Source organism: Mastacembelus armatus, chromosome 12, assembly GCF_900324485.2.
Source record: "Mastacembelus armatus chromosome 12, fMasArm1.2, whole genome shotgun sequence".
NCBI lineage: Eukaryota > Metazoa > Chordata > Actinopteri > Synbranchiformes > Mastacembelidae > Mastacembelus > Mastacembelus armatus.
The window spans coordinates 16,733,637-17,021,994 of NC_046644.1; the positions used below are offsets into that span (position 1 = coordinate 16,733,637).

Here is a 288,358-nt window from a genome sequence, read left to right on the forward strand (position 1 = left end):
ATGTATGGTAACCAAGGGTCATTATAGATCTCTAGGCTCCAAGTTATGAGTATTTCCATTGATGTTCTGCACCTTACTCAGCACATTACTGGTTGCACACAAGGGTGTTAGAGTTGCTACTCGGTATTAATATTCTGAAGTCCCAATGTTAATGCTGACCTACTGCCTCAAGACATACACTATATCTAACACTGGATAACACTGGGCATAACAAAACCATTCCTAGAATTTACAAACAAATCTACCTATGTTTCTCGTGGCTTTAGTTTTCCACTGCTACTCAAAGGCATTAATGAGAATATACTGTAGATCACTGGTGGTGTAAAATTGCAAGCTGGAGTAAATGGCAGCAGAAAATGTAATGTTTTATCAAAATACAGTAAACCAGAGTGTCATCTTACCACAGATGGTGTTCTGTCAACAGATCTTCCCCTCTTCAGTTTTGCACAGTTGGTGTAGGCTTTTTTTTTTTTCATACTCCAAATGTAGAGACAGTTTTATGCTTATCTCACAGTGGAATAAATCCTTCGTCTAAAGCATAAGAAAGAGGTCAGTCAATTTGCTTAAACTCATGTCCCATCTTATACAAGCTTACAGTACATTAAGAATATCTTTCAATCACTGTTTAATTTAAGAAACAGGCAGAGCCAGATGCCATTGCTGCTGCAACTACCACAATAAGTGGGTCTTCATCTATTAAAAGCACAACTTAATCACCCTTTTTAGTGTTTAATGTATTGTTCCTACGGACAGACATGTCAAAACAACAATATCAATTGAAAAATCACATAAAACACACAGGAAAAATCTTATATGGACATATATGACTTATTCATGTAAAATGGCATTTCAAATGTGATGACTTCACAAGAAGTCATATGTGGTTTGGTGACATTTCATATGAAACACACTGTTTCACTTCACTGCTTTTGAATTGTGAGCGTGAGAGTTCCCATGCCCATACTATCAGTGTGATACTGGATAACATATATACTGGGCTCTTGTTTTTGGTAGTATGATCAAACGGCAAGGTAATTATAACGATTCATTAGTTTGTGCCTCCAACAAGTTTCCCATTAATCAGAAGAACATACTGTATACAGGAAGCTGTTCTCCTCTCGTACAGATTTATCATTGTCCTCATAAGTTTAAGCTAATTGACAGAAAAGCAGGACGTTTTACAATGAAGTATGCATATTCTAATAACATACACATAACCAGCCCTTACTGACATATGAGCTTAAAATATTCCTTTAGTCCAGAAACATGAACATATACAACAAAGTATTGTTGTCATTAGCAGCAGGACTGGAAGTGGCAGAGAAGCTATGACAGACTCACCACACCTGGGCTGGAGGTCACCTTTCCTGGGGAAAATGACATTACCGCTGCAGTAAATTCAGGTGGATTGTTCTCAAGTGAGCTAGCAGGAAAAGCAATATTAAAGCAGCAGAAAAACAAAACAAAAGTAAGCCAATAGGAGACGCAGTGGGGTGCCAGGCTTTTGCTTTCTGAAATGAGTTATATCCGAACCATAAGCAGCCACTGAATACAGAGCAGCAGGCACACAGGGCCCCATGCCTGTAGTACACCACTTCCAACGATGTGAAGTGTGCTCAAAATCTCTGTTTATTTCTGTGTGTGTGTATTTCTTTGAAATGTGAATCATAAAACAATGTCTCTGTGTGAAACCTCTCTAGCAGAATTTGCCTAGTGTGAAAATCCATCCACCCAACATGAGCTAACATTTTACTCATTAATGTCTTGAGAGGTTTGCACCAGAAATACCAAACAGCCTGCAGAATCTGTCTTTGTATGACGATGACAGCATTTGCAGCTCTGTTTGTGTCTGTGTGCTTGTTTATTTGTTCATGTGTTTGGTTTTTCCAAGTGTTTCATTTTCATCCCTTTTTGTGTTTTGACATCCACATTGTACACAGTCAGATGAGGGACTGACTGTAACTTACAGTCTATTGTCAGCAAGTCGTTTGTGTCACTGCAGCTATTCATACATAGTCAGTGCTTTACCAGTGATTAAAAGGAAAGTCCATGAAAAGCATGGTACTACTAAAGAATCTAAACAGACTGAGGACACTGTGGACACACTCTAATATAAAAAGTACTATATTGACTAAACTATATGAGTTTAAAATCAACAGTAAAGGGTCAGACAATTGTTGTAAGATCAGAGAACTATAGTACAGTTATACTATGCATCTATTTATAATGTATAGTACACTCTCTATCCAGCATGTTTTACCTGAACACTAGCGGCTAAATATTTTGTTACACAGACTGTAAGCAACCTATTTCAGGTCTGCAGGGACATATCTGGCACATCCAACCAATCCACCTACTAGGCTAAATGTGAGAGACAGCACAGCCAACACATGCAGATCTTAAAGCATCAACTCTGTGGACCTCCTAAACAATAAATCTCCCACTCCCACTGGTCTCTTCTGAGTCTTAAACATGAGCCTGGAGAGAGACCTGAGGATAACACCAGACAGCTGAGAGCAAATTTCCGTTCCCCACCCATCCTTCCTGCAAAGCAGAATGTGGGAGGATAGTAAGCCAACAAAGGCAGGTGTAGTCAATGCTGTACATATGTCCTCCTCACGTTCCACTGATCTAGCCTGTTGATATCATGGGGAAGGATTTTTCCTGCCAAAATGTAAGCTTGATATGGCATAGCAAAGACAGCGGGTGAGCAGTGTGTTTAGACTGGAGGCTTAGCATGTATTTGCAAACTGTCATCCCATTTACACTGATGTTTTGAAAGTGAGAGGTGAGTGTATGTATTTCAAAAATGGTCAAACTTCAACCATCATTGTGTTTGACATTGTTTTATCTTTCTTTTCAGAAAGGTCCTGAACTAGAACTAGTACTAAAAAAAGTGATATTGTATATAAGTGTAGCATTGAATGTCCTCTTCATAGGAGGAAGAGTAGTTAAGAAACATTGCGAGCACAACCAACTTCACATGAGCAGAGCAGCAGTGTTTGGTTGAGCTGCCGCCACACGGTCTCACTCATCAGAGCTCAGCACATCACATGATACTGCTGCAAGTCATCCCACCACTGCTGGCATCTTGCCATCGCCAGCCGGCTGGTGTTGTTGTTGATGAGTGATACAAAACACTGCCAGTGTGGATCCACCTTGATGACAAAGCTTGATGACAGGAGCACCAGATTATGTTGATTGGCTCTGTGTGCAAATGGGAAATTATCAGCACATAGATATGCAAGGAAGATTGGAGAAGAAAGGTTAAGCACCTACATCCATCCAATTTTCACTGCTTACTATGATTACAATGGCAGCAAAACGACTCCAAGTACAACCCTGGTTACTTTCTATAACTGCAAATTACAGATATTCTTTAAACGCCTCATGGGCAGATTGGGCACACACAGTGAAGCTCTGGCCCCTACCCACCCAAAAGAGTCACTCTATGGGTGAGACATTAAATATTTAGAGAAAGTAAAGCGATGCATTCTAACACAATATGTAAAACAGTGATGCTGAGTAGGACCGGAGGTATGGACACACAGAGGAGCTGCTAAGCTGTAGAGATACTGCTGGAAGTTGGAAGTCTGACTTGGGTTTCCGCTCATTGAAGTGGATTATTCTGGTGAGTTAACTTCAGCTGGTTTGTGGTTACAATAAGCAGGTTTAATTTTTGGATGGCTCAGTGTGTTACACCACATAAGACACATGAAGCAGTTCCTGTGTATTTGAGTTATATTAATGATCACATGTAATGTTGGTTACAGTGGCCGACAAGGGCAAAGGCGCCGCAACAGCCAAAACACATGCAAGAGAGAAACGCTGCAATGGAAGTGTGCCAGGCCTGTAGGGGGACCCCAAACTGAGGGATGCTATGAACAAAGTTTGGCTAACTTTTACAGAGGTGACATAAAAAAGGTAAGTTTTCCATTTATTTCTTTTTAAACACTTGGCAGTCATGTTTTACAAAATCATAAAAGTACAGTATTGTAAAAGATGATGGCCAAGTGTTTAAAAAGTAATAAAAACGTACCTTCAGATGTCCTGCGCTGCAAAAACAACTTTATTTTTTTGAGTTCTCTAAGACTATGGAAAATAGAAAATGGGTAAGACTAATTGAGACTAATACCATTTTAAGGGGACATTTAAAAGAGGATTACAGGATGAAAAGCCAATGAATGCTTTAAGAACAGCACTTCTTCCCTGCTGTACCTGTACTAGCTTAGTTGTTTAAAAAACGATTAAAATGATGTTACTTTGGTAGGACTGTATAATCTTTTCCATCTCATTTCAGCTTTGATACTTACTTTGGCTTTTTTTTTTTTCAATTCAATGCAAACTCAATAAAAGAGTTTTTCTAGCAATCTTGTAGAGCCACTAGAGTAGGACAAGCCTTAGTATTTCCGCTGCAGTGGATGTCAAGTGAACTAAGATGGAGACTGTCACCACAAAGGGTATTAGCAGAATGTGATTTGGTATTTTCTGCTTTATGGGCGCCCTGAACTGTTATCTGGCAGTGGAACAGAGGACTTGGGACTGTCATTTTGCATGGCATCAGCAGAGACACTGAGCAGATAGTGTCAGCACTGGGAGATCACAGGTAGAAAGGGCTCTTCTCCTCTGGGATAGGGAGCTGGTTATACGACAGCATTAGGGAAGCAGGAAAATACAGGCAGACAACTTATCTGCACTGTCACTAGCTCACTATGTACTGTATTCTATATGATGTTAAAAAGGAGAGATGTTTTGTAACAGAACTATATTTCTATTATTAAAGCCATGATGCCAACATCCTGCATAGGTTACATTCCCAGATCCAACCTCTGTATGCAGCCATTTGTAGACATAATTTGCAGGCATTACACAATATTCTTAGATTTCATCAAACTATTCAAACTATTGCCTTTCATGGCACATACAAGCCATGTGTATGGAGTGTGGGGGCTTGTTACTAGGGCTTGGTACCCAATCTCAGGTGGGTATGGTATTGTTTCCCCCCTGACCTTGAGTCCTGGCTCCCCTTTGCCATAGCATTTGTGTTGTATCTCTTCAATCTCCAGTTGTGATAGCAGTTGACGTGGATGTTGGAGCACTGAGCTGCTAGTTGTTTTGGCCCTAGTCTAGATGGTGGGTTTCAAAGTTTCCATAGGTACCACATTCTCTTCCTGTGGGGATTCCAGATACACACCGACAAACAGGAGATGGCTAACCAACCGGACATAATAGTGGTGGGCAAACAACAGAAGAAAGCCGTAGTGATTGATGTAGCAATCCCAAGTGATAGTAACATCAGAAAGAAGGAACATGAGAAGCTTGAAGAATACCAGGGGCTGAAAGAAGAGCTAGAAAAGATGTGGAAGGTGAAGGCAACAGTGGTCCCCGTGGTAATCGGCACCCTTGGGGCTGTGAGCCCCAAACTGGGAGAGTGGCTCCAACAGATCCCAGGAACAAAATCAGAGCTCTCAGTTCAGAAGAGCGCAGTGATAGGAACAGCTAAGATACTGCGAAGAACCCTCAAACTCCCAGGCCTGTGGTAGAGGACCCGAGATTGAGGAAGACACACACACACCAGGGAAAAAGAGGGGAATTTTTTTTTTTTTATGTATATATGTATGTATGTATACTGTCCTTGGATTGCATTTATAAGCAATAAATATAATTAAAATTCACACAGGTGTACAGAAAATAGAACTGGAAAGAAAGTGAATGCAGTAAAGTAGAAAACATGCACAAGCAGTTGGAGGAAACAAATAATGAAAAGTTAAAGAGAAATCAAGAGAAGAAATACAGCAAATTAGACCTCAATTTCAATCATTTAGCAATCCTCAAACAAAATTGGCTTTTTGGAAGTAACTTAATAGACTTAATTTTCCTTAATATAAGCATTCTGCAGCTAGGTTACAATAGATCATTTGTTTTCTTAGCTTTACCTGGTCAGGTATCGCTACTCACTGCTCTGTTGCTCTTGATAAAGTAGACCTTACTAGACATTACTGCTGAAATGTCAGACAGAAAACAGTCAAATGTCACAGCTAGACTTTCAGCCAGGAATCTATCTCACTCTCTGTCTTTCTTCCTTCCTCATACACACATAACACATAATACACACTCAGAGTATCTCGTATTTACACTGAAGTCACCCCAAGACCGCTCTCTTGAGAAAGGCAAACATGTTTCTTAATCCACCTGCAGAGGCGAAATCAATAGTGTTTTGCTCACCCACACGAAAAAGATTGTGAACATGGTCTCATCTGTTCAGTTTACACAACTAAATTGTCCCATGGTATTAATCCAAATATCAGGGCTGATGGGAGATAGCAACCACAGGGATGAGTGAATGTGGAATGTGTGGTTCAGAAAAGTTTGAATTCATCTTAAGTAATTAAACAGGAAACTCTGCAGCTTTTTGTATATGAGATGCAGGCTTTAAAAGCACTACTCCACCAAGGTTACATATAAAGATCTGTTTACAAGTCATAAGTCATACCAGTCATCAGGTGAAAACAGTTATACAGTGATTTGTGAAGAAAACAACCCTCATGATGTCGTTTTCATTGGCTCAGAGACAAATTTATAGCAACAAGACAGTGATAAAAATAGTAAAGTTGTAAGCTGGACAGGTAAACAAGCTAAAACATGTTATAAATGCTCCATAAAGCCAAGAAGAGCTACAGATTCAGATGACAATCTTCTGAAGGTTAATCACTACAAGTAACTCCATTCACATTGCCACATTTTTGATGTTATAAAAATGTTGATTATAGCCTGTTAAACTAAAACTCAGGATATCACAGCCCTTTTTGTACATATTTTAGACGATATTTTATTAATCTGTCTTTTACAAATCCTTCAGCTCTGTGGAAGTTCAATACTAAATTGCTGGAGTGACCTTTTAAGCCAAATGTCATGGTTGACAGCAGACATTAAACATGGGATTTATAAAACAGTGTCTAAAAGTTTGAATTTGTGCTTTCAAAATTAATCTCTAGCATCTTTTTATTTATTAGAAAAGCTGTAATTCACGTATCACAGTTGGGAACATCTGCCAATGTTTGTGTCCTCAAGAATAAATATAAGCATGAATACAAGTGGTTCAATGTTTGTGGTTCATCAGGATGTGCTGCTGTAATTCATGTCACACTGTAGTTGCTTTCTCACTATGTTTGGTTTTCCCTCTTTTTTTCATTTATGTATTTTACATGTCTGCTGTCAGAAATGCAAATGTTCAAAGGTAACACTTTATTCATCTTTATTTTATCTGCTCATGTCTGTCTCTGTCATCCTGTGTTTGTGTGTGTATCTGTGTGCTCTGCTCATGGTAGACAGCAACGTCAATGAAGAAGTATGAGGCTTAGATGATCCCTTGATGCTGGTGATTCAAAGAACCTGGGTGTGTGTGTGTGTGTGTGTGGGTGTGTATTGAGAATGCAGATGTGTATGGATATCTTGCAGAGTACACCAGCATCATATCTAATCACTTATGTATGTCAGGCACAGGCAGTTAACATGTTAAAAACCGTATGCCTTAATTTTAAATTAATTTGTGTTTCTACTTTATTTGAGTACCTTTACAGCTGCAGTGGAAACATGAAAGTCTCTTAGTCTGAGTGGATTTGTACAAGATGGAATTGACTCAACAGGTAACATAGGGACATGTACTATTGCTATTGATTGCTTTGCAGTGCATTTAGCACCCCAGCTGAGTCACAGTGTGTATGGTCAAATGGGTCCAGGAAGTCCTCCATGGTTGTAATGTTTCATTTCTCTACTTCTTCCTAGCTCTTCTCATGCCTTTCAGCCTCTTTTTTCTTTCCTCCCTCTATTTTGGGCTGCAACCTGTGACTACCATGGCACAAAAAGAAGATGAGAATCATTTTTGCATTTTTGTCTATTATAATGTTACCCCATTAAATGAAAATCCATGTTAATGTTGTGCTAATTTTGGCACAGCTCAATTCCCTGCAGATCACAACAAAGTTAGGACTTTGGCAGTTGGTATGTGGCTGCTGGCTTTGCTCTTCACCAACAGATAAAAAACACACTGCTACATCTGAGTCAACAGCTACAGAAGGACCAGCCCAATCACCCCAGGAATAATGTTTAAAATGGGCAATTCTGCAGCCTGTCACTTTGATCCAATAACAACATCTATAGCAGAGTGGGGAATAGTGTGATGTTCTTGGTTGAAAACAGGTTAGTTCTTATTTAGATTTAATGAACAAAGGTTTCCCGTAGGAATTGGATTTTTATTCAAAGCCACTATGTGCAGGATTTAAGGATTACTTTGAGTCATCATTAGTAGTATTCAAAGCACAAAAGGGTTGAAACATTGCACTCTCAAACCAACAAGAAACGTCCTTTTATTTAGTCAGTATATCTGACGGTTCTGAATGCTAAATTTAAATCCATAATGAATAGACATACCCTTGACAACGTACTTGCTCACAATGTTGTTGCACCCTTTAATGGTTGTTTTGGATTATCATTACTCAAAAAGAAGCTAATTGCAGTTACCTGTAGGCCAGAAGGTCCTGATCGATATTGTCCTCCCTGAAATGTTTAGCAGCCACAGATAAGCATTTTGGGAACAAAAACCTGATGATAGACCAACAGAGTCCACACAGGAAGGAAGTTGGTGTGGATGGAAGACAGGTGGGTGTCATGTCACAGAATTTTTTTACTCCAAACCATGATCCTTACCTTAAACTTAGGTAAGGTGTTTTTGTGCCTAAACATGCTACATTCATTATTGTATTTACAATGATGAAGGTCCAGCATATGATAACTGAACTAGCTCATAAGTTTGCTGCAGCTGGAAAATAGGCTGATAAATTTTGTGGGCCAAGACAATGAGCTGAAGGATGCTAAAATGCTCTGTAAAGGCATCACTACAACCTTTATGTAGTCACTGATCCATTGTTAATAGAAGAAAGACCAGCTCAGAGCAGTTTTAAATAACTTTGCAGGACAGTTCAACATGGCAAAAGTAGAGTGTGAATATATGGGGGAATAGAAAACTCTTCAAATTTTCAACCTTCTTATACTCAGTGTGAGCAAGCATGAGGTTTATAGGTTTTTAACCTCAGAACATACACAAATTAATCTAAAATGAATCCTAAAATGTGAGCCATGCCACTTGTGGAATGTTTAAAGATGCTGAGTTTAAGTTCATCCAAAGCCTTCAAAAAATGTACAAGAGTCAGAGTTGAAAGAACATGATCTTAGAGGTAGACTGAGTTTAGTTGGAGGAAGAGAAACTAAGGCTTTTAAAAGCAATGGATTTATGATCAAACTCACAGATGTGTGTCTTTGTAAGAATTATTGGCTCCTCAAACATTTGCCGACCCTTACTGTATCTTGACTCTTGGGCCAAGAACAAATTTCTTTTTATGTAGACTTACAATATAAAACTCTACTGTTTCTGGAACAGCTACTGTATGTCTGTCTTACATAGCATGCTTCACTGCTCTAATTTGACATACTGGAAAGACACACATCTGTTTCACTTCACTTATGTGTGCTTTTGCTAAATGTAAATGTAGCATAATTAGTAGTTATGTGTTTCTGTTTTATTGTCCATATTTTGTAGTGTGACTTTGCTGTATGCCTGTAGCATATGGCCATGCATCTGACTGTGCCTCAGTATGTTTGTGGTGATGAAATTCCCTCAGGACTCCATATGGAAACGTGCCTTCAATAACTTAAAATTTGCTTTTTGTATCCCTTTTGTCTTCCTTGATCCATCTACAACTTGCCTCAGGGATTTACATCATCTTAACATGGGAACAACGTTAATCTGCCTGACTGTAGTTTGTGTTTCAGAAGAACATAATTAGTGAAAATGAACTTTTATCTCTGCACCTAACAAGGCTGTTGGCTCCACTTGGCAACATTTAAGTGGGAATAGGACAAAGTGTTGCATACTGCTCTGATTAAGTTGAACAAATATGCTTTAATTGCTACAGGATTTAGGAACTGCCATATGCTGATGAATGCTGTTGCTTTGTTGGTGTCTGTTGTACATGTACAAGAACATTACTACGTTACTACTATCTGGACCTGTAATCAATGCATCAGCGCTCGTCATATCCCTTAACTTACACTCACAAATTGATTTGGGCCAAAGGTAAATGTCATATAACTTGTGTTAATTTTTTTTTAAAAAGCATTGGTAGATTTATCCTAAACACCTCATTTGTTTCATTATTACTTCCATTTTCTCTTCTGTTTTGCATTCTCGTTTTAAAAGACACATAGCAATGTGAAGGTACAGTAGGTGTTAGAATGCAGGATTACCAACAACATTAGATTCATTCTCACTTTTTCTGCAATAGATGTGTAAGTGTTAAGTACATACTAGTCACTAAAATAAATGTCTTCATCTCTGAGTTATATTTCATCCTGCTTAAAATGACTGACAGTTGACCGTACTACCTGCTGTGTTGTGTTTTGTCAGTAATGACATGAATGACACATGTAGATGTGTAGAGGATTGCGGAGCATCGTGCTGTCAGTCTTGAACAGAGTAGGAGTAAACTAGGAATTAATAAGCATGTTTTTGCCTCCTGTATTTATGCGTGACGTTCTGATGAAGAATGCATTCTTATAAAGTTAGCACGCAAGCAGAGCTGTCTCATAGCACAGAGATTAGCATAACAACCTGTCTGGGATCTGAGTAACTTAAACTATGGATTTTGTGTGGTTTTTGCTGAATGCACTGCAGACCTTTGTGAAATAAAAAGTACATGTATTAATTTGCAGGGATGATACTGATTTGGAAATTCTCATTTGCTCAGTGACTATGCATTTTAAGAGAAACTAATTTGGCCTACACTCTTCCACTTAGCCAATAATAAATTCCAGGTCCAATTTAAAGAGTTTTTCCTCTGCTTTGAAATATCTAAGCTGCTGCCCCACACTCACTGGCTCTTCGTCTTTTCCTGTACTCTTGGCTTCACCATGCCCTGCCTTCTTCATACAGTTTGGCAAAGTATGTCTTCAGGCAAGATATCGTGAGCCTTCATAATCTTAAATGTCATACAGGTCAAGACTGTAAACATCTGAATTCCTTCTGTGAACTTCAGGAAACTAACTTCAAGAAACTGCAAGTTTTCCAAGGGCAGGGATAGTTCGAAAACAAGCAGGACAGTGGCCCTCGGGGGCCTGGAGCTGGAGACCCCTGTCATATGGGTGAACACTGTCTACAGGAGATATATTGGACCATGGGTCACTGTTACATGATTCAGTAATGTGGGAAGAAAATTTTGCTCCAGCTGTGATTTGCCAACTTATCTCATTCATGGAGTAGTTTAGTAGTTCTGTTACTTTTCCAGCTCTCCCACTCCCAAACCGCCGCCCCTTCAAATGTCAGAGAATGCCTGCCTGCTGCATGGCGCTGCCTCTTGGGTAGCGTTTGTGTTTTTCATCTAAAACTAATAATAACGAGACAGGCCCTTGGAGGCGCTTTGTAATTTTTCTTCCCCTTTCCCTCTTTCACAGATCACTACGTTTCTTTTTTATACCGCTCCACATAAAAACCCTATTATTGGCCAGTCAGGGAGTACTGCCATCTCTAATTTTTACTTGGATAGTGATTTTATTTCATTTTTATGTCATGATATTTGCTGCAAAGATTTTTGTGTTTAAGAACCTGTGAAACCTGCTAGTTTTGGTGACAAAGAAGTTCAAATCTTCAACATAGTTGTTAAATAAAGAATGTTTGTTTGTAGGTTTCATGTTTTTTAGCCTTTTATTTAATTGAGATCTCGCTTTAAAATATCCTTACACTTTAGTTTTTTTTGTTTTTGTTTTTGTTTGGAGACTACATAGTTTGCAAAGAAAATCATACTAGGGAAAATAAAGCAGATGGACAGAATTTTTGTTATTGCCCTTTTTTTCAGTGCTTCAGTAAACACTAAGAGAGTGGTCAAATCCCTTCACTCATAAAGAATCACTGATATGTTTGACACTGGGTCAGAATCCACCCAGAGTGCCAATAGGTTTTCGTTATTATAGACATTGATTTTCAATACGTATAAACAGGGGATGGCAGGAATTCTCAAGTCCACTTGATATTATTAACTGCATCACCCTGCAGTGGTTATTACCTGGACCACTGCAGTCAGCAAAAGGTTTTGACAAGTGATGAGAGGCAAGTGGGTGGAATGAGCCACTGATGGACAGACGTGAAAAAGCTGTGGAGGGAAAATGAAACACTGTTCATACATTTGGTTTGCAATTTGTCCTTACTAGCAAGGTTTTCCAGATTATTTTAAAGTTTGAGTGGAAATCAATGAACTTGTTGTATATCAGGAGTCCATAAAAGAGAGTGAAACTGAAAAAGCAATATTCTCACTATGTAGCAAAGCCTCCTGTGTGATGCAGTTAGCAATGACAACAAAACTAATGGTCCCCTGTAGTCAGTCCCAATGGGTTTGGAGTAGGCCAAACACATGAATCAAATGCTATACTTGGTGTCTAGCTGCTTCCTTAGTGTGTGAAGTATATCCTAATTTCATTATTCAAAGCCAGTGACTTGCGTTAATTCATTATGTAACCTAAATTACAGGTTGAATATGTGAAGCATTAATAACCCTTTGAGTTTGAAGTTGAATAGCATTGATCAAGCAAGTGAAAATTAGTTTTTCAACATAATTTCCTCTTCATATGAATGTATTAAAAGTTATATCTTCATGATTTGACTTTATATTCATCTGAAAAAGAACGGCCAATAATTGATAACAGTTATGTGTAACTGGACTGTGCACATATTCTGTTGTGCAGACATTCCAGTGTGCACAGTAATACAAGGCTGTATGTGTGTACAGACACTGACACATTTTAATGTAGTCCATGCAGGTGTTTGACAGTCAGAAGAAACCCTTAGAGAGAAAACTCAGACAAAACAGAGCACAGAGAGCACATCTCAGAGCAGCTCATCTGTCTTCATTGTGTCAGATGGGAGAAGCAGGCCACCGGGCAGCAGCACAAACATGGAACATAGGTCATGTGGACAACAGTGGAAAAATCTGAAGAATACCACTTACCTAGCCTGGAATTTGCCCACAGTGTACCTTACTGTTGTCTACCTTCTGTTGCACACACTGATACAAAAGGAAACCCTTTTAAAGGTGTTTTTCCCTCTCCACCTCCCAGCAATTACACACTAATGGACCGTACTGTATTTTTCATTTAAGAGCATATCTTAACTAATGTCCGATACAGGATTAATAAATAGTTTATGACTGTCAGTCTTCAAAAAGACTAATAGGCAGGTTTTGAGTGCTAAAATGTCATTTTTTAAATTAAAATTTAAAATCCCTATTAATGCATGTTTGGTAGTCATTTTAAAAGAACAACACGCCTAATGTTTACAATACATTTTAATGTCTACCAAGAATCTCATTTGCATACACATATATCTTGTTATACTGGAGTAAATCTCCAAGTGATGTGATATTTACAAATCCACCACCAATTAGCTAAGCAATTCTTTCTATTCCAAGATAAATGCTCTGAAAGTATATGTGGAATTTCACCAGACATGGTAGGGAGAGCTTTGTTTGCAAATTGTTAAGGAAATGTTCTGCAGTTTCAAAGTCAACAGGGCACAATACTGCACAGTTCATACTTTCTGAAGAGTCATATGTGTGAAATAACCATATTATTGATACTCTTTAATACCTCTCAGACCTGGAGATACCAGACATTCAGCAGGAAACTCTTGGAAAGGGACCAGAGATTAAATCTCTGTTGGCAAGCCCTGTGCAACTTTTACACACAATCGGCTGACTGGCGCATTGCCAAGACATTGCAGAGAATTGAGCAGAATTGGAGAGTAGTGAAATGTTTGGTGGCAGCAGGGTTGTCAGTGAATCTCTAGGTGTGTGCAGGCAATGAATGTGATCCTCATATTCCTGGAGGATGATTTTGTATTTGTGACTCCCTCTTTCCCTGGCCATCTGTTGGTCTATTCCCTCTCTCATCTATATGGATAACAAGACATGCATTAGAATAACTAATACAACAGGCCTCATATGGTGTATGTGCACTAACAAGGCGGTACAGATTGTAGGTAGATTCTTAGCGGTTGTGTCCAGCTGAGGGCAAAGGCCACACTGGGGACTGTTGAACTATAGTACAGTATAATTTTCTGGTGTCATGAAATTTTTTTTTTTTTTTATTCAATATTGTGGGAGCTCAATCAGAACATTGTCTTAGCCCTAAAATATGTACATCTTTTTGCATGCAAATAGGTCATATTGTTATGTTATTATGATATTGTTATTTTTATATGAACCTTTTTAGAAGGTTTCCTGTAAGACTGCTTCTTTTTCATTACTACAGTTATTGGCAAGGCATGCAAAGTTCAACAGAGAAAGATATAAAGATGGAGAAATAAGTTCATGGAGGAGGTTTGTTGCTCAGTGATTCCTCAGTGGAGCCTGCAGTAGATAAAATAAAATGAGGGGCCATGGCTGGGCTGAGAGAAGCAATCCCTCAGGATGAGCTCTATGCTAAAATGGAGAGGTCTGAAGTGTTCTTTTCCTGAGGGAAAGACTGTCCACTTCCAGATGTTGAATGCACAATTGATGACTGATGCCTGCAGGGAGTGCAGTGATTGTAAATGTGCACACAAATGCATACACACACATGCTTAATATGTGTGTGTATGCATTAGTCAGGGATTCTCACTAAATATTTCAAAGGGCCAAGAGAGAAAACAAAGGGGAAATGGATATCAGAATCTGGAGCAGTAGTCCCAGAAGAAACACCGAAGGAGCCCCCTTTTCCCAGTTACAACAGAAATAAAATCGTTTGATCTCTGATGCTCCTGCTTCTATTGTAAACCTCCACCCTCCCAACCACATTCACTGCAGCACTGTGAAACTGTGGAAGGCAACAAATACATGCAGATGAATAGGCAGAACAAATATTTACTCATGCAACCTGCAAAATACTTGCTGTCATCAGGGATGCACTGCTAATTTGTAGCATTTTATACACCTTACCACTTTAATTAGCACTTTTGGAGAATTACCTCCCTGTATTACCCGCCTCCAGCACACCTGACTTTGCCTGCCTTCTCAAAGCATTTGTAATTACCAATAATTGTCTTTTCATTCTTATCAAACAAGAACCTCATTTAAACAAGCAAATCTTCTATAGTTATAAATGTGCTGGAGTTCCATTCTGGTTCAATGGCAGCTAAAAATGGCCCAGTCTGAATGTTGGGTACAAGAGAGCTGGATCTGGAGGGATACCCACATTTTGTTACACTTGACAAAATGTAATCAACATTTTTTTTTAGAAGTAAAAAAAGATGCAATCAATCCATGCTGGCTGCACCTTGCTGAGACTGACTCATAGGTGTGAATGGTGTTATGAAACAAGTAATTCTCTTATTTTGGTATTGGCAACATGTTTTGTCTGGCAGGTTTAAATTTAGCACTTTGCAGGTTTTACTACACTTTCTGCTATATATTTCAAGTTTTTACAAAGCTCTGCAGGCCATTTATCAACAGGAGAAGGTAATATTTTGACAAAGCTTGTTTTGGCTACAGACTGACTAACACTTCATCTGTATTGGTTGCATCATTGAACCAGGGTAAACCAGTCACAGGGGCCTAATCAATAGAACAACCTGGATATTGACCAGGTCTTAGTTTAGAACACTTCCTAGTGGGTCAGGTCACTTGTGTTTGCTGTACCTTGCAGAGTGGGTTTTCTATCCTTGATACCAAACATTCTTATCAGTTTGTGGTCACACATACAAACATGCACAATCAGAGCAGCATCCTCTTAAGCTGGTAATTTCCTTATCACTACATTGTACAAATAGGCCCATTCATTAGCATCGATTTCCTTTTGAATGACCATAAAATTGTCCTCTGTCCAGCCCTTCTCCCTATCTCTTAATCTTGTTTCCACCCTCTTCTGTCCTAACCTCCCTATCTCTCTGTCTCTCTCTGTCTCTCTCTCTCTCTCTCTCTCTGTCTATCTCTCTCTCTCTCTCTCTCTGTCTCTTCTGTCTCTCTCTCTCTCTCTCTCTCTCTCTCTCTCTCTCTCTCTCTCTCTCTCTCTCTGTCTCTTCTGTCTCTCTCTCTCTCTCTCTCTCTCTGTCTCTCTGTCTCTCTGGCTCTCTTCTTTGGCTCTAAACGGATCCCTCCTTCTGGATATTGCAGGGATTTGACAAACACATCGGAACATTAAACAGCACATGGGATACAATAACACTCGGGATACTTTTCTCCTTTTGTGCATAAAAACAGAACATATGTTTTCATGATCCACCAAAAGTATGCAAGGATTTGTGTTGCTCTAATATTATGGGAAATATGAAAAATGACTGTACAAAAATCCCGTATGGAATTATTTGTCCAGCAAGAGAACGCATTAGAGAATGGATAATAATAGTGGAATGGTCCTTCTTGCACGCCACACAAGAAAGGCCATATGGGTTTATGATTATAATTCATCTTAATTATGATTTAATGGAAGTGGTTCTCTACAATAATTATTCTTTGAGAAGTAAGATCTTTTCAGGTTATATGACTTAGGAAAACAAACAACAAACTGGTTCTATTTAACTACACACATTTATTACCAACAGTGACATGTTCAACCCCCCAACTTACCAAAGACACAAAGGAAGAGGGGGATTACAACTACAAAGCATGTAGGCTGTGATGAGTGAATAAATAAAGAGTTCAAATCTATATTACAGAAGATATGCAAGACTTAGAACAGACATATCAATGCCTCAATAGTTTATGAATTACCAATTAAAATAATGAAAGCAACAAAGTTTAACCAGGTTGATTGGAGATTTGTGGAATATTTTCATGCACTCTGTGGAGACTTTTTATAGGTTCCAGAGCCAGGTCCAAATAAACAAAACTGCAAGGTGATAGATGAATGGACCAGTCTTAGAAAGGATTAGGTCAAAGGAAAGAGAGCTTCCTCATGAGATTGTGAGGTTTGAGAAGATCTTCTTAACTCCCAACCTGTACATTGTTGTTGTTGTTTGTTGATGTTCTTTCTCTTCTGTTTTTTAATTCCCTTAGGAAACTGAATGCAGTTTTTGGTGTAATTATTCGGAAGGTCCATAGTGAATGTTCACAAAGTGGTAAAGGCTCTTATGTGATTTCTTAACCTGTTTTATTTAGCATTTTAACTGAGGTTTAGCCGCATGCTACTAAACACACACTTTTCTGACTAAACAATTCCTGGTTTAAGAATGTAATAAAAGTGTAACCAAAGGCAGATATTCTTATATTCTCACATATATAAATATACAGCATCAAATTTCTTACCACCAAAAGTGTGTGTGTGTGTGTGTGTGTGTGTGTGTGTGTGTGTGTGTGTGTGTGTGTGTGTGTGTGTGTGTGTGTGTGTGTGTGTGTGTGTGCGCGCGTGCGTGTGTGTGCGTGTGTGTGTGTGCGTGTGTGTGTGTGGTTTGGGGTGGCCTGGTCTGTGTCACTGGGACATGACAAGTGCACCAAGTCTTGGTTTTCTTCTCAAGCTGTCTGCTATTTTTATGCTGGGTTGTCTGGCGATGTACACCTGAGTTCCTTGGGCTGTTATTTATACTGTACAGTAGGTGAACTTTTATTAATTACTCAGAGCACTTAGAGGTTATCAGCTGACTGGCAGTGACGGCCTGAATAATAAGCTGGGCTGTACAAGGCCCAAGTGGGAAACTGGAAAGAAACTGCCGCTGTGCTACCAGAGAAGATGGAGAGGGAGGAGAAGAGATTATATGAAGAGGTTGCAGTTTTAGGGGTGACTCATAACTAGGGTAAACAGGAGTGAAGGCAGCAAGCTAGCTGATTAGGTGCTGTATATAAAAGGTTGCCCTGAGCATGCCTCCGGCTGCCCTTTTCATGCTGATTCCTGCATTTCCATAATGCCACTTTCTGACGCGTGTGTGTCTGAGGTTGACACATACAATCTCTCAGACACACACACACATCCTAACTATACACCCAGCTCAAAAGTTTGATCTGCATTGGACAGCACATCAATGACTGTATTGATTTTTTTCTGTGCCATGTTTATTCCAAATGACCTTGCCTTTGCAGATAGAATTTCTGCAGAACTGAACATTTGGAAGTTTTTTTTGCTCCCCCATCCCCTATTTATATTTAATCTGAAAATTGCTTGTATGTTTTCCTATGCAAACAGTATTACATGCATGGGAGAATATTTAAAAGAAATATTTTTAAGGACATATATTGAAAGTAAAGTGAATAACTGTTGCAGTCAGAAGCACTGTTTCTATATTTTCAAGCACAAGCTTTCAAATACAAATACACAGAAGTCTTCCATCAAGTCTCCACTGTTCATCCTCCATCTTATTGCCTGCAGGCACTCTAACTTTGGAGTCTGAACCTATTATGCTTCTCCCTTCTCTGAATTTTGGTGCACTCAGCTTGTGAATGGAGAGGGAATGAGCCCATTTTACCTGCGTCAGCAGAGGGAACGGTTATTCTGCAGACGACTGGGTGAGGAAAGTGTAATAAGGAAGCACAGGGTTTTCTGTAGCAGAGGTGGGCCCTCATTCTCTAGATCAGCTTCTCCCTCTCAACCAATCAAGCATGACGTGATTTAAGCCTCCCGCCGCTGCAGGTGAACTCTACAAGAAGAGATTTATGAAAATATTTAACTTTTTCCTGTAAGACTGCTCCAGGCTCACTTTCCTCTCTCAAACCCAATCAACCAAAACGTTCCATTTCTCTCTCTTTGTTTCTCTTCCCTTCTTGTCTATCTTGCTCTCTCAGTTGTGTCCTTACAGTGCTTTTTCTATTTTGCACGTTGTCACACCTTTGTCCTCACCTGCAAGAGCTAGGGAAATAGGAATGACAAATCTTTCTTCTCAGCAGGGATTGCTGGAGGGTTTTTTTCCATTGATGGTGGCTGATTCCTTAATGTCATCAGGGAAAGCAGCACACCTATATTTGCTCCTTACAGCAAGCATTGAGCTTAAAACCCCATGGTTTAGGATGCGAACAGCATGCTTATGTTGCTTAAATATTTTTTCCTGGAGAACAGAAACGAAATAAATAAAATAATAGTTCAGTTTTGTTTTTGTTTTTTTGATAAATGGCCATGTGTGGTCTAGTAGTTGTCACATAGAGGGGGAAAAAGATCAAGAAGAGAATGAAAGGAAGATGACAAGATACAGTGTTTGTCTGATCCCTGAGAGGGGAGAGGTTTCATTACCTCAGGGACTTCAAGAGGGGATGTCTTGGCATAGGTGTGTCTTTTCTCTCATATCTTGTCAAAGTTCTGGCGCTGCTATATACCCTTATGTGTTTTTAGTCACTCAGGAGTTTTCGGGGCAATAGTAGGAGCCTGAGAGCCTGGGAATCAGCTGTGATGGATAGCTATGTCTGCTCAAGAGGATGGCAGGGTCAGCAGGGTTCACAGCAGTGATGGAGACACTTCCCTGCTTGGCCCCCATGACTTTTTAATTAACCTCTTTGGGAAGACCAGTCTCTTCCTTTAGAGGTAATCACAGCCTGGACAATCCCTTCAGTAGGACTTACCTGACCTCTGTGTCCAGTAGTCCAGTTTATTTCCCTACATCCTCTACCTCCCATGCAGTGCAGTAATGGCAGTGCCACACTGAGAGGGAGACAAGAGGCATGAGGGTCTAAAGAATACTGTAACCAATTGTAACCAAACACCCATTACAGTTTTCATTCTCTGTAGTCTCTTTCCATGTTCACACACCTCACTAATGTCTGTGTTTTCAGCTTTCTATTCATCTCTCTAATTCTTCCTGCTAGAATTGGTTTTATTTTACAGTGAGGGAACTTCATTGATCCCACTGAGAGACAATTGTGGTTTAGTGGCAAATTAGGCAAGCTATCTCTTGCCAGATTCCTTTGTAGCTTTGCTCTTCTCATTTCTCATTTTCTTATGGCTGCTCTTACTGTAGACCTTATGGCCTCATTATACACAAACAAATGTTAAGCATAGGCAGAAATAAAAATGATCCTATTTTTCACATTAGACTTCTAAGGGACAAACAGACCTCAGTACTCCTCACGGGAAGCGAGCCCCTCTGAGTGATGCCCCAGAACAAGCTGATCAAACGGCTCTCCTCCAGCTCTTTGCCTTTCTTCCTATCTCTCTATTTTGGTTGCTTTCTTTCATGTTGGGGAACAGTGGCTTAAGTGGCTCTATTGGAGCTCTCTGATGGCTCTCAAATGAAGCCTGTGTGAGTTTGAGAAATAAATTGGTTCGTTGTGTGGCTTGTGACTCATGTGGCGCCCCCTGCTGTTCAGTCTCTGATATATGCCATGTCTGATGAAGGAGGAGGTGGGATGCAGGCAAAATGAAGTATGCAAGGCTGGCAAGGAAGAGGTCAAGAAAAATAGAAGGAAATGGTGGTGAATCATGCAACTTGCTGTGCTTTAGCATTTCATTTCAGTTGATGAACGTTTTATACATAAATATCACTAAATGAACACTCCACATTTTATTTATTCACAATAGAAGGGCTGGGTGGAGATGACAGAAATGCATGCACCCACAGCTCCCCCATGTGGATATCCTGCACAAAATCACTTCCTGAAAATCCCAAGCTTCAGTGAACTGACCAGTGCACACCCCGCCAAACTCCTAATATTCGATCTTATGACCCATCAACAAATTTAGCTCAAACACTGATATAATTGTTTTAAAATAATCTGCTTACTCTGTCTAGTTTTACATCATACCTCTGTTTCATATACTGTATGCCAGTCTAATGCAGTTTGTATAAGTTCGGTCTGTTCTTAAATCTCCCTGAATTATTCATATTTCTTTAAGATTCCTGTTTGTCTGTATCTTCTTTATTCACATGGAGCCGTGCACTTGGCTTTGTTGTGTTGCTTATCTGAAAGAACAAGTTTTATTTACAGAATAAGTGGTGATGTGTGCCAGTATGCGCACCCACACCCATACATCTGTGCATGTGTTCGCATGCGATTGGCTTTTTGCTGATAGAGAGCAAGTAGAGAGCCTCTGTCATAGACACTAAAAAAGTAGAATACAGTGCCTTTTTTTCTTGGGCTGTTATTTTATGTGTTTCATGCCTGCACATTTTCATTTACACAGGCATGATAATAATCAGAACATTATGTGATATGTTTTGGCATTTTTCTATGGTTCAAATGACCTGTGAATAAAGTATCCTCAGTCCAGATATAAAAATGTACATAATTACATGCTGTGTAAAGGTTTACTTTAATTGCCATAAAGCTTTTACACCAAAGGGAAATATATATAAGTTATTTACAGAGAAAAGAAATCTGCAACATAATACTAATACTGTACATCTGTTGTGTTTATTTAGCCACGTTCTACAGGGTCTGACACCCCATACAAAAATAACTTTGCTTTATTTAGACTTCTGAAATATCGTCATTATTTCCAGATCATAAGCAGTTTTTGTAAATTTCTGAAAAGTATCAAAAGTATAAAGTAAAGCATGTTTGAGCTGTGAAAGAAGGCCTAGACATCCCAGGACCCAGTGACATTTGATTAATAAAAAACTCAATGTTCAATGTTTTATAGCCAAAATATATTTAAAGTACTATGCAGCAGAATGGCACATTGAGAGTGCTATATCATTTGATCATTATATGCAGAATTTTAATGTTGCACCAGTTTGATGTGGGTATATATACTGTACATAGCCGACTACCCTGTGAAACGTTATGGTGTAGCAGTAAAAAGCTAATAACTGATGTGTCCAACTCTGGACATATTTTAACTAAATTGCAAGTTTCTCTAAATGGTAGATTTCACCACTGAATACAAAAACATGGCTCAGCACAAAATGAGAGATTAATAAATAGATTTTATGTGTTCTTAAAGGCTAAATATAACTTAATGATTTCTCAACAACCTAGTGTACTTCAGTTTTCACCACTGACTAAAACACATTTATTCTCTGTTCTTTCCTTTTATTGCCACCACAAACATGCCCTGAGGCCAAAAGAAGTTGTGTTTATACGTTGGAGACACCAAAGCCCATTATGACCCTGGCCGGAGGCAGCTCAGCAGAGGTGAACCTGCAATTTTATTGGTCGCAGGCGTGTCAGAAAGAGTAAGCAACCAATTGAACGGGGCGGAGATTTATCACTGCCTTTGACTATCTGACCTACAGTACCTGTCAACACAGTGCCCTTCTTTAAAAGGTAATGAGTTTTCAGAGGGTTTTTCTCACACAAAGCAGCTGTTGAGTCAGGTAGAAAAAGTTCTAAAAATGACAACACACTAAATTATCTGGGAGAAAGTGAGTGGTTTTATAAACAAAGTTCAGCACAGTCAGTCCCTCTTATTATGAATGACAATTTTTGCTACCAACAGGGCTGAGTGAATGTTCCACTGATGCCATAAAGAGGTTGTCTTCCACTCTGTCTCTTGGTCGGTGCTGCTCATGTCATGCATGGTGGTAAGCGCTATTGTGATTTTATTTTATGTACTTCCATAATCATTTACATAGTAAATGCAAAATTGTTTAGTAATTGTGTGTGTGTGTGTGTGTGTGTGTGTGTGTGTGTGTGTGTGTGTGTGTGTGTGTGTGTTTCATGCATCTGTGTCTGCCTTTGATTTGCTGTTGTTCAGAGAAGTAGGACAGATTATAACTTGGTCAGTAAGTGCAAGCCAAGGCATTTATCTGTGACAGACAGTGCCAAATAATAAGTGGATACATACTGAATCTAATCCAAACATGGCAATCCTTTCAGAGGGTAGGAAATAATTAAATACAGTTATAACTCCCCCTTATCCAAACACAGAAAAGCATGAAATGACACAAACATGATCTTTACTGCGACTGTGGCAGGTCAACACTGAGATGTTCTTGTCTGAATCCGCTCTAGCTGTTGGCCCCGTTAGTATTCTGGGGTGTGGTCTACTGGGGTCCAGCTTAATTCAGCCTTGACAGACATCTGTGTACCAGGCCATCATTCTCATTATCAGTACCAATGAATAGGCAGTCAAGGACATTGGCAGGATCAATAGTGAGTGGTCACCACAGTTATGTCAGGTTACATTTTGTGATTCAGTTCAACCACCTTTGCAGCAACAGTTCTGCATATTAAAGGAGAGTTAGGGGTGTAGATCAGCATCACTCGTGTTTGTAGATTTAATATATACCTACAGCCTGCAGCTGGTTATTTAAGTGCAAAGACATTTATTACAGATACAAACAACTAGTCTGTGCTAAGGTAACAAAATGTATGCCTTACAGCACTGATTTAATTATTCATTATAGGAAGAGTGAATCCCAAATTATCAAACTATTCCTTTAATCTGGATGTTGTTTTAAATAAATCAGAGTCAGTCAAGCATAAGTCTGGTACAATCTTGTCAAGTCCACAACTGTTGAGCCCATGTTTCCACTCTCAATTTATTTGTCAGCATTTTAGCTGCATGGAAAAGATCTATTTACCATGTGTCAAAACAGAGACTAGCATTAGTACAGTTGCCAAATATGTAAATCAGTTCTTCCACAGGCCCCAGGAAGGAGGAAGTGGCACAGCCAAGCTGGTTATAAACTCTTACAAAAAGCAGACTCTACTATCTTTTTCAGAATTTACTGCATCAAAGTATTTTTATGTGACCCGCTTGAAGCGCACCTTAATGAAGGACTGTGTTTCATGCTGCAACTGATAAACAGCTGATGGCTTGTAAGTGTTTAATTTTTCTTTCCTCTCCTTCCATGTCTGCCTCCCCCATTTCCATTTACATTCAAAACCATTCTGTCTTCTTTTCCAGGGCAATCATGGAGAGACAGCTGGCAGCTAGTATTAACATTCTCTCCCAGACCTCCACAATGTAAATCATATTTGACCCCCATCTATATCTATATCTACATCTATAAATATGTAAGTGTAAGTGTAAATAAATATACACTCTTTTTTCTATATGGTGTGGCTTGCTTTGTAGAACTTAAATGTAAGTTTGCCTTCAAAAATATCTTTATATGCATGGCCTGTTAATATATAACCATATGAAATAAGAAACTAAAAACTTGGAGAGGACAGAGAGCAACAGAAAAAAGGTAGCATTAAACCTGTTAATCAAACAGAGCTCCAAGTCTAAAAATAGAGGATATGATAGGATTAGTTTAAGAGTGAGGCTAGTGATGGAGGTGGGTTAGCTTCAGTGCGTGTGGGTGTATAATAGATGAGCTTCAGTTATTTCAAGGATTATTTAGTCTTTTACTTCTATTCATTTTGACATTTATCATAGAACATGCTTTAATATGGATTTTCAGTTCCCAATCCACCATCTTAAAAGGAAATAGGCTGTTTTGTACTTGACAGCATAAAAGCCTGTCAGGACCACTGGGCAATATCATGATAAATCATAGTAGCAATAAATGTTTGATTGTTCTTTGGAAAGTGCAGTATCTTGAGGGATTTTACAGACTTTACTGCATCTACATGTAGTAGTACTCTTAGTCCCTAGAAATTAAAGTCCTTCATATGTTTGTGTATACATGGTACACTGATGTGTTCTGTGGTTTTTAGATATTATTGGAGAGGCCAAATCCAATCCAACCTTACTGAGAGTCTTTGATCATGATTATTTACTAGGCATAGAAAACACAACTGTAAGATGAGATGCCATTGTTGCTGCATATATGATTATTTGAGATCAATGCAATTATTGTTTCAAGTTTCCAAAGTAATTAATTCGTAGGCTGTGCATGCTAATGTAAACATGGGTTATTTTATTGCTGTTATTTTCAATTTAGGCTTTAATGTGCGTTTAAAATTTCATTATTTCACTCTACAGCTTAACAGTTTGTTCAGTTTTCCAGAGGCACTGATCTGGAACTGTGCTCAAACATTTGCAACAATTTGGATTTTATAATTAATAGATAACTGGATTTTGTTTCTAATTAAAGAAGTTAGTGATGTAGTTATAACAGTAACAGGTGTCACATCTTCTACTTCATATAAACAGCAGAAGGGGCATTTCTTTGCATTTGGCCATTTTTGATTGCTGAAAGAGCATTTCTTGTAATAGAAAACATGCAGACAGTAAGCTATGGATTATATGAACATTTAAGATGACCACTCCTTTGGGTGTTCTGGGATGTTACACTTTGAACAACCAGAAGTGAAAACTTGTTTGTTCAGTCAGTAATTAAATGCTGAAAACAGATAAAAAGCAAGTTGAAAAACACTGAGGTTCAGTAAGTTATTCAGATATGACTTTGTACTGTGACTGTGTTCTGAACAAAGTGTCTGTGACCTGTTTTTGTTTGTGTGTTTTCTGTTCAAGGTCTGTCCGTCCCTGTGCAAACCCAGAACACCTCAGCTTCTCTGTGCAGGATGCCAGTCCGGCTTACAAGAAATGGATGGATAAGGCCATTTCAGATTACTGATACGTCATTAAAATCAAAGCCAATTTCAGCACGGATAATAGCCGGACAAGGTAACTAAGCCATATGTACAGGCTGGAGTTTGAATGCTTGCTGAACAAAGGTTTGATGTATGACATTTACACTATTTTGTTGCTCTGACCTTTTCACTGTAAATTCCACAATGTACTCTGGAGATTTGATTTCACTCTTCTAAAGAGCTTTATAGACCACAGCCACAGAAAATAGTTGCTTCTCATTGTCTGTTGAAATAAACCACTTACAATTGACTGCAAGAGTGTATTGCCAGTTAATTTTCACTGGTAAAACTGAGTGAACATGGGTTAAAATGATCACAGACTAACCTTTAAAAATTGCTAAGAGTGTGAACACAGCCTCTGGTGAGTGGCTAATGCAGTCCAAACCCAAAACAAAGATCATTATTTTTGAATTTCATTACTGTTCTACATCAGATTATCTGAGGTTATGAAACCTTTACTAGCATCTAATGTAACCCCAAACAAAGCTAAACAGATCTGAAGATAAATTAACCAATAAACATGGCCGTATTTGACATTAATGTACATGTAGTTTTAAGTTTCTCTTTCACCTCAGATCCTCATTGCTAATGATTAATTATAAAACGTTTTCATCGTTTGGTCTGTGTCGAAAAGATCTGCTGAAGAGTTTGTTTGTTTTCCTTGTGTCTCCATGGGTTTTCTCTGATAGTCCAGTTTTCTCCCACAGGCCAAAGACATGCAGTTTAAGGTTAATTGGTGACTCTAAATTGCCCAAAGATGTGAATGTGTGTTTGTCTCTCTCTATGTGTCAGCCCTGTGATAGAATGGTGATCTGTCCAGGATGTGCCCTGTGTCCTGGCCGGTGTTAACTGGGATTGGCTCCAGCCCCCTGCAACCCTCAATTGGACTAAGTGGTGTGGATAATGGATGGATATTGCAAAAACTGTATCCTGCAATTTCATCAAATTCTCACTAGATGGTGGTGTTTCAATGCAATACAATTTATCTTTCTTCCCAGTTTGCTTGCCTCTCTCACTACCAACTCCTCTCCTACCAAGATGTGTCTCATGCCCTCTGGAGCAAGTTTTCTTCAAGAACTTTTGTTGTATTCGGCTGTATTTGTCTTTCCCTCAATACTGATCAGTCTTCACAGGCAGCCCATGGCACCATGTTTTACCATAGGGATGGTATTGTCTGGTGTTGACCAGGCATAACGCTCAGAGTTCTGCCTAAAGACTTACATTTTTGTCTCATCTGATCAGAGAATCTTTCCCATTTTTGTTAGAGAAGAGAGTTGTACCAGATGAAGAGGAGTTTTTGTGGAAGCTGACAAATCTGAAACCTTGGATACAAATTCATTTTGGATTTTTAATTAATTTGGCAAAATATTGCAAAAAAAAAAAAACATGTTTTCATGCAGTCAATGCCAGTTTTACCCATTTAAATTCAGGTCTAACACACCAAAATGTACAAAGAGTGAAGGGTTCTGAATATTTTCTAATTGCTTGAAGCAACTACAGCAACACAATATAAGTATTTCCACATGATTAATATGCAGGTTGTGTAAACACAGAGACATTTGGTCAGTTCTTTTTCTCCAACTGTGTCATTAAATTCTCCATGGGATGCAGAGTTAGGAGCATGATAATTAAGAATAAGCTGTGAGAAACAGACGCTGATAACATGCTCCCACTGAGCAGTTCACTAAGAATAACAACAACCCCCACACACAAGCATTTGTTTTCATCCATTATGGGTACTTTATATTGACATATATTATTCCCTGGAGACTTACCGTGACCTTAACCATAACCACCAGACTCCTGATTCAGTGAGACAAGGATGCTGAGCCATCAAAATTTTTTTAATAAACTTTACTTAGTACATAACATATATACAATTGTACAAAATTGTATGTGATTAAGTTAAGTTAATTAAAAAGGTTGTCCAAAACATCATCAGGATGAAATTATTACTTTTAGCACAGTTTTGTCATTAACTGAGAATAAAAAATGCTCATACAGGATTGTGGTTAACTAGTTTTTGCAGCCTAGTGTGAATGTTATCCTGTGGCAGAGCTGGATGAATTAATTGCAGATAGGAGGAATACATTAGTAGCAGACAGTTTTCTAGTGGGCTACTAAGAGACTCCCAACTAGGTACTCCTAAAAAAATTTAAAAATTAAAAAATTGCAAATGTCCAAATGTGGTGATGCAAAGTGATTATTCAGCACCCCAGATAAGCATCCAAGGGCAGGTGATCTTTTGAATGCACGTTTTAGATTACCATGATCTTTTCACACTTTCTTAAAGTCTAATATGTCCTTGCAGTGTTTAAAATTTTAACATTTGTAAAGTATGTTGAGAATGCGCTATTATATTTAACACAGCATTAATTCAACTGGTCACAGATGCATGTTTACCGTCTACGTTAGATCTTCTTACATACAACAGAGGAATTACAGCTTTGCACTAAATGGCTAAAGCTTTTCCTATCACTTCTTTATAATATATGTTGCTGAGCTAACATGTATAAAATAAATCATTATGCATAATGAGCAGAGCAACAGGATTGTTAGCAATTCATGTAAGAAAAACATGAGAGCAGACTTAACAGACAGCTGAAACAAGGGAGACAAGTGGAATGACCTTTTCAAAAAGAAAAGCTCTGAAAATAGACATTGGACTTTGAAGTGATACCACACGGAACAACTAACTCACCAAATTAATCAATAAATGAAGTCTAAGAAGTGTCACATTAGTTATTTATATTGCAAGTAGATACCTCCTGTCAAATCCATGGGAAAAGCCTTTGAAAAACCGACCAAGACGTGTGATTACCATGTTTTGAAAATGGTGCATTCCTGGAATATTCAATTCTAAATCAAACACACATGCCAGACTTGGTGCTACCTGACAGCTACAGTGTAAGAGAAGACTCTTATTCGTCTAACTGGCAGTCAGGACGACAAAAAGAATCTTACCTGCCTAAACTACAGATTCAGCTTCAGTTTCACTGAAAAAAACTTTGTGTCTATTTTAACACATAAATGAACACAGAGTGAATGAAAACTTAGCACAGAAAGATCTGCCTGCACACACACACATGCCTTTCGAGAGAACTTTAATATCAATTTACTGGATATAAACCTTAACCATAACCATTACCCTAACCTTAACTTATCTATAATCTTAACTAAGTTCTAATTCTGAAATAATAATAAAAAATAATCAAATGTTTTACAGGTTGAGGACCAGCATCTAGTGGAAGGCCACGTCAGTGTGGTGCACAGACACATAGCAGTTAGCCATTCAGGCTTTAATGGCTTTAACATTTTATCATTTAGGCTGCATAGTCACTAACTGAAGGTGTGGTGCATGTAAGCTTGGTTTAGTATTGCAAGGTTTCATGGAGGGGACTGGAGAAGAATGGCTCTATGTCTGAGTGAGTATGAGCGTACACTAAAAGGTGACTGCTTTCTTTCTCTTTTCAGCACCTCCTCTTCTTAAACTCTGTCAATCCCTCCCTCCTCATGCTCCTCCCATCTCCATGTGTCTGTGTACCTTATAAATCTCTATCTTCAGTACATGTGCCTGGTGTAAGACATTCACATCCCTACTCACATAAACTGGGAAGAATAATGAAATTGAGAATGAGATTGGAGACACTTGGGGAGGTAATAAAGAACCTCATTTCTTCTCCCTTACCTTCCTCCAGCCTCTGTTCCTCGCTCACTTGCTCAGTCCCTGAGCTGCTACATGGACTTCGTCATCAAAACACACATTGAGGCATGTGGGCTCGCTCACTCTGTGTAGCTTGTGGACACACATACACACAGTCGCACTCTGGAGCCAACATTCAAGATGCAGCAGCAAGAAATCATGTCTTCCGATTCCCTGTCAGGTAATTGCAAAATGAGATGTGTTTCTCTGTCATCTCTTCCTTTTTCTGCATCACTATTCATTTTGTTCCCGTTTTTATGTCACTGTTAAATGTCACATTTTCATTTCTTCTTGTTTTCCTGGCATCTTTCCCCCATTCCTCTCTTTCTGTATCCATCTGTCTATTTTTCTGTTTGTGTGTTATATATGCCCATGAGTGCATGTGTTGTGATGTTAGAGGTGATAACCATCATGACAGTATTAGTAAGAAACCAGGAGGTGCTCCACTTACTATATTGGAAGGAATACATTAAGTTGGAGTGGCTCCTTGGACTGTCTCACATCCAAAACACAGCTGGGAAAGTACATATGGACTAGAGAATTTTGCTTTCTTCTGACCTAGATACAGTGACAAGGATTGTGCTACTTTAGCTGCGATCTCCTTCTTTTTTTCACTGTGTTTAGTAAGTTATAGCTGATTATTTCACTGTGAAGTTTTATTTGGAGTGGAAATTTAAGTCATATATACAAGTGAGAGAGGAAATCAGCTGCTTGGTGTAACGGTGGAAGAGTATTTACATGTGCTATGCTTGGTCTGTGGAGATTGATTGTCATCCTGGGTAGTGAGGACAGTCTTGTTGGTTATTGAGCGGGGAACTGGACTATGCACATGCATTTGGCATTAGTTACTGAATTAATTTGATTAGACAATAAAATGTTTACCTGGAGGCAAAAAGCCTTTGTTGTTCTAGTGTCTTTTTATTTAGAGAAACTGAATGGTAGGTGATACCATACTGGTGAGAATTCATGCATTCAAATACAGGAAAGTTATTATAGGAACAAACACTTTAAAACTGGTTTTCTAACATGGTCAGGTACAAGGTTTGTCCATTGCATGGAAGGAACAGAAAAAAAGGTACACATTTATTCTTGCATGATTTTGGTCTATGATCCTCTGACAAGCATGAAAACCGTAGTCAACAGCCAGTGACTATTTGTTGAAACAAGCAGCAACAATATGAATGAAGTGTGACTGAAATTTGTGCAGCATAGTGTTGTGGCAGTCAGTGTTTATGCTTTGTCATTCCTGTTCTGACACTTCTGTCATCTCACCACCAGTTTCAGCCTCACTCCAAGGTGAACTTAATATCAGTAAATCATTTCAGGCTTATTCACATCACCGTTGCTGCACTTAATCTCTGAGCAAACCAGCAGCACAGCAACGCAGCACAGCTCTCAGGTGATCATGGAACAGATGTTTGCTTCCTGAGCTTTTTAGGCTAATGGCCATTGTTAGTAGTGTGAGCTCTGAATGAACAAGAAGGCATAATTTAGCCTATTGCGCTAGCCTACAGCAGTGACAAGAAGGATTACATAATATGTGCAAGTGTGAAAGAGAAATGTGAAGGTTCACAGGAAGTTAAGGGTGAGAATTGTGGGCTACACATTTAATGTAACAAAAATGTAAAGAACATGCAGTCTCAGCCTCATTTACTCGTTCATTTGTGCTGCATGCTGCTCTGGTTTCCTTTCTGATGACAGTACATTTTTCTGATTGCCTTGGCACAGTTTCCACCACAGTTTGAATGTGTAAATTTCTTAATCAAGAGCCAAAGTACACTGAAAAGACCTGGAAACAAACATGGCTTGGATATACAGGCATATAAGACTGACACACACACGTATGCAGTTCTGATGCAGTACCCACCCAGTACAGATATCTTTGTGAGGAAATTGATATAATGATCCCTTACCCTAATCTTAATCTATATGCCTATTCCCAAATCTTACCTCAACCAAGTCTTAACCCTCAAATAACCTTCTGAATGTGCATCAGACAGTGAGGACCAGTCAAAATGTCAACACTGCCTTATTACCAAAGTGGTGGAGACATAGAATAAATTTGAAACTGTCTATACAAATAATCCATCCATCCATCCATCCATCTTCTATACCCGCTTTTCCTGTTCAGGGTCACGGGGATCTGCTGGAGCCTATCCCAGCTCTCTCTCGGGTGGAAGGCAGGGGTACACCCTAGACAGGTCACCAGTCTGTCGCAGGGCCACATATAGACACACAAAGACAGACAACCTCACACACTCACACTCACTCCTACGGGCAATTTTAGAGTCGTCTATACAAATAATTTTTCACTTATTTCTTTCCTAGGTGCCAGGCATATTTAGTAATAAAACACTAGTTAGCATCAGAAAAATCAAACATATTCTAGTATTACCAAAATCGTATTTTTTTTTGTTTGTGCACAGACATTTTAGGATATGATTATCAATAGAAATGAGGGATCAGGCCTTTGACGTACCCACATCCACTAATGCAGATCTCATTCTTTATATTGTTAAATAATAAAGTAATGTGACAGTCTTCTTTCTGTCCACTAAAGGCCACCATCAGTCTTAAATTAATTACCTTTTTTTTAATGCTGTCTAGTTTCAGTAGACACATCGCTACATAGTTAAGAGTACTCCAATTATTTTCAGGACATTGATGGAATCAAACAGTCTAGATAAACAATATTAATTTTTCTTTTAGAAAGCACTGAGCTAGTAGCAACATCACCATCGTTATTCAGCTGACTGTCAAAGCTGTTGAGGTCAAAACTGACTAAACTTAAACTAAGCATTCTTGTTCATTCATCCCTTGAGTCTACAGCAGCAGTTGGGTCATGAACCTCCGTGTCCTGTGATATGGAATGAGAACACCTCCTTCCTGACACAGGGTCACACAAAGAGTGTTCAACCAGCTGGGTCATCCTCTCTTACAGTGAAGTGTAGCACTGCCCACTCAGCTCCCACTCACCAGCAAGGAGAGATGACTCAAAATCTACTATTATGTGTAGAATTTAAAATAAAAATGGTTGGAGTTCACAGCCACAAGGCCACAAAATGGAAATTAAAACTTTCCCTTTTCCCTAATTAACTCCTGGCTTATAGTTTTTAAAACTCTGTTCTATGGATTCTTTTGTCTGGCTTTGTCATCACAAACTCAGCACACACTGCTACTTGCAAAAGTTTTTTTTTTCACATTTAGTTTTCACAGTCCAGCTGTTCATAAAAGATTATTTGTTGGTCTACATTGTTCTTCAAAACATTGTCTCAATAATAGTCCATGAAGTAAAAGAAATTTGAAAACTGGAAAGCACTGCCACTGATTTGTCCCAAGGCACAGCCAGCTCTCACAGTTACAATGTATACGAGTGTGTGCGTGTGATAATGAGCAGGCTGTGCTAACAAGCAAGTCCACCTGACTCAAAACAGATGGCAGCTGACACAGTCGGAGGGTACAGCATTATCAAGTGTTTTCCCACTTTCTTTGGCTCCATATAAAAGATTAACATTAATTCCATGACATTCGTAGTCACAGTGTAGGACTTCATAATGAAATTGCTCCTATCTACTAGAATGAGACCTGATCTATTTCAGACATCATATGTAAGTCACAGTAACATGTTCTTCCATTATTTTTCCAATCTGCACAACCATCTTACACCAGTCCGTGTGTTTTAATGGCTGATAAAATCAGTAACACATTTTAAACAACCCCCTTGTTTGATTAAAAAACAGAAAGACTGCAAGACCTTGAACAGTGAAGAAATGCAAACAAAAAAGTGAGTTTTACTAGATTTTAGAATGACTATATTTCTATATTTTTTAGAACCTGAGCAGCGTACGTGCACTCTTGATTTGGGTGTATTGATTGTTTTGAACATTTCTGTCTACAGGTAGGTTATTATTAAACACAGATAAGTAAAGTTGCAGATGATCAAGCTGGGCACATAACTTTGTGTTATCACTAAACTAAATTTAATCTGAAATCATTTAAGTTGTCTGGGTTGTATCTGCATCAGTGTCTCCAAGAAAACCTCTGCAGCTTGTGTGTTCTGCATAATAGCAGTGATTCATGCAGTAAGAGTTGAACAAATTCATATGTAGACCACTGATCTTTGATCATTTCCTCACTTGACTGAATGCTGCAACAGTAGATTAAATTTTAAATTATGACCAGAAGGTACAAAACTGCTCAAGCTTTATATTAAAGCCGAGGGTGTCAAAAGCAGAAGCAACTACAGAGACTTTCCCCTCTTTTTCCTGCTTGCTCGATTGTGCCTTAAACTGACTGAGACCGTTACTCTGGGTTGATAGCAGTAGTATCTTCATGCTCCAGTAGCAAATTTAATATTTGAGATTGCCAATCTCTTCTTTATTTGTGCACCTCCTTTCTTTCTCTGTGTTACTCTAGTCCTCACGTTGTGATAAGTGGCAGTGGACAACTGAAGGAAAGCTGAAAAGGCTCATGTCATTTATTTGCTTGCATGGTTTTTGGATCTGAGAGGAACTTTAATCACTCTAGAGATACTCTGTGGCCTTTACAGTGTTGCTTTTCAGAAATAGGGTGAAGCTTTGCATCTCTAGCACAGCAAATTCAGGGGCTCAGGATTTCTCTGAGCTGCCTCAAATCATGCTGGTGCTTGTAGACAGGCAGGCGCTCTGACTTCTGAGTTAAATGCATCAATCTCTTCACATATGCGTTTTCAGTTATGATGGGTGAACCTTGCTCTGTCACTACTCCTGACTTTTACGATCTTTAAAAGTTTAAACATTTTGCTGCAAATTGTTTTACACAAATCAGAGGAAGATAATTACAGGGATTGATTTTTGTAAATAAAATCTATTGTTATACTGTATTCACTGACTATCAATCAGTATACCACTTTTAAAGACGGCTACTGAGTACAGGATTTATATTTCAGGAGAATTTTATAAATACTGCATCAAGAAATATGTAGAAAATCCAGGCACGTTTGGGACTGTAACATTGTTATCTTGAGCTCAGCTTCAAGTCGACCCAAGCTACTGTATATACTTTTTGTGTGGAGTAGGAAAAGCGCAGCTGTAACTAATAAAATAAATCATGGCCGCACTCCATTTCTGGTGTGTGAAGCTGTTCCAATTAGCCAGCATGTGCAAAAGCAGGGCCCTGGAACAGACACACTGAAATGCAGTGCAGCCAAAATTACTTTGGTTGGTTACATCTGTGTTTGGCAAGTCCTGCATGGGAAAAGTCTTTATTGCATCTCATGCTTTTGTAAGGTGGAAGCAGATAAAAAGAGACTAGATTATCATCAGAACTGCTGAAATCTTACATTGTTAAGACCCTGGTATTTATGTGTGTTTCTTCTGAGCAAGTATACGCCAGGATCTTGGAATCTATAATATGTGGGAGTTGTAGTTGCAGAAGCTGTTATGTGATGGCAAGTCAATATTAACTTTTATATTTTCATTGATGTTTTGTCTTACCCAGGAATACCACCTAAAATATCCAGAAAGAATAGTTGAATTTAAGACATTGGTTGCTACAGAATGGATGTGCATGATAAACAACAAAATCTACATACTCTAAACCTAACTCACTCATTTTATAGTTATTAGGGCAAAAACACAGCTATATTATTTGAAACAAAATATATGGAGCCATTTCCTCCAAAGGTATTCATCCGCCGGGGGCTTTTATGTTTGTTTTGTTAGTACCTGATGGACGCAGCAAGTAAAAGGTGAGGTTTACTGTCGTTATTGATGCAGAGGTAACAGAAATGCTAATACTGTTTATTTATTAATCTCAGCCTGCCACTAATAGGTAAAACACAAGAAGGAGCAGCACAGCATGACTGCATGACACAAACTGTCCACGCCTGTCATCTGAGTTAGATTAGAGCATGCAGCTGTTATCTGATTGGACCATCCCTTATCTTTTTCACACAAACACAGTCATGCACGGCACGGCTTTCACACAAAGATGTTGCACACACATACACAAGCCCGAAGAATACATGAGCTGTGGTCTCTTTTGCATGTAATTCATTTGAGCCTCAGTAAAATATGCCGTATTTCATCTGCCCTACAATGGAAGGTAACAATAAAAAGCGAGAGAGACAGAGAGAAAGGATTTTGATGCTAAGAGTGTAAAGATAAATAGATAGATAGATAGATAGATGGATAGATAGATAGATAGATAGATAAATAGATAGCTAGAATGAGAATTTAATCTAATTAAACATCTGTTTGAATTGAAGATGACTAGAGCTGGGAATAGATCTTTTTTTCATTAACGTTACATTTGTGGTTTCCCAGCTATACTATACTATAATTTTTTATAGCCATAATTCAGAACTGTGGAACTGTAGAGATGGTCCTACAGTATAGGCAACTGCAGAATATAAATCCCTTCTACAACATGTTTGTATTGTTTGTTTTATTTTTAAAGCAATGTTTTGGTGCTTTGTAGGCAGTAAGATGGATAGCTGAGAGATGGTTAGCACTGTTGCCTCACAGTAAAAAGGTCCCGGGTTTGAAACCCATCAGGGGCCTTTCTGTGTGGAGTTTACATGTTCTCCCTGTGCATGCATGGGTTTTCTCCAGGTACTCTGGTTTCCTCCCACAGTCCAAAAACATGTATGTCAGGTTGATTGGTGACTCTAAATTGCCCATAGTAGTGAGTGTGAGTGTGTGAGGTTGTTTGTCTCTATGTGGCCCTGTGATGGACTGGTGACCTGTCCAGGGTGGACCCCTGCCTTTCACCCAAAGAGAGCTGGGATAGGCTCCAGCAGGTCCCTGTGGCCCTGATTAAGGAATAAGGGGGTATAGATGATGGATGGATGAGTTTTTGGTGCTTTGCCTCGAACAGGCGTCGTGTCATTTCATGAAACAGTCCCACCTGTTGCCAGCAGGTGGCAGTAGCCATGGGGGCATGTTTAGCAACTTAACATGTCTCAACGAGCTAAGCTGTTACGCGGAAATGCAGAAATCCACGTGTTTTGTGTCTCTGTTTGGAGACGAGAGACTGTGTACAATCGACAAATACATATATAAAAATGTTCGTTTATTTTTAGATTTTAGCCTGAACGGGTTTATTGTATAAAGAAGTTAACGCTAGCTGACGTTACGATAGGCTCGCTTGCTATAAGCTAACGCTAGCTAGTTTCGGAGGGGCGGGACGCTTGTGTTGTTTCCACTTGTAGCAGTCTCTTAGTTTGTTTTGCTTGTTGTTTGTAAACTATCTGGGTAGAAAACAACATGGCAGGCTGGGAACCGCTTTAAAATCTCTTTTAAGTAGCCGACGGAGCATTTCTTCATCCTCATGGTTAAAGAGTCGCTGGGGGGAAACAGCGGTAAGTGTTTTCAAACGACCTTGAGGGTTTTCAAACATTAGCGTTAATTTGTAATTTTAAGTTAATGTTACATAGGATACACAAAAACACTGTAGTAATGTTAATGTAAGTTAGTATTTGAGCAAACCACACCAGTAGCTACTAATATGCCTGACTCATCTATTAAACATCGACCTGTTAGCACAAGAAAAACCTGTGGGTCCACAGCAAATGGTGAACTCACAGCACCTGACATACAAAATATTTTAGAAGACTAGGACATACTGCCCCATATGGCTCAGGTTCATTTCACCGTCTCTTTCTAATTGTAGTAGAAAGTTTCAAATGTTTTCAAAGTGAAATGCTTTCTGGAGCATCTGTAAGAATTGAAGCTGCCATCTCTCATCAGTGTTGCACATGGTGATCCATAAAGCTTGAGAAACCTTTTCTTTGTTTCAGTATGTTATGTTAAACTGTGCAATACAGATCTGACAAGAGTTTGAGCAAAAGCTTATTTTTTCCCAGAATAGTCAATAAATTTATAATTCTTATGTCATTTGTTATGCAGTGAGCAGATAATATACATACCCAAAATTGTATAAATTTGCAGTTTGTTTTCAGAATTACTAGAGGCTAACAAAATTAGAATTGTTCAGTGTGTCATGCAGCCAGATGGCTGTATTAAAATGCAATGTTCGTTATATTAAAATAATATATTAATATTAAAAATCTGCTCATGCAGTTTGTGCATATCAGCATAGCTTACTACTTAAGAGTGCAGCCCCTGCCAAATATTGATTGATAACAGAATATGTATCTGTCTGATCAATAAACTAGCAATGCTGTAATGGAAAAAAAAAAAAAAAACATGCAATTTATGCCACATCAGCAAGTTGTACTCGGGTATATCTCACAGTGAATGAGTTCTGTCAGAGACCTGCCTGAGAAATGTAATGCATTTCTAAACCTGTAATTTGTATGTCTATTTTGGTCCATATTTTCTGTTGTAAGGCCTGAAATAAAAGCTGGGTTGGTTAAGAGATTTGTACCATGAGAGTAAAAGACTGAGGTCTCATCTCTGTTGCTTTGGATTGAACGTTATATGACGTTGAGCATACTGCACCAAGCAAAACTGTCAGTTAAAAGCCTTCCTTCATAATGTTAAAGCTTGTTGAACAGTTTCTGAAGTTCATAATTTCATCATCACCAGGATTAGATACCTGTGACGACAGAATCTTAGCTAAATAGTAAACTGTGTTTGACCTGCTCGTGTCCACAGTATGAGCTTATCAGAGTGATGCAGTATGCTGAGGCTGTATCTCTGTGTCTGTGCACCTGAGACTTAGTCTGTCATGGCATGTTGATGAGGCTACCTGGCACATTGAAGGAGTCACTGAGAGGAAATGATCAAAGAGACACAAATGACACAAATAGCCCTAAACTTAACGTGTGCATTACATGTGTCTTGTACTCACGTGTCTAGTGTACAGGAGTTCTGTTTCTGTAAAAATTGGATTATTAGCAAATATGGGTTAAAAAAAAAAAAAAATCAGTGCTCTATATAAATAATATATTGTATGATTGCACTGAATATTTGCTGTGAAACTCTGAGTTTTATATTCTGTTTCCAAGTTTTACATTTCCAAGAGCAGAGATGAAAAAACTTGAGTTTCAAAGTTGCTACTAGACGCACAAAGCCATTGAAATGAAGTGTGCCATATGTTTCAGTGCTTTCTGCTTCTGTTATCAAGTGTGGCTACATACACATATATAGTGATTTGCATATTATGATGAAACACACCGCAGCACCATTTAGGGATGGTCCTCTGCATGGGCTGTTTTCCTAGCAGCAAGAGCAGCAATGTACCATCACAGCAGCACACTTTGACCCACATACTCCACTCGTTAGCCCCTCTCAATAACACAAAACACAGCTCATAAGAGATGCACCAGCAGGTGATCTGAACCTTCACAGAAATGTTGCAGTGGATGTTTCAAGTGTTTGAGCTCAGCCATCGGGGATGTAGTTTCTTACAGTATGAGGGCAGAATACGTGAGATACTAAGTTTGTTTCATAAAACAGATTTGTAATGAAACATTTGCTCTGCGGTGATTGATGTAGTCACAGCGTCTCTGTAACTGTAACCTATGTGTGAGCATTGATGGATTGCATTTCCTGTGTGAAAATGCATAAGTCTTGCTTTTCTGAGATTTATGTCATCTCATCACTGGAGATGCAGAAGAATCCAATTTATGCCTGTCTTGTTTTATATTTATACTTTCTGCACCTGACATCTACAGAATGACTGAAGTGGAAAAAAGTGGAGAGCATGCAGGAGTCATTACCTTCCACTAGTGTTTTTAATTACGATATGAGTTTTTGCATTTGCTATGCAAAACAGCTGTTTTCACAAGTTGAAAAATGGTTCTCTTTTCAGATAGGTCTTTTCTATACTTTCACAAATTATATCTGTTTTATCTTGCTTTTCCTTCTGTCTAGATGTCCTTTATTCATCAAGATACTGGATGTCACGTGGTCACTCCTGTGAAGACCAAGCTCTGTGGAACTCAAAGTCCTGTGCGGTTGCTGATTGCCAGATGCTGCTTCTGAATGAGGAGGCGGCAGTAAGAGCACCAGAACATTCTCTTGTCTGCCATGTTCGTCTGTCACTATCAACTTTCTGATCTGGTCATATTTTTTGTCATCATTTGTTCTTATTAACATAACTTTATTTGCTTCTGCTTCATAGCCATTTTACAACTACCCAGTGGTGTGTTTTATAACACATCTTAATATGTAAATATTGTAAATTTTGGTATATTTTATTTGGATCATTGTTTGCATGATGACTGAAAATACGATCAGGGGCCCAAGTAAAGTTTTAATCATGTTTAGAGTAAAGGTAACACCCACCAAGCAAGTGCACTGTGGTTCACCCTGCTGCTGAGTTAAGAGCTCTTTAATCTATGGTGCTTAACAGCAACAAAAAAGAAATAATAGCAACAAACCACCTATGGAGAAACACAAGCTCCCGAGTGAATCCTTTGTTCATTCTACATTTAAATTCATCCCACAGTGGAGACCACGAGTAGTCAGGCTATGCAGAGCAGGCTGCATCTGGCTGTTTGCCTCTGTTGTTTTGATTAGTGTCACACTGGATTATGCAAGTTTCTGTGAGATTAGAGGTCCTGTTAGGAACAACTCAGGAGTCAGCAGGGTAATCTAAATTACATTGTTCTGTCTGCAGTACCGTGCCCCTGTCCAAGAGCTTTGTGTGAGCTAATATTTAAATATTTAAAGCCCCCTATATCATATACCTACAGAGATGTTATGACATATTTTTCCCGGTTAAATATTTTCTCTAGTCTGTGATACATTATTAGGTCTGAGGAATATTTTGTGTGACATTACCAGTAATCAAAAGTGATGTATATAAATTTAGCCTGCTGTGAAAAATATGACACAACACATTTCTCAGAAGCTTTTTTTTTTTTTTTTAATGCCTGGTGTGTTTTTTTTTTTTTTTTCAAAGCTATTAAGTGTATATTCATATGATATGAGTCAAAGTTTCATTGCTAGAATGTGACTCCAAAAACTGATATGCAGGTATTTGCTGCAAAAACACAGTCAACTCTTTGTTCGGCCCTTACTGTACAGTGCTTTATATATTCCAGTCACTACAAATTGTTCCAGTGAGGCTCAAGTTACAGCTGATCTTGTTTAGTCAATATGGCTCAAACCACTCGGCATCATCTTTATGTCAGATACAGTGTTGGTGAGAGCTGTCCTTAAACTCAGGTCCCATGAAGCAAGTGAAGGGGTGACTTGCAGACAGGCTCATAGAAAGATGGAGTGATAAACAAATAGACATGGAAACAGGGACTGAGAAAACAGGACAGACAGGGTGTTGCATTGAGTTGAGAGGTGTGAGGATGTTCGATAAGCCATTATCACTCCTCTTGGCGGACATCAGGCCCTTTCCCTTGTTCTTTCACTCACCACTTTCTCACCCCAGCCATCCCTCTTCCTTTGTCTGTTTAATCTTTTGGAGCCAAACATTTGGTATGCACATTATAGGAAGATAAGCACTGACACAGACGGATGTGCAGCTAATGCTTGTTCTGTTTTATACAATGACTCCTCATTTATCAGGGCCACTACAGCTATTGTGTGGTTTTGGCCCAAAACACTATTAAACATGGTTAACAGAATAACCGCAACAGCATAGATAAGGAGCCTCTGTGACTCTTGTATGTGCATTTCATACTTTTCGTAGAGCCACAATTTCTCTTTTTGCTAGTTTTGATTCTTTTTCTGTCCACTACCTGTATTTTGTGCCTTCACCGTACATGTCTTTTGTTGAATTTATGCAGTCTTTTATCTGTCTTGAATTTCTTGCTCTCTGTCTCCTACTTTCTTTCTGTTTCTCAGCAGATCTGTTCTTTGTCTTTGCAGGAGAGGCGTCCTGCATCATGCAAGGTCCATCTTCTGCGACGCACCATCAGCGTTCCAGTGGAAACGCAGTTTCCAGAATTCCGCGGCCAGCTGTCCACAGAAAAGGGTGAGTAGCCTGGGGACATACCTTTGCAGTGGTGCAGTATGTCCATGCACACACTATAAAATTATTTGATTACTTTCTTTGTACGTTTAATTAAATTAAAATGATTAATAACCTAGAAATCAAATAATTAGCACCTGTTCAACATAGTTAGGGGCATACAAAAATCTAATTTATTATTTAGACTGGAGACAGGACTTGGTGCTTTATATGGCTTGGTTTTGTCTTTTGGTTGTCCCTTTTTTTGCCATTTTCTATGTCCTATTGCTGCTAAATATCACTATAAATGCCACTTGGTCAAACATAAAAATATGCAGATTCTGTTCTACGCAAAGGTCAAATGGGCACTGTAACTCTGGAGCAGTTTCTTCTTACATGCAAGCAAACCTTTCATTGGTCACATACCTGGGTGATCCTTATATTAATACTTTCTTCTACCTTGTATCCACTAGATGGAGAGCTTGTTGCTTCATAACTGTTTACTGCACTTATAATGCTTTATCCTAACAAATAAGATAAGAATATGACTTTGAAGTAATGTTATGTCTCTCAGGTGTCATATTATACTTCCGCTGACATTGTAAGGCTTGTAATATCATGCAGTTATTTTTTGAATACATCAGTTATGCTCCTGTGTCTATAGACAAGATGGAGCACCTCTGAGAGAAAATGCAGAATCACTCTAAATGAGACACTGGGTGGCATTGAGGTTTGACATTCAGGCATTTGTATCCCAGTTACCACTGCTGGGCTGCCAGCAGGCATGCAACCTAATATGACCCATGTTTAAATCAGTGTGTGCAACTTATTTATTTTAAATGCTTTTTGATGGAGTCATTACAAACTAATATGTTTGTTTTATTGACTTTAGTACTTTTTTTAATGAATTGTTTTAACAATGATTTTCACTTCTGTCTGTAGTTTGAGTGAGTCATTGTGTCTGTATTGATCTACAGTGACATTTGCAGCTTTACCAAGACATGACCATTAGAGGGAGCCATTTATTTCAGTGTTAAAAACATATTATTAGGGCACACAGATATACTTATTATTCTCATTTATTTATTCTCACATAGATATACATATTTTATAGTTTTTCTTTCAAACATTTTCCTCTCAAACATGTCAGACGATACAACTGAAAGTGTCTCATTCATCTTGTTTTAAATACCTGAATTTTTCTTCTTTGTTGTATTCTGTTTTGGATCGTTGTCTCTTTCTCATACTCTTTATTTCCTAGGTGAGGTCACATTTCTATTGATAGCGTGACAAGGAGAGATAATGAGATGAGCAGAGATGTTCGTATGTCTGCTGTAAGTTATGTCGTTAGGTTTTTTTGTTTTTTGTATGTTTAAGTTTTTTTTTGCTGCAGCTGTTCAGTGCTGTTCAGTGCCAGTGATCTTCTGAAACATTCCATGATTGATCATTTCTGCATTGTTAATTCATATTCATATCTAAGATGCACTGTTATATCAGGTTTTTAAACATAATTTCATACTTTCAGCTCTTCTGTCACCCTTGATGTAATTAGACATGTCACTATTTCATGAATTATTATACCTTTTTTTTATACCAGGACATGTTCATTTGGATTTAAATTCAATTGTTAGTGGCAATGAAAAATATCTACAGGAACATTTTTAGATCAGGACTGGCACAGAGTGAACACACACTGAATGGCTCCTACTCCAAAAATGCAATGGGAAATAATAGTCTTAACATGGTACTATTATAAAATGCTTGCCTAGGACTTACCAGTATATGTTTTTACATATTTTTGTAAAGCATCATTTATGATCTAAGAAAAAAAATAGTTGCTTTTTAAAGAAAGCTGCAAATTATCAGTAAAAGCAGTAATGAAGATAATGCTAAATCAATTATCTTGTGAGATATTTGTAGACGAGCTTCATTAAACACACTTAACACGTTTACTTGCAAAATAATTTTCACTTGAACAATAACAAATGCCACTGTCAATACCATAATGACAGAAGCATTGTTGTATCATGTAGAACATTGTAGAACATCCTAAGTATAACATTATAGAACATTGTGTTCTACCCCTCTCGTCCTTATTTAACCCGCTGCATAAAGTCGCATGTGCTTTTGTGTGTATGTGTGTACATGCCATTATGCTTTTCAAATCATGTTCCACATCACAACAGTACACACTCATTCTATGTTTTCCAAATTATTCATTAGTGTAGGCCCCACCTGCTCTTGTCCTTGTGTGCCACAGGCTCTAAATAAGCACCGTGATGAATAAAAACTACTCTTAGATGAATAGGAATCCACAGCAAATCAGAGAGTGCTCTCATCTTGTCTCATCCTCCGACTGAATAGTGAACGGCTGCCTCTGTTCTTTTGAGCTCGTCAAGGTTTTTGGCAAAAACATGCTAGAGATGGAGAGCACTGTTATACTCCCACCAGAAAACATAAGCTTAATTTTACTGAGGTGAAATTTTCACTGGATATAGCGTTGGAAAAGTTCTCAACTGTTGGTTCTTTAAAGATGCTGGGATATATGCTATCCTATTTTCCGGTTTTTACCTCTTTCATAAAAATTTTCACTGAAGCTGTAACATTTTAGATAGGATTACATAAAACTGGGCAGGTGACCAAAGGATGTTCAATGATTTTTACATGCCTTGGAGCCCAAATACCCCCTCCTCTGTATTTTAAGTGTCTTAAGTCCTGCTTTAGTCAGTCTTTCTGCTTAGTTTATAATTACAATTTGCTAACAGGAGCCAGAATGGTATTAGTTGACTTTATTTCAGTCACTCAGGCCTATATTGTCAGCAGTAATGAAATGTTGAAATATGTCAAATGTGGGGAGCTATAATTTAAACAAGGCAAAGTAAGGGTTGTCTGTGCCACAAGAACAGGGAAACCAGTATCGATGGAGTGCAAGTAGCATAGGATGTAGAATCTTTTGTCAGTTGGTGTAGATGTTGTGGTAAAACTTCATGTTGAAGATTTAGTAATTATAGAATTATACTACAAAGTGCATTTAAAGAACGGCAAAACTACTGTATGTAAGCATCCAATCCATCTATCATTGCTGCTAAGCATTGCTCTTTAGACAGCTTTTAGGAGTTGGCAATACATTACTTCCTACAGTTTTATTATGTCAAGCAATGAATAATGCATGCATGATTCTCTTTTGACAACTAAACCTGAAACAATTATAATACCACTACAGTAAATAGTTAATTGATAGGCAAACAACATGATTGGCTGTTAATTTGATATTTTGTCATTTCAATATTTTTTTTTCAATCAAAAATTACAGCTCTCGTCTGTTCTAGCTTCTCAAATATAATTATCAACGTCATTGTAGATTGAACAAATGATTTGAAGATGTCACTTTGAGCTCTGAGATCCTGTAGGCTGCAGTACAAGTTTCTAAATTCTTCTGACCTCTAAATGTTTTCTAAACTGATGTTATTTTTATGCTGAGAGTGTAAAACTGATCAAAGTGGAAAAATTCAGCCACTACCACACCCCCTCCAACCATCTCTGCCTCTCTACACCACAACGTGGAAACTGCTCCTCTCTCTCTCGTCCCTCCCATACTCGGCTCCAATATACTCTCTCACTCTCTCCTGCTCTCCCCACTCTCCAGTAAGGGGTACAGTCAGACAGCTGTAACTCAGCGCTATAGCCTGAGCTGAGCTGGCAGGCTGCAGGGCCCAGGCCAGAGCTGGCAGCTCTGACTGGAGGGAAGAACGGACCAGAGTGACAGTGGCAGTGGTGACAGCAGAAGTGGAGATAAAACAGTAGTTGTTGTAGCACGTTTGGTCGATGCAGTTCAGTTACAGAGCTGACTTTGCCTAAGGATATGGATCAGCTGACCTGGGCACTCATCACACTGTGAATTTAACATGGACCCTGACACCAGTGCCCCCCCAGAGGCACAGCATGGTGAGTGAGATTTGAAGCACCGGGTGGAAGGAAAAGATGAAAAACTGATGTATGGAAAAGTTGAAGAGCATGTTTATGAATAGGGAAGTTAGATCACATGGTTTTCTTGTTAGCTTGTTATTATGACTAGGCTCTGTATTTGGGTCTTAAGCTGTTGACTAGGGCCTCTGTTGACAGATGAATAGGACTTTAGTCTGTTCTGCTCAGGGTTAAGGGGTGAGAGATGTTACATGGCAATGTGATGAAATCAACAGTCTGCTAAATACATTTTGCTATAAAGACCTTTTCATCATTACTTTTAACAGTGGCTTAAAGTTCTTGACTTAGACTGTAGTTGGGAAAGTTAAATTGAATGTTGAAGGATGTGTCTCTGGGATTTGCCTTGTTTTCAATTTTTGGCTGTTTTGGTGCAAGCTTTGTGAAACAGGAAACTCTTTCTCGCTCTTTGGATGGAATAATTAACCGTGGCATATGTGAAGGCTGTGGGTGTAGCATTTCTGTTCCAAAGCAACAAGATAATTTGATGGTTATGCGAATCTGTATATTTGTATGCTGAGTAGTGGTTGCAGCATGTGGGTGTTTGTGTTAGATACTTGGAGCGGCACGAAAGAATGAAAGTGGGAGAGGGAAAGAGAAGGAGAGAGACAGAAAGAGAAAGACTTATGTACACAAATAAATCCAGGGGGATCCAGTCTGCACTGTAGGCCAGTGAGTACTCACTCTTTCTGTTCCCCCTCATTTTCCGCTGCTTTTTTTTTTTTTTTTTTTTTTTCATCCACTGCTCCAAATGTTTGAGCCTAAACTAGATAGTTAAAAGGCAGAAAAAATAGTGTATTATTAACTGGGTCAGAAAAGACGGTGTTTTGTCATCATGGCTGATGGGAAGGACTCTGCTCTGCTGCTGATGAAGAATGTGGTTAACAGAATGAGTCAACAGAGAGCATTCTTCCAAGAGACCGTAGTTTCTCCTTGCCAGTGCTAAGCCACATTGCTTTATGCACTGGGCTGTGTGCCATGGCAGAAAAGCAGAGACAAAGAAAAGAGAAAGAAAATTGCAAAAGACAAAACTTAAACATTTTTTTCTGTCTCCAGAGACATGGAACTACTGTTAGCAATCTAACCCAAATAAGTAAGTACACTGAGCTTTTTCTCACCTTCACAGTAAGGTTTCCTAAAAATAAAATGTCACTTTCATGCAGTCATATTCAGTCTCCTCTCAACTATGTCAGCCAGCCTCTGCCAATGCATACAGCCTCAGAAGATGCCTTGTAAAGGTTCAATATGAGTAGAAAGAGCAATAATCTGATCATCTGATTACATTCACATCTTAGGCCTGCACATGTTTTCTGGGGACTGGAAGCATCTCAGACGCACTTAAACACATGTGTGACATATACATTATTGCTGTTGTAGGTAATAGATTTACTGCAGGAGAAACATACCTTGCATTTAATTTCTGTGTGCATATTTATGTATTACACACATATTTTGATTATTTTGCCTATAAAGTAGATCTGTCTCCATATGGTTGCAGATAGTACTGTAATTGCATCAGTGCATTTACTGTTTGTATCTGCAGAAAACAGGTGGTTGTTGATTCTGTACATCTTTAGCCATTATGCATTACTTAGGAAAATATGCTGTGTGGTATTCATGTCAGACGAGCAAAATTAAAAGTCCCAGTTTATTTTTGAGAAGCCTGTATTTTTAGGCATGTCTATTTACAAGCTCTCATGACTCATCCATTCCTTAATATGAGATTAAGTAGTTTGTTAAGAGCATGCAGAGAGGAGAGGAACCTCAAAGGGAAGAAAAATAAAAAAAATCCTTATCCATGGTCTTCATTGACATGTAAATAGGTCTGCATGTTTTTGTCCTAGTTAAGAAAGGTCAAATGCCTGAAAATGTGCTTAAGGAGAAAACACAGGGACATTTTTTGTGATTCTGTGTCTTTGCACTGGTGTCACACAGGGTTTTCATTAGACAGGGGGATTAAACCAGTTGAGATTTCATCTCGTCTCAATATAAAGCATTTTTGTGAAATATGAGGGATTTATTTTCCATTTTGAAATTAATTGAGGTGTCTGCCTACACTTGTGTAATTTCCATTTTATCCAGATTAAACTTTGTTCTTGTGAAAAGTGAAAGTGCTGCAGGGCGTTGTTTTGAAGAATGTTCGGCTTTCAATAAAAGATTTATTCTTTCTCATGTTGACGTGATAAAATCTAGCCATCCTTTGGAGCAGTGTGGTACAGGGGGTGTAAATTCAAGAGCCCAACTGTCAAAGTTTTAGTTACCATATTTTTCAGACTATAAATCGCACTGGAGAATTAATCGCTTTAAGACCTGTTGAACAAAAAAAACAAAAAAACAACACATATAAGTTGTTGTGCATTTCTAATTATACTATAGTCTAAATTAGCCTATGAAGAACATAGGCTAGGCATAACAACAAGCAGAGGTGCATTAAGAAATTAATTCATCTGTCGTCATCAGAGTGGGGGGAGATGAAGTGTCGTGACCCCCTCCTCTCACAGGTTGCCTGAATGCTGACACTCACTCCAAACTTTGTTTTAGCTGCAGACTTTATTACTTGCACTTTGAAGTCTGCGGTATAGCTCTTTCTTTTGGGCAGAATTTTCCCTTGTTGCACTAGGTGTAGTTTAGTATGAACATAAGCCTTTTTACTTTTTTGGTGGTACAGTATTATCTTCAGTTGAGTCAAGAGTGCCATCTAATGCTAGTGACTAGATAAAATTACTATAAATATACACATATAAGTTGCTTCGCTGTATAAGTTGCACTGCAAGCCAGAGGAGTAAAAAACGTGTGGAAAATATGGTACATGTGGTTGAGAGAGGAAAGTCTTGTGCCAGGCCTCATTGTCAAGTCCAGTTCATTGTAATATACAGGAGACTTTCTTCACACTATGAGGCTGCATCCTTGGTAGATGCCTAAGAAAACTGATAAAAACATGTTTAGTCTGTCCTGTTTCTGTCAACATATCTGTGTCCATGTCTGTTTATTGTCCCTAGGTTCCAATATTTGTATAATTTAAGGAGAAAATCTTGATTTGAAACCTTTTGATGGAAAGACATTTTGGCATAATGAGAAAATTCTGGCATAGCCTACTACTTTAGAAGAGGTTTAGACTGGGCCTAAATTCTGCAGAAAAATGTCTGAATTTTAAACTTAATTGACTTCACTGGTTAGTTCCTAATTTAATCTGCCTGTCAGTTGTTTGTTGCTGCATTGGCAGGTGACGTACAATAAATCTGGTTCATGAAAGCAAAACACTTAAAAGAAGCTAAGAGTTGCAGAGTTTAGTTAATTGTTCTGACCACATGAGGGTAGTAGAAACAGATTATGACATAATTATCGCCTTTCAAGTTGATAAGTTGATAGCAAACACCTATAATAAAGTGATGAACAAGTCTGTTATTCATTCTTTATATTATTTTTTGTTCTTCATCAACTCCTGAGTGAAATATCTGTCACTTTTGTTGCTGAATTCTGACTTAGCTTGCCAGGTTGTCACTGTCTCTCACTGTGGGTTGCTGCTGACAATTGATTTAAATGTTATCACCTCATTACTTATAATGCAGTAAGGTGTCAGAGTTTTAAATAGGCATCCTCTAGCAGCTATAGTGTTAATGGAAAGCACAAAGAGGAGGTGGACTAGAGGAAAATATTCTATTTGCCAAAACTGATTTGTAATAAGCCTATATGAACAAATGAAAGTACAATGTCAGGCCCCTTGGCATAGTCCCCAGAGGTTAAGACAAGCAGCACTGCTAGTTGGGCTGGAAAACAGTGTCAGGAGTAGTTTAAGTCGCCTGGCTGTGTGTTGTGGCACAGGCTTTTCTTAACTGAACTAGCAGTGATGACTTCTGTTTGGTGGGTTAGATGATACTTTGAAATGAAAACCAAGCATTAACTTTGCATACACATTTTTACTTCAATAAACTGGTTTTCTGTCATTCATTAGTACTGAGACATAAACTTAGAAGAGAAAATTGTCTCAAGGCCTGGTGTCTTTCATAAAAACATTCAGATTGCATCTCCACAGTTGAGACTGATTGCATTTTACTTTAAAATTCTTCTCATGCATCTTGAGTAGCTGCTTGTGATTGGATTTTCATTCCGTGCTTATATTTGACTTTATCTGTGAGGAAAACTGCAGATGCTTCTGAAGACAGAGAAAAACGCACACGCATTTTTTGCTCAGCTTTGCAGCCTCATAACGGGCGAGCTGTTGGTATTTGCATAATGTGTAGCATGACATAGAAAGATTCAAAGTAAGGAGAATGAGCATGAGAGATAAGAACTTAGGGATGATGTATGTTTGGTAGCTTTGTCGAGATATACTTATTTTTTTATTCTGCAGATGCTGATTAGATGGTCTTCAGGATGCCACTACGCTGCATACAGAATTTGGATAAATGTGTCACTTCCAAATGTGATTTGATCAGCATGTGAGTGTTGTGAATTAAAAAATCCTGTTACTAGTAATTTTTTCAGAAGACTGAATGATTTTGTTGGACCATTCTGGACTGCAGTCATTTGTACTTTTCCATTTGGCTGAATGCTCCTAAGAACTTAACTCAGAAACAAAAATTTTCTTTGGCGCAGTTGTGTTTGCCTTTCCAAAGCAAATCAAAGTGATCCCAGATTACAAATGTCTACTTGGCTAGAGAGAATTTTGTGTGTGGAGAGAAAACAAGTTAAATATAGATAAGTTTGAATTCATCATATTGCTAGTAATTTATGATTGTGTGATTTGTGATGGAGACATTCAAAGGACAACACACCACAAAAATGACTGTCAGAAAGACCAATCTGCTTAGTGTGATGTTCTGTTTCATTCAGTACAGTTTGTCTCGTCAGGGTTTGCAACCACAATGAAACAATTGTCAAAAACACTAAAATTTCAGTTCTGTTTGTTTTGCTCTGTCTCCCTCCATCTCTTGATAGTTAATGGGCCACTGAAAAAGTGCTGACGACAGTATTTCAGAAGGAAAAAAAAAAAGCATTAAAACAGTAAACACAGCTTTCTCTGATCAAAATGGAAATAAAGTTCTAAATCAAAAAGGCCATTACTTAATTCATTAGTCTCACGTAATTACTGAGCAACTCTATTTTGAATTTCCAAAATATGAAAGAAAATTAGTAAAAGTAATAATACAAAATCTTTTCAGCTACTTTTCAAACTGATCTACAGTTTTATTTTACAAAAGTCTTAAGTCATGTGGAATTCAGAAAAACAATAAATTCATCATTTTCTAAAAGCCAGTAAGAAAACATAGTAGAGTACTGACGGAAAGATCCACAGCTATGAGCTCAACAGAGAGGATGACATATGAAAAGTTCATCAAACACTTAAAACAAGTCCAGTGATCATGGATATAAATAACACTGTAAGAGCAGAGCTAAGCAATAACCTCAGAGAGCTGACTTGCGGCCAGCAGCAGCAGTGGCACAGCTCCATTTGGCCCCATTCGTCAGAAAGCCTTACTGATGAGAGGCTGTCAGTCAACAGAGCACTGCTGAGGAGAGGAGGAGGGAGGGACAAGGAAGAGAGAGTACTGCAGAGTATTTCAGACTAACAATGCTAATAATAATAATGTATGTGTGTATGTAAACTCTGCTCTTACTGTACGCTATGTAGATGTTAGGGATGTTAGTGAGGTTTTGTATATGGGTGTTAGTATGTGCATTCATTCTAAGTTAGTGACTGCAATGGGCATAAAGGGAGCCAAATGCAGACATGAGCTTGTTACATGATCACAACAAGTTTAGGCTGGAAATGTGCTTTTCATGACTCTGTAATCTTATGTAAATATATAGTCCGACACTAAGAAATCTGGTAAAGTCAGAGTGAGCATGAATGCAAGCAGACTTAAGCTTTTTCCTAGGAGAGCCTAGTTGAAAGACGCTAGAATCACAAGATAAACTGATCTTAATCAGTGTTTTGTTTATCGTTCCTCATTGTTGTTGCAGTTTGCCCAGTTGCACACAGGCTGTGTGATGATTCACCAGGGTATTATTTCTGTACCAACACTGGTGGGAAAATACAGTAACTTCAGCCTGAATTGAAAGCTTTGGCAAAACAGCAACACAAAATTAGATGTTAGATGTTTGGGTTAAGGATTTATTTATTTAGTTGTTAATTTTTGCTATTTTATCTGCATTGTTTTGCCATTATAATTGATTAGTACTCAATCCATGATTATGAGGTTAATGGCTCAAACCTCATTTTCTGCATCATACATATACTATATGTTGAACTCAGGTCATTACTGTATGTCTGTGTTTTTTTTAATATTAATATATTTAATAAGTATGAGCTGTTGGCAGTTTTTTAAATAAAATCTCTACTTTTAGATCCAGGGTCCAGTAGGTTTCCATGAGACAGAGACAAGTAATTGACCATTTACAGTAAAAAGACTCTTACTTGATAAGGTCTAAGTAAAGTCGCCTATAGCTCATATAGCTCATGTGGAAAAGATTTAGGTGGTGAGAGCGTTATAGCAAAGTAACAGGCAATATTTAAATGGGGAGTCAGCAGTGATACACAGCAGGTTTAGAGGATTTTGATAGTGGACATTACAGAGTGAAGGGTGTGAGTAGTAAGTGATAAATATCCTAATGAAAGCAGGGCCTTCGCCTGTTAGACTGCTGGATACCAGGATGACCCAATTCAAATTTTTATAGGTTAAATTCCCTTTGCTGTCCTTTCACAGAAAGTACTTGCTGGCATGGTAGGGATGGCAGCAGCTTGACCCCATGTGTAAACATAAGTCCCTTTGTCTTTAAAATGGCAGATTTTGGCATTCCTAACTGTCCCATGCCCAGCTCCTCCTACAGCTGAAATACGCATTCTTTTTCTCTGACTTGTAAGTGGAAACAAGACTAATCGTAAGCCAGACCCTCTTATTTGAACTCATGTAGTTTGAGTTTTATCCTAGGAGCACAGTGTTTATGGATTTAGTCAGCGCAAACATTTTGCTTTCTTTTAACGACGAAGAACGACAGAATTAGCTTCTTAAGGCAGATCATTAGGAAACTGTAGATACACATTAACAGTTTGTTTTCAGTGTTTGTCACTAATCTTTTGTCACACTTTTGAAACTTTCAGTTCTAGCAGCTGGTATCCTGCTCCCTCTTTCCTTCATCACTCCTTTAAATCCTGTAGTTTTCTGCATCGTTGCAGTTGCAGTTTCAGCAGTAACATATCTGCTACCTGCGGAGGCAGAGCCACTGAAAAAAACTCCGGTGAGAACCTGTTGCAGATGTTCATAGACAAAAGCAATGCATACACAAACATCGAGTTACTGTTCAGTAAGCAGGTTCTTAACTTTTCACATGTTCTCAGACATAAACACACAACTGAGTAGGGAAATAAACAGAGTGACGGGGGTGAAGGGTTACGGACACAGAAACTGAGATAAACAGATGAAGATAAAAGAAGAGGTGTGTCAGAGTTGTCTATGGGAGTGGGCTTCACTGCTTTCCTTTTTGTTCCTGTGTAACTCTATAGGCCACATACCAAAGTACACACTCATATGGCACTTCAGCCTTTGGGTTTCTGTCTTTCTCTCTGCATGGTTGTGTTATTTTTAGATAATGAAAAAGATAATAATAATGAAAACAAACACTTTAAAAATGCTATGTGTGTGTTTTCCTTTCCTGGGTATTAACATCTCACACAGCAAGGCGAATATTTTTCTTGTCAGCAATTTAGAAGAAGATGGAAATAGTGTTGTGTGCTTCGGGTTTTTGTGCTCAAAGTATAGTCCTGCCTGCTCACTTTGAGCTTTATTTACATATTTCATGAGCAGCAGAAGAGCTAAGATGTGTAGACCTCTGTACACCTGTGAATATCCGTGAGCATTTGGTTTACATATTTCTTTACACTTATCTCGTGTGTGAATTGGTAGAGCAGTGGGTTTCTCAGCAAAATAATGTAAAAAAAAAAACTTGCTAATTGTCAAAATGTTTTTTTGGTTTGGAAGGAAACAGGCTCAAAAAAGGAGTAATCACATGCCAAATTGTATTAAATAACTCATCACCAAGCTATGTTCCACAACAAAGACAAACTTGCAACAGGATGCTTAACTGGAGGCTTTGATAGTTGTGCTGAATGCCTCAGAAACAAGAAACATATGAAAGTAATAGATCAACATATTTATCCCATCTTTAACAATGTCAGACTGTCTGTGCACCAAAGCAATTTGTATCATTTCACATTTACTGGATAAGTGTGGAAACAGGGTTTTTTTCCATTTTGGTTTTGGAAGCCTGTACTTGGTAAATGTGAACTGGAGCAAACAAGAAACTGTATGTCATCAGTTTATTCTGACCTGTTAGGTTTGTTAATGCTCTGTTGCAAAAATTATAATTCCCTTATTTATAGGTGTAAACATAGTTCCGTACAGAAAGCGTGGTGTGTTTACAACTATCTGTCACTTCATTTATTATAATCTGTCATATATAATCGTTAAACAATTAAGTAGTGCCATAAACCCAAAAGGACATTAACTTCAGAAAGACCCTGTTTACACCTTTATTATTCTGTTGATGTTATTGTAAATAAAAACACATTTTTACTCATCAGTCTACACTCTATAACCCATAGTGACAAGGTCAAGATTTTCTTTCTCTCTGTAACTTTAGAGAGTATTAGAGATCCTCTGTGATTCCTGTGGACAAATGTCTGGCCAAGGACAGGTTCAGAAACATGAGAGTGCTCCTCTCTGGAAGGAGGGGGGGGGGGGTTCATAGGAAGAGACAAGGGAACATCTAAACCCAGACACTTCCTGCTGTGATATACCTATTACCTGTGTACATGGTTTGGAAACTTGCTTGAATTTGCTAATGAACTAGTTTATCTCATAAACAAGGAAAGAAACAGGTCAGGCTTCTGTCCTGTTCCTTTTAAGTTTCCATTAGCTGCTTTCAGTATCTGCAGCCTGCTGAATATTTTGTGCTTTAAATGCTGTATGGGGATTTTTGATATCTTATGAATTTTATAGCCACTACACAGATTATATTTCCTTGCCATCGTATTGCACACAGAATAGGTAGTTTTTATTGAATGTTTAATATTGAAGTATTGATTACACACAGCAAAATGCCTTTGTAAACAAACGGGAGTAATTACCCAAGATAAAAAAACATTGTAATGATCAACCACAGTGCTATTGAAGAATTTCACATAAGTGCACAGCAAACTTCAGCTAATGCTTTAAAGCTGGAGTGTGGTAGTGGGGCCCAGCCTGGCCCTGTGGTTTTTGGTCAACCTCAACAAGGTCTCTGATTGGTTGGATGTGAGGTAGGAATTCAGCTCTGAGTCCTAAACCCCACCTTCTCCTCCTCCTCCTCCTCCCAGCCCTGGGTGCTGAGGCATGATAGCATTCCCTGTGCACAAGAGTGCACACATACGTGCACAGTCTGTCTGTCTCATTCACTTTCTCATATGAAAGGCTCTGTAGAGCAGGGAGTTTGAGATTTTTGAAGACACAGCTCAAGAATGTGAGACAAAGCAACAAAAGACAGAATACTCTCCTGCCCTCTTTTGTGTGTGTGTGTGTGTGTGTGTGTGTGTGTGTGTGTGTGTGAGTGAGAGAGAGTGAGTAGGGGGAGGACCTGAACTAACAGTCAATACCCCTGCAGGAGTCCACAGGACCATACACACACACACCACACGCACACTTGCTCAGTGCACTGCAACTACTGCACTCTGAATGAGTGCAAAGCCAAGGGAGAAACAGAGCAAGGAAACAGGAGTGTGAGAGAGGGGAGGAGAAATCTCTGGAGTTACTACTTGTTGCTCTTGGTTTTCTGTGTGGATTCAGGATGATATTCCTGTTGTTTTCCCTGTGGCAGGGGGACGTTGTCTGAGGTGAGTGCTAATATTGCCCTCTTTATGTTTCTCTCTTCACCAAGAGGAAAAGTGTGCCTGAGTTACAAATTTTGCAAGCACCGCTGTGGGATTGCTTTCCTGGCAGAATGGCGGAGGGGGTTGAAGGAGAGGAGGAGGTGTGGAGAGAAGCTTTTTCACGTGTCAGGGAAGCTACATAGATCACACTGATCTGTCAGTGTAAGAAGTAAGGTAGAGGTTGAAAGAAGCACACTCTTTGTGGAGGAAATAAATGAGGAAGAAGGTTGTTGAGGAATTGTCAGGCTTAGACACACAAAGAGCTGTAATGTGATTCTGAGCTCTGCTTGTACAAGTAGGACAGCAGCAGATGAGAAGAATAACTCCAGGTCTTCGTCTCTCCTGACTCTTTTGTGATTAGTTCTGCCTTCTTTGGTGTTCATACGTATATCTTGCAGTTGCCTTGATAACAGAACCACACAGCATAAATGTGACATTTATACTGGTCCAGTATGTACAGGATGTGTGCATGTGTGTGCTGAAGGAGCAGCCCCATTCCAACACACTGTGCCACAAGGTGGTGTTTAACTACTTTAGCCATGTGGAGTCTTCATTTATCAGCTCTTGCATGATTACAGTGTTCTCTCTGACTTCTCTACCCACAGATAGTAGCTCAGTTGCGCGTGCAACCTCATCATCATTCCTCCAACATGTGTTTACATGCTGCAGTCTGATTCCAACAAACAGAAGTACTGCTGTTTTGGAGCTGGGCGTCAATAATTGTAGCAGCATTAAACATTTCTGTTAATTTGACATTTTATTACCTGTTTATCTAAAGAAGTTTATCTTTGCTTCAGACCGTGGAAACGCTGTCATCATGTGGAAGCCGTTAAACAATTTTTAAAAATTATTATTAGTTATTTAGTTTTTTGTAGTTGTAGTAGTGGTGGTAGTAGTAGTAGTAGTAGTAGTAGTAGTAGTAGTAGTAGTAGTAGTAGTAGTGCAGTTCTGTGTGTCCAGGCGTGGGGTGAGCATTGTTGTCCTATTATTAGAGCAAGCCGGGCTGGCCAGCAGCTGTGGGGAAGGAAGTGGGCTCAGAACAGCCGGAGAAGAGGGATTACTGGTAACACTGAGCGGGAATTATGGACTGCTGGAATGGCATTTCCAAGGTGGCCGAGTCAGTGGAGGGGAAGATGAGTGACCTAGAGCAGCACCAGGCAAGGGTCACAGTGGATCATGAGAAGGACTTAGAGTTTGAAGGTAACCAATGATCTGCACCGATACATTCTGTTGCTATTGCAGATTCCAGCTGTTGTACAGCTTGATAACTTGGTTGTTGATCTGTTGACAAGTATTTGTTTATGGTTACAACTAATGATTCATTTAGTAGTTAATCTGTTTCATCAATGTATTAAAGTATTAATTATGAAAAGAAATTATGGATTTATTTTTTTGTCAACCAACTGATCAGCTATTAATTTAAATCCTTTGCCACCAGACAGCAATGCAGGTATGATGAAAGGCAATTTTAAATATAAACCACACTGTCATGTTCTCACTCCCTCACTGTAATGTCTTTATTTCTGGTGACCAGGCTGTGGAAGCTGACTAAGTGTTCTTACGCAGTGAAAGTGGAAGAGTTCCTTACAGATAGTGATTACTTAGCGATTGACTGCTGTGATAAACTGCTGCCGCACTGGCTAAAGAGATAATAGCATCCCAGTATTACTTGCTTTCCCTGCTCTCTCCAAACTTTCCTCCTCTTGTAAATCTCTGGTGTGTGTTGCAGTGAAATGCATTTGATGAATGACATTAGATAAATATGGCAACAAGGGGTTTGTAACCTAGAAATTTTTTCATTTTATTTTTAACAAGTTGAAAAAGATAGTGCTGCTGTGTCCTCTGTGTTTAAACCTTTCTGTCACCCCTGTAGTGTCGAAGGAGGCTGTGATCTGTTTGATAAATTTGGTGAAAACCATCAAACAGAGCTGTTGTGAAACACTCTCGTAAAAAAAAAAAGAAATACAGTTATGAAAAGAATTTATGAACACCTCTCGTCTTGATGATACTTGTTTAGAGATTTTTTTTCTTGTGAAATCAAAGATCACACCCCAGCTACATTTTTATTAATGAATAGTGAAACTTTGGTTTGATTAAAAGTTTACTAATAGCAAGTCTATTTAGCAGCACTATTTATTTCTGTAGCATATTTTTTACGTCTATGTTTACGTGGCAAAAATCTCTGTATTTATATGAAAGTCTTTCAGTGTCTCCTGCTCACAAACGTCTTTCTTACTGTGGATTATACTTTTAGTTGTACTGGACCTGCCCACATTTCCTCCACTTTCCAGCTTTCCTCTCCCCCTCCCACCTGAGCCCTCAGAAGAACAGCTATGTAATTAGATAGTCATAAATCACAGACAACAGAAAGGATTTTGTTTGACAGTATATGGGGGTGTCTCAATGTGTGTGCGGCTTTTGGATTTGGGGAGTAGAAGAACATATAGGCTGTTTGTTGGAGTACTGTTCAGTTACTGTGTCTACGTGTGGTTGGCTTTTTTTACGATCTGTGTATCTATAGACACACTCTGTGTGATCACGTGAAATAGATGTTTGGTTATTGTGTGTCTCAATTTCTTTCAGATTTCATGTTTGGGCATGTGGGTGCAGCTGTAGCCTTTGTGTCTGTACTGGCACTTACTGCTCATTAACCTTAAAATAATTTAGTCATTTCATTGTTGTCCATTGATGGCTCATGTCGACACTGGAACATTTTGCATTGTCTTCTCGTTATATCTAATGTATGAATTTAACCTAAATTCTTTTTTGTTGTTCTCCCAAAACCCTCCTTAACCAAGAAAATATTCCCACTGCTCGCAGCTGAGGAAACATATACACATGGAAATGTACTGTCAACATGGTGTTCTTATTTAAAAAGCTTAGTGGGAAGCAACTGAATTACTTCATGTGTAAATAATTTATTGCTTTTAAAAACAAATCATCGGGTCATGTAAAAAGGGCATGACTAGTGAACAATATTTACATAAATCAGAGTGGTGTTTCTTCCCAGGATCTTAAATATTGTTTGTCTGATGAAAATATCTTGATTTTTAAGAGGAGGAAATCTGTTAATTTAGGGCCGTAGTCCAAGTGCTGCATGGTACTCGTAATAAGATAATAACATAATATGTTGGGGTGTTGGCCCTTGATATTAATCCATCTGGAGGCCATATGTAGCTGTTAATAATTGAATTATGTTGCCCCTCTTAGCATGTCCTCAACTAAAGCTGCCAGTAAAACAGATGTACAGCCTCGCAGTGTGTTTGGTTGTATTCACGTTGCCTTAGAATCTCACCAGGCATATTGCAGTGTCAGCATCTGTGCCACCATGCTGCATGCAGATGTAGTTACACTACATGTTACTGTGTTCTTAGTTCATTTAAAGTGGTATTGAGGATTAGATCACATCAGTATCTAGAAACAGAGAAAATTTGTCTACTGTGAGAACTGAGCATTTTTTGAATTTCCTGTTGACATTAAAAGCTCTGGTTGTGCATCAAAAAGTCTTTGTTTCAGATACTAAATCCAAATTAGTTTTCATTCAATGCAGCACTTCAAACTGTGAATCAGTGCTATCGTATGTCAGTGCAATGACCATAGCAGCTTTCATTCACGTCCCAGGAGCTGTTCCATTATTCACTGTCTATGCAGAAGCTTTGAGCGTTTTTGTATTTAGTATTTATTAAGTCATGAGTCCTGACTGTCTCTCTGCTTGTTAGCAGCAACACTACATAAATTATCCAAATTGTGTTTTGGCGGTGGTCTGCTGCCTAGGGTTGTAACAGACAGTGGACATAGTCAACAGCTGGAGAATGAGTGTGAATTTGTAATATAAAATGTTGTCACCAATCTAATGATGACATGGTAATGTGGTAAAATTTAAATACATTTATGTGTAAATGAATTGCAAAGGCAATGACTCATAACCAAATTATGTGGGCCTCACAGTGAGATGGAGGCCCCAGCTATTATACCTTTTGCTATGCTGAGATGTAAATGTCTCCCAAAGAGCTGATGTGCTCTGAGACTGTGTTGCATGAAGTATGTAATATTAGCAGTTTTTGTGTTGGGTATATGTAACGGTGTGTATATGCTGTCTAAATCCTTGTCATGCCGTTTCACAAGGAGCTAGACCACCCATTGAGTTTTCAGTGAGCCATAATATAACAGAGACAATGGGCCTTTTGCCTGTGCGTCTTCAGGAGTGGTTTAGTGTCTAGTTTAATAGTTCAGGTTCTGTTTGATGGTTACAGTACATGTCTGTCTTTCCCCTTTTCAAGTCAGGTCTTCACTTTTAGGATACAGCTTGTGTGACCTGTGTTTGAATGACATCACTTAAAACATGGTGGAGAAAAACACTCCTTTGTACACATCAAATTATAAGAAATGATAATTCCAGTTTAGTAGATCTTGAATCCCTTTGTTTGTAGTTTTGTCCATCATATATATTGATTATGATAATTATATACCTACAAAGTGATTTTGCTGAACAGCAGCTTTGTGACAAAACCAGAGAAATGTATTTGTAAACCAGTCACCTGTTTAGCCAGATTGGAATGATGGTCAAAATTAAAACAAGAAGACCAAGTTGTAAGAAACTTGAGTTTCTTTTTTTTAATGGAAAACCTGCAATATTCAGGTAGAAAAGGCACTATTGGAGTGCAAATAAGGAATCCCTACAGTTGCATTTCTTGCTCTTTTTTTATCATTTTCTTTTCATTTTTTCCTTGACACAGAAAAACAGACTTCTAAATAGACTGGTGACCAATAGAATATGTTGAGACAAAGGGCTAAAACAAAATGCAACTAGAGTGAAGAAAAGAGCGCGCACACACACACACACACACACACACACACACACACACACACACACACACACACACCCTGGCATGTGCATCCTACTGTCGTCCTCGATAATGTGTAGTTTCTTTTTTTCATTTTTTTTTTATTGCATGACACAGTTCTGCCAAAGTGGCGCATCTTTCACTCTCTTCTAATTTTTTATGGCACCACAGATGAAAAGCTCCTTGAACTTGAGATTAAAGTCCTGTTAACTTGTCTCACTTCATGGAGCTTTTAAAGATGCCACAAAAGAACTATCAGATTTATTGCTGCTGGTGGGGTGGTAAAGTCTGAGGCCTGCAGAGTTCTCAGAGCAATGAAGGACTAAATTATTAAAGCAAACAAAAAGCGACACACTTTAATGTACATTTTACGTACAGACTACGGAGAAAGAGAAAAACCTAACGTGACATTAAAGCCTGGTTTCATCATCTCTTAACTATATTTAACCCACACACAAATGTTTCCTCATAGGGTACATATCACAAAACCTTCATTGTTTCTATGGTAACCAACAAGGGGGATCAGTAGTTGTTCCACAATCAACAAAAAGACACATAAGGCTTCCTGAGAGAGATTATATGCTGTATAAACACACGAGAGACTGGTTAATTTCCATAAGTTCATTTCCTAATGCATGGTTTTCTTTAACGTACACATGGGGGAGGGCATTCATTAAACTTTTTCAAACTCACCTTTCATGAAGGATTACCGTACTTACAAATGGGAAATGTTCAAGGTCTTTGTTTATCACATCTCTTTTCAGTTTATCTTACAGTGTTCTCTGTTTATCACATGTATACACATGCCGTGGGAGTGAGAGACACCATGCTTATGATGTAAGAAGGTGGCCAAATGTTCTGAGACAAAACAGAAAACAGGAAAGAGAGGAAAATGAACTCCACTCCCAAAGGTTCCCCTTTCCCTCGAGTGTACCTCACTTCCTGTCACATAACTCCTCACACCACACATATTTAAGTTCAAAAAATGCCCACGACTATGCAGATGTGAAATATAGTTTAAACGAGGATTAGCTGAGTTTATAACCTGAAATTAAATGTAACATTACACTACTGTTGAGTTCCTTGATAGTGTAAGGGAGGCTGCACTGTCCCAGATAGTTGTACTCCTTCTGTGCCCTGTCCTCAATCTCACTGAATAGCTACACACATACAGATACTCTGCATGAATACACATGCATGCACACACAAGTAGATGTGGTGCTTTTTGTAGCTGTGTCTGTTTGAGCTGACGGTGAAATGAATGAAGCCATTATAAACACCTAACTACAAATTTGCCTGTTTGCTCCCTGAGGCCTTACAGACAGCTATCATTTCACCTGCAGGAAGACACAGATATGCACACAAACACACCCACAATATTTCTATGAGAGAGAGAGAGAATATCGTTTGTAGCTTACAGGCCTTACTCTGTAACAAATAGAATTCACTTCGGGGCCTATTTTGATGTTTATCTTTGCTTAATGTCTGAACTGTGTCTTTGTCTGCATGACTTTGTAAACTTTATTTCCGTTGGCTGACTTACCTGTGGTGTGCTGTGCTGAGAGCAGATGAGATCAGAAAGCTTCTTGCCAACTCTTTCCCCAGGAAACTGAAAAATTCAAGCTCATCTCAAGGAGCTCTTCAAACTTTAAAATGTTCCCATATTCACATAAACACACTTGTATCTTTTAGGTTTACTTTCTGAACTGGTCTTTGAGACAGGTACTTTTTAGTACCTAAAAATAGAATGAGACCAACTTTTAATTAAGTCCTGGTAGCCAAAACTGACACCCAAGTCAACACTTCCTGCTTCTACCTCTTAGTAAAATGTTGCTGCAGTTAAGGGAATAGAGAATAGTGTGTAGTGAATAGAGCCTTGTAGAGCCATGTATCATATGGAATATGTATTATCCAGCCTTTAATTTAGCAACTACATAAGAAAAAATGGAAGTGGGCGTGCTAATCTTTATGCGTGCAGATGACCCCTCAGTTATCAGTCTGAACATTTACACAAATCAAAGGTCAGTGGTTGAGGTCTAGAGATTTTTTACAGTGCCATTAATTAGCAACCTCTGTATTACCTGCATCACTGCCAGTACTCTAGTTACACCTCCTTAGCCTCGCTCTCTGGGCCATAACAATTTCACATGCTAATTGTTGCCTATTGTTCATATGACAATGGACTCTCTGTAGCTGGATGGGAAGTAGCGACCCTTAATGTGGGCTGCCACTGAATTCCATAAATTCCAGCATAAAGAAACATGACTTATTAGTAATCAGTAAACAGGATTATTTAAATGTGATGCATCTCAGCATAGACATGGTTTATTTTGTCCTAAAGTGAGAAATGTGAGAAAACAAGAAAATGTGAGCAATTAAATGAAAAAATTTGAATTTATTATGTGCAGAACATTTCAGTATTTTGTAGGAGTTTGTAATTTAATCACAGTTACCATGTTGCTCAATTGACAGTTCAAACTATGGTGTTATCCTATGGTATTATTCAAGATGCTTTCTTTTGCACATGTATTATAGCCACATACCATTTGAGTGATTTGGCTTATTTGAAAGTTTCTGGAACCCTCCTACCACAGTACAACACCCTTTGACCTAGTGTGATGTTTTAAAGGGGAGTTGCTATGTAGATGAAATAAATACAGAGTTACTAAAAGGATATGGGCAGTGACAACCTGTAAAGAGCTTACACAGATTTATGTGTGTGTTTGTGCATGCGTGACCATATGCATGGGCTTATGTCCACCAGTGGGATCACTGGAGTCTCATTCTCCTGCCCTAAGTGGAGATCAGTATGCAAATGTGCGTTTGTGTGCACCTAGAGTGTGTCCACCAGTATATGATCCTTTCTCCTGTGTGTTGTTTTACTGGCCTCAGTGTGTTTGCAAGCCCAATGCTTATTTATTGCATCTACAGAGGATTGTTTGGAACAGATTTCCCTTTGTAAGCATTTGCTTAAATGTCAACAGCAGAATGTGGGCTATTCACACTGTAATCCTGACATTGTCTCTTTGTTCTGTGCATCATATGATCCCGCTGTGTGTTTGCACTGTGACAGCCAGTGTTAGTCCATATGGGAATAACAGCGTAAAGCATGTGATAGAATGTGCTGACATATCACATTGACAGGTTCGTGTGGGCCAGCACTCTGAATAATCATGTTATTTTTCAAGCAAAAATACCACATTTCCTAGTTACCTTTTTCTTAGATGGATGGATTTTTCTCTGAATATATTGACTATATTTAGGCTTATGTTTGTGTTTGGACATACAGTACATGAAATGCACAAAAGTAGCTGCTTGATGCGTGAATAGACGTGTGAAATTGTTGTACATCTGATATTACGTTAGAACACATTTCCAGAGTGCTTTTGTGCTCGTCTCAAGTGGTTGCTTCATTAGCGAGGCCTCTCTCATCTCTTCCTCCCTAACACTTATTTGTGCTCTTTATTCCTTTAATCATGGCGAAAAAAAGAGTTCACCCACTCTTCTCCTCCTCCTCCCTGAATATCTGTTTGTTTCTGACCAGCAGTGTCACACAGACTGCTCTGTTCTCTTTCTGTCTCTACTCTTATATAATATATAATGAGTTCTGCTTGGGATGGGACATTCTACAATTTGGTCTTTCCTGTGTGACTTAGATGGAGTGGAAGGCTTAAAAATACAGCATGAAAAAAAGACACTATGGCAGCAGTTTGTCACTAAAGCAGCGGGAATACTATCTCAAGATAGTATAAGATATCAAGATATGCTAGTCCTAAGTGTCTTAAAAAGTGACCCACACTACTACTACACATACAGACATCAATAATAACCTAACATTTGGACACACGTATCTTTCATCTACAAGTTAAAACATCAGCAATCCATCAGTCGTTTAGTCTGCTGTCTTCTCTTCAGCTGCTGGCAGGATTTGAACATGTTTTCACAGTTGCCCGTAAACATAGAAAGTTATAGTTCAGCATGGTATATTAAAGTGGACCAGTGTGACTGTAAAACCATGGGCTAACTCCAACAAGACAGCTGTGGATGAGAAGAAGATATGAGGCTTTTTAGTTTAGTTTTTTTTTTTTTTTTTTACACAGTGATGTAACATATTTCAGTATGGTTTTGTTGTGTGTCCTGACCCAATTCCCACTGTGCATCTTATGTGTTTGCATTTGGTAAAACCATCAGCAACATCAGGCCAGTTTAAAATGGCATAACTGAGTACTGTTGTCATCAGTTGTAAATTAATCCATTCTCCAGAAGGGGTCAGTATTGTGACAGTGAAAGATGTTGGCCAGTCTTAAAGTGTGTTCATGTCTTCTAAGATAATGACTCAGGTACATTATGAGTAGTTTTTTTTATCTGCAGTGAAACAGTTAATTAATTCATTACTCGAATAACAAAAAGTCTGTGACTGCTGTGGTAATCGATTAATAGTTTTCAACATTGCACCATTTGCTTTTTCTTAGCAGGTTAAATGTGAGGATATGCTGCTTTTGTGGCTTGCTTGTTAATTAATTGAACATCTGTGGATTGAAGTACGACCAGTTTTACTTTTATAGACTAAATTAGTAGTTGATATAATAAACTGCTGATACATATAATTGTTAGGTCCAACCCCGACCATCTTTCAGGGTATAATAAAGTTTCTACTTTTTCAGGAGAGACAGAGAGAAAAAGACTACACACTTTGTCCGAAGTATTTGTGTGTTACTATTTACACCAAAGCAGTAGTGACTTTATTATATATAATAAACCAGGTTATCTTCCGAGGAAGATTCAAGCAGGAGTACATTTCAGTTTTGGCTTATCCAGTACACACAATCGATACTAATATTTTTTGGCATTTCCAGACAAACAAGTTTTGCCCAGACTCTCAGTCCTTAAATTATAGTTTCTCATCACATGCTGCTGTGCTGTTTTTTCAGGACACAGTGATCTCCATGGCTTCCTATGAAGTGTCTTGCTCTAATGGATGGCTCTATTTCAGGTGTAATAGCAAGTATGCGCCACATTCTGTGTGAAAGCCAATATCCACAAAGAGACAATAGAGTGACCCCGTGTTAGGAATCGATACATTTCTCTTTGTCTTTTTGTTTGGTCTGAATGTGGAATTAGTTCAGTTTTCCTCTCAGCAGGATGCTTCACCAACATTTCTATGCATTGTTTTGTAGCTTAACAGGTTCAATGACTCTCTGGGTTTTTGGTCTATTTTCATTTACTGCAATATATCTGCTATCTCCATAAGACATTTCTTTGCTTTGTTAGTCACTGTTGTGTTTCAGTGCCTGTGTATATTTATGTACTTGGATGTTGAGATTGTGGTTCAAACTAGAGCAACACTGAGCATGTGTTAAAGGAATATGTAGGCATATATTCTAGTCAAATAGATCGTGATTTGTAGCATTCTAATGTTCATCTTTCCTTAGCTTAAACTATTTTTTTGAACCAAATTTTCAGAAACTTGAAGCAAATTTATACCTTAATGAGTATCCTGATATCTGACCTGATCACATTTTAAACTGTATACAGTACCTCTCATTCAAATAGGAAAGATAAGTCTGTTCTTGTTTTGTTCTAGTTCTATTAGTTCTGTTTTTTTGTTTGTCATTTTCTTCATTTCTCTAATGTAGCTGTTTGACATTGCCAATTAGCAGTCCTTGGGTTCAATCCCACACTCCAAAAGTTCACAGCTGGCATTCACATTAAAACAAAGGCCTGTGGTTTACTTTACCTTTTTTTTTTTTCTTGACGTTTTATTGACCCTTTCACTGCTCACTGTTGTCTTTGTCGTCAAGCGATGGGAGGTGAGCAGCAGCATGAACTCTGCATAACCCAGATTCTCTGGTCTACCTGTCTATAGACTCCTGGCCAGTCTAAAAGCAACTCATTGTAGGTGGCTATTCCCACAGTGACTATTCTATAGGCAGGGCAACTTAGTTAGTATTGTAAGTAAAACATGTGTTACCTTTTGTGTATGTGAATAACACTCACTGTTAGCCATATGAGTTCAGTTGTAAACTTAATTTGTCTAATGTAACAGATTCGGTCTTTAATCCTAGACACACAGTGTGTAGTTTCTCCATGAGTGTGAAAAAGAAAAAAAAAAGTGTTGTTTGGGTTTTTCATGTCCCCAGTAGCAGCAGTGGGGCCTGCTACACAGCATGAGGCTCTGGCTCTGGAGTATTGTATACCTACTAATGTTCTGACTAAATACTCTCTGTGGGACTGGAGAAATAGTAAAGCCTATGTTAGAGACATACAAACATATACACACACTGCTGCAGTCTGTCACTGGGAGTTTATGGGCTGAGGTAATGAAAAAAAAAAAAACTGTACTCTATACAGTATTATTGTCCCCACTGCTCTCACTAGCAACAAGCACCATCCCAGTGAACATCTATGCTCCAATAGAGGGAAGGAAATATAATACAGAGGAAGACTATGATGGTATGAGTGGAAAACTCTGATTAGGTCCAATCAACAGATAAATTCATTCATTTTAGGAGATGGAGGAGATGTTGATTTGTAAAGAGGTTAAAATTGAGCTTTATTTCCTTAGACTATGATTACGCATGTTTGTTTCTGTTTTGTATGTTTTTGTTCATATATCAGCATTTTTATTTTCTGACAACTTTGTAGACATTGTTGTATTTCTGTACTTGCCAAAGTTCAGTTTGGCAGTGTGGTTAGTTCTGTGACTTCTGCAGTGAATTTTGAGGGTCTGTTCTTTCCACGTCTTCTGTGTTTCCCAACCAAAACATTGTGGCTACTAATGGTAACTCAGTTGTTTTTCAAAGTAACTTCATTCAAGTGTCATTGACTGGACGTTTTAGAGAGCTTTGATCGATGCAGTTGTGATTTAGTCATTTTATTTTTTATTAGTTTTATATATATATATATTGTTATTGAACCCTGTCCCCATTTTTGACTGATGTACAGTTCAGTTCTGGATTTTGATGGGTCCCTTGTAGGCCTGTGTCATTGTGGCTTGAGAGTTAATTTCAGACAGGAAAGCCATAACTTGGGACATGGATTGGAGAGGAATCACTTGACTGGCATTTATTACACTAATAACACTTTCTCACTTTTTGTTCAAAATTAATTCCCCAAAATAATCTGGCATTGTGAAGCTTCCTCAGATGTTATAGATCTTCATGAAATTCAACATTTGATAATAAACTACTTACAATACAGTTTAAATAATTAAATAATTCAGGGCCATTTTTTTCAGATAATTTTTTTAAATAGTTCTTTTGTTTGTCATACATCATGTTTTTGTAGGGTCAAAACCAACATTGCTTAATCCTACTGTACACATATATGCTTTCAATGTGTGTCATTGTGGACTCTGGTCCATCTGCTTGACCTTTTCCTTCAGAGCATGTTGTGATTGGCTCATTGTCACTCTTAACACTTTATTTACATCTGCATCTGATAGGCTGTCACTCCCAGCCATGCCTTTCTTCCTTAGGAAGGCAAATTAAAGTGGTTAAGTTGTAAAACCAGGAACGTGACTGTGACTGGATCAGGAGTCTTTAACAGTGGAGGGCTAGGGACATGTGTTATAAGTCAGACTTGTTTATTGCAGTAGATAAAGTCTTGTTTGTAAGTCTGTGACAGATTGCCTTTGATGGCAGGAAGTAAAACATTGAAATTTCTGATAGCTGTCTGGTTAACTCCATTCCACTGAAGCCCTTATCTGAACATGTTTTCTTTGCAACCCAAACTTTTCTCCTGTTGTTCCCTACAACATAGTACAGGCTACTCTTTCTCTATCTGTGTTACACACACACCATCACAGGAGTTCAAGATAGTGGTTTTAGATGTGTGTTAGTGTGTTTCAAGAGATTCCTTTACTGTTTCACAAAACAGAGGGGCTATCTTTCTCACTGTGTATAAAATTCCTTTAATGCACCCTGGCATTGGGAAAAGGAACAGCTTTCCTGTCATTCAGGATACACACTCAAACAGTATTCCGGGCACTGTGCCTCTGGGATCTGGCTGTGGGAAACTTTGAGGGGGAGTGTTCAAAGGTGGAGCAGAAGTCTGTGTGTGTGAGACAGGACACAATTATTGAACAGAAGAGGATGTTTGATGGTTTAAACTTCTCTTTCTCTAATGATAAATTGTTACATGATGAAGTGGATTTGAGCCCAACAGTCTTTGAGGACGTTAATTTCACTACATGTGAGTGTCTGCAAGAGGACTTTTAAGTGACGTTTGAGATTACCACTCCATGAGAACTTTGCCGAGAGTTTATCAGCACTGATACCAGAATGAGGAGGTCCTTTTTTCAGTGCTACTGAGAGAATTTGTTGTTGGTGGGTTCCGCAGTGGAACCTAGCCCATATTCACCATGGCTGGGATCAGTAGGAAGGGATCTGGGAGACCCTCATACTACTACAGATTCCTGGGCAAGTCCGGGCTGCAGCGTCAGCGAAGCCGGTCCCGCAGTCGCACCAGACCGTCTGCCAGCAGGGGTAATAAATACTAGTGCTAAAAACAGCTAACCATGCAGCACTTTTATGCCACCATTGTATATTCCACCTTAGCTGTAGCTGATTAAAAAAAACAAAAAACAAATAGTCTATAACGGACCAAAAATAATCTGACAATGTCTGTTTCAGATTCTGATTAGCAAGTATATATTTGTAATGGGTTTTGAATTTCTCTTTTATATTTACATTTTGTGAAGCAGCATGACATACCATGATGAGTATAGTTCCCCTTTCTAAGCTAGTTTCATTACTACTGTTCCAGCTGCTTTTTTCTATGACAGCATTGCACTGGTGTATTTTTCCTCATGTGCATGTGTTTATGAGAAACAGAGTAAGATGACAATTTGTTGTTACTATTCACAAGGCGATGCTGCCACCAAGCACCATCACCGCGACTCCTCACAGCTTAGTGTGAACTTACTGAGTTCCACTGTGGTCAGGCACTTTGGATATAAATATTGAGTGTGTTTGCTTTAAGTCAGTTCCTTTTCTTTACTAAACAACTACTACTTTTTCTGTTACTAGTTGTCCTCAAGCACTCCTTTCTTTTTCACGTTTCTGCTTTTCTGTCTCTGAGTACTGGTGTACTTACTGATGGCAGTGTTTGAACTGCAAGGTTATAGTGATAAGTCTGCCCCTAAGGCTTAGCTCAAGTTACTTGAATTGAGAGAAAAGTCATCACTGAAATCTTCAGCCTATTGATTTTCTTCGAAGTGAATTCCTGCCAAGCAACATATTAAGTAGATGACTGTTGCATATCTGTTGCTCTAATTTTGTGGATATGATGCAGACACTCCAGATGCAGATTGTTTAGGCAAAGCATCAAACTCACTTTCTCTGAAATTGAATCTTGCTAGCAGTATGTATTTTTTAAGTAACTTGATTGTGGTTAGTCTTCAATCTTAGGACAGACAAAGCCCGTGTAGGTGCTTCACTAGATGTGTAGGTGACTGGTTTGTATGTCTGCACTTTGGTTTTCCAGCTGATAAAAGAGGTTCTTTGAAGTCTCCCAGCTGTATAATTCAATTCTCAAAAGAACCCCCATACACACACACACACACACACACACACACACACACACAATTGAGCATATATACAAAGAAACACACACCACACTTTGCCTTGATCTTTGCGGCTCAATGCAAGCTCCCCTCACAAAAACTTTCACATACTACACATAAATGTAGTGATGTAGATGGGAACAGAGAGCTTGTTTCTAGATAAAGCAGACCAGTAGCAACTTGTTTTTGGACTTCATAGGACATAGATAAAAGAAATTTTGGTTGTGGCCAATAAAAGTTTTTATCATGCATGTATTTGTGAGGGGTGCTTGCACTGTAAAAGCCAATTACAAACCTAGTTACTCGTATGCATTGATAGTTGATATGCATTAATAAAATCTGTTTTACAGAAAAAAAAACTGTAATGAGTATTGAAGTACATATAAATGCACAGGATGTTCCAATTCAGGCCGGATTGATTTTCTAGTTGTTTTTCAGGATTTTTGGATTTGTGAGGTATTAAATATACTGGATTAGCCAAAACAAACATTCATCTGGTGTCTAGAAAAGGTACTCTATCAATACATCAATATTGTGACATGAAATGATGTGGTCAAAAAACAGTGATTAGAAGATTTTATCTGTATTGCGCATCGTGAATGTTTTGTCTTAATTTGTTGATATGAAAACACACTCTCCAGTAAACAGTTCTATGTGCCTGGAGCTACAGTAGATGATGTATGATGTTGCTAAAATGTGTCTCATTTGAGAGGTCCAGCACCACAGCATATGGTAGTTTTGTTAACACCATGGCCATGAACAGATATGAGAGTTCATCCTGAGGAAATTACTGTAAGCCCTTTTTTTTTTTTTTTGACGTGTACTCTGTTACAGGGACAGGTCAGTTGGCCGTTGAATGAGCTCATGTATCATTGTTTTCTCAGTGTCTGTGTGTGCATGTCTATGCGTCATTATCTGTGAATGGAAAATCTTATATCAGTCCAGTTCACCTTCACGTCACTTTGGATCTGTTTCCCCTTCTTTTGTTGGGCCTGGTGACATTTACATACAAAATTATCGCTTATCTCAGTGAGAGTGGCAGAGAAAGAGACACTGGTATTGTCTGATCTGACTTGTTATGCTGCGCTGGCATGTTTTGAGACTCTTGATTAAATCAAACTTTGTTCTTAATTGTCCTGTGGCTGGAATACTGTCATCATTTGCCTATTTTTTTTTTTAATCTTCATTGGCATAGTTTTTACGTAAAGGATAACAGTTTTAATTTGTCAACATGTATATCTGTACAAAAACTGATTTTTGGCAGCCCCATGATGGGAAGACAAGTCAGGTCTGAAGTCTAAGTCTTTGCATAGCACAGTCATATCAACAATGGTTACAACAGTCTCTTAAAACAAGGAAGAACTACACAAAACAAAAAAGAAAAGGAAGGAAAAACTGGAAGAAACTTCAGCAAAGGAAGTTTAGTGGTGATAGGAACTAGAGACAGTTCCAGAACAAAAATATGGAACTACCCAGTATAATAAAATATGTTAAAATAGTTACACTTAAAATTTGAAAGTCTATTTGAAAAGAAATGTTCCAGTTTTGTAGGACTGCTCAGGCACTCTTTGAAAGTACCAGATACACAAAGCTCATCACACAGTAACAGAAGCAAAGCAGAAACTGAGGGAAACCATATAATGTCTTAATAGTAAAGCAAGAGTTTTTGCCAGCAGATTTCAGACAACACCACAGACTGATAGTGACTCAGTTCCAGATGCCCAGGTCACATTAACACCTAAACATGGAGTCTGGAACCAACATTGTATTAACAATTTGTGTATTACTTCTTAATCTACTTAAAAAATGAACAAGAAAAAGAGAAAAGGAGAGATTAAAAGTTAAGCAGTGCCAAGCTCAGACCGTAACTTTATTGCCAGTGGAATCACTTCCTGTTTTCTGTAAAACACATTAGCCCTTTGATCTGTTTTTGCAGTTTGTGCCTGAACATCCTCTCTGAGATTAAGGTCACACTTTAGTAACACAAAGACATTTTTAAGCAGTATAGGCTAACCCAATTTATACTGTACATGGCCATGAGGTTGCAGAATTGATGAGATAAAATAAATTTGTAACAATTAACATGGAGTAAGAGTGTTTTCCATCTACTTTGTCAGTGCTGTATTATGATGCAAAGTAAAAATGTAATTACTTTGTTCTTGCAATCATACAATGGGAAATAAAAGCATGACCCAGAGGACAGCAAAAGCTAATATAGAAATCAAGCAGTGAAGTTAAACCACCAGAACCTCTCACACCATCTCAATATTTAACCTCAGGAGCACTTTCTGATCTTTTTCTCATTTCTGGAGTCTGCATTCGTGTCTACACTCCTTTCCCTCAGCCTGGTGAATCATGGAGATGGGCCAGATGACGCACTGCTTCTGAACACCCTATAGAGTCCAATAACAGGGAGACAGGTGCAGACTAATTCGCCTAATCCATAGAAACTCACTCAGATTTCAGGAAGTATTATTGCAATAGCGCACTCTGAAAACAGTCTGTCAACATGCAGCAAATAGTATGTGCAAGAATACACAGAGCTGATTATAATACAGGAATGAATTGTGGAATGAAATTTATGGTTTGGTTTTCCAACATTTATTTCGTTTGTTTAGCCATTGTTGACCTTGTCTGGCTCACAAGAATAATCAAGAAAAAATACATTCGTTTCTGAACTTTGCAAAATTGGTTGAAAATAGCACAGCCCACACTATAGTTAGAGTTCTAGGGCCTTGGTATAATATAATCACACTATACAATGAAAAAAACACCTCTACAATCATGCAGAAATTATAAGCATAACTACCACTTTGTCATTCTGACTTTGCTTTGTGCATTCAGTTTTTAAGGAACATTTTTTTTCAGAGCTCTCATATATCATTAAATAACATTATCAACTGACACCAAGCCAGCATAGGGTGTTTGCTTCATATCTGTGTGTATGCAAGTGGATGTTATTGAAGTTAGTAGGATCTCAGTCAGCAGTCATAGGAATGTTGCTTCTGTGTCACCCCCTACACAAACACAAACTTCCTTCTTCTGAAACATACTCTTCTCTTCCTCCACCCCTCTCCTCTGGCTTCTCGTAACAGAGTGCAGACAAAGGCATGCATGTGCCAAATTAAACATGAAGTAGAGCCCCTCTCTCTCTGGGTATGACTCGAACAAAGTTGATTATAGAATTCTTGTGTTTGTGGAAAAGATCCAGTTTAAGTTAGCTGAGGTCTGTAATACTGCTTCTTGTTTTTTACTGGTGATTGGGTATGTTTCACAAAGCAAGAGAATCACTCCATATTCGATTTTAATGTGAATTCATAGATAGATTCATATGTATTGCCAGCACGCATCTTAAGAGAGAGATGTGAGAAGAAATTCCAGTGGCTATCGACTGTATTTGAGATTGTCATAGGTTGAAATGAATCTGTTTTAACTCTCTCGTGTTCACAGTCACTTCAAGAAGCTAGAGCAGCACCTCTTTATCACCCCATCTCTTCAATGAGCAAATACATCTCAGGGGTCAAAAGAACTGTGCCATCCTCACACTGCAGTGTCAATAGCGTCTAGCCTCTGTGTACATGCATAGAAACACTCGCTTTTTCTCTTTTTCTGGTTCTGTTATACACTAATACATGTTTTATTCTAAGGCATAAAGCTTGATAATTCAAACCCATATGTCCCTGAGTTGGGCCTCAATTGTGACCTCCATTACATGGATCCCTATCCAGCTGTGAGTCAGATATACCACTAATGAGACTATGCCTACAGACAAAATGAATAAAAAATCTTTTCTGGCATATTGCTTTTTGACTGACATTAATTCACAGTTTATATTCCAGAGACAGATGGAGCTTTTTGCATCACTATCAGTCAGTCAAGACAAGTTCTAGTTCTCTTGTATTTGAGGGGAAAAACAGAAAAGTGATGTATTTGTGAAGAAGGGAGGATAAAAGGCAGGGTGGACCGAGCGAAAATAGTCCTCCAGATAGAAAGAACACAGTAAACAAAGCCTGACAGACTGTGATTTTTGGTGCAGACTTCATCAGCCCATTGTGTGTGTGTGCATATATATATATGTACCACTGTATGTATTACTCACACAGTGGAGACCAAAATCTGTTTAAACTCTCACATTGTAGGGACTCCTTCTTCCTTATGAGGACCAAATGCTGGCCCCCGTCATGTAAATCATTGAATTTTAGGGTGACGACTTGGTTTAGGTTAGGGTATGGCTAGTTGAGCTTAGGGTTACACAGGTAGTAGGTTTGAGTCTCGGCCAGGGCATGCTACTATTGGTAGTAGTCATGCTCTCTGTTCATCATCTTAGTAATCAAAGGTTGGATTTTTTTTTTTTTTGTTTTAACTTGTTATTCAGCTGTGATCAGTATTTTCAATGGATCAAATAACTACATGTGTTTGATATGAGTCTTTAGTTAGGAACTAATAATATCTCTACAAAAAACTCCTGGTAGAGTGTTTCATCCTCTTGTTTTGCTCTGCATTTGTACACTATCACCATCATCATGTTGGCCATGAAGAGCAGCTGTTTTTTTAGTGAAAATGCTCTAAAATGATGCTGTACGCTCCAGTAGGTACCACCTGACAAAGTTACATCACAATAACAGTTACATTTACCGGGTGGTCTAGAACAGCAGTCTAGGAAGATGCTATTATTCCTTCATTTGCACTTAAAATAAGGACAGATTAAGGTATAGATTAACCTCATGTGATGTTGTAGTTAAAGGTACCACAGGGGAATGTTTTGATGTCTGTGAGTATATGCTTTTTTGCATCTTGTGTGTGAACTTGAAGAACATGGCAGATGTGATATGTGCTCCTGCAGGCAGTTTCATGCTGGTGCACTGATTGACAAACGTTTTTGCAACATCAAGAATACACGTGTGTGTTTTGATAATAAACAGTTGAAAAGATAAGATAAACTTTATTAATCCCTGAAGGGAAATTCAAGTGGTCTTGTAATGAAAGCAATTAGTAGTAAGTAGCAAGAGTAGTCAATAACAGTCCAGTTTATTTTGGTTAGTCTTAGTCATTTGTAATGTCATTACAAATGTCATTAGTCATTACATTGTAATGTAACTTTTGTTTTTACAAGAAAACCCCAGAAGTTACTTTGAACTGGAGCTAAATGATAGTCGTCTATTGTCACTGCAATAAAAAATTATGACAGATTTAGCCAATAAACCCAACCAGACAATGATGACAGGATCAAATCTGTTTGGGCCTGTCTCAATCAGCTTGTTATGTTGAAAGAATGTATCAGGCAAACTGCACAAAACAGCACAGGAACAGCTGCAACAACAGTCATGTACATGTAATAGTACATGTAGTAGTTGAAGGCATTTTCAGTGGTATAGACAAAACTCCACTCCCACTCAGAATGATTATTAATGTAACACCAGCAGGACAGTGTGGATACTAAATGTTCTTTTTAACCCACTATGATTGTAGGTACATTAAATATCCTGTGCAGCACAAACATGCTTAGAAAAGCCTTTGTGAATCTCCTCCTCCATCATGGGGCCGCTTAGCACAGCTTGTTCCTAGGGTGGTAGAAGATCATAAAAACAGCCAAAACAAAACAATGTTTTATCCAAAATGTTCATTACCACTCCTGTTTTCACTCTTAGATGATTAATTAGATGCTATCAGTTCCAAATCTGCCTTCTAACAGTTTCTGTGACACATTTCCACCTGCCTGCCCAGCATGCTCTTTCTCGGCTCACTTCATTCATGAATCAAGTATACTATATTCATCCTGTTTCTCTCATCTTAACACCATCTGACAAAATGTTCAAAAATATTGAATATCACACTTTTTAGACCGAAGAGAAGCTTTGAACCTCTTCCCCCACCCCACACATATGCAGTCATTTCCAAAGCTGGGATGTCTTGTGTTGGAAAGGTCTGGAAGGAAGGAACAGTTAGCTGGAATGGAGCATACCTAGAAACATTAAGTAAATATGCAGTGTGACCTATATTACTAAATGTTAATGGTAGGAAAGAAAATGAGAAGGAAGGAAATGTTTTTTAGCACCAGCTTTAAGGCATTGCTGATTTTTTATAAAGACAATTAGCATGGTATATCTTCTTTGTTTTATCTATATGTAAACAAAAAAATAAAAGTCAAAATGACAGTCTTTATTGAGCTTCATGTATTTTTTTCTGCTGGTTGCTTGGCAACATCATAGTACGAGAACACACACAAAGTACTTATTCTTAGGAAAAATGTAACTAATGAGCATTTTAATTAGCTTGTTTCAGAGGTGCTGGTCGGTATTTTTTACTTTTAGACCAGAGTGAGTCTAACCATTCATTTCCCAGTGCTTCCAGCCTTTGTGCAATCTACTCTGTCAGCCTGCTGTCTGTAGCTATATACTTAATATACTTACACGAGAGTGGCTTCAAATCTTCTCACATTTAGCAATATCTCACATTCACTCTTGTGCTCACATGAAATGCAAGTAGCAATCATCTTGTCTACAGTGTGCAGCTTTTGGCCACCCACCCCAGAGTACAAGAATGATGTTCCATGATAATGAAAACATACAGTACCAGTCAAAAGTTTGAACACACTTCCTCATTCAATTCAATGGTAAAGTGTGTCCAAACTTTTATGCATAAGTACTTAAGAAATAATATGTGTGTAATACATATATAATAGGAAATTATTAATACAATGGACAGTCTTAAGGTCTCTAGGCCTGACTCCCTGATTCCTTACCTTTAGAAGCAACAGCTTATAAATTGGTTGCAAGATGATTCCAAACATTTATACACTTTCAGATAACAAAATAATCTTAGTCAACAAGTATTAGGAGTGTTTACAGTTTGAGAGCCACCACCACATGCACTACAAAACAGCTCTTTGATCCTTTTCTCCGGGAGTCAGGTTAAAAGTTGTGTTTTAATTTAGGTTTTATTGAGTGTTTCTGTTAACAGTTTGCTGTCAGTTAGAGTCAGAAACACTAGTTACAGCAAGGGGAAATTTTCCATGTGTTTGTAAAGATGCATGGAGATGGTGAACATACGGGACATGTGCACAACAATTTTACTTAGCAATTAGTTCTCAACTAAATGATCTGTCCTTGTTTTGCGTGAGTTTTTCTTGGGTCCCTCATGGCAGCCGGCTGTGTACAAGTGGGGATATTTCTTCTAAGACATGGAGCAGACTAATGGGAAAATCCAGTGAAGGTACACAGCACAGAAATAATTTGTGAAAAGAGAAGCTGAAAGTCATACTGCTGACTTTATTCAGTCAGTGTTCATTATAATATTATAATATTAGCACTATTTCCTCATGAGATCAAACGCATTAAAATCACTTGTTGTCATGGCAGCAAATCCCATCATTGTTAAAATCGCCATCCTTAAAATGAGGAAGTGAGACATTTTTTAATTTTGTATTTGAAATGCTCTGTGAATATTTTACGCAATTTTAATAAATATGATGGCAGTTAGAATCATGTTGCATTTATAACATTTTATCCTGATCTGCTGCTAAGTGAGGCAAGTGAAGTCACAGATGAAGAGTCAGATGGTAGAAAAACTCCACTAAATAATCTTCAGTTTCCAAGTCCCGTGAGCTAAGCGCTGATTATCCCAGTGATTTTAATGCACAAAACATCCTCCAAGATGGTACAGAAACAATTCTGATACTCTTCTATAACTGCAAAAGCTGCTATTAATGCATATGTTTTCTAAGCCTCATCCAGAGCTAAAGGCCAGCCACAAGCACTTCTTGTTAACTCTCAGAAATGAGGAATTGAGACTTGATATAAAATTTACTGCTGTGAGATAAGTTTAAACTTCATGTAAAAAAATCTAATTTATATTTATATATATTTCTTGTAGTTCCAGATTTCTCACCTGTGACATACAGAAACAAAGAAAAGCTGGGCGTGTGTTAATTAGAGAATAAGCTGATTTCATGTCAGGTCCTCCTTACTGTACCTACAGATAGCAGCTCAGAAGATCCACATAGGCCTGGTTTTCAATTATAGAGATTTGATTTTGCAGCTGAGTACATCTGCTCCATGTCACAGCATGTTGTTTTTGCTGTTTGTTTTGTGTTTATGTTTATATTGGGCCGTGTAATGTGTGGGTTGGGATGCAAGCCAATACCTTGTACAGCTGAAAATGCTATCCTCCATCCATTCTTCAATTACAGTCTGCACTAATTCAGTCAACCAGCCTGTTAAACAGCAAACAGCTAATTTAGAACAGCTCAACTTGACAAGCTAATAGAAAGGGCAGTACTAACAAACACACTTCCAAGTGTTGCTAAGTGTTCTTGTGTATGTTGCTTGTATGCATATATAAAATACTGTGCTGTACTAGATTGTATGTTGCTTCTTTTCCTGTGTAAAGAGTGGTGCTCACAGTTTTATGTTAACATAACAAGCTGATTGAGACAGGCCCAAACAGGATCACTACAATTGCAAAATTCAAAAACAGTTGTCGATAAGTGGTTCTGCCACATCTAAAAAAATCCTGAAAGGTGTGTTTGTAAGCAATGTACCAAGTTTTTAAAAATCATTATTTGTTTTATGTTATTTTAATCAGGTTTACCCCTTTGATTTGATAGCTTGAAATATTACAAATCCTGAGATCAGCAGTCTGCAGGCGAATGCTCCTAATGCATACAATGAAGAATGTGTGTGTGTGCACATGTGTGTGTGTGAGGAGGATTTGCATCATAATGCAGTTTCATCCTTATAGAGTCACACTGCCACACACACACACACCTAACCTTTATTCCATTACTTTCCAACGTTACAGACAAGTTATAGTTCTCATTTGAATAATCTCACACAGCCTGAGTGACACCATGACCCTGTGATTTTCACAAAGGTCTGTGATTGTGCTAAGATTATATCAGTATATCTGACCTGGTTATGCATATTTTCTGTTATATACGTGTTTTTTTCCTCAGTGTATAATCCAACTAAAGTCTTTTTATCTAGGTGAGACATCCTGTTAAACAGATTTGTGAAATGTCTTAACATGTTCAGAATACACACTAAACTTTTCATTTGTCCTTTAGGGCTATTTTAGTTGACCAGCTGGCTAACATGGTGATAGTATTTTCTGTACCTGAGCTAGCAGTGATGGCTATCTGAAATCTGTGGAGACATGCACACTCAATATCACTCACATTCCTCATAGACATGTCCATATTTGCAGCATTCATGCACAGTGTTTGACACCAGAGTTCTCTCCAAGCTCAGAAAAAGAATTACAGACATACATAAGATAAAAAAAAGAGCTATACAGATAAGTTTAATAAGTAGTGACTGGATGGGAAAATCAGGAATTAAAATCAACAGCCTTGTACACCCTGACTTCCAAGTCAATTGATACAATATTTATTGAGGAGCAGTTAATAGGACACAGTCCAGTGCTAACATTTTTAGTCAAATCAAATAATATGAAATAAATCGAAGAGAGAGCCAACATTTTTTTTTCCTTCAGCATGTTCTTGTGAGACATTTGCCTTTTATCTGTAGTGTAGAAAACAGATTTGCTTTGCTTTGAATGTTTCCAGCTAAAGTTCAAACTTGTTATATTTAATAGAAAAGTTCCAGTATCCAACTCAATATCCACACTCATATTTTCAACTGCTACTGTTGTCAAAGCTCTGTCTCCCCGTGTCGTAGCTCAGGCTGAAGGTCTGTCTAGGTTGTTTCTGTTTTGAGTTTATATATTCCCTCATGCGTTTATCCGGATTTCCTTTGAGTACTTTTAATTCTTCCAACACTGTAGAGTCAGGTAGGTCAAGTGAATTGGGAATTTCATGAGTGATACTATACTGACAGCCAGTCACACAGGATGTGCATTACTCTGACACTATACACAATAACTTCGCTCTGCAATAGTATGAAATTTGGTGAAATACATTTAAAGAGTTTTATTAGATGAGAAGATTGATGCTGCTGTCATGTCTGTGTGCATAAACAGTTTTATTTACTTTCCTGTGAATGTGGCTCTCAAGTCAGTATATAATTAGCTTAGCTTGGCATTGAAACTCAAGGTGGGGTTCCAGTGTGGCATACCCCTTACCTGGCTCTGTTCAAAGTCAAAAACATGGAGTTAAAGACCAATTTGACATTAAATAGACATATTTCTGTTTGCAGAGTCTCCTCCAGAGAGGACCGGACGGCGACGCAGCATGCCTGGCAGCTCCTCAGACAAAACTGCACCTACGATGGAGGCTACATCCACAGCTGCTACACCTTTCAGAGTCACCGTGAGTACTGTGAGTGTGTTTTTATGTATTGTCTCTGTCTTTCTTTATTTTGCCCTCTGTCTGTGACCCTGACTCCACCTTAATTTGCCTTAGGAGGCTACAGAAGCCTGGTCTGGTGTCCAGATGGACCTATATTAATCTGAAACACATTTACTTCAAATGTTGGAATGGGGCCTTTGATGTTTGGTGTATACACACCTTCGATTTATATTGAGCACATTCTCCTCCTTTACGTTTTTACATCCTCTATGATTTTTCATTGCATTTCATGCTAAATGATATTCATATGGTTCAAGCTAACATGCACGTTCCAGCACCTTTACACACACAACACAGTAACACAATGTACAATAGCTCAAACATACACACTCTCTATGGTCTTGCTCTCGTGTAGGTCTAGTAATCTTTCTGTCATGTTTAATTCAAAAGGTAAACAGTCAGATAATGAAGCAAAAAATTTTGCCATGAGTCATCGGTTTAAAGCTAATTAAGAATTAGCAGTGCATGTTATAAATAATAAATAAGTGAGGAAACGACGACCCAGTAGTGAACTGTAAACAGGAGATGCTAGGCCAACCGGGCCACTACCAGTGCTCAGTCGCTCCTAACAATCTGCCAACTTCATGTAAACCTTCAGCCTTTGTCAAGGTGCTGCATTTATATGGGTGTGTTATTTTTAAAAATAGAAAATACTTTCCCATTTAGCATGTTTACTGTTGTTATTTTTATCACTCAGGTATCTTCGGCACACAAAATCTTGCTATGTCTTCCTGTACAACATAAACTGGTATGTCTCTCAGGCTTAGTAAAAGCCCACACTTAAAAAAAATAAATAAATAACAAAGCAAATGGGCTCATCCCACTGGTGTTGGGCCACCTGCAGAGTGAGAATAAAGTGTTTCTGTGAACTGAAAGAGTTTAAACTTTTTTTTAGGAGTTTCGCATATGAAATGATCATAGCTTGATGAGCTAGAAATTGCAGAAATAGTGTTTCTGGGACCTGTGATATGTTGCCTGCTGTGTGTGTGAGTCTGTGCATGTTTTCTTTTTGTCTTTCTGACAAATGTTTCCTATTCTTTTACGGAAAGAATTTTAACTGAATGACACAGACCAGAAATGAATGAGTAGCTGTAGAAATATATAGAGAAAGATTGAAACGTTTGTGGACAGCAGCACAGTCCAGATAGAAAAGCTGGATGAGAGAGAAAGCCACAAAACAAAGCTGCACCAAAAGAAGCTTCCCAGACCATGTGTGACACCCTATTGCACTTTTTCTCTTACTGCCCCCTTTCGGCCTCTGATGGAAGCTCAAAAAACATGAACCAACTTTTTAACAGTTTCTAGTTTGTGCCTTTCTACTCAGGCACAAACTAGCAAACAAAACAAAATTTGATAGAAATTTTGTTTCTCTTCACTCTGAATTAGTTGGTAGGATTGTGTTAATAGATCAAATTCTGATACACATGCAATATCAAAAGAAACAAACAGTGCAGATGAACACAGGGATAGGATGTGAGCATGCTGGCACACACAAATGTTGGAATGCAAACAGGAAGAAATGCAGTCAGGCAGCCGTATCCTCCTTCTCACATCTCTCAGTTTTAACAATGACAAACCACCCCTCACTTTTCTCCCTCCAGTGAAAAGAGTTGTGGTGACATCTGAAGTACCCCTCCTAGGCCTTGAGCTAAATCTGTCAAAATGTTTTTCTCTCATGTTCTTTGCAGAGATAGGGTTCAGTGTCTACACACACACACTCATGCATAAGCCCGTCCTCCAGTGCTTCTCAAAAACAATGTCTCACCAGTGGGAATGGATAAAAACTGAAATCTCTCCAAAGTCTAATCTTCCATAGCCAATTCAAAAATTTGAGAAGATTGCATACATTAAATATAAAAGGTACAACTTCATAGTCTCTGTTATTCAGTGCTTGTTTAAAGGCCTGACAAACAAACCTTATCTAAGTCTATGGCATCCACATTGCACTAACTGTGTCGATTGATTCTCAGTTGTGACGTTGATCTTTATCCAGTCTCTCCATGACTCTATTCTCCCTACCCCTCTCTCCTGTCAGATAATAGCAGGAGGTCTAATTGGACAGGTATGTCTCTTGTTTTCATCAGGTAGTGGGGGACAAGAGAGCTGGAAGCAGGGAAGACCCTACTGATTTTCCAGGCACTGATTCTATCAGCTCCCATTAGGGAAGCTTGGAATTGCTAAGCCAGGGGAATTGAATTAGTTTGTTGCAAGCATTTGCTTTAATGTCATGGAAAAAAGAAAACTAAAAAAAGCGCAGTGATAAGATTGAGCTGTCCTCTTAGTGCTGTTTTGATGCGGATGGACATGCTGGGATGACAATCAAATATGCAAGCCTGTTATGCACACACATGCGCAGAGGTAACACATTTGCATTGTAAACAAGGTAATTTAGTAAATATGGACAAAAACATTCTTCACTCAGCCAACAAATTCCTGTCAGAGCTACAGTAGAACAACAATCCAGGACTGGTTGATGAAAACTAGGCTTTCCTTCCCTTCAAGGATGCATGTTGAATCAAATTATTTCAGTCCCTCCTTCCCCTAATTAGCCGTCAACTGTAGAAATGCAGAATAATTAAAGCGCTCATTGAAATTTATGCGACACTGTAATGCCCCCTGTCACGTTCCACTGTTATACCCCCATCATGCTTCTATGTTCAACTACTCTGGACATTTGCAAAGGAAATGTAAAAGACCAGACATGACAAGATAAGATAAGATAAGATAAACTTTATTCATCCCTGTGGGAAATTCAGGATTAGATTTTAATTTCAGCCAAACCAGGAATATTTATGAAATGACAAAGAAATATGTTAACATGCTTTATTCAGTTATTATTTATATGCATTGAGAGAAAAACTGGGAGAGGCCAAGCCTTGTGTATCTGTGTGTGTCAGCCATGTATTTGATATGTAATGTTTGCTGTCAGATGGAAACTGTGTGAGGACAAAGATCTTGATTGAATCCAAACCAGGGAAAGAACAAGCTTCTATTTCATTTGACCATCTTACATTTACCTCTAGCTTGTGCAGCACTGAAGTGCTGTTCTGACCTCTGATCCCATAGTGACCTTGTCACTCATTTGCTGTACTTTTCTTCTCACTTTCTCCCTCATTTATTTTAATTCCATTGCTTTTTCTACCAACTCATGCTCTGCCACATCCATCTCGTGGCCCACTTTTTCCATTTATCCTGCTCCTTATAGCTTGTCCCTCCCTGGCAGACAGTGACTGTCAATGTCTCAGTTTTTTGACTGATCCCACCTCTATTTCTGTCCTCTCTTTTTTGCCATCTCTCCTTTTCTCTATATCTTTCTATCTGTATGTTTTTTTTTTTTTTTTTTACTTCTTGATTAATCTGTTGCCTTATTGTGAGCAGGTGCTGAAGTTGACTTAAATGCTAATATTTTTCGGTTCCCACAGTGAATCTTGACTCCCATGGGGTTTAATCTGGTGTTAGGCATCAGTCATTCTTACTGACTGGTTTTAAGTGAGTGAATAGGCCATTCATTTTTGCTGACCCTTACCCTAAGCAATAGCTCTGAAAGAGTTTTGACAGGCAGGCTAAGTTAGAGAGTAGGTTTTTTTTAATTTATTTTTTTTTTATGTCTGCATGCCCTTGACAGTGTGGAAAGAACAAGGCATCTAAAATAATCAGAGAAATTATAGATTTTTGTATCTTTCTTCTTATATCTTTTCCTCTTCCCTCTGTTTCACTTTTCCCCCCTAGCTCTTTAGAGGCCATCCATCAGGGGAACGAGAGGAATAAAAACAGAATAAGCAGCCACTAATCAATCTACCTTACCTACAGGGACATGTTTCTACTCACTGACGTTTTTCTGTGGATGGGAGAAAGAGAAGCATTTTAATTTGTTAGCTGTGAATATGCCATCAGCATCAAGCATGCAAAATGTCTTATGGAGAGAGGCTCATGGAGAAGAGGCCTGAGATTACTATGAATTTGTAAATTATATAATGATATATAGAAATGGTATCTGTCTGTCTTTGTGCGTATGTCTAAGTGCTATCAATTTGCCTGCTGCACTGCCATTCTTTAGTCAGTCAATCTTCAGTCATTTACTCATCCTTAAGTCCTCCTTTCATGTTGCTGGAGCTGATCTGTGACTGTTTCATAAGGAAACAATAATCCTAATACACACCCTGACTCATAGTTATCATTATTTAAAATGGGGTCCTTGCTAATTTAACCACATGCCCACACAATTCCATACACACATATAATGAATGTATGTAAATGGCTAACCTTAAGAGAAGGATTGAGAGTTTGATTCAGAAAGTTCACTGACAGCAGTGACTCAGCCCTGTTCATTCAGCTAAAAGCCCCTAAACAGAGTTCACTGATGGCAGGTAGTAATAGTGAGCCATTTGCTGCCACTTACATCGTTTTTGCCTGTAGGCTTACATATGCCGTGTCATTTTATCAGCTAAATTAGAGTCTGCAAAGTCTGATCATTATTGAGTGTGCAGATGATAGCCATTGCTGATGATGAGAGGGATAAAGTTTGTTTTGCTCTGGTTCCAGCATTAGCCATAATGCAAGCCAGTAGCATATTTACATAGAGTTTCATATTTAGGAAATGTTCACTTCATTATTATAATGTTGTAGCCTCCAAGTCCAACCCAAGTTTTCTCAGACTTTAGAAAGATGCCTCCAGCTCCGTGGATAAAATTATACAACTGTTTCCACAAGCTAAGTAGTAGTCCATAACAAGTTAACTAAACTTCTTGTGTATATATATATATATATATATATATATATATATATATATATATATAAAGTGCACCTTTAGTTATTTTATTTACTCTTATTTTCCAAGATTTTCCACAAGCTGTCTCACCACCATCTGTAATTTGTTTTAACATTTACCAGATATAATTAGCTCCTCAATTTATTTTGAGCGCTGCATTGTGGGCTAGTGGTGTACACAAACCACACACTCATATCCATTTTTCTTTGAATACTGAACTGTGACACGCTTAAAAACTCCTGCTTAACAATAACATTAGCATGCAGTATGGGGCCAGGGCACTGCTGTTCTCATACCCACATTAATGAAACACAGACACTTCCCTGGCCTTCCTTGCCTTGAGCTTACATATACTTGCATTACAGAAGCTTTGTTGCTAGCTCAGAGTGCTTTCTGATGTCAGGCATGTTCATCAGGATGCTGTGGGACCTCTATGATCAGTTGGAAGACTGTCTGGAAATTATTCTCTAATTATTCCTATTCCATTGTCATATTCTATTGCCCAGGGTGACCTATTCACACTGTAAGTGGTAATTATAAATGTGTGTTAATAGCCCGACAGTATACAGGGAGGTCTTCTTGTCTGTCACCATCTTGTGAAAATGTGTGCATGCATGAGAATGACATGAGGAGAGTGTTACTGTATGTCTGTGAGGTTAAGATGTTCAGTCTATTATTCAGCCTCTTAAACCAGCTGATGTGCTTTTTTTAGATTATAATAAAAAGCTACACCTGAGCCTGAACACTACGCGGCTCAGTTCTTGTTTAGGTCTGTTTTCTTCATGATGCCTTGCTAAGATGCTCTATCATGTCCTCCTTTTTTTATTGCCTTCTTCTCCTTGATCTTCTTCCCTGCAGTGAAATCTATAAAAGACCAGGTTTTTGTCTCTCTAAACTTGCAACATCCTGCCATTTCTGCACCACATCTCATTTGTTCATATTCTCTCGCTCTTAATGCCAGCCAACAGTTGCCATGGAGATGCCGAGGGGCTTGGGGGGAGTGTGATTGCAGATGTTAGAAGACATAAATGCACAGACTCAGACAAAGAAAAACATGAGAAAACTATTAAAGGCTGTATTCTCTGAAACACTGTACTAAAATGATTACAAAACAGTGTTTGTACATTGGAAATTTTGTCTCAAATACTGACATAATTAGCACTGAAGGAAACAAACACATTTTGCCAAAAAAATATTAGGCTACCTACCAGCTTGTTCTATCTGTCCTGTGCCAGTCTTCTTTTAGTTGGTGTCCTGTCTGTTAATGTATTAGATGTTGCTGGTAATTTTATGTGACAGGAAATATTTTTCATCTGATCTTGTCCTGACTTCTCCAACATGCAGCACTCTGATATGAAGATTTATTATTTCCAATAACTTTTTGGCATTAGGCCTCACCAAATTTAGGATGCAGAGAGTAAATGTCAGTATTAATATGTTCTGTCTGCTGCCAAGTTGAGTTTAATGATTGACATCTAGGAGTCTTCTCTGACAAACTTGCAGGGACACTGTTTGATTAACTGTCTCTGTGTATCTGTCAGGGTTTTCTAAGTCGACGGTTGAAGGGCTCCATAAAACGCACAAAGAGCCAGCCCAAACTTGACCGAAACTCCAGCTTCAGACACATCCTTCCTGGCTTCAGGAGCGTTGACAATGATAGGTGAGTGTTTGCTATATATGGTGATGCTGATGTGTGTTTATGTAAACTGGATGTGCTGATGTGTCTTTTAGATTCTGCAGCCTCTCTTTGCCTTGTTGGTTGGTTGGTCAGGTCACTGTCAACATTTTTGTATTGTTAAAATCAGTGAATCCTGACTCTCCAATCTGTCACTTTTAATATGTCTCCCTCTTTCTCACTGTACTACATGATGAGTCTCCTCCCCTCTGTTCTGTTATGGGATGGCATCTTTGATTTATGGTAGAGCTGTGAAATTCAGCTCGTCTCTGCAGCATAATTGTATTTAAGCTAAAATGATATTATTAATTTCATTATTTGCTTTTTCTCACCATTAAGGCTAGGCTAGAGAAGCAGGATAAAGAGCAATAAAAATCCCTGATAAGAAACTTATTGTAATGTGCATAATATGCTCTCGATAAGTTTTACTTTTTGATAGTGTACTAACAATTGATCAAATAATAGTTACACTTTTGTGGAGACATTGCTTTAGCTTGTTTGGCACAGCTGAATTTGAAACTGGGGTTTCAGTTCTTTGATATTTCCACAGTAAGTACATTTGTGGAAAATAACAAAAACAGAAAATCACCAAATGCAGAAAAGCAAAGAAACAAGACAGCAGTGTGTGACAATAATTTGGTTGCTTAAACTCCAATTTTGTCATGAGGTAGATTAAACAGTCTCAAGTGAGTCCAGAATACTTAAGGCACAAAACAGACCGGTGATGTTAACCAATAACCTTTGCTAACAGACGTAGGGTATGGGAAAGATTAGATTACAGGTACAGTCTCAATCGTAACAATTGCACCTATCCTCTGGAACGTTTAGGGAAATACCTGAGCAGAAAACTGTGACATGTCTGTGTTGTCCCCTCTTAATAGACATATACTGTAAATGTTTTAAATGTATAAGACATGGTACCAATAGCTAATGTACTGTGATAAGTTAAACTGACCCATGATATAAGATCATACAGGCCTACATTTGTCAAGATTTATTCTGACAAGATTGATTTTTGTGTCTGTTCCTTGAATAGTTTTTCTATTTGTAGGTTAAACAATTCACGTTTTAAACTATCTGGGGTTGTTTTAATCATAAGGAACTCTTATTTCACCAGAACTGGTTTCTATTATTATACAGTATATAGAAATATTCTGATATGAATAAATGCAGCAAAATTCCCCAGAAAGGTTTCTATCATTCCTTGTCATGTCCAGTCTAAACTGTACTCTGCACACAGTGTTTTGGTCCAGATCATAATTTCTACTTTCAAATTCAAATTTTATACCAGGTTACACTGACCTGTAATGGCACTGCCCACTCTATCTGGATTTTGATGGACTTTCCATACTGTACTTGCACTAGTCACAGCTCTTGTTCCCAGCATCTGTCTTTGCTGCACCTGGAAAAAAGCCAAGGTGTCCATCTCTGTGGTTTAATTAATCGAGGTGCGGCATTTGAAGATATGTTCTATGGCTTTCCGTTTTAAAACTTGGAGCTAAGTTGCTACGTCTTTTCGTACTTTTAATGAGGCATTAACATCACTGTCAAACGATCACAAGGGAACACCACTACTTATTCAGTGTGGAACATGCTGAACTGTTTCTCTGGTGCATTTGGACAAAATGAGCTTATACTTTCAATTCTTTGTCCTGCTGTCTTTTCTCGTTCTCTTTCCCACTTCTACTTATTTTTTATAGCAGCACCTACAGGATTTCTAACTCACTCCCTTCTATCCATTTCAAGCTCATCACTCTCCAATTTCACCCTTGTCGACCCCCCTCCTTTTCTCTGTTTTTCAGAAAGTAGTAGGGCTTTCTAACCTATCAGCATTTATGTGCTTCTCTCTGATAAAGCACTTGGCAACGAATGTCTGTCAGGAAATTGGCATGTCCAAAAAGCATCTTATCGCACCTGGTTTAACAAAGAAACACACACACTACACACACTTCTTCTCTTCCAAATGCACATAGACTCCTGTATAATGATAGGTCTCTACATATATATCTTCATGTAGTGGAAGAAGACAGAAATGTCACTCCGGCAGTTTCCTCGGATGTTATGTGGGCAGGAGTTTGATATAGCAGCACAACTGTGTACTTTCTTGTTTGTGAGGAAAAGAAATGAAAAAAGCATGGAAAAAAAACGCAGAATGAGAGTAATGTGCTCTGAGAGGAGTCAGTGACACTCACTGTCAGCCACAGGGTGGAGAACACTGCAGAAGAAGACAGGATTGGGACCTGGCAGAAGAGGGAAGAGAGATGATGAGCAAAGGAGAGGTGGAGAAGGGAGGGAATCCTGTACGCTGAAAGCTCCCTGGTGTGTAGGTTTGCAGCCTTCACTCTGAGACATGCAGGTCACATGTAGCACTGTATAGCTCAAACACTTGACCACAAATGTATTTGACTGTACATGTGTATATATATGGCTGTAGTTATTTATATAGGTTTGATTTCTTAGTAATTCTAATCAGGATATTTGCCTATTTTCAGGCGGCACACACATTTTCTGTGTGTGTTAGCTGTAATGACATTGTTAAGCCTTGTACCCTCAGGCAGTCTCAGGAGAGCAACCTGCATATGAGGAGCAGCTGGACTTTTAAAATGAAATATTCATCTGTGTTAATCAGAGGCTGGACATTCAGTGAACACTGTCTTTAGCAAAGCAGAAACTCAGCAATCCTTGCGTGTGCACACCGACACTGCACACACCAACACATCATTAGAACTGTTTGCGTGAATTAAAAACATTTAATATTTAAAATGATCTTTACTATATAGTCAGGTTAGTTTTCCAGGTTAACAGATGCTAAGCATTGTGTCAATGTGCATAGTTTCCACTAAAGATTTTACTGTGTCAAAAGTAATAAATAGGACAAAGGGGAAACCTAGTCTAGAGTGTTTTTTATAATCCAGTTATAAATCAAATAATTGTAGCACGTTTACTGATAAACGTAATATTTTACTGTTTTAAGGAAGAAGTGGGTCAGGAATTTTATTACTGGTTTTCTTCCAAAACAATATATTATCATCTATTCTGTATTGCAACCGTTACAACCACACAAGTGTGTTTTGATAAACAAAAGTGACAGTTCATAATGTTAAATCCAAATCCAGTACCGGTAATCAAATCTGTCTCCTTGCTCAGCTTATATAAAACAACATTCGTTAGTGTCCAAAAGAATGAAATCTAAATTTGCATTTATTCAGGGAGAAATGTCGTGATTGTATGGCTGAAATATACCACTCTGACTCAGACTGGGCATGTGCGCGTGTATGTGTTTTGTTCAGTGTGTTCTTTTCTGCATTTAGAGCATCCAGCCACAGCTACAAAGTCTTTATGTAATAACATACTTAGATGGCACAAACACATTTAATTTACTGTAGTACCTATATACAGTATCCCTGATATCACTGTTCTCAGCAGTAGCAACCCTCTGTCTTCCTCCGTGTCCAGGTCCTGAGTATGTAATTGGGAATGCTTGTCAGGCTGGATTTTTTTGACCACAGAAATAGTTGAATGGAACTCACTGATAGTGATTATGTGATTCTGTCTGTAATTGTATCTCTCTCTCTCTCCCTCTCTCTCCCTCTCTCTCTCTCTCTCTCTCTCTCTGTGAGAAACTGCAGTTCTCAGCTCTGTGGGCACCAGTGACTCATGCGTTTTATGGAAAGACTGCTCCTGTAACACAGCAGGAAAGCCTTTTTTGCTGTCACTCACAAACTTCAGCTCTGAATATTAGCAGAAGTATAAAATGCCTGAATGCTAAATACATCAGTATTTCACTATATATTTTGATTGTATTTGTGTTGCATTGCTCTATAGCATATAAAATGGATTAACACAATACAATGTGCAGAGGTAAAATTAAGACAAGACTACAATAACGTAGCACAGTGAAAGTGGATAATAAATAACAGCTTTGACTCATTAAGATTTGATATACATCAACATCTAAGATATGCCACAATGCACATTATTCTCTCAGGACTATCAGCAGGATTTAAAAATGTTGATGTTGGGAGTCTTTGATTTTTCATTATAGGACAGTCTAAATATTTTTTCAATATTTTCTTGTTGCAATATGCTCTTGTTTCCTGGGGTTATTAAAACGTCAATGTTACAGTACATTTTCCAGAAATAACACTGAGGGTATTACCTATGTATCTTTAATGTTGAGACATGACATTCTTAAGAGATCAAAACTGAGCTTCTTCGTATATACACTACTGAAAGATGTGTAGCATACAAATGTTTAGAACGTCATTTTGGTTCCTGCACTCATTAGTCTTTCTTTAGTGTCTGTTCCATGTATTCTGTTAGTCTTCCTTTGGATTGACAGATATAATGTTACAGTGTTGGTGGCTATCTAAGGTAATTTTAAGCAGTGGCACGTTATCAACGTGTGTAAAAAGCTTTAATTCAGAATGGCTGCCTGTAACAGGAATCAAGAGCCCTTAATACAAACCCCTTGTCACCTTTCCACAATGCTTCACCAATGGGTATCAGTGTAACTGTTGCAGGTAGGTGTGTATCTGGTAGGTCTGTGTGAGAAAATGGAAAGAGAGCAGCACAGTGAGGCAGACAGAGACATCCATCTATAAATCCAATAAAGTGATGACATTTAGAGTTATTAAATTCTGTAAACATTCCCCAGGTGGTCCAACTGTAAAATACAGCCTTTTCTGTTGCTCCCTCCCTCTTCCTCTTTTTAATCTTTCTTCACATCTCACTCACTCGCTGACATTCACTTTTTGCTCTCCTTGCATACAGCATCTATTAACCTATATAAGCCCTTCCTCTTTTCCCATTCTCCTCTTGCTCTTGTATTTATTTCGTCTGTCTCTCTGGTGCATTTCTGATTAGCTATCATTTGTCACTTTGGTACTCTTGTATGTGCTCCTTTCATGCTAATAGGGGCTGTTTGGCACTGCAGATCACTGATGCATTTCTGTTACATTAAACCCAATCTGACTCACACAGACTTGTCCCTAGCCTTTCCCCTGTGTGGCCTCTGTAGTTCATTTCGTGCCACTGCAACAAAATTCTCATCTTTGCCTCTTGTTTATATTTGTCATCATTTGCTTATTCCCAACCCCTTTTACTCTTCATCTTCCATATATCTCCAGTCATTCCATCAATCCCAGACCTCTTTTGCCGAAGATCATATTTATTGATCACATCTATTTGTGCAAATTTAACCTCCTCAAATACACCCTTGTGCACAGAGATTCAAATTAATCCATTCCTTATTTATTTACTGACTACATGTTTTGTGAAATGTTGATTCATTGATTAGTGGTGATGATTACTCGCACAGGGTACACACAGAAAGTGTGCACATGGGTCTGGACATTGTCTAAATAATGAATGCACTTTATAATGACATCAATCAAATGCCCAGTTACAGATTTTTTTGCCAGTCTGAAGAAAAACAACAGCAGTGCTTTCATTATGTTCATTGCAGCAGTATAATTAGGCAGAGGAAGAGTGGGTCTTTCTCCTTCTCTCTTTGGCATCCTTCCCCTCTCACCATCTCATTTGCAATACATCAGCATGATTTGGTGTAGATAAAATTAGAGCTCTCAGGGTAATAATGTGTTGTACAGAGCAGGTTTCACCTACCACGATGCATTATTGGACTGTATTCCTCACAAGCCAGGATGGATTCAATGAACCCATCAATAGCGACTCAAAACTTGAAGCCTCTAATTTGGTGATGATTATAGGCTTTATGGTAGAATCTCTTTCTGTTTGAGATTTTATTAATTCAAGAGTAATGTGTTGTTGTTTCAGTGCTTTGGAAGAGGTGGGTGTTTTGAAAAAGTTGTTTATTGTGCTTTCATAAACATAGTGCTCTTTATTTGCTTCAAGGACAGAAATGGCTTTTCAGTTTTGAAATTCTAGCACGTGTGTGTGTGTGTGTGTGTGTGCGCGCGCGTGCGCCTGCGTGTGTGTGTGTTTTCATCCGAGCATGTTGTGTAAACTAATATACAAGGTTATATTTTCTAGTAAAGTACTGTATTTTCTGGACTATAAGTCACACTTTTTTTACTCCCCTGGCATGTAGTGCGACTTATACAGTGAAGCGACTTACATGTGTGTATTTACAGTCATTTTCTCAAGTAGTCACTAATGTTAGATGGCTCTCTTGACTTATATGATATCGATATTGTACCATCAAAAAAGTTAAAAGGCTTATGTTCATGCTAAAACACTACAACCAGTATATAAATAAGTGAAAATGCTGCCCAAAACAAAGAGCTATACTGCAGACCTCAACATGCAGGTAATAAAGTCTGCAACCGAAAAAAAGTTTGGAGTGAGTGTTGGCATTCAGGCAACTCGAGAGAGGAGGTGGACACACCAATTCATCTCCCCCCACCCCTGATGTTACTTAACGTGGATGAATAAATTCAGTAATGCACTTCTGCTTGTTGTTATGCCTAGCCTACATTCTTCATAGGCTAATTTAGACTATAATTATTATAATTAGAAATACAACTTATACACCAAAGCAACTTTTTTTTCTGTTCAACAAGACCTAATACTCCAGTGCGTCTTGTAGTCCAGAAAATACGGTAGCTTAAGTACATTAACTAAGACAAACTCCGTCCTCTGAATGAGATTGTTGCTGGTCACCACCCAAAGTGGCATTCTTGATCACTTGCAGGGAAGATGTCTGGGAGTGTTTAAAGGGTCAAAAACAGACAACCGGTTAGAATATCTTCCCAAAAAGTCATTCTATTCATCTGTCTAAAAATATTCAATAAATTAAAATTGGACAGCTTCCTCAGCTGAGATGATACACGTGAAACTTATTAAGATGACAGTGCACCATAATAAAGTTTGTAAACTGAACAAATTAGGTGCATGAATTGTAACCTCCATAAAAATCCACTGATCTGTTCAGATTCAGCTAACAGCTGTAAACACTGTCGCTGAAACAAGTTCAAGAAAGCGTTGTACTTGGGTTTATTATGTAATTCTAATGTGCAATTAGATTTTATATAGCCTTGGTTCCACCTCTCAGTTTTATACTGTTAAAAAAACCTTTAGCTTCCTGTAAGGAAATATAGTATGCATCCCTCATATTAGTCTAATGCTTGGCATTAGTTTCACTGTGCTGTATCCTAGGGAGTTTTGTTGTATATTGCTTGAAATATCACTTTATTATTTGCATAATTCTCAGCAGAAACATGCCCAGAGCAATGCTAGTGGTGTTGATACCTACCCAGCTACTGGGGATCGGTGACTCAATTGAAGTTTAACTCTGCTGCGCTTTCTTTCAGCCCAGACAAGCATGACCAAGGGTCTTCTCTCTCATTTTTTTTCCCTGGGTAGTGAGCTGTAATGGAAAGGATCTTAGCTGTGACAAGAATACCAAAGGCCCCATCAAAGCAGTGCCCTGCGTATCCTTTTAAAGGGCTGCTCAGTACACATGCAAACACTCATTTACTCATTCATTCCTCTCTTAAATTCACTCCAGTCATAGCCTTTCAGTTATTTCTAACACACTAATATTGTAAATATGACTTCTTAAATATATACTGTTTCTGAGTTTAAAAAAATACGTGACTTAATTTTATATACTGTAGGTGCAGAGGTAAAGTGTATAGTAGTAGAGTAAATGGTCATCCATGCCAGTGTTTTCAACAGGCTGATGGATTATTTGGGTGGATAATCCCTAAAGAGGATCTGTTTATATCAGACATATCCATATAGCTACAGTTTTGCCTGAAATACCCAATATGTACATTAAAAAGTAAAGACATTTAAACTTTTTTGCCAAAGATGAATATGTTTGGGTTCAAACAATTCTATATATTGACTAGTCCCCTACACACACATCAACAAATTGAGTAACCCTGGAAGTGCAGATGGTAACCAGTGACTCTTAAAGAAGCACTAAATTACCATGGTAATATATAGAAAATGCTTGTTCTCCACTCTCACTTCTATGTTCTCTGCCACTTTACTGCTCATTCTCTCTTCCACTCACTTGTGTATGTGTGTGCGCTTGCATGAGCGTGTGTGTGTCGACTCATATTTCTACTGGGAGTCTGGTGGACTTTTTATTCTGCCATAGGCCAATAAAAGCTTATCATTTGCAAAATCCAGCCCTCTACTGTTGTGCATCTTAATGTGGTAGGAATATCACATTACTTTATCCCATCTGATTTACAGTGAGCAGAGGAGTAAAATTAGCTCGGGTTTCACGAGTTAGTTCACCACTGTTGGGATCTGTTGATGCTAAATGTGAACTATAGTGCCTTGATTCATTAGGCCAAACATCTGCAAGTTAAAGTAGTGTAAAGAAGATTATAGAGGGTTACTGATGCTTCCCTTTTTGATGAGCACAAATTGAAGTGTTAGAGAGCACATATTCTCTGAGTGGAGAAGACCACGGAGAATAATAATGATGTGGTAACATGATATGAAGGGCAAGAGTATCCTAACTGAACCCTAAATTACCAAAGTTCCAGCAGTTGAATGAAGATAAATCTTTTACATTGTGAGTTACCACCTGTCTATCCAGAGTGTTTGGAAAAGTCATCATCTTCATCAGCATCATCCCACCTTCTGTTTCTCAGAAGGCTCAAATTGCTCAATTTCATGACATTGGCAAGCTGTCGTTCCATCCGCTGGTCCTTTTGACTGATGTGCATTCTGTTTTAATATAAACAGGCCTTTTCTGAATGCTCTTAGGTTTAGATTTTTATAAATTGTTAGATTATGAAGTCTGAAAAGTAACTTTGTGTGACAGAGCACTTCAGACTTTGATTTGGCAGTGATGATACTTGATGGGCTTGTGGTGTTCTTGATTATTCACCACTTACTGTGCCTCTCCCAGACGCTGCCTCATCAAGGTCAGACTGTCATGGTGTATGGGTGTGTCTGTACTATGGCTCGGTCAGTATGACCCATATCTTTATCAAGAAAATGCATCGAGAGGATGTAAACCCAGTCAGACATACATTTTTGCTAAAACTCCTTTTACACTTATTTGCTCAGTATTTATAGCTACCTCATATTGTTGTTTCATAATTATTTGAATCTTTCAGGCTTATTACATTGTTTTAATATTAATTCGCTAATTAATACAAACATAATAGCTGTACTCAGATTCAACAAATTTGTGAAATGTCACTGTTATGTAACATTGTTTTAAGACCATTTTAGTCTCTGTTCATAAATTACTACTGATGTAATATTTCTCTTATATACCTAAAGTCAATGTAAAGAGAAGAGAGAGACCAGCAGTGCAACTACACAGGTGCAGTCTGAACAAGCTGGAAGCAAAACATTTAAGTTGAGGTGCCGAGCTGCCTTTTTGTTTCTCTGCCTGCCTCCTTTGAGGTACCACTATATTCAACGGTACATTTCAGTCCTGTCATTCTCATTTACATTTACCAGATAATCAATGCAAAATTGCATTTCTGTGACGGACTCAGAATCACTGTAATCTATTAGATTGATTGCTGTAGTCGGATCCCAGCATTCTCTACTGATTACTGTCATTGCGGCTTAGAGAATTATATATAGGCACAAACATAAAGGTGAAGGAGAGATGAGATGGTGTCAGACTGATATCAATGTCTCTTATAAAAAGGCTATGTTCTCTGAGTACTGTCATTGTAAGCTGGATTGCGTCTGGGTCAGATGTTCAGCTTTTCATTGTGCATTTAAAAACCCTCTCAAATACCTCCCTGCACTCAGACTGCACTCTTGTCCGTTCCATCTGAGATTGCAGCATATTTTCCAAATTGCACGTTCACAGATGTTTGAGCATGTCATTGTTTACAAATTTGTTGCACTTTACAGTAGTGCATGTAGCATTTTGATCAGTTGATCTCCAGAAATTCATTTTTCTTAAATTCTCTGCAGATTGTGTTTTTTGTGATTTTTGTCCGCTGGGATCAGCTGATCGGTGTAGCTCATCGAGAAGAGGGTCTTGATGGAATTTTACACAATAACCTACCGTAGCATTGTCCCTCTGATTATAGGTGGACTTGGTGTTGGCGGTAGTGGTGATGGGGAAGGTGGTGAATAAGTCTTGGCAGCAGCTGCGGGAGCTGGAGGCAATGTGTTACAGGTGTAGCTAATTGGACTGATAAAAGGGAGGGGGGTGATTAGTGATTGGCTCGTGTGGCTAAAGTGAGAGGGGTGGTGCTTTAGGCTTACTTAATTGGATTAAGTGAACCAAAAAGGTGTTGCTTCATAGATTTTAAACTGATAGGATAATAGAGGGAAACAGTAAATGAAATGAATGGACAGGAGCTTAGAGACATTGCTAAGGGAAAGTTACAAAAAAAGAAACATTTCTGATAAGACGTTCATTAAGCTCAATTAAGAGAAAAAGTAAAAAGGTTGATCTTCACAGGTAGCCATGCATACCATGCCATCATTGCATCTATGGCTGTTCATCCGTAAATAGTGAGAGCGGTGAGCAGGTTTTGCATTGTGTCTGAAAGCGTCCACAAGTCTCTGCACAAGAGAGTGTACTGCAGATGTGAAATAATTGTATGTTTTGGCTCAGTCGTTAGTGATACTGCTTGGTTTTCTTGGCAAATGCATTAACCACAAAAAGTCACAGCACTATTGTATTTTACAAGCCCTCAATTCACATTCCATCTCTTCTGCATTCGCACATTTGCATACTTAGTGTTTGTTTAGTAAGTAATCTGTTAAGTAAGGAATTATTCTACAATTCACCACATGCCATGATTGAGTTAAAATTGTTGTCTATAGCTTTTAAATCTATTCTAATTTTGTTCCACTTCTGTTTTAATGGTTTTGATTTGAATGAACTTGTAATCATTGTGTAGAGTTGTATTCATCAAAAACCTAAATTACATTTTAGTGATTAAATCTTAACTAAAATAAAGTAGAACTAGAATCAGTTGTCACTAGAAATATTCAAATTAGAGCTTTTTTCTTTGTCAGTTTCAGGAGGAAACAGATGGCTGCCTGAGTTACTTTTCATGATTTCATGATTTTAAATCTAACCATGCATCTGTGCTTTTGTTAAGGATGAGCGTGAACTCAGAGCTCAGTATTTGTGCCCTAACGTTTGGTCATTTGGTTTACCAGCTATTGTGTGTGCGTGTGTGTGTGTGGCTTTGGCTGTGGGTGGGCAGACTGGTATTATTCATGTGAAGACAAAAATCTTGTTTATACAGTCGCATTGTGGGGTCTTGAGTTCCTTTTAGGAACATAAAGCACAGCGTAAATCACTGAATTTTAGGGTGAAGACTTAAGGTTTCAGGTTAGGGTAATGGGTAGGGTTGGTCAAGTAGTGGTTATAGTCAAGGTTAGGGCAGGTCTCCAGGAAATTAATGTAAGTCAATGTATTATTCCCTGAAGTAATGGAAACAAGACTCTGTGCATGTCATGGATGTGTGTCTGTCATTTGTCTGGGAAAATAAGAGGTGAGGGTGATGTCATATGTGGTGACATCATTGCAGACGTGAATGGAGTGCAGATTAGTGGCTGTGGCTCTTTTGAACCAGCTCTCCACAGCTGCCCTGCCTTATCGGTGTGTTCTGCCCAGCCCTTTATCCCCTTGTGCCAGCTCTGCCAGTGTGTAAGCTCTAGAAATAGCTTCAAACTCAGCCCTATCTCCTCTGCCAGTCTACCAATCCAGGCTCAAATTGAGCATGGCAAAAGCCTAACAGCCACATTCTAGTCTCACTATTACCAGCCCTTTGGCTGGCCCCATCAGCAAAGTCACTTTGCCAAAGCTGAGCTCTGTCCTCATATGTCCAATTTTTTTTTCTGTCTGAGCTTCAGCATGAGCCCTAGTCTCCCAGCTGAACCGATGCCTGGTTGGCTGGTCATGATACCCCCGTCCTCCCCAGTCCCAACGACATGGGTGGCAACCACAACAGCAGTGGTGGCTGACAGGGAAAACAGCACACCTCATACCAGAGTTGACAGGACAAAGAGTGCACACACACACACACACTCCCACTGGAGCCACACAGGGGGGCAGGGACAAGCTGCGCTTCACCACACACACACACACACACACACATACATGTGATCCCCCGCACACCATATGTAGGCTCCACCCTGCACTAGGAAACAGAAATGGGAGGTGTAGTCAATCACTGAACAGGAGAGGGTTTAGCTTGAGTTAGTTAGTTGGGGAGATACAGCAAAGAAGCAAAGGGGACACATTTTCATCATTCCCAAATCAAAGTTAAGTGTCAGAGTACCATTAAATTCATTCATGTGGAGTGAAAGGAAACAAACAAGAGAGAGGAGTGTGAGTCCCATATCAGACAGCACAGGAAGTAGGGCATGCTCTGTACAGGGTAAGCAATAGAGGAGGGTGGGAGAAAAAAAGGAGAGGGAGCAGCAAGAGCTTATTCTCCACCCCTTGCCTTAAAGCAGCAGCGGGAGGAAAGAGAAGGAGTCAGAGAGAGAAAGAGGAAGAGAACCACAAGTAAGGAAGAGGAGAGGCAAGCAGCAGTCTGCTTCGGCAGCAGGAGGAAAAAAAATGGAGCTTTGAAGTCGCCTCTGCCCTCATCCATCTCTTCTTCTTCTGGCTCAGCCTCGGTTTCTCTCCCTGCCTGCCTGCGATTGTTCTGTGGAATTCTGACAATGCTTGGTGAGTGTTATCCTGCTTTTCACGTGTCACTCGCCATCCTTTGTATATTGGTTCGCTGGCGTTTTTCAGTGGGATATTACATTTTATATGAATGTGTGGCCACAAATGTAAATGTAGTCTCTCCATATAGAGGATACTTTACTGAGACTCTAAGATCTGTTTATACTCCAGCTGTGCTGTCCTGTTCTATTTTGCTTCCTTCTGTCAGTGACAATGCAAAGGAGGTTGCTCTCTTGTGTACACACACACACACACACACACATATATCCTATGCATACATTCAGGATAATCATTATTATATAATTGCTTTTAATTTCCAAAGGGCTTTCATTCAGAGTTCAGTGTGTTTATTATCACTGATATAATAAATAGTAGCAGAGATGATAATTTAGTTATGGGGTTTTGTTAAGCATATCCTAAATGTAGGAACATCATACAAAGCTTGCCTGTGTGACACAGTGCAGCTAGCTAACACAAATCAGATGACTGGACCACACTCTCAGGTCAGTCACTTTGACTGGCATTCTCAGTTGAGGTCATATGTTGGAGGCAATTAGCAGTTTAAAGAGAGGCATGTGGCCCAGGGACAGAGAGCTTGGGAGTCGGAGAGCAACAGCTCATTTCATTGTTAATAAACTGTAATGTCTGCACAAGAGAACATGAGATTAGTGAAAAGTCTTGTTAGTCATCATTTTATCCAGGCCTTGGGAAGTAACTCTTTCTAATTTATTCAACTCTTTTTTTACAATTTAAAGACGGTTTATTTATATTGATTACTTGATGGTGATTTTGATGTTTTCACAAACATCCCTGGTCCAGTTGATGCATCTTACATGCATCACATGGCTTTAACATGCTGGACATGCTACTTACAGGCATGAAATTATTCCTCAGTCATACATCAGGTTATTCCAGTAGTTGCGTTATTCTATTTTCATTTGTCTCATTAAGAAGATAGATAAGACACTGAGGCTGTCAGTAACTGTTCAGCGCTGCCAATTATCCATGCCACATCATGGAGGAAGAGTTTAGTTAAACAGTTTCCTAGAGAGAATTCAACCAAACATTTATTTTCCTCAGACATGGATTCACAGAAGAAAATCATCTTTGTTTTAGTAAACACATAAATGATAGTTGGATGGTTTTGTCTCGTAGTTTACTGTGGTATGCAGAAGTGTTCCAGTGTGAGAGCTCAGCTGGTGGTCCTCCTGATTGTAGCCTGATGTTGAGCCCGCCAGAACAAAACCAGGCTTGACGTCTGCATATTATGCTACAAGCATTAGTTTCAGTCTGTGTTTGTATGCAGTAACAGTGTGATTTCTTTTTTTCCCCAGCCAGGGGGACTGTATTCACCTGTGTTCATGACTAAATATTTCTGTACACATTAATATATGTGCACATATACAGATGTATTATCTTTTGTGCAAAATATGCAGTGTTTTAGGTCAGAGCTTGCTAAACAGGAGCATAGACGAGAGATGTTCGGGCAAGAAAAAGCTCCGTTTCACATCCTTATATATGCAGTGGAAGCAAGAGGGAGAGATGGAGGCAGAGAATATGAGGGAGAAATAAGAGAAACTGTAAGAAAAGCGAAGCAGATGACTAAAAAGGCAAACATAAGCGATTCAACAATAGTGCTCCAATATTTTTTTGAACTGGTTCATTCTAGGTGACTAAATGTCTTATGCAATGTTCATCCACCTTCAGAACTCAACTTCTACGATGTAGAAAATTAATTTCATGGAATTAAACAGTGGTGTATTTGGTTGTTAAATAATGTACTCACTTCCAAGACATATTTATGTTGCTGGGACAGACGAGAATAAATGCAGAGCTTAGTTTGGTATAGTGTCTTCGTGCTATCTCTACCCATCTCTTTGTCTTTTTCTCTGAGTGTTCTGTCTCTGTGTAATTACTCTGTCAAAGATCATCTCTGTGATGTCCATTGATTTACTGAGAGCTGATGAAGTGGAGCAGAACATTTAATCAGACACATGCACAGGGAGGGCAGAGAGGGCAATGCAATGCCACAACCAGGGGATACTCTGCCGGAGGTCAAAAGGTCTGCACTACTGGCAGTTTAGAAAGGGGGAGGGAGAAACCGCCACAGTTTAACACTTAATCAACAGCATTTAATCATGTTCACACTTCATGTATAAGCTGCTTTCTCACTGAAGCAAGAATTTTAAAATTTCCAATGTTTTCCATACAGTTTTATTGCATAAGAGTTTTTTATCCTTCCAAGATTTCAATGGTAGTAGTTCAGTTTCAATAGATAGTAGTTTTTGTTGTTTTTGTTTGGATTCACATCAAGTTTGAATCCACCAGTGAGCATTCAACTCTACAGGATCCAGCTATTTATAGGAGATTGCAGACATTTGTACAATTGTTTCGGCTTGTTTTTGTCAGAATTATCAAAGATTTAGAGGCAAAGTCTCAATCATAAAAGAAAAAGAGAATCACAGGCCTTATGCAAAATGTGTATTTTTCAAGTGTTTGTGTTCAGTTTGTTCAGTGCTTTGAAATTTGCAATGCTAGCAAATTGGAGGTTGGATTATTGACTTGTTACTGTGAATGAAAGATGGTTGAAGTACACTGCGTCAAAGACATTCAGTGACATTATTCTGCATCTCCTCACAGCTTGCCTGGGAGAGGATGAAAGAGGAGCATATGCTCATGATGGGGCAGCATTATCAATAATTGAATCACTCATTTGCTCTCTCATCCCCTGAAGGCCATAGCACATAGTCAGTATGAACAGCACGAGAAGAGAACTATCAAACATCAGTCCAACAGGTCTCTTTAGGTCCTCTCATTCTCATACTCCATCTCTGTCTTTATGTTGCTTATAGACACGCTGGCGCGCCGATGACTCAACCTGTCTTCTTTTTATCTTTAAGCCAGTGAGCTGCTTTACAAAATGAAATGCAGGGCAAGCTATAGGTGGATGCATGAAGGGATGGAAGGAGGGATTTTTAATGCCTCTGTTGCTTGTCATTTCCTAATACAAAGACAGCTGTTGATCTGCACTTTTACAGCATTTGACTGATATAAATGAAATCCCATTGATTTGGCTCTTTTCTGACTAGGATACCGACATTACAATGACTGATGCAGTTACTCATTTGTGGACTCACAGAATACATTGCATTGTCAATATTGTGTGCACTCCTGTTTCACTTGGTGGCTACTGTTGATGTCAGGGTAGGCTCGAATGGATGCAAATGAAATTTGGTATCTGTTTTTATATAATTAAATAATACGGCTGGTTATATAATATATTTCATTCAATGTCAAATCTCATAAGAAAACCAAAAGAACAGCAAATTAATGAAATCTTAGAACTCTGTAATTGTCCTTTTTTGTTCTTCCGTCATGGATCCACAGCATTGCACTGGGGAACATGTTCCTTCATCACAATGAACAAGGGCACTGTAGTCTATTTTTAGTCAATCACACAGACACCACCCCTCTTTTCTAAATACTAGTCTGTATTAATCTACATCTGAAAATAATCCCCAATAAATACACTATTTACTGCTGCTTGGGTAATATTAGTTAAACCTACTATCTGTCTGAAGAAAATGCTTTTTTTTTTTTCTGTAAACGACAGGCTGTGGGAAGTCCAAACACTTTGGTCTTTTCACTGAATTTTTTTTTTTTTTGAAAATAAGAAAATGTAGAATAATGCTGTGCTTATCCTATTGTTGTTCCTAATTACATTAACAAATTTAAGAATATTTTTGCCAGTTTGCTTGTTGCTTTGCAGTATTGCACCCAATAGCTTAATTCACCACAGATAACAAATTGATGTTATTAGCAAATGCTGTAACTGTTGGCAGACTTCTCATATCTCAGCGTATATATTGTCATTTTGCCCAGTGTATAGGAGAGAATACACTTTCACTTTTAACAGAAAAAATGTCTAATGAAACTTGAGCACTTGCAGCCTAGATTCAGTGCATTAGCATTAACATTTATTATTCTTCTTGGTCTTGCTTCCTTATTGCAGTAATAGACATATTCTCCCTAAACGAGTCACTGCAGTGTGGATGTGAATTCATTTTGCTCCTCTCTCAGTTGAGTCATATTTTTCTTCCTCTGCCCTCCTCTATCCTGACCTCCATAAACATCTACTTGTCCAACATGTCTCTCCTTCTCTCTGGACTTGTGGAAGCTTGCCTGGAATGTATTTTATTCATGGATTTTGCTTTTGCTTCTCTCCTTCTCTTCTTCTGTTTGCTTTACCTCTGTACAGGTAGGTGTTGCTCTACTTAACAGGTTAATGTTTAGCAGGGGAATAACTTCTCAGAGTCAGTGCCTCTAGGGAACTGCCTACAGACAGACATTTAGCTAAGAAAGCCTGGTCTCTCCCACCCTCTCTCATGATCCCATCCTGTTGCAGTATGCTGCTCTACAATTGGCTCATGACCTCACACATACCCACCCACCCACACACTCCTTGGCACAATTTGACATGTATTTTTCTCACAAAATCGCATGGAGTACAAATACATTTTCTGTTTGTACAGGAAGCGTCTGTGCACACACTAATGCACATACACACATGAAAACGTAAGTTGTGTAGCGTGCCATTGTTTAAAATGCTTTTTCATATGAACAGTGATGTTTTTTAGATGCTTTCAGCATTCCTCTTCTACTTCAGTGAATACAAACAAACTTCATAGCTAGAACAGGCTGACTCTATCTCACATTATATTTGGGAACAGTCACACTCCAGACAACCCTACGAGGTATGATATTATCTTGACCCAGACCAGAGGAATGAGGAAATCCCCCCTGGTGTTTAGTCTCCAGGCTTTTCCCTTGGCTTTGTAGTTAACCTTTACCCAGTCATTCTCCAAAACAGCAAGGCTTACTGGTCTATTTACTTGTGATAAGAGCAAGCAACTCTAATCCATTGTATCATTGGGAACAAATACATCTAGCTTCCTCCAGTTTCGCCACCTAAATGTTAGTTAAATAGTTTCAGAGCTGGGCTACCCATCCACCTAGACTTTGCCACTGTTTGGTTCACAATGAATTCCATTGTTGAGGTAGATGACTGCTACCGGCTCTTGTAGAGTTCCACTTAAGTCTTTTTACATAATAAACTCTGATGTAACTGTTGAATGCTCCAGTTGTAGTTTAACGAGCATTTTAATAATGCTGAAGCTGGTCCATGCCAAACTGGACCTGTTTCCATGTCATTATTTCACAGGGGGTGACTGACATTTCTGGGGCTTTAGCTTTTTTTGGAGCTAAAACATCAGTTTGATTTGAGGTGTCTCTTGACAGCATGTCTCAGCTGTGACATTGGTGTTTCCTCACTGGCTCACCAGCTATGTGAAAATAACCGTACGATATATCTGGTAGTTTGTCTCTTTCCTAAACCTGGCTGACCTCATTTCTCCTCCTCTCCCTTACTCCCTCCTTCCCCTTTTTTGTATTGCTCTCCTCTTTTTTTCCTTCCTTTTCCTGGAGTCTCTCTCTGGCCAAGGACCTCACATTTTCCCACAGAGTGTGGTGCTGAAGGCTGAGCCATTGTTTCCTGCTACAGGGGAACTCAGAGGGAGGAGGAGGAGGCAGGCTGATTTCCTGGCTGCCAACTCAGGGTCTATGTCATTGTGAGAAAATGCAGGGGAGACAGATCTGGTGATGGCAGAGCGACTGAGAATTCTAGGGACAGACTTCAGCACGAAATATAGATTTTGCTCTTTTTTTTTTCAGCGTAGCACCTAAATAACTTCTGTTCCTTTTCTCTATCACTGTGTTTGTATTTCAATCTATTTTAACCCCTCAATTAAGAGCAGAAGTACTTCATAGTACATGATGAGCTTTAATTTGGCAAAGTTTTCATTACAAAGCTATAAAATAAGCTGCATATAAAATTGTAAAGTAACAACTGTCTAGAAATGCACATTTTTGTTTATTATATGATATATTCTTCACAGATGTCAGGTAAGTAATAGCAGCATTGTTTCAAGTTGAAATATCATATCCAACCCACCAACACGTATCTGACTCTGTATTTTCTGTATTTCAGAATACTGTTTTTTACTACATCAATATAATCTTACACTGAAGTATGGGGATTTTGCCAAAGTAACAGCGCTGTCTTTTTAAATGAGATGTGGAGAGGGGTGTGTTAGTAGCAGCAGACATCCGTTGGGAGCAGTGTGGTGTAACTCCAAGGGCAGAGGCTCCAGCCACGTTCCCAGAGACTCAAAAATAGTCGCGAAAACACTGAGACCAGTTACTACTGAGGAATGCAGCCCAAAGTGAGGTTTTGCGTTTTGGGGATCCAGCTCTAGCGGGTACTGTTGGGCCATGTTTAACATATTCAGTAGATCGTAAGTGTCATTTTGTTTTTAATACTTGATTCATGGGTGTGCTTGCACAGCTGCACACTGTGGATTATGGAAACCTCTCTGCATCCACCCACGTCTCACTCAGGACTGTACATTGTGGTTTTATCTGATTGTCTGACATTTTTGCTACACAAATGCCATAAAGTACTTTCCGAATACAGATACAGTGAATACAAAGAAACATCTGGATTCATAACCAAAAGAGAAAAAGTGTAGTGCAGCTGAACAGTTTGAGAGGAAGGTGCTGAGAGAAACAGGAGGACGCGTTTAGACATGAACGTGAAAAGTATTCAATGCCAGAGGCAAATCTTTAGCTTTTGAGTGCAGACAAGATGTTGGTATTGAGAGCATGCTCTAGAATGTAGAGCTCTCACCTGTCTAAATCTGGTATTAATACAAATACGACTGTGAAAATCAGAATAATGTGGGAAAAGGTTAGGTTAAATGCTGTTTTTGACATCTCAGGGTTGCCACTTTGTGTAGGAAGAAAGCCTCTGCTGTTGTTCTCTCCTTGTGAACTTTTGACTGTTTCTTTGTCCAGTACCACAGGAGTGTTTGAATAGTCAGGTCAAAAAGTGAAAAACACACTTCCTCATCTCCTTTAGTCCTTTGCACTTTTTTTTTTTATTAGTTCCCCAAGCACTTATTAGTTAAACAAGAGTTCAAGAACAAAAGCAATCTTTCTTATAACTGATTTATATTTTCTTCATGCTAAAAAATAGAAAATTATGCATTTTAATGTGCAGCTTGAGCTGTTTTACTTTGCAAACATGCATTAATTTAATGGTAACTTGTAAACTTATATACTCAGGCACACTGGCATGCATACACAGATGCATACACCACTTCTATGACCTTGACGTGCCATAAGTATTCTCAGCCTCATGATCACAGCTGAGTCATACCCACTGATATGTGACTATCTTGCCCTTAATAGTCTCTTACTGTTGCTGTGGAGCTTTATGAATAAAGCATACTTGTGTATGTATGTATTGTTTCTCTCCATAGTTGATGTTGAGGTAAATTAAAAATGATAAACTCAAAGTAGAAAATATGTATTTGTTTTTGCATACACTATATACTATGGGAGGGAGTTTGTACAATTACGGTAAAACTAAAAATAGCATTGTATCCGTGGTGTCATATGTCACCGATTGATGCCAGGAAATCATAAGTTTTCTCTCTTCTCTAGTAGTCTTTTTCTAATGTTAAACTATAGTGAAAGATCATTTTAAAGAACCAACCACACCAAAAGGCATTACACCCTTTAATAGTAAGATTCTGTTCATTTATTTATTATTTTTTTCCATAACAGATTTTCTTCTGGGGTGGATGAAACCGGTTGCACACATCTGTAGAACAATGTTTTTTCAGCTGCTTAGACCACTATTTTTTTCTTCTTCTACTTCAAAATACTATAAACGTGTTCCATTAGTTTCAACACAGGAGCCATACTTGGCTTTTTTAAAATGTTTTGTATGATTTTTGCAGTCTGTTTTGGATCATTGTCATATTGGACATTTCTTCTCTTGCCAAACATTTTGAGACTGGGAATCATGCTTTCATTCAGTATTTGTTTATAGTGGTACGTATATGTCATCTCCTGTACACCTTCTGCACCATAGCTGTCAGGGTGGTCAGCACTATGTGACCACTAGTCCTAGCCAGGGCCACTGCAAACATACTGCACCCCTCTCTGATCCACACAAATTTATTTTGGTTTCATGTGACCAATGAAGTGTGGGCAGTATTTATCAGGGTTCGTTTTAATTGAAGGGTTAATTTTGCAGTATTGTCCTGTTGCAATGGTTGTGATGTCAAGAGCAATAGTTTTCTTCCTGGACACCTCTGATGATGTTGAATTTGTGCTGTCAGAAACTAGTTTCAGTGATTGCAATAATCCTTCTGCCAAATCAGAAGCTCTTATCCATCTGTTTTTAATGCAAGACTGCATTAATAGCAAATTGTCCATGGCGTCATTGGAGAATGTCCAGTGCCCATTCTGCTATAGCTTTTCCTATGCCTCCTAAGTGCTGCTGCAGTTGTGTTTAGACGTATGTTCAGTACCCTGTTCAGTATCCTCCTCCATCTTTATGAAGCCTCACAATCTGGTATCTTACTTGTTTGGGTAATTTGTGTTTGATACAACAGGATCAAATTAAGCTGTGGTGCTTTGGCTGATGTCATAACTTTGGTCATACAATTACACTTTACTGAACAGTGACATATTAGTCCAATTAATTATTATTGATTTGTAATCTTGTAAAGCCATAAGTGTTCATGATGTTTTTTTTCCCCTCACATCACAAATTAGCAATCATTGAAATCAATATACCAATCATACCCCATTGGTAGGCCATTAATCATTAGTATGACTCTTGCCCTTTGCCTCCTGACCTGTCAGTCATTAGTGCAACCTTTGACCTCATTATAAATTCTCCGTTAAGGAAATGTTTTGGCTGTCCTATTTGGATTTGCTCATTCCCAGTTTAATTACTGTAGCTATGCACACATTGGGACTCATTCTATTACAACAAGATGCATTATCTGTAGAAGCTCTATAAAGTCTGATATCTTAAATTGCAGTCCTTAAACCTTATCTGGTAAGAGAAATAATTTGAGTAAGAACAATGTACCTTGTGTCACATCCAGCTGAGCTTGGCACAAATCACTGCACTCATGAACTCACCACAAATGTTTAAAACCTTTTCTCACAGATCATCACAGTTAATTGGCATGTTATGTTTTGCAGCTGCTATTTTGATCTTCTGTGTCCAGTGGTTGTATTTGCAGCCAGCTGTTCTGTTCCCTTACATTCTGCACATGACCTCAGAGCTAAACCCCCCCGGCCTGCTCCAGAGCAGCTCTTCAGTGCTCTGTATTGGGCTCCTGCAGTGAGTGTCCTAGCAGATGTTACACTGAATTACCTCTCAGCATAGCAGGAAGGCTACACTCTCACTGTAATCAAGCTCTGTGTGTGTGTGTGTGTGTGTGTGTGTGTGTGTGTGTGTGTGTGGGTGTGTGTGGGTGTGCGGGTGCGGGTGTGTGTGGGTGTGCGGGTGCGGGTGTGTGTGTGTGCGTGTGCGGGTGTGTGTGTTTTTCCAAACAGCCTGGCTCAGGGACTATGTTAGCTCTTCCAACTGTTGTCCTCCAACCACCCGTTCACAGTTGCCAGTCAGCCTCTGCCACTATGAAGTGTGTGTGACATCCCGGCATCCCTGCAGACTCCTGGAGGAGCTGATCATTTAGAAGCTATTAAATGCTAAAGCTCCCTCCCTCCTTTCCTGTGTATGTGTCTCTTTAGGGGTGGGAAGGGGGTGGGTGGGTGTGTGTGTGTTTGCATGTGTCTCATTCTTGCCTTTAAAAGCTTCCTTCCTCCGTGTAAATGAAAGGCCATCTTTGTGCCGGGATGTTCCTTCTATACTAGCAAACGTGTGCTCCCATCTATAGCTTCAACTGGTTCTTTTTTTTCCTTCACAAAAGTGGTTACACCATAGCTTTATTTTTTTTATTCCTTCGTTTGGTGCAGTAACACCTAGACCCACATCTCTCTCATCGCAGTATAATTTCTTCTTTGTCTTGTTTGCATTAGGCTGCTAGCAGTGTAAGAGCCTAAAGAGCCGACGCTGTCAAACAGCACAGGTGCTGCAAAGCACTAATGCACTGGATGTGGACCAAAATAGACACGACAATGTACATTTCTGTGTTTTTCCTTTCATTGTCATTGTTATTGCTTTCATTGCACATGGCACAGTCAATCAGAACTCACTGAGGTGAGGAGCAAAAAAGGAGCTTTTGGCTGGGAGTGTCAGCCAGTTGTGCTGTATGGAGATGTTCCTCGTACTGGTGTAGATAATGGTATTGGAGCTGTTACATTAGTGGTGTATCTTTAGTTAACTTTAACCTCTGTCTTCAACTCTGGAGATCATTCTTTCTCTCCAGTGTCTGACATTGAAGGAGGTTTGCTCTGCTGCTCTGTTGACTGGATTTTCTGCCGTCCCTGATAGGTGCTTGGGCTCCAAGACCTGTAGCCACATGTCAGTGCTTCAGCTCACACATCCACTGTTCTGCACCAGCAGCATCTGACAGGATCCCCCTCATCTCTTTCCCTAGTCTTATCTTGACTCTTCTTTCGGTCTTTCACTGAGGGCCAGATGTTTGCTTTATTGTCTGTGTTCTCCTGCTACCAATAACCCAACTGTTGACTTCAGTGCAGATGACAGTCGACAGCTGGCAGACTGGGGCACAAAAACGTACATTTTCATAGGTTTATTGCAAAATACAATTGCTGTTGTATTGCTGAATAATGAGCAAAATGAAGACATCAATATGCAAAGAATTCTGACACAGACTGTGGTAAGATTTTAGATTCCTCTCTGAACTGATAGTGCCTCATTATTCATGCTGAATACTGAGAAAGACTAACTGCATCTGCCTGGATCAAATGTGTGATCAGGCCCGTGACAAAGTGCTCTGCAGTGTGACAGACAGTTATTTCATCACGGCCTGTGGTCCCTTCCACTGTGTCAGCGCCAAAGCAGTGGGGATAATGAACACTTTATTGTGTGAGGCTTGATGCATGAATAATGGCTTATTTGTCCAGTTGCCTGTATCTGCAGTGCATGTGTTTCATAATCAGCCTTGAACAATTACTGTGTGATTGTGTGTGTACAGTACATGTTTTGCCATTAACTCTGCTTTGATGTTTGGGTTATGGTGCAGGTGCTTGCAGAGTGGTTGGTGTTGTTGATTGGCTAGAGTTCTATCTACGAACTGAGTGTTGGAAGTTTGTGTATTTAGATTTGATTGTTTCTTCTTCTGTTTTATGTAGATTTATTCTGAGTTTTATTGTTCTTTATTGTACTTGTAAAGCAATTTGTACTCTTTGAAAAGAGCTCTATAAATAGTGTATTAGTAATATATGATTATTATTATTATGACTTATTCTAATTATTATTACAATCATTGTGCTGCAGGTCTTACAAACACATTTTATCTGTTTTCACATTTCCAGGTTGCTAAGATCATGTCCAACAAGGACCATTTCTGCTCATTTTCTCTCAACATTATTTGAAAGTTGAGACAAAATATGTCTCATATATACAAGGATGTAATTGTAATATATATAAGAGATACAAACTGGGGCTAGTGATTTATAATATTTTCATATTCAAAGCATTCAGTGGGAATTATCTGCATTCATTATGTTTATCTAGTAATTTTTCCTTTAATTTTACATTTCATTTGACACTTTTGTTAACTTTTGGTAAGATATATAATAATAAGTTTCTGTAACCTTAGTAGGATTAAATAGTTAGGTGTCATCAAAAACTGAGAGGACACTAATTTGCCATTCATTATGTATTTGCCTGGCTCTGCTTGTTGATATGCATGCCTACCCACACAAGTATCATGTGTTTGTTTGGTAGAGAGTATTATTAACAAGTAATTGCTGTGCCAGTCTGAAAGTGGAAAGCATATTGATTGTTTTAAAGGATGGCCTAACGGGAAAGCAAAATGCTGTGTAAACACTGCAGGGCAGTACCCACAGTAAACACCATTTGCAAGACTTAACATCAGGCTGCTCAACTCTAGCTGAAGCTAAAGGTCTCTCTTGAGAAAAGTGTTGTTTGTTTTAGATTATGTCAGAAGCTTTAGCTTTGATCATTAGGGCGTTTTCATGTTGTTTATTGTGGTGGGGTAATAACCCAAAAAAGGTATTATTTCCCATGGAAAAATTAACAACACTTTCCATGTGCTATAACGTGGTCTTGTTGTTGTAGGCCTGGGTGATAGTAGTTAAACAGTGCATGTTTTTGTAGCATCCTGTAAGATGCACTGCTAGAATTCAGACTATCTTCAGTATAAACAGTCCCTTTGGGTGCACCCAGCTAGCCATCCAGTCAGTGTGTTAGAAGTGCTCTGACGCCTGTACATGCTGAAGGTTTCAGACTATATCAGTTCTCAGACAGGCTATCAGATGAACTTTTTTTACAGGCTGCAGAGAAAAAGTATACTGGGCACAGCCCAGACCCACTCAGAATCCATTAATCTGCTCTGATCTCCCCGGTACTTATTCCTAACTGAGTTTTTATTGAACCTTAGCAAGGCACAGAGCATCTAGTTCACAGACTGTGCTGATAGGATTTAGCCTGATGCAGTGGCATAGATTCCTAAATAGTAAAAGTACATCGACATTTCCAGCCCATTTAGGTCTTTGAATTATGAAAATCTAATGCACTGAAGCAATAGCAACTTAACTGTGGAGCTATATGTGTTGTTCAGCAATGAGAGGACATTTTGGGTGGTCGTGCTCTTTTTGGACTATTTTAAAGTTGGAGAACAAGGTTTTATGTTTTGAACCACCTGTTTTTAATTGTATTTTCATTTGAAAAATTTCTGGAAATATTCAAGACCGATAAAGACAGATGCAAATAATACGTCGTCATCATACATATGATACATCTTGATTTTGTATTATCTACTTCTGCTTCTTCTACTGTAAACAGAGCACTAATGCCTTGCCATGTCATGTATCCTCTCAAAGGGAAGGCCAAAAGATAGAAATTAATATCAGCATGCAGAAGTACAACAAACCCATTTTGAGTACAGATGGAAGGCCTGTTTTATGGCACTCATCATCCTCTTAACACTAGAGCTCCTGATAAAACACTATGAATAAGAAGAGAGAAATTCATTCATAAAAACACAAATTATAATGTAATCCTGACATGTCCTTTTGAATGTATTAGCATAGATGTACCTGTTGTGTGTGTATGTGTGTCTCTTTAATTGTAGTATACAATACTTTTGCAACGTTTTGACCAGGTGCTGACAAAGACTGTTCTTTGTAAATTGACCTTTTTAATTATGTATTTTGGTACAGGGCTTTCTATAGCTTGCTGTGTAAAAGCTACTGGACGTTTCTGAGCTGTCTGAGGCCTTAGTATCACATCTGATATTTAGGTGGTCCAAATGAAGCCCTAAGATGATGATGAGATAGAATTATTGGTGACCATTTGATGAGAAGACAGTGTGAGAGATAAAGAACGGGATATGTACCAAAAAAAAAAAAAAAACGCCTAACATGAACTATTCCCCCCAAACTCTGGATACGAGAAAAATGCAGGCAGAGTATTGGAGGAATGTCAAGGACAAAGAAGGACATTTTCTGAGAATAGACAGTGTTGGGGGAGGGGGACCAGAGACCAGAGAAATGAAGGGACGAGGACAGCAAACCCTGATGGTAATGCTGGTGTTATTTGCTGATACTGACATGAACAATGTGTCACACGCTGATATAGTTATAAGCAGATTTCACATGCTAGACAGTCTTTCACTCTCATTACACAGTGGCCCACAATAGGCTGTAAATTACATGTTACAGTACAATTTAATACAGTGCCATGCAGATGACAGAAATCATTTCATACTTTCAGAGAATCAAATCATTTCCACTGACACTAATGTTCTTATAATACAATATGGAAAACAAAAAAGACTTTGAATAATAAAATATATTTTCTTTTAGAAGATGGATTTATCTCTCTGTGGTAATTTTTCTTTACAACATGTACAATATTAGTTCAGATGATCTTGCTTTTGCCAAGCTACACCAGCACCATGTTCTAGTGCATCTTTACATGCACAATATTTACATACTTTTAATCAGCTGTGGCTAAATATTAGAGCTAGAAGCATGTATGGTGCCAGATCATTAAAATATTTGATAATGTTGTCACAGGTTGTTTCTCTGTCTCGGTGTGTCGGACATAGAAATACCATTGTTCTCATTTTTAGAGTTTGGACATGAAGTCCCCATCCCTGCCTGTCTCTTAACATGCCAATAGAAACCCCTGTTTCCCTTCTCTTCTTGACTTGACTCGTTCTCTGTTCTGCCCAGTACCCAGTCAGCCAATCACAAAGGAGAGCTACATGCAAACACACTTCCAACTGCAACTGTGTTTGTGAAAAGGCTATGATCACCCAAAAACTGAATTCTCATATGCAAAGCTATCCCCGAGCAAGTATTTTCCCCTCCTTTTATTTCATAGGGTGAGTTTTGTGTGAGTGACTGTGTATGTCTGTGTATAAAGAATAAAAGGAGAGAGAGTCCAGATTATTATCCACTTCACATTGGACAGTGGATTTGACAACAAAGCTGGCTGACTGTACAAAGGGCCGCATACTAATCTGTGAGTCATTACGGCTGCTGCATTTTTCCTGGAATGCTCTTCTTCTACACACACACACACACGCACGCACGCATACACACACACACAGAGTACATGGGATTAGTGTATAAGATGTCCATGGACGGCATTATTAAAAAAATGTTCTCACTCATTACACTAGCAATTGACCCTCGGTCTTCCTCATCCTGCCAATGTCTGAGTGTCAGGGGCTAATGTTCAAGTAACTCGCCTGTCGCTGTTCAGATTCGCTTTTCCTTCTCTTATATTTCTGAAGCTGACTGGAACTTGGGTGATGTCGATGTTCGACTGGCGTTTGACTAAAGATGGCAGTTACTTTTAGTGCACTTTATGACATCTTGGACAATAGCCGGATGGTTGTCGAGTGGAAAGTCAAATTTTGAGCTAAATATTAAGCTTAATAACATGGATCCCTGATATCCAGCTGTGTGGAGACACGCTTGCTTTTTCCTGGTGACAGTCTGTCTAACCTTTCTAAAAAGACAAGAGGTAAGGCAGCATTAAGCACAGATACTAAAAAGCTTTTTCTACGTATCATTTCTGGCTGGAAACGGCCAGGAAGACGCCTGTCTTAGTGGGAATATTGAACCCTTTCCAGTATACTGAACTTCAAGCTCTTGTCTGAAATGTCGACTCGTCTCTGTTGCAATATGTGAACCGTGTAATTTAGTGGTTTATTACAGCAAGCCTCAAAGCTCAGCATGCCTGCACATTAACATGCTTAAGACAAGTTAACACATTCAAATAAGTTAATAAGTTATTATTTATAACCTCCTAACATGCAGACAGCTAGAAGCAGCTAGTTTACCCATGATATAGAGAGAAACTAGTATGGCAAGGTCACTTCTTCAGTTATTACTGTGGTTCATAAAATGGTTTGCTCTGCTCGCTGAACTTTCCTAATCCCTTTTTCCTGAGATTGTTTTTTTTTAATATTTATTTCTTTGTTTTGTTATTATCATTATCAGTAGTAGTAGTTGTAAAACACTGACGTTTCAAGTTGTCACAATCACAAAATCATTAGCAAGTGAGCTTAGATATGGGTTTAAGAACATGTGTTGTTCCACAGTAGTGTGCAAGTGTCTAATGCTGAGAACTCATTGACTTCCAGGTGAGTGGAGCATCCTGTCTTCGTCATCATCACACTCTCTTCCTTCACACTCACCATGAACATTCAGTGATACACACAGTGCATATGCTTCCTATCTCTCACTTCCTATACTCAGATTCTGCTGGGTGACTCAGTTCTTCTCCCTCTTGTTCTCCACTCTTAGATCTCATCTGATGCCAAGGCTGAAGGAGTCTCGCTCCCATGAGTCATTGCTCAGCCCCAGTAACGCTGTGGAAGCCCTGGACCTAAGTATGGAGGACGAGGTTATCATCAAGCCTGTTCACAGCAGCATTCTTGGGCAGGACTACTGTTTTGAGGTGAGGAGGCACACTCATCCACACAAAACAGCACATTCTCACTAATAGCCCTGGTTTATTAAGGCCCACACACAGCCATACATCTAGTGTTTCTATAGAGTTACCAACAAACAGGAAGTCATCTGGAGCTCCGTAAGTAAAGGTTTTCATTTTCTGTCAGTCTTTAAAAAAAGTCAAAGCATTCAAGCTACATTCAGAGTGCAAACATTCAATCACCAAGCTGCTGTAATCAATTTTTTTATTAACAGTCTATCAAATGACTGAAATGTAAAAGGAGTCACAGTGGACAATTTAGCTCCTAATGAAATAATTTGGGTGGCCAGACACGACCCCAAATGAATGTTAATGCTGCTCTGTTGTATCTGCTGGTTGTTTATAAAGGCAACTGTGCTATAACCACAGCAATATGTCAATGCTTGTTTTCCTGCTATTTCTCCATAGAAGCTAATTTTCATTTTAAATTGTCCACTGATTATTTTCTTATTTAATCTGTATACTGTAATTAATTAATTAAAATCAATTAATTTTCTGTCCATCAACAAATTAACTAGTTGTTTCACCTTTTAACAACACTGACATATTGTACTGACAAAATTCAATATGATTTCTCAGACGTAAAAGAAATAAAGCTCACCTAACTGTCAAATTATCCAGACTTACATATTACATCTCTTCATATCTCTATTGCAGCTCAAGTTCTCGACTGGATGCTGGTGGTCAATTACAGCCAAAAGTTTAGATACAGCTTTTCTTTATTAAACAAGTGACAGTGGTTAGCTCCTGCTGACATTTCTCTGGTTGCAGAAAATAAATGGTAGCACACAGCGTAGTTTGATGAGTTGCTGGGTGTTTGAATACTGATGTATTCTCAAGATCATCATTGGAAGGAATTTCCAGCAAATTATGGAAGACATTGGCATTACTGTAAGAATTCACATATGCATATGTATGTACAAACCTGTGGAAGCTATTTTGGGCCTTAGGGAAAGAGTAATTAGGAACTAAGTTTAGTAAAACTATTTCTGTTCCACTTCTTTTCTGTCATTGGTATGCATAAGTTTTGTTCATTATAGCCTTCATTTTGCTTCTCCCTGTGTCGCGGCGGTAGGTCACCACCTCCACAGGAAGCAAATGTTTTTCCTGCCGTTCATCAGCCGAGAGAGACAAATGGATGGAGAATCTGAGGAGAGCGGTACAACCCAACAAGGTAATTATGTAAATACACAGTAGGTACGACCAGACTGTGTGAAGTAATTCATATACAAGTGTCCCAATTCCAAACCACACTTGCATCACTGGTAGAGATGGTGTTGACATTGTTTGGTAACTCACGCAACAACACAATCTAATGTTGCCTGAGATATAAAGTATATCTCAAGAGCAAAGGACGCAGAGGTTGCAGGCGAAATACCAAGATTCCTAGAGTGTTTTCCTCTTTTGTGCAGCAATGCCATCTGTAATCTTGACAAACACAGCTGTGGCAGAAGGAGAGTGGGAAACATTTCAAGACAAGAAAATAGTCACAGCGTCTTTGCTCCTTCATCTATGATTATTTAGCAAATTGCTCCGTAATTAGAATTTTGGGAAAAAAAAGTTTGCTAATAATGTTAGTCCTCCTCCTCAGCTCATTTGGCAAGGATGTGTTATTTCTGTTTCTCTCTTTTTGCTGTGGTTTTTAATTATTCTGTGATCTTGAGAGATTAGATACAGTGCAGTTTTTTGGCAAAAATAAAAACTGGAAAGCGGTACAGAGATTATTTGGAATAGCATGAGGAAATTTTAATAAATAGAAAAACAGACTTTCACCGATATTACTACTGCAACTACTAGCAAGTTCAATGGGAATAAATTTAGGTATGTTAAAAAATGTTTTAGTTTTTGCTTTTAGTTTTCATCTATGGTGATCTGCAATGACAGATTTGACAGGGGATAATGCTTGATACACACAGGTGTCAACCTGTTTAACTTTGTGGTTTAGATGTCAACATTTGTTACCATGACCTCGCCCTAACATCTTTTTGTTGCTAGTGTTTGGTAAAAGGAAGGTGCTTGTATGGTAAAATATGTTCCAAGTGTCCATATGAGATATTCTCAGTGAAAATGGAACAAGAACATCTGAATGCTGAATCTGCACAATACAGTTCCTGTATAATTATGGGTAATTATCGTAATAGGCAATTTAGGTATCACTTTTGTGGGGTGGTGACAGCAAATACATTTCCATGTGAATGAAAAGCCATATAGCAAACTGTAATTTCTAACTGACGATATGGTGCATCTTCATTTACTGTAGAGAGTAATGTTTTATGTCAGTATACAGTACAAATTTGGAGAACTACTAACAGTCCTGATAGGGAGCTCTCCTGAACACACACGCATGTGACACCAACACTAAAAAAATCTCTTTTAATCTTTAGGAATTAATTTGAGCAGAGGAACATTTCTACAGGGACTGAAGACAGCAGGGAGGGAATGTAAAGATGTTGATGGTGTCTACAGTATGGGAGTCAGAGGGATGTCAAGAGACAGAGAACGCTGTGTTTATGAAACATTGTTGATTTCCTATTTAGTTGAGTCAAATGGTTGAGCAGTCCTCTCCAATTAAGATGCACTGGCTGACTCAGCACATGAATCATACGAGTCATGGTATTTGGCATGTTTTGGAGAGTTAAATAAAGAGGGGAAGTGACTGCTTGTCACTGTCGGCGTATGTAGGAGGGATTGTTTTCTGGATTTGTGGAGGATGGACCTGGATACAAACAAGAGAGATCCTGTCTTGAGGTTTGGTGCAAGAATACGACATATGGATTAGTGGAGGAACGTCACATCTCAGGCTAAAATGGGTGAAGAATGTGGGAATTCAGACAGAGGGGAAATTGAGTAGTCTTCTCTATCTTAAAAAAGGTCAGGTTTGATGGTTTTTGGAGGGCAGTATAGGGGTATAATTTTTTTTTAGTTGCAGATGGAACTCTGCCCTATTTTTTTAAAGGCTATGAATGTGAGGTCAGTAAAATAGCCCTGACATTTGCCAAAGATTTGACTGAGTTCTTCTCAGAGGTAAAAAGTGGAACCCTCCAACTTTTTATTAGCGTGTGATGATGACAAATGACCTTCTTGACCAATACATCTCCAAATGTTTGACAAATTATCTTGAATACTTTTTAATGCATCAACTTTTAGCTCCCACTCAAAGATGATACACCTTGAATTAACCAGAGACATTAAAGAGTTTAGAAACACCAGATATTAACAGAAACATTAGTGATAAATAGCCTTTTGTGCACCAAGCATCCAGATACTATTGTGCATTCTTAAGCAGAGCTGCTAGTACTTCATGGATAGGCCTCTTCGTGATAATGAAAGGCACTGGTATTTCTTTCTATTAGCTCCTCTTCATTTTCTAAGGTAGTTTTTAAGGCAATCTGAATAATGGGCCAAAAATATGTCCCACTCTTGGCAAAATCAATTGATACAAGAATGGGTTAGCTCTCTATGAAATAATGTAGGAGTGGAGTTCTTTACTTCTTAAAGACTGGAAACAGAGGAGAGAAAGGCTTTGAAATTGCTGCTATGGCATCTGAAATATGAATGTACTGTCTGAGCTTCCTAGCAAAAATTATTTTAATCAGGATTTGAGGTCGGTTGTCATTTGGCTCTTATTTATTAGTTTCTGTCTTTTATTTGATTTTAGTTCATTGGTTTACTAGATTATCTTTTATGGGTTACTGCCATTATCATTATTTTATTTATTTATTTGGTAAAACCATTAAGTTCTTACTAAACCATTACCTATCTTCACTCTGTTTCTAGGACAACAGCCGTCGGGTGGAGAACATGCTGAGGCTCTGGATCATTGAGGCCAAGGATCTGCCAGCCAAAAAGAAATACTTCTGTGAGCTTTGTCTTGATGACTCACTCTACGCCCGCACAACCTGTAAGCTCAAGACTGACAATGTGTTTTGGGGTGAACACTTTGAGTTCAATAACCTGCCTGCTGTCAAGAGCATCACAGCCCACCTCTACAAAGACACGGACAAGAAGAAAAAGAAAGATAAAAACAATTACATTGGACTTGTCAATATCCCCGTCGCAGCTGTTACTGGGCGACAGTTTGTGGAGAAGTGGTATCCAGTCAGCACACCCAACCCCCCTAAAGGCAAGACATCTGGGCCTATGATTAGAATCAAGGCACGCTATCAAAGTATGAACATCCTTCCCATGGAGATGTACAAGGAGTTTGCTGAGTACACCACCAATAACTACATGCTGCTATGCTCGGTGCTTGAGCCCGGAATTAGTGTCAAGAACAAGGAAGAGATGGCGTGTGCACTGGTCCACATTCTACAGAGCACTGGCAAGGCCAAGGTTAGTACCACTAATATGAATTATTTCCAGTTTTTCTCATATTGGTTCTGTCCATGGATAAATAATAGATAACAAAGCCAGAATATCAGACCATTACCTGGCCATGAGGTACTTATGTGGTATTATAAAAGCACACAGAAGCTAACTTTTCCTCTGCTGCCTGCTTTACCCTACTGTATGAACTCCTGACCCCCGCAGCTGTAATACAAACTAGACAAAGACAAGATAGACAGATGGCCTCCACTTGCTTCACCAGAGTGCATTACATTTTTAACTCAAGCTAATCCCTTACATATATCCCCTGCAGTGCTTTGTGGAATACTGATGTAGGACAGAAGAACAAAATATACACCACTGTCTTTAGCATCGCGAGCACAAAGAGATGGATCTACCACAGTAGAAGCTCCATCTTCGTTGACAGGAGGCCATTGGACTCAGATAATCTTCCCAAAATAGTTGCATTTTACATTACTTTGACAGGACAGCATTTGTCTTTTGAGTATGGTTGACATTTGCGTTGGCATTTTGATGCAACAAAACCATCAGAACATGCGATTGGAGAATGAAAGTCATTTTATTGGCTTCTGATGAAAATAATGGGATGCACATACGTTTAGAGCTAATCTGACTGATCATTTTGATCAAGACAATTATATATGCAGCTTTTCTCTTTTCTATCATTGTGAGCTGAATAGTTTTGGCTTTGTTCTGTTGAGTAGACTGCACATTTTATATTATTTAACAGTTTTATTTAAAAGGAGAATTGAGTTTAATCAGTAATGAAAATAATCATCATTTGCAGCCTTAGAGATCTTTAATAACACCAATGGCTTGAGCTCATTTCCAAAGCACTTCTAATGGACAATATTTTTGTTAGGGAATAGGCATCTTGTTGTCCTACTAATGTCTAGGAGAAATAGATGTAGAAATAAGCCTGCAGCTTTTAGTGGAATCAGGCTTTAGGCTGCTGTTTTCATCATCAGTGCAGCATCAACTTGTCAACCTCTCAGCTTTCAGCTTTAGCTTCTGCCTCGGTTTACATTTTTGACAGTATCTCATCAGCAGAGCTTTGAAATTTTCTTTGACTATTACAGCTAAACAGAATGATGAATGATTAGTACTTAAGAAAGTGCTGCCTATCCACATTATACTGCCAGTCTGCCGGTTTAGGCAAAGCACTGATACTTGCTGATTGGTGGGGGGCGATGGTCTCTGTGTGTCCCTCGAGAAGCTGTCACAGCCTTAATTACTTTCAATTAATCCCCACCTTATGAGCAAAGCACTAAAACTTTTACCTCTTTCTCACCTCTTGGTCTTTCTTCCTGGGTGGAGTTCTGCTGGCTATTAATATGCTACTTATAAAAGTGTACTGGCACTGCAGATGGTGCCTCAAGGTTGCTAATCATGAGAGAGACCCTCAGATAAAATCCTTGCTACATATGTGTTCAAGAAAAAAAGATGAAACATTCCTTTTAGTACATTTTTGTTGGGCTGTAAATAAAAAGAAAATTGGCTTTTCAGAAGAGTGGGCAAACAGCAGCCTTTGGACTGAAGAATTAATGAAAGCCACTGTCAAAATGTGGCATGTCAGTGCTGTTATTGCAGCTCCCTTTTCTGAAAAGACTTTTATCAGTCAAGACACTGTGAAGTTGTCTGACATATTTAGGCAAGAGACACACACACTTGCAAACTAGCGAAAATATTTTTCCTTTAGCCTTGATAGATAAAGCAGCTATGTCGTGCCAAACACATCACACAGCCCCATCAACAAACCACTTATATTAAAATATTCTGAGGCCTAATTAGGATATCTTATGCTGCTGCATAGATTATTTATATACACACATCCTCTGCATGGTTTGTTCATTTACAATCCAATGATGAAGTTCTTTTTGCATCTTCTGCCAATGTATGTGAATCTTTCCTAACACTGGTGAGTTATATTGAGGAATAAAACAATTTACTACTTTGACGATAAACCCCCATATGTCAGGTTTTATTGTTGTCCTGCAAATGTTTATTAGAGCCTTTGGTTATTTACCCCTGTCCTTGGTATTGTTGTGTAGTCTTACGTCTCTCCAGCTATCTGTCTCAAGTCACATTCACAAATCAGACTCTAATTCTGCCTGCATTCTTTTTGGATTTTTATAGTTCAGGCAGGAAGACGTAGACTTGCATTGCAGTTAGATTTTCAAAAGATTCGTTTTGGCGATTAGGTTTTCATTGCTCTGAGGTACTGCTGATGTTCATTGTGTACTTCTACACTTGTGCTTCTTCCTGTGTCATTTTATCACCCATCACTGAATAATTATACCTCAAATAGTCTGCTTCATTGCACACCCGCGCCTTCTCTCCTATTCTCACTCAACTTTCCATCTTTGTCTTTTTTCATTTCTCTTTCATGCTTCATTTTATCTTGAGGCCAAAGCTCTCTGGAGAGATGTATTACTGATTGTATTGATGCACCGCTCAGCACTACATGCTGTGATACATGCCGTTTATCACTGCACAGATGCTAATTTTGAAAACTCAGGTGATTGTAGGTCATTTGTTCAATTTTATGCATGAGCTGGTAGACCTGCAGTTGTGTTGAGATATGTGCTGTCTTCAATAGCACAGGTCAGTGTGCACACTCTGGCTGTGGGTCGAAATAAAACCTCAGAAAGCTTTAAATAAGAAGATTTTCTGCTGAATTCTGTGTTGTCAGGTTGACACCAAGCCACCTCCTACTGTCTGCAACATGCTACCATGTCCCTCCACCCAAACAGCACTATTAGAAAATCTTTAGTACCATTAACAGGACCTCTCCTGTGTTAAGATTGCCTGGAGAAGTTTACCTGAAAATATTTTTACCTGAAAATATTCACACCTGGCATGAGTCCTCTGCATTATCGATCTAGTCTTCTCGACGCCCCAGCCTGGGAAGATTATGTTCTAATTTTGTTGCTGCTCCTCTCAGACTGTTGGAAGTGACAATAGGGAGGATTTATCCTTATGAAAACTGGCCAGTGGAGGATGGTGTATTTGATTATTATGCCATTGCATTTTTTTATTTATTGATCCTCAGGGCAAACTAAGAGCCCTGGTTAAGAGGACAAAATATGTGAATCTCTTCTCTCTGCATCCTGTGTGGTAAATTGTTGTTGACCTGCAGCACAGCTTCAGTTGTTTTAAGCATAAGTGTCTCATTAATGCACTTTCCACTGTCATCAGTGTGCTCTGATGCTCATCACCACAGCTGTGGCACACAGGAACAGTTTGTCGTGCTTATGTAACGTGTGTAGTATAGTGCATCAAATGACTTACTAACATGACCTAAAGGCTCTGATTGCTCTGTATTCATCTGGGCTTTTTTAACGGGACTTTGACTGAATCAGTTGTCTCCTGAAGGCCCCTGAGCTTTCACAACATGCCTGTCACATCTCAGCGTCCTCCCCATTGACGGGGGCGTGTCGGTTTGATTTTGACAATAACCTGTAAGTGTTTTTATGTAGTGGCTTCTTTTTTCTTCCATATGTGGCACTGCTATATCTGGATCACTAGACTCCTTAATAACTGTAATCTTGTTTGCCACATAAATGGTGAACCCTCTTATGATGGTGCTAAGATTCTTAGATGGATGTTGGACATTGAGAGGAAGAGAGAGCGGGGGGTGGGGGGTGGGTGGGGGGCACACTAAGTACAATAAATGTTACCCTGTCATGAAGCCTTAGATCTACTGTATGGGCTCTAAACAGAACAGGAAATAAATACAAATCACATCAATGGACTTGCTCTCCTCATAGCCACTCCTGTACAGTTTGCACTACAAAGGCAGTGCATCACATCCTCAGACTGTGTAATAAGTCCAGCATGATTTTTATTGATCATCCCCTGACAGCATGGAGTGATGGAAGAGAGGTAAAAGCTGGGTGGAGAAGGTGAAGAGGGAGAAGACAGTATTTTGAGAAAAGTAGTTTCACCTTGCAGTAACACGATAGCTAGATGTTGAGCCAAACAGCAGCAGGCTGCAGAGAGAAACACTGAGCCTGACAATGATGCTCAATACATTGATCCAGAAGCCCCTTGACATTGCAGTTGGCACTAACTTTATCTGCAGTCACCCTCTCAAGTCTCTTTCCTCTGTATACAGTGTCTGACTTATCATGAGCTTAATTTACATTTATTTACAGTCTTATGCCTAACATACATGTGCAAAGCAAGGTTTACAAATGAAGTGCTGAAACGTAGTTAATGAAGTACAGTCCATTGTACCATGGAAATAAATTCAGCTGCACTAGAAAAAAGTGGAACTATCAAATAAGATTTAAAGACTCAATAACAGAGATGGCATGTTAAATTGTACAAATTTTATAAGAAGAAATGAATTTTAGTTCTTTTTGGACTGATGGCATTAACACTAAATAACAGACAGACACACTGTAATAAACACAAATATGGAAATATGCACAGCAAGTCGGTAAACAAGATGTATGGAAGCTGATGCCACTGCAATCAATCCTAGCGTCATAATAATCATGTACCCTAGCAGCTAAATCACAAGAACTGCTGCCTTTTCCCATTTTGTGTTGAATGACAAACCTCTGTGCCTATGGGGAGGAACTGCTTCCATTTCCACTCTGCCTCCACTCCTCTTCGTCAACCCAATGTGACCCTCATAGGAAGAGCTGCAGGCTATAGCACTGTAATACTAGCCACCAGTCTCCAGGGAGGGGGTCCTGGTGGAAACAGAAAGATGGAAAGGCGAGAAGAGCAGGGGATTGAGTGGCTGTAGTGGTTCCTGTTTTTTCTCCTAGCCTTTCCTCAGCCTTTGCCCCAGGCTGGAAAACCAGTCTCATCGATCAGTCGAATTGTTAATGTTACAGGGTTTCTGTTTTCCCCTCACATTCAATTCTCACATTCAATTTTTGTTTCTTACCTATTATTGAGCCCAAACCTTTTAAATTATCTACACTGAAATGTTGTTTTCCACTTTGTGCAATATATACATTCTTACCTGAATATGAACCCTTGATGTATCAACAGGTAATTCCCATTTTGTTTTCGTAATGAATCCTATTAGTTCCACAATGCACGACTTCTCCAGTAATGGTGTTTTTCTTTTTATCCATTCACAAGATAAAAACAGTCTGTGCATAAAATATAGGCCTTTATGTTCAAATGAAAATCTTTCCACATGCTCTGTTGGATCTCATTGTAATATAATACACACAAAAATATTTTACATTAAAATACTAGTCAGCAGTATGGCATCCTGAAAAACATAAAGCAGGGGTATAAATACATTTCCATACTTTGTTTTACATTACACAAGCTCATCATTTGGCCATTATATCAGTTTCCTCATTTTTTACATTTATTGTAACAAAGCACACTGACTCATGGGCATATTATATAGTGCAGAACAGTGGAGCAGGGTTAAAATTGACTTGTCAGATGATATTTAAACTCTCCTTAGACATCCACATACACTCTAGGTTCTGTTGCTCTACCTTTTTTTTTTTTCCTCCATCTGGTGTTTCATTATTTGTCTTGTTTATGTCTTGTATCGAGTGTATACAAAACATAAACATGACCTTTTTTTTTCCTCTACTTTTCTACTTTTCTTTCATGTTGTCACAGCACTGCAAAATATCACATCTGCAAAGCATGTCATTTAAAACCTAACTCTGTCCTGTTTAGTGTTCAGGTTTGTCTAGTGCATCATATTTTATCTGCAGACTTCTGTATAGGCCTGTACATTTATATTTCCGCTCCAAAACTTGTGGCTGTATGCTGTGCAGTGAAATATTGCTGACTAGAGATGGAAGTGTTGCACAGACACAGTATGGTGCCTAGTGGTAATTAGATTGTTGTGTTGTGTGCATAGCAGTGCAATGGACAAGACTTTATGAGTTTTTACTGCCAAGTGAGCTCATCTACAGGGAACTTCATCTTTTTCAACAGCGCTCTACTATTTATTAGGTCTGATGAGCTGTGCTGCACCATCTACCCTCTACCCCAACCCTATCTTTGTGCTACTCCTTTCTCTGTGCACTGTGTGTTGGGGGTTTGGGTTTCTTTGAGGCATGGTTTGGCTGATGAGATGTGGCAGCGATATACAGAGCGTTCTACTTCTCCTTATTAGCACTGAAGCAAAAGGAGGGGGTGAGGATGGAGGAGGGGGGGCAGCAGGATTTAGGGCGTCAGAGAAAAGGCAGAACGATGACGAGGGAAAAAGAGCTCTGGTGCCTTTTTAGGACTTGATTGGTCAGACTCTTCTGATACTGGTGGTTGCCCATGATTAAGCCTGTCACAACAAATCACATATGTACTTAGCATTACTGCCTAACCCTTTTCCAAATCAAATTGAAATATATGTTTATGTTGATTTAATACCTTCCAGGCATTCAGTGGTTTGGACATATTTCAGTATGGCAAAAGAATCAGTTGAGCACTGAAAATTACAAACCAAATTTGTGACGTTGACTTCACTGTGAATATAAGTCATCACAATCACCCCCCACCCCACCCCTGCAACTGCATCAACTGTACTCAAATAACAAAAATGAAAGAATAAGGAAATGATAAGGTTGTCTTACCATTAAGTCTGGTTAAGTCTGTCTTTGTAGCATATTGAATGACCAGTTGGTACCTTGAACATAAGAAACCTCTTTGGATCCTGTAGTGCAAACTGAAAATGGTCAACATAAGTGATGTAATGCATAATTAGTGCAATGTATGCAGCGTTATGGTTCCCTGTAATTTGGTAATATCTGTGTGAAGGTCCATGATTACTTGCATACACATTCAAACTGATACTCACTTGTGCACACAGACACACATGGACTGAAACATCCACTCAAAAATTCTGCTCATGTGTAGCACGGATTCTTGTCGGTGGTGTTTGGTTCTAATTTTTGCTTAGCTATCAGCAGACATTATTCTGTTATTATTTTGTCTCTGTTTCCTTCTCGCTCTGTCACTCTGCACCTCCATTTCATCTGACTATGCTCTGTAATCGGGCATGAATTTGCCTCACCTCAGTGGCCACATAGGCGAGCAGAGGGGTGGAGGTTAGAGGAATGACCATAATTGGATGACATGTTCTTCCAGTAAAAAAGACCCCTGGTGTAATGATGGGATGGATGTCCACACACCACAAGAGGTCAGGTTTCTATAGACATCTGTTGAGTTTGCTGTTCTCTGGCGCATGTCCTATTTGTAATAACCATGATCCCCTCCCCATTCTGTCAGTTGTTGACATAATAACAAGTATATGAGAAATTCCTTAATATAAAAGCTTTGCATCAAATGAAGCTGAACTAAATTGTAATTAATGTTGATGACTTATTGAAAACTATACACTGATATGGAAACGTTTTCTTTTAAGTCAAGAAATACTTACAGTACATATATATATATATATACATATCTATTTATTGTCCGTCTGACACGCGCATATATATATAATTATTATATACCAGTCAGCATATCAGTGATGAATCAGTGATGAAATCAAAATACAAACACAGACACCTACATTGCTAATGTCTGGGTTTAATTTAAAATCTTCAATGATATGCACAGTTTCAGACTTGAGTTTAGATTTTGTTCTCTCTGGGTTTGTGTATCTGTGTTTGTGGTGCTGGTGCATGTGTAGAATGTGTTAATGTGTTAACCAAAAAGGCTCTTTTTCGCTGCACATCAATGGATGATTGGCTCCCTGTGGTGTATCTTTGATTAGCCGGATAACAGGCTTCTGCGGCAGCTATAGAAATCATCTGAGTAGTCTTGTCACTTGCTTTCTGCCTCCTTCTCCTCTGTTTTTAAAGACCATCACTCTGTCGCTTCTTCCTCTCCTTCTTTATTTCTCTCTGTACATCTGTCACTTGCGTCTCTTCTCCCTAGTTCCCCCAGTTTAACAAGCTGCCGGGGGACTTACATGAAAGTACACCCAGAAATTTGTTGAAGGGATCTAAACAAGGAATGATTTATCCCCAGATGGCTCCATTTCCATCTTTCACTTTCAGACTTTGTATGTTGGAAGCTTCAGTGCTCGTCTCCACCTGGTGTTATTTTTTTTATTTTTAATTTTTTTATTTCTTTACCTGATGTGTACTATATAGTTCTTATGGATATCTATTTTATATAAGACAGTTATTTTATCTAAGACAGGTATCCATATGTAGGGGCATTATTCACTGCCAGTTACAAAGAAAGAAAACTATAGGAAGAAACATAATCCTAACTTTGGTAGAAACTTGCATTATGGAGCTTCCTGGGTATAGTTCTCTTCACATTTTGTCTGTGCTTTTATTATCTGCTCTTCTCATTTTTGTAACAGTGGGAATCTGAGAACAGCTTTTTTCTGTCTTTCTGACTTTTGTTTTCTGTATTTCTGATGGGTGCCAAAATCACCATTTGAATGAGCAAAGAAAAAAAGTGGAAGTGAAAATATAAGTCTTATAACTAGTTTTTGTCTATTCACTGGTAAATGTTTCTTCCAACATACTGGGATTTAGCTCTGGGATATATCAAATTACAACTTTTTTATTTCCCTTCATTTTGTCGTTATGGCAGCATCTTTGTCCATGTTCATTTGTCATAAATATGTGTTTGGAAAACCTGTCACATGTTAGAAGTCCAGAGAATTCAGAGGAAATCCTGTTTCCCATTTCACCCAGAGACCAGGTGCGACTGAGAAAGATGGTTAGCAGTACTTGGACTTTATGGCCACCTGTCTCATGACTAAATGAAGACACTTCCTTCATCATGTGAGCGTATGAGCCTATTGTGATATCACAGAAGATCAAATTACTGTATGTATGTACAAGTAGCTCCTCCTTAATAATAAAGCAACAACAAATGTACTAAAGCAGGCAGGCAAGAGAGGAGCACAGCTGCATTCAGAATCACAGACTCTGAAAGAAGGAGTTGGCAAAAGAGTGTTTGTATCGATTAATGATGGGGAGCAGGAGGTTGGTCCATTGCCTGTGGTGTACAGTGGGGAACAACAGTGTCTGAAGTAACTAAAGATATTAGTTATATAAAATATCTCAGGCTAAAAGAGAGAAAGTGAATGAAGATGAATCAGAAGAAACCTTCCTTGTCCAAGATCAGTCCGATTATAATCCACTTATTTTTGTTTTACTCACCACTTAGTGAATTTCTTTTTTCTGGTTATTCTACTTTACTATCTTGTATTTTTATCACATGACCTGGAGCATCAGTTCTTGTTATAAATGTATAGGGATCTTCATCAGCTTATACATCAATATTTGTTCATGACATGGGATTTGAGGATTAGTGGTTAACCCCGTGTTTTATTGTTTTCTGCAGGACTTCCTCACAGACTTGATGATGTCAGAGGTAGACCGCTGTGGGGAGAATGAGCACCTCATCTTCAGAGAAAACACACTGGCCACAAAGGCCATAGAGGAATACCTCAAACTGGTGGGACAGAAGTACCTGCAGGATGCTCTCGGTGAGTGGAGCAGTGATCTGGAACGGAACGAAAGAAGAGTCTATAACTTGAAGAATCCTGTTTTTAAAAAAATGTTTTAAAAACTGCCTTGTATTCATATTGGAAATTACTTTTCCCCATGTACTTTAGTTATTTTGCAATTATCCATTTTGACATAGTCCATTTTAGTATTTATCATGTTGCCATGGCCCTTTGTGTTTGCCTCTTTTCTGTCGTCTTTGTTCCCAACATATCCTTTTGTTGCTGTGTCTCGTCTTCACACTCCCCTCTGAGCTTATTCATTCACTCAGATTGAGGTAACTGCAGTGTCAGTAAATTAAATGTAGTGTGTAGAATACAATTAAGCAAACACAAGTGGCATTAGGGTTTAAAGTCTTCCTCCAAAGCAACGTTTTGACAGACAACAGCAGCGAGTTTTCTGTCATCTCAGTTTTTTGTTTTGGAGACTCAATGAGGACAACACAGTTCAGCTCAGTTAGATTAATGTACACAATCTGTCTGTGTAAATACCAGCACTCCAGAGGAATGCTTCAAATTTAGACAAAGATACAAGAGACAAGCACATGATCGTTTTAAAATACAAAAAACAAAGATGTTTTTGTCTTGTTTAACAGACATCATAGACCACTTACAGGAATTATTATGTGGTGACCTTATACTGGCACATCTACACTGTTTCTCCAAGTTTAGCTAATGTGTGTTTTTCCATCTACAGGCGAAACAATAAGCATTCTGTATGCACTGTATGCTTTTTTCCCTCAGACACACAAGTGTACACAATAGTGGTTTAATCTATAAAGGGCACACATCCTTCCTGACACTTAGTTTCCTGTATGCTGCTGGTATTAATGTAAGATCGTCATTGTTTGTGCACATGCGTGTCTGTTTATGGGGTTTTGTTGCAGTGTGTTTCGGTGAAGTCTCTCTCAAAGGTTAATTCGCAGAAATATCGAGGGCTGGGTGAAGTATGCCCCAATGTTTTGGGTGGAATTTCCATTGTTTGATGTCTGTCTTCAGATACCAGGGAGAAAGACACTCGTGTTCCCATTTCAGTGTAATAATAATCTCAGACCACTGGCAAACTAAAGATGGGGTGTCTTTACGGGCTGTTGACTTCTTTTCTTTGCCATAATGGTCCGTCTTTTATCTGAATGGAGGTAACAAAAAGGCACCCCATTCGTGATTGTAACGTCATTTGGTTTGCAAGAGTCTTGTGGATCTTTGTGTTTGTCTTCACGGGTCAAACTAGAAAGTGACTTGTTTGCAAATGTAACTTCTTTTCTTAGTTCATTGTTTAGTTCGTTTAATGACAAAGGCAGACTCTGTTCCTTCTCATGTCGCCATGATCACATTGTTCCTCTGACCCAGCTAAAGCTCAGAAATTTTCAACCTCTTCAAAAATTCATATAAAACCATCACAGTTCCCTTTTCCCTGCAGTTTTTGTCACACAGATACACAAGGAAAGCTATTTGTTTTTGATCTACCAAAAACTATTTGTTCCTTAAATTTTGTCCTTTTTTGTTTCCAGGTGAGTTCATCAAGGCACTGTATGAGTCAGATGAAAACTGTGAGGTGGATCCGTCCAAGTGTTCACCAGGTGACCTACCAGAACACCAGAGTAACTTGAAGATGTGCTGTGAGTTGGCCTTCTGCAAAATCATCAACTCATACTGGTAAATACTGGAACCAACTTTTGAACTTTTTCATATATAAAACTGCAGATGCTCAAGCGTGGGTTCATAAATATTTACTGTACTCTTCAAAGCTGATGGCACAAACAGTACCTCTTATCAATATTATCACTTCACCATTATCAGTGTCCATTTCTCTTTATTGCATGTGTTACAGTACAAACAAGAAGAGAATATTAATGATCAAAAACACTGCTATTGGAATGTGATTACTTAAAACATCTGAAAATGCAAGAATACTCTAAAAAGACAACTGAGGATGAAAACTGTGCTAAAAGAAAACAATATATTGTTGTCTCATCTGGAAGGATGATTATGAGAATTGTTCATAGTCCATCCATCCATCCATCATCTATACCCACTTATTTAGGGTCCCAGGGATCTGCTGGAGCCTATCCCAGCTCTCCTTGGGTGAAAGGCAGGGGTCCACCCTGGACAGGTCACCAGTCCATCACAGGGCCACATAGAGACAAACAACCTCACACACTCACACTCACTCCTATGGGCAGTTTAGAGTCACCAATCAACCTGACATACATGTTTTTGGACTGTGGGAGGAAACCAGAGTACCTGGAGAAAACCCACACAGGCACAGGGAGAACATGCAAACTCCACACAGAAAGGCCCCCGGCTGGGTTTCGAACCATAAACTTGCTGTGAGGCAATAGTGCTAACCACTGTGTTGCCACATTGTTCATAGTTTGGGCTTAAAATCTATTTTCTCATTTATTAATGGATTAAGGGAAAATAAATTGAAGTTACAATTAAATTCTGTAGCTTATAGATGAGGTGCATCAGTCAACATCAGTAATAATATGAATTTATTACCACTTACACAAGTGCAAATGATTACAATCAAATCAGTACCAGCTTGTTGTTCAGACTGCTGTAATGAATAATAAGGTAAATAAAAGGCCAAAACTACACTATTCTGAATTATTCATCTGCCTCAGCTAACATGTCATTATTCATCATGACCTCTGGAGCTCTGTTATTTTTAAGAGCATTTTTCGGTGCACAAGATTTGATAAATTGCTTTTTTGTCCCCCAAATATTTCTTGGGATTATATTGAGGAGAACAGGAAATATACTAATTACACACATACTGCTTTTGCAAAAAAGGAACAAGTGGCACAAGTTGAAACTAAAATTACTCACCTTTGTATATTTATAGTCTTGTTTTTATAAATCCCATTCAAGGGGTAAACATCGTTTGTGTCCCTCTCCTGTCCCAACAGTGTCTTTCCTCGAGAGCTAAAAGAAGTCTTTGCATCATGGCGGCAGGAATGCAGTAACCGGGGTCGACCAGACATCAGTGAGCGTTTGATCAGTGCGTCCTTGTTCCTGCGGTTTCTCTGTCCAGCCATCATGTCACCCTCACTTTTCAGTTTGATGCAGGAGTATCCTGATGACCGCACAGCACGTACACTCACACTCATCGCTAAAGTCACCCAAAACCTGGCCAACTTCACCAAGTGAGTGTGTTTTTATTTGTGTATCTGAATCAAGAGACCATGTGTCCTTCCTTGCTTTTTAGCAGATGTGGAATTTATATAATTCTTCCCTGTCCCATCAGGTTTGGTAACAAGGAAGAGTACATGTCCTTCATGAACCAGTTTTTGGAGCACGAATGGACCAATATGCAGCGTTTCCTGCTCGAAATATCAAACCCAGAGACAATCTCCAACACAGCAGGCTTTGAGGGGTATATCGACCTCGGCAGGGAACTCTCCACCTTGCACTCCCTCCTCTCTGAGGTGGTGTCCCAGATGGATCAGGTAGTGATTAATTAACACATTAATTTACCATAGCTTTTACTTACTTAGACGAGCTTACTAAAGAATAATTATGGGATGTAAAATGCTGTATAATAGATGAAATTCATACAAATCATACAAATTAATAAATATCAATATATGCATATTTAGATAATCTGGATAGGATTCAACTGGTAGCAAAAGGTACAAAGGTCTTCAGTGCTTTATTAGGACTTAAACTACATTAACATGTTTATTGTACATCAATCAATATTATATTATTGCAGTACCTGCATAATGTGCAAGGGGAGAATACTGACGCCTCACTAGGTGAGGCATATTGATGGATTTGCAAGGACATTTGCATTATCTCTCATAACAGATGGGAAGCTGGTAATAATTAGATGAAGGGCAGAATTTTTTTTTTGACAGAGCATCCAGCGCTCTGAAACCTTGTTTTTCAATAATTCAAAAATCACAGTAGGTCTGGTTGATACCCAGCCATCAGTCTGGCCAGGGTGTTTCATTATTTAGTGTGTTTCCTGAATAAGAAAACTGATTGCATTGGCAGGGGGAAAATAACTTGGTGTAAAAGATATGCACATGTGAAATTTAACCAAACACTTAAATCAAATCTAATTAATGCCCCAGCTGTAGTGGTCCTGAGTGATATTTAATTTGGCCTAATTGTGTCTCTGTCTTCAGAGTGCAGCCACTAAGCTGGGTCCTCTGCCCAGAATCCTGCGGGAGGTGAACACAGCTCTGTCTAACCCGTCCAGTGTCCAGATGACACCTGGACAGTCGTCAGAGCGTATGGGCTCACCTTCCGCTGAGGCAGGCAGCAGCATCTCCACTGGCCTGCAGAAGATGGTCATAGACAATGACCTTTCAGGGTAAGAAATATTTAAGATGTCTTCTTGTATGTATGTACTGGGTTTATTTATACAGATACTCTTTTGTATGTTGTTTTTGAGTCATTAATCTAAGAGGATTAGGTGCAGTGTGCACACTGCATCCTGTATATGTCAGACCCTTTAATTAACATCTAGGCCCCATGAAATATTCAGATTTTGACATCTCAAAGAAGCAGCTCATTACTTTCTATTTATCTTCACTGGGAAGTTTATTTTCATGAAGAGTTTGCTGATGTACAGTAGCACTACAGCTGCTGATATATCGGTGTTAATTATTATAGTTGTGCAAATTGTAAACATGATTACTAGATCTGAATTCTGCAGTTCTTCTCCTAAGAACCCTAATTTAAGTTTTCAAACTCCCAGTGCAAAATACCAGTCCTTATTCATGTGGTGAGGAGATTTGATATCTGGTCATTTTTCTTTCATATGATATAAATATACTCACCTGGTTGCAGAATACTAGTTGCAAAGGGTGTGTTCCTAACACTGCCAGTCCCTGAGTTAATGTTTGTCAGGTGAGGCCATGACACAGTGAAAGTGCCACATCTGCTTGTTTACATTAGTCAGATGAAACCTCGTTTACTCTCCGATGGTTAAAGGCACAATCAGGCAGCACCTTTTCACACCTGTCTCCTCTCCTCTTCCTGCCTGGCTACTTAATACCAAGGTGATACTTAGAGGGATTAACATGAAGGCACAGAGTCCAACAGAGATATATAAATAATAGCAAGAAAAAGCAACACTATTAAGCACAAAATCAGAAAACAGGAAGACGCACGAGAACATACACATATCAGGAAGATGGGACAACAGATGAAACAGGACCTGAGTCAGACAGCTGTTATCATTATGCTTGTCAGGGGCCCAGGATCAATAGAACTAATTACATGATGTCCCTATATGACCTGATAGCAGGACCTATCCTCTTACCTTTATCGCAATAAATGTTTGCTCATGTACTAACCTACTCACCAGGAATCTGTAAGACTGAAACAGCGTTCGAATGAGCTCTGTATTACCACCTAATTGCTTCTCATCCACTAACCAGTGACATCAAAAGTAAGAGAATGAAAAGGAGACAGTGCCAAGATTGAGAAAGGGAAGAAATTGAGCAGAATGAAGAGAAGAAAAAAGTTAAAGGGTAATGGGACAGAGGGAGAAGGACACAGAAAGAGGGAGGAGATGAGCGTGATGTGAATGATAGAGATTATTGGAAGATAAATCACTTCAGTCAAGGTAATCGTCTTGTGGCAATAAAGCCTCCATCTGCTGGCTGTAGGGAAGGAAGAAAGAGAAGATGAGGGAGTGAGGTACAAACCAAATCATTTTAATTGATGGGTTTAGATTTGAAACAAAATATGTAATATTTGTTAGAAGAAATTTTAAAATGAAATGTTAACATTTATTTGTAGAACAAAACAATTTGTGACTTGCTCCGTGTGGTCTAGCCAGTAACGTATGACAATGTTAACTAGCTTAAATTGGGCTGTGTTAGAGACTAATACATACATTTGAAAAATGATCTTAAACCTTTTATTCACTCTATGGGCTAATGACCCAGTCACTGATATGGTTGGATACCAGATTTACTTTTGTTGTCTATTTTTTTTCAGCTTGGTTGACTTCACCAGACTACCCTCCCCCACTCCAGAAAACAAGGACCTATTCTTTGTGACAAGGAGCTCAGGGATCCAGCCTTCACCGGCACGTAGTTCAAGCTATTCTGAGACCAATGAACCTGACCTGGGCATGACCAATGGCAGCAAAAGTCTGTCCATGGTGGACCTCCAGGACCCCCGCAGTCTGGAAGGTGGCCCAGGCCCTAGCACCTCAGACACTTTGGGTGAAGTCCTAGCCCCAGTTGCAGGGTGGGCAGCCAGAATCCCACAGGGCAACACGCCTGCAGGTCCTACCCTGAGGAGGCCGGGACAGACCCCTACCACCCCAGGCACAGACAGCACCCCAGGAAGACCTGCCCAGCTGCTAGCACCCTTGTCTTTCCAAAACCCAGTCTACCAGATGGCGGCCTGCCTGCCGGTGTCCCCACGAGGAATAACCGACTCAGGCTCAGAGTGTCACAGCTCAGTGAGTTCCCATAGCAACAATGAGGATGGACCAGCAGGAGGGAAACACACCTTCTTGAACCATAGTGGAGGAGGTGGAGGGAGCAGTGGGGACGAGTACACAAGGCGCTCGGGGGAATTCAATCGCCGACAGCTGTCTCTCACAGAAACACAGCACCAGCCTGCCGTCCCCAGACAAAACAGTGCGGGCCCACAGCGGAGGATAGACCAACCCCCACCTCAGAATATTACTCGAGGCCGCACTCCCCCAAATCTGCTCAACAGCGGGCCTTACCCCCGGCCCTCTTCTGGCAGCATGATGACATCATCACCCGACTGGCCTGGCAGTGGGGCTCGGTTACGACAGCAGTCTTCTTCCTCCAAAGGTGACAGTCCTGAGACCAAGCAGAGGGCTCAGCACAAACAGGTAAGAGAAACAGAACCTCGACTGTGGCGTGCACGTCTTTACCTTACAGAGAATATTCATTAGGGCATCATTTTTCAATATAGACAACTCGAATTGTCCCAGTCTATTAAATCACCTGAAATTACAGTGACAGACAAAGTTGCTAATACAAAACACTAATTTAGCTCATAGCATGTTGAGAAAAGCTATGTGGGTGGACTCGGCACAGACACTCTGCACATTGGGACCCTAATGAACTATAGTCATTGTATGTGTAATAACAGTAATTTGCATACAGACAGCTCATCATTTCACTACTGTTTTACTGGTCAGGTTTAATGGGCTGAAAATAAGGGTGGTGGAAACACAATTAGCATTTTATTAACTAGTGATATACTGGATATGCTCACACCTGCACAAAGACCAGAAAGCAGACCTCATGGATGCAAACAAATACAGTATAATGCTGGGTTAGTTTATTGATACAGTATACATTGTGCTTGGTTATAGTGGGAGATTTCCATTTTAAATGAGCATGTTCTTCAGTGCAGATATAGGCTGTATTTAAAAGCACTGATCAATATTTGCCCTTGGTGGCTGACTGAAAGGGAGGTTATCTGTACATTAACCATAATGCTGTCTTCCCTTTGGGATAGTCTACAGGAAGGCACCATACTCTAATTTAATTTGCCTGGGAACTCAGCACTAAGTGTATAGAGATATCTTTTAAATTGTTATGCTTTAGAAAAAAGCTCTAGGGATGTATCAGTTGGTCCAACTGAAATATCTCAGGTACTGGGTGGACTGCATCGATACATTCATGGTGCCCACAAAATGAATCCTAACACCTTTGAATCTTCTTCTTATTCCATCATGATGCTGACGTTAGTGGTTCTGAGTGAAGTTTTGAAACAACTGTGTGATTGCACAAATTGTCTTTTATCTCATATTTTAGTTTTAGTTTATGACTAAATACCTCTAAAACTGACGACTCAGCCTCAGCCGTACTTTGTTCACTTTCACTTTGCCTATTAATGGGTTGTCGACGAAAGACAAAAGATTTTCCATTTCCACTTTACTTTTTCCATTAACGCAGCTGGATCTGGCTGGATGAGTGTATTTGTTTTGTCTGGACAAAAATGAATGTTTTCTAACAGGCTGTCAGTTAATTGATATCAGGCACTAACCAGGGCCAACAACCTAATAAAGTTTCATCCACATTTCATGAGTGGGCTGATGCACAGTTTAATTTATTTTCTTCTTTTATTCTCTGCTGTCCATTTGCAGATATTAACATTCAGATATTGTAGGCTTTTCAAAGCCAGGCAATGCAAATGAGAGTTTTGAACCATAAAAACATCCCACGTTTTCTCTCATGTACTGCGACAGCCCACAGCCACCCTCTCTACTCATGTCATTACTTGCCAGTGTTTTCTCCCAGGCTGATTTGTATCATATTGATTCAGATTTTGCTCATTCAAGTATTTAATCTCACATTATATACATTCCTTGCTACTAGTACCGACACAAGTGTTTGCTACAGTGTATGTGTGAGCTTGAACACAGGAGCGTGTATCCATTCCACTTGCTGCTTTCAGTCCAGATGAGTTGGTTCATTTCAAGCTTATTTCTGTTGTTTCTGTGCTGTTGTTGCAACCTGCCTTCCTTCCCCTCCGTCACCTGCACTCAGCTCATGTATGTGTGTGTGTGTGTGTGTGTGTGTGTGTGGTTTGTGTTGGTTTCAATAGGCCCCCTCCTCAGTGAACCCCAGTGCGCTGGACCGCACAGCAGCCTGGCTATTGAATATGAATGTGCAGTATTTAGACCATGAGGGGATGGAGCTCGAGTCACTGAGAAACAGAGAGGATCTGACTGAGGTGGAGAAGGTAAACTGCCTCCCCATTCAACCTTTGACCTTTACCAACCTCTCCTTTCACAACTTACCTCAACCTTCAGCATTGATATTCCCACTGAACTCTCCTTCTTTTCTTTACCTCTCATTAGTTTCCTCACATACCACTCTTAACACACAATTATCCTCTTAGGCAAATCCAGGTTATCACTTAAGGCTATATTATATGTGCATTTATTAGATAAAATAGAGTATAGAGAATATTGTGCATCAGTCTGATGTACAGGCACTAGATTTTTGCATTTTCACAGCCAACAGTGAGCTTGGGACATCCAAGTCTGTAATCACGGAAAGTAATTATTACAAGCAAAATAATTTTCTGCCCAGCACATAGTGAGCAGGAATATCAGGGTGGATGTCAGCAGGGACCAGTTCTCAATAATAGAAAAATGAGGGCTGTTCCCATGATTGATTAATATACTGATTATTTTTTCTATGAATATATTTTTCAACTCTTAGTGTAGAGTGAGACTTGGATTGTCAATATGTTGGATATTATACTTCTAACCTTCTTATTTGTTCCTCCACACACACTCACATTTCCCACCTCCTTCTTTGGAATGAACTGCCCAAAGCAGGTGTGTGTGCGCGCGTGCGTGTGTGTGCGTGCGTGTGTGTGAGTGCAAATGCAGTACATCCACACAGGCATGTTGGAGCTTGTGTGCACTTGCATCTGTGTGAGAAATAGAGACAGAGAGAGGCTTTTAGCTGCTTCCTCTACCTACGTTCGCTGCTTCTCTTCTCAGCAACCTCTACAATCATACGCCTTCAGCTTTGCTTCCATACTTTGATTGGCTGCCACATGCTCCCCCATTTTTTTTCCATCCATAATGAATACAAACCTGTCATCCTAACATAGCTCATACTTCATGGAAGCCAGCAGCCCAGGCTGGGAGAGCAACCAAAGAAGGCAATAACTTCAGTCTCAACAAAGAAGCCACAGGCACCTTAAAATAGCAGAGCAGCAACAAGAGGAGCATTGGGAAATAGAACTTCTTCCACAGCAGTTTAGATACAGGCTGCAGCTAATCATTTCTACAGTCTTATCAGTACAAGCCCTACAGTAGAAATAATTTGCTCATTTTGATGAGAACGAGGAAGTGAAATACAATTAGCTTATTATAGTTGACTTCGGGAACTCGTATTTCATACCTATTTTAATTTTCCAGTTGAATACCACTGGTTTTATAAGAGCAAGTGGTTCGTTACACAGCATATGTGAGACACAGACAGGAAATTTGTGGATGAATATTACTTATTTTTGTACCCAATGAAGCAAAGAATGTTGCTGTCACTAGAAAAGAAAGTTACTTTATTTCTGTGCTTTATTGCAGTTTTAACACAAAATTTACAGTTGCTCACACTGTGTAAAATTGAAAAGGAAAACACAAAGGAAAAAGTAGGCAAACAGCATCGCTGACTTACAGTAAATGTGACATCTTGATTTGATCATCCATTTAATCATGTTATATTCTAATTACATTCCCCCTCCCTATTATTGAATTGTGAGCCTTTTAGTGAAAGCATTTACCCCATCATTGTCTTTTTAATTCTATTGATTACTCCCTTTGGCTCCAAATTCTGTTAAATATCAGCTTCTAGTTTGTTTCATAGCTGCAGTGCTAAGGATCCTGTACATTGTAGATACTGATCTATTTCTGAATCTGGTTCAGGTGGTCTTACAGTTAAAATACATTTTTGTTGAACTGCTTCTTTAATTTGAAAATATTTTCAGTAGTTTTTTGTCACTAAAAAGTACTTTTTATTATTGATGTGATAAAGATTCTTGAAGGTAGTTAGTAATATGTTATTGACTGGGTGCCTTTATCTGTTTATTGTGTATAGTGATATTATATAGTGAGTCCTTAAGTGTCAGGAGATCTACTGACAAGAGCACAAGGATATTAGAGAGAGAGAAAGGGTGTGGTGCAGTTGATGAGATTAATGCATGAGGCCACTCCTTTCTGGGTAGATGGGGAAAATGTGCCAGTGGTGAGCAAGTGATGTGGGAGGAGAAGTAGAAGGTGCCAAGAAAAAAATCTAAATGATTCTAGCAGTATCCTCACTGTTTATAACTCAGTTATATCTTTCAGGCTGCTCTAGTGTGTCTTTCACAGCGATCTCCATCAGGCATGATGAATAACTGAATAATGAGCTAGAGGGTGTTCACACACGTAAACTTGTCATTCTGGTTTTTGTTTCATTTTAGTGAATCCTTGTGTTAGGGTCTTTATCCTTGTGTTAGGGTCTTTATCCTTGTGTTAGGGTCTTTATTTATTCTATACTTCTTTTCATTCTCTGATTCTGCCAGTTTCCCTCTCAACAGGTTATTGGTTTCTGAGCTGAACCAGAGGTGTGACTAAGTTCTTTTAATGCTAGTTTTGCTTGTATTAAAAGCTTCTGTGTCAGTGGAGATATTGGTTAATTGGAAAGCAAAATGGTCATTTGATGAAATGGGAAACAGATCTGTGAGGAAAGTATTGTAGTGCAGCTATACAGGTCTAGTATAAAAGTGCTATTATGAGAATTGCTTCTAAATGAACCGTGTGATTCCCTGAGAGAGACGGCCTCTCTGCTCCAGACAGAAATCATACTCTCTCAGGAGCAGGACATAATCTCCGGCTTGATTGAGAGATTTCTTTTTTGCTCTTGTCAGCTATGGTAATGAAGAAGAGGACTTCACTGATAGGGTTGATGATGACGATGATCGTGATGATAATGACAACAGGGATAATGAGAATCTCCTCATTTCTCTGCTTCTTTGTTCAGTACCAGCAGGAGATCGCAGTGCTGCAGGAGAAGTTGCGAGCATCCGTCCAGAAGCTGGAAGAGTACGAGGCCCGTCTCAAAGGTCAGGATGAACAGGCCCAGAAAGTCCTGATGGAGTACCAGGCCAGGCTGGAGGAGTCAGAGGAACGCCTGCGCAGACAGCAGGATGACAAGGACCTCCAGATGAAGGGCATCATCAGCAGGTAGGGGGAGGAAGAAGATGCTTTGCACATCAGTTCTATTGCTAAGACTAAATTTCTCCTGTAACACTGCCTCCACCTGTTTGTGTTTCCAGGTTAATGTCGGTGGAAGAGGAGCTAAAGAAGGATCATTCAGATATGCAGGCGGTTGTAGACTCTAAACAGAAGATCATTGATGCACAGGTTAGTTTGTTCTTTTACAACTCACTGACAAAAAGTTCTAGCAACCACTGTGAAGGTTGTATATGCTTATGTATATGTTGTATATGTTCTGCCACTGCATTTCAAATTTGTATTTGCTGTCAATTGGGCCTTCTGCTTGAGGAAACAAAGGGTCACTGAATGCAAAGACATGTATAATACATTGCTGTCTCAATTCTAACAGTGACAAGCCTGAATGGCTGAACTGAATTTATTTATAACATACATTTACAAATATCTGGTTTTCTGTCTGCATGAAGCTTTTCTATATTCCATGGTGTTTCCTATTCATATAAAATATTGAATAGAAAGCAAAAAGGTGCAAATTTAGAGTATATTACTATAAAGAATTCTAAACCATGGGGAAAATAATGTTAAATTAAGCAGAGTATCACTGTGTGGCCGTCAAGGACTAAGCACTGCTGCAGTGTTTGTCACACTTGTCTCTGGATACCATATTTTCCACAATCTGGAAAAATTGTACATTATATGGACACAAAAACATTTAAATGTGTAATTAAGCAAAAATGTGCATATTTAGAGATTAACACCAAAGTGATTTTACAACAAAACGGTGAAAAATACAGCTATTCTGCTATATTACATGTACACAAACCTAGACAGAAACATGCACAGGTGATTAATTTTCACTTCACACCTAAAGTAGACTTTGTATCTGCAAACAAACATGCCACAGTACGGTAATAAGTTGTCTCCCTCAGCAAACAGAGAGAAGAAGAAAAAAAAAACCTCATTATAAAGACAGGGAGGGAAACTTCTGTGGTTCAGCCCAGCCTCTGTTAACACATTTGTAAGTGACACATAGTTAGTTGCATTCATTCAGTCGTTCAGTTATAGTCAAATTTGGCTTTTTTACACTTTAGGATTTGATTGCCAACCTCTGATGTAGGAGCAACTGTTTAGTTAGTAGTTAGAAACATTTATTTATGATAAGGTTACAGAAAATGTCATGAGGATCTCACATAACCACCACCTGAGGAGGAAAAGACCCTTGTAGCCTCTAGCCTGGCTGTAGGGGTTAGACCATGTATTTCTCTAACTCTGTGTGTCTGTGTGTGTGTGTGCGTGTGTGCAGGAGAAGCGTATAGCATCACTGGATGCAGCCAACGCCCGTCTGATGAGCGCTCTGACCCAGCTGAAGGAGCGCTACAGCATGCAGGCCCGCAATGGCATCTCTCCCACCAACCCCACCAAACTGCAGATTACTGAGAATGGAGAGTTTCGGAACAGCAGCAACTGTTAGGTGGACTGCCCCGAGTGAGTGTCGAGTGCCTGCGCATGTACAGTTAATTCAGAAGATGTCTACGGGAATACACGGGTGCACGCCTGTGTGGAAGATTGCAAGGCTGTGTGTGTTTTTAAAAGTGGGCAGTAGTTTTTTAATACATTTTCACATATTGGACAGTCGGGGCATCACTCTGAGGGGCCAGCCAGAAAAGGCAGGACTTAAGAATGATGGACAGATCACCAACGAGATCACCAGACAGCCTTCATCACAAGAGTGATGGCTCGAGATGGCAGAGAAGAGGTTGTACATATGAAAGTCAAAGCTGTCCATCAGTCAAACATTCATGTATGCAGTTGCTGGGACAATTCAAGACCATGCCTGGGATGAACCACTATATAACCACACATAGCGAAGACCACCAAACACAGTCGCCCTAGCAACCCTCCTCTCCTCCTCTCTTGATTCTTCTCCTTCTGGACGACAAAGTGGACTCGCATCAAATCAATAGTACGTATTGACGATTATCACTTTAGTTGTCTCGAGAGACTTTCTTGTGCTTTATTTTAAAGTCATCGTTTATAAAGAACCAAATAGGAGCTAAAAAATGACATTTTTAGTCCAAATCAATCCTCTTTATTTCCCTTTTAACTCCCTGGGTGTGTTCCTGAGCGTCCCACTAACCCCGCTTCCCTCTCCATCCCTAAGTAGTGCACTTTGTGAAAAGCTCTTGGTACATGAAACGCCTTAAGTAATGAACACACCTCAACTTTATCCTGCAGCTCCCCTATTTCTGCAAAAAAAATAAAAATAAAAAGGCACAACTTATACTGTGGATTTGTAAAAGATAAAATGTACACACTTAAATGTATTATGAACACTAAATGAATTCTATGTGATGCTATATTAATGAAATTTAATATAGATGTATGCATTTCTTTTTTTCTTCTATAGAGTATACACACATATATTTGATAATCTCAAATATAAAAACAGCCCTTTATTTAGGAGTGAGATCTAGTTTTATTTTTCTTCTCTTGCGATGAAAGACTGTAGTGTGTAGCTTGCTTTAGAGCCCTGGGGGAGGAAACCACACTGAGCAGTGATCAGCACCATGATCTCACTCATCCTTCAAATCTCCATGTTGCTTTAACCCTTTACATGCAGTATGCACTACATTTGAGAGAAATGTCTGTAAAGTAATTTGAACATCTCCAGCATAGCCTGCACAAATTGCACAGTGATTGGTTCTTCTGGTGCTCATCACTGCTCTTAAAGACACAGCTCAATCAAACCCAGGCTTGGCTTTTGGTTGGGTCATGATTCATGCGGTCTTCTTTCTCTAGTAGCACAAGAGCTATTGAGAGACGTGTTTAGACACACTCACTCATACTATACACTGGACTGGTGAGCCGTTGTTACAATGGCCTCTTTAGTTACAACATTTTCTCTCTTAACTGCTTTGTTTGTCAGTGGTAATGAAGTATGCTGCATCCAAACTGTGACTATTAATCCTAGTGGCATTTAGCGTTTTTTCCACTTTGGGAACTTAACAAGCTGTAACCTGGAGCTTCCCATACCCGTATTGCATATTGGGAGCACTAAAAAGCAGCGAACTTGAATAAGTAATGTGGTTGGTTTTGCTTTGCATTTCCACTGTACGTTTCCCAGTGTCACTGTTTACACGAGGGTAAGGCTGCACCCCAGACACCCACAACTGAGCAGACCATGCACATCGGGTTAATAACCACACTTCGACGTCCGATAAGCTGCTCACACAGTCTCTGTTACGGCCAAACAGCTGTTGGACAAGCAGAACCCAAACTGGCAGAAATGTGACATTTCTGCCTTTCTGCCTGCAGTCATATAAGTGTATGTTTACACACCATGTTTGTTATGCTAATACAGGAGATGTGACAGCGCTGGCGTTTAACCAGTCATGGGCAACAGTCCTGCAATTACCGGCCACGAGTTCCTGGAACATGATTTAGTAGCACCTCCTGAGGGTGCTGAAATGCAGTTCCTGGAACTCGTCTCCAAAATGTACAGAGGACAGTGGAAACAAAAGCAGAACCCGGGACGTGGGATACAAGTTCAGTTATAGGTTAGTAAGTTCCTACAGTGAAAAAAGGTCGCTCGCTTCTTTTCTATGTCTCTGTCTTACTAGCCCCTTTCATCTCCAAATCTCCTGAATGTAAAGATGCTAACTCACAGTTGGTCTTACCATGGGGTTTGGTACTTCTAATCTCTCCTGTCATTGCCCCATCTCGTCTCAGCATCTACATTTTGTATATTTTGTTTAAATTTTTCCTACCTGTAACAGACTGTATACATCAGGTGTGAGGCTCCGCATGCTTCATCCTTGCTCTCAAGTAACTGTAGCATATGTATCACCGTTTTCTTTTGTTGCCAATTGGAAGGTGATGATGATGACGATGGATGGCTTCCTGCAGACATATATAGTGAATATATGATAACAGTGTATCATGAGGCTGGACAGCCTGGGAAAGTGTAAATAAAATGCTCATACTATTTTTACCTAATGTTAACAGAGCTTTTTGTAAATGTATTGTGCGCAAACTCTGCTGTATCATTATGGATATTGTAAATATAGAATAGCTCAGTCATCTGTCTGCATTGGGTAGAACTGTACAATTAAATTAACATTTCAGTGTTCTCCCTGTTTAAGCTATTGTTTTGTATTTACAGTGTAACATCACTAGCCAAAAAAAATTTAAGTAGGAGTCTGACTGTTGGGAAGTCATGGAGGATGCCTCATTGGTTTCAGGCCAAACTGTGTCAATTCTCAATGAGATCCACAAGCACAATCCTGTACTTCTCATCAGTCAAGCTCTATGCACTTTTGCATTTGGTGGTTGGTGTTTATAAATTGCTTTTTTTGTGAGCACATCACCTGTTTCAGGTGTTTAAAATGTGGCAAAGTTCAAAACTGAAGAAAGGGATTTTTGAAAAATACATCTGCATTTTCAAATGGTTAAATTAGATCAACTTAATTACACTACCCCCCTCCCGCAATTTCAATAGAAACAATACACAATCAGATCTTATAATAGCCAAAAAAATGACAACCTTTCTCATTTTTCTCATAATATCAGTAAAGCTAGGTAATTGGGATTATAAAACTGCAAAGGTTAAAGCGAGACCGTTACTTTTGACACAAGAAATAACATTCTTTCTTAACAAGCAGTGAAACCTATTTGTTGCTCAGGTTAGAGTAGTTAGAGGTTTTTCAGCTAAAGCTTTACAAGGCCTGTTTTTACCAGTTGCTTTTGTTGGCTAAGGTTAGTAAATTGACAAATTTTCTTTGTTTTCAACCTGTGACATGTTACATCTTACTAGTTAAGCTACATGCTAGCTAAACAGTTTAATTAAACCATTTGTCAAACAGTCAGAAACCTTAATGCTAAACATTACAGCCTTATTTGGCCTGTAGCTTATAGCGTCTACATGTAGGTCTATTAGAATAACATTCACATGACCTAATCATTACATCATTAGCATATAAACATGGTGTCCTAGTAGGCGAGTGGTTACAGCAGACGCTCCATGTGCAACAGTACAATCTGCGACATCAGTGGTTCGCACCTAGCCATCATCCGTCACCAGAAAGCAATCTCCACACGACTGTCATCAATCCTCTGACCTCCACTGTCAAGTTAAAGATATAACAATACTGACTAGCACTTGTCCTTTACAGTAGCTGCATTTCAGCCAGAAGCTTAAAACTGTTGCTTAACACTGAATGTCAAGCAAAAGTTAGTCTCGCTTTAAACTGTAACGTTAGTGTACTACAACAGTTAACAGATGTAAGGTCATTACGTATGCCGAATAACAAATCTACACATAAAAAAAAAAGCAGAATACGCACTTTTAATATTTGGTGTCTAATTTAACTTCTCAGTTATCAGCTCATTTTACTATCCCATCCATGTTCCCATCTCAGTTTCAATTTTGTTAGACCATGATCTCAGGCTTCACACAGTTCAGCCAGTCCAACAAAAGGTCAATCAAAATATAAAGCTATAAAGTACAGATGTTGTATGTTTTCTATTATCTTGTAGAAAATACTTTTGTAAGTATGTTGAAAGTATAAAGTATTTGCTGGGTTCTGCTTCCTTTGATGACAGTGACAAAACAATAATGTACAGAGGAATTTGTGTTGACAAAATGTGGCTGTGCAATTTATGTACATTTGCAACTAGACCTATTAAAGTTTTATTTAGCTATTTTAAAATTTTGTCTCCTTGTGTCTGCCTCTGAACATGCATTGCGTTGTTCTCTGATGCTTTCTTATAAAATGCAATTGAAGCTTCATTTCAGGATATGCATGATGAATCACATGTTCATTAAATACTCAAGCAGACCCAGATTGATGACAAGCAGCTAGAGAGAACATATGTTCAGATTAGACGTCCAAAGGCAGAGCAGAGGGTATGATGGAGGGATGTAAAAGACTGGTTTGAGCAGTGCCTACTCCTCAGTGAGCCTGACCTACATACTGCCTGATTGTTATTCCCCACAGTGGGTAAGAGAAAGCCTAAAATGGCCTTAACAACAAAAACGAAGGGGGTTTTGTATCAAAATGCCTCTCTTAAAAGGCTGTAGCTGTTAACTGAGCTGATGGGTAAAGAAAAATACCTTACACTAACAAAGACAGGGGAAAAGCAATATGAAAATCGCCAATATTACTATGCAGTATGTAACAGCGGGTTGGCATGTATTTTAAAATAAAGCTCCTGTGCTGCTAATTGCTCCCTGTGAGGCTGACTTATTTCTTCGGCCAAGTGAAGCAGACTCCCTGGAGCTAAGACATGCATTTAGGACATCAGAGTAATAAAACCAGTCTGATCACTCCTATTCTCCCATGGTGCAAAAATATTAAAGGCAGGAAAAAACAGCCACTTGTTGATAGTTACATAACTTCTGCCTTATTCAACAGCCTGATGTATCTCACGACTCCTCGTCAGTAAAAACTGCTCCTTCCATGGTAGGGGTATCTAATTCCAGTTCTCAAGGCCCACTGCCAAGCTTGTTTTCCAACTACCCCTGCTCTTGCAGCTTCTAAATGAATAACAACCAGATGCAGGTCAACAGCAAAATAGGATTTTAGTCAAAATGTGAGTGAATCCACTGTCTGCAGAGATATGCACTACTGTTGCTATGCACTAATGGCGTGACATTTGATTATCTAAACTGGATAAACAGTTGTTGACACATCTGTATTAAATTATAATATGTACATAATGCTGAAAATATAACAATCGCAAGGTGGCTAATTTAATGACAGTGAGCAGTTGAGCGTGATGTTAAATCAGAAAGGGGAACAGACCTCGACACACCTTTGCAGTCAGCTGAAATGGTAGTTATTCCATGGATTATATTTTGTTTGCTTTCCTTGAAAATGATCTGGCTGAAATCATGTTTATTCCCAGCACTCAGACGTAAAAACCGACTCCCCTTTAAGTCGCCGAATATGTAAGGTTAATGTTAGTGATAGCTAAATTAGCGCTGGCTCACACACATTCCCGGACAAATGAGTGCCGAGCGGTCCATCAGGAGGCGTGTTCCTTGGTGTGTTGACTCAGTAAAACCATTCATGCTGTTGACTGCTCCGAATAAACATGATTTCAATCAGATCATTTTCACCTCAACCATCACAGCCAAATGCAAAGGTGCTCCATCTCCTTCTCCAGTTAAGTAACGCTGAGCTAAGGTTAGCTAGCGCTGTTGTTTTAGCTAATCAAACGTCCGAGGGAGTGACAACACTATCGGTATCTTAAAGAATCGTCATATCAAATACACTTTTAGAAGAAATGCTGTGACTAACAATTAATGTTACCATAATATAATATAAAGCACAGTGTTAATACACTCTACTGTAGCTGAACGTCTCTCACACACACCGCTAACAGGAGGGCTCTCTCCTACAGGCACAACCAAAACAAAACATTCCCATGGCACGTTCACGGACATCAGGGAAAGATGACAGCCCGCCTACGTACGCGACTCAATTATTCACAATGCCAATCAACAATAACATCTCGTTCCGATACTGTGATAATACTACACCAGCGTCCTCAGATAATCGCACACACTCTATCCTCTCCCTCTCTTTACAAATTATACTAATACTCATATCCAATAAAACACAGACATTAGTTGGCAGTAACGTGAATGCAACCTAAGGATGCTCTCTGCCATTAAACACAAAAGAAGAGTGTATCAACAATGTGCTTTATCTTATGGCACCGTTAATTATTTAATAGTCATACTCACTTTTAGAAGAAATAATTAACCTTACCATAATCTTACCATAATATAGACGAAGCATAGAGCGTATTAAACCTTGTTCGTCCTTCTCTGTCATTATAGACTTCTAGAGAAGTTGTCAATCAATCACAAAAGCAACCACCAGCATTTACTGACAGAAACGTCCATGAGCCCGCGCCCAAAACCACCTTCATGTTTAGTCGCACACAAAAATGTCAATCGAGCACAGACAGCAGTCGAAGGAAACCCACTTGGCGAGCGAGAAAAACTGTCAAATAACGAGAAGGAAACACATTTAAGACTGAAAAAAAAGTTTAGGTGTATTTTTGCGCCCCCTAGTTTTGACATTGACGTAAACACCGGCGGCAACACGCTACACAGCCACATAACCAGCAGAAACTCTATTAAAAGCTCAACAAAACACAATTCAAACAACGAGCAATTAAATGGGCACATATAAAACAAGCTAAGGGTGCAAGACCTAAAACGTCGTGAAATTTTCATAAAACACATGCTAACGCGACAAGCTATGTACCGTTTGAAAGCTAACTAACACTAAGCAAATTCCAACAGTACAAGTCCCTTTTCTCTACCACTAAAACTCACTGAAAGACGAGCCAAGGAACTGCAGAAATAAAGGTCAAATTAATGTTGTCTTACCTTTGCTGTTTTCTGATAAGTTGTTTTGATATAACGCTAAACGAATCTTCTGCTATCGACTTCGCCATTGTGTTACATTAAAATGATTCCGACAAGAATCCACGGACATTTCCGCTTTTGGTAGTAATCTACGTGAGGGTGGGCTTGTGCGTCATTTCGTCTGTCGATGTTGTGTGCCTCCTGTGATTGGCGAGGCCTACTGCCTATTTCAAATTCGAGGCTATCGTTCGTTTCAATAGGCTGTGAACTTTCAAAAGAGACGTCAATCATGCAAATCGACCAATGGGCTCTGGAGATTTCTTTCTGCGCAACGCCCAGCGAGTGCCGCGTAACAGGAAGTCATACTGTGAACTCTTAGAGCGCTCAGTAGTACTGTCGGTGGTAACTATTTTGTTCTGCGATTTTTTGAATTAATTTTATTTTGTACATCAAAATAAAAAATAGGCAGCAATAAAATGATTAGAAAGCTGACACCCGAAGAAGTACTATTCATATTTGGATAATTTAACACGATTGTATTGCGCCTGCACATCTCTCAACTAAAAGCTTCATAACTTTGCTCTGGTTTATTTTATTAGCACCACTCTTGGCACAGATAACAATCAGATGTTGGTTTTACCCTTTCTTGGGTTTTAACATAACTATAGAGGAGATTTTCAATATAAATTTATATATATATTTTTAGGCATTAATGAAATCCAAAATTTTTGTTGTATTCCATCTTCATTTGCTTTTACCCAGTAATTAATTAACTAATCTAATCACGTCTACATTATTCACCAACTCTTAAAAAATGGTCCAGGCTTTAACAGGCTAATGTAATAACATTTAGGACCGGTTTAAATGTAATCACATAAAAATTAGATGGTCTTATTTTTTTATTACATACGTATTACAATAATGCATTTGAAATAGATCTCTATATTCAGTAAAAATCAGATTAACTGATTATTTGAAAACATAATTGACTGATTAATCGACTATTAAAATAGTTGTTCGTTGCAGCCCTTGATATTAGCAAAGTAGCACACAGGGTAACATATTTTTAAATGATGACAGTAACTTTGGATCATTGGGCAACTACAACGTAGAAAACCATGAAGAATAAATAGAATAGAGCAACAACATCCACTGGCACTGCCAAACACTGCAACAGAAGGTCGAGGAAACACTGGCAGATGGTTGTGCTGTGAAACATATCAAAGATCTTAAAACATGAAAAAAATTAGCTATTTCAGGCTCATCTGTCAGCCTTGTTGAAGACAGGCATGTATTGTACATAGCACAAACAGCCAATAGTGTTGCCTTTCTATTACAGATCATCCCCTAATGATGTGGCAAGATAGTGTCATAGGGGAAAACATTCTGAGGTACCACAGTAATAATGTACTGTGCATACGAGATACATTTGTAGGAACATCCACATCCAGCATTTATGTGTTTTGCTGAAACACATCACCCAATGTTTGGCACATTTAACTGTATTTATAACTCTTAAATTTAAATCCCAGAGTTAAAAGTCTCCACTTGATTTCATTTAAATATCTATTCCATATCACAGCACAACACACACATAAACAGTGTAAAGAGAAAAATAATTTTAATTGTTTGTAGTGCTATCATAACATTTAAAACATGACTGATCACTGTTAATAGCCTAATAAATCTACTTCATGTTATCAGATACACACTGTAGTAAATATCTTTTACGTTTAGTTCACTGTATGACCTATGCAAAGTTTTATTACAAAAGCTGAATCTGAATCACATTTAGCAAACAATGCATCTGTTCAAATTCTAAAATGTTGTGCCATGCAGTTAATTCTGACATAATTAACTCTCCAAGGCAGTTGCGTGGCTACAAAGTAACTGTACTAAAAACATGTTCTTTGAAGGTCTGAGGCTACCGGACTGGAATAACTGCAGAACCAAAAGACGATAAGTGGCCGTATGGCCTTTTCCCTTTGAATACTTATTCACTTAACTCATCACTAATGGGCTCATGGAGCTAGAATGCACAGCTGAGCCCCTGGGTGTAAACAGGCTTTTACCACTGAGCTAGACACAAATAAATACGTACACTTACATTCAAACATACTCAATATGCCCAGACAAATGTTCAGTCACTCTCATCCATTTATGTGCAAATGTAATAGTTGAAGGAGTTGTGCAAATTCAAGAATATAATACACATACTAAGGACACTCCCTTACACCCACTTATTTCTGTGTGGTGTGTAACTCTATTGAAGTAAAACATCCAAAATTATCCCTGAAAAGAAAGTCTGTTTTAGTGATAAGTTACCTCAAACAGGTGAAGAGAAGCAAACAGCTGCCCTGGAGAATCAGTAGGAATATTAAGAGCAGCCAAACCCTCCTCCTGACTTGACCACATTGTTCATATACTCTATGATCACACCAAGAGGTGAGGCAGAAATGCACCAATCTTGTCCACTCCAACCTGTCCACAGACACCTCCATCCTCTGAAGAAAAAGCAATCAGGCTTAGAACAGTCACACTGCAAGTTATCGAGCAGGGTCAAGCTATTCCTCCTCAGAGCTCCCGTCTTCCTCCTTTGCAGGGGCTACAGAGGAGAGATGGACACCTACATTCCTTGCTCCTGTGGAGAAGGCTAAGGCAGCATTTACGAGTTGGAGCTCTCTCACATCAGTTCTCTACATTGGCCCTGAGTGTGCGAGGATTGAGTTTTTGATGCAGCCGGTGGTCCTGGCTGGTCGCCCTTCGTAGGGGAGCCGGGGAGCTGAGCAGAGGGTTAGAGAGGCCCAGCGTCTGAGTCCTGATAGCTCGCGGAAGTGCTCTGCTGCAGCTCACAGAACGTCGGTCCTCAATGCTGGGACTCTGGAACTCAAGCTGAGCCTCGCACAGCTCCAGAAGTGACATTACCTGCTCTCTCAGTGCCAGGGATTTAAACCTGCGACCTGCCAGGTAGAAAAAGGCTTCCAGAAATGCTTGTAGTCCCATACCTGAAACACAGAGTTGAAGTGAGGATAAAGAAATACATAGGAATGTAGAAAAAAAAAGCCAAATGAACAATAAATTTTAAAAAATTTGACCGCTCCTGTCCAGTGTTTACAAAATCTGCTTAAACCTCTAAACTAATGCTGGTTAAAGAGAAGCCAGTGTGGTCATTTTATCATTTGCAGATCTTGCCTTGGAGATCATGATCAGAGCAAGGAAAGGTCCAAGAATTAAAAAATGTTAAAACAAATGCATGAGCTACATTTTTACCAAAAGTTAATAATTTCCAGTCTCTGTTGACCTAGAGGAGAAAAAAATAAACGTGGAGAAAAGAACCTCATTGAGTGGAAAAACTGAGGTGCAGATTCACAGCAGACTAACATGGTGAAGGTTTGTAGTTAGGTCATTTGATTTATTAAAATTGTTTGGCACCCCACAAATCCTCCAACTTCAGTCTCCCTGAATACATATGAGCTCATTCTAAGTTCAGCCCACAATCTCGTCTGTACAGAAACTTCCATCCTGGTCCATGTGATCTCCATCCATCCGCTTCACCTCACAAACATTCTTTGCAAGGTGCAATGTTTGAATAATTCATGTTGAATAGTCATCGCTGTCACATTGTGATCTCAGCTCATTGCAGTTATGGGAGCACAGTGTCAGAGGGATTCTGACAAAGAATGACAAGTAATTATCTCCAAGCACATTATTTGCTCTGAATCTCAAGGATACCTGCCTCTTTGTCCTCTACAAGTTGTGTCTTTGCGAGAGTTTAGTTTTAGCATGTGGGTGATGACGGGGGTGTGTGTGTGTGTTACCTGCTTCTCTAGAGTCAGGCACGGCTCCTGACCACCGACGTGTGATGTCTATGTAGAGGATGTCCACTGAAGCCATGGTGAAGTTACTGTTGCTCAGTTTACAGGTCCTGAAAACAATCAGGAAACATAACATAAGTAAACAATCTTGAACTGCAGCCTAATACAGTCTTGGGCAGAGAGTGTGTTGTTAGCAGTGGTTTTGAAGAGCAATAACCACTTTTAACTGTGTTATACTGTAAGTATCTGTGTTTTCTTGTTTGGCACACATCCATTGTCTTTATTTATACATGCTCACATAAACAATTTCTTGGTATTATTGATAGCATTGTGTTACTGGTGCTTTGGTTGTGATCGATTAAAATGAAACAATAAAATTTGTGCCTGATAAAAGTGCGGAAGGCAGTGGGGCCAAGCCGCATGTTCCCCTTGACCCCAAGGAAGCGTATGAAAAGAGCTGCGATTCGTTCCACCAGCCGCAGGTAGTTGAACTGTTTGGTGTACTTGGGGTAAACCTGCTTCAGACACAGAGAGGGCAGAGCTCCTCCTCCATCTGGACTCTGCTCTTGCGTCTCTCCCTCCATAGGCATCTCTTCCCCATGTTCAAAGGCACCAGACCTCAGCTGGGAACTTCTGCGAAAGAATAATAAGAAAGAAAGTTTTACATTTTACTGCATTATATTTCAGTGAAAGACATTTTTTATGCATTGATAAGGTGACGGAGCATTTTACCAGCAGATTTTGAGACCACAAGTAAGTTGACATTTATTGCTTTTTGTGCTGTCCGGAGCTGAGTAATGGTCGTCAGGACCTGCAGCACTGAAGCACTAGACTATAAGGACAACCCAGAGAGGTTTTGTCAGCTGAGTTACAGATAGCCAACCCCCTGAGGTAGAATAAACTCACCAAGCATTTTCACTTAATTCTATACTTACAGCTTGACTTGGTAAGAGAAAAAGGAAGAATAATGTTGTACGAAGCATAAATAACTCCCTTTTCACTCCCTCATCTGGCAGCCTGTGTGCGGCCTTTCCCGACCGTGCTTAGATGCACAATATTTAAGTGCACTGGTTGCAAGTGGCATATACTTGATCAGGGTTTGCGTATACAGTATTACAGACTTTTCTGACGCAGATTCGTTCTCCATGAATTAGTAAACAGTGTGAATGGCACTAAGAAGCTCTGCTAAATGTTTAATAGAATCAATCAACTCTCAGCAGCCAGAAGGACACCACCCACATGTATTTAGAGAGGACAGGCTCAGCTAAAAACAGACACATCTTCAACAGAAGCTGACAACCAGACAGACAATGAAGGGAATGTCTACAAACATTCCCAGCAGACAGGAAGAAGAAAATGATGAAGGCTAATGAAGAGGGTAAAGGGTGAAGAATGGCAGGTTATTAAAATTACATACAAAGGCCCAGTGACAAATGTAAGTCGAGTGTACATGAGGAGGACTAAGTCTAATTCAGCTGTCATTAACCTGCATAAATGCAATTTCTGGTCCACACACTACCACTAGAATCAAACAACTTAAAATGGGTCTGTCAAACAATTTTTTCTAATCTTCATAGTCTAAACTATGTGTTCTGAATGACTCAATCACATCCATCCCACTGCAAAAAAGGTGTCAACAACTACATCATAGGTGTATTTACTTACTAGTAGACCATCTGCGCAGTAAATGCTTTACTTAACTTCGCATAACAATGTTGGGAACATGTTATTTCCACATGCACTGTTGTGTTTTTCAAAAAAAAACCACACAGATCTAAAATAGATAAAACGTGTTTAACATCAAACAACTTGTCTGTAAGTTCAGTGCATGTGTGTATATTCCTGTGCAAGCACAAAGAACAAACCGTGGAGCTGAAGAGATAATGAGTTCCTATTTGTGCCCTTGTCGTTGACTTCAGTGATGATTACATTGTGGAGCACAGCCAACCTAATGGCAAATTTAATAAACATTAGCATTAGATAGTTGCGACATAATTAGCATATCTCCCCCTCGACCAAAAGAATCGCCAATGCTGACAGCACACTTCTCTGCAATCACAACCAGACATGAATACTAACACTTGGTGCTTGGGATCTGAACATTTTCCAGCTTTCCTAAACCTCTATCTCTTCCTAAGGCCCTTCACTCTGTTCAGTGTCACAGTATCTTCCAACAAAGTTAGACACATGAGAATTTGAAGCATTACCACTAGTCGGTATAACTTTCTTTGCATGATTAAACGTACAAATTCTCCTAGACTGAGATAATTTAAGATATTTTCAACTACTTAACTGACATAAGGAGGCCTATATTTAAAGATAAGGGGTCAGAAAAACTTTAACTCCTCTATTTATCATTAGAATCAGTATATAAACATTAAAACTATTATAATATGAAGACATATTTTATATTAATACAACAGTATTTTACTAAATTGTCATTGATTACATGATTAATAAATTAAATGTTTTATAAAATATCAGAAAATACAGATACAAATTGTTTGCATCACAAATTTCCTAAAGCTCAGTGACATCTTCAAATAGCTTGTTTTGTCCAAAACCAAACAGTAATGAATGTACTATAACATAAGATGAAGTGACATCAGGAAACCAGAGAATATTTTACACTTTGTTTGAAAAAAAGTTCACTGCTAATAAAATAGTGTGAAGGTTTTTCCTTTTCCAAAGTCAAGATAAAAAGAACAAAAGACATTAGATTAAGGGAGCTGCAGTCTCTAAAAGTACATAGATTATTACAATTATAGCATGAGATGTATGATTCTGGTGACACTGGCTAGATTTAAAATATAGCAATGCAGGAAGAATGAGGATTAGACATATTATAGGCAGATTATATCAATGTGTTACTGGTCAGGAATATAACAGCTAAGTGGGTGTTATCCCCGAGAAGATACCCCTCTAACTTGCAGAACAAAGCAGATCATATATCTGATACAGAAGATAATCTGAGAAGGAGGTCAGAAAGGAATGAGGGAAGGAGGAAAAGTGAGAGACAGAAAACGAGAAAGGAAAGAATGGGAGATGGTGGCAGAACAGAAATAGTAAATCCTCTTGTCATAAAAGGAAAACAGATTTGGAGAAAAAAAAAAAAAAAAACACACAAAATCCAATGGGAAAGGAGATATCTTTCCAAGCAGCACACAGGGCCAGTCAGCCAAAGAGAATCTGCCACCAGACTTGTAAAGTAATGTGTGAATTTCTACCACAGCTCAGCTGAATTTAATTTTTACATTTAACAGGCTTATGGAGCACTGCTGAGTGGAGCTGGGCTCTTTGGACAGATAGGTACAGTAAGGTATCGTGTCCTTGAAAGTGGGCTCTTAAGACCAGCAGACAAAGAATGGAATACAGTGGTGAGAAAAAGTGTTGGCCCCCTTCCTGATTTATTTTTTTTGCATGTTTGTCGCACTTTAATGTCAGATCATCAAACAAATTTAAATATTAGTCAAAGATAACACAAGTAAACACATCATGCAGTTTTTAAATGAAGGTCTTTATTATTAAGGGAAAACAAAATCCAAAACTACATGACCCTGTGTGAAAAAGTGTTTGCCCCCTAAACCTAATAACTGGTTGGGCCTCCCTTAGCAGCAACAGCTACAATCAAGCATTTGCGATAACTTGCAGTGAGTCTGTTACAGCGCTGTGGAGGAATTCTGGCCACTCATCTTTGCAGAATTGTTGTAATTCAGACACATTGGAGGGTTTTCGAGCATGAACCACCTTTTTAAGGTCATGCCACAGCATCTCAATCGGATTCAGGTCAGGACTTTGACCTCTCCAGAGTCTTCATTTTGTTTTTCTTCAGCCATTCAGAGGTGGACTTGCTGGTGCGTTTTGGATCATTGTCCTGCTGCAGAACAAAAATTCGCTTCAGCTTGAGGTCACGAACAGATGGCCGGACATTCTCCTTCAGGATTTTTTGGTAGACAGCAGAATTCATGGTTCCATTTATCACAGCAAGTCTTCCAGGTCCTGAAGCAGCAAAACAGCCCCAGACCATCACACTACCACCACCATATTTTACTGTTGGTATGATGCTCTTTTTCTGAAATGCGGTGTTACTTTTACACCAGACGTAATAGGACACACACCTTCCAAAAAGTTAAACTTTTGTCTCGTCAGTCCACAGAGTATTTTCCCAAAAGTCTTGGGGATCATCAAGATGTTTTCTGGCAAAACTGAGACGAGCCTTTATGTTCTTTTTGCTCAGCAGCGGTTTTTGTCTTGGAACTCTGCCATGCAGACCATTTTTGCCCAGTCTCTTTCTTATGGTCATGAATAGTGACCTTAACTAAGCCAAGTGAGGCCTGCAGTTCTATGGATGTTGTTGTGGGGTCTTTTGTGACCCCTTGGATGAGTCGTCGCTGTGCTCTTGGGGTAATTTTGGTCGGCAGGCCACTCCTGGGAAGGTTCTCCACTGTTCCATGTTTTTGCCATTTGTAGATAATGGCTCTCACTGTGGTTCACTGGAGTCCCAAAGCTTTAGAAGTGGCTTTATAACCTTTTCTTTCTCATTTGTTTTTGAACTTCTTTGAATCTCGGCATGACGTCTAGCTTTTGAGGATCTTTTGGTCTACTTGACTTTGACAGGCAGGTCCTATTTAAATGATTTCTTGATTGCGAACAGGTGTGGCAGTAATCAGGCCTGGGTGTGGCTGGAGGAATTGAACTCAGGTGTGATAAACCACAACTAAGTTATGTCTTAACGGGGGGGGGGCAAACACTTTTTCACACAGGGCCATGTAGTTTTGGATTTTATTTTAAAGTGTGACAAACATGCAAAAAAATAAAAAAATCAGGAAGTGGGCCAACACTTTTTCACACCACTGTATATATATATATTTGTGTGTGTGTGTGTGTGTGTGTGTGTATTTACACTGAATGTTTCTTGTGCCCAGGGTCCATAAGGAGCAGAGTGTCCCTAATCACACCTACTTTGACCTCTTCATCCACTGGACTGGGAACATATTCAAAAACTCCTGGTGCCACCTGAACAAACGCAAACACTTATTGGAACAAAATGAACAGTAATGGTGATAACAGTAGCACATTAGCATTCATGGTGACTTGCCTCCTGCTCATGTTCTATTCTCATACTGGGGTTGGAGTTGACCTCCAATAGTACTGGCTTCAGGTTCTTCATCAGTAGGATATCAAAACCTAATATCTGAGGCACATACACATTCTTTATTACATAATTGCATATATATTTCATTATTCATGATTATTTGTCCATGTTTACAAAGGAGGTTAAGTAGAAGATGATCCTGCTCAAAATAAAGCTGTTAAAAAAATAAGAAAATTTTGGAAAATAATTTGAGAGGTTTCCAAGGTCATTAGCATGCACGTTTAAGATGGTCCCTAACTCCATCATTTTCCATGTTATCACATCATGCATAGTACATTACATCACATTTGCATCAAGAAAAGTTGTTCTGCACTGGCTATCAACCATTATTGGTTGCATATTGCTGCAAACAGTTTTTCTTATCTGTGAATGTATGTATTTGTTAAAAGCCCTACTATATGCATTCTACTCCTAAGACCATGTTGTAAACTACCTGGAAGCATGTAGGTCCTGGTTTGCCAGGCGGTATATCAGCCTGATAGTAGACTTTAAGTTCAGGCACCACGGCGATTACAGTCTTGATGACAAGTGCGATGATGTCCGACCACACCTTCTTGATGTCTACACCTTTAGCGGTCAGCCTGTACAGCACACTGGAGAGAGTGCGCTTGCTGCCTGTGCTCTGGCTATCTGAGTGGACAAAGTTGCCACTGTGCACATTAAGGGAGTAGTTTGTCAGGTGCATGAAGACATGGCTCAGATTCTTCTGGCTTGGCTCCTGTACGGTCAGAATAAGTATAAGTACATGTGTAATGGCATCACTGCAAATTAACAGCTTCAAAAAAAAAATAACAAAACTGCCCACATGATCAGCACCATCACAGCTACCTGGTAGGGCTCTGTGCAGAAACGTGTCAGGCCTTCCTTGGCAATGTAGATCTCCAATGGCTCCAGGGACTTTATCAGCACGTAGAGGCGGATATCAAACTTTAGCTTGTCAATGAGTAACGGCTTCTGAATGTACTCCTGGACTACAGCTTGTTTGGCCTGTGAACCCACCATGAGTTTAAGGTCACTAGGGTCACGAATGAGGTAGATGCCATCCCCTTGAGAGCCCCCATCTGGCTTGACAATAAAGGTGGGATTCACCGTGGCATCGTTCTCCTTCACCATGCGAATCTATAGCAGATATGAAAAGATCACAAAAACCAAGATGTCTGAAGCAAACATTCAACCTAATAATTGATACCAAAAAACTGTGGCTACCCTTATACCTGAGTTGAACCTTTGAAAAGCTTTGTTACTGCGCAATGTGATTAAATAAATACCGTTAATCTGTTGGCTCTACTACTTCCATATAGGACAGATACAAGTAATCAAATATTTGCCTTATCTGCATTTGCTTCTTTTTAGTAAAAAACAGTTTTGACTGCTAAAAACTAAACTTGAATTAAAATTGTGATATTCTGGTTCCCCCTGCTGGACAAGATTTGTAACTGCAAGCAAAACCCAAAGCCCCTCTAATAATAGGAACTGAAATGTAACTGCTACCTGCCAAACTAACTAACTCTTCTTATTGCTCTGGTGGAGTTCGACATCAAATGTTAACATTTGTCTAAATAAAAGTGCAATGAATTTTTCTAATTAGATATGGAGACAAATCTCAATGTTGCAACCTAAAGGATATGGCACTGACAATCAACAGAATGAGATAAAAACTAAAAACATATTTTAAATGGTTCTATCTATATCTTGACATCTTTCCTCCTAAACTCACTGACAAAGCACAAAACTCTGGATAAATGCATTCAGTGCCAGGGTGATATGTTTGTGCACTGTGAAGAAAAGCAGCTGACATTTCTTTCACCACATTCCCACTTTGAACCAGGACAATTCTACCAGATTAGACCATGTGTTAAAAAAAATGCCAGATCACCAGAAGACATATGTATAAGTACATGGAACAAGACTTAAAACATGTCATATCATTATAAATTCTACTGCTACTGCAAGGTAGCATGAAGAGCAACCAGAGCAAATGAAACACAAAGGCCATGAATGACAACTTTAGCATCTGTGCTGATACTGCTAAATTATGAAAAAGCTAATTTGAGCTAATGTTTCTATGGCGTGAGTACAACGCTAACACTCTAGCTAACCACCTTGGAATAATGCATGACTGCTCTCAAGTCAGAATAACAAATGATTTCCTGTTTGTCCCACTGCTAACGTTGCATGAATGCAACATTAGTTCATTTCAGCCTTGATAGTATTGTCATTTTTTATAATTACCGCCTAGTGTTTCTTTAGTTTTTGTTGTACCTGTGTGGAAAACTGTTGGTACTCCTCAGGCAGGATCCAGGATCGGGGATAGAAGTCATACTCTTCTGGGAACAGCTCCTGCATAGTCCGCACTGCTCGACTCAGGTTGATCTTTCTCAGCATTTCAATCATTCCTGTAATGCATCAAACACAAATAATTGTGGTGGTGTTGAAATGAATTTACATGGGTTTTTTATCCTTGTGGAAGATGAGTACAGGCCCACTTGTGAAAGGTTTTGATTGATATTTCTTACTAATAGAAAAATCTTTAGAGTCTCTAAATGGTGATTATTGTAATGGCATGAAAAAGCATGAATGAGGATTGGCCAACCAAATCATCTTGTTCTGATTACACAAAGAGCATGCTTGAAGTACGGTGAACTGAAATCAATCATGATCTTGCCACTTAGAGTTCAACAAGCAATTGTCAAAGATGCTTCAACAGTGGGTTATGAGAAAAGGTAGAAGGAGTCAAATACCTGGGAACTTGTTAACCTGCCCTGAGACAATATTTTCATTGTCATGGAAGGAAACACCGTGCCAGTAGATATCACAGGCTGTTCGACGTCCGAGGGGAAACTAAAAAAAAAAAAAGAAGACTGTTGGCTGACACAAATAAATAAGAAAAACTAATTCAGAAAAACATGCATCTGTAACTAAGAAAGGCTTAATCTGATAGCATGACTCAGGACATTGGTAGGGCACTTGTCAATCTGGTGATTGCTGAATGCAGGGATAATCTTGCCTAAAGATGGGAGGTAGTGCGTGCTCTGATGAGCTGTGAAAGAGGAGAACAAGTGATACTATAAAAGGATTGACAGAGCTCAGAAATCCTACTGGCTCAAGGAACAGGTTTTGTCATCTACACCTTTATACCTACTCACACACTGCAGTGCATCCACATATCCATCAAACATGTTCCTTACAAGGATATTACACTATAGATGTTTGTACATTCATTTTTGATTATAATTTCATTCCCAATCTCCTATCAATAAGACAAATGTTTAATCATTGACTAATACATTAACACAGATTAAAAAGAGCTTCTGTTCTAACAGTTTTCCTACACACTGCTGTAATTTAAAAAGCTACATCACTCCTTTCTACCCCACTCATGGTTATGATGTTAAAAAAAAAAAATCTTTAAAGACTTATGTCATGAAGTCTCTCTTTAACTTATTACATCTCTATATCAAGTTGAACTGTAAGCTCAGAAGCAGGTTGTCACCACTCCTTAATTCCACTCCATTACAAACCACTCCACTGCCCAGCTACAGGACAGAGCTGTGACAGAGTCTTATCTCATTGAGTTATCATGAGAGCGTGTGAAATAGGGAAACCCTGCTTGACACCAAAGACCTGCTATAAATACTACCAGAGGGATGCCAGCGTCTGTCTAATCGTATCAGGGTAGGAGGTTAAATTAATTTGAGAAGTTTCTAAGACCAAAAATACCCAGCTTGGGTATAACTATGTTGTTTGCTTTCCAAGCCACTTTGTAAATGAAAATGCTCACTGACAGCCACTTCAAGTCAAATATATCTTAACTATAATGGCAAAGAAACAGCCATGGGTGGACATTTAAGTTCCATCCTATTGGTCTTGTCTACAGTAGATAGACATTATAATTTCACTAAATCAAGTTATTTTCAAAACACGCCTCTAGGTGGCAGGCATTTCAAAATTAACATGCTTTAATTCAAAGGGTCAAAATGTCTTAGTGTGTAGGACTTTAATCAAAACACCAACCCCATGATTAAATGTACAGTTATTAGTCTCATTTTCTCAAGCTGACGCTCAGACCCTCAGGCATGCCATTCTCTCTCTACCTCAAGGACTAAAGGTCTATTGGATTACAGGAGCTTAAAGCTAATCATTTCCCACTGTTTAAGAGAATGCCATATGCTGAAAGTCAGTTGTCTCTCACGCCAGAGAACACTACAGATGTAGTGATGCAGCAATGTGGATGTAAGTTAAAAGGCCCTTAAAGCCAAAGGCACATCTCAACAGTCAGCAAAATGCCCACAAACTTTCAAAAATTGCATCCATCATCATGAGTTATAAACCTACAAATCAGATTTTCACCAATCAATGTTCATACCGCAACTGTCAAACAAACATAGCAAGCCTGGCTGAGTTTCCTTCCAAAGGTGCTGACTGATACTTTCAAAGTGACACAGGATCAGTGTCTTTGTTGGGGGTGGACCTTGACGACAAAGCAGGGTAACATATAGGTCTTCTTTCTACTACTTGTGTTACCAGACCTGGAAAGGTTTCAGTGTCGCTGTGTGGTCACCGGTGATAAGTAGAGTCTTTACTTCACGTGTCTCCTCACATTGCCTCTCTTTAATACTCATGCATAATGAAGACCAAGTCAATAATGGCTGATGGAAGGTATTAACTGCATCACATTCAAAATGACCAACGGGTGTTTGTGACTCAGAGTAAGAAGAATAGGTTCAATTAGCCCTGTTATAAATCCTTTAAAGTTGTTGCTTTCTATTTGGAACAACTTTCATCCACAACAGTAATTTTATACATTAAGGCTATGAAAACTGGGATTGTCAGCCGTGGTCAGGTTAAGGGTGAGACTGTTATCTAAATAATAACATGCTACATTTATTTGTTACCAACTTTAGTAGAGATTCTGGAAATTAACAACTAATAGAAAAAAGGTCAACGAGTAATTTTCTAAATTTCAAGGTATGGAAAACATACTTCAGTGTACAACATGAACTACTACTACTACTGCCTGTTTTTGTTCATTTAGAAGAGGAAAACTGCAAATATATGGTTCTGGCAGAGCAGTATTACAAAGTTTACATGCATGCCTACTCATTACCTCCACCTACACACACTGTTGCTGAGTTAGACCAGCACTTTAATGTTTCATGGGGATGAAACCAGCACAGCACACGTATAAAAAGCATTTCTCAAACAGAACAAGATCGAGAGAGAAATTCTTGTATAGCAGACCTCTTTCCACTTAAGCTGCTTGATGCTTAACTTCAGTGCCTCCAGTGAGGTTTTGGCTTTGGAGGTATCCACAGTCACAGGTCTTCTTTTCCTTGCAAGACTAAATCCGTCCTCATGGTGTGTTTCTTTAATGTTTTTTGATGGATGGATGGTTAGATAGTTCCCATTAGTCTCGGACTTGCCCTGCAATATCCTTCCAGTTCCTTTAATGTGAAGTGTCCGCTCAGGCCCTGGTCTATTCAAGTTTTTGCCAACAGGAGCAGAAACTAATGGCATATCTGAAAAGTGCTTATCACGCGAGTTCTTGTCGTCTTTTCCCGGCTTAATACGACTTTTACCCCTGTGTTTACAAGTGATGGAGGTATTGGATGCATCTTTTCCAGCTATGGTGATGCTGGACGGGTCTGGTGAGACAGGAGCAGGGATGGGAGACACTGGCACCTGTTCCTCAGCATCCACACCCTCCTTCTCCGCATCCTCGCCAAATGATTTCATTTGCTCAAGTTGAACCTTGACCTTTACATAATGATCACTCATAATGCGAAATGCTGTCAGTGACGCCGCTGGGCAGGGCACAGTTGTACCGCACAGTGCAAGCTAACCTTATTCTGAAATAATGCAGCACGCATTGCTAGCGTAAATGGCTGATTAAACAGTAAAAGCCATTTGCCTCAGCTGGTCAGTTCCCAAACAGGGTGTGTGAGCAAACAGTGGAAATATGCTCACAGCCTTCGGCGTTACCAAGCTTAAAGAAGTAACGCTAGCTAACGGCGTTAGCCGGCTGGACACGCTAATTCAATGAGCAAATTCAAAAGGCTAGCAGCTCTAACATATGGCTCCGAGTCGCTGGCAAAACTATTCTTTCACTCATGGCAGGCTTTAACTTACGTGTACCGTTATCTACTTTCTAGCAGCGGCCAGTGTTGTGATGCTTCCCCAGCTGAGTGTTGTCGTCCCCGGGTCGTTAGGCAGCAGAAGGCGGCCCACCCTCCATCTGCTTCATGCTGCCTTTGGGGCTGCTCGTAAAACCCAGGTTTCAGAAGGGCCATTGGGATTATGACATTAACTATAAAAAGAAGAGCAGCTCTGATTTTTTGTCAAGGTTTGAAAATATAAAACGGTGCTTGGTTGATCTACGCCACTGTGTTTTATTTATGTATGTATTTTTTTTCTCCATGCATAAATCAAAAACTACTGCACTCATGTCAGACATTTAAGTAGCCAACACAATACCACATAAAATCAATCACAATAATGTGTGGTCTGTTTATTTTAAGTAGATTTTTAGCACTGCAATGCAATGAAGTCGTATTATTTACTATTTCAATCGATATCTGCCGAGAAAGTCTTATTTTCGACAGTGCTTGAAGGCAATATGGGGATGCCATGTTTTAGAGGTTAATCAGCCTCCGTAAAAATTACATTTGTTCACTCAAGTAAATTTTATGAAGACTTGGAAGAAATGTTGAAAACTGTAAACAGCATTGCAGAATGCAACAGAATAAAAAAGTTGTAAGGTCAAAGAAAATAAATTTATTTTAAAATACTTCTAATAATAATAAATCATATTCCAAATACAAACACAACTGGCATTGGCCACAGGTTTACATTCACCAAAACTGAAAGAGGAAAAACTCTCATTTAAAAAAAATAACACATCTGAGATTATTGGTTCAGTATTAGGACACATTTAAACAAAAACCTATTTGTTATCAGATTGTGTAAACGCTAGTACCTCAGACCCACAGTGCGGGACAGTCTGACTTGTGGTGTCTTCAGGGAGGCACTGGAGGCAGGGCCAGCCAGGCTTCACAGGCTGTGTCACAAGAGCCCTGGATAAACAGACATGTTCAAACAAACCATCTGTAAATCTGACATCCATCCAAGATATTGAAACTGAATGATCTAACCTGTTAATGTAATTCTTGCACCTGAAGAACAACTGGAAACAGGTGACATGTAAATGGCCTACCTAGCCTAACCCAAGGTGATTTAAAAATGCTCTGATACAGTTCTTTTCAGTATTTTGTATATTAATGCTATGGGCTTCCATTATTTTATTTTGCTGTTTGTTTTACCTTAAAAGATTGTAGTTTTACTCTTGCAGTCCAATTTGCTGTACACGTGGTGCCCAGAGTCCGGAGGTTGTCTTTTGGTATCAAGAGCAGTGGATTAAATCAGAGCAGCAGTTTGATTTCCATGGGAATGACTGGGACAAATATACTGCAAATACATGCAAATGATCTACAAAAACAATATCACATGGTTAAGAACATCCAGAGCCAAGACATTTGTAGATAATCTTGGAAACTGCCTTAGAATTTGTTACTGTTGCAAACATGTTGAATTTCGTTTTTTACACAAAGTTAAATAATCATTCTCTTAAACTTGAATAGTACAATTGTCAGGTATCCTATGCTATAGCCTAAAACAGTGCTGACATTTGTAACACAAAAATCAGCTAGAAAAATCTGTTGTAAAATCAGTTTCCTTTTTTCATTTAAATCTACCAAACAACATTTGGATGAAACCCACTTCCAGCAACTGTGGCCTAGCAACTGTTGCTAGGCATTGGTGGCATCCTTTGACAGTCAGCTGGAAATATTTCAAACCCAATAATATCAAACCCACTGCAGTGAAATTTGTTATTTTAACCTTAAAGCCAACTTAAAACCAGACGTGTTTTAGACGACAAAATGCTGTTTTAGAAATACCTAAAATGAAAGAATCACGCTTCAAAATCTAAGAAGCTGGAATGTGTCTGTCTGTAGGTCTTTTGGAACATGTCTGATTTGTTCCGTGCAACTTCAGCTTCTCTGTTTAATTTGAATACATCAGATTAGTAGTACCTGGAGGGACACTCCCGTGATATTGTGTATATATCATTTGATGTATCTCTGTGCCTTGGATGCAAATCTATCAGATCCCACTAATACTTACAAAAACACACTATCTCACAATTTGACATTCTGTCTATACTATGAACAGACAAGAGCATTCTATGAAAGCCAACATTGTCTAGTACGTGGGTTGTTTTATTTTAAAAACAAATTATTTACTTACAGAAATGTACAAATGAAGTTATAGGCTGTGCCCTGAGAATATCATGTCTAAACAGATAGATGTGCTTCTCAAAGTAACACACTAGAAACGAAAAGTAAAATGGTTCTCATTTGAGGTTTTACGAGAATAAGCCTGTTATATCTGCTGTCATTAATTCACAGTTGCTTTTTTTTTTTTTTTGTTCACAGTCAGTGTAGAGTGAAGATACATTAATTACCACCTCTACAATATTTGGCAAAACTAAGCAAGAATTCTACATGTTCATATAATAATTCACTCATTCTGTAGAGGTACAGGCTGGATCATTTCAACCTGTTTTCAAGAGTACTGAGTGTTAGAAATTTTCTTCCACAGCAATGTCTTCAGGTTGTTAAGGACTAGTGAGTGGTGAACCTCCATCTGGCTTGCTAGACCACTGAGAGTCACACAGGTGCGCAGCTGCTTTTCCAGATCACCACGGAGGTCTGAAGGTGCTCCAAAAAGCAGAAAATCCTGCAACAGCACACACACTTTTGCAAGATTGGGCTGTACAACCTCAGTATTACACTGTTTCACTAGTCGATCACAGGTGGCTGTACAGTCCCTGCCATAAGTACAGTCTGCGTTAGTCTCACATCGTCGTCCCCTCAAAAATCCCCTTACAACTGCCTCAGATGCAACATTGCGCAGGTTGGCCATCTTGCAGTCATATTTTGAATTGTAGCCCACATGATGAGGACTGGCATCACATATTAGGAAACTCCCATAGGATCCATGGAAGACCTCTTCCACAAACTCCAGGAGGCCGATGGTGATGCGAGCCCTTCGGGGCCAGGCTGGTGCAAGCCAGTGATTCAGGCTGGAGCTCAAGGCCTCTGGGATCAAAGCCTGGAGGTAATGAGGCACCTCTAGTCTGTAGAGGGAGCTGTGGCCCACACGTTCTGTCACATACAAGTCTCCACAGAAGCCCAGCAGCTTGGGGGTGTGCTCCTTCTCCTGCAGCGCCACCATCAGGAGGAACTCATTGATCTGGAGAAGCGCCCAGATAGACTTGGCCTCTGCTAGAGACACTTTGCCATCCTTGTTGACATCAGCCAGAGTAATGACCCTGTCCACCAAGGTACTCAAAGAAGGCTGTTCACCAAGTTTAGCCTGCAAGTAGAAAGTTGGCATAATTTCTTTTAATATGTGATAAAGGTAAAAAAAAAAAAAAAAAAAAAAAAAATATATATATATATATATATATATATATATATAATAATTACAGAATAAAAAGGACCTTAAGGAAATTGTGCAGCATCTCTTTAAATTCATCCATAGAGGTTCCACGAGTGGGTTTGTCAAATAAGCTCATCTCCTGTCGCAGTACAGAGTCTGGAGCCCCATCAGTCTTCACTGGATCTTCAATACCACACTTGATCACAACAGGTCTTTCCTTCCACAGCCCACTGTACACCTACAAGTATAAAAATGTGAAAATAGTGTGAGAATATGTCTGCATGCTTGTATATATGTGATACAATAAAGGTTAATGGTCCAGGATTGTTTAAGTCATTTTAGATTACACTGGTTTACATTTACAATGGTATCAGACACAAACATGGTTATGTATCACTACATTTGTTGTTATATTATCTAATATTCCAGATTAATTTATAAACTGGGGAGCCACAAATATCTCTGGTGCACAGCATGTGCTCATTTTACCTGATGTGTGGAGGAGGTGGACATGCAGTGTTGTAGAGTCAGTGTTCTCTGATCACACAATGCTTTGCAGGACGAGCCTGATATTATACCCCGTCTATAGTGATCACACTGCAAAAGGAAACGGAAAATGTAGCACATTAAACAGAGGAAACATGATCCTCTAAGTTGCCAAAAGGATAAATCTGAAGTAAAAAAAACTGACCACAGAGGTGAACGTAAAATTAGTGCAAAAAATAAACAAAAAAATGACATTTGAAACTGTAAATATCTAGAATATGACATAGCACAGACTTTTTTTCCTAAGTCGCAACATGTAATTTAAAAACGGATCTATATGTTACTTAAATACAGTATAAAAGAGCTCTAATGTCAAATATATGAACCAAATTAAAAATGTCTGTCTTCAATTAGCTTTTACAATTTACAACTAGTGTGACTGAATCATAAACTTCCTGTTCAGGGCATTTGATTCAGATTAAAGAATAATCATCCTACCACCACCTAGAATGTAATTGCATTTCAAGAGCTGAATATGTTTAAAATGCAATCTGAACATGGGCGAAAACATGTATTCTCTTTCTTGTGGAGAGTTAGATGAGGAGACTGATACCACTGTCATGTTGGTAAGTAAATATGAAACCTGTTATCTTAGATCAGCACAAACACTGGTATTGGACGGAAATGGCTCCGCCTGAAGGTAATAAAACCTGCATTCGAGCATCTGCATAGCTCATATTTTGTCAGGTCATGCAAAAAAACAAACACTGTAGTTTATGGCAGTGCGTTCCCACGATCCCACTGCTCCATGTTCTTCCTCAGGACATTCGTGCACTACTGTATATAAACTTCAAAGCAGCAAGGAGTTGCCTACTTATTACCATCCAATCTGCATGTGCTTCTTTGCCACTTCAAGTCACAAAGCAGCAAGGCTCCATCTCACACTAAGGCCAGTTTACATCTGAGCAGACAAAAACATGGGTAATTCTTCACACCAAAACCAGCAGTGTTGCAGGATTCATACTGACACACACCCACACGGTTTCTCTCCTCTGCTCCAATTCAAGGCCAAACTATTTATTACTATAGTCACCAAAACACAAAACAGCGTTAACCTTTTACCCTTTAGAGGTATGATGTAGCATTTTTGAACTCTGCACACAAGTATGTTTACTTGTGCCTGTGGATCTTAAGATTTAATTACACCAGAGTTAAAAGTAAATACATTTCCTAACAATCATTTCATGCTGCAACATAAACCGTGAACACTGCCAAAGGTGGTTGCAAAGCAGATGATGTGATGCAGTAACCTATATTTCTGGCTCTTAGTAATGTGAGACTGTACTTACAATGACCATATGACAGACATGCCCTCGGCAGAGTTCAGAATAAGAGGCATACTGCATGTAGATGACCCAGCTGGCGATGAGGATGCCCAGCCATGCCAGGAGAAGGTACTTCACTTTGATGGCTGGGAGACGACTCTTCAGACAAGAGAAGAAATGGGATGAACAGAGGGGAGGATAGAAAACACAGTAAGCCGAGGAGAAATGAGATCTGACTATTAAACTAGACATACAGTGTAACAGGTAAGAGTAAGTAACAGGCAATGGTGGAAGTAAATAGGTACCACAGTTCAAATGTTACCATGAAAAGTCCTGCATCTTAGTCATGGACTTTCAGATCATACAGTATTTTAGTGGAAGATTATTACCTATGCATTTACCAATTCAGTAAGTGGAAATCTTGAAGACAGAATAAGGAACTACTCCTCTGGACCATGTTTTTTAAACATAAGCTTTTAGCAAACATGATTAAAAATGTTTGCTGTGTGTGCAGAATAATTCAGCTGACAAATGTAGTCTGACCAAAAAGTAGGATATTACATAGAAATTGAGTTTCAAAACAGCAAGGTTGGATAAAATATAAATATTGTAAAAGACTATTTTAATAACACTCGCATGAATTCACGGAGTTGTTTTCGACAGCTGAGGCCTACACAACAAAATAAATGAACTAGGCTGATTCTCTCGGTTTTAATAGATTTTGTGTTGGATCTTTGCAGGATGTGAGATGTCATCGACGCATATTTTGCGCATGCATGCATATGATCTACCGTGTGGACCTTTTCATCGGAACAAAGGCGGACTGACATCATGCTGTACATACGCACCTGCAGGCCTTTGGACAGTGGGCAGAACAGCACCAAATGGACCAGTCTCCGCAAAGCCCTGGGCATCATGAGCGACTCTGTGGGGAGGCAGCGGGGCGAGAAACCAGCAGGGAGCCCTGTCTGATCACATCCTTACAGCTAACCTACGCCATGCGTCGCAAACAACCAAACCCCGCTTCTGATAATAAAGCGCAGTGTAAGCCATATCTCCCGAGCGTCGTCTTGTATACACTGCACAGGGCTGACACAACACGGAACGACTATGGTTTCGTAATTGGAAATTTCAACACAAATATTTCGCCCGAGGAAAAAAACCGCGTCCTTGAAATTGAGCAATTTGCGATGTCAGCTCCATATGGGCCAAATCAAATCTACCATGCGGAGCAGAATGAAAACTGCGATCACCAGCAAATCCGACTAAAGTAAAGGCGCTGTCAACATTGTCCATGAGATAAAACCAGGCGTGATTGTTGCACATAAATAGCCAGTGGACCTGCCGATGTGCACACAACCTCTGTTTACCGGCGCTGCTTTAAAGGCAAAGATGCGGAGTCTCGGCTGAGAGATGTTTTGACTCTGCCGACATAAATCTCTTCTGTGCGCTTCCGGTTCTTCTCTGCGATGACAACTCCTTGGTCAGTCCCACATGCTTCCCTTCACATTCACCCCAGTTATCATGGATGTGATTTGTCAAATGATTGTTATATCAGCGCCCATGAAAGGAATAATTCTATGATGAAAAAATACAATTGCATGTAAAAAGCATATTCTAATTTTCCTTAAATGAAATACATAAATAACAGAAAACATTTTTACACATTAAGGCAAGTAGGTAGTTGTTTCAAGTGTTGAGATGCTATAATAGCAGCTACAAAATTAACCACAGTAACACTGTGATAAACATAGTGAAAACATCCAAATATCTTGCTATTGATATGACCTATATCAATATAAAAATAAATACTATTAGAACAGTTCTAGAACAATTAGAACAAAATGCCAACTTGATAGAACTGAGGCACAGATGAATATCACTTGAAAACATAGTACTACAGTGCAAAGTCCAAACCCAATTTCCTTATGGGTCAAGTTACATCGTATTAGTAGGCCTATGTGTGCCAGGGGGACAGAACAGATGCTATCATACAGCTGCTTCACTAGCCATATGTGGCACAGTGGTGAAGTGGACAAGGCACCAGTCTGCAGACAGTCCAGTGCTATTTTGTACATGGGCGTGGACCCAACACAGTCTCCAAAGGCCAACCGGCTGCTTCATTGTGGAGCTGCAAAAAAGCTGCAAAAATCCGTACAAGTGCTGTGCAACACTGCCCACCTGTGGCGCTGCTGGAGAAAAGGCAGCCTGCAGAGTCACTGTGTGTTTATACTGTAATGACAGTATGAGACACCAGAGATGAGCTTACTTTACACAACAGTCAGGGAACCTCTGGATGAATTTAAAGCCACACTGCACTGTTTCATCAGGTCCTTTTTCCTCAGCAGTTAAACTGGTTATATACATTACCTGTGATCATACTGTATATTCAATTCAGACACTCTGATTATAACTGTGCACACAATACACACTGCAAAAGGGGATTTGTAAAACCATTGCTTAAGTTGTTATTGCTCCAGTTTGCACATTATTGTGCCAAGAAAATGTCTTTTTTCATCATAGATAGAGGCGTTCAAAGTGAGTGTTTGTAGCCTTTAATGAAAAGTGCATATAAAGTTTTCAGTATTTTTTATATTACCTACTTGCAGGCTACCCCTGGTGGACAGAATCATTATTCTGGCTGAAGTCAACCAGGATGGTAAATTCTACCTGGGCACGTGTCCAGATCATTGAGTTCCTCCTGATGGTGGCGCTGCAGGAGAAGGAGCACACCCCCAAGCTGCTGGGCTTCTGTGGTGACTTGTATGTGACACAACATGTGCACACAGCTCCCTTTACGGCGTTGGAAGTGCCTCATTACAGGCAAGCTCTGATCCCAGAGGCCTTAAGCTCCAGTCTGAACCACTGGAGTTTGTGGAAGAGGTCTTCCATGGACCTTATGGGTAAGACTGCACAGCCACCTAGTGAAGCAGTGTAATAATCTTGAAAGTGTGTGTGCTCTTGCATAGTTTTCTTCTTCTGCCCTTAGTAGGGACAAAATGTGAAATTGTGACAGAACATAATGTTGTTCTCATAGCATGCAGCACTACCTCCAAGTGGCCATGGTCAGTTAATTTAGGTTTAATTATTTTGCGTGAAGTCAAGGTAAGTGAAGATACTATAGAGTTTAATCAGCTATTGTCAATAAGGATCATTACACCATTGTCCGTTATTTAAAATCAATGGAGGACACAGAAGGGCTGTTAAGTTTACTAGTGGATCCTCACTACAGAATAGGCACCGTTCTAGGCACCCATCTAAAACTTGACAAATCACCCAAAGCTTTGGGAAAGCTCAGATTTTTCAAACCAACTGTTCCTGTGTTTGTGTTCTGTCCTGTTTTGCTATCACACTCAGTCAGTGTGGATAGCAAAGAAGAGCTGTGGCCCAGCATAGTGAACGAGACCATCAAAACGGCCAAGACACAGTTCAGAGAGGAAGGAAGAGTCCATTTGACACGGATAACCTGCAACACCTGCTCACATATCTGTACCACTGCCCTGTTCTGCAAAGTAATTCAAAAACATCATGTTCAAGTCTATGCGAGTCCAAATAACTGTCTGCTTGCAGGAGTGAGCTGTGTTTTCTGCTGGCTGCCAAACATATGTCAAGCTACAAGCGTCTGAAGAGACATGATAACCTGTTGTGCTTGAGTTTTTCTTCCAGCACAGTTGTGGCATGATGACAAAGGCCCCACAAAAAGGTTTCCTGTGGCACCCAGCAGAAAGCTGAAAGTTCCCAAACAGAGTAGGAACACAGATATCCCAGCATGCAACAGGACAATACAGAACAACAAAAGGCAAACTGGAGCTCCACTTGGGGACTGAGAGATAGAGAGAATGCATTTCTACAGCGCAGTGCTTATCGTCATCCAACAAACATGCTCTGAGTTTGTCCCTATTGTGTCAGGAGCCCCTGTAGTCCACTATGTAAACATCCCCTCTGTACCCCATCATGCCTATATTCAGACCTTGAGCAGGAAGTGATTTCATATCCAACATCCCCCTCAGTCTTCCTCCCTCAGGTGGTGAGCGTTCCCGGCAGCCAGCCTCCCAGAACAAGGAAGATGGGTGATAGAGATCCTGGCAGGGCCCAGTGTAGAGGGATTTAAGCTGGATCTGAATGATACTGAAACCAAACCAGTAAAACAAACATTAAAAAGGACTCAAAGATAGTATGATATCAAGCATATATGGCAATTACACTAAACATTTGATAGAAATGAGTTTTAAGAAGCGAATTAGGTTTAGCTTTAGAGTTTTAGCTTCTAGAGCTTTGACTGTAATCAATAAAAATCAGCTAATCATTCCCAATACAAACAGTGACGATTATAATTTGATTATGGCATTATTAAATTCAGTTCAGGCAGGGAAAGCCCCAAAATGGCACTGAAGTAAGGGGTTAGTTTTTTTTCTTCTGAAAAACAGAAAGCTAGAATGTTTTCATGAATTTTTGGATTTTTTATTATCTATTTAGATTTTTTATACTTTCCTAGTTTAAAACAATATAAAAATTCTAATTTCTCTTGGCCTTAGGCTTATTTTGAATAACCTTACAATCAAAACAACATAATATTCAGTGTGGACCTGTCAGATTGGCAAAAATATTCAACTTGGCTAAGAACAACAAAGAACAATTGGCAAAAGACATTTGAGTCCTTCATTGAAAAGTACGATGAGCCAAGAAAGCTGCAGGGATCTAAGAAGCTGACGAAAAGGACCCACAAGCTTGGCTGACAGTTGTAAAACCCTCAGAGAGAGCTATAAGGTTCAAGTATTAAAATACACTCACCCACATATTTGTAATCTATGAAGAGAAATTCACACGACATTGAAGTAGGATTGAAAAAGAATTAAGCAGAAAAGGTTTCGGTTGATTTAAGGGATATTATATTTATGCATAAGCCTTATTTCACAAAATATAAACACATTTCGTGTTATCAGTGCAATAATTCTGGGATATGATGTTGTGTTTGTGGAAGAAATGAATTCTCAGGTTGTGAATTAATCAGTTGAGGTAGTTTCATTGTTTTCAAAATGCCAGAAAACATGACAAATAACCACAATGAAAAAAAAAACTATGTGTATAATGTGGATAATAGCTAGTTTATGGTTTTATTGGTAAGATATAAGTGAAGGCTTAATATCTGACCAAAGACTGTGAGGAGTCATACAGCTGCATGACTAAACCTTACAAACCAAACTAAGACTGCTAAGTGTCTCACAGAGACAAATGAGACAAAAATACTGTTTGTCAAGAATAGAAACAGTGAAAGGACAGGACCAGATAAACACACCTGTGGTAACCTTAAAGGTAACTGGCACTTCCAGCTTGTTTGCTTGGGGGTGTGTATGTGAGTAAGTGTCCTTCTGAACTAAAAGCTAAATAAACACACTCTGGATTGGGGTCAACGACTCAGGTGTCTTGAAGCAACTTAGGTTGAAAGACAACTGTCCTGTTACAATAGTCATGGAAAGAAACAGGCAGCATTCAAACCTGAAGTTTAACCAAAACAGGTGATCAGAAAGTATATTCTTATGAGCACTACTTTAAATGTGATCATACAGAACCAAGGCTGATGTGCAGCTGGATCAGAGGCAGTAGTGACAACTATGAACTGCTGAATTTAGCTACCATCTGTGAATCCCTGCTGTGAGAGGGGCTTGGGAACAACCTGCCGCAGTCTGAGAAGTGAAGGATGAAATGAGGAAAGCCCAAACAAATTAAAGGAGGAAGAAACAGCAGGTGGGGATAAGAGAAAAGAAAAATAAACACAGGGCTTGTTTAACACACACCTGCTCGACCGGCTGTCCTTTAACAGTTACTGACAGAACACACCAGAGACTGACTACTAGCAAGTGAACCAAAGAACGATGAATAAACATTATTTCTAAGCCATGAAGAGACATTTCTGTTTGTTTGAGCATACCAGTGATGCACTGATGCAAAAAATAAGTTAAGGCTCTTTACTTAAAGCTGCTCTAATCAACAGTTTTTACTGACAATGGATGAAATCAACAAGTGTACAAACTCAAACAGAATTATGTGAGACTCCCCTCAGTTCTGAAGAGCTTTGTAGTGTCTTTCAGGTCATTGTTTTGGCTTTGCATCAGACAGCTCTACTGCTTTGGTTCTCTCTCACACCTCTAATCGGTGTCGTTTCCAGATAGAGCAGACAGCTGTTTTCAGAGAATAAGCTTTAAAAACCCACTGTACACTACACATGCCAAGCATCAAAAGGCAGCCAGGCAAATCTAGAAACCAGCTGGTGAACACAGCAGAGCATTGCAGCTAAAGAACCAGATACTGGAGACTACAACAGAACCCAAAGAAGGTGCCCTGAAACATAACTCCAAATTAATGCTCATGTCTGCCACATATGTCAACAAGCAATGGTTGTAAATGCTACTTAGCAGTTTTTAAAAGGATTTTGAGCCATGTGCCTTGTAGCCCTTTACTAAAATGTTAGTGGTCAAACAATAAATTGGGAAGATCTACCTAATGAATCTACATTGCTCCCCCACTAAAGGTTGTCAGATGACACTGAGGTATTCAGTAGATGTTACCAAAGGCTCAGCTGCGAGATAAGAGCAAAGTTTTCTGATGAAGATGGAGAGCGAGAGGTCACTAAAGTCATCTGCAACCTTTATATCTCAGGGAATCCTTTTCATTTACTCTCCCTGCTTTGCTCTTTGACCCCCATCACCCTCTTTTTCACAAACACACACTCACACACCGAGATAATAAATGTTGTTACGGAGAGTTACAAACTCAGGGTGCTGTTTGAACTGGTGAAACATGGTGCAGACAGCTGACGGACCGAGACAGTGATAAGAGCTGCCAGTGAGGCTGGTGCTCAGTGGAAAGACACCATCTCTGCAAGTGTGTGTGGGTGTTTGAGCTCCAGTTTTAACTCACCATTCTCCCCACTGCCACACAACATTAAAAATTCTTTATACGTATCAAAAATTAGGTTTTAAAATTGATCAAATGTAGTGACTTTTTTAATTACAATTGGCAATGTGAGTTTTTTTATTTTTTCATTTCTATGTGATCACGTTGGTGTTTCAATAGTCAATTAAACTCCACATGTGCTCCTAACACATCTTTGTAATTCTGTTACAATTTCATACTGACTGATTTTCAGGGAATATGATTGAGGCAGCAATTGCATTTCCTTCCAATAAAATGATTAAATATAATTTTCAGAACACAAGATAGTTAGAAAGCATCCCAGTCAGATAATTATTATTATCTCATTATTTGATCTCTATGGGCAGTCACTTGCTAGGATGGAAAGCAACAGAAACTGATTTTTATGCAATAGTGTGGACAAGTATGAGTTTAGCTCAGTGGAAACAGAGTTTGCCGACAGCTGAGCAGCAGCTCTGGGCCTCTCTGTGTCCAGTAGCCTCTGCTGGTGCCTTTTCATGTGACGCCTGGCTCATTTTTCAACCTGATAAATCCCTGAGCACAGACTGACAGGCTCTCTGGGAAGACGAATGGGACTGCAGAGACTTGTTAAAAGGGGGAACGTTGCTGTGCTCCTTTGGCCAAGAGTAGGAGGTGAAGTTGTTCTGGGGATCACTGTCTCCCACATAAATGACCTTTAAATCATACCCCAGGTCGCAAAACACAATATACATTTATATAGTTTCTGAAAGGGAAACCTAAACTCTTAAGCAGGTGTGCACGGCTGATTGAACTGAGGGGTTTTTCCCTGTTTGAGATGTCAGCACTTCGTTGTTTTTCACTGAGACTTTTGCTGTTGAGAAATGTGTTTTTCAGTGTATACATTACATGCTGGGAAATGGTACAAATGGTGCCAATGACAAAGACCCAACCAGATGATTAAGAGGTGGAGAGACTGAAACATGAATATCTGCAACTGGAAACCCAGCCATCAGAATTGTTCTGTGTCCTTGAAAGCAACCCAGTCTAGATCCACTGTGTTCAAGAAGGAACTAAATTTATTTTTCTTGAGTTAGTTTCAAAAATAAACTGGCAGCAGGGTTGACCAGCATATCCATGTACATCATGCTGTGAAATATTGTTCTACATATCGTCTCTCTGTTGCTCTCTGAGGCCGTTGCACTACATGACCAACAGTTTCTCCCTGTCGATATCACAACAGAAAGTATCTATTTTACACCTTTTCACTGTTAGTAGAACAGCCACAGACCACCGGGCAGCGTTACTGCCCAAATAGACCATCCTCTCTTACTATTTGTTCTTGTACATCATAGATTTCTAATTCCACTGCTGCACAGCATGGTCTCAATCCACCCTTCCCTCCTGTTCATCTCCTCATCTATCAGCCTGTGTTGTGACTCATATATTATTGTAGTGTTAACACAGGGAAGCACCCGTCGACCGGAAGATCTGCTTCTGGAGATTGAGCTAGTAACTAAATGACGCTTCCTGTCTCCCACCCTTTATTCCCCTTCTAATGTCGCCTACAGAACAATTACATCAAAATTAAAAGCCACATGCTATAGCTTTGCTAAGTGATTTCCATGCCATTCAGTCTGTAGCAAATACATTACTACAGTCCACCAACTGTAGCTGAAGAGTGGCTGAAATTAAAAACTGATAAATCCTATTATGGGAACAGGCAGGTTTTGTATATTTTACTAAAAAATTAGTTTGCACAAACATTGGTCACATTCAAAATTAATCGTGACAAAAATAAACAGTTAAGTGAAAAGTACAGACTTTGTGAGACACCTCCTTCGGCTTACTGCCATTGCCCAGCACAGTCCCAGCAGCAGAACGCCATATGAATCAGAGGTCACAGGTCACAGCAGGTTTGCATTGAATCAAGCACAAAATACACCCTGACACATGTTACAGATGTATCCTCCACTTCTCACCACCAACTGATTCATGTCAAGGGATTGCGGAGAATGAATGTGAATGAATGTTTTGCCAAACAGGGTGGGTAATCACAAACAGGCTTGTGAGAGTGAAGGCTTAGACTATACAGTTCAAAAAAGGGCAACAATAGATGGTAGATGCTAGATGGTTGGGTTAACTGAATCTGCATGGACTAAGGGCAGGAGCATCAAACTTGCCCGTTTTGCTTAGCGTTTGACTGGGGGGGGTCAAGCGGGAGACATGGGTGAGCAAGTCTGCAGTAGTGAGATAAATTCAGAAGGGAGCTGCTAGGAAGTGCTCTCACATCACTTCCTCTCTTTGTTTTAGCTGCTATTTTCAAGGCTTGGAATGTAGTTCCTGTCAAGAGGTGAAGGAATTCAAAACAAGTTCATTAACCTCTGCATAGGGGTGCATTGAGATGGGAGAGGACTAAGTATTTTTGTGTTTGTGAATGAATGTGGAGAGGCTATAGCAGAGAATAGCTGGATGTTTACTATCTCTGTGGCATTTTATTTACATTTTCTGTAATCAGAGTGAAATAACCCAGGTACATGCAACTGGTTTCTTCACATTGTGAGTGTCGTATATTCGGTATGTGTCCCAGAGTCTATGGGAGAATGAGAAAGCTTAAGCACCACACCCTCTTCACATCCTGTGACAGGCCTGTCCTTTGTGTGTCAGAGACCAGGGTCCAGAGACATACCATAATGCTGCAGCACCAGCACACTGACATTAAACAGAAGACTGTGTAAAGGGTATTTATGTGTTTACGTGTACTTACAGACATCCATATGTTTGTACAGTGTAATAAACTACTATAAACGTTGTATGTAACTTGCTCGAGTCACATATTTAACCTTGTTCTGATTAAAGTAAAGATATTTAGGCTCAGCAAATATCTTTCTACAGCTCCAAATACCAAACATTTCCATTGTGTGTGGTGGTGAAGGCAGGCTGTCAGTCATGCTATGTTCACCAGTGTCTACATGGTTTTTGTAAATGGTTCTGTGTCTCTGGGGATATCACAGTGATGCCCAGTTCTCTACACAGACATCTGGAAATCCATGGAGTTTCCCCAGAAAAGTTCTCACTCCCACTAATGACTGTCTAGGAAACTACAGTCAGCGGCAGAGCGATTTCAAGTTGAGTACAGCCTTTTTCCAAATCCGCATTTCTCAAATGTGGCAGGAACAAATTCTCAGCATTGTACTTGCAATCCCTTATCACAGACTGTACATGTTTTAGGTTTGAGAAGTTCAATAAAAAGTAATTGTATTATTATTTTAAATAATCATTTACAGCACTGAAGCCTTTGTGTGTATCTGTAGCCCCTGAGAGAGCTCCAGTTGTCATGCTTGCTTACTGAAGCATTTTGTTGCTGTGCATTTCTTTGCTTGTTAAAGGTCGAGAGGTCATGATTTTTATTCCCATGCTCTCTCATTATTATAACTGACACTGTCAGAGGAGAAGCACAAACTACAGGTATTGTTTTTCAGCGTTTCCCGTCTGTGGAGGTAATGACTTGATGCCCCCTGTGTGTTAACCCTCAGTTTAACAGGCACATTGACAGAAATGTGGAATAAACTGTCAGTTTTGATTTGCTCTCCATATCTACAGTGAATAATCTCATTTATACTAAGTGGATGTCAAGGACAGTGGAGCATTGGCTCTTATGTTAACCAGAGAGAGAAAGACAGGAGATCCAATAGCTGTAATATTGAGACTGGTGCATAGGGTTCCTGAGGTTTAGCTGTGGTTTGGCATAAATCTCCCCCAGACTCTCCATCTAATTTACCATTGGCCATCTGTGCTTAGTTAGTGAGCTAGATACCTTTTTAATGAACCTATTGTTAGACTTCAGGAGAAAGTAACATTGCATTGGGCTGGTATTCCCCTCTCTGTTCTCCACTGATGGCTTTCCTACATACTAAAATTCAAACAGTACTGCACTTCATTATAGAGCTGCACTACCAGACTGCACTCTCCACACAAGCTGTTCTATTTCACATTCAGCACTAAAAATCAATTCACCACATCAGTGAGAATCAAGTTATACCCTGACAGAAAGAGCAGGGTGGGGTACGATGCACACACGGAGCTGGAGTCTCACAAATCTCTCATCAACACAAGCAGTCATGCAGCTCCCCCTCTGACAGCAGGTCACTTTCTTACACTTGTGGAAGTGCCAGTAAATGTTTTCACTTCTCTGTCACTACCTGGGCATCTGAGAGGAAACTGGGAAAGATTTGCTGTCTGGTGTAAGCTGAATCAGGGAAAATGGCTCCTTTTCTGAAATAACACTCAAAAACTATATGAATGTGTGTTGCATTTGAAGTATTAATATTTAAAATATGAAAGTTACACAAACACAAAATAATCGCAAACATAAAAATGCACATCTTTCTGTGTCTTTATGTCTTTTTCTATGTTTATGATCATTTTTGATTCTTTGTAGCTGTTTTGTGTCTCTGGGTGTTTTTTTTTCAGTCATTTTGTTTCTTTATGGATGTGTCTTTTAACTGAGCTCTATGACTTTGAACTCTGACTGTGTATTTGCATATGAGGTAGATCAAGTATAAAAAGAATGAATCATTACAGACAATCATTAAGCTGGCTGATTAATCAAATAATCAACAACTTTGGTAACTGATTCATGGTTTAGACCTGTCAGAACTGATTTCTGTATTAATAATAAATAATCACACATGACCCTGGATGTTCCAGGATAAGCAAGAAACAATTGATGATTGATGGATGGATAGTTGGATAATTGATCACATTAGTACTTGCAGGTGAAAACGGGCCCTGTTAACCCAAATATAATCATCTGAGCATGCCGGTAAACAAGACAGTTTAAGAGCCAGCAAGAACTTGAGTCTTACCTCATGGTAGGACGCTGCTGATATGTTGGGTGGTCTTGGTCTTAATGGACTGATACTGTCTCGCTCCCTGAAGACAGCTGTGAAACAGATGGCTGCTTGTCCGACCAGAAACCTGCTCTCTGTTCCACCATGGTGTCACACAGTCCCTTTTTGATGTAGTACCCAGCTCTTCAGCAGTGTGGACATCATACTTGTGGTTGTCATCAGAGATACTTTGGACAGTTAAAGCTCCAACAATCTATAAAATTGACTGGTTGAGCTTTTCCATTTCCTAGAAGAATACAGTCACTTATGTTGAGCCTTTAAATTAAAGCAGAACTTGAATAACAGGATTTACAGGTCAGCTTACCAGGAACATGTTGTTGAGAATGAAGAGATGATGCGAGGGCAGAAGACGATAAGATGACTCCATGTAAAGAGGGTCATGTAGGGACCTGTGGGTAGTGTATTTCAGAAGTCATGTTATGGGCCCTGCAAAATTGAAATCCCATCAGCCTCAACAGTATGTTATGTTTAATGATAGCTGGAAAATGATGCCATGTTAAAAAGCTAAATTAAAATGGTGAACATAGTAAACATTAAACATCAACGTTATCATTATCATCATAAATACGTTAACAAACTGACCTTAATATCACATGGATTGACATGGCATTTTGTGCCATTGATGTTCCCAAGAGGATAAAATACAACAATTTATTGATCCACTGACATTACCATCTACCCTCATCAACAGCAGTGAAATATTTGCACATGTACTAAGTGCAACATCACCTCAACATTCACGTTTCCAAGATGATACATCTTAATGACACCACCAGAAGGTTAAATTCTCAAATTAAAAAAATCTTTATCAGCACAAGCATATTAAACATGAGATGATTAATGGTTAATGTTATTTATGTATAAAATCTAACATGTTTTGTGTCTTTTAAACAATTTTTGAAACAAGTAATATTCTCATGCCAATATCACTTCCCTGTTAAGTCTATTTCTGCAAAAGTTGCAAAACATTCCACAGACAAAATCTAAGGATATCTCATGGAAACAATACACAAAACAGTAGAAAACCAAATACTGCTGCTGAGAAGCCATCATGAAAGTTGGCAGGGCTATGGTGAATTTCATAGCCAAGATATATTATGTTTCTCTTCGTGTAGCACTACACACTGTAATATCTTGGCATCTAGGCAATAAATATCCAAGCAGGACAGAACTTTAAATCATTCTGGAACAGGCTAAAGAAAATATTCTAGCATTGTTGTGGCAGTGCAATGAGTGTGTCCACACGTTCACAGCCTCATAGAACAAATCTTGTGAGACACTAACCCACAGTCAACACGACACTTGCTCCAAACATTAGCCTCAGAGCAGGAGATTTTGATTACTATGGTAATTAAACCAATCAGACCCACATGTGTTTCTGAGACACGAAGTTCGGTGGAATGTGTACAGACTCCCTAATCTCGCCGCTCTGTTGATGACAGACTGACAAGGAGAGCTGGCAGCAGGATGGAAACACTGTATAAAGCAGAGGTCATTAATAGGGATATTACTTGCACATACTACAAAAATATTGTACACATTGTACTTAAATATGCACACAGGACAAAATTAGTCAAGGGTGTTTTTTAGTTTGGTTGGGTCACTAAAAATGGTCCAGCATCAGTTTTTAATTATGTATTTTGAAACGATGTCTGGCAGTAAAGCACAGGAACCACTGGGACCACCAGCACAAAGTCTTTTCATTTCCAGGTGGACGTTGGGTAAGTGCATGCCTTGGCTTTGTCTAAAGCTGAGGGTGACAGGGGAGAGATCATATGGTGGCAGACCTTGGACAACAGGATGTCCTGTTTGGCTGCTCAGCATGGAAATCCTACAGAGTAGCAGAGACACATGCTAGACCTCATTTTGTTCCCAGGTGAATCAGCAAAGTTGATCAAATCTGGTATAATGGTAGTTTGCCATTTCAACATTTACTGTGACAAACTAACACAGCAGTTAAAATGTAGGAAATGCAGAAATGTTGTTACACAACTGCAGTAAGAGTCAATATCTCTACCTACTCAACAGAAAACCACAAAAGCTATCACACAACTTTAAGTCTGGCTTCCCTTCAGATATAAATGCATGTAATTACCATATTCAAGTATCAAATCTCTACAAGCTGCAGTTATGTAAACCATTCTACTACTGATTTTCCTCCATTTGACAGGGAAATGGAAAACTTTGAAGAGAAAAAGTGAACTGAAATTACCTTTTGTTCTGTAATGATACAGCAGCATCTGTGCACATATTTCTATTTTTCAAAAAAAATAAAAACTTAGTACAAAGTACTAAAACAAAGTACAATCTTCTACACACTGCTGGGTGGGTTTTTCCCATGTCAACAACCGGGTGGCATCTTAAAGCCGATGTTGCTAGGAGACATGCTGTCAACGTCTGTGACACACTTAGGTCTGTCCTTCAGTGATTCTGTGACACAATATGGTTTTCATTTTTTTTAAAAAGCCCAAACACTGGCAGTTTAAATGTTAACATCAGTCAACACTTGGGAGCCATCATGCTGTTTGTATTCTATTTGGAAAGTGGATTAAGCCCACCTTGTGGATGTTAGCACTGCTTCCCATTGCTTTTGGTAAACAGAGTTTTGAGGGAGTTGTATGATGTAGACTGTAACACCATTTGAGGCAGATTTATTACACACAGATACTCACAGATTGCAGCTGAATTCATGCAAAACATGCTACAAAATGGCCACAAACATCACTCCAACCTGCACACGAACTAGGCAGACAATAAGAAAACATATAAAGGGAGAAGCTTGTGATCGTATGTAATTTCCAGAAACGATATTTAGTCTGTACTGTGTCCCCTACCTCGTCCATTCTTTTCAGGAATGACTGTTATTTCTGCAAGCAATCATTCCTCGAGTAATAAAGCTGCACTGCAGTTTCTAAGGTTCAGACATTACTCCTTTTCTGTGCCTTTCTGCAGCCCTTGCACACATATTTATTGCTATAGCTACTGACTAGAAATCTATGTTAAAAACTATTGGATCAAGTTAATATTTTTACCTTTTTTTATTATTATTGTTGGGCACAGCTGCCCTCTTGTTCATGGACCGGTCCAGGGTCAGTGCTACTGGCCTTTACCAAAATCTGTCAGGCCCTCTTTGACGCAGATCCGTTTCCTGTCAAAGTGAGATTTTTATTGTTCCAAGAGAGCAGGCTCCACAATCTCAGACCCCAGCCTTTTCCTGTTTCCTCTCAAAGAGGAAGTGCTGCTACATTTCAATTTTTTCCCCTCCCGCATCTTCTCTGGGACAAATCTGGAGCACTGACTGCAGAGCTTTCTTTGCCTGTGTCAGCCAAGTCTTGATTTCAAAGAATGAAAAGAGTTCCTTAAAAAGAGCAACCCTCCCACTTCGGTCTCTCATACACAAGATAACACACACATTCACAAACAAGCCCACACTGACTTTGCATCCTATATTCTAATACTTCCCCTCTGAGCGATCAGCCTTGAAGGTGTGTGTTGGTTTGTGCTCACCTGCGACCCCAAAGTGAAGCGTTCCCATGGTGCCTCAGCACGTAGGCTCTTTGTTACTGAGGAGAAAATAGTTTTTTGTAAGAAGGGAGGGTCACATCATTAATGTGGTCAGTGCCTTAAATGAACACACTAACTACTCTTCAGGAGTATCATTGCATAACAAAAAGAAACAAACTGGAGCATACTAAATACGACTAAACAGTCCATATCCTGGTTTATGTCCACTGATGTTCAGCCACCCAACCATAAACACACACGTATCAGAAAAAAAGCCTTTTTTAGTGTGTGCTCATACCTGTGTGCACATTTAGCCTTATGAGGAAGTGATCATACTGTACATACTTACAATAACAGCTAAGACAACAATGTGGTTGTCAGACTAATCTCAGTCAAGCTCAGCTTCTAGTCAGAGGAGGCACAGCCTTCTTGTCTTTACTACATGTTGTCAGCTACGTTTACTGGAAGCTGTTCAGGCTCAGAGTTGACACTCCATCTGAACCTACGTGGCATGACCCCATCCAAACAAACTCCAAGCTCTAACAAAACTGGGAAATGTGAAGACTAGTCTCAAAAGAGGTCATTTGACAATTAAAATTAATTAGTACAACTGAACTACTATGGTGCTGCAGTCCAGAAAGTGTTACAGACAGTTACTTGGATCATAAACTCTTGACTGGAAGAATTAAAAAAAATACTTAAAGTGTAATACAGTGTTTTGGTCTGAGGGCTGAAACATAACTAAAGTGTGCTGGATATTTGGTTATTTTACTACTGAATCAATAAAATGCTCCTATGCTGCAAAGTCTTCACAGGGCCAAGGGCTTTTAGTGCGGGAAATAAATTTTAAATTTGAGGTTTATTTGTTTAAACTTGTTCATTTGTGACCTTGGAAACAACAGTTGAAAAAACAGTCTAACCTCAAAATTCATTCAGCAGCTGTTCAGTTCTGTTTGAATGATCCAGGACGACTCCAGAACAGACCTCATAGTAACTTTGGGTTCTTAGATTTAAAATGTAATAAAATGGCTGGTCACCTTTGTGAAGAGTTGTTCTACCCACATTACAACATGAAACAAAACCTGTCCAAACAACAAACACATATTTTAAAACTTAACCTGAAGTCACACAGCTGTCTTAGTGTCAATGAGTGTGTATGTTTTAAAACAGTTGTGTGACAGACTCACCACTCCTCCCTATGAGCTGCACGGACCTACCAGAGAATCACACAAGCGTGAGGAGGAAAAAGAAACTTCTTCCTTATCATGCAACTGTTTGGCTTTAACAAGCTGCAATTTGACAGATTTGATCAGTGACCTGAGCCACTGTAAACATGACTGTGCCATCAGAAATAGCATTTCAAACACCAGCGACTGATGTTTTATTAAGGCCTGTAGGTGTTAGGGTTAGTAAATAAAAGCAGCCTTCCTATGATTTAAGGTTCTGGACTGCAAAGGCAGCAGGAGGCCCCGAGCTGCACAAGGCTGAAGGCATTTCTTGCCTCTCTTCAAGATGCCTGCACCACAATGGGAACAGAAAAATGCTTCAAAATCAGATTCGCGAAGCGGTTTGAGCAGGATGGAGAGTGTTTGTGCAGGAGAAGGGTTTTATCAGCGGCAAACACTCACAGGAATTCCGGTTTGGGATTGTCCATCCAATTCCTGCGTTCCACAGGAAGCCCTGCATAAAAAGCAACTGAAAAACGCCCAAAGACATTTCATTTGCCGCCAGTCGACTCACAGCGAGCACCTCGATTTAACCGCGAGCTTTTTTAATTTGAAACCACCAACTCCAGCTTTAAAAGAAACTGGCACCATGGAAAAGTCCTCTGAGCCACTGCGGCGGCGGCTCGTGCCCATGGCCGCCGCTAGGCCTGTGCGCGCACACGCACCTGGTGACCCCATCCTGCGCGGGTAAGATCCTTCTATATGTTGATGTGAGCGCCTGTACAGCTGGTCCTGAAATTCACTTTGCAGTTTATTCTTCACTGAATTTTATTTTGAAATCGGGCTCAGAAGCTGTTTGACTCAACAAACGTACACATATAATGACACACATGAGCTGGACACCAAATTACTTCACCACAGATCATGTTGTTACTGCAGTGTAGCTGCTGTACAGTGTTACAGGCACTTCAAGTACAGAGGTAGAGCTAAGAATCCTGTAATTATAGTGTGTGGATAATAAACAGCTGGTTCCATGGGAATATCTATAAAATACAGTTTGCTTAGACATGCTGCTGCACAGTGTTACACTATATGAATTACTGTGTTTTTCCATTTTGAGGATATTTGGAATTTCTATATTACAAATCATTTTGCACTACATGCCACTGATTTCCATACGTGTAAAATGACCAGTAATATATTATATTATAAATGACAGCATTAATGGGTGCTAATCATTTTGTAAAGGGGATAATAACCTGCATAGTCCTAGTAGCCTGTATTAGTTAACTCATCGGATAAACACAGGTATAAGTTCTTGATCTTTTTTTATCTGGGCCGTCAAATATTCAGCTGGTTACCTATAGTACACAGCTTCAGAGGAAACATACCAGTACTCTAGGAAAACAAAAAATAAGCTTTTAAGTTGCCGTAATTTGTAGTGAAAATTTTCAGTTCAAAATTTTAATATAATTGATTTTTGTTTTATTTTAAAATATTAGTTAACATTACAAAACCTGACCTCAAACAACACAATTTTGTAACTATAAGTCTTAAACCAGCACTGGTTTGCTGCTATCCTTCCATTGTGAGTTGCATTAATGTGTTGGAGGACAAAATTCAAAGTCGCTGTTCTGTGAAAAAAGTTAGTCTAAGGTTAACACGAGACTTCAGAGTTTGCCAATTCATTTAAAACATTTTAGTACAAAGTTCCTGCTTTGTGTTACAGTCCTTCCAGAGCGGGGACACATGGTGGAGGGAACAAAGAGGAGATTTCATACTAAACCTGATGGTAAAAGAAGATGGTGATTTGAGTAATACAGCCAACGCCTCAGATCTATTCCCCCTTCGCTTACACTGGAAACATGTTTGGAAGGGATCTCTGCATGGCTGTTATGGATAGGAAGGATGATTACAGCAAGCCAAATCAATCCAAGTGTTCACACGGGTAGGCTGCGGGGCTGTTGTATTAGGAAAATGGTGAACTTATCCTTTAATTATAGTAGCTGCGCGCGTTAATACTCCTCTGTAGGATCTCTATAAACACCGGACAGCTGATAAGCCCAGTTTAAGTGAATCACAAGGTCTTGAATAAAACAAAACAAAACAAAAAAATCAAATCAAATATAGTCTATACTATGACGTCACCCACGGGTGCCCCCAGTCTGAGCTGCGGGACACCCAGCTGGAGGAGTGGGAGGAGGTCCTACCATCACCCCCCATGCGCTCTGACAGTCTGAGCTGCAGGAGAAACCTGACCAGCAGCGGACTTTATCTCTGGGCTCTACCAGCGGAATATAAGCGGAATAACTGAGTTCGAGCCGCGGGCGTTTGTCCACTTCCTGCAGTTTAGGACTGTGTTTTGTGAGGATTAATCATAGGAAAGCTGATTGTTCATTGCACGGTTTGTGATTATTTTTGTATGCATGCATGCGCTCTGGATATTGGTTTGCACCTACTGGTTTGTGCGCCCGAGTCCAACATCCTCACTGGTTGTTCGCTGAAGAAATGTTGTTTTCTTTGCGTAAATTCTTAAAATGTTTACTGTGTGTGCGTGTAAGTTTGCGTGCGTGTACGTGAGTGTATAACAGAGATGGTGTTCATGGTGTAAAACATAGAGCTCCGGATTTAGCTAGTGTGGCAAAACAGCGCCCTCTCGTGGCAAATGTAAGAAGTGTATCTTCTTAGGTTGATACTAATGTATCAGTAGGCCAGACACTTCTTCATTTAGAAAAATTACACAGAAAACACATGCAGATGCAGATACAAACACGTGTACTTGAGCCCTGTCATCCAGATGTTCATCTGGATTCGAAGCATCCGTCTATGAATTGTATTTTATTGCAAATTGCTTTGTGCAAAACCAAAATAACATCTATTCAGAATATTTTTTATGGAAATTGCCTCTATAAAAGTCTTGGTATTGCACCTAAAGGAAGAATGAGTGTTTAGTATTTTATTACCGTTACATAACATCCAAATAAAAAGCTAGAACCTCATCATATCAAGCATTTTTGTAACAACAATGCTATAACACACCCAACAAGATTCAACTTCTTGGACATGAGTTTTGCCCTGCAGCACCTTTCTCATGCCAATGTGATAATGCATAATTGTCACACACATGCACACACATACATACAGATGTTGTCTTGAAAAGCACATCCTGGCTGTGCTCAGAGTCACAGTGATTTGTGAATGAGCACAAGTTTTAGATGTGCGTGTCCTGTCTCTGGGCATGGAGCCAGCAGGGGATCAGAGAGAAATGCAAGCTGTCAACAAAGGCTTAGCATCACCTCCAGGATAACTTAGTTTAGCATCAGCTCTGTTAAAAATGTGCATGTGAGGTAGTTTTAGAGCAGGAGCAGGTTCAAGATGCCTCTAATTTTAATCCTGCTCACTATGTAATCATCTAATATGGTGTGAAAGGAGAATTATTTGTCTTTTAGCGCCCAGAGTCCATGCATGTGCAGGTCAGTGAGAGTTCAGCCTACTTTGTCCACAAGATCAAAGAACTCTACATAAGTGTATGCAGTGCATAGATGTTCAGAAATGTGGCCTTTTCAGTGCTTGTGTGGACTTTTTATGGCTCAGCGAGGTCAGACGTTTAGCCTGAGAATCACTAAAATCGATACCATAGTTGGACTGAACTCTTATGTTCAGGACCAAGGACGCATACAAGCGTCTGGCAAACAACAAGTCATCTACAGTTGGAGTCCAGCATTTGGAGCTTCCCATGGATAGCTGCTGTCTACTCCTGAGATTTGGACACAAATCAAAAGTTTCAGTTTAAACACAAAGAAAAGATGTTAGCACATTTCTGCAAGTCTTAAGATTTAAGAATGTAAAATCCTAAATCTACACCCCCGCTGCACCGTAATTTATGACCTTTAATATTCTTGCCCAATAAAAATAAACTCACACTGTGAGAAAAAAAGTGAAAACATTAGGTGTTAAAAATACTGAAAAGATCATGTAACTTCAGAGTGAGAGTTAAGAGTGAAACTATACAAAACAAGACAAAATAGGAAATATTAATTTAAAAAGTAACCTGCTCCGTGCTTGTTGTTGGATCCCCACAACAGAACAGCGTCCCTCCTTTTTATAGACCCATATTGCACAGCTCAGATTCATTCTTGGCATACAAATGGGACAGCTTTGCAGCTTCAGCCAGTTTTTCATTTCTCAGTGTGACATGAGGTCTTCAGTCTCTTTCATTTTAGCGTAACAAGTCTGGTGTTTCTCACCATCTTACCTCACTTCCCTAATGGTAAATGACAGAACTTCTACAGATGGGTGCTGGTCAACCGTTTCTACCCAGATTTAATGAGCACTAATGTGTTTGAAAAAGGAAGAGTGCACTGGTCTGGTCTCCTGTGGAAGTCTGGTCCCAGAGACATGATCCAGCTGTCGCTGACAGTTTGGCTAAAGAGGAAGGTCCATCCCTCTAGTGGTCCATTTCTTCAAAGGAAATGTGTTTTGACCTGTGGCTGCAGAGGAATGAACTGTATTCCATTCATGTTTCTTTTGAAACTTGTGGAATCTATCCCCTGGTTCATCTCATTTCTTAGCCAAACTAGATGTGTGCATGCATGATGACATTATTACCTCACATTTCTGCTCCTTCACAGGTAGCTGGAGTCGTCCTCGTGAAGCAAAACACACACACGTGACGGTAGGAGACATTGGCTACGATCTACAAGCCCTCCTCCTCTCCTCTTCCCTACAACTGGCACAGAGAAGAGTGTGAGATACCAAGTGAGGGAACATGGGAAAGAGGAAGACAATGTACCAAATGCTGCTTTTATCCTCATCCCTCTTCATCCTGCATGTGATGGGCACTCCCCAGTTCTTCACTCACCATGGGTAACAGCTCACTTAATACTCTTCCTGTTTTTATAATGGCCTGTCATTTGGTCAGTGTAGTCCTTCAGCTACTGATCTCTACTTCAGCTGTCATTCAGATCTATTTGTTTTAGTGACCTCTCCAATCAACTTGACATTCTCAACCACTGCAAATGTATACAGATTGGTCAAATGACATTTAAACATTTAACAGTGCACTCTCTCAGGACCAAAGCTCTACCCCTCTGTCCTAGACTATTACTCACACAGAAGCATGAGAGAGTCTGCAGGCTCATTTTGTCATTTTCAGTTGATTTGGTGAAAGACCAAAATAAACCAAAAGCCAAACGATAGGTCAAGTGGGGCCAAGAAGTCAAAGATCAGCTCTCTACTCTGACACATTTGGGACGGATCAGTCAGGAGTAGTTAGGCTGCACAGAGACGTTTGGTGGCCAACAGAAACCTTAAGGTGCTAATGTGGACATTTCCAAACTTCCTGTATCAATCGGGAGCAACTTAGGGCCCAAATATCTCATAAAACCAGCTAAGCTTCTCATGCTTTTTGAAGTCAGATATCTGTGTTTCAGGTCAGTTATATTCAGTCTCATATCATCTTTTTGCAGGAGGAGGGTGTGTGGCCGAGACTTTCGTCAAAACATTGTTATGGCAACAGAGTCCTATGTCCAGCCAGTCCATAAGCCCTACCTCACCCTGTGTCAGGGCCACCGCCTCTGCAGCACATATAAGTAAGACACACTCTCCCAATCGACTGGCACACAGCATCACACTCAGCACATACAAATAACAACAAAATGAAACACCTGCAGCCTTTGTCTAGCGGAACATGAAGACTGAGGTAATTACACAGTGCTCTTATGAAGCTATCCCAGGATTTGCGTTTAATTAGGAGGTAAACACATTGACACGTTTAGGAAGGGAGAGCAGTGAAGTCATAAGTAGATCTAGACTTTCTCCCACACAGATGCACATTTTATACAGAACTGGGTCAGGGTGGCACATATTTGGGAGGAATCTAAATATCGAGCACTCTAAGTAACTACGGGAAATGAACTGCGGGCCCGCAGAGACCGCAGTGGTGTTTATTTTGGACTGCATCTCTTCATACTTACGCACTCTCAATCTCTCTCCAGCTCTGATGCTTTCGAGTCCCCCCTTAACATTCCCTCCATTTTAATCTTTTTGTTTTAACTCTTCCCTTACCACCAAAATTCTGTTTCACTTTTGGACTCTTTTCATTGTTTTGTTCTCTGTATGTGAGCAAGCCTCAGACAATTACAGGCCTCTAATCCCAGATTCTCTTTGCTTTGATGGAATTATTTGATCCTTTATTTTTTTTTCAGAAATTACATCTTGTGTATTTCACTTGGTGTTTAGCCCTAAAAACTTCAGTTCTGACAGACCACAGAGAACATGGAGAAGTCTGAACTGCTGTGCTGGCACCCATAAGGGTGATGGAGTTGTGAATAACCTAAAACCCGTGTGTGTGTGTGTTTTGACTCCACAGGACTGTGTATTCGGTGGCGTATCGGCAGGTGAGCAAAGTGGCGCCTACTTCGCATTTCTACCCAGAATGCTGCCCGGGCTGGCGGAGATTTCACTCTCACAACTGCAATCAAGGTAACTTGAAGGGATATACGATAAACTGAACCTGTATTAACCTGTGAGACTGATTTTCAAATGTTAAAGGAATAGTACATTTTGGGGAATACATTTTATCTGAAACACCATCTGTTTCCAAAGGTAAAAAAAAAAAAAACAACTGTTTATACAAGAACCAAAGCTAAAAACAACAAAAGTTTCAGTTTAATTTGTGTCCTGTCATTTTTCCTTTTTTTCCTTCAGATATTAAAACAAAAGAAATGTGTTCCTTTGTGAGTTTAAGAGGTGCTAGTTGGGGGATTTCTTACATTTTAATAGAGTCATCTGTTTCCAATCTTTAGGCTAAGCTAAGCTACCAGTTTCTTATCTGTAGCTTCACATTTAATGGACAAATATGGTGGAGTCAATTCTGCAGTTAAGTACATTTCCCAAAATGTTCTACTGGGGCAATAAATAGCAAAGCACCCAACAGTGTGTGGGACTGGTGTACATTTTCTAAGAAGAAATCTAATAAGTTCAATTCCCAAAATCGTTTCTTTAAATGTCTCATACAGCTGTTTGTGGCCAAGCCTGTGCAAATGGAGGTACCTGCTTCAGACCTAACCAGTGTGCCTGTCCATTAGGCTGGATGGGGCACCAGTGCCAGACAGGTAAACAAACACAAGCGCACACATACTGGACCTGCACTGCCACACAGGAGCTCTGTGGGCATATTCACACATACAGATAAGCTGATTTTCTCGTCTGTCAGACGTGGATGAGTGCAGCGTGCAGCGGCCCTGTGCCCAGAATTGTGTGAACACAGCAGGCAGCTATCGATGTGCATGCAGAGAGGGCTTCAGGCTCACTGGGGATGGCCGATCATGTCAAAACCTTCCTCCTCCATCTGTCACTCCTCCGTCTCCCACCCAAAGCAGCCAGACCACAGTGGGTGGTCACACTGATGCGGGTAAGTGAGTAGCACAGAAGTGTGTGCATGCGTTCACACAATATCATTTTGTGTCTTGCAGCAACAAAGACCCCAGCGCATAGAAGAAAGGACCATAGCCAGCTTCGCGGCCCATTATTACTTTTGGTACGCGCTATGCCACTCTCAACTCGTACCGTGAGTAATAATGCACTGCGACTGGTGCCGACTCCAGACAGGCCCCGTCTGGGCCCCGTGCAGTGTCATGGTTGGATTCTGACTCAGTTGGGTCCTCTGAGTAAAGCAAACATCTGACTAATAGAGCTCTCATGCTAAAACAGACATATTTTTGTCCCACACACTCCCCCAGGTCATTTAAAATTTTGTCTCTTGTGTATGCATCATGTAACTTAGCAACAAAATAATACAACCCTTCTCCATGTCTACCAGTGTAGTAGTTGACCCCAGGACATTCCTTTTCATCCTATTCTGTCAGAGTTAGTGCTGTTTTGGGAATTCATGCAACAAGAAACCTTAAAGACTTACTTTTTTCTGATTTCTCCCAAATCTTCCCACCTCTTTGAGACTCTAAACTATAAATCTTAGGGGGGTACTGTCTCATGTACTGTCAAAAGAAGAAATATCTCTGTGTTAAATGCTCAGTTGCCAAAAATCTATCAGGTTTTGCTATTTATCAGTCTTCACCAAAGAAGAAAGAAGTTAATTCATGCAAAATTAAACTCCCCAGCTAAAAAGAGACTCTTCACCCCCCATGAATTATATGGATTGATGAGTGTTGCAAGTGTTGCCGAGTCAGAAGACAGAAAAACACATGAAGAAAATGGGGTAAAAAAAGGAAAAATGTTTCCAGTAGTTGAAAGTGATGGAGGGTTGTTTGTAGTAGCTCACATCTGAGATACAAAAATGCAAAGCTGGCAGAGATGTTTTCATTACTCTGCATAGCATTATCTGTTCGTATGCACATCAGGGGGTCGGTGATGAAAATGACAAATATAACCTCAGGTTTAAATGCTCAAAAAGTGGACCATCACAAACTGCTGTGGGGGAATGCTGGACTATATTTACATCTCTCCATCTTCCTCTTTTTTCCCCTCTTCACCCCCCCCCCTTTTTTTTTCAAACTCTGCTCTTGGCTAGCACTTGTTTTCTCATTCCTGCTCCATCAACCCTGTCTGCTGGGGGCCGTTGCCAGCTCCCCCCTTTTCCTCCTCCTCCTCCTCCTCCTCACTCTATTTCTCAACTCACTCTTGTCTCAGTAATGGACCACATCTGGGAGAGATTGAGCCTTTCCGTCTCTCTGCCGAAGCAAAGCCAGAGAGTCAGGTCCCACTTCCTGCACCCTTAGTGGAGGCAGACAGACAGTTGTCGATGCATGTTCACAGGAGGGATGAATGAATGTTCACCTGTTTCTAGTGACCTTTCTTTCAGCTTCTGTATCAGTTACAGATCCACGTGTCCCCCCTGTGCCCTGAATTCCACTGGACTACCTGCAATTATGTGGATCTTTTCCTTGTTTGTAATTTAGAGTCACTGCGTTGGCCATGAATCATTCATCCCTCATCAGTGATCATGATTGATTAGGGCAGGATGCTCAAGGGAACCCTCTGTAAAAATGAATTAAACACACTTCATGCCCTAACCCTTTTCTCTACCCATCCACACTTTATTTCCACAAATCCAAACACTGTATTCTCCATCCTCTGATGTATCTTTCTACATTTGTCTGGTTCTACAGGGGGAAGACTCAGCCTGATGGAGAATGTGACAGAGGAAGTACAGAGCCTAAGGAACAGAGTAGAGCTCCTTGAAAAGGTACACAAGAAAACACATGAGCACATGTTAAAGCACACATAAAAGCCAGCTACTCTGATACCTCCCAGCCTCACTCACCAGGAACACCTCTGGTTCTTATATGATGGTATGATATAAAATCCTAATTGCTATTTAATCATCAAACCAAAGATTCTTTGAAATGCCAGACCTGCTTTTTTAAAGACCTTTAATAGGAATTTGAAAAAAAACTGCTTGTTATTATTGAAACAAGAATACAGGGTAAATAAAGATTAGTTGCTGAAGTTTTATTGTGTTTTATGGGGTGAGTAATAGTCCTTACCTGGAGCAGATTCTTAAATTTCCTCTCCTCTTCCTCACTCTGGTCAGAAGCTGCAGTTGGTGTTGGCCCCCTTCAACAGTTTCTTCCCACTGTCATTGGATGAGGGCATGTCAGAGAAAACCACCTTACTGTCCCACTCCTTCCATCAGCTAGACCGTATTGATTCTCTCAGCGAGCAGATTGGCTTTCTGGAGGAGCGCCTTGGCACCTGTAAGTGACTACAGCCTGACCTTTAGTTGTTCATAGCTCAGAGGACAAGAAAAAAAAATATACAATTTCAATATATAGTTGAACACCGCTGGAATTTGTAGCCCAGGAAAGCAGGATTAAGTCAAATATTAGAAACCATGTTAAAACCCAAATGTAATAATATAATAAAATCAACTGTTCTATAGCCCATATTATTAGAAACCTAATAACATAGTAAAACAATAAAATCTTGGGCCTGTAATGTAATAATCATTTTGGGTACGATTTATGTTTAAATGTACAATCAGAGGAAATGAAACTATAAGGAAAATAATACATTTCACTTAAATTTTAACCTAATTAAGATATGAAAGATTGGATAAAAAGACTGATAGGTTTACAGCCATGCTGTCAGCTCTGTGCGGTCACTAAGGTCAACAGTGCTTTAGCTAAATACTGATGCTCAGAATATATGTGCAAATATACTAATGGTAAAGTCAACCTCAAGATCAACCTCAAGATGGCGCTCAAAGAAACATAGCAAAGTCATTATGCAACTGTGAAGGTTAAAAGAATTTCTTACCACATGCATATCAGACATCCCTGTGTAATCTTGACCCTAGATTTGAGAAAAACACTTTTATTACAATATTAGATTTATACAATGTCACAAGCTTTATCACATTTAGTTTTATCACAGAACAGTCAATTACTACATTTTTGCACTTCAAATCATGAAACTCAACAACCTTAAATTTGCAAATTCCCCCTCAGTAAAGATACTGAAAGGGGTACAATGAAATTTAAGGGCGATATGAACATAACTTTTACTACAATCACTACAATAAATTCTGCCACTAGTGTAAAAACCTGTAGACTGACAGTAAGGCACTGTATTAACACTTTCCACTCTTCCTTCCTGTAGGTTCTTGCCAGGAGAATTAATAGCCATCATCATTATTATTATTGTTGCCCATGAAGTTAACAGTACAAACCTACCAGAGATCGTACACACCAAGGTGGCTGGTCTTTCAAGGAAGCGATGGCAGAAGGCAGAAACAGCTCGAGTCTGCAAGACATCTGTGATTTTCACTTTTCCAACATGTTTAGTTTTCTTGTTGAATCACTGTCAAATTCTTGATTTTGTAAGAGCAGGGTACGTTTCACCATTACATCAGCCCTTAACCATTGAAATCAACCACACAAGGTTCAAACTGGCCACTTTGTTTCTGCGTTTGTTTTGCATCATTTTCCAGCTGTGTCCTCTGTCTGAGCCCTAAACTGTCCCAGGGCACAGACACAGACATCTGTATTTATGTATTTAAATTATGATTTTTTTTTAGTCATTTCTCAGCACATCAATAGACATTTTTACCTAGTTTTATAACATTTTGTAATAAAAAGTTTCATTCAAACATGTGTGCTCATTAATATGAAAGGATTACCAAATAATATTCACAACCACATAACTGTGAAAAAAAACTGGCCATTCTGGATAGTTTCTTTCTGTGTTGTCAAAACGTTTAAAATCCTGACAGAAGAGAGAATAAGATAAGATTAGATAAAATATTATTTCCTCTTAATGGAGAGAAATTACTCGGTAAGATTAAAACTTTTTTTTTAATTATGCAAAATTATCTACAAACAAGCAAACTGACATATAGATGTAGTGGAGTAAAAAGCACAATAGCTAAACTGTACTTAAGTACAGTACTTGGAAAAAATGCAAAAAAATCCTTTCTATCATTGATTTTAATATAAATCTCAGCAGAAGGTAAAGCAGCCATTTGGGTGCACAAAATATTTAAGGGAAAAAGAATTAATTGTTTATTTATTCTTTTGCAAGGCATTCATGTTTACCCAGAAAAAGTGAAATCAGGAACACTACAGCATCAATTTTATACAGACACTATAATGGGCATTATTACCATGTGTGCATATTTACACACACTTAGAGTAAGGGACCACACACATACAAGGCTCTGCAGGATGTCAGCTCTGTTTCTCATATCCATCTAAAGCTACCACCAATTACACTTTAATAGCTTTGGTGAAAATCAGACGCAAAACTTGAAAGTCCTTTTGCCTTTTCCACCAAAACCCAGCATGAAAAGTGCTTTATTAAGGTTCACAATACTTCAAATCTTTTCCAGTATTTCACATATTGGTGCGTAAACGACTATTGAAAACTCAACCAGCAGGGTTGTTGCAGAGGCAGTTAGCAACACATTTAAGCTTATGACAGTTTACAAATCACACATTTGTATTACAAAATAACCAAGAAACCAACAGAAAATATATGGATAAAACACTCCATTAGTAAAATGTATATGGTACAGCTCATATTTTGGAAGAATCCAATTTGGTAAAGTACTTTTTAACATTCAGTGCACCTACTGCAAAGATGAAAATCTGCTCTTACAGTTACGAAAAAAAGGTCAATAAATAAATTGAAACTAAGGAAACAAACAGAATTGAATCCGTTCTTACTAGCAGGGGCATATATTCCATACTGGCCTTCAACATATGAAACTCTGTCACATGTACTTAAAGCAAAGTCCAGCAGGTTATCACTAAAACTAGTGTTGCCATCAAATGTTAACAGCAGTGTACAGGCAAAACTATTGATCAATCCATTCACAAGATGACCTCACAAGTTCTGTGTGCACATCAGTTGAAATTTGACATTTAATGCTCAAATAAATACATTTCCTTGATTTGATGCCAACTGTTTTCAACATCCAACTTTAATACAATAATTAGAAGAAAAAAAAAAAAGTAGTACCACACAAATATCCTGAATGCTGAAATACATTCTCAGATTACGTCTGATGGGGGGAGCAAACAAAATGATTCTGCTGACAATATAAAGGCTGTAAGAAACATGAAATTTAAGATCTTGATGTTAAGTAAAACAGTTCAATCAGTACTATCTGAGCTAATGTCACTGCCCATACATATTACAGAACATAAGTTGATCATAAGCAAACTAAAGTAACAATCCAAAGTGCAACAACCAATCGAATTTAAGGCTGAAAATTAAGTTAAATAATCTAATACTCTCCTTTGAGGTTAACTAATAACCAATTTAGAATATTATAACTACAACGGTTATTCACTTTCATGTCATTTTCATAATAAGAAAAGACATGGGCACAATCTTTCACATTCCCAGGTAATGCAATACATTTGACATTTTTACACTATTCTAAGATGTAGACTTGAGTACATCAGGACTGTTAATTATTAATTAATAAATCAGACCAATTAATTCTTTAAATATAAACCATTCCACAGTGGTAAACAGGTTTTACCTTCTTCCTATCAGAAAGAACCCTCTCAAATCATTGGCAAAGGGAAATGATATTGGCAAAGGTCACTAGATGATTGATTAAATGGGGAATAATAAGAGAATAATGGGCTTACATTGGAAATTTCAAAAAAATACTCTGTCATGGCACATCAGGTAGCTTTCACTTTGGAACAGTAGTTCTAAAACAGTTGGACATTGCACTTTATGAAATCGCCTTTCCATCCATTAGTGAGTTTATTCTGAGGAGCAAAAAATGTGACAGCTTCAAGAATATATATATATATATATAAAAAAAAAAAAAGATTATTTGATGTGGAAATAAATACAAAGCAAGAGTACCAAATACAGCCAGAAGACACTTGTTGCTCAAAGCTGAACACAGGTTATTTCTAATCTTTCTGGGGAGAAACTAAAAGGATGTACAATACACTAAAAACGCACAACACAAAACTAATCGGTCCAGTTAAGTCCGTTAATTCAGTACAGATGGGTGCTATTGTTATACTTCTAACCTTGAATTCTTCACTTTCTGACATCTGACATCATGATGTATGTCATGGGCCTATTGGTCATAGAGCTGAAGAGCCAATATAAACACAGAGGTGAATTCATAGCGACATGACTAAAGAAGTCTGGTCAACTGCTGTCGACCTCTTACCTGCACACTCTCCACTGGTTGTGGAAACCTCACTCCTTTAGGCAAGAAACTGGAATGCAGAATGGAGGTCATACTAAAAGGAAAGGAAAGGAGGAGATGGGGTACTTTATGTGTATGTGTGTGTGTGTGCGTGTGTGTGCGTATCCACAGATAGCTAAAACAAAGGCAGCATGAGAGAAGCGCATGAACATCCACTGACAACAGAAACAGGAGAGAAAGAAGACCAAAAAAAAAAAAAAAAAGTACAAAATCATGATAAAATAAGACAATAACAAAGGCATACTTCCAAAGCAAAGCAAAGATGAAAGTGGATAGAGCTTTCCAAAAGGCATGCATAAAGAACGACACACATCCATACTGTTCGGCTTGCCGTCCGTCACTCCGCTCACGGCGTGCAGAGCAGCGTTTCTGTCGGCGCTGCTGCAGACACAGTGAGGGTCGGGACTGACTGTGCTGTATGTCCAGGCCAGAGGCGGACTGGACCAGGCGTCAATTAGACAAGAAGAAATTTCATGACATGAGACCGGTGTCATGTTGTTTCCTGGCCAGGTAATGGGAGAACCTGGGGGGAGCGACGAGGGGTAGGATTGGGTCTCGAGAGGAAAAGTGGACCAAGAGATGTGGGACTGTTGTAAATGTTCAGTGCCTCAAGGGCCCGTTGCTCTGGTTTACGGAGTGAGAGATCTCCAGGAAGGCAGAACGCATCAGGTTGAAGGATTTGTCAGACAGAGATGACACATCATCTGTTGTCATCCCCTTTGTCTCAATCTTTGGAAGGATTTTCAATCTGATGGTCCCTGCAGAGGCACAAATCTTCAATGTCAGGAGTCTTAAAGAACATCAAGTAGGCATACAGATGTGGATAAGTCATACACAGTGGAAAAAATGAGAAAAACCGACGAGTCAGGATGAGTTACCTGATTTAAACTGCTTTTCTTTCCGTAGGTAAAAGTTGCTGTACGATGAAAAAATGACGGGTATGATGGGTACCTGGAAAACAGGAGGAAAGTTGACTTAAGGAGGAATTCAACAATATCTGAAAATCCCACTATTACCTATACAAGTTTAAATAAATCTGACTTTGAATCTTTACTTTTGACCATTTCCTTTCTCCATTTTTGCAAGTAAAAAGATGAGAAGCAGACAAATGCTTGACTGAACCAACATCACATTCTCTCTCACTCACACACACATACACACTGGCAATCTTCATCTCCCCCACTGGTGCTAATAGAGGCTGAGTTGCTCTCTTGAGGCCCTGAGTGGCCCTTCAACAGGACTGGCTGAGCCAAACGTGGCTCCCCCTGGGGGCTGTCCTGCTTCCACTCAATCTGGCCGGCTGGGTACAAACTCAAATACAGAAGAAGCAAATACAGATATAGAAATAATTTGAAGCAACGCCAACAAGAAAAACCAGAACAGACTGTGTTCTCCAGACCTCAAATGAAATAATTTCACCAACTCGCTGTAACAAACATGCAAACCAAGTCAAATCCAAACTTGTACTGCTGTTAACATCTAATCGCTATTTGTCTGCTATAAGAGATGTAATGAGTAGGAGTACAGCCAGCAGAGACCATACAGAAAATGTTAATGTATTCACTAATGAGCAGCAGCATGCGTTTGTTTTTGTAGCCCCCCAGTGCTGGTGGATATTTGAACCAAATCAAAATTAATCCTTAATAGCAAGTAACAACAAAATGAGCTCACACATACAAACACACCATCACATTTTCACCTGGGGTGAACAAAGTTGCAGTTTCTGGCCAGATATTGTTCGACAGTGTTTTTTTTAATTCATCCCACCTGTCTGACCCACAGTGAGTGCTACAAAACATCAGCACTAGACCTGAGACCTCCCACCTGCACACATGCAGTAATAAAGTTCATAGATGCAGTTTGGTCGTGAATTACTTTGGACTCATTCTGTGCAGGGAGCTGTAACCAAAACAAAAATGTCAAAAAAGAAGTGCTTAAAAATCTTTGGAAATAGCTATTCTGATTATTTCAAAGCAGCCTTGCTGCTGTCAGTCTGTCAGATTCAAGGATGCCTGCGCATGCACTTATTTGTATATTCATACGGTTAAATCACAGTCTTGCCTTATGCCATATAAGGGTACTAGCGCCCCCATGTGCCTAGAAGCACAATGCTGGAAACATTACCCCATCAGTCCCTCTCTAGACAAAACTTAGCCAGCATCACAACAATCTGCATTAAGTCAACAAAAAGGAAAAGGCTGTACCTTGTAGTTTATACATTGGTTTGATATTTATAGTAAACTGTACATACAGAAACCCAAGAGAAGATGAGCTTTAAGGACATCAGAGGTAAGGTACTTACTTGTGCCTGCACTGCCAGGTGGAATGCGCCTTTTTTGAAGGGCAGCAGATCACCGTTCTGGTTTCGCGTACCCTCTGGGAACACCCACAGACGAATCTGTAGACATCAAAAGACAAAGGTGACATGGACATGAACACAGTTATAATCATGCTTCATTGTCAAAAGAGTGTTGGAAATGGTCAATCTTGCGATGAGGAAGTGCAAAAATAAAACAAGACAAAACTGAAAAATATTTTGGACTTCAACTGAGAAATGTAGCTTCTTTTGTTACCACTGACAAAACTGAACCATATGTTAGGAAGAGGCAGATTACCTGGTCGTCCAACATGGTTTTGGCAGCATCAGCCATGACACTTTTGGCATCACTTGTCTTCTTTCGGTTGATGAAGACAATGCCACCCAGCCAGCAAATGAGGCCTACTGTGCCAGCATAAATCAACTCCTTCTTGGCAATCATGGTGCAGCGGTCTGGTAAAATCTCCATCAGGCCTAAAATACCGAGGATAAGACCTTATCCATCAGGATTTACAGACACGTAAGCTGGTCACGCCTAGTTTATGTACAGCACCATACATCTTATTTGAAATAAAGATAATTCTCTCATGCTTCTGAGTGCAGTCTGTGACCAAAAGCAATTGAGAACTAAAACTAAGAAATGAAGCCATATTAAAAGCATAATAAAGCCGCATAATAAAGGATCGGGGTGGGTTGTGGTCTGGTGTGGAGTGTAATTAAAAATTTTCTAAATTTAAATCAATCTCATTGCCCACATTTCTCCGTTGGTTAAAAGGACATCAAACTTTTTAATGTAATGATATTTACAATAATGCTTCAGTTTTTTTCCCCCTCATATACAGGAGCAGCCATTAGGTCAACTAGGATGACCTTTGGTCTCTCCAAGATATTTATCTATGAACCTGTCAAACCCTGGGTTACACCAGGTATACATGCAGGTGTCTGCTTTAATACATGTGATGTATTATTGGCTCTATTGATAGGATTTATGAAATCCAACATGCCTGATTAACCTTTGCACAAAGGCAGCTGGTGCAGAAGATGGAGTAATGTAAGGTGTCAAACAATATCAGGGAAAGGAAGTCAAAGTCAAAGTGTCTGAAATAAAGGATGGCAAACAGCAGAGCCAGCGGATGTGACTATATTAGGGTGAGAATAAAGAGGGCAGACTGAGCTGCAGTTACATCAGGAAGAGTGCATGACACCAAGTCATTGCTGAGGACGTGTGTGTGGATTTTAGTTCTTAATGGTCTTGCTACATCACCTCTACGATGAGAAGCTGTTAATGGCTGGGTGTAGCAGTTGGCATGGAAACTTAGACGCCAAGTCTCATGCTGAGTTTTTTCAGCACTAATTAGACACCTAGCTCTTCCCCTGTTGTCACTACGCTGGCCTCCAGCCTGCCCTCATCTCTCACCAGCACTGAAAAACACTCTCCCAGGCAGCGATGGAAAGAAACCATAGATCTGCCATTGACAATGATACTTAGGATTGAAAAGAACCCATCAAGAATTGGTGATTTAAAAAACAAAAGAAAACACATATGTTAAAATCACAGAGCCAACATGATGAAACAAGAATCACAAACATGCTTTTAGTCCAACTACACAGCCATTTAAATGGTGTGAAGTAAATTTATAACAGCCTGTATCTCAAACTAGGTCTTGTGAGGCCAGTGATGTTTTTAGTTGTTTTGATCCTATTCATGTCTTCTTCTATGACCTGCCTAATCAAAACTATTAAGTATGATGTTAATTCTGGTGGTTGCATCAAACTCTGCTGCAAATCACCATCTGACACCCTTTCACTGCACAAAGTGGGTAAAAAGTTACATTTTTTTGCAGAACTACTGCCTCATCTATGCTGCAATCTGACTTTGCATCTATCCCCAGGACAGATGACTCTTCCTAGAAAAAGAAGGCATTTGTATGCGAGACCCTTAACAGGCCTTAACATTCGGTTCAAAGGTTTTGAGTGTTTCGTCCTGACTTTCCATTATTGAACCAAGGGAGGAATTAAATCCTGGATGGTGGGTGAGAGAGCAACAATGGTGTCTTCAGCAGTCCTAACAGATCATTTTATGCTGTTCTTGTACTGTTCAGGGACCAATCCAATTAAATCTGTATGAAATTACAGGCTCAGCTCATAAATACTCTGGACCGGTTGTCACTACCAAGTTGCTGAGCTGCAGCTAAAATCATTACTTTATGTTTTAAGGAAGAGAACTCCCAGTGTGGTCTGTATTTCAGCAGTTTACAGGTGAGACCTGTTCTGAGATGAACAGGGAGTGTGGACATGCTCTGTAGAGATCACCTTAAATCTCTGGCTCTGTATTATCCAAAGCATTAAAATGAACTTCAATGAAAGTAGATTCAGCCTCCCCTTGGTTTTCCAGATACACTGACACGCAAACTATCCTGGAAAGATTCACCTACCATAAAGCACCAGGCGGCAGAGAGTAAATAATCCTAGTTAGTTCCATCAAGCAGTAGCAGCTTGTACATTTTATTGGCCAGGGAGTGGAGATCCACCCTATGTATACCCAGGTGCAGATTCAGAAATTCCCAGTCACACAGTCTTCCATCTGTGAGTCCTGCATCTACTGCAGAGGACTGCTGCTATTTCCACTAGCATGTGCAGAAAACTCCTTGAATCTGTCAAACCCAGTGTCAGTTTGCTCAGGGTGAATTGCTGAACACTCACTTCAGTGGTATATCTTTGAGCTTAGCTAAAGATGAGATAAACAAAAAAACAAACAAAAGCACTGCTGAGAAAAATCTACCATCTGCACAACCATCTTGGATTATTTTTTCTATCCGGCTAAATATTTTCAACCACCATTGAAAAACAGATGTGACAGGCTTCATTTGCTAACTTCTTAACATTGTTGCAACACTGAAATAAAAATAAAGCTTAGTTCATAATACAACAGAAGTTTCCATGGAAGGTCATTTAGATCCCCGTGGACGTACAGGGTGAGCTATATAAGAAATATGATGATTGGTGCATTGGTAGAAAAAATTCTGATAATGCATTGATTCAGTCATTTGTTAAGGTAAATATTTTTTCTTATTATTTCATAGATTAAACTGTTTGGGAAAAGCAAGTGCACTACGGCCCTTTTATGCATACTCCTACCAAGACAATGATCAAATGATTCTTGTACAGTATTTTTCTATTTTTATTTCACTTCAGATTGAATGTGCTGTAAAAACATCCAATGAGTACTACAACACCCACCCAAAACATCCAAGGAGCTCTGGTGGTTGGAGATGATGACATAGGGACCCTCTGTCTGCAGATGCTCCCACCCACTCACTTCAAAGCGAAGACCAAGGAAATACTTCACATGCCGAACCACGACGCGGATAATCCTGAGGGGAAAAGGGTTCATTAGAGTACTGCTCGCAGTCATGTGAGTGCAGTAGGCTAAATGTTATTAACCACAACACTACACTGAAAGATTCTAAGTAACTCAATACTTAATATTCAGGGATCTGTAAGGATTCTAAGGTTGTTGAAAGCTTGTTCTCCACCATTGGTCATGCATTCTTGGATATGGGCAAGACAGGGCTGCTGCTGTAAAAACTAATAGAAACAGCTGAGTCTCAAACAAAACCTAAATGAGCAAAAACCTAAAACTGTGAATTTAAAAAAAGATTAAAAAGCTCTGTAAAGGTGCATGGTTGGGTGTAAATTCTCTGATTTCAACACAGGAGACTCCTCATTAATACTGATAAACATAATACAATTAACATACATTCTGATCAGCATTTTACATTTGGGACTTGTAAAACTTGACCTCTGTAGAGAGAAAAAAGATAACAGCTCTGAACTATAATGACATATCCAAGGCTACCACTGTGCTTACTTGGAAAAGTTTCATGTTTTTACTTCCACTGAATGAAACCCAGGGCAGCACAGTAGGGTGGTGCTTAACACTGTCACCTCACAGCAAGAAGGATTCTGTGTTTCAATCCCATTCGGCCCTAGGGCCTCTCTGTGTGGAGTTTGCATGTTCTCCTTATATATGTGATAGTTTTTGTTGGGTGTCGGGTTAGACCAATTGGTGACTAATTTACATGTAGACATCAAAGTGAGTGTGAGTGTTTGTCTGCCTCCATGTGTTGTCCCTATGATAGACTGGTAATTTGTCCAGGGTGCACCACACCTCTTCCCCAGTACTGGATGGGATTGGTTTCAACCCCCCTTGCACATTAACTACTGCGGCAAGTTCAAGAGTGAATCCCTTTCCATGTAAACACTCCCACCGACCACCAAGATAATAGCCCCTATAGTACTTATAAAACAGTGCCTTGTCCTGCTTTGTACTCAACTAACACACTTTCTCACCTCAAACACACCAGGCATGGCTGCCAATTTCAGTTTTATCTAAACTCTGTTGCTGATGTGGAAGAATGAAACAAAGAGCCTTAGCATTTTTTCCAGGCCAACTCCAAACTGTAATCAGCTACTTAGGTCTCCATTCTGAGCCATTATTTGATCATTATCTGACTGAGTAAATGCTTTTCCCTCTTGGCGGAGTCAAAGGTCTAGAATAGTGCCAACAAACATTTACTTATTCAGACCTTCTGCCCCACATCGTGCTTTTAGTTGTGTTCATATAACTGTAAATATATCTATATCTGTTTGAACTTTGAGAAATGTAATGAGGCAGAATTAAAAATATTCTGAAAACAGCAAAAACACTCAGCAAATACTAAAAATAACATCACCCATATAGACACATGACCAGCAACTGTCAAATATTAAAACATGTAAAAGTCACAGCACATTAGGAGCCTATTTTAATGATCAAACAGCCATAATGCACTGACCAAATGTGCAGGGCAGAAATTTTCCCATGCAAAAACAGAACCACAAATTTTGAATAACAAACTAGCTTTTGCTGTGCAAAGTCATTTTTGTCTGAGCTGGAAAAACCATCACTTTAAAAAAAAAAAAAAAAAAACAAAAAGAAAAAAAAAAAAACATACATACAAACAAACAAAAGGCACATCTTTGTCTAAATTTCAGGCACAAGTCATGCTGCTGTCCCCTAAAGAAAATGATGGAAATAATGGGCTCTGCCTTTACTGATAGATCACACTACTTGACTAAAAAAATAATCATTTCCAGTATCCTGTTCCAAATGACTGGGGGTTTAATGACCAGGGTTCATTGGTTGCTGTGGTAATTGCAGTTTTTCTCCAAACACAAACCTGCAAGACAACTTTGCAGACTGTGCAGAGCAGGTCTCTGGTCCAGTCAAAGCCCAGACTTGAACCCCATCAAACATCTGGTATACAGACCTGATGAGGGCAGTTTATGGATGCTTCCCCAACTATTCTCACAGAGTTTAAGAGGATATGCCAGGAAGAATGGGACAAACGGCCCAAATCCAGGTGTGCAGAGCTTGTAGACACATACTCAAATGGACTGCTGCTGAAGGGACTTCTACACAGTACTGAATTAAGGATCTGAATACATGTACTAATAAAATTTGAATTTAGAAAACAAAATATGAAAGATGTTAGGAGTCTGCATGCTTACTGAAGCCACTGGATACATTTGGTTCAATTCAATTCAATTCAATTCAATTTTATTTGTATAGCGCCAAATCACAATACAAATCATCTCAAGGCACTTTACAAAAACTAAAACTAAAAACCCAACAATTCCCTTATGAGCAAGCACTTGGCGACAGTGGAGAGGAAAAAACTCCCTTTAACGGAAGAAAAAAAAAACCTCCAGCAGAACCGGGTAGTGGTTGGTGCACTACAGTAAAATAACAGCTATTACAAGGAATAGAATCTTTGGGTTATCTTTCCCCATAGCAGTACAGTGATAACACGCTCATACTTGTACAAAAGTCACTGGTTATGCAATAATTCAGCCAGTGTTGCAGCAACTGTAAGACTGTTCAAGGGGAATGAAAGTGCTTCAGCTGAATTCATTTTATGGCCAATCCAGTGACTTTTCCTCTGGTTCATCTCTTTATCACTAGGTATATACGTACCTCATAAACCTACCTCTGAACATAATGACATTTTGACTCATATGACACTAGCACCCATACATCCTGGGTGCTGACTGATAAGAGGTGAGCCTGACATCACTACAAATACTGGATGAGAGATACCAGTTCTGAGGCCAAATCAGGTGCTAAAGGTTGGAGGGCAGATCAGGAGAGGGGCATGTTCACAGGATCAGCACAGGATCCCTGGCAGTCCTCCAGTGACATTAGAAGACAATACAGTATGGAACCTGAGCTCAAGCAATTGAGAGAAAACTAAGCCACTGTCGTTTATCTGCTGTCAAGAGAGCCTACCTGATAATTAGTGCTGGAGACAAAGCCTAAAGTAGCCATTCACATAAAAGACACATGCTGTGTTTCCGCATTTACAACCAAGTGAGTGAAATACAAGCAAAGCATCAACCACAGGTCTATCACAGCTTTTGGCTTACTGTACATGTAGAGACTTGTCATTTGGCAACCATAGTCTAATGTGTTTGATTTACGTACTCTAAGCCAGCTGTGAAAATTTGCAGTCAATGCCATTATTCAGACCTTTTGTGTACCAATCTGACAGAAAACATCTGTGACAAACTGTCCTGTCCTTGGTGAATCACAGAGCTCTTTTTGCACAAAGCTGTGTACTGTGTACTGTGTAAGATACGCATCCAAAACTCCAATCATCCCCTGTGCAAGAAGGTCTGACCCCAATTCAGTTGTTTTGTCACAGTGAACGGGTCCAGATAACCTTTTGAGTTGACAGAATGGTACACTGACGCAACATGACACCACCACCACGGCTAATGTGACGACTGAACAGTTATTCCTAGAGCAGTGAGGCTGTAAGGTCCACTGTTGTAACTGACAACACTGCTGTCAGTAGATCAAGGCCAAGTGAGGTTGCACCGAGGATGGGCCTCATAACTATTCAGTAACCCAGCTTACAATCTGGCATCTGTCTCCTCAAGGTAATTACTAGAGTGCAGTCACTTGTATCCAGCAATCGATCATGACCATGTAGGTTTAACCACAACAAAGCTGCAAAGCTGACAGTGACACAACAGGTGTGCGAAGTGTAAAATAACATGTTTCCTCAAATGAAAAGGTCAAAGCCAACAAGATATTACAGGCCATTAAAGGGTTGTAGTGATTGGTGGTTCTGCTGTGTTAGACTGCATTAAATTCAAAGTTCTTTACAATAGTCTGCTGGCAAACTAAACGCCTTTCAAGCTTCAATCATCACCACTAGCACTAAAGAACTGAAGCACTCTTTCACAAACTTACAGCACAGACAGATATAGTTTCTAACAAGGACACACTGTGCTCAGCTGCACAATTACTATGCACACTGATAGTGACGTTGTATAGCTGCATTATCAAAAGGGCTAAACTGATTTAAAGTGAATTAACAGGCAGCAGGTCTGACACTAGAAACTAGAAAATACAATGACAGCTTTGTGACGTTCAGGGTCCAGATTTACTGATGTAAATTAACAAACGACAGGCATTTAACTAACGAACGGCAAAGGAGCAAAAAAAAAAAAAAAAAGATAATTACCATTATCAAATACTAATACTGTTTTCCCCCACACTGTGCACAAAGTCTGCTATGCACTGACTTTGTTTGGGTAAGCACTGAACGTAAATCTTAACGTTAGCCCTCTTGTTTTCAGCTAGCGTTAACACGTTTCTACTGCTCATGTGCCAAGGGGGCTACTGTTAGCATACATATGACTAAAAATACACCAAACATTTAACAGTTTGTTCTGTTTTCCTTTCACGAGTCAGACAAATTGGCAGATTAGATGGTCCCTGAGGTTACAGTGATACTGGGTTAACACAACTCTGGGCTGTTGTCGTTAGCAAGCCATCTCTGCATGTTTGAGACATAGCTAAGCTAACCGGCTAACGTTGGCTAGCTGACAAACGGCGACGTTTATTGTGCAAACAAACTCACCTCATGTTTTCAACGTCTCTGCCGCCGCTTTTCAGCACACACAGGGGAATCGTCAGCATGGCCAGTAACATCATCCAGGCGACGTAAAAGAACTTTTTGAAATAAAAAACAAACGTGCTGCTGGTCCACATCAGGATGGGAATCAGCAGCAGCGGTGCCATCCACAGCACATCCATACCGATCGACAGAAACTCACTACCGCCACGCAAAAACACACGCGGTTTGGACGGGTTAGCTAAGGTGCAAAAGAAAAGGGTACCAAAGAGACCCTGACTAACATTACACAGGCAGAAGTGGCTTTTCGTGGTACCCCAGCGATGTCAAACCGTGTCTGTGACCCAAAAGAACATGAACCTCTGCGCATCTGTTGCTAAATGGTATCATGAGGTGGAGTCAGATTGTTTTTTTCTACTTCCGGTTGCCGGACCTCTCTAGTTAAAGACTAACTATTCTGATTATTATTTTGCAGCCAGTGAGAGATTAAACTGAGTCAGTATTAAAGGCCAAAACATTAGTTTCAGTATTTTACCCACAATTCGAGCTCTTGCTGGATGCTTCATGTAGGCCATATATATATTGTTTTCCTTGGCCAAATATCCAAATTTCAGCCAGTTAAATCACTGACTCCAAAGGGTTATCCCTACACTGAGACTGACAACTGATTATAGCACAGCATTTATAATTGGATTAGCAGTGATAATCCAGCCCTTGACCATAATCTCACCCCATCCAGTAGCCTTGTCTGTGAAGTTTCAGTCATGTCTAAGAGCTCTGCATAACATGATTTGGAAGATTAGGATCGATCAGTCATTAATCCTGATTTAATATGTGTGGTGATCCCAATCACTGGTTAACCCTAAACTTGGCATCGGTTTACTTATGCAGGACCAGTAATGAGACTGTCTAGCTTGCACTTCGTACAGTGCAAGGGATAATATTTTCTGCAAATATAAAGTGCATGTGATAGGGAGGAAAAAAACTTGCATGACAGGTTTTTTTGAATAGTGCCCTTTTAAAAAGCATTTTGTCTGTATGGGTGGAAAAACAGATATGAAAATATTTTGTATGAATGCAGGATTGAAATGGTGACAGTGAAAAACAAAAAATCTGAACTTAATGTTTAAAAAGTGGAAGAATACTGCAACTGCACAATTATACCTAATCTATTCTGCAGGAGAAACACAGTTTAATAAAAATTTAGACATTTGTGATTCTTTATTTTTCTAATGCTGGACTCTTAAAACTTAAATGGCCTTTCTTCTGAAGTCAGTTCTGTTTGTCCACAGCTTTGAGTGAGTCAGACCAATAAAACGCTGCTGCACAAACGCTCCTCCTTGAATCAGGAATTGGTCAACATTAAGTTGGGAAAGTTTGCCTTTGAGCTGGTATGGCATGATCTTAATTGGCAAGGTGTGGTTAAAGTCAACAAAGTGACGTCATGGGTGTTCAGGAAAGTAAAGGACACAAATGATTCTGCTCCCTTCCAGTTCAGATCTACTCCTTTTGCAGGATCTTGACACGACTACTATGGCATGACTGTGCCCAATTATGTGTTTATGTAAACACCTTGTTTCTTTGGAAAGATGATGACACATGTTTACTTTGTAACTCAAGCTGTATGTTTGAGTTTCAGTTGCACCGATGTTGGTGAGCACATTGGGTGACATGGCCTCACCAAAAGTGATAATGTAAGATAAGATAAACAGCAGTAAGGGAAATTCATGTTTCACTGCTTCTGTTACAATGAGGTTTTTACAGGGTCTGGCTGCTAGCCTGATGCCCAAGCCTTGCTTGTAGCACCTGGTATTCCGAAGGGGTCTCCCATCCAAGTACTAACCAGGTCCCACCCTGCTTGCTTCCTTAGGATAGACAAGATCAGGCTTGAGCAGGGTAATGTTAGTAATAAGAGAATTCATGTTTATGAATCCACCTTGTGATGTAGCAGCAGAAATGAGCTTATCCACATGAATTTAGACAAATACAGCTGACAGATTTATAAAAATAATCAATTCCAAGTTGCCATTTTCTTTTCTATTGCTACTTCATCACAAACTCAATCAGATGTTACTGTTTCACTTGTTCTTGTTTAGCCCAAAACTATCACCAGCAAAAACATATTAGAGGCATGCAGAAACAAAACAAGCCATTCTGTGAACAACGCCTGTGTAAATTAAGGAGATATATCAGATATGACCATTAACACTACATTTAGGTAATTGGTTATAATTATTACATCAGCACTCCTGCATACTAAGTCTTATCCTTTCCTCTGGGGAGGTCCAGGTGCACCGCCTGGTGGTGAACCAAAATTACAGAAAGATGTGACATATTTAGTACACTGCCTTTTCCCAAAGCCAAACTCATTGTAGTCAAAATATCATCCGCAATGACAAATCTGAAAACACAGCACAGCACTGAACACAGTCCTAAAGTATTTTAATACATGAAGTATTGCAGAATCAAACAAACAAATGGATTATAGATCTGTTAAATTATTATTGCATTCCAATTGTGTTTGTAAAGACAACTGTAAAACATGTCGACATAAAGTGCACAAAGTCAAATTGTATTTAATCCGAGGATTTTTCTGATTATCTTATTATCAAAATATTTCTCTGCACTAAAGTCCCCCAGTGGTGTGTCTGTGTATGGTAATTTCCAACCACTAGGTGGGAGCATTGTTGTAGCAAAACTGGTAATTGCTCTGGACTTTACAGCATTGAATAAGACTTCACCATAGAAGTTAAGCAATGATACAAATAATTCATCACAATATACTAAATGTTTTATATCTGGATGCATGTTGGTAATTGAGATTTAGAGTATATTGAAGTTAATAGACCTTTTTACTGTCTTAGCTGGAAAAGCACAGAAAAATATATCTGTCTATTGATCTAATCTATTGATATAGTATATAGTCCTTTACAATTGGGAAATAATTATATTATTATGAACAGACACAAGATGGAGCCACTTCAAGTTAGGGATTAAAAAAAAGATATAAATGCACAGTTATGATCTTTTGTGGGATGATCCAATACTTGTTCACAGCTTATATTTTATCTTTGCTTTTTGAACACAGGAGCTAGTGTCCGTATGTGCCAAAGGTCTAAACAAGAATAAACTCATGTTTAAGCCTGTGCAAAAGTGATATGAGTCTAGCACTAGGTCAGATGAACAGATATCGTGCTTCAAAGTTTCTGCAACCTGAGTGCAACATCCTGTGTGTGGAAGCCTGTGGTTGCTGTGGGCTCAGTGTAAAAGTGTTCAGTAAATCCAGCACTATGCATGATTACCTTACCTTGGTATAGTCAGAGACAGAGTGAGGCAAAGACTGAAATCTGAAGTGAGAGGTTAGTAATATCCTACTGGGGTATTCAGTGGAACATCTGCCATGGGTGGTGACCTTTTTGAACCTCTCACCACCGCCCAATGTCCTTCCAGCATTCAAAGCACATTTGCAAACGCTGAAGGGAGCGAGTGAATGAGCAGAGAAATTGGTAAAGGCTTTATTGGACAACCCCACACTGACACCAGCCCTTTTTGTTGCCTGTGTGCGCGCAACAGCAGCTGTCATTGAGTTGAAGCGGGCCCGCGCATTGCATATAGCGAGACTATCCTGTTTGAAGATTATGCTGCAGCTCCTGGCCATCTTGTATCAGACAGGATGAGACTCTGAAAAAAAAATACGAGTATAGGAGCGGTTTTTTTTCTGCACACGGTCGCTGCGAGGCGCAAACACAAAGGCACAAATCACGTCTGCTGCTGTGTGTGTTAAGAAAAACCTCATACGAGCTGTGGATTATTCCGAGGACATCGTACTGAAACCATGAGCTGGGGGTCAGAGCTATGGGTGAGTCTCTGTGCACTTGCACCGCTTGTTAGCGGGTTTTATTGTACCTGCGCGGACTTAACGGCCCTCAGGAAATAGAAACATGCGTGTGACGGCGCAGTGGCTCCATCTTTGCCTCTGAAACGACGATGTTTACGCACAGCTCTGTGGACGTTCAGCCCCGGTCGTGTTAGCCATCACGGGGCTAATTTGTAGCGCTAATCACTGGATCTCATGTATTTTTTTTTTTTTTTTTTTTTTGCTCCAGTTTCTGCATCTTTGTGTTTCATTTCAGGGCAACATGGTGTTGGTAGCAAGGAGGCCATCAGTGGAAATCCGCAGATGGCTCAACATCCATTTTAGTTTGCATTTGAGCGTTTTAAACCACGCTTTGCACACACCCCCTCACTATAACATAGCTGCTCTTGCGGTGCCAAGTTGTTGAGGATGTATGTTGATGTTGCAGCGACCCTTGTCTTTAGTAACCATCTCTTAAATGTCTAACAAGCTGCTAGATTGCCTTTAATATCACATGCTGGATTCTGGCTGTTAGCAGAGGAAGTAGATGGCGTTAAGTTCTTCTATTTATACGCACATAAAGGCACCGCTATTTAAACACATACAGTAGAGAAACATAACTCACTATATGGAACTTCAGTGACACTTATATAGCCCACATGTCTTGCTGTTTTAGTCCAGATACATTTATCATCATGGTGAGAAAAGATGAGACTTGGATTTATGGCAATGATAATCTAAAAATTGTATTTGTATTATCCTGGACCTGATAAACTGTTTGTATCTACAAACGGAAATGTGTGGGAGGCAAGGCTTAGATTTGATCACAGATTGTGTTTTATTTGTGTTACTAATCAAAATGTTTAGTGTTTTATCTTCTGTTTATATTTATTGTTTGATTTGTTCAGATTACCCAAAACTATCAGTGCTACAACAGACTAAGTCCATGCCCAGGGACCTTACTACAATAAATTCCTGTGCTATGATGTCACTTTTCATTCCACTTAAATTCACTTTTAAGGAGTGCTCAACTTACAACTGGGCTGCAGCCCCATCACTGGTATTTCCATATCCACAGACACATCCTCATACATTTAGGCAAATGTCTTACAAACTACAGATTGAGGGAAATTGCAGGACTGTGTCAAACTACTGTTACGACTTGATAATAAGCAGTTGTGGTGAGTTGAATTCCTTTTGTGAGGCTTTTGTGTCAGTGGCTCATGTTGTTATTTTGTTGTGTAGATGATCCCTTGGAGAAGCAGCCGTTTTGCCGTCTGTGTGCTGACACATGGCCTGGCAGAGGTGCTGACTTCTTGTTGTGGGATTCATTTCAAATTAATAATGATATGTTGTCAGTATATATTTGTTTGTTTGTCAACACAAACATGGATGAGTGTGAACTTGCAAGTTCTTACATGGAGTTGGCATAACCAGCAGGAAGGGTCTCAAGTTATTGATTTCAATTCATTTTGCACCTCTTTTACTGTAGTTAGGCAGCAAACAATGGCAGCTTTTTACACTTATTTCTCTGATAAAGCTGCAGTCTAAAGTCAATATTATGAGTTGAGTTTTTTTCTTCTTTCCCAAAAAGCAAAGAGGCCTGGGGATAGTTACATCGGGGGTCTGTTTTCCTTTCTAAGAAAAAAACAGAGGGGCTGTCACTCCCATGAATTCTCCAGTAATTTACCTGGTCCAAAGTTCACCATGAAAACCACTAGTCCTCCACATTCTTTACATTTTCCCAGTGATGTCAGTGTATTTGTACTTCACTACTGCAATGCTTGACCCAAACACAGTGCGGACCAGGTAGTCATGCAAAGCAAAGATAGCCTCAGGGTACTTTACAGCCTTTCACGTACATTAACACTGGAAACCGTTTGCAAGTTTTGAAAACAGGCACTGAGCTTTTGCAGAGAATAGTGTATTACAACCAGATGCTCACTTTTTTCCTTGTCGACTGAATTGAATCCAGACACTTGTTTCTTTAATCTTAGTCCTTGCAATAAGGCAGCAGACTGAGTTCAACAGTGCTGTGCAGGTGACTGTTGCCACTGGAGAATGCACACCATGTATTTTCTTGTTGTACAGAGTTTTATGTAGATCAAGGACAGGATATTGTGGGTTTGGCTACAAGTAGTTCTGTTACCATTTAGTCTTTCTAATTAAGTTGATTAGCTCTATGAAATGTCAAAAGATAGCAAATAAAATTCTAAAGATATGTAATTTACATTGGTATGAAAATAGATAAGCAGGAATTACTCAAATTTCAGGTCTGGAAAGAAAATGTTTGAAAAATTAACAAATTCATTGATTAACTGACTAATCATTGTTTCAAAATCGTTAATTACCCTCATATGTCAATATAAAATTTAACACAAGCCTGGATTCCTCATATGCTGTTTTTACGTTCAAGATTCAGTGTTCTGGACATCCCCTTTATTGTGATGTCCATGTTTTAGTTAGTTTGCTTAAAAATGTCATGGTGCAACGTGACAGGTGAAGGATGAGGCACCACATGTGCCACATATCATCCTGTTGTTCCTCATACTGAACAGGAAAGTGGTGATAGTTCAGGAAGTGAAGTCACTGTCAGGCAGAGTTTCACAACCTCTGTTAGACGTGGTTGCTGTGGTGAGGAAGTCCAAACATGCCTTCCTGCGCTATTCTCTAAACTGACTTTTAATTAAGGTAAATCCTGGAATTTCAACAATACAAAAGATTTGAAAGGATGAGTCAAAACTTTGCTCAGTCAAGTTCGTCTGATCAAATAGTTAAATCAGTGAATATTGTGACTGTGGAGCAGGTTACGGCTTGGAAAGAAAATTCGCACTCAGGCAAACTAAGAGAGTAAATAAACAGAAATGAGTGTGGTGGACCTCTGTTGTTTGGGCTTTGTGAGTCACCATGAACAAGTTGCCACAGTCAGTTGATTGAGGTCCAAAATACTAAATGCCTTTTGTGCATCATCATAACACTGATTATAGTCTTCACTGTGTTCTTAAAGACAGACTCATTTAATGTTTGCCACCATGAAAATTATGACCATCTCTGTCCTTGAGCTTGTAACATTTCTAAGAAGTGTCACACAAACAATGTTTGAGAAAAGTCCTGCTCTAACTTGCGTTATTAAAACGACTGACCTGCTAATCCTCCGACAGAAGTGTCTGCAGAATACTAAAATGTAATTGAAGTTATCAAAGTTTTGGTCAGATTGCCCTTCCAAAAGTGACATCATGTTCAAATGCAGCCAAGGAAGAAAGAAGTTGAATATAGTGAAGCATATGGCCATTTCTCAATGGAAGAGGGCTCAGAAAAAAACTACATTTGAAATTATAATAAATAATATAGGTATTGTGTTTCAAACAAAAATTCAAAATCACATTGCATTTGGTAGATGTGTTAAAAAAAAGTCTAAAGACCTGGAGACAGCAGCTTCTCAGAAGTTGATATTGTAGCGCCAATAACCAGGCCTGTGGAGAAAGATCAATCAGATGACTGGTTATACCAAACATTCTCAGATTAAATATTAGCAGCACATAGTTTAAAAATGAAATAAGTTAAATGTTATCCTCTGGCTTTACTAACAAAGTCACCATGACACTATGATACCACCTTAAATGTTTCACTTCTCCTATTTGGCTAATTTGGCTACTGAATGTACTGATGTTCTCACAGTAGTATGTAGTAGAATAGGATGCAAAGGTGTCTTTTCCTTTTACACAACTTACTGATGAGGAATCATGGACAAGGTTGAAACTCTTCTCAAAGAGCAGCAGCTAAAGGTGAGTTCAACTGCACAAGGGTCATCTGCATAGAGGTTACAATGGCTGGTCAGCGACTTAACCAGACTTTGCTAATTACGCTCACTCAGTGTCAGTGAAGGTGTGAACTCAGAACTCATCTTAGGGGAAGTTTTAGAGACACATACTTGAGCTTGTGTGGTCTTTTTAATAGTAAGCACATGCCTATCAGTTGGCCACTGGCCCGATTCTAATTGAGAAGGGAAAGTAGTATTGTCTGCAGAGGCCCTTTAAAAGTCACTTGTTTTCTTTCCTGCAATTAAGTGCTGCTTCAGACTTTGCCAGAGGAGCACAGACAAAAAAGTACAATCAAAACCTCATGGCCTTGTTTGTGTGGATTTCAGTCATGCATTCACCACAGTGAGATATCGGCCCTGATCTCCTGTAGTGCTCTTTGGAGCTTGAAACAACCTGGTGTTAGACTGAGACTTCCTCAGTGTTTTCTGCTGTAGTATCTCATCTTGACTCAGACTCCTCCAGGGTCCAGCCTTATCCCATGCTGCTCACTTCCAGGACAAGTTGGTTTCCTTTTGTCAGTGTATTGGAGTGAAAGGGGGTGACACAGACTGAAATCTACGAAAGACATCCCTGCCCCCCGCCCCAACATTACCGTAAATCTTATACTCATCGTCACCCACCTGCTGATTCAGTGATACCACCCCAAACCCATTTTCTCCTTCCCTCCTTCTTTGAACCCTTGTGATGGTAAAATAGTGATGAATGGACCCACCTCTGATCTCAAGGTCCCAGGACTCCACCCCAGTGAGTAAGAAGCAGCAAGAAAAGAGTAGGGGTAGGTGAGATAGTTTGTTAACACCGGAAATGATACAGAGACATTTATTCAAGAGGCACGATCATTCATTTAAATTGTTTTTTTTTTTTTTAAAGTAAAACACTTGTCAGTTACAGCTTCTTAAATGTGAGCATTTGCTTATTTTTTAATGTTAGAGCACTGTAATAATTTGAATCTTTTTTGGTCTAGGCTGTTGGTGGGACAAAATGGGGAATCTGGAGGAATCTCATTGCTTGTTTTAGACATTTGTCACTGTTTTTTGAGGTTTTAAACACCATAGGATTAATTAAGACTTTCTGTCCTGGGCGTTTTCTGGCCACAAGTGTTGGCCTTCTGCTTCCTCAAAACTGAAAAGGAGAGGTCTGAGCTTATTTGTCATTTTGCCTATAAAATGTGACTCAGTCCTTCCAACCACAAACAGTTGAAGCCTCTAATTTTTAGTCATTGCTACTTTTGTTATTTGTAAATTCAGCCTCTAATCATTGCTGCGACAGTGGGAATGATACTACTGTTGGGTCTCTGTCCCGAGAGCTCTGACATATTGTCACCTTCCTTCCAGGCTTCCATGTTCTGCTAATTACTGCTGTGCTGTACAACATACTATACATGTCATTAGTTCTTCAGGCTGTGACAGCATTGAGTTTCTATCAACAGAGTAATGGCGTAACACTAGCACAGATATTACTGCACTGCTGGCCCTTCAGTGGCTGTTCAAGGTGGAGGATGGTGAACCAAGGACTACAGTCTCTTTTTTCTGCAGCCTCTGCAATGATAATAATTACATTTTCAAGCATAAGTGCAACCTAAAACAGAAGCACTTGGCTACTGTAAATATGTCTCTTGATGAAAACAAGTAACACTACCCTTCCTGATTTGAAACAGAGTAATCTCAGCCTGAATGTAAAATAATGTTTGTTTTCTTTTTTAATTCAGATGTGTCCTCTGGAGTTTTTATGCAGTGTGTGTTTCTAATCCCCAAAGAGCAATTGGACGTGAATGCACTCCACTTCACATTTATGTGCTGAAGAGTCAAAATATACGAGTGCAGATTTTTATCGCCTCTGTTTTCTCAGTTGTCCTATTTAGTGATCACTGGATGTTTTTGAGCCCATGTAAGTGGTTTATTTTGCTTTTCAGAAGGGTTATGCCTTTGGTCAAAAGACACGGTTAATATCATGTGAACCTCTTTAGTTGTTACTTTACAGCTACTTAATGTGAAATGATTCAAAGATGATGGAAACAGTAGTTACAACACATTTGCCTCCCGCTCCTTGAAAAAATTCTGCCAGTCCAGCCCCCTCATGTCCTTACTTTTTCTCACCTGCTCTGTTTTTCTCTTACTGGCTGTTCACTCTTCAGACCAAGAGGGCGGAAGTCCTTTATTTTATTAGTAAATTGGTTTGATAGTAAATGGCATTTGAAATCATATCCATCACTTCCACTAGCAAGGTCTAGCTTCGTTCAATATCAAAGTCTTTCTCACAAACCTAATAAGTTTGGCGCTCTCTGGATTTGTGCTCCCTTTCAATATACATACACAATACATACACTATATATATACACATATAGTGTATTAAACACTTAAACACTGAGAGATGTGAGTTTCTCCAGGATGAGTAATGTAATACGTCTAAAAAGTACCATCTTTACTCACATCCTGAGATGAGGCACATCAGGGTGGATTCAAAGTGTGGCCACATTATTCAGAGATATTACCTGAAAAACTGTTTGTGGTACACGTATAAATGGACCACCCAGAGATTTGAGCTCATTTTAATGATACAGTAAAGCTATATATGTATTTCAAGTGCTCTGAGGTTTTTGACCCCCTAAAAGGAATGTAAATATTCTAGTATCAGCGTAAATCCTGTTGTTGTTGGCAAGAAAGAATAAAGCTATAGTCTCAAAGTCCTTGCAGGCTGTTAGCAGGTTTAAGTGTTAGCCCTTCATCCATGTGAATAAAAGTAGCTGAGGAATTCAAATAATGAACTCAAATGTGTGTGGCGTAAGAAGAGGAGATGTAGTGGGAGCTCTGGTGTGATATCATTTCAGTACCTGTCTGCTCTATTTAAGCTATGAGCTGAATTAAATATGGAAATACTGCAGTAGCAACACAAGCAAAGAATACCCCACTCTGTCTTATGTGGAGAGCAAACCAGTGATCTGAGACTTGGGACAGTTTGAGGCTACAGTATGTGCAGGGGGAGTCCTGCTACAGTATGACATGATCCTCAGTGGAGTGATCCGACTCTTGTCATCTGAAGCTAAGTTATTAGGCCGTAGCTATAGTGGGGAAGAGAAGCCTTACATGACACTGACATTAGACAGATCTATTTATGAACTGAAACTGTAAGCAAGACACACCGCTTGGAATAAGTATAAATCACATGCAACACAAATGTTTAATCTAGTCTCTCATTTAACTCCGTCATGTCTGCCAGCAGACTTAATTATAAGCTAGTGCTGTTTGTTTGTGTGTTATTTATTTTCAAATTGCATGAGACCCATGGCATCAATGATTAAATTGAAGACTGACACCTATGCCAAGGAAATGCAGTAATTATAAAGTTACTATTTTGACCAAGTGCAAAGAAATGTTATTAGATTTGCACTTTTACTTTTTACCACTGTTCATACCATGTCATACTATGTGTTAATGTTTACCTACTGGACATAGTATATCCTGACCCTGCTATTAACTGAAACCAATATTGGCTTAATATACAGTATAGAGTGTCACTGCAGTTCAAAGTTGAAGTCCTTAATTCCAGAGAATGTGTTATATAAGAATTAAAGAGCTTTATCGTCCAAAAGAACAAAAACAGCTCAACAAGAACAATGGATAATGTGTGTTTTCTGGCATAGCAAGATTAATCCACAGAACAGCCTATTGGCTGCTAAAGAGAGTAACATGGGAGGTGTAGTAAGCAGATTAATAGGGTCTTTTAATCAATACTGCGACGGTTACAACATTTCTGTTGTTACTATATCAATATACTCTATGTTCTGAGCTTACCAGGATATAGGATGTGTTTGGATCCCGTCTTTGCATTGCTATATACAGGCTCTTGAAATTGTTAACAGGAACCAGACTAGCTTTTTATTATGGATTAACTTTATTCAGGGTTCGTTTTACTTGCTGTGATCATGTTACGCAGAAGAAGTGAGTTTTTCATTTTCCTGGACAGCGTTCTTTCTGTGAAATCAGAAAAGGAAGAGCAAAGCAAAGACCATCAGCTGAGCCCTTATGAGGAGTATCAGCAGATGCTGCTGCAGATGAAGATGACCAGTGCTGTAAGTGAAGAGAGAATTAGAGGACATCTTCTAATCTTTCAGTTCAAATACTGTATTATTAGTAAAGCATTGTGTACCAGTCAGTGAAAAACTGTGGCATGTGCCGTTTAACAATATGACAAGAGTTTTGTAAAATCGACTTATTTTACAAGGCCAGAGCCTAAAACACTGCAGCAAATGAATAAGTTGAACACTTTTCCAGTTACTATGACTCACAGTCGAGAGACAGCAATTTCCTGTTGCTTAACCACTGCAAGAAGTGCTGGTACATCTTGTAAGTGAAATGACGACTCATACGTGATACTGCTCAGGACTCTTTAAGTGACATGGACAGACGTAGAGTGATTAAATAGCAACTAGAGCCATGTACAGGCAAGTAGGGAGAAGACATATTTTAAGAGCACCAATGCATAATAGATGTGAGGAAACACCAACACACATTCTTAAATTTCACACCTGCAGAGGTGTTGTTTTTATAAATAGCAACACACTAACATGCAAACAAGAGCTCTTACACTTGAACAGGCCCTGAACAGCTGAGTTTGGCTGCCTTGAGGTTTGGCCATGTGAGTAATTGCTTGTGGATAAGTGTTTATTTTATTATTTCAATTAATATTTTAATTTCACTTAAAATAACACAGCCAATGGCTCATCCATCATAGTGGTAGTGAAAGACCCTTTGTAAAGGTGAGTTCAGTTATTAGTGTTTGATTTGTATGAAAAATAATCTACTGAAACCAAACTTAAAATCTCATACAGCTAGATATATTCACATGTTACATAGAGTTATTGTGACACAGTTGTAAATTGAATGAGCCATGAAGAAAAAATTAGTTTGCATTTAAGTGTTAAATTCTCATTTAGGGTTGGTTTGGCAGGGGACCTATAAGTCCTTCCCAGCCTTCAATAACCCAAGGTGAAATAGCTGATGGCAGCTTTTCAGTGGTTCTTCACATCATCATCTTGTCTTGTGTGTGCACGTGACTTTTTGTGTGTGGGAGGCTTCTATCCCTTTCCCTGCGATTCCTCTTTGACTCAGGGGTTACACTGGGCTATGGCAGCATTGTTCCGCCTGCTTTCTTGAACAAAGCTCAGTGTGTGTCCGAAAGAGGGTTTGGCATCTACCCCTAAATATTTGTTCTTGCTGCTGGACGCCTACTCCTTGCAAGACAGTGAAGCACTGCATTGAACAACTCATTGATGGTGGATTTCAGTGGTTCAGCTGTAATGAACAGAAAGGTTTTCTGAGTCATGCCTCTGTGTGTCCTTTCTGCTATCGTCAGTAAGAAACTCTGAGCAAGACTCTGGATAATCACAAAAAGAACATCTGAATATTGGATTCATCCCATCACTTTAATTTATTAGATGATAATTTTGTTCAGACAATCAAGCTGTTTATTACTGAATTGAGAGGACCCTCGCAGCCTAATGAACCGTTCTGACTAAATGCAGCTTCTTCTTCTTCCTCTGATTTCTTCTTCATTCTCACTGCAGTTTGGTGTTTGTTAGCTAACAAGATGAACTAACTCAGTCCCTCTTTTTCAAATATAAAGATTAGGCGAAATCTTTAGGCGAAACCACCTTCGCTCATACTAATAAGAAAATATCTGACTAAATCAATAAGCAATCAGTACTTTTGGTCATTGTTTATGACACATCACTCAGACAATTAATAAAGTGCATTCGCTCTAGTGTTGGGTTTCATTCCACTGTAACCAGCCTGTAGAAGAGAAGTCCAGACCAGCAGAGAAGACTTAGTGCTTTTACTCAGCACTCTACTCTGGTTTAGGTTAGATTTGGAACAACCCCATAGCCCCCAACTTAAACTACTGCCCCTGCTCCATGGTCAACACATTAAACCCTTACATGAAAGACAAAAGCATCTATAGGGCTCTTGTCTCATTGTCCTCTCTCCCGCAGAACATCTGTCCCTTCAGTCTTTGCTTTGGAAGTAACATCAGCTTTGTTTGTCTCAATAGGTTTCCTATCAGGGGCTGGACCTCATATAGTCACCACTGACAGTGAACACTGAGCTGAAAGCTTGAAGCTTGAATTTAGAAAGTAAGAATTTTGTGGTGAAAGCTTTTAAGTCACATTTTATAAGGTTAAAGATTAAAGATTTTTCTTCAGTATTTACACAGATTCAATTATACAAATCAGACACATAATATACCCAGTGTTCTGATTTGATTACTCTCATATCTGCCTTTCGATCTTTTTACATCTTGTTTTCCCATAGTTGACCATTGAAACAGCTCCATTTTCTCTTTTCCGCTGTGTTTTTAATAACCTATTGATTTTTGCTGTGATCACCAGAGCAGCAAAGTGACCTCTGCAGAGGTGGTAAGGCTGAAATAAAACAGCAGTGTTTGTTCCGAGGTTATCCCCAAGCTTTTTGTGAGGTCATTCCACTCACTGTGTTGATTCTCTGTGCCAAGCACCCTAACACAGGGTCTTTATCAGGTTCTGGATCCATGATCTCATCATGTGGCATTTACCAAAAAGAGAGATGACCATCTTAAATGCTTTTTATTTAGTGTAGTCTGCATTACTTCATCATGAATTAACATGTCCTGGGGTTTTACAGATGCGATGTGAATCCCATCTGTCTCTTGAAAATTCATGGTCAGGACACAGAATGGTTCTTCCATATACTCCACTTATTGCATCCTATTCCTTAAAAATAAATAAATGCCTGTCACCATTAGTAAAGAACAGGAGTGCTCTCTACTGCCCTCTGTGGCAGAAAAGGCCAGAAGATTAGAATTTGCCTGCTCAAAGAATCACTGACAATGAAGAATACACAGCTTCTTCAAGTTATCCTGGCTATTGTGTGCGGATGTGGAATTTCCCAACTCTTAAATAGGAGCTATACTTAGCAACAGCAACAGCAACATTAAAGCTATAATCCTTCAATTCTGCTGAACCTGCTTTATACACCTGATTCTTCTTCTTCTGTAACACTCTTGCAAAAATTATTTAAATGGAAAAATAAACCATTGCCTTGATAATTGTCTTTTAAAGATTTGTTGTTAATGAATGTTAATGATCAGTGCTAACTCTGACTAACAAAAGCATTTCCTGTAGCTACAATAAAAGCAAATGCTAAGGTTTATAACAAAGTTAATATAAATAGAGTTTTATATGATGTCCGGATGTGAGTCTCACTGCAGCGTTTTCAAAAGTAGTGCATCATGTCTCATTGGGGACACGTTTTGACAACTGAACTGATAAGAAGCATCATCTCTGCTGGATGATCACTGGACTATTAACTGAATCTGCTACAGTACAGATGATATTAGTATGTGACCATGTCTGCCTACACCAGGCAGGTGGAGGATGGTGAAATAAGGACTATAGCTCTATGCTTGCCCTTGTGTGGTTGCAGGTCAGTGGGTGCTCAGATCTGATCTGGAGTGGTAACTAAATGCTGTGCATTAGCTCAGATTAACTGGCAGTCCAATATATTAAACTGCGCCATAATCCCAATGACCAGTTGGAAAGGGTTGGATGTCAAGAGGCCGACCATTAAATAGGAATGAGTTTTTTTCTTGCGGCACATGGGCATATATTTAGTAACTGCCGTCTCCTTTATTCTCTGTTTGAACCTGTTTCCCATTTCCTGGATAATAAAAAAATATTTATCTATGCAGCTCTATTTATTTTCTTTCATGTACCACCACAATAGTACATGCAGCACAATGAGTGGGCCTGTATCCTAAAATAACAGAGTGGGACTGGTTCCATCTCCTGATGGGTCCACCCATTTTTTCCCTCCTGCAGGAACAAGGTCAGGTATCAGATGCAGCAGATGTCAGAATGGAACTAGGGCTGAGAAGGAGGGATACTAAAAATCCTAAACAGTTTTGATTATGAGTTTATTAGCTCTTCAGCCAACTGTACCTGACACTGTATAATTTCTATGTCCTGCAGATATGCTTACTTAAGTATGTGGAAAGTGGATTTAATTTAGCACAAACACATTTTTTTTCTGTTGAGGAAAAAAAAGGGAATGATCATATCTGCCCTTGGCAGCTGTTTTACTGTTTCCACTACAGAAAAAGTGAAATAAATGTAATGAATAGAAAAGGATTTTGTCTTAACGGTTAATAGTTAGGTTGATGAAATAACAGGAAGTGGAAAAGCTTTACTTTTTTACTTTACTACTGGATTTGTTTTCTCTGGGCATATAAAGAATAAGTATGGAGCATGGAGGTTAAAGGAGTTTCACATAAACTGCTGTTTTCTTTGATATTTCCCTGCTCTGATAAGCTCTCATAATTTATTAAACTCAGCTTTCTCTTGTGGCAGGGGAATTGCTTTGTTGATGAATTTTCCATCTTAGTTGAGCACCTTCTTCCTCCATCCCGTCGGATATTAGCAAAGATTCATGCGCTCTGAATGACTCATCATATTGTTTTAGATTTTTTATTAGATTTTAAAATATGGTGAAGTGAATAGGGTGCCGGGGTTTTTGAGGCCCCAGAATCATAAGGTAGTCCCCTCTAATTTAATGCCCTCCCATGTAATCCTGCCTCTGCTGCAATTTCTACTGCTTTCATGCCCCCTCCCTCTGTTTTTTTTGCTCTTTCTCTCTCTCTCTCCCCTGCTATCTTCCTCTCCCATCCCACTTATCCCACCTTACGCCTGATGGAGCATTAAGCCTGAATGCTGTGGGCAGCCGTGGCCTCAGATTGGGAGAGTGTGTGTGAGGGAGCCAGTTCTCACTCGGTTCCTCCTCTGTTCCCTGGGATTCTTTCTCCTTTCATACAATCAGAAATCACTTGCTAACGCTTTTTCTTTTTTATTGCGTGGGAGTGGGGTCAACCCAACCCAAGCACGCTCTACCTTTTGCTGCTTTGGAAATGGTCTTGTGGATGCATACTCTAACCTGACCTCAGCCTTTTGTTGTGCTACTTTCGAGAGCTGGATGGACATTCTCTGGATTTGGATATTTTAAAAGGGAACACTTTCCACGCCAAGGCACACTGGATATGATGCAAAAAAGGGTAATCTGAGTTATGTGTACAGAGGAGTGTGTATTAGAAAGAGGAGGGTTTAATGTGCATGATGTGGCTGCAGTGACGTGTGCTGCTTGGTGTCTGTTTTGTGCCCTGAATGAAGCAAATGCTGTTTGATTAATTTATTTGGCACATAGGTCCTTGGGTAACCAGGCATTTGTGCGTTAGAGGTGAAAGGCAGCTAGGTGTAGAAAACAGAAAAACAACAGAGAGGAGGCAGAGAAACAGGAATAAACAAAGTAAAAGAGTCACAAGGCGCTCACTGTGTCAGTAAAATGTTTAATTGTTTGGTTTCATCTTGTCATTCTTCCCTTGAGTGGGTTCTTGATGAGTGATTATTCACTGAAGCTGACTATCAGTGCAGGCTGGAAACCAACCCCCTTTGCTCAAAACACTATTGTTTTCCTTGAGTACTTCAATTTGAAGTCTTTTCATTTGTTTTAAAGGTGTTCAAGAGATTTTATGCAATACCATATGACACAATGTGAAATATACTATAGCTTGTAATATAGTATATGATTTGCTAACCAAAAAGTCATAAAAAGTTATACTTAACCCTGTGCAAGACTGTAGATTCCAGTATAACTTTTTCAATAGGCAAATGCAAAGGTAAATTTATTTGTATAGCACCATTCATACACCACGCAATTCAAAGTGCAATACCACAACCACTTCCTGTGTCTTTGATATGAAAATGTTTTAGTGCAGAGATGCTTAATGCAGGCATAGAAAACATTTTATGGTTTGCTTAGAGAACCTGATGAACCTTTTCATGCTGACACTTTACAAGCTTAGTGTGGAGCTCATACTGTAGCTGGACTCAGGAATACTCCAGGCATGGTTGAGGAGAGGATGGGGGACTGTTGGAGCCACACCAAGGTTGATTTGTTTTGTTCATCTTTAAAATGATAGTATATTAACACTGTTCTAAGAAGAGTAACCATGTGATTGTCAGCAGCTGTGGTATGTGTGTTTGTTAAGTGATATCCCAGATGAAATTGTCTTTTTATTTTTTGAACTAATGAATTTCAAGACGTGACCTCAGCCAACTACAGGCTCATTTTTTCCTTACAAGTCACAAAGAAGTCATGAATACTGAGTTCAGTCTGAACAGCTGTGTTTGGTTATCAGCAGTGTGCCTGTTTCTACTATGAACTACGCATACACTCGGTGATGGACCTCACCTTAAGAGAAAACTTAAGATGACTGTATTACAAGTGACTAGTGTCAGTCGCAGGCCAAGGATGCCACCTTTGAAGGTGTTTAATATATGAATTGCAGCTAAGAGTGAGTTAGACAACACTGACTGATCCAGGTATTTATACAGAAAATGAGACACAATGATCAGGAGAAGTTGAATTTATGATCTGGAAGAATCTGTGTAAGATGATACCAGTGATGTAACTTTCAGTGAGTCTGATTTTTGGCCGTTGAAATCAGTACTGTGATTCAGTAGCTTTAATCTTTTACTATCCTTGACTTTCTTCTTTCTTCTGTGGTGTATTCAATGGTAGATTTCTATCTCCCGTGTACTTGGGTGATTTAATCATTATGTCTTTTTCTTTTCTGCAGGATCAGTTTGACAACTTGGAGAAGCATACACAATGGGGGATCGAATTTGTGGAGAAGTATGCAAAATTTGTCAAGGAGAGATCAGAGATTGAAACTAACTATGCAAAACAAATTAGGTGAGTACTCGAGCTGATTTATAATTCATAATTATTAGAAATAGGGGATATTTCCAAGGTGAACATTTTCCATCCAAATGGCTTAGATGAAGAAACCCTCCTCTGCAGCAGGATTTGACCTACTGGTGTGTCCTTGAAACAAGAGACTGAATCCTTACCAGCTCATTATGTAGCTGACCCTGACCCCTGACTTCCCTCTCAAGGGAGAAACTGAAACGAGAATTCCCATATGAGAAGTAGTACATTAGCTCATATTTTTGTAGCGGCACTGTTTCTTAGCAGGAAAGCAGAATAGCTTTACGCTCATATAGAGCTAGACAGGATGTCTGTTTCCCTTCCATCCTTTTCTCTTTCTTTTTCGTCTGTGAAAAGTTCCTGTCTGCCCTCTCTCACTCTCTCCTGCATGCACGCTGTTTGTTGCTGGTTTCTGCTTCAGGCATGAGGTTGTGGGGGATGGGGTGGAGCTTGTGTTTCCATAGAGACTAGGAGGTATCAGCATTAGCAACCCCAGGTCTGACCCAGATTGTTTCCCTTCCAACCAAGTGTTGGCCCCACCCCCTTTTCTCTCCACTCGTACTATGTTTTGATGCAGTCACTGATTTTAAAAGGAGCATGAACTGTCCTGCATTGAGAGGATCTGTCTCCTGCAGGTCAGCAGCATCCCAACACAGTGGGAGATATCCCCCAAATCCACAATCCTCATCTTTAGAGAGGCCCGGCAATATGGCTAATGCTCTAAGTATTGACCCAAAGCCCACATTGCACAGGGAATAGCCAATACGAATTGAGTATTCACATAGCAACCTCCAGGTAACAGATCGTCTGCAGACCATACTACTCCTCTTTTTGAGAAACAAATCAGCTTGAGATAATAGGACTAGCTGTCTGTGTTTACATTCATGCATTACTCACATGCCCCTACACACCTTTCACACTTACAGATAGACTCATACCAAAAATAAATCTACATGTTTCCATACAATTCTTTTTATATTCATAGATTTTTTTGATGTCACTTAATTTTGTTTGACTTCTCTCATTATTTAAGCATTTGACTTAAGAGAAGCACCTTCAAACTTTTTGAAGTCAACTGACTGATGAACAGTATTGACTTTAACCTACTTTACCGCAATGTTTAACTGCATTTCTTCATGTGTACAACTTCTGAATGTTTTCAAAAACAAAATATTTGAAATATCCAGTGTTAAAAACACAGATGTGCTTTAGCTCATCCCTCACGATTCAGTTACACAACGTATGTCTGCAGCGTGTTTGACAGGACAGAGATACACTCGTCATGAACTTTAGGCTCACCAGATGGTGTGGATGTTTTCAGTCACTGTGCTTATACTGACGGCCAGCTGTCAAAGTCTTTCTGTTATCTAGCACACACACAATCACACACATGCACAGACATGCACACACATACATGCATGCACTTTGGTACATTTGTGAGAAAAGGTTGAAATTAGGAAATCAGGAGGTACAGACTGGATCATTTGAGTCATAGGGGTTTCCTTATGTTTTGAAGATACTGTGCTCCTTTGTTGTGGTGCTACTTGACTATACCTCTGGACTAATTATCCTTTGTAATCAACTTGAATCAGGTTAAAACTAATGGGCACACTCAAACCAAAAGGAACACAGAGCTGTAAGATCTGATAAACTAAAGTAATCAGGTATTAGATTTATATTATTGATTAATACTTTAGGTCATTTATGAAGTAAAATGCCAAACATTTTGTGATTCCAGCCTCCGTCTTTAGGATTTACTGTTTTTTTGTGTGTAGACAAAACATCATTTAAAGACATCACCTCAGGCTCTGAGAACTAAATTTGTCTTCTGAACCTTATGAACTAGTGAACTATGAACTACATTCCTCACACAATGAATGCCACCTATTACTTTATTCGTACCATTCCTGTCACCATACCAATCACACAATGTACTAATCCAGGAATAATCCTCTTCCACTGCATTGGTGTAAACATGCCCAACGCGTTAGTCTAGTCTTTTCAGTGCAATACATTAATGTCTCCTCGTCGTCATCTCCATACTCCAGTCTGACATAATCCACAACAAACAGGAATAAAGCCTTGCTAACAAAGAAAGCGGGTCAGCATGAGAAACGAGTCTATGGTTATATTAGTAATGAGTATATATAGACATTCTCAGCATGTTTCCAGAAAGACATGGAGTTATACCGTATCATTTTCACACATAGACAGAACCTGATACACAAACATGCATCTAACGGGGCTTGTTAATCTGCCTAATTAAATGCTAGCACCTATCCTTATTTGGGCAGGTTTGTTAATATGTTGTTAAGGTGATTGGGAAATACAGTGACATATTTGGCTGTGAGTAAATAAAAGAGGCAGTGGGAACCGGCACTATAATTAGAGATGAGTTGAGAAAGACCAGGAGAGAGAGAGAGACACATAGATCTGCCTAGCAACAGCGTAAACACCACCAGGGAGGAGATGTGAGGGGGTTTGTGGGTCAAGAGAGCTGGATAGAGTGCAGACACACATCATATGTTGTGTTTTTTTAACACATGCATTATTCAGTTCAGCAGGAATTAAGCATGCCTTTTACAACATGTACAAGTCGGAGCTTTTAGACTCCATCAGAATTTAAGTGACCCTCACTGTGACCCAGTCTTTTAAAGCAGTTATACTGACTTTGGTGCACATATGCTGGATAATTTTATTTTTAATAAGTGTTAGAAAATCTCATGATTTGTTATATATTTTGTCTTTGTTTTTGTCGTTGTCTTTACTGACTGGAAAAATACAGTATGACTCATTATTGGTATATTATGTTATATGTTCTAAATTAAGACATATAACGTTTATTGTGTTTGTGTCGGCCTGTTTTGAATCCTGAAAGCATAAGTAAACAATGTGCTACAAACATTATTATGTTCTGCTGACAGAGTAGCAGTTGGATGGTGAGTGATAATGTCACAATCAAACAAACGTGACAAGATGTAGCCGGTCAAACAACACAACAGGTTAATAACACCATGATTTGCAGCCTGTTCCTGCCATTATCAAATCACTTGCAGCTAGCACAGTGACATATTTTTTACACTGCATGCATCCTATTTTTTTTGTGTCACCGACTTAGCCTGTGTCAAAGCCAGGGCAATGGCAGCATAAGAAAACATGCTGGTTTCTGGTGACTGGCTCTGCATGTATGCTCCCCGGAGGCAATGATTTATGACCTGAAGAGAGAGAGAATGGAAATGTAGTAGCAGGAGCAGAAAGCACTCTGGTGGATTGAATGGTGTACTGGATTATCCTTTGGAAGGTCCATAAGGGCAGTGTCACTAAAATGGTGGTAATGGTACACTACTCATTTGCAGACTGGGCTCTTTGTAAAGATACAATAAGGAATGTCTGACCATGCTGAACTCTTTATTCTGACAGGAATTTATCAAAGAAGTATCAACCCAAGAAGAACTCACGAGAAGAGGAAGAAAGCAAGTAAGTGAAAGGGCCTTGCACATAAGCACAAAAAAAGAATCATTTGACATGCACAAAGAATAGAAACCAGAGGAAACAGTTAGCCTATCACTGTCTAAACTGAATATAGTTTTTACAGATCAAAGAAAAAAGATTTTCTTTCTTTAATTTTCTGTTGATGTAGATTTTGTTACATGTGGGCACAGGAAGGCTGGTGGTTTTGTCCTGTTTCCAGTCTAAGCTAAGCTAACTGGTTGCTGGCCGTTGGAACCACAAATGTTTTCCTAAATTGTGCACATTGTTTCTGTGCAAAATGACTGTGTTGGGATCTTTACCATCTTTCCTCTGACATCACTTCTTGTTCTCACCAGGTACTCCTTCTGTCGAGCCTTCCTGACGACACTCAATGAGTTAAATGACTATGCAGGTCAACACGAAGTTATAGCGGAGAACTTGACATCTCAAATAATCGTTGAGCTTTCACGCTACCTGCAGGAGCTCAAGACTGAGAGAAAATCGGTGAGACATCTCTTTACACTCACATGAGTGTCTTTCTAACTATCATTCTATTTGTTTTTATTTCTTTATCTGTTAATTGTCCACATCATAGTGTCAATGTCCCCATGTTTCTGCCTTAGACACACTGACATACACTAAATTAACCAGCCCATTCCCTCCGCATACTCTATTCTCCATGAACTGAGGTCATTGCTGAGTAAATATAGATTCACCCTAAGGCTCGCCAGAAGTGCAGAATGTGACAGCGTGTCTTTTTTATAGAACAAAGTCACCGTCTCTCTGTCATTACAGCCTTATTTTTCATTTTTAAACCCAATTGCAAAAGATTGGCACACCACACACTATTCTTAAATGTGAAGTCACTTTCCTCCTAACTATTATGCTATTTGGAAGAGTGGTGGAGCTGCAGCAAATGATTCATAGATAACAGTGTGGTGCCCATTAGGTCCATAGGGTTAGTGAAGGAGCAGAGAGAAAACTACCCAGCTGGAAAAAAATGTCTTTCTGAAAAATCTGGGATTCTTGTGTCAGGGAAGTCCAGCTGAGGGAACTGGAGTAGAAAACCAAAACCAGAGGGCTTAAAAGGCACAGTGCCTGTTTTTAGATTTTGTGTTCATGTGTAAACCAGTGACATCAGTGTGGCTGCACTAGCTCTTCTACCTAAAAACAGTAAGACTGGATCACATTATTAGTAATCAGTTTTGATTTGAAGTTTGGGTGTAGCTGTACCAAATACAGAAAGAAAGGGAATTTCCAAACCTCACCACCTGTTTTGATCTTTTGGATTTGGTTTAGCCTGGCCTGGTCTAGCTTGGCATATCAGCAGTCTAGTAGAGGCTGCAGGCTATCACTCTGACACTCTTACTCCTTTTCAGTTTTTTGTACTTTTCTTTTTAAAAATGTTACTCTTATATTGATTTATGCAAATCTCTTACCTCACTAACCCTCTCTGTCCTCATTATCTCCCTGTAGAGTCTCCTTCACAATCTTTGCACTCCACATTTTCTCAGTATGTTTTTTTTTTTGCTATTCATATTTTGAATAGCTTGTCATGTGTCTAAAGAAACCCACAGCAGTGTTTTTAGTTCAATTCAGTTCAGTACAGGGGGTTTCCCTTCATAGCATGACCCCATAACTTTCATATTTTGCAAACAGTGGATCCTTTTATCTAAAGGCATTGAATTTCTGAGTTGTATTCAGAACAGTGTCCTCACAAAACTTTTATTTTTTCCAGTTTTGATTCAAAGACACAGTTTCATGCTCATGAGTGATGAAGAAAGAAGCTCTTTGACATGTTGAAAAACCTACTGAGAATAACAACCACAAGTTACAATGACAAGCTCTCCATCAAACTTTTTTCTTTACAAAAACATTCAGGGTTTGATAGTAAGTGTGTCTGTAATTCCATAAGAAAAAACATTTATGATATTCTAAAATATGATTGTGAAGCAGTCATGCCTTGTGACTTCCCATTTTAGTCTTTTGGCATCATACACGTGAATTTTTAACCACCACATTCTCTCAGTTGCAGCTTTTTGATTTGTGTCTATGTCAGACAAGGCTGTGCAGGAAAACCCAGACAGTGGGATTAGTGGAGGATCTGGGCCTTGTAGGTTTGTAGGGAGCTTATTGGACAGGTAAAATCCACACCACAACCCAGACGGAGAGCAAAATAATAATACTCTATTAGTTTCTCATGTGGAGTTGTTTTGTAACTCTCCCCACCACCTTTTGCTGTTCCCCTGAGTGAACCTCTTGCTGAGATCAGCCTGGGCTGGCACGGGAGGAAAGGCCAAGAATGCTGTCTTCAAAGTGTCATGCAAACATTTAATTTATTAGATTCAAATGATAAAGAGCTCTGGAGGAAATATCATTATTTAAAGTATTAGATTTTACTAGGATATATTCTTATTTGACATGCATTGCTTGTCTAATACCATAATAGCTAATGATGAAGAACAGACAGGGTTAATATGGGATGAAGAGCCTAAGTCTCATTGGACTGTGATTGTGCTGAGGAATCATAATAAGGTGTTCTGTCAGCACACTGCTGACCTCACCAGGGCTCTGATCTCAGGACTTAGGTGCCCCCTCTAATGAGAATAGATACAGACCCTTAACTGCCCCCTAAGGCCACCCAATACGATCTGTTTACACTTGTAACATTTCTAAATGCCACTATACAATATTTACTGTACATTACGTAGCCTCCTGTCAGTAGAGGAGCCCACTTGGAGGTTGCTTTTGTGTGTGTTGTTTCGTATACATTTGCACATACACGACACAGCACATTTTTAAAACGTTTGCTGCTTCCTTACCCCGCAACGATGTGATACGCTCCAGAAGCTAGAAAAAAGAGAATTCAGCTGCCAAGACAAAGAGTGAAATGTTAACCATAATGCACTGTGAAACATCTTAGGAGGCTTTGGCAGAGGATACCGTCTTCATTTATCTCTTACTGGCAGAGTCAAGAGATGCAACCACAGTCAACAACAGTCTCTCTTTCTGGAGGATGCAAAATAGAAAGAGAAATAGGATGAGGAGAAGGAGAAGGAGAGTTGTTCCTTGCATGTACAGTGTGCACATTAGGTAGTGTTATTTTTACCATCTAATGATTATATATATGTTGACATGTGCACAGGACTGCAGGTACACACTCCTATGCACCAAGTCATGTCAATGAGTGACTAACAGATCAGTTAGAGGCTGTGTGTGTTTACAGATGTACATATGAACCTCTGAACTCAAAAGGACAAAATTGAAGCTTGATTTTCATTCCTCTTATATTTGTCAGACACCAGAGAATGTTCGTGGATTCTTCTTTCTTTCACCACATATCTTCATGTTCTTCCAAATGTGTTGTATTCATGGAGGAAAGAGTTTGTGAGTCACACTGGGTGCAAGCCACATTTAGACCCATCAGAGCATGTCTGTCTCACCTCGACTGTTACAAGGATAACATTGGAAAGTAGCAAGGCAGATAAGGTAGGCAAAAGATAGCAGCTTTTGGAGATGCCATAACATGCACTCTTTTAATTGTAGTCATGTTTATGTTGCTGTTTAGGGCTGTTTAGGCTCACTGTACCTAACTAAGTTCTGTTTAAAATCTATGGTACCTAAAGGACGTCCACATGGTTATCATGAGGAATTACTAATTCATCATCTAATGTGTTTGGATGTTTCCAATTCCACTTTTATTACAGTTACACTGACATAGCTGAGGTTTGGACTCTTGGTCAAGAATTTGTTAGTGTGTTAAGTCCAGCTTTTTTTGTAAGTGAGAGTGGCAGCTTAGGGTGACTTGTTGACATACCCCAGATGTCCCTGACAGTGCCAGCAGCCACACGCTGTTGCTGAGAGGGATGAGTGGAAGAAAGACATGGTGACTCTACTTTTTCTTCAACTAAACCTGAGGGCCAAGTGTATCTTTGCACTGTATGAATTGGACCAGAGAAAGACCAGCACTGTAGAGCATCTGTCTAAATGGCTGCAGCATTTACTGCAAACCCAAATTCCAGAAGGCTCCTAGGTCTTTTTATTTTGTTTGAAAGTGAATGAGCTCATGCTTCTTTGCAAATGTGATGTGATCTTCATTCTCCAGCAGGATCTTGTGAAGGTGTTTGGAGATAAGTGTCAGTGCAGTTTGTTTATCCGTATAGTGATGAAAAATTTCTTAATGCATACATCAGATGCTGGATATTTTTCAGGAACTTCATTATGAAGATAAATATTTGGTTGAAAGAATGCACCACAGTAACAATCTGCTGCTGAGGATTATGAAAAGGTTTTATGATACCTTCACTGCATCTTGTCATCATTTAGTAAGGCATATTTCCAGAGTTCATCATTGAAATGATTGTTCTTATCTAACAGGCATTTGAAGGTCAGGGTCTTAACAGCAGTTACAAAAAAACAAAACCATTATGCGCTGGTTTGACAGGCCTTTAGCAGCACCACAATGTCCTATTTGTTAGAGCTCAAATACTTCCTCTGAAACACAAGAACACTTCCTTATTTTACTCAGCTTCCCTCGAAACTTTGGGAAATGAGAAGTACAACCGCCTGAGGTAAACCTGGGCACATTCTCGCTTACGGCTCTCACATCTCTTACACAGGTGACATGACCCTTTAGACCTCCTGCATCATTAATTTCACGTCTCTTGTTTGTGTGTTTGACGCAGAATACAGAGGAGTGTTCAAGCATTAAATTCCAAAGAAGCCCAAGTAACTGCTTTCTGTTCTTCATAATACCCTTGGTCCATTAATGAATGGCAGCATCAATATTCTGCTCAGCCACTGATTCTAGCTTCCGCAGGCTCCGTTACCAGGGGATACCTTGTTGATAGTCAAGTCACTATGTTGTCTTTTCATTTTATTTTGATCCTTTTTGGATTCTCTAGCAGATTAATATTGCCACTGGCAATGTAGGAATAATTTGTATGTTTTATAAGTGATCAGAAATTTAATTTAAGCGCAATGTTTACAATTAGTGTTCTGTGTTTTCACTTCCTGACTTGGCCTTGATCCACAAAGAGAGCTGTAGAGAGATGTGCTTAGCCTCCAGGCCAAGTCCCCCAGTCACGTGGAGAGACATAGGCTAAGTAAAGACACAAAAGGATGTAGTCTATATGTTGTGTGATTTTAAACCAGCAGCTGTCACGTAGCCTTGTCCACATACATGCAGTGTCAAATTCTATCGTGGCCTGTCTGTTTCCCTTGGATTACAGTCTCTGACTCCTCACACACTTCCTGGTTTTATCTTTTGGTATGTTGACTGTATGCTTCTCATTTCATGTCTTTATCAGTTAGACCTTCTCTGTTTCTTATCTACTATATTGTACAGTACTTCAAATTGATATGTGTGCTCAGAGGCAGACACATTCTGCTGCATTAATCAAACAATTTTTACAAAAGGCCACATTGGAGTTGAATCTGGTTGAATCAGTTTCAACAGGCCGCACACTGATTCCCTTGCACTTCATGTGAAAGGCTTTTATTTTGATACACTTCATCTTTCCTGCCAAACCCCAGTTTGTGGTCTTTACCTGTTCCAGCCACCTCACCTGCCTCTCATTCTGTGCAATCACACAGCCTGTATAAAGGCCAGCACTGTGCAGCTGCTTCTTTCTAGGTTGTTGATGTTACTTTGTGACTCTGCTGCCTTCTTACTGGTTACTTGTTTTCACCCTGCTTTTGTCTTGGATTCTGCTTATTGTGTGCCTGTTTTCTGTGCTTTGCCTGGTTGTGAACTGTGTTACCCTTGATCTGGTTAGTAATTTGTATCGTTTGCACCAGCATTACTTTTCCTTGACTTAAACTCCTTATATTTATCTGAAGTTTACCTGTATGTTTGCTGATGAAGTATCCCAGTGAACCTGTAGTTACCTAAAAACCTTTATGACCCTGTTGACAAATACTTCTGTTTTTTTTTTTTACTTAAATTATTCATTTCCCTCTAAATACAGTCAGTTCTTTTTTGTGTGTCCCTCACCTGTTGTCTGCCATTTTGTTCCAGCGTTCCACTGTGTCTGCCATGTTGGGTTAATGACTTCTCACTCTTGTCTGCTTGTTGCTCCAGTGGTCTATTAAACCACTGGGAGTGTATCACCATACCTCTCTGTCTGCGTTTGGGTTCTCTAACAAAAGAACTAACAAAATGTTCTTTAACAAAAGAACTAGAATTAAACTTAAACTGAGCACTAAAAATACTAAAACTAAAATACTACTGACACTTATTAGTCTTGCATGTGTTCAGCATGAAGTAAAGTGTTGGAAACTGAGAATTTCACCGGAGGGGAATTACCAGAGTTGTTGTAGTTTACTCAAACATGAACATAGTCAGGGGCTTCCCTGCATTGTCATTTGTAGAACCATGCTTGCTTGATTAAACTCCCTGTTCTCTAGGCCTCTGTACAGAAATGCTTTGTAGTTTAACATCTTCCTAATGAAAAGTGCTTTTAAACTGGATACGTTTAACTTTCAAATCTCTGTCTTCTGTTAAAGAAATGTTCAGATTTTCCTTTACTTGTTTTATACAATCACTGACTTGAATGTCTGATTTTTTTTTTTTTTTTTGCCTTCTGGCTTTATGCTTTGTACAGTACATGTGACTGTGTAGTTGTGTATAAAACAGTTTTGTTTTCCTTTACTGCATTATTAGTCCCTCTTTGTCACTGTTACTGTTACAGTCTATTTTATTGAAATCAATGTCGTTTTTAATGGTGTTTTTCATCCCAGCAGTCTCTAATTCAGTCTCTGTTTCCTCAACTCTTCTGACAGCACTTCCATGATGGCCGAAAAGCACAGCAGTACATTGAGAGCTCGTGGAAACAGATGGAATCGGTAAGTGACCCCATTAATGTACAGGTACATTTTACTAGTAGTTAAACAGAGGGCTGTTTGATACCTGATTAATATTAATCAATACGTAAACATTCAACAGATAAGATCCATTCAAGGATTGGAGTTCAGTATAAATTTATGGGATTATAATCCAATATTAAATCTCTGTATTGAATTGTGATTCTAATTACAGTTACATATGTAAAATTGTGCAGAGATGGTCTGTGGACTTTAACTTGCTCTTAGCCTTTATCTTCCACTCAACATCAGCACCACATGATACTAAAGCACATGCTCCTGACACTTAGGAAGAAGCCATGTGACTGCAGAGTCCAGCATTGTCAAAAACTGAGGAAGTGCGTGGCAAACTGTCATTGAGTGGAAAAAAGATAACAGGGTGGTGCACAGAGCGCTCAGGGACCTTCTGTCTCAGTGTGTCATTCCTTTAGCTCAAAATGGAGACTTTATAATTATAGGGTGAATATACAGGGCATCCTCTTATGTTAAATGAATGAAATTATTCAGTGTTTGCCAACTAACAGAATATCCTGCCTGAGGTACAGCTACATTAAGGGATCTTGAGACCATGACCAAGTATCATGAGTGTCTGTTTTCATTTCTTGTCTTTAGACCAGATGTTGGATGGACTGTTTCACATTACTATATTCTGTAGTCTGCAGGTCCAAGAGTGTCTTTTTGTATACCCATGTTTTAGTAAAGGTGGTAAGAGAGAGATTGCAAGGAACACCACTTCTTATCTCTGCCTGGCCCCTTTCACTGTTGAGTGTGAAAGAGAGTGATGCATAACTGCCTTGTCCTCCTCAAACTTCTGTGTGTTCAATGATCCCATTGTGTGTGAGGCAGATAGGCACAGTTCAGAGTGCACACTGGCCCAACAAACACTGATTGTTCGGTTAGTGGGGTCAGAAGAGGGTTGGATGAATGCTTGTTTTTCTGTACACAAATGACCACTATGAACATTTGTTTAATCTGTAGGCCGCAGACTTTGACAGACACCATCATTCTGACATAGAATGACCTCTGTTGCACACAATGCTTGGCCTGAAATGTATATGACGTATATGTATGTTATGTTTATTTCTATGCCCATTAAAAGGTCAGGTTTTATAATGTTTCCTGTTAATGCTGTTGGCAGGAAATTACTGATGCAGTGTTTCATCATCAAATAAATGTGGTTTTCTCTTTTCTTCAGTGTAAAAGAAAATTTGAGAGGGACTGTAAAGAGGCCGAGAGAGCACAGCAATACTTTGAGAAGATGGATGCTGACATTAACGTGACTAAGGCTGATGTGGAAAAGGTAAATAGTCTCCTACTCTCGTGCAGTAGCCACCAGTCGCACAAGCTTGTTCCATACCCTCCATGTTTGACACACAGCTTCCCTAATGATTGCCTTCACCCTTCCACATATTTTTCCCCTTGTGTGTCCCCCAGCCCTGATTCCTCATTTCACTGAACTCAAAATACAGCAAAGATTGAGTGACCATGTGTTTGATGCCAAGGACTGTGTATAAGCTGGCATTGTCTCAGCAACAGAGTGATCTGCTGCAAAACAAATCTGATGGCAGCACTGAGTCCTGCAGAGCTGCCATCAGATACACTCTGCTAAATACACATATATGGGTCCTAGCAGCAAAGACGGCAATGCATGTATGTGTTCATGTCCGTTGTGAATCATACATACCATTTGGGTTTGCTTTTTTTAATAGTGAAAAATCTAAATATAAATCAACACATACAGTGATCATCCAATTCTTGGGTCTTGTAGACCACAGTCCACTAAGTCTGTAGCTGATGTCATTTCCTGATGTCATAGCCAATCAAAGCTTTTAAAATCTCAACCTTTAACCCACATGGCTCCCACGCCTGTAGGGCATCATGGGTCAGCAGCGCATGCTCCTGCTGCTTCATCAGCTGTTGGAGCAGAGTTGAGCCTCACACTTGACACAGTTCAGACCCAATTATTATGCAAATAGTGGCTGGAATAAAGAGCCTTTCTGCCCACGCGACCTACAGCCTGAGAGCTACAATAGGCTTAGGCTAAAACTGAAGGCAACTGGAAAGACCCAGCACAGTAGCTCAAGAAAAAAAATAGCCTTGAAACAAGAGTTGCGTTGTTTCTAATTACAGTTATTCCATTTATTGAAGCCTGAAAAACTCCTTTCTCTGAAAGGAACTGAAGCAATTATTTTTGCTCTTGCCTAGTTAGTATCACTAACTGCAGTTTCATTGTAAACAGGTTTTTAAAATGGCACATGTTTCAAAAACACATCACTCAACTGGAAAAGATCATATCAGTGGTTTTGCCAAATCACTTTTCTGTTGACCATTTTCTGTTCCTTAGCTGTTTTGTATAATGCTAAATAGCTATGACAAAATTATGCATTAGAAAATGGTCAGCACTAATGTAAATTAAGAACTTTAGTTAATAAGCTGAAACTAACAACTAACTTCAGTTAATGCAGCCGACGGCCAAGCAGAGCATATTGGGGAAACATTACCATCAGTGCTTCTCACCATCAAAACTATAAGTTAGCTTCATTTTTATATTCTATTTTATCAGCCAAGCTCTTGGTTTCACCTACATAATCTCATATTTAGAAATGATAAACAGAATAGAAAAGGCAGGGTTCCCTCCCATTAGTCACTGTGGAAGATGATTGGATTATCATCCAACACATTTTAAATTTTGTGTGCGCCCGTGCGTGTGTTTTTAAACTGGTATTTGTGTATTTTACCCCTTATTGTCTCTGTGATATTAACTGTCAAATGTCAGTAGATTGTAGAAAGATTGCAAGTTCTTTAACTTTCACTGCTTCATTGTGCTTAAATTTTTTTTTTTTTTTTAGGAAACAGGTTTGGTCATAAAACTTATCTATATAAAAGAACAGATGGCATTTAAGTGCATGCTTTTCTTTGCAAAGGCATATTCAGTTCGTCATTGGAAGGTCCCTGAGCATTTACCACCAGTCAGCACAGAAAGTACTGTATGTCAGACAGAACACATGGCAGGAGAAAAAGAAAGTTTAGGTATCGCTGTCTGTGTACATTACTACTGTGCAGATAAAAGATACCTTTGGATTAGATAAGATACTAATGTAGAAATTGTTTAACCTTGTCACTAAGAGTAAAAAGGAACTGGAAATGTACTCTGACAAGTTAGGTTCCAGGAGTTACTTGTCTGTGAAGTAATGTCCTTCCAATGCAAAGGAGCTGCTGTTTGCTGAGCTGTGGTATTGTGGTTTTCTGTGCAGCTGTAGCAAACCTCTAACTGTTCCCCTCTCCTGCTCTGACAAACAAATCCCTCAATTTGGGGTTTGGATTCACAGCCCAGATATCCGCAAAGGCTCTTCTAGTTTTGAGAGACCCCTGGCACACACAGACTTCCCTATTGTGGAGCTCCTCAGTCATAAAGCATTTGAAAATATTATGATTGCTCCTTCTGCTCTGCCTCAACTAAAAGCATGAGTAGTACAAGTATTTTATTGGTAGTTTTCAGTCTGAAATCAACTTCCCCTTTTTTAGTGGTGACAGGTCTGCTTGTCCAAGAAGTGCATCTGTGGCAACTCCTTGTTTAGCTGGAAACAGCTAACAAACCTTTGTTTGTGTGTTTGTATATTTATTTTATGCAATGCCTTGAAGCGAGGTTCCCACAAGGTAGGTCCAGCGAACAGAGAGCCTGTTATATCAGTGGGAACACACACTGTCTCAGCTTGTCTCGATACACACGTGTAGTCTGTAGAGTCTGACTCAGGTCACTGTAAACACTCCGTCCTGTCTGACTGTGGCTAGTGGCTTCCTCGCTGTCTTCTGCTGGCACTCTCACTCTGGAAATATGTGGCGTAAGGTGATAGCTTTTTGTTCCACATAGAAATTTTCGTTTGTAATCCCCATTTAGATCCTCTCTGATAAATATGTGAAAATGTAGATGCCTACATGCATGCTCTATATATGTATTCAGAGGTTTGAACAACAGCAAAACAAATCATTTCCAGCAAATGTCAACAGGATGTGATGTGGCTGCTGGCACAGCAGCTTGTTTCGAGTTTTTTTTTTTTTTTTTTTTTTTTTGTCAGGTTACCATGGTAATGTTTACAACACCCAGCACACATCGATGCACCTACACCAGCATAGCACATACCCATAAACGCATGCTCACAGGCCTGCATGTAGATTTTCAACAGCTGGACTTTCCCATGTGCTATTGTCTGGATTTCACGCTGCTCTTTTTTTGTAGTCTGTGACTATCATTTTCCATCGAGGTATTATCTGTCATCCCACTTGTGCTGGAAATAATGTACCTTTGTGTCTCAGTGTCTCAGCTCTGAGGTCCTCATTTTCTTTTATTATGGCATCTGTTACTTACCCATATGTGTGTGAGTATGAGGCTTAACTCTTGCCTCAGATGTGGTGTGTAGGTGAAAGCTAGATGCAATAAATGTTTCCCTCATGGCTATAACAGATCAGGGTTATGTTCCCTCTACTGCCCTGCACAGTTACTGTCTGACTGCTGTGTTTTCTGTGCATTTGCATTTAGGAAACCAAAATCTGATTGAAATCTCACCATGTGTTATAGATTAATTAGTATCATCCATGTATACACTTAAATGCCACATCAGGGCTTCTAAGCTGTATCTTGTTTTGTGCCCGACATGGTTGCCATGGTGATGTGTCACTGTTATGGACAACAGTGGCTCATGCACCATTCAAGTTTATTATATATAAAGTTTCAAATCTGTAAACCGGTATAAATGTGTGGACAGGCCTAAGATCTGATTGAAAGAGGAAGCAGATATGAGAACTTAACTGCATGGACACACACACACACACACACTCCCCACATGCTGTCTAGCTGAGATAATCTCATCTCCATCTGTTTGCTACAGATTTGTAGTGGGCTACTCCTGCTGTGGTTCTGACTGCGTGTCTTTCCTCCCTGAGACTGAACTAGATTAAAAATAATCAACATTATCGACAGTGAAGATTGGCCTGTCTGGGTGGGAAATTAAAATCCAATTCCCTCCTCTCTGTAGCCATTGCAGATTGTTGTCTCTCTTCTTATATGTTATATACATGTGCATTCATGAACACTCGTATGCAGCACTGTCAGCTCATGTTGGTCTTTATGCTCTGGCTGTTTTTGTCTACAACTCAAATGTTTTTATCAGGGGAAACTGTTAGTTTAGCGAGGAAACCTTATCTGTGATATGCATGTTTGTGTTTTGCTTTCTGCAGGCACGACAGCAAGCTCAGATGAGGCACCAGATGGCTTCTGACAGTAAAAACGACTATTCTTCCTACCTGCAAAAGTTTAACCAGGAGCAGAATGAACATTACTATACAATTATACCCAACATATTTCAGGTAAACACCACAGCACATATGACATATTTGCTCTGAATTGTTGTTGTACATAACCACTGTTTCCCATGCACTGAATTTGATGTAGCTTTGCCTCCAAGAGGTATTTTGTTTTTCACTTTTTTTTTTTTTTTTTGTTGGATTTTCATTTGTCTTTAAAAGCTGTGTGCAAAAAGCACATATATATTGGGAGGCTCGACAGAATGGTGCATTCATGTGCAATCATTAGTTAGCTTGTGAATTCAGTGCTCTGTGCAACCCACCACCCCCACTCCCCTCTGGGTCGACTACTAAAAATAAATTCTCAACATTTGGGAAACACTGAGGGCAGCAAGCCATCATCATAAAGAGGGCAGTTATTTTGAACAAGCTATTTTGTGTTACAGTCTGATAGATTGTGAGCTCAGAATCAGTGATATGAGTTTCAAATACAAGTAGGTTTTTCACATACCCATGATCTCACTTCTCTACTGCTTTTTATGTAGGATCAAGCATTAACATGCGACAGTGTTAGATCTGTGTTTTTGATTACGAACTCAGTGTATCGTTTTCAAAGCAAGCCCTTATTCCCTAACACATGCTAGCACATATGGTATTTACATATGAATCTCTGCATATTTATGTAGAAACTTCAAGACATGGAGGAAAAAAGAATTGAGAGGATAGGAGTGTGCATGAAGACATTTGCAGATGTGGACCGCCAGGTGTTGCCTATTGTGGGGAAATGTTTAGATGGCATGACGACCGCTGCTGAGTCCATTGAGCCCAAGACTGTGAGTATACATAAGATATATGTGCACACACACACCACCATGTGGGGGATATTATTCACTAGCCATGGTGCCAACCCACTACTGATTAGGCTTTCACTTAAGCCACAAATAGATGTATTGCTTCTGGCGACTTTAAAAATAAAAACTGCCCACCTGTGGAAAAACAAAGTGTTGTAGGAGGGTCATGTTGTCACTGGCAGAGCAGCTGAGAAAAAATTATTCAATTTATGTATTGACCTTTCCTTTATAGTAATAAAATCAATGAGCTGAAAGCACATGCTGGAGTTCACCCAGGAAAACTATTATTTTAAATGATCACCATGGTCTTTCTTAAAGGATCATTTCACTGATTTTTACACAGCGATTTCAGTTTGCTCATCATTAGAACTGTGGCTAATTTCACTTTTAACACATATCTTTTTTTAAAATCAATGTAGAACCATGTAAAAACTACAATAAGTGATTTTTCTTGGGATATGTGAAATTAGTGAGCTTCAGAGGTGTTGCAAGACAGTTGGTTTCCATCTTTATACTACATTAAGATAATTAGCTGCTGTATGTAGATTTATAACTTTCCACCAGAAAGCTAATGAAATAATATCCCAAAATGTCAAACTTTCTTCTGTGTTGGATCTGGGAGGAATGGTGCTTCCTATTGCCTTAACCTCTGGTTTATCAGAGCTCATGAGAGCCCCCTGCATTTTCAGTCTGAACACTTCTTTAAAACTGATGTACAGCTGCTTTCTCTAGCATGTTTAGTCACATGACTAATCTATTATTTGGGTACTGAAATGGAAAGTCAGATTTGCCTACGTTAAAGTGAAAGTGAGCAGTGATATATTGAGATGTCACATGTTGGCTGTCTGCCTTATGGCAAAAGTCAAGACTGTCCCCAGGGATTGTGTGTGTGTGTGCGTGTGTGTGCGTGTGTGCGTGCGTGCGTGTGGCCCAGCTCCAGGGAGATGACTCTACTCTGTTTGCTGCAGTAAACTGCAGGGAAAAACATATCACATGCTTCTTCTCTCTTTAACGCCCATTCTTCTCATGTGTACAGTGCAACACCATATCTTTTACCCCGACCCTAACTCCAACCAGACCCTCTGCCCTTATCAATGCATTTAGGCCGATGATTAATGTGCTTCTTCCTGTGTCTGAGGAGCCTGGCGGTGTCCCCAACCTCGGTGTTTTGTCATAATTCCTGCCTGACAGAATTAGGTCTTTCCTCTTTCTTCTGTTGCCTACAAACTGAATAACAGCCCCTCTCCTTTCAAGACACACTCATGAGCTGTTATCACAGAGATTACAGTAACCAGGTCACTATTGTGTTGCATCTTAGCTCCCAACCTGCTTATTAGCTAGGAAGTCTAAACAGAGATCCTGCTTAAGTCATTACTTTGCGTGTAAAACAATTTTAAAACATAAGTCTATAAAAAAAAAAAAAGACTGTCATTGATTGCTGCAACCACTGTCCCCTCAATAGGATTCAAAGCAGGTGGTGGAGTCCTATAAGTCTGGGTTTGAGCCTCCAGGAGATGTGGAATTTGAGGACTATGGCCAGGCCATGAAGAGGACAGCATCTGAGACCAGCCTGTCCAACTCCAGAGAGAGCAAAGAGAAGCCTGCTGGCAAAAGCAAGGGCAAACTCTGGCCTTTCATAAAGAATAAGAACAAGGTAACACATTATTGCACACTTAGTTACATATATGCTCGAACATACAGAAGAGACTCAGTTTTTTTTTTTTAAAAGCATTTTGTTTTGCAAGAATTTCCTCCCTTTGATGTCCCCTGGCAGGAGTTTTTTTGTGGGGTTGGGAGGGATTGAGGGGTATTATGGGCTGTATTTCGTTATGTTGGTTTTGTCTTGTAATGCTGCCATAGAAATATGTGTTCAGTGTTCTTTATAGTATCTGTTACATTTCTAATACTGCTAGTTATCTAGTTATTTATGTAATTTAATTGCATTTTTGTGTAGATTCTTCGACTTTTGTTGAATTCTATTAGGTTCCAAAAATGTTTCTACATCTGTTGGTATTGCCATTTTTATTATTTGCCACCCTTTTCCTCCTCCTCGGCTATCACCCTCACTGATTTTGGAGCCTCTTTTCTGTAACACACACTAATGCATTTCTACTGTCATCCTGATCCTGTGGATGGACTCATCTGGCAGATATTAACTTTATCTGAAATAGCAGTTTTCATCGACTGGTGAGCCTCGCATAGCCTCCTTCAATTTACGGCTTCTGAACAGCAAAACTGATCTATGACTGTCTTATGGGCTGGTGGCACTGTGGTATTGAATGAGGGCAGAGCATGAGTGAGAAAGTGGGTGTGTGCGTGTGTCTGGGGTGGTGCAAGATGTGAAACCCCAACATCCAAATTCTGTCTTTATAGAAAATGGTGTTTTAACTGTGTGTAATCCCTTAAAAGTAAGGATACTTACCCAAGACAATATATTTCTATTACCTGTGCTCAATTTATGCAGAATTTATTTTCTGTAGCAAGTGTGTGGGAGCATAGGCAGTCATACAGAGAGGTATTTATACATTCACATGCATGCTTGTAGGCACAACAGAAACAGAAACCACAGCACTATTTCAGTATAAAAGCACCAGTATTGCCTGGGTTTTTAAGGGATTTTTCAGGCTCTGTTTTTGAAAGACGGCTTTCTGAATCACTTGCATGCGCATTGTGTGGTTTCTTAGAACTCGTCACTGCTTCATTCTCTAACTCCTTAACTGGTTGATGACTTATGTGGTATCGGAGGTCTTAGGGCGGTGTTGAGCAATCAAATTGTTTGATTTAATTGATTTCTCTGAACTCAGATTCAGCTGCTGATGTCCTTCGGGATGTGGTGAATTTCCTGTCCTAGCTGGCATGTGATGAGTCTGGGAAAGAAAAAAAGAAAAGGATTTTTAAAATGGAAGCTTGCATGCGCTTTTATTGGAACTTGTTGCTCTTTGCTTTGTCGCGGCCGCTTGCTTTAACACATTTTATGCTTCCAACTCACTCTGGTTCTCTTTTTAACTCTTTTTATGTTTTGTTTTTATGTGTTTGACATTCGTTAAACTACTGATATACTAGGTTTGATGTTCCTTATGTTGTCTTATGTTCTGTTTGGGTTTTCTGTTGTGTGTTTATTTTTAAAATATTCATAGGAGGCTTATTTATTTCGTTTTGTGTTCCCTCCTCCTTTTCCTCCTGTCTTTTTTGTTGGATTCTCGACCCTTTCTTCTTCTTATTCTTCCATGTTTTTCCTCCTCCTTTCCGTCACGGCTCCCTCTCTTACTGGTAGCTTATGTCCTTGTTAACGTCCCCCCACCAGCCCCCACCTGCCCCCCCAGCCTCATCCCCGCCCTCACCCTCTGCTGTTCCCAACGACCCCCAGTCTCCCAAGCAGCACAAGGAGCCCCTCTCCCACCGCCTCAACGACTTCATGACCTCCAAACCCAAAATGCACTGTCTCCGGAGCCTGAGGCGAGGGGTAAGTGTGTGTGTCCAGCAAGCTTTGTGCATGTGTGTGTCTCTAAGCCTGTAAGCTCTGTACCTGCTGCACTGTATGGACGAAGTAATACAAAGGTAGAATCTGTGTTATACATAATGCTCACATTGGCCCAGCCTTCATTTTCAAACTTAATTTATATTGCTCTTGTTTTAAAAGAACTAAAACAGTAACTTGGGCACAGATCAACAGGCCCCTCACCTTCAGCTGTACAGTGCTCAGGCTTTTTGCTTCTCTAGCATGCTTTTGTAGTGCACAACTGTGAATCCATGGTACTTGTCTGACTCACCAGCAGTCTCTCCATCTTGTCCCTTCATCCTCCATATTAACTGTGCCCACAATGACAGTCCCTCTCACCTTCCCTCTTCAACAGACATTAGCAAGATGCCTCAGTGGTCTTGGCAGTAGCATGGAGACTGCAGCTGCTCCCTGCGCATTTCTGTGCAGTTGGACTTTTTTTTTTTTTTTTTTGCACATGATACATGGAAAAGAACACAAAGAAGAGGATTAAATATCACAACATGAGTCAAGTCAATATAATGGATTTGGCAGCAAGCCTACTAAGTCGTTCTTTGTTGAGGGAGATGGCCCGAGTAATTTTAGAAGGCTTGATGGAGTTTGGCTTTATCAGCAGCAGTCCAGAGTCCTGATGGGTGTCATCACCATTTCCCAATCTAGAGTCCAGTTTGTGTTGAAATGCAGTCCGGTCAGAGCATGCTGAGGCGGGTCATACCTCATGCCTTCCCGTTTTGTGCTTCACCCTCCAGCTCTTCTTGACCTCAGGAATGGGCGGTGGCTCACTTTTTCCTTCCGGACCTGACGAATACAGATTTTGTTTGTGCTCATATTTTGAAAGGGCAGCAGTTATTCAAAGTAAAACACTGGTATGAATTGGTGCTAACATGACATCTAAAAAGGCAAAGAATGATATGGTGTAACAGTGCAGTGTATATTGTAGAGGAAATGATTGAAGGCTAACAGAAAAAAAGGAAGTGTGTTTTTTTTTTTTTTTTTCTCGCAGCAGAAAGATAGAGCAGGAAGTGCACGTTTCTCAAAGCGGAAGTGCTGCAACAACTCTCCAAAAGAGCGATAAAAATGTGAGTTAGGTCAAGTGCATTGTTTCAACTACAGTATACACAGATTAAAAATACTGAAGGTTGACCCAACTGGAACATTTCATATCTCAAGCATCATGTTGAACGAATGTTTGGAGGATTTGAGAGGGTAACTGTATCAGAGCAGAAAACCCTTTGAAGAATCAAAGATTTCATTTACATTGGTTTTTCTTTCCATATCTCATGACAATGCATTTAATTTGTACCTTTTTTCATGTTTCATGATAGTTACCTGTTTGTTTTTCATGTATATAGATGTTGTTTGCTTTTTACAATATACCTACTTTCTGGACAAATCTGGCATTTATTCTAGGTAGAAACAGCAACACAAGGTGCATGGTTAATCCAATAAGAGAATTCTTTCAGGTGGATCTGTCCTACTGCCTCTAAGGCACATATACTGTAATTTGGCTTTAATGCCTTTGAACAGATGCAAAGATCCTAGTAATTCATCAGCTTTTTCACATATAGACCTATAGCCTTCTGGTCAAACCAGGCTAACTAGCACTTATCACTAGTACTGTAGTTATTGTGCTCCTTTTTAAGGTGGTTTTACGGTAACAGGGTGTCTGCAGGTCTTAAACAGTTCTTTGTTTCTTCACAAAAGGTCTTAGTTTAAAAAGTTCTTGCAACAATCTTCTCCTGCCTGCTGATTTTCCAATCATACTTTAATATTTTGGCTGCAATGATCATGCACCAAGTTAAGAGCTGTGATTACAGCTGTGGGTAATTCAACAAAATACAATTTGTTTCCTTCCACCTCTTGCAAAGAGAACATAGTGTCACATAGTGCCACATTAGGGATCAGGGTAGTTGTGCCAGTGGAGGTAGGGTGTTGTCTCTGCACAGTGGAGGGGTGTGCACCCCTGCTGGAAAATCAGTGTAAAGCATCTTAGTTGTGCAATCCATCCATAGCCACTGTGTCTGTGTTGTTTGCAAGGAAAAACTGAAAGCGTATGTGTTTTGGTAGACCGTTTAAAAGAATTAAGACATCAGTGCTGTTTTCTGAGTTCTAATTCTCTCTGACGAACACCACAGCAGCAATCCCCCCGCTCGCTCATTTGTCACAAAGAGCTTATGAAGAGGACACTGGGCCGACCCACGTACGCTTTCGAAGCCAGGCAATATGTTGTAAGTGTGTTTGATGGGTGTCAGTGAGTACCAGCAGTGTGTGTGTTTGAGCGTGTGTGAGAAGAAAATGAGTGATCGAATGTGTGTCATTAGTAAAAGCCATGTACAACACAGGCTGCAGCCTCATTAATAACTTGTGACACATTGTCTCTGAGCTGATTTTCTTGGAATTAATGAGGTAAAATTTCCTCACAGAGGAGGCTCGTGTCTGTGCCTGGCCCTGTATTGATCATGACTCGGATACATTTAGATTTGAATGATCGCATGTATCAGCTTGAGGTTTGTTGTTGCTTGCTGTGTCCTGCAGCTGTTTTAGGGCTTCTCCACCAAGCATCTGCTTGTCAAATTACAAAGTGTCACAAGCACCGCAGGATGTGGGGTATTTTGGGTGTGGGAATACTGCTCATCGCACCCATCAATCACCCCATCTGGCTTATTGAATCACACTGTCAGGTGGATGAACTAGGCAAGGTGTTGGTCACACTTTGGATCTGGGTTCAGCCTACAGTACCCAGAATTCAACCCTCCTGGGCTTCTATTTGTGCTATTGTGCCATACTGCAGCAATGTTATCTGTCTGTAAGGATCATTATATACCTGTATATCTATGTCTGTCTGGAAATCATACAATTAACAGAATTAGTGCGATATTGAGAAGTGAAGACAATGTAGAAGCATTGAAAAAAAATCTAAAGTTGGCTTTAATCTTACTATTTTGAACATCAATTTGAATGCAGAAAAGAGAATGAAGGGGTGAAATGAATAGGTTCCTGCTGCTTGGGAGATCAGTTTATTATTCCGAAATGAAATTCAAAAAATGTTATTTATGACCAAGTGGTATTTTGTTCAGTCACTTCAAAACATGTCTCAAAGTTTGTGACCACTGCTCTCTCTGTATGGCACTTGTCAAAGATCTACACTTAAACAACTGAAACCCCTTGAAATTTTAAATCACAAGTAAGATGATCGACAGCTTTGTTTGTTATACCCAGGCCCATGAGAGTGATATAGTCCATGTTTGATCCACTGGGTCACAACTTTGGGTTCATGAAGTTTTTTATCATCTACAGTTCTACAGAGAGTGATGTTACAAGACATGGGGATATTTTGGGTGCTCTGTAGCAAGGACAGTAATCTGGCCATTACAGGTGGCTGACTTGATTATCGCACTGAAGTGAAGAGAGCTATTCAGTGCACCGGCCTGTGAGCCACTAACAGGATTAAAAGTCATCTGCTCCAGCTCTACCAGTCAGTGGTTGTTAACCTGCTCTCTACTCTCTTTGTATTCAAAGCATTACCACACGCTCTGAAAAATCACTCCGCAAATGATCTATAAACACTTTTACAACCATTTCTTTGGTTTATTTGACTTTCCTTGCCTTTTAGATCACAATTGCTCGTTTTCTACTTTAGTTCAGCCACTTTCATTTGGCTGAAGTGGATTATTGGCCTGGTTAGAGTTTTATGTGAGATTTGAAAGCTCCCTTCAGTGTCTCTGTGTAGAGTACCTGCCACTATGTCAACATATGGATCTGCTAATGTGATACATGTTTTTGGCGCCCTCTGCTGTCACTTGTGAATCGTTGGAATGGCAGCAGAAAGAAGGGATCAAAAAGTCAAGGGTACATTCATTTGTCAGTCACTCCCCTCTACTTCCTCTGCATTTATTTTCATCTGTCTTCCCTTTTTTTGATTTTTTTACATTATGCTTGTGCAGTAAGTTGGTCCATTTTGCCGACTTGTTTCTTACTCTCATTAATCTATCATATTCAAAGTGTTAAACTTCACCATATTAGAAAAGAGTGGGGGCTTTTATAGCTGACATTGCTGCTGAAAGAGCTGTTATGTCACAAGTATACCAATCCAAAACCTGCACCATACCCTCTTTTCTGTAAATGGTGAATTTTGGCAAAGTGGTTTAATGTTAAAAAAAAAAAAAAAAAAAAATTTGAAAGGAAAATTAAACAAGTGGCCGTAATATTCTCCTGATGTTGACTTTTGTCTGTTCTTTCTCTCTCCTGCTCCCCGTCATTTCTCTCTCCTCTCCCCCACGAAGCTTTCTCTCAAGCTGGTAAGCATGACCGTATAATCACACGACTGTAGCGGCATGACCATAGCACGCATGTCACGTCCTCCCAGTAACACACTGTTAACGTTCTGTACGTCGTCATGATTTTATGCTTTTTTTTTTTTTTTTTTGGGGAATCCAAATTATCTAATTTTTGCTGTGACACAATAATGGGTGTGGTTGTCTCATTTGAGTGTTATTTTGTTTTTATGTTGTGGTTGTGTTCCCGTCATGTATCTCCCCAAACTGTGTCTGTGGTCTCTGTGGTGCAGATCACACTCAATTCCCACGTCCGGAATCTCATTGAGGTGATCAGATTTACTGTTTTATCTGTCTGTCTTATAGTCTGTCTGGTAGTCCCTGAAGTCTTGACAAATCGTTTGTCCTTGTAACAAATACTAATCTTGATTGGATGTAGTAATTCCTCACTGATGTCCTCACACTGCATGCTGGTGTCTTTATTTTTACAATGCCAGGCCTCCACAGTATCACCTGAATATATCACTTCATGTTTTCTGACCAAGACATGTTAAGCATTATTTGGGATTGATATTATTTATATTATTTGATATTTTTTGGAAATGCACTTTTGTCAGATGAGAAGATTGATACCAGTCACGTCTACAACAAGTAACTTGTAAAGTAAGCTTAACATAACGACTAGAAATATTTAGGTCACTGCCTGCTGGCGCTGGCTTCACATATGAACATTTGGTGCAGACGTGCAAGTGTATTCCAGCATAAAAACCAAGTGCATTTTCCAAAATGTCAAACTTTACTTTTAAGATGATATTGTAGTGACTTATGACATTTCAATACCTTTTTTTATCATATGTTTTGCATTTTAGATTTGTAAATCTATGCCTGATTCCATACTGATGATATTCATATCCACCTTAGATTCTTTATTTTTAAAATAATAATTTGCCTGCTCATTGATCTAGTTTGGTTGATTCATGTTGAATTGCTTTAGATTAGTGTTTTTCTCTGAGGAACCATAGAGAATGTACAAACTAATTCATGACTGCTGTAGTGTAACTTGACTGAGAAAGGAGCATGTCTCTGCATGATGACTGACAGGTCTTTATGTTGCATGCCCGGTAAGTGTTGCATACTGATACAGGGAGAAGGGGTAAGGTGGCCATGCTAATGTAGCCTTGTTGTTTGACCTGGCTCATGTGCAGTGAATCCCATCTCAGGTCTTTAGCTCCAGCAGTTGCATTCTGCGGTGCTGCTGTGACCCACCTCAATGAGATCCAGTCACAGGCCGTGACCTAGTCAGTCCACATAGCAACATTTTTATAGTCCTGACGTGTTAAATACAACAATAGAGCTTTGTGATATAAAAACAAACGTGAATAAATAGCCTAACATTTCAGATGAACCAATAAGTCAGTTTTCATTTTAAAGTTGAGCTGCATACAGACAAGCTGGAGCTATAATATATAGTAGCTTCAAAATGCTGATATGTCGGCAGAAAGCAGAAAGTTTGAGAAGCTGACAAACAATATGACTCAACAGTTCAGTGTTACAGACAGGAAACCTTCTCATCAAGAAATCTGACCCATTAGCCAGCCAAACAAACCTCACTCACACACACAGACAGCTTCAGATGCATTAGGCCGCTCAAACCGAAACACTATATGGTCAATAATAGGATCTAGCTCTAACACATTATTACATTTCAGATGCATTCACAGAGAGCGCTAGATTAGGTGTGGTGGCTGAGTAGGTGAACGGCTTCAAGACTATACACAAAAAACTCAACTCTGAGTGAGTGTTAGAGAGTGGCTGCAGTATCTCCTCCAGTTTGAATTATGTGGTTGGAACATAAAAGCTCCATTTGTGGAGCTGTTATCCATTTATCCTTGCATCATGGTTTATATGATTTATAGCTAAGGGAGATACTGCACCCAACTAGACATGATCCAAGTAACACAATAAATAATGGCTTACCAGAGTGAACTTTGTTTATCTTAGTTTCTCCATCTTTTTCCCCCATTTTTTCCTGCGTCTTGTTCCTTCTTCTGTACTCTCAGGGTTCTGGACCAGAGGACTTCAGCCACCTGCCCCCAGAGCAGAGGAGGAAGAAGCTGCAGGGCAAGATAGATGAATTAAACAAAGACATTCAAAAAGAGATGGACCAGAGGTACCATCATACTGTTTCAGAATTCGCATTAAGGAGCTTTTTCCTTCCATACAGGACAAGCAACATGTTTTAACAAACAGCAAAGGTTCAAACATTAAAGATTTGCTCTCCTAGGGATGCATTAACTAAGATGAAGGATGTGTACATAAAGAACCCTCAAATGGGAGACCCAGCCAGTGTGGACCCCCGGCTAACAGAAATAGGCCAGAACATCGAGAAACTCCGTTTTGAAGTGCAGAAATTTGAGGTTAGTCCAATACCATGAAATCATTTCTATGTAAGTGTTAGTGTTGGCAAAGCTATCTTGTTTGGTTTATTTGAGACAGTAAATAATGAGGAATTCAAGCATGCATTTCCAGCTGGGGTTTTTCCAAAGAAGCCTACTGTTCATCCATATTAGGAGAAGATGTGATGCAGCTGTTGGGGCTGGCTGCATGTTCCAGCTCTGCATGGGGAGAACAATTGCCTAGTTAACCCAGTAAATAAATGGCAAACAAAGTGGACTGTAAAGCAGAGGTGTTCCTCCTGTATAGGTTCCTGCCAAATGTAAAGGCCAGATACACAAAGAAAAAATCTGATGCTTGAATTATAAAGCCTTAAAGTAAACTGCAGTATAAACATACGTAATGATGTGTGTGTTTCAGGGATGGTTAGCAGAGGTGGAGGAGAGGATGCCATCCAAGAGTGACACACACAGGCGAAGTGGGCTCTATGAGACCCAGAACAACACAACAGTGAGCAACAGTTGTGCACAGGACAGAGAGAGGTATGGTATAATAAATCAAACAGCAGTGGCCAGGCCGCAGTCCTTACACTTTTTTTTTTTTTTTTTCCTTTCAAAGAAAGCTATAAATGTGTTCACAGTATATTTACTGTTTGTGTGTTGGCCCTTGAGCAGCCCGGATGGCAGCTACACAGAGGAGCAGAATTCAGAGACTCAGGTCAAAGCGAACACCGACCCCAACCTCACCTCCTCAACACCGGAGTTTGATGACGAGTTTGACGATGAGGAGACCCTGCCCACTATTGGCACCTGCAAAGCCTTGTACCCCTTTGAAGGTAAAAGGACCAAACATTTACAAGAAAACACATAAACCCAATTGGTAGGTAAATTTCATTCGATTTGTTTCTGAATGATGAGGTGTATGGTTTGACCATGCTGAGGAAATGTGTGGAGGAGGAGAGTGAATAGGAAAACCAACAAATAAGGAGCAAATAAGAGTCTAAGCCCAGGAGTAATCCCAGTAGTAGAGATGATAGAAATGAATTAAAGTGCAGCATATATTATTGCATCACCATCAGAGAGGTCATGACTCAAGGTTGCTGTTTTGTTTTTTATTTTAACCTGTCTTATTAAAGCCTCAAGAAGACCCCCTTCTGTGACTCGTGTCTTAGTCAAGTTACACAATAATTTCACAGTAACAGTAACACAGATTGTTTTGTTTATGCTTCCAATTACTGTAGTTTATTTCACAAGCTGCTGGACCCAGAAAGTTTTGTGTGCTCTTTGCTCCAGATAATCATATTTACAAATGTTAGTTAAAGATTGTTCAGAGTGGACAGAGTGAAAAGTCTATTTGTATCCTGTCCTTTTCTCTAATTTCTTCTTTGTTGTCCTCTCAGGTCATAATGAGGGCACTATCTCTGTGGCTGAGGGAGAGCTGTTGTACGTCATAGAAGATGACAAAGGAGATGGCTGGACACGAGTGCGGAGGAACGAGGATGAGGAGGGATATGTCCCCACATCCTACATTGAGGTCTTTTTGGAAACAAATGCCAAAGGTGCTATGACATACATTTAACTCAGCAAGTGTGTTTCCATTCCCAGGCTAAATGAGTGGGGAAAGTTATGGATTAAAGTGTGTTACTGGTAGCTCAGATAGAATACCCCCTCCCACACACACACACACACACACACACACACACACACACACACACACACACACACACACACACACACACACACACACACAGACTTCATGTCTCTCCTAGAGGGAAGGACCAGTCAGATTTGTCCATTGTGCCTCATGAAAGTTGGAACAGTTAAGTGAGTATGAGTCACTGCTCACTGTTTGTGAGCTCTGAACAAAACATTTGGAAATGTTTAGTAAATGACAGTGAATGTGAGCTGAGCCAGCCGGATGTTGTGTTTAGAAAGGGTGGGAAAAGCAGCTTGAAGCTCCTTGCTTCTGACTCGCTTCAGCACCACCTAGTGGTCCGACAAAATAAAACAATGCTCTCTGTCAAAGCTCAGCATTTGGGATCAATGACCCTCTGATATTGATCACTTGTACATCACTTGATTATCTTTTTGTATCTGAGCTTTAGAAATATCACATTATAATGACATGCTTTTAATCAAGAGTCTGAGTCATTTCCTCTGCCAGATATTTGAACTGGTATGGTAATAAATCCCCAAATCAGCTGAGTGAATGTATGCACCATCTGAAGTGACATTGACCATCAAGTGAGTCATGCAAATAATTGTGTTTTGGTCGGTTCTTGTACCTAAAACAAAAGCATGCTCAATGTGCAATCATGCAAATGTAATTTAAATATGCTGTAAATTATAAACAACATATGAAAAGATATTTTTGTAGGCTAAACAGGAAAAAAAAATTATAAAAAATTCACCCGCTGAAGTGTTGCATGCTGTAGATTAATCAGCGCAGTTAACAACATGAAAAAGTTGGGAAAATAATTACTGTCCACTGAGGGTTAATTTTATGAACTTATTCATTAGGTTTGTCACTATTAGCCCCTGGATGATTTTTTTTCTTTTTAATTCATGTTTTGATAATGGTAGAGTTGGGCTGTTAGTCCTTTTTTCCAGGTCAGTGGTATCGGAAAATAGGGCAGAGACTTAACTGTACTAAGCTATAGACTACATGGTGGGACTGGGCTGAGATATGGAGCAGGTCATGACTTTAAAACTTTGTGGTTTCTTCTATGAGTCTGTGAGCAGCACTTCTGTGAACGGTGCACTCACTGTAAAAGCATGGTGTGTATGTCTCTCCACTGCTACAATAGCACATTCTGTACTACTTAAGAAATCACCTCTTTCATAACTCACCACACAAGCCTTTAACTTCCTTTCATACTCTTGATCTGCTTTAGTGTTTTGTTGCTGGTACAGCATGGGGGTCCTTATGTGCAGGATGCCACTTTCCATCAACGCTGTAAATACACATTTCATGCCTCTTGGAAGTTTTATTAAAGAGCATTTGAAATGTGGTGCATGCTGCGGTGTTTGGAGTTTTGTCCTTGTCATGGCATAATTTCAGCATGTTGTGACAAAATCAAGTGGCTCAATTCTAACATGCTTAAAAATAAAGTGGAGTATTCTGAACAATTCTTTCACAGCTACATCTTTAGGCTAATGGAGCTTTTCACGCATACAGTATGAGCAGATGACACCACAGTGTTGTCAGTCACTCTACAGTAGTTTCATATATGCAACATCTTTCTTCCTCCTCTCCATATCTAAATATTGGGGTTACTGTTGTTTTACTTGATTTAGTTTTAAAGCTCTATCTAACTTTTTGTCATTTTTTTGTTTGTATTTTCCTTTTTGAATTGCAGATTCCTAAACTTGTGAGGCTGGCTGAGGAATGGCAGGGCAAGCAGCCTCGGAGAAATCACCATGTTCCTCACATGCTCACAGAGTCAGAGAGAGAAAGTGAACGATGACCTGAATCTAAAAGAGAGAGACGGCCGATTTAAACACAGCTCAATTTCCAAACTGTTGTAAAACACAGTGTTGTGCTTGCACTGCAGAACCCTGCAATGTGACGCAACCATAAGAGAAATTCATCTAAATTTTAGCGCTTGTAACCGTTTCCATCCTTAACACTCATTCAGCTGTCACCACCACAGGTTACAATTTGCTTTTTGTTGTTTTCAGCAAAGCTTTGCTTCTTAATGTAACTAACTCCCCTTACACCACGCTCAGTCATGACCGTGGCTGTTGGCTTCCTCGCTCTGAACGCCCCCCTGGTGCTGCCACTTCTTTTTCATTACCTTTGCCCTATTGCGCACACACGCAAATGGCAGAGGGTGTGGTCAGAGACAGGACGGAGACCAACAGGAGCCATGGGGAAAAAAAAAAAAAGACCAGCTGGAGGAAGCTGTGTCCTTCATACAGTGCTGTGTGTGTGTGTGTGTGTGAGTCATGAACTCTTCTCACACTCATGTCCAGCCCTCCCACCAATATCTGCTCCATATTTGCAGGTTTCACCCAGTTGGAAAAAGTGAAGGTGCGAATCATTTATCTGCACAGTGTTTCTAATTTATGGGTGTTTGGTCTCTGTGCTTGTATGTAGGTCTTATGTTTGATTCAGTGTCCCAGTCTCTCCACGCCATGATCACTCCCACACATTTAGGAGCAACCGGAGGGAAAGGAGATGGATGATGGCCATTCAGCATCACTCTCATGCACTGCTTGTCTTGTCACTGGTGTCTGTTCCTCTCTCTGACCACACCCCCCTCTTCACCTCCACACTCCTTTTCTCCTCAGGTGGCTCAAGCACACTCCCTTGGCTGCTCTGAGCACCTTTGTTTTTTTTTTCTGCAACAGCTGTGGGTGGGGGCCTCTCAGCGTTGTGGTGTGCTGCATGCTTGCCCTGTCTTCCTCTCGCCCCTCTGCTGGCAGCCCGGAGTAGGTGGCGGGGGTGTTGGGTCAGCTTGCGCCCCCTGCCTCCAACCTTGAGTCTTTCAGTTCAGTTAATCCTCATTGCCTGGTCGTACTGTTTGAATTAACCTGACTGCTACTGTTTGGGTTCAGTGCCTGTGGTTATTTTTTATTTTTTTTAGACCTTTTTTTTTTTTTTTTTCCTGTTGTCAGTTTGGAAAGCATGTTTCCTCGTTTTCAGCAGTGACTGACTGATCTCCTCCTTTGTGTTACCCAGTTTAATCTGACAGTAAAGGACAATAGGGACCTGACATGTTGTTTTCTGAATGACTCTTATGCATAGGTAGGTATTGGACGTCTTGTGCGTTTGTTTTACTGTAAGTTCAGTATGTAAAGTCAGTGTCTGATGCAAGTTATTAGTTTACAGTTCATCACTTTGACCATGTCTCCACTTGGTCCAGTCAACACTTGACCCCAGAACAAAACTATTTGAAAATATGATTTAGACCTGATGTTTTTAGAATGGTCCACCTAATGTCTACTGTATATGAAAATATACTGTGATCCACACTTTCTTGAGTTTGTGACTGAAATGTGGCAGAACCCTTTGTTGGGCCTTAACTGTTCTCAGTTAGTGAGAGAAAGAATGAGGCTGGTGTTAGCTGTATGATGGCGGATGGATTAAGATATCATCTAAAGGCAAATTATAAAGTTTTTATAATCATGAAACCGTTAGATGAGAGAATTTATGTTCCCTGACATCCCCCCACCCCCCAACTCTTCCTGCTCAATGGCACATATTGTACATGATTCTAACATTTTATATTTGATGAAGCTGAGATTCTGCTTTTCTTTTTATTTTAAGATGGAAACTTGTTGTATCTTATTCTGACTGAATGGGATTCAAATCCCTTAACGGCTTATATGCGTAACAATAGCATAGTTTGTGTTTTGGTTGAAGCCATTGTTAAATATTCATCTGATGCAGATTATCATGAACACTTAAATGGATGAGTGATGGACATACTGGTGACCTGGCCTCTCGAAGGCATGATCAGATCCCCGCTGATTCAAGCTTTTCGCCATTTATCTCTCATTACGTCAAGATATCAAACAAGCCGCTTCTGTTTATTAAATTGCTTGAGCTATAAATCAACAGCAAACATCTGATACACACACATTGCTTTGAGGGCAGCCGTAGCCCTGCAGTGACACCACCATAAACTTTTTGAGTCTATGTCCCAGAAAATCCTGCCTGTACACAGTGGAAATGACAGGGTGGATTTAGAGAGAATATATATGAATATATAAATAAAGTTTAAGAAGGAAAACGTCTATTTTAACTATTCAGAGTCTTACCGTTACTTTACCTGCTTCGCAAAGTAAGACTTCTTTTCCTTAGTAAGGTCTACCAAATGATGTGTTTTTTGCACTTTTTCGTTTGTTTTCCATTTGGTAGCCTATGCTTGTGTTTTGGAGCACTGAATACTTTGTATTGTGTTTACTGTGCCAATTAAATATGCCTGGAAAGTAAACGATGTAGTATGTCATCTTCTTTCTCTTTGGAGTTGGACAGAAACAAGAGTCCTAATCCCACAGTATCATTCGTCACAGACATCAACTTTAATTATCCACAATTCATTCTGGATTTATGAGAACAGCCCATAGACCTCTATTGACAAAGCAAATACGATGGTAAAGTTCGATTTCTTTAATTAAATGAAGATTAACATAACAACTTGATCTTTTTCTTAGAAAAAACATTGATCAATCAAACCAACATCACTGTATCTAATACACAGAAACCAGTTGAATGGTCAATTCACACTGGGATGAGACAATTTGGTCTAATTATATATTTTTTTAATGACAAATAAAAAACATCTCAGCAGTTAATCCTCTGAAGAGGGTTGTACCTCAGGGATTTTAAATTTTGAAAAACAAGTTTTGGATGCAGACTCTTTTAGACACCAGAGGGCAGTCATGTTCTGTCCAGAGTTGGTTGTCTCACTTGCATACAGCAGTGCATCTGTCTTTTTTTTTTTTTTTTTTAATTGCACTATTCAAGACTTTGAGGTGTGGTTGTTGAAATTGCACCTCAAAAAGGCTTTGACCTCTGACAGGTTTCTCTTGGTCTTTACTTTACTCTCCCCTATTTGCATTCAAATTGATCTTAGACTCATTAAAGTCTAATTTAATGTGTTTTCTTACGCACATTATTCTTCCTAACTGCCGCATTTGACCACCAGACCCTGCAGCAGTCACATGTATTGATCTGGACCACAGATAGCTCTGGATTGCCAATTGATTCTGGCCCACTGAGCTGCAGCTGTGATCAGTCCCTGTTGCCCCACAGAAATATGCGGGTGCATGCTGTGTAGCAGATGCTACGCTCACCTCCTCCAACACATTCTCAAACTGCTTAATTGGCCTTTGCTCTCTGGAACCCAAAAAGCTGCAGAGTGTGGTGGCTTGAAATGGCTAGAAAAAAATTAGTTGCCCAATTTTCTTTGCTTACTTAATTGGTTTATTTGGCAGAGGCTCCCTGCTCATCAGTTTACATTGTTTCCAGGAATTGGCTTCTATGCCAAATTTTCATCTGTAGACCCAAGTCAGTTAAGAGCAAGAAAAAAATGGTTATGTGAACTTTTAATACAGTATTTTTTATAACACGTCATTTTGACAGCACTTAAGTACTAAAATAGATCAGTAAGACAGACACAAAACATTGCTGTAAAAAGCACCATATAATATAACCTAAATTCAACATGGAAAAATAAAAATATGGCACTACTGTCTCATGTTATACATTCAGTTTTCCTTAGTCCTAGACTTTGATTATTTTCGTGTCTACTTCCTCCACCCTGTGTGAAGATGAACGGTTTATTTCACAGCAACAAATTTAAAAACGTGTCTAAAGAAGCCACAACTTTCAACTTTAGTTTAAAGGGTTGATTAAACTGGCCTCGGATGAATCATCTGTCTGTCTTTAGGTCCAAATAACCTAGAGAACAATCTGTACAGAGATTAAATTAAGTATGGTTCAGTCACTTGTAGTTGATTCACGCCTTCGTGGAAGGTGTTTTTTGTAACAGCGGACATGCAGGGACATGATCAAGACTTCTATCATTTTAATTCAAAAGGTTTTGCTGTTTGTTACTTGAGGCAGGTATAAACCAAAGTAATGATCTTTTTGCTTTGGCTGCACATTAGACTGCCACCATACATCATACACTTACTGTAAGTGTCTGATTTTCATTGTAAGGTCATATCTTCTGCTTCCATGGACTGTTTGGTGAGAAGGCTGTTCTTTTTAATAGATCTGTGTATTTCAGTGGGTGAACATGAGTACGATCAGCTCACTGTTGCTGTTTTTGTCAGTGTGCTGAGGAGGCAGCACTGAGGCTGCTCACAGGTTAAAAGGTCTGTTGTAGTGTAGAGCCTGAGGGAGAGGAGAACACTGAGCTCCACCTGACACAGCAACTGCATTTCACCAACAGAGTGTTAGGAGCCCTGTGTTACTGACATCTGTCACTCAGTCAGGTCCAAAACTGAGGAGGATTTTTAAAAAAAAAAAAAAGTACTTTCTGTACATATACTTTCTGTACATATTCTGGACTTGAAATGGACTGATCACTACTAAGGACTAAAGTAGATGTGGATGCTTTTTAGCCATGAATTTCTGATAGAACCTTTCTAAACTTTAGAGATCCCCTGGGTTTTCCACTGGGACCACCATTAAGTTGACATTTGTAGTTTTAATTAAAAAGTCATGTCTTATCATCTTATCATTAATGATAATATACATCAGACATGAGTTTTCTTCAGATTTCATTATATATAGTAACTACATACCCTAAATAGGAGTTGGGGGGGTATAGATAATGAATGGATGGATGAATACTACGTTGTGGAGCTTTATTAACACAATTGACTTGTAACTTCACTTAGATTTAAGGGCTTGAAAGATTTAAATCTCTTCCTAAACCCAGGGCAGAAAAAACACAGCAGGACTAGCAGCAAATTCAAGCAGTATCCACAAGATGCTTGATTTAATCTTCACAGAGAACAATTTCTAAAAGACTAAATAGAAAGATACAGTATACGGTCTCACCTGAAGTAAACACTAAATGCACAATTTCATTGAATCAATAAAACTGTGCATAAATCTACTGCCCTGCTTCAAGCTTGTAATAGACTGTTGGCTGGTCTTCGCAGTGTATTTTACCTGCTGGTTTCAGTCTGCTCCATTACTGGTATGTTCCTGTCTGGCTTGGTGTGAGAGCAAACTGCCTGATGGGAATAGCACACCTCTGGAGATCAGCCCAGTCTGCCCCGTCATTAAGGGCCAATGGGGGCTGGCGTCTGTCTGGGAAACTCATCAAAGCTGTCACCTCATGCCCTATATGTGTGTCTGTGTGTGTATGTGTGTATTAGTACCTGTGCAACTGGTTTTTTTGTGCTGGGCTAAATTTATAATTTAGTGTCCCATAGCTCTACAGTGTTTTTTAGCACTTCTAAACCTACAGTCCAGACTGTAGGTATTTGAATGGTTACACATTTTTCTGCTTTAGCAGTGAAATATGTGAGCTCCCAAAAGCTATATGTATTTCAGTGTTTTAACCAACACAGTGTTTGTCAGGCAAACATTTGTGTATAACAAGATACAAGCTGTACAGCTTATACACAGAAGCTCACAACCCCACCCACAATTAAGAGACATAGCAACAGCACTAATTAATCAATCAATGAATAAAGTGTCTCTGGCGGCTCAGTCGGATGGAGATCAGGTGAAAAAGACTAGTCAAAGACATTCCAGGTCTGAATCAGATTTGTCTGAATCTCAACACATAGACTGCTCCTGTTTTCCTCTGCTTCCACCCTGGTGCTTTTGTCAGATCAATAAGCATCAGGGTGTCAGTTCCACTGGCAGCCATACATCCCCAAGCCACAGCAGACCCACTATGTTTGACAGATGAGGTGGTGCTTTGGGTCATGAGCTGTTCTTTTTTTTTTTTTTTTTCTTCACACTTTCCTCTTTCCATCATTTTGGTTGACGTTTGTTTCATCAACCCATAGAAACTGAACTCTCCTCATTTCTGTTTGTACTCTCACTAGCTGCAGCCTGGCTTTTCTGTTTCTGAGCTCTACCAGACGTTTGCATCCTGTGGTGAATCCTCGGATGTTCTGTTCAGAACATCTTGTCTTTTAAAGGAAATATGTACACCTGTATTCTGAAGAGTCTTGTTGACTTGATGTGTAGTCATGAAGTATTTTTTATTCACATGCAAATTATTTTCTGTTAACTTACCTCAGTCTAAAAGTTTATTTGACATTTTCTAAGTTTCTTGTATACACCTGCATACAGCTACACCCAAATGCCTTTGACATGTCTGTGATAGATGTTTACTAATTATTTTTTACTGATTATTTCCTTTTTACAGCCATGGTAATCTTTTTACTACTCATAGCATCATCCGCCTCAAACTAAACGACATCTCTCAAGTCTTAATCAGCTCTGAGCCTATTTGTTCATGAGCTAACTCTAAAATGACACGCAGCTGCCCAAGAAACATTTAGTGTGTAAGTGTCATATTACTTTTGAACCCTTGCAATTTGGCCACCACGTGTTAAAAGGGATGCATTTTCCACATGATGTAAATACACTCAAATTAAAGCAGAGCTTTAATGTGTTATACATTATTTTAGTTGGAATTGAATTTGCTATTCATAGAGAGAACTGGACTGTTTTTTTATTCTATACTTCAATAACTTCAATATAGCAGAACATGTTATAAAACACAGTTGTTACCCTGAGGTCTTCATGGATCTCTTTTCCAGTTCTTCAGGTGAAATTGCAGTGTAGATACAGGTCTGAGGGATGAGAAACTGTTATTCACAGTCTTCTCTAAAGAAGTCTTCTCTAAAGTCAAAGTCAAATCAAGCCTGGGATAAGTAAACAGCTTTCTGAACAGCACTCAGCTGCTGGCCTCCTCCAGCTTTGTCTTCTATACTGGAAGAGCTTCAACTTTGGTTTTCTAAGTTTTAAAGCCAAAATATTTTAAAATACTTCCCAAATGTATGAGAGCAGTGGGAGAGGAAGACACAAACCACCAGTCAACAAAAGAAACAATTGCTTGTCCAGCTCAGACTGCTGGGATGCCTGTTAAGTTTCACATCACAGTGACAGACTGAAGTGCCATTAATAGGCCATACTTTAATTTTAGAGACCAACACAACGACATTCACAGAGGCATTTCCTGAAATGAAACCAGATTCAGGTTTTGCCAGTGTAACAGAAAGGGCCTCTAAAAACTAAGAAAAGTTTAAAAATGTGCAAGGTCTGAGAGAAGCTGGTTTCTCCATCTGGAACAGATATGCTGTCAGCAGGCTGGGACCTGAGCTGAGCTAATACTTGGACTGTGGCTTCAGTTTTCAATAATTTTCTGCATATTATTGTCCCAAATAACAACTCAGCACTGCTCAATTCCCTCACAACAAAAACACTGGGACCTTGTTAGGCTGCTATTTGGGAATACATTCACAGTATCATCAACAAATATGTATTTATAAAAGCATTAAGGATATAAAACTGGTACAGAGAGAGGAAAATGAGCCCTAGGTTGGTTTTGAGCAAGCTCTTGAGCTAATTCACGGCACGTGCCAATTTCAGCAGTCATAACTTTCTCGGAGCTGTAACAACAGGGGGTTAAGGCATCACTGATGTGTGGTATATGTTTACACTGGGCCTAGGGGTGTGTCAGCAGATACTTTCCAGCATCCCCACAGCAAGCATGGCTGCTGCTAACCAGTCAACTCTGCTCTTTAATTAGCTGCTGCTAATTAGAGACGAAGGAACGCAACCATGGGTCAGAGACTGTAAAACACCTTGCAATCCAGCCGAAAATCTCTCATGTTCAGTGTCTCCTCTCCATCTCCTTCTCTCTTTCTCTTTTTCTTTCACTCCTGGGATCAGCAAAATTATGATGGATCCTGTTTACCTCAAGGTAAATGGGGGAAACTTGAGGTAGGAAAAGCTCCCTACCTCAAGTGGCAAGTTCAGCACTGCTGCATCTGAGTTCACATGAAATTTAAAGCAGTCTCTGAATGGTCTGAATGGAGACTGTCATGAAAAGCTTGTTTTTTGAAAGCTATAGAAAGCATTAATATAAGAAAACCAAAGGAGAAACGAAACCACAATTCAAAAAATACAGACATGCCAAAACGTCTCTGGTTTTGGTAGATTTCTGAAAAGCAGTAATCTGATGAGCTCCATATTTTTATTCATGACTCACTGGTTAAATACTCTCTTTGTATAGTTTTGACAATTTAATTTATTGTTCATTATAGATTACTTATTTTAATGTATTTTAAGCATGCAATGCAACAAAGATTTGCTGCTGTATGCTGTTTATGGTGTATATCAAGAACAACAATGAAGGAAACTATCTTGGTGTTCCTGTGAGCAAGAGGTGACACCGACCTTAGTTGTCACCTGGAAAAGAAACTCCCACCACACCCAGATAAAACTACCAGCAGTGAAATTCCTCTGTTGACCCCTCCACCTTGAGTTGTAATTTCTTTTCTGTACTGGCTCTGAGCCACAGGGTCAGATTGCAGTCTGACATTTTTACCAGAGGGATGGTTCCTAAGTGTCATCATTGTCCTTTAGATCCCATCATAAATCATTCACGCATATGCACAAACACACACACATGAACACAGCAGTATGGAAAATGACATTTGGAAATAAATGTTAGTGCATATTCACAGTGAATACTGCAGTGTAAGGGATTCCTTTACCGCAGGACAAAGGAACGTCTGTTGCCCCAGCCGCTCTTTGTAATCTTTGGATAATTTCATGAGGCCTTTTTCTACTTGGTGTGACTGTAGCTGTGGCAAACATCCAGACCATCCGACCACCTCTGACTCCATGCAGCCATACCACAGAGAACTCCTCTCACAACCAGAGATGGTCAAACCGCGCTATTTTGAGGCCAGCAATGACCCATGGTAATTAAGTGCACAAATCCCCAACCCTTGAAAACCAACGACACTGATACACACAGACAGACTCAACCCTAATGGAGATGAGGCTTGTACACAAATCATGTTCCTTTCCTCCATGCAAGTTTCTCCCACATCCTTTATTTCATAAAACCACAAACTCAATTTAATTAGCATCTTTCTGACAGTCAACAAAAAAATTTTAAATCATAAGCTACTTTGGAGGTGTCCACATTATTGTGTCTGCCCCTTTTGTGTTTTGCCCCATATTTAATGCTAATTTCAAACACCTAAATGGTTAAACTGGTGTTTTTAATGATCCTAAGAAGTAAATGGTGAAGTAGAAGGTGAATTCATAGATGATCTAAACTGCTGTAGTGAGTCATTTAGTACATAGCAGTAAACTAGGATGCTGCTCCAGCTTCTGAGGACTGCCTCCCACTACTGAGAGATGGCCTTCACCCTGGATGACCCAAAACATTGTTTTATTTAGAAGACCTGCCCCCGTGAAATCTCAGGGAGCCAGTGGGACAAGAGTTCTCATTTCTTTTCCACTGAATTCAGGAGATGACTCTTACTGTTGGCTTGTCTCACTTCTGAACTGATTACTGATCACAGGGATGATTCCCCAGGCTCCACTAATGAAAATCTGGCTGATACCAAATGAGTATATGCAAATAAAAGAGCGATTACTTCCATTTTTAAGTCTGTCTTTTAAAAATTGAAGTGGGAAAAGGTTAGGTATATGTATTTATTTGAACTCTAACACCATGTTTGGCTTGTTCCAGCACTCTGTCCTCTCAAACACAACCCTGACCTCTAACCCTAGTGCATTCTTTGTACCATTTTAGTTTGTAAATCACCACCATATCACCTTTCTTGAAAACTTGCTGGTGAAAGTTTGGCTTAAAGTTGCAATGGTAAAAACCTTAACCTTAACTCTAATACAGCCAGTGATTTACAGTGTAATTTCATTGTACAAACCAGATGTCACTTGCCACCAAGAAGAGAAACTATCCTAAACAGTCTAAAACAAAGGCAGAATAATGAAGGTAGAACTACTTTTGCTAACCCCTAACTGAAAACCAAACCCTTAGCCCTAACCCAACTGTGTATAGCCCAGCCCATAACCCTGTCTAATCCTAACCAATCTCTCATCTCAAACCAACTAAATCTTAAAGAGGATGACAAACTGGGAATGGAGGATGTCTTCCCATGGGTCTCACGACCTCCTTCTGAGTTAATAAGTTTTTCCATTTGGCTTCTCATAATTATGGTGTAATGTGATTCTAAAACAACTAACAGGAGAATATTGGAAAAAGTAGGAAAAACATGCTGTTTTCTAATGTAAAAAATATGACTTACTGCAGCTTCAAATCTGACATTTAAGTAAAAAAGTTTGAAAAAACCTAAACATTTTGTTTTTGAGGTGCAGTTATTTGTCAGTGGGTGTTTGTCTCAGTAGAGATTTTGACTTGTCTTAGCATGAAAAGCAGAGGTGTAGTTAAATATTGGTAATTGCATACTGGGACACCCATTATTATGTTGTTATCTACAATTGTACTTTTTTCTGCTAGTTAAACAAACGTAAATAACACACAATGGTTTCCAGAGGCATTCAGTGATAATATTATTCAAATTCTCCACCATGTTGGTTTTCTGTCTGTTCTCACTCCTTTTCTCAACATATTTGTCTTTTCCATTCTTACGAAGATGACACACAACTTTAGACATAAATGAAACCCAGTAATACAATATCTTAACAGCCCCAGTTTTTTATTTTGCAAAAATAAACAAAACCCTCCTCACTCATAAGACAGGTGAGTTTTTGCCAGCTCGACCCACATTTGTTCTTTGACAGTCCTACAAAGGGAAATTCCAAAACAAGCATATTTTTCCATCTGGGAAGCTTCTCCAGGATTACACATTTCCTCTTCTTCACTGACCTAGAAAAACCAATTCATGTTTTTTTTTCCAGAATCAGCCACTGCAGTGTCTCTGGCTGAGATTTCTTCTTTGTCAAAACTGTCAAATCTAGTCAAAATTTAGCAGCATAGTGATATTACTCAACTGTGCAGAAAACATGAATGCACCTCTCTCCTGTCTCTGCTTTTAGAGCCATTTTGTCAGTGGATTACAAGAAGCACACATTAGCTTGAACCTTACCTGCTCCACTGAGCAATGTGATCCTGTCAGATGACTTTAAAAACAACTCGGAGAATGCATGCACACCTAAAAAGTGTCACAACTCTGATGATAAACATTTCTTCATTTTTGATTAATTAATTAATGTTTAGTAGCTGTAGGGTAGTTTTAAATTCTAGTCTAAAGTGTAAAAGTCTTAGCCTTCATAATATCAGTCCTTGTTTGCTCTTTTGTGTTTTTCACTGGGGTTCAACATAGTGGTCCCAACCCAGAAAAAACACCTATTCTTTGACTTTGTTCATGGGAGTTTAAAGGCACTTTTCTTGTCATCATGTTATATTTGCATTCACTGTTTCTCACCAAAGTGCATTGTGGGTACTGCTAAGGTCTAACAGACACGTTAAATTTATTGAATTCCTTATAAAATGTTTTCAGTCATTATTGTAGATATTTATTAAGTATTTTTTATGTCCATATCCTTGTCCATAGCTAGTAGTCTCCCGTTTTTCTAATGCATTTTGTTTCTTTGCATATTACTACATAGTGTAAAACCACTGGTAAGAATGTGTACCATGTTGGCAATGCAAACAAAAAGAGTTACAAACAAAAATATTGTTTTATCCTCAGCATGAATAACTGTTGTTGCAATCTTTGTTTTCTATAAAATTATAGAGACAATAGTAAAAACAAAATGGAGCAGATTATTATCTTGTCTTTCATACTTTTTCTAGGTGTGTTCAAAATTGCTTGAAACCATAATGAATTATGTAAATACTCAAGGGAGGCTACAAAAGGTTAAAAAACAAGTCCAATGAATACTGCCATTGTGTTGAACTTGATTCAAGTTGAAATTTAATAATGTTGCAGCTGAATTGAGTGCAGTGGGAAAAAATGTTTGATTGAAATGGATTTTACAAAAGTGCAAAAATACTCCACCAGTTCGCAGCCTTTTGGCAAAAGCTAATATGTGAAACTATTCATAACAGTTCAAGTCTGGAAGCTGTTGGATCAAGATGTCTGTTTTTTTTTTTTTTGTTTGTTTTTTTTACAAAAGTTTTTTTCTTCCCTCTAATACCTAGTGGGCACTTGAAAATATTGGGAAGAATTTAAAACGGTCTCTAAATAATCTACCACTTATATAGAACGTGCTGTGATGCCCATGTGGTTCTCCAGGTATGATTAATACTGTCGCTAGTGTAGTAGTGGTTTTCTCAGCCTGACTCCATGAAGTTTGAACTCGAATGCACAATCACAGGAAATTAAGGACAGGTGTGAGATTCACCCTTTTTATCTCTAAACTTTTGGACCAAGGTAAAAGCAGCCTGGACTGAGATGGAGTCAGAGACTGCATAATAAATCATTTTAATACCAAGACATTATTTGAATATCAGCTTTAGCTGAGCACAACAGAGCACCCAAAGGTACCACACAAATCAGGACAGATTAGCCTGAGATCAGTCACACTGTCTGTATGGTGAAACCACCCAGTGGAGAAAAACAGAGAAGGGATTTGGATCTAAAGGGGATTAAAACCAGATTTGCTTTTATTTTTAATCACAATAGAAAATCAAAAGCAGTTGTCTTTTGGCTGGTTCTACCATTTGCAGTTGAATGTCCCCACAAGGTCTTTCTATAGCTCCAGAAGAAGAGAGTGTGCTGTATGTGGGTGGGCTCCATGGCTAAAGTGAAGTAATCTGATTAAAGTAAATGGTTAGCTCTTTAATTGATCTATTCATTTATTTTAAACACAAGGGGGCTGGTACAGAAAAGAGTCATGTGCCAAAGCTACATTCAGCTGTAAACACTGTAAGAACGTGATAGGCTGATCCTCTGAATTTTAAAAAAATCTTTAGAGATTTCAGACTCAAAAAACAATATGGGTCTTTTTCATGGTGGAGATGGACTGTGGCAGGAGAAGCACAGGTGGAACTAATGACATTAATGATCCTGCTGTTCCAAGTGCTGCCCCAGAACAGTGAGTCATCGTGCACAATATCAGAGGCCTGGAACTGCAACGCACAGATGGAGGGCAGCCATCATTAATTGTATTAATTACACCTGGGGCTGGCAGGTCAAAACGTCCATCCTGAAAAGTGCATGTTCTCCAGACTACATAGCATTTGGTTGTACTACATACTAATTGTCATGGTATGTTGTTTTGCAGTTAGATCTTTAAACAAACAAAGAGGGAAAACAAAAAATAGTACATTTTTACTGTTTTGTACCAACTGATCCAAATGATACAATATGGGCACCAGATGTCACTCAATGAAAGTTACTCTTTAGTCAGAGAAAGCAAAGTGTTTTTACACAGATCTAATAGTTTTTTTTTGTTTTGTTTTGTTTTGTTGGTCCCTCACCAGAATCTATACTTTTTTTTAATGTTTTGCAGCTACGGTTCTTTTTTCTCTGTGTTGTGGTGCACATTTAGACTTTTTGGGCAGTTTAAACTGCTGTAATTGCAACACAGACTTATTTTTTTCACCTTTAAGTTAATATGGCACATGTGGTAGCACACAGTTGGCTATTTACATGATTCTTATGAAATGTTTCTGTCTGCCTGGCCAACATACTCTCCACCAAGTCCTGAGGGAAGTATCCAACTTTTTAGCTGCCAATTGCTCCACTGTATTCACCAACTAATCTCATCAACAACAGTTGCTGAAACATTCATCCTAAGACACAAGGAAAATGCCAAAAACTTAAAAAATCCTGCTTATAAAATGTCAATTTAAACAAATCTACAACAGGAATAAATAAACTACAAAGGTAAAATAGCAGCTCACGGTGGTATATTCATAACTAATGTTTAAATGGACTGCTGGGAAGCTTTAGGACCCCTTTAGCTGCAGTGAATCGGTGGATTACTTTGACACTACAATGCATGACCCATTTCAGTTCTGCACATAACTGTGTACAGTATTTGATGTCCTTTCTTATCTGTCACACAGTACTTGAAGCCTTTTTTCTTTACTGGAGCTCTTGTAAGTGTGTGACAGGATAGTAAGTTAGTCTCTTCCTTCCAGCTGGTGTGTGAGGCTCAAATTTCAGTCCAGCTGGGGTGTGAAACAAGGTTAGGTACAACTATTCCCTCCCTAGTCATCCCCCTTTTCACAATCCCTCAGAGATGTCAGACAGGCTTCATGCTGCAGAACAAAGTTTACAAGTTCATTTTTTTTAATCTTGCAATTTATTTATACTGCAGTCGTCTAGCAACCATCAAAACACTTACCAGCTTCTCCTGCTTTTATACTTGCTGTGTCAGTTAACCACTTCTCTTACAAAGCCACATCTGCTGTCTGAAACGTGAACACCAGGTTCACATGTGTTAGGATGTTCAAGTACCATTAGTAACATGGGGAGGGGTGTGATATATGCTGAAAGAAAAAAAAAAAAACAATGCAGATAAAATCTTCCAGGGCCTGCAGGGTCAGATGGTGGTCAACATTGGTGGGAGTTCAGTGACAACATGCTGTGACTCAGAAACAGCTCCACACTGTCCCAATCAGTTCTGCAGAAAGCTTTGTTGTCTGGGAGCTTATCGACACTTAGCTCTTCCACCTCATGCTCCCTTGTCTGCAATGCATGTTTTTTTAAAGAAAAAGAGAAGGATCAGGGCCCGATGCCTCCGGTCTGCCATGACATCATCCCTGAACACATCTGGAAATGCTAGAGATTCTCTGTGTGTGTGTGAGAGAGAGAGAGAGAGTGAGAGAGAGAGAGACAGAAAAAGAGAGAAGGGGGAGCTGCAGAAGAATAGAGGCACTGGTGACACATCAGCAATATGGAGAAAAGGGGAAGAGCAAGGGAAAGGCGAGGAAAAAGACTGTTTGTTTATGTTATGAGGAACATAGACAAAGATGAGATGTATAACCAAACTGTGTAAACAATTTTCTTTTTCTGCCAGAGCACTAATGCATCAGAAACCATGACCTAATGACGGTAACTTGAAATTCTGGTTCATGGTTTAGTTGAGAGAAAAAAAGCCTTATATTTTCCCTGAAGTAAACAGTTTAAGGAGTTTTAAAAAGTAATTTAGCAGATGCAGTATTTTTACTACCTACACTCAACAGGTTGCCTTTATCCAAAGAATGACACCACCAGATTTATTGGTCTATTTTCCATTCAGATTGTTAGAGTGCAAGCATTTTGCATGTTATCTGTTTATATGTATTGTTTAAGGAAATTCTGTAATAGTGCAAGAGAAAGAAGGGAGCTATGGCTATTTAATGATTTAGTTTCTCATTCTCACCACTAGTGGGACACTTTCTTTAGAGGTTTAGTATTCCAGTCTGTGATCTGAAGTCATATAAGTGACTGCCTTTCAAGTATATGAGAACTGGAGCCCTTATGACATTTATAAAGCTGCTAAGTGCTCCCAGTCTGATTCATGATGTCCTTGTGCTGCATTTGATGAGAGTACATTTATTGGTTCATGTATATCTGTTAGATGGAGGCAAAAAAGGACAGTACACGTACAGGTGAACAATATCTCAGTTTTCATCTCATACAGAACTGTAGTGATGTGAAATGTTTGAAGAGGAAATAGAAGGAAGTGGAGAGTGAAGTCGACAGTTGAAGGGATGTGCAGAAAGCTGTTTGCCAGATGTTTGTTCCAACACTGCAACATGCTCTGGCAAACAAAATCTCAGTCTAACCCCTCATTTAGCATTTTATGGTCAACTTTGACCCTCCCTTGATGAAAATCAGTGAAACAGACTCAAAACCTTAAGTTATCATCTGTCCCATCGCAACCACTTATTTCTTTTTGTTCACTCTATTGGCTTTTTGGTCCCTTTGGCTGTCTAACATGGAAGGAGGAGAGTTTACAGTAGGCAGGAAATAACGAAAGTTAAGTTAGGGAGAAGAGGGCAAACCAGCAAATTGTAGGAGGGTCTCCAAATATCTTACGCAAGAGAACATGTAGGGTAAGGTCAGGAAAAAAGAGGAAAAAGACAGGAAGGAGAGAAACCATATTGAATATGCAGAAATCTCTGGAACCCACGTGTACTGCAATGTCAGGAAGTGATACAGAACTGAGTGGATGCATGAGCCTCTATTGCAGTCACAAGAGCCTATAATATTGTTGTCTCCAGCAGAGCCCGCGGAGCACAGCGGACCGCAGCTGACTGGTGCTCTCCAGAACTCTGATCCTAAACTCTGCTGAGTTTGGATGCATGACCACCAGAACCACAGACATTACCCTGCCACATGTCCAGTCCATACATCACGCTCTCCTGCTCATTCCTCTTCTCTCTCCTCATCCCTGTCATGCTTGGAGTGCCACTGCATCAGGCCACCTTCATGAACATCACGACACACTTGTCTGCAATGTTAATATGCAGCGTTATACTCTCTTTTTTCCATGACTATCATCCCCCCAATTGGTCATGAATCTTTCCAAGGGGGATGCTCTGGTGAACTAGCCAATTACCATCCTCATTCACCAGAACACGGCCTCTACCCCCATGAGGTTATCCTTCCTTAAGTCTGGAAAAGTAGGAAAAGCTCTGACTCATGGGGTGATAAATTCTTTTCCTATGTTCAAGGGTTCCCCAAGGAAACCACTACTAACATGAGTTGCAAGAACAGATGAGTTCAAACAAATAAAATCTTTAATGCACTTTAATTCAACTAAATAATCAACAAATTTCAGCTAATGTTCCATTTGCTGTGGACATTTTAAGTATGATTCCTCTTTGTATTTTATGTAGGATCAATATTGTTTGATTTGGCACTAAAAAGTGTGGAATCGTGCTTTTTTTCTATACCTCCTGTTTGAGATACCGAGACTCATATTTTCCATTTTATTGGATCTTATTCCAGTTGATTTATTACACATCAGTTGGTGTTGTAGGCTTTAAAACACTTGTGTCAGAGCTTGGACTCTGCAGAAGCTTTACACAGTTATGTCATGCTAGACTTGGGCAAGGCTCTTCACGTTGCTTGGCTTGAACTTTCCCTTGTGATGATGGCAACCGACTGGCTTTGATAGCTACACCTTGCAATATTTATGCACAGACAATTAGTTTATTTTTGTAGTTGAACTTTTTAAAGTGATTTAACAAATAATATCCTGGACGTAACCACGCTCTGTCCATCCAAAAATAAACACATCCAATGGTGAGTGAGTTATACACACAGCTGTGAGTTTATAAATCATCTCTGAGAATATTAGAAAAGATGGAGGGACAAAATAATTCCCAGCTGTAGTCTTAAGTCAGCCTTCATCTATCCTCAAAACATCATGGTAATGAAGACCAAAAGCTGTTTTCAGTCAAACCATACAAGCCACACTTTGCCCCGCCTTTTGGCTATTTCCTGCTATATATTGTAACGGCTGTGGACTCTCTTTGGAGCTATTCTAGCTATGTGGTCACTGACCCTGAGCTACACGGCTAGCAGGGAGCTAGCAGCTATCGCCAAACTCTTCTTTTAATAGCCGAGAGAAAAAGAGAGCGCTCGGGTCCCATACACCGCACGACCCCGAGTGTCTCTGACAGCTGGAGCGATTGCTTTGGCAAACCAGCAGGAGGCAGTGTTGTCTTTTCACGACTGGTTTATTAAACAGTGAACAAGCAGAATTTGCTCTCCCTCATGCATGCGCTGTCACCGAGCCCCTTTTCCCCACACGTCACTCTAAGTCACGGTGACAGCTACATTTTCCATGACCCAACATGAACATAGCCCAGTTCTCACAACATAACCCAACTTAACTTAAGACAGTAACATTGAACATGACAGAACATAAACAGTGTTAACCGACAACTAACATTTAACAACACCCATAATGCACCTGGCCGTCAACTGCGAATACCGGGTCATTACACAACCCCCCCCCAAGAGGGTTAGTGTCCTCACAACCCTAACTCCCTAAAACAAAGTCTGACAAATGTCCCGGCCGGCGTTGCGTACGCCTCGGCCTCCTTGGTGTCCCTCTCCCAGCGCCAGGTTCAGCCCCAAGGCCATCACTGTCTGCTCCAAGGCTGGGAGCAGATAATGGAGCACTCCTTTGAGGTTCATTAGTCTGTTGCTCCAAGGCCAGCGGGTGGTACGGTGCTAACCGGTCCTTATGTAGCACCACTCGCCTGCCTCGCCCAGGCATCCTAACCCGGAAAACCACCTCAGAAATCTGGTCAAGAACCTCCCCAGGTCCTTGCCAGTGTGGAGATAGTTTGGGTGACAACCCCCTCTTCCTCTGGGGGCAGTACACCCACACCTTGTCCCCAGGCCTCAGGGTGGGTCCGTGGGCCCGGTTATCATAAGCCCGCTTTTGTCGGGCTCCAGCGTCCTCTAAAGCCTCCCTGGCCAGTTGGTGGACCGTGCCCAAACGCTCCTTCAGGCGTCTGTAATAGTCCAGTTCTGGTCCACCAGCAATTTCTGGCTCAGGGGGCGCCCCGAACACCAGGTCCACTGGTGTCCGCAGTTCCCTCCCAAACATCAGTGCCGCCGGTGTGCACTGACTCGACTCCTGCACGGCAGTTCTGTACGCCCACAGGACCAGGGGTAGGTGCCGGTCCCAGTCTCTCTGATGCTGACTGGTCAGGATGGCAAGCTGAGTGGCCAGGGTGCGGTTAAACCGCTCAACCAGTCCGTCACTTTGAGGGTGGAGGGGAGTGGTTCTGGTTTTCCTCACGCCCAACCGCTGGCACACTTCCCCAAATACCCTACTCTCAAAGTTCCTCCCCTGATCACTATGGAGTTCTTCTGGTACTCCAAACCGGGTGAACATTTCGTCCACCAACGTCTGTGCCGATGTAGCAGCACTCTGATCCGGCACCGCATACGCCTCTGGCCACTTTGTAAAGTAGTCCATAGCGACCAAGACGAAGCGGTTGCCGGCGTCAGTGACGGGGAACGGACCCAGGATGTCCACCCCGATCCTCTCCATAGGTGCCCCAACCAAGTACTGCTGCAGTGGCGCTTGAGAGCGTTGGCTGGGTCCCTTCTGCGCTGTGCAGATATCACAGCAGTGGACGTATACCTCCGCGTCTTGTCGGCACCCCGGCCAGTAGAATCGCTGCCTCATCCGTCGCACCGTCTTCGCATTCCCAAAATGGCCGGCCCCAGCGGCCCCGTGCACCCAGCCGAGGACCTCCGGCCGCAGAGCACGGGGAACCAGGAGCTGCAGCCGATCATTCCCCTCTCCAGGTGCTCGCCACCGCCTGTAGATCACCCCGCGGTGGAGCTCCAGGTTGTTCCACTGTGAGTGCAGCAGCTTAACCTCGGGCCCCTGGGACGACACGGCCGGCCAGTCCGGGCGTGCCCCGGCCTCCAACCAGCCCTTCACCTTTTCCAGTACTGGATCAGATGCCTGCTGCTGTTTCAGACGTTCAACGGTGAATGGCTCCCTCGCCTCACCGACACCACTTGGTTCAGCTGCCGCCACCACCGGCCCCAAATCTCGCTCCTCCAGGCGCTTACAGTACCTGCACTCATCCACCAGACAAGGTCGTCTGGAGAGAGCGTCCGCATTGGCATGTTGCCGCCCTGGTCGGTGCTGGACCTCGAAATCGTACTCCTGGAGAATCTCCAACCACCTGGCCACCTGACCCTCAGGCTGGCGGAAATTCAGCATCCAAGTGAGGCTGGCATGATCAGTCCTCAGCACAAACCTGGTGCCCAGAAGATAAGGCCTAAAGTGGCGGACTGCCAAGATCACTGCCAGCAGCTCTCGCCGGGTGACGCAATAGTTCCTCTCTGGGCGGCTGAGGCTACAGCTGTAATAGGCCAGTACCCGTTCTCCAGCCTCCCCTTTCTGGGAGAGCACGGCCCCGACCCCCATGCCGCTAGCGTCCGTGTCCAACAGGAAAGGTTGATTGAGGTCAGGGTATTCCAGGACAGGAGCGTCAACAAGGGCGGCCTTCAGTTGCTGGAAGGCCGCTGTACAGTCCTCAGACCACTCGAACCGCTGGCCTTTATTTGTCAGCTGATGCAAGGGGGCGGCGATGGATGAGAAATCCTTGACAAACCTCCGATAATAGGAGGCCAATCCCAGGAAACTCCTTAACTCGGCAATGTTGGACGGTGGGGGCCAGTCCCTCACCATGGCCACCTTTGCCGGGTCAGTAGCCACCCCTCTCTCGCTTACCACGTGCCCCAGGAATTGTGTCTGGCGAGCCAGCAGATTGCATTTGGCTGGATTCAACCGCAACCCAGCTTTACGGATGGCCATAAAAACCTCCCGTACATTGCGGAGGGCCTGCTCGAAATCCTTGGCATGAACGAGCAGGTCGTCCAGGTAGACCACACAGCGGGTACGGGGAATGTCTTTAAGGACCCGCTCCATCAGCCTTTCGAAGGTGGCCGGGGCATTACACAGTCCAAAAGGCATCACCGTGAACTGCCATAGTCCTTGTCCAATGGTGAATGCGGTCTTAGGCCGGGCCTCCGCTGCCAGTTCGACTTGCCAGTACCCACTGCGCAAATCCCACTTCTGACACCAATGTAACGGCTGTGGACTCTCTTTGGAGCTATTCTAGCTATGTGGTCACTGACCCTGAGCTACACGGCTAGCAGGGAGCTAGCAGCTATCGCCAAACTCTTCTTTTAATAGCCGAGAGAAAAAGAGAGCGCTCGGGTCCCATACACCGCACGACCCCGAGTGTCTCTGACAGCTGGAGCGATTGCTTTGGCAAACCAGCAGGAGGCAGTGTTGTCTTTTCACGACTGGTTTATTAAACAGTGAACAAGCAGAATTTGCTCTCCCTCATGCATGCGCTGTCACCGAGCCCCTTTTCCCCACACGTCACTCTAAGTCACGGTGACAGCTACATTTTCCATGACCCAACATGAACATAGCCCAGTTCTCACAACATAACCCAACTTAACTTAAGACAGTAACATTGAACATGACAGAACATAAACAGTGTTAACCGACAACTAACATTTAACAACACCCATAATGCACCTGGCCGTCAACTGCGAATACCGGGTCATTACAATATATTCCATTGATATGGGGGGATTTGGAGTTGTAAAAACTGTTGTTTTGCTGAAGGGAGAAAATGTGTGAGACTGTTTGGTGTTAAATGCTGAGTAGTGCCAAGATTTAGTGTTAGGGGAGGGGTCTGCTAAAAAGATGACACAATCAGGTATGGTGGAGGAGACCATAAATGTGGAGGTCCATCATTGATGCTTGGACCGAAAGGGATGGTTTCAAAAACTTTCAAAAACAAAACAGCAACCATTTATAATAAAATAAATGAAGATGATTCTTTGGCTACACTGGGCTTGAGATGTCATTTTTTAAGCATCCAGACCTGTTGATGATGACAGATGTCAGCTCTTCTAGTTTTTGAATAGAAATGCCAGGCAGACTGCTTCCAAAAACCCGTTAGAGTTACTGTGAGTCACTCTTACAGCACCATAAATGAACAAAAGTACGTTAGAGTAGGAGAGACTGAGGCATGGCTAGAATGGTTAAAAAATGGTTCACTGACTCAGACTCAAATTGGTGCCTTTGCCCACATGGAAAATCAAACTTTCCTTTTAATCATCAAATTCAAACAGCTGCTGTCCCAGAGAAGCACGGCTTTCTTGTTCACTCTAGACATTCAACAGAACCTCAGAGTCAGTATCAACCCTCAGTGACCACAAACAGCAAAGACACTGTAGACTCTCCAGACAACAGTTTTTATTTACACTTGGGATACCTAAAGTGCTTCATTAAAGATGACTGTATTATGAATGAAATTTGGTTTGTGGTCTGGGTTTATTACCCCTATTTAGCAAAACTGCCAAGCTCTAATTTGGAGCATGACAAACAGTTTGAAGAACTACCTAGAAATGCATGTAGATTTGGGTGCCGTCTGCATGGAAGTGAAATTGATGGTGTGAATTCTGGCAATAGGTGGCACTGAACACCATGCATTTACAGTAGTCGTAAAAAATGATACTCCTCAGACATGTTCTACATTACCATAACATACTCATTTCTCAGTCATTATAAACTAGGAAGTAATGTGAAGTAGCCTGTGCGGATTGAATTATTTCACACATTAGATTCATATTTCAAATAAAAGGAGAAAAGCAGCTTCCATACCCTCTGCCAACTAATGTCAGTTTTACCGTGTTAATGACAGTAACACACTGTTGTGCATCCGTCATGAAGAGTTACCAAGTGGACAGTGTGTTGAAAATGTGCTGTCAAATATGAAACTGTTCTTGTCACCATCGAGCTTAATTTTGGGATTAAACAATGCATGAAAGGAACAGAATTGTGTCGGCAGCCAAAGTTTTATAAAATTACCCTTCTCCTGTGTTCCACAAATTTAATTTTTCTTTTCTATACCTAGTTCCCCACCAATCTGTGGGACCTCTCGATGCAAAGACATATGAGCCAATGTTTTGAGCCTTTCAATGACCACTTTTTGTTAGGGTTTTTTTTTTTTCTGTTGGATTTGACTTCTTTTGAAAATAAACATAAGCACAGTATACCTACTCTTAAAGGAGAACCACTGTTTTAGTTTTCCCATCATCCTACAATCACAGGTCACTTGTGTTACTCTAAACTGTTTTGTTTGATGCATGTCATTCAACTCGTATGTGTTAGTCCATTATTCCGATGTGTGTTTTGTTTGAAAGGGTTTATGTCTGGGTCTAGATTATAAAGACATAACAGCAGAAGAGAATGTTGAAAGAAACTGCACGCTCACTTTCTTGTGACTGGTAAAACGCAAAGACATCGTTGCTTTGTCATTACCTGCTGATTTTGGTAAATGCATTTCCCTCGGCTATCCACATTTTTCTTGACAGCACAGACCCCTGATGCCTCGGCATCCAGGACCTCAGGCAAAACAAATGAGCTCACTCTTTCCTTTTCTCTCAGGGTTAGGCCCTGCTGTAAAGTGACCTTTAAGTCCCCTCAGATATCAGCCAGGAGATCTGAACCACACTACACCTCAAATCCCTGACTCTTTGACCCTCAGAAATACGCCATTTTTTACACCCTGCTCTGGACATTCATGCCCTACATCTCTTCCTCTTGGCTCCTTAAAGTCTGGCAAACCCACTGCACATCGGCTCACATTATCTTGTTCTCATCTGAGGTATGTGTGAGCATTTGCTCTTTACAAACCACTGTGGGGATGGTAAAGCTCCTCCAGGTTGAAATATCATTTCCTGAAATGTTGTGTCATGACTTCACCGTGTTGCCACATCACAGATTCATGACCAGTTTGGCCTGTCCAAAAAGTTAATCTAAACCATTTGAACAGAATGTAGAATGGACCACAGAACAAGGGGCTATTTCTTTTTCACTCTCCCACACTATATAGGGTCCAGATTTCTGCTGGTTTTTTTTTTCTCCACAGCAGCTGTTGGCTTGTTGTAAGGATTAGTCAGTGTCTGTGCTTGAGTTCATATTGGTGATTACTGGGGGCATGATTGAGTGTTTAAACCCAGAATGAAAGAAATGTCTCCCTAAGTGCACTATGACTCACTCCTGTAGCACTTCACCTCAGTCATGCTGTAGAATATATCTCAGTTCACAGTCTGAAGATAACTCCAGTTCTACACTTTCTCCAGTTGTGTGTGAGACAAGGAGATGTCCTACTTCTAATAAAGTAAACAAAGCGGCTGTGCAGACTCTACAGATGTTTAAAAAATGTTAATAGAGACAGTCAACACCCGCCAGCGCTTGATGATTGCTCAGCTGTGACAGGCTTTGTATGCTCATTTGCGAGCAAACTATCATGCATGTACGTCAGTGACAGGGAAAGAGAAAAGCCTGTAGTTATAGTAACCTAATGAACATTCTCCATCTTTTCCTTCATCCTCTGTTATTCCATTCGGTCCACATCTATCTCTTCCGCCCCCTCCTCTTTAGTCTGTGTCTTGTGTTTTAGCTGGCAGACAAAAATCAAGTGTCTGGAATGGAAACACTCACGTTACTAGTGTGCCACATATGTTTATGTTTAAAGCCTTTTCCTCTTTTTTTTTTTTTAACTCTTTCACAACAAGAGCACCTGAAAAGCACAAGAGGAGGAAACCACTGGAAAATGTGATTTAACTGAAAATGCCTGTGCTCCCCCTGCTCCCACCACATCTGAGGCTCCCACTCCAGCAACGTAGCAGAAACACATCAGTGTATTAACCAGAGGAGGGAGAGAGAGAGAAGGCATGGTTCTGCATGACCCAGGAGGCCAATGGAGGTGGAAAGAATGTGCTGTCCAGCCGGTGAACACGTTAACATGTGTGTGTGGGGGGGGACTTCCTACAAGCAGTCTTCCCACCATCCCAAAACCCCCTCACCCGCCATTTACACACAGAGAGGAGGAGGCAGGGGGTGTGGAGGAGGAGTTAAAGTGGATGGGGAGGAGGGGAATGAAGAGGCAGAGAAGGGAAAAGATATTGAATGGCTAAAGAAGAGAGGGAAGAAGAAAGAAGAAAGTGGGTGGCCAGAATGAAAAAGGAAAAAATGTGAAAGATGCATAAGACCTTGAAATTTAGACAGATGAGACACAAAGATGTGGAGAATTGCAACACAGCAGTGGTTTCTGAAAGTACAGTACAGTCATATGGTAGAAGGGGGATAGGTAGCCAAGTGGCCTGAATCAGCTCGCTGATGACCCAAGACTCACACTTTAAAGGCAAAATCTAAATTTGAATTTTGCAGCACATTGGTAGTCCATTTTTTTTAGCAAGTCTTACTAAAGCAGGAGTAAATATATAACTGTGGGCTCTATTTTCAGCTATGGCTTTGGGTTGCTAGGAATTGTGTTCAGCAGCAGGACAGTGCATGTGTGCCCATGCCTGTCTGTGAGTCAGATGCAGAAAGGAGAGAAAAGGAGAGGCGATATTAAACCAGAAACACAGAAACAATCAGAATGCTGAAATGTTGACAGCCATGATGTTTCCTGTTGTTTCAGCAAACAGCAGGCCCACCCAGCCAGCCTGTGTTATGTGTGTGTCTGGAGTTACACACATACACACACACACACACACACACACACACACACACACACACGTGTAGGTGTCAGGCCTGTTCTGGGGGTCTCTTGTGCTATTAGAGGCAGTTTATGGTGTACAGACTCACACCTGTTGACGTGTCTGCTGTTTCCAATAGAAGCCAATAGTTGGCCTTCATCTCCCAGAGGGGAGACCCTCTCGAGTTCCAAATGGATCCCTCCTGGGGGGCGACTCTTCATCGCGACCTCCCAGGATGCGTGGTATTTAAAATATCAGCTAAGAGTCCATTTGGAAACACAGTCTAAATCTGAAAAGAGAGGAGGACGACCAGGGGAGAACCAGTCTGCCCAGGATATGGATGCGTCTGCTTGGGATGACTCAACTGCAAAACATCTCTTTCCAGGGAAAACAGCCACGTCAGCACTCTCCCACAAGCCCACTGGGTCTTTTAATTATAGTCTGGACTGTCTCATTTAATCCATATCTAACAATTTCTAATGCGATATACATGCCTTTGTATTTGTGAAAGAGAAATACTGATTCTGCTAACATAGGTTTTTAGTGTATGTTTGTGAGTGTATGCAAGAGCATGAATCTAAGTTAACATGTCTGAGATTATCAATGACTGATCCTGGAAGTGTGGGTCACTGACGAGAGAAGACACTAATGTCTTTAGCAGACTGTGGATTATGTAAACAAGGCCTTTCCCCAGCAGTTCAACCCCCTAGCAGCTTCCTGTCCTCCCAAGGGACCTTCGACTCATACTGTCCCCCTTGTTAATAATCCATCTTGTCTTTGATGTCCGTTCCTATTTCTTTCTGTATAAAGTATGCTGCTTTCCTGAGATGTTTTTTTTTTAGTTACAAATATAGTATTAACATTACAAAGCTACTAGGAATGTTCATCTGCATCTGTGCAGATTTGATTGACCAGTATTATTTTACACCAGCCTGAACATGAACAAAATAACAGTAGCATAGTTTTTACAGTCTGGCATGATTCAGTTTATGCTCATGAGGAAAGATGCCACACCTTGTTGAAGGGTTACTCTTTATGTTTATATGTATGTCCTCGTCAGATGCTTGTGTCTAAAGCAGCATGCCAATGATGTACCATCCAGGCCACATTAAATGAAGAAGACTTCAAAAATAAAAACCTCAACACTCAGTCCTACATTTCACCAAAGACAAGAAGGAAGGAAGAGCATGGGGCACACGGAGTGGAAGTAAACAAATATGAGCAGAATAACTGAATATGTTTGTCCAAAACCAGATGATGCCAATGAAGGGCAATTTGGTTGTTTGCAAAGTAAAAGAGGAGGAGGAAGAAGAAGAAATGTTATTGTTACAATGTGATTGTCGATCATGAGCTTTAAACAAAACTGCTTGAAACCATCAGTGTTGAGAGAACATTGCTAAAGGGATCCCCTCAAAGTATTTTCATTGTTGTGGACATGTAAACTTCCTTCATCTTGTTATAGTGTAAGTAGATTCTAAGCCCATGTATTTCATGAGAAAATACATGAATGTAATGTTGCATTGTTTGCTCTACAACTAACTGTGAAAAGGCAGCTAAAGTGAAGGGTCATTAAATAGTGTTGAAGACCAAATCCTGGAACTTCAGAGTAAGGGCAAAACAAGCCAGCAACAACCCACATCCCACAGTGCAAATATGTAGCCAAAAGATGCCTATCACCTTACGTCACAGGTTGTAATTGTAAGTGTGGTAAATTAGGAAGAAAACCGCAGTTCAGATTTTTGAATGTTTGACAGGATTTCAAGTGATTAAAGTGAAAGCTTCTTGCCTTAGACATGACAATATTGCTTCCAGCTGACTAGTTTGTTTTATTGAAATATTCCACGTGACCACCATAGCTTGCTTAATCATGGAAGAAACATTATTACTGGGAAATTGCAGGAGTTTACAGGACGGCTTTCTAAGAAAAACGTCTCTTCTCAAAAAATTTGAAACCAACAGTGATATGTTATTTTAAAGCATTTCCCAAAAAATAAAGATAATTTCTTTGTAACAAAGTAATTTGCATGGATTTGGATGTTGTATCTGGCACTTTTGACTTAAATGAAAACTACATTATAGGTTTTGGTTTAATGGAAGAGGGTGCATGCAGGGAGTTAGGGAAGGCAGTAGCCAAAATGGCAGGGCTAATATAAAACCTGTCCCTTGGAGACCAGCAGCCCTCTGCCTTGACCTGAGGCTTTGCTGGGACAAGGCCAGAGAGAGTAGGAAAAAGATCAGAATCCAAATATCCACCTCAGCTATAGACAGAGTCAAAGGATGGAAGAGATGTCAGACAAGTTGTATTGAAATCCATTTTCTCACAGCTTTCTGGGCAAGCCTAAAGAAACTTTCACAGTTAGAACTGTGGTTGGGCCCACCAAAAGAAATGTTCTTGGCAGTCCATATGTTTCCATAAGTCACTTTTAATTTGATATCACCTGACACCTAAATTGACTGTCACCTACCAAAAACTATGGCTAAAAACAAAACATTCAGCATCCTGGCCACATCCATCCACTGTGACCACAGCTTCAGAACAGTGTTAAAGAGGAGCATCCACAAAAGCAGGATTTACAGTCCAGAAACTAAAAGTTGTAATAAAGCCTCAACCTCACAGGGTTGCGGTGTTTCCCTGTCATTTGTTAAATTTAAAAACCAACCCCAGATGAACTGTGGTTGTTTCTGATCTCACATCCAGAGTACTTACCAGCAAATGTACCAGCAGATATCACACTGTTTTGATTCTTGTGTGGCGCTTTAGCGTACATTCACACCACAGGCGAAAGCTGATAAAGCTGACAAAAAGCTCAACTTTAGAAACATTTCCTTTGACACGCTGCAAGTGACAGCAATCGAGAGTCAGTCGTCTTAATCCCAGAAGAAGCAAAAGCACAGGGCTCATTATTACTGCACATCACTATGTGAAGGAATACTAAACAAAATGCATTTAAAATGATTACCGCAGTCTTTGGCTTCTCAATTCTCTGTGGCGTGATGTTAACAAGTTACTGGGATATAAAAAAGAAGAACGACATGTGAAAACAAATCGCTGCCATTGTTGATGTGTCTGGTGTTGGCAGATACTTCAGAAAACAAATGTCCAGTGAGAGCAGAGTCTATAAATTACATGCACAAGACAAGACACCCACACAGCCACAGATTCAAGAGAGACCAGATACCATAAGTGAGAATTCAGTTACTCTTTTCATGGTTTGCCGTACATGTCTGTCCATGGCTTGTAACCGCTGCAAGTTACTTCAGTCTCAGTCTGTCCACTGCAAACACAGACGCTGTACATCTGTACATTTAGTGGCTAAAAGGAAAATTAGTGTATCTGATAGTAAGTTTTTTCTCTTCACTGACACTGGGTGCAGATTGAATACAATAATGGAAGATTAATTCACGATTTTAAAGATCGTTGATGAATAAATCATTACTCTCACTGCAGTATTTTTCAGACTCTCAATCATTTCTAAAAGAAAAAGCTCAAATCATCCCTGCAACCACAGTTTGCAATTCACATGATTCATTTCTTTAATGCATCAGCAATATTACCACATTTAACTTCACTGAGAGGAAGTCCTGAGAAAATAATGCCATACTCTTTTAAAATGTTGCTTTTTATACCCCCCCCCCCCGACCCCGAATCTAGTGGAGAACATGTCTGTTTCATATCCAATAGACCAGAGTCATCCTGCCTTTTTAGTTAACACCCACCTGGCCAAAGTATACACTGATGACACAAACCTCAAAGAACGTGAGCCATCATTGAGCCGTGCCCCACAGCTGTGACAGGCACTAGTCAAACTGAGTAAAAATCTTTTGGTGTGTGTCTGTATTTCTGTGGGTCAGTCTGCCTATCCCAGTTGTTGATATCTGTTCTGTCTCAGTTTTTTCCTTGGAGTCACAGTCACGCCATGCTTTGCCATGACTGGTTTAAATCATGCTGACAGTGGGATACTGGATCATGGTCACAGTAAATGACAATTCTGTCGTCCAAGACAGAAATGGAAGCAAAACCAACGTTCAGGATGGGTTACAGATTGATGTGAGCGAGAGAGGAGGGAAAAGGCAGTGCCATTACCAAAGCTTGGTGAGAGAATTTGGGGAGGAGGGATCTGGAAGAAAGGGGTCATGAAGTAGGGAAGAAGGAAGGAGGGGAGAGTTGAGAGAAGCTTTTGAGAAAAGAAAGAGAAAGGAGGGAGGGAATGGAGGAAGATGAAAAAAGTGACGGAAAGAGAAAACGTGGGAGCTGTGAGAACGTGAGGCAGGCGGAGCATTGACTGATGCAGAAGGGTGGGATGGAATTTGCTCAAAAGTAGGAGCCAAGGCAAACGCACAGCTGTCAAGGACTTTTGTTCTTTATAAAAAAATCTTTTGGTCTTTGTGTGACTTGTTCAAACACACAAAGCAATGGTTGAAGATCGTCTGTTGAAAAAGTCTGAAAAGGTGATCATAAGAAACCAAGGAAGAGCGTGCTTACTAGCAGTAAGAAAAAAAGCATGAGCAAACCAAATGAAACAGGCCAACTGAAATGAGAAACAGGAACAAAGTACAGATCAGCACATTTGGTTACATATGGAACAAACTAGACTTGGAGAGAGGAAAGTGGGGAATATTGCACCAATTCAAAAGACAAAATTATAACTTAGCAGAAGGGAAACTAATGGAAAACAGGAAGAAAACAGAAAAGTGGGAAAAGAATTAATACTGTTTTTTTAGTGCACCATGCATCCCTCAACCTCCCTGTGGACCCAGGGCTTGCGCACATGTCAGCACACCAGTGCGCATATGTTTCTACTATTACATGATAGGCTGCGGAGAAAATATAGGAAAACCGTATCTGTGTGTGCATTGGGAGGGGGCAGAGAGGGAAGGGGGTGGAGTAATACTGACAAAGCTGCCTTTCCAACAATGAGCTCCACCTTCATTGAGTGTCTCTGTACGCCTGAAGTTTTCCAGTCATGGCTGATGAGCCCTGCCCTGTCCCACCTCCTCTCTTCCTACTACTTTTTCTCTATCTGGACAATCGCAGTATAACCCCAGAGTGAGCCAGACACATCATCAGCAACAGCTCCTTTTTTTTAGATTATGACAGCTGCCTTCCACCTGTCTGCCTGAAGACTCTTTTAAAAGAATACTTCTTCATTTTGACAACATGTAACATTTGAACATTTGAGGGAGATGCAGTTTTGGAGCTTAATCAATATGCCACATAGATGCAGTCAAACCTTTATGATTATCCTCATTTTCATATCATTATACTGTACTAACATCACACACATGTTTCAGTGTCTGGAAACAGTAGTATCAGAGTGATAAACAATTAAAACAGTAAAGCTGTAATTTCATTAAACACTATAACACCAAAACAATGAGCTGAAAGCTGCTAAAATGCAGTGCAGGCCTGAGGGGAACTGCAGA

The 288,358-nt window shown here is 39.6% G+C and overlaps 6 protein-coding genes across 42 annotated transcripts; 3 read left to right on the forward strand and 3 right to left on the reverse strand.

Annotated features, from left to right (window-relative positions):
• Positions 1-40,616: 40,616 nt before the first annotated feature.
• Positions 40,617-145,670, forward strand: LOC113124176 (disabled homolog 2-interacting protein). Of its 11 annotated transcripts, XM_026296668.1 has the most exons (17): positions 40,617-40,696; positions 40,902-41,007; positions 79,432-79,553; positions 85,893-86,011; positions 114,501-114,654; positions 115,763-115,861; positions 118,465-119,019; positions 128,341-128,485; positions 130,015-130,159; positions 131,416-131,652; positions 131,754-131,955; positions 132,640-132,827; positions 134,465-135,341; positions 137,069-137,206; positions 140,002-140,204; positions 140,297-140,384; positions 141,499-145,670. In XM_026296668.1, the coding sequence occupies exons 3-17, from the start codon at positions 79,467-79,469 to the stop codon at positions 141,664-141,666; spliced, it is 3,405 nt and encodes a 1,134-aa protein (XP_026152453.1). In that variant the 5' UTR covers positions 40,617-40,696; positions 40,902-41,007; positions 79,432-79,466; the 3' UTR covers positions 141,667-145,670. The 11 variants fall into 11 exon arrangements, with proteins under 11 accessions (XP_026152453.1, XP_026152451.1, XP_026152454.1 ...); XM_026296666.1 differs by lacking the exons at positions 40,617-40,696; positions 40,902-41,007 and adding an exon at positions 44,639-44,928; XM_026296669.1 differs by lacking the exons at positions 40,617-40,696; positions 40,902-41,007 and adding an exon at positions 54,648-54,832.
• A 4,512-nt stretch (positions 145,671-150,182) lies between these two features.
• ttll11 (tubulin tyrosine ligase-like family, member 11) lies at positions 150,183-163,739 on the reverse strand. Of its 2 annotated transcripts, none has more exons than XM_026298278.1 (10): positions 162,790-163,739; positions 160,290-160,389; positions 159,811-159,944; positions 158,377-158,667; positions 157,982-158,266; positions 157,492-157,587; positions 157,297-157,409; positions 152,778-153,023; positions 152,397-152,503; positions 150,183-151,583 (listed from the first exon to the last, which is right to left on the reverse strand). In XM_026298278.1, exons 1-10 carry the CDS (start codon positions 163,324-163,326, stop codon positions 151,267-151,269), a joined length of 2,226 nt encoding a protein of 741 aa, XP_026154063.1. In that variant the 5' UTR covers positions 163,327-163,739; the 3' UTR covers positions 150,183-151,266. The 2 variants fall into 2 exon arrangements, with proteins under 2 accessions (XP_026154063.1, XP_026154062.1); XM_026298277.1 differs by having other exon boundaries at positions 152,778-153,026.
• A 2,062-nt stretch (positions 163,740-165,801) lies between these two features.
• On the reverse strand, positions 165,802-185,748 carry dipk1b (divergent protein kinase domain 1B). Of its 6 annotated transcripts, none has more exons than XM_026296957.1 (10): positions 185,356-185,748; positions 184,172-184,227; positions 183,697-183,812; positions 180,969-182,140; positions 180,620-180,890; positions 172,831-172,988; positions 168,885-169,019; positions 167,539-167,646; positions 167,111-167,287; positions 165,802-166,983 (listed from the first exon to the last, which is right to left on the reverse strand). In XM_026296957.1, exons 7-10 carry the CDS (start codon positions 168,939-168,941, stop codon positions 166,171-166,173), a joined length of 1,155 nt encoding a protein of 384 aa, XP_026152742.1. In that variant the 5' UTR covers positions 168,942-169,019; positions 172,831-172,988; positions 180,620-180,890; positions 180,969-182,140; positions 183,697-183,812; positions 184,172-184,227; positions 185,356-185,748; the 3' UTR covers positions 165,802-166,170. The 6 variants fall into 6 exon arrangements, with proteins under 6 accessions (XP_026152742.1, XP_026152741.1, XP_026152739.1 ...); XM_026296956.1 differs by lacking the exon at positions 185,356-185,748 and adding an exon at positions 185,089-185,227; XM_026296954.1 differs by lacking the exon at positions 185,356-185,748 and adding an exon at positions 185,089-185,227 and having other exon boundaries at positions 180,969-181,053; positions 182,035-182,140; positions 183,697-184,227.
• Positions 185,749-185,889: 141 nt separating this feature from the next.
• egfl7 (EGF-like-domain, multiple 7) lies at positions 185,890-196,444 on the forward strand. 2 transcript variants are annotated; one of them, XM_026296959.2, is made up of 9 exons: positions 185,890-186,081; positions 189,966-190,200; positions 190,803-190,925; positions 191,705-191,817; positions 192,354-192,449; positions 192,551-192,748; positions 194,463-194,539; positions 194,888-195,050; positions 195,955-196,444. In XM_026296959.2, the coding sequence occupies exons 2-9, from the start codon at positions 190,103-190,105 to the stop codon at positions 195,972-195,974; spliced, it is 888 nt and encodes a 295-aa protein (XP_026152744.1). In that variant the 5' UTR covers positions 185,890-186,081; positions 189,966-190,102; the 3' UTR covers positions 195,975-196,444. The 2 variants fall into 2 exon arrangements, with proteins under 2 accessions (XP_026152744.1, XP_026152745.1); XM_026296960.2 differs by lacking the exon at positions 185,890-186,081 and adding an exon at positions 187,539-187,738.
• A 665-nt stretch (positions 196,445-197,109) lies between these two features.
• Positions 197,110-209,711, reverse strand: agpat2 (1-acylglycerol-3-phosphate O-acyltransferase 2 (lysophosphatidic acid acyltransferase, beta)). 2 transcript variants are annotated; one of them, XR_003295024.1, is made up of 7 exons: positions 209,330-209,711; positions 204,597-204,730; positions 201,655-201,830; positions 201,342-201,437; positions 199,918-199,990; positions 199,001-199,797; positions 197,110-198,581 (listed from the first exon to the last, which is right to left on the reverse strand). XR_003295024.1 is itself a non-coding variant. In XM_026296961.1 (6 exons), the coding sequence occupies exons 1-6, from the start codon at positions 209,503-209,505 to the stop codon at positions 199,640-199,642; spliced, it is 813 nt and encodes a 270-aa protein (XP_026152746.1). In that variant the 5' UTR covers positions 209,506-209,711; the 3' UTR covers positions 198,594-199,639. The 2 variants fall into 2 exon arrangements, 1 of the variants encoding a protein (XP_026152746.1); XM_026296961.1 differs by lacking the exon at positions 197,110-198,581 and having other exon boundaries at positions 198,594-199,797.
• A 2,882-nt stretch (positions 209,712-212,593) lies between these two features.
• Positions 212,594-260,388, forward strand: fnbp1b (formin binding protein 1b). Of its 19 annotated transcripts, XM_026296936.1 has the most exons (18): positions 216,852-216,964; positions 227,663-227,778; positions 231,214-231,270; positions 231,621-231,768; positions 238,048-238,110; positions 239,324-239,428; positions 243,364-243,492; positions 244,116-244,262; positions 245,743-245,934; positions 247,555-247,743; positions 252,063-252,077; positions 252,347-252,382; positions 254,114-254,223; positions 254,338-254,470; positions 254,868-254,989; positions 255,110-255,282; positions 255,847-256,005; positions 257,806-260,388. In XM_026296936.1, exons 1-18 carry the CDS (start codon positions 216,923-216,925, stop codon positions 257,811-257,813), a joined length of 1,944 nt encoding a protein of 647 aa, XP_026152721.1. In that variant the 5' UTR covers positions 216,852-216,922; the 3' UTR covers positions 257,814-260,388. The 19 variants fall into 19 exon arrangements, with proteins under 19 accessions (XP_026152723.1, XP_026152721.1, XP_026152717.1 ...); XM_026296938.2 differs by lacking the exons at positions 216,852-216,964; positions 257,806-260,388 and adding an exon at positions 212,594-213,182 and having other exon boundaries at positions 255,847-256,040; XM_026296932.1 differs by lacking the exon at positions 257,806-260,388 and having other exon boundaries at positions 255,847-256,040.
• The last annotated feature ends 27,970 nt before the right edge of the window (positions 260,389-288,358 follow it).

Coding starts and splice junctions, on each gene's coding strand:
- LOC113124176 (XM_026296663.2), top strand. CDS start 68,075: ATGGCTGGGATCAGTAGGAAGGGATCTGGGAGACCCTCATACTACTAC. Junction 131,653..131,753: donor AACCTGGCCAACTTCACCAA/GTGAGTGTGTTT, acceptor CTGTCCCATCAG/GTTTGGTAACAAGGAAGAGT. Junction 140,385..141,498: donor AGAAGATCATTGATGCACAG/GTTAGTTTGTTC, acceptor GCGTGTGTGCAG/GAGAAGCGTATAGCATCACT.
- ttll11 (XM_026298277.1), bottom strand. CDS start 163,326: ATGAGTGATCATTATGTAAAGGTCAAGGTTCAACTTGAGCAAATGAAA. Junction 158,267..158,376: donor TCTGCACAGAGCCCTACCAG/GTAGCTGTGATG, acceptor CTGACCGTACAG/GAGCCAAGCCAGAAGAATCT. Junction 157,410..157,491: donor GAATAGAACATGAGCAGGAG/GCAAGTCACCAT, acceptor GCGTTTGTTCAG/GTGGCACCAGGAGTTTTTGA.
- dipk1b (XM_026296952.1), bottom strand. CDS start 169,112: ATGTCTAGTTTAATAGTCAGATCTCATTTCTCCTCGGCTTACTGTGTT. Junction 167,288..167,538: donor CCACCTCCTCCACACATCAG/GTAAAATGAGCA, acceptor TTATACTTGTAG/GTGTACAGTGGGCTGTGGAA. Junction 166,984..167,110: donor TGCTGCACAATTTCCTTAAG/GTCCTTTTTATT, acceptor TTCTACTTGCAG/GCTAAACTTGGTGAACAGCC.
- egfl7 (XM_026296959.2), top strand. CDS start 190,103: ATGGGAAAGAGGAAGACAATGTACCAAATGCTGCTTTTATCCTCATCC. Junction 190,926..191,704: donor CGCCTCTGCAGCACATATAA/GTAAGACACACT, acceptor TTGACTCCACAG/GACTGTGTATTCGGTGGCGT. Junction 194,540..194,887: donor GAGTAGAGCTCCTTGAAAAG/GTACACAAGAAA, acceptor CACTCTGGTCAG/AAGCTGCAGTTGGTGTTGGC.
- agpat2 (XM_026296961.1), bottom strand. CDS start 209,505: ATGGATGTGCTGTGGATGGCACCGCTGCTGCTGATTCCCATCCTGATG. Junction 204,731..209,329: donor AGAGACGTTGAAAACATGAG/GTGAGTTTGTTT, acceptor TTTTCCCCTCAG/GATTATCCGCGTCGTGGTTC. Junction 199,991..201,341: donor ACCTGGCAGTGCAGGCACAA/GTAAGTACCTTA, acceptor CCTGTTTTCCAG/GTACCCATCATACCCGTCAT.
- fnbp1b (XM_026296932.1), top strand. CDS start 216,923: ATGGACAAGGTTGAAACTCTTCTCAAAGAGCAGCAGCTAAAG. Junction 231,769..238,047: donor TCAAGACTGAGAGAAAATCG/GTGAGACATCTC, acceptor CTCTTCTGACAG/CACTTCCATGATGGCCGAAA. Junction 254,990..255,109: donor TGTGCACAGGACAGAGAGAG/GTATGGTATAAT, acceptor GTTTGTGTGTTG/GCCCTTGAGCAGCCCGGATG.